The 288,358-nt window shown below is 37.9% G+C and overlaps 2 protein-coding genes across 2 annotated transcripts in view; one reads left to right on the forward strand and one right to left on the reverse strand.

Annotated features, from left to right (window-relative positions):
• Positions 1 to 54,440, reverse strand: part of FBXO16 (F-box protein 16) — a 158,476-nt gene extending 104,036 nt beyond the window's left edge. The window contains exons 1-2 of the mRNA XM_053708916.1: positions 54,345 to 54,440; positions 29,481 to 29,516 (exon numbers count right to left, since the gene is read on the reverse strand). Of these exons, the coding sequence (XP_053564891.1) occupies positions 29,481 to 29,516; positions 54,345 to 54,440 (132 nt within the window). The remainder of the gene's footprint in view (positions 1 to 29,480; positions 29,517 to 54,344) is intronic.
• Positions 54,441 to 100,702: 46,262 nt separating this feature from the next.
• FZD3 (frizzled class receptor 3) lies at positions 100,703 to 226,791 on the forward strand. Its single transcript, XM_053709530.1, has 7 exons — positions 100,703 to 100,759; positions 106,255 to 106,732; positions 169,124 to 169,320; positions 177,086 to 178,103; positions 217,675 to 217,823; positions 219,588 to 219,821; positions 225,257 to 226,791. The coding sequence occupies exons 2-7, from the start codon at positions 106,541 to 106,543 to the stop codon at positions 225,465 to 225,467; spliced, it is 2,001 nt and encodes a 666-aa protein (XP_053565505.1). The 5' UTR covers positions 100,703 to 100,759; positions 106,255 to 106,540; the 3' UTR covers positions 225,468 to 226,791.
• The last annotated feature ends 61,567 nt before the right edge of the window (positions 226,792 to 288,358 follow it).

The raw sequence follows: 288,358 nt of genomic DNA on the forward strand, positions 1-288,358 counted from the left end.
TATATACCTGATAAATAATAGTAAGTATCGTGTCCCTTTAACAAGAGAACACTGGGGTTATACTTGTTCCTGTATATACCTGATAAATAATAGTAAGTATAGTGTCCCTTTAACAAGAGAACACTGGGGTTATACTTGTTCCTGTATATACCTGATAAATAATAGTAAATATATTGTCCCTTTAACAAGAGAACACTGGGGTTATAGTTGTTCCTGTATATACCTGATAAATAATACTAAGTATAGTGTCCCTTTAACAAGAGAACACTGGGGTTATACGTGTTCCTGTATATACCTGATAAATAATAGTAAGCATAGTGTCCCTTTAACAAGAGAACACTGGGGTTATACTTGTTCCTGTATATACCTGATAAATCATAGTAAGTATAGTGTCCCTTTAACAAGAGAACACTGGGGTTATACATGTTCCTGTCTATACCTGATAAATAATAGTAAGTATAGTGTCCCTTTAACAAGAGAACACTGGGGTTATACGTGTTCCTGTATATACCTGAAAATAATAGTAAGTATAGTGTCCCTTTAACAAGAGAACACTGGGGTTATACTTGTTCCTGTATATACCTGATAAATAATAGTAAGTATAGTGTCCCTTTAACAAGAGAACACTGGGGTTATATGTGTTCCTGTATATACCTGATAAATAATAGTAAGAATCATGTCCCTTTAACAAGAGAACACTGGGGTTATACTTGCTCCTGTATATACCTGATAAATAATAGTAAGCATAGTGTCCCTTTAACAAGAGAACACTGGGTTTATACTTGTTCCTGTATATACCTGATAAATCATAGTAAGTATAGTGTCCCTTTAACAAGAGAACACTGGGGTTATACTTGTTCCTGTATATACCTGATAAATAACAGTAAGTATAGTGTCCCTTTAACAAGAGAACACTGGGGTTACACTTGTTCCTGTATATACCTGATAAATCATAGTAAGTATAGTGTCCCTTTAACAAGAGAACACTGGGGTTATACGTGTTCCTGTCTATACCTGATAAATAATAGTAAGTATAGTGTCCCTTTAACAAGAGAACACTGGGGTTATACATGTTCCTGTATATACCTGATAAATAATAGTAAGTATAGTGTCCCTTTAACAAGAGAACATTGGGGTTATACATGTTCCTGTATATACCTGATAAATAATAGTAAGTATAGTGTCCCTTTAACAAGAGAACACTGGGGTTATACTTGTTCCTGTATATACCTGATAAATAATAGTAAGTATCGTGTCCCTTTAACAAGAGAATACTGGGGTTATACTTGTTCCTGTATATACCTGATAAATAATAGTAAGTATAGTGTCCCTTTAACAAGAGAACACTGGGGTTATACTTGTTCCTGTATATACCTGATAAATAATAGTAAGTATCGTGTCCCTTTAACAAGAGAACACTGGGGTTATACTTGTTCCTGTATATACCTGATAAATAATAGTAAGTATAGTGTCCCTTTAACAAGAGAACACTGGGGTTATACTTGTTCCTGTCTATACCTGATAAATAATAGTAAGTATAGTGTCCCTTTAACAAGAGAACACTGGGGTTATACTTGTACTGTATATACCTGACAAATAATAGTAAGTATAGTGTCCCTTTAACAAGAGAACACTGGGGTTATACTTGTACTGTATATACCTGATAAATAATAGGAAGTATTGTGTCCCTTTAACAAGAGAACACTGGGGTAATACTTGTTCCTGTATATACCTGATAAATAATAGTAAGTATAGTGTCACTTTAACAAGAGAACACTGGGGTTATACTTGTTCCTGTATATACCTGATAAATAATAGTAAGTATTGTGTCCCTTTAACAAGAGAACACTGGGGTTATACTTGTTCCTGTATATACCTGATAAATAATAGTAAGTATAGTGTCCCTTTAACAAGAGAACACTGGGGTTATACTTGTTCCTGTATATACCTGATAAATAATAGTAAGTATAGTGTCCCTTTAGCAAGAGAACACTGGGGTTATACTTGTACTGTATATACCTGATAAATAATAGTACATATTGTGTCCCTTTAACAAGAGAACACTGGGGTTATACATGTTCCTGTCTATACCTGATAAATAATAGTAAGTATAGTGTCCCTTTAACAAGAGAACACTGGGGTTATACATGTTCCTGTATATACCTGATAAATAATAGTAAGTATAGTGTCCCTTTAACAAGAGAACACTGGGGTTATACGTGTTCCTGTCTATACCTGATAAATAATAGTAAGTATAGTGTCCCTTTAACAAGAGAACACTGGGGTTATACGTGTTCCTGTATATACCTGATAAATAATAGTAAGTATTGTGTCCCTTTAACAAGAGAACACTGGTGTTATACTTGTTCCTGTATATACCTGATAAATAATAGTAAGTATAGTGTCCCTTTAACAAGAGAACACTGGGGTTATACGTGTTCCTGTATATACCTGAAAATAATAGTAAGTATAGTGTCCCTTTAACAAGAGAACACTGGGGTTATACTTGTTCCTGTATATACCTGATAAATAATAGTAAGTATAGTGTCCCTTTAACAAGAGAACACTGGGGTTATACGTGTTCCTGTATATACCTGATAAATAATAGTAAGAATCATGTCCCTTTAACAAGAGAACACTGGGGTTATACTTGCTCCTGTATATACCTGATAAATAATAGTAAGCATAGTGTCCCTTTAACAAGAGAACACTGGGTTTATACTTGTTCCTGTATATACCTGATAAATCATAGTAAGTATAGTGTCCCTTTAACAAGAGAACACTGGGGTTATACTTGTTCCTGTATATACCTGATAAATCATAGTAAGTATAGTGTCCCTTTAACAAGAGAACACTGGGGTTATACATGTTCCTGTCTATACCTGATAAATAATAGTAAGTATAGTGTCCCTTTAACAAGAGAACACTGGGGTTATACGTGTTTCTGTCTATACCTGATAAATAATAGTAAGTATAGTGTCCCTTTAACAAGAGAACACTGGGGTTATACATGTTCCTGTATATACCTGATAAATAATAGTAAGTATAGTGTCCCTTTAACAAGAGAACATTGGGGTTATACATGTTCCTGTATATACCTGATAAATAATAGTAAGTATAGTGTCCCTTTAACAAGAGAACACTGGGGTTATACTTGTTCCTGTATATACCTGATAAATAATAGTAAGTATCGTGTCCCTTTAACAAGAGAACACTGGGGTTATACTTGTTCCTGTATATACCTGATAAATAATAGTAAGTATAGTGTCCCTTTAACAAGAGAACACTGGGGTTATACTTGTTCCTGTATATACCTGATAAATAATAGTAAGTATCGTGTCCCTTTAACAAGAGAACACTGGGGTTATACTTGTTCCTGTATATACCTGATAAATAATAGTAAGTATAGTGTCCCTTTAACAAGAGAACACTGGGGTTATACTTGTTCCTGTATATACCTGATAAATAATAGTAAGTATAGTGTCCCTTTAACAAGAGAACACTGGGGTTATACTTGTACTGTATATACCTGACAAATAATAGTAAGTATAGTGTCCCTTTAACAAGAGAACACTGGGGTTATACTTGTACTGTATATACCTGATAAATAATAGGAAGTATCGTGTCCCTTTAACAAGAGAACACTGGGGTAATACTTGTTCCTGTATATACCTGATAAATAATAGTAAGTATAGTGTCACTTTAACAAGAGAACACTGGGGTTATACTTGTTCCTGTATATACCTGATAAATAATAGTAAGTATTGTGTCCCTTTAACAAGAGAACACTGGGGTTATACTTGTTCCTGTATATACCTGATAAATAATAGTAAGTATAGTGTCCCTTTAACAAGAGAACACTGGGGTTATACTTGTTCCTGTATATACCTGATAAATAATAGTAAGTATAGTGTCCCTTTAACAAGAGAACACTGGGGTTATACTTGTACTGTATATACCTGATAAATAATAGTACATATTGTGTCCCTTTAACAAGAGAACACTGGGGTTATACATGTTCCTGTCTATACCTGATAAATAATAGTAAGTATAGTGTCCCTTTAACAAGAGAACACTGGGGTTATACATGTTCCTGTATATACCTGATAAATAATAGTAAGTATAGTGTCCCTTTAACAAGAGAACACTGGGGTTATACATGTTCCTGTCTATACCTGATAAATAATAATAAGTATAGTGTCCCTTTAACAAGAGAACACTGGGGTTATACTTGTTCCTGTATATACCTGATAAATAATAGTAAGTATAGTGTCCCTTTAACAAGAGAACACTGGGGTTATACATGTTCCTGTATATACCTGATAAATAATAGTAAGTATAGTGTCCCTTTAACAAGAGAACACTGGGGTTATACGTGTTCCTGTCTATACCTGATAAATAATAGTAAGTATAGTGTCCCTTTAACAAGAGAACACTGGGGTTATACGTGTTCCTGTATATACCTGATAAATAATAGTAAGTATTGTGTCCCTTTAACAAGAGAACACTGGTGTTATACTTGTTCCTGTATATACCTGATAAATAATAGTAAGTATAGTGTCCCTTTAACAAGAGAACACTGGGGTTATACGTGTTCCTGTATATACCTGAAAATAATAGTAAGTATAGTGTCCCTTTAACAAGAGAACACTGGGGTTATACTTGTTCCTGTATATACCTGATAAATAATAGTAAGTATAGTGTCCCTTTAACAAGAGAACACTGGGGTTATACGTGTTCCTGTATATACCTGATAAATAATAGTAAGAATCATGTCCCTTTAACAAGAGAACACTGGGGTTATACTTGCTCCTGTATATACCTGATAAATAATAGTAAGCATAGTGTCCCTTTAACAAGAGAACACTGGGTTTATACTTGTTCCTGTATATACCTGATAAATCATAGTAAGTATAGTGTCCCTTTAACAAGAGAACACTGGGGTTATACTTGTTCCTGTATATACCTGATAAATCATAGTAAGTATAGTGTCCCTTTAACAAGAGAACACTGGGGTTATACATGTTCCTGTCTATACCTGATAAATAATAGTAAGTATAGTGTCCCTTTAACAAGAGAACACTGGGGTTATACGTGTTTCTGTCTATACCTGATAAATAATAGTAAGTATAGTGTCCCTTTAACAAGAGAACACTGGGGTTATACATGTTCCTGTATATACCTGATAAATAATAGTAAGTATAGTGTCCCTTTAACAAGAGAACATTGGGGTTATACATGTTCCTGTATATACCTGATAAATAATAGTAAGTATAGTGTCCCTTTAACAAGAGAACACTGGGGTTATACTTGTTCCTGTATATACCTGATAAATAATAGTAAGTATAGTGTCCCTTTAACAAGAGAACACTGGGGTTATACTTGTTCCTGTATATACCTGATAAATAATAGTAAGTATAGTGTCCCTTTAACAAGAGAACACTGGGGTTATACTTGTTCCTGTATATACCTGATAAATAATAGTAAGTATCGTGTCCCTTTAACAAGAGAACACTGGGGTTATACTTGTTCCTGTATATACCTGATAAATAATAGTAAGTATAGTGTCCCTTTAACAAGAGAACACTGGGGTTATACTTGTTCCTGTATATACCTGATAAATAATAGTAAGTATAGTGTCCCTTTAACAAGAGAACACTGGGGTTATACTTGTACTGTATATACCTGACAAATAATAGTAAGTATAGTGTCCCTTTAACAAGAGAACACTGGGGTTATACTTGTACTGTATATACCTGATAAATAATAGGAAGTATCGTGTCCCTTTAACAAGAGAACACTGGGGTAATACTTGTTCCTGTATATACCTGATAAATAATAGTAAGTATAGTGTCACTTTAACAAGAGAACACTGGGGTTATACTTGTTCCTGTATATACCTGATAAATAATAGTAAGTATTGTGTCCCTTTAACAAGAGAACACTGGGGTTATACTTGTTCCTGTATATACCTGATAAATAATAGTAAGTATAGTGTCCCTTTAACAAGAGAACACTGGGGTTATACTTGTTCCTGTATATACCTGATAAATAATAGTAAGTATAGTGTCCCTTTAACAAGAGAACACTGGGGTTATACTTGTACTGTATATACCTGATAAATAATAGTACATATTGTGTCCCTTTAACAAGAGAACACTGGGGTTATACATGTTCCTGTCTATACCTGATAAATAATAGTAAGTATAGTGTCCCTTTAACAAGAGAACACTGGGGTTATACATGTTCCTGTATATACCTGATAAATAATAGTAAGTATAGTGTCCCTTTAACAAGAGAACACTGGGGTTATACATGTTCCTGTCTATACCTGATAAATAATAGTAAGTATAGTGTCCCTTTAACAAGAGAACACTGGGGTTATACATGTTCCTGTATATACCTGATAAATAATAGTAAGTATAGTGTCCCTTTAACAAGAGAACATTGGGGTTATACATGTTCCTGTATATACCTGATAAATAATAGTAAGTATAGTGTCCCTTTAACAAGAGAACACTGGGGTTATACTTGTTCCTGTATATACCTGATAAATAATAGTAAGTATCGTGTCCCTTTAACAAGAGAACACTGGGGTTATACTTGTTCCTGTATATACCTGATAAATAATAGTAAGTATAGTGTCCCTTTAACAAGAGAACACTGGGGTTATACTTGTTCCTGTATATACCTGATAAATAATAGTAAGTATAGTGTCCCTTTAACAAGAGAACACTGGGGTTATACTTGTACTGTATATACCTGACAAATAATAGTAAGTATAGTGTCCCTTTAACAAGAGAACACTGGGGTTATACTTGTACTGTATATACCTGATAAATAATAGGAAGTATCGTGTCCCTTTAACAAGAGAACACTGGGGTAATACTTGTTCCTGTATATACCTGATAAATAATAGTAAGTATAGTGTCACTTTAACAAGAGAACACTGGGGTTATACTTGTTCCTGTATATACCTGATAAATAATAGTAAGTATTGTGTCCCTTTAACAAGAGAACACTGGGGTTATACTTGTTCCTGTATATACCTGATAAATAATAGTAAGTATAGTGTCACTTTAACAAGAGAACACTGGGGTTATACTTGTTCCTGTATATACCTGATAAATAATTGTAAGTATAGTGTCCCTTTAACAAGAGAACACTGGGGTTATACTTGTTCCTGTATATACCTGATAAATAATAGTAAATATATTGTCCCTTTAACAAGAGAACACTGGGGTTATAGTTGTTCCTGTATATACCTGATAAATAATACTAAGTATAGTGTCCCTTTAACAAGAGAACACTGGGGTTATACGTGTTCCTGTATATACCTGATAAATAATAGTAAGCATAGTGTCCCTTTAACAAGAGAACACTGGGGTTATACTTGTTCCTGTATATACCTGATAAATCATAGTAAGTATAGTGTCCCTTTAACAAGAGAACACTGGGGTTATACATGTTCCTGTCTATACCTGATAAATAATAGTAAGTATAGTGTCCCTTTAACAAGAGAACACTGGGGTTATACGTGTTCCTGTAAATACCTGAAAATAATAGTAAGTATAGTGTCCCTTTAACAAGAGAACACTGGGGTTATACTTGTTCCTGTATATACCTGATAAATAATAGTAAGTATAGTGTCCCTTGAACAAGAGAACACTGGGGTTATATGTGTTCCTGTATATACCTGATAAATAATAGTAAGAATCATGTCCCTTTAACAAGAGAACACTGGGGTTATACTTGCTCCTGTATATACCTGATAAATAATAGTAAGCATAGTGTCCCTTTAACAAGAGAACACTGGGTTTATACTTGTTCCTGTATATACCTGATAAATCATAGTAAGTATAGTGTCCCTTTAACAAGAGAACACTGGGGTTATACTTGTTCCTGTATATACCTGATAAATCATAGTAAGTATAGTGTCTCTTTAACAAGAGAACACTGGGGTTATACATGTTCCTGTCTATACCTGATAAATAATAGTAAGTATAGTGTCCCTTTAACAAGAGAACACTGGGGTTATACGTGTTCCTGTCTATACCTGATAAATAATAGTAAGTATAGTGTCCCTTTAACAAGAGAACACTGGGGTTATACATGTTCCTGTATATACCTGATAAATAATAGTAAGTATAGTGTCCCTTTAACAAGAGAACATTGGGGTTATACATGTTCCTGTATATACCTGATAAATAATAGTAAGTATAGTGTCCCTTTAACAAGAGAACACTGGGGTTATACTTGTTCCTGTATATACCTGATAAATAATAGTAAGTATCGTGTCCCTTTAACAAGAGAACACTGGGGTTATACTTGTTCCTGTATATACCTGATAAATAATAGTAAGTATAGTGTCCCTTTAACAAGAGAACACTGGGGTTATACTTGTTCCTGTATATACCTGATAAATAATAGTAAGTATCGTGTCCCTTTAACAAGAGAACACTGGGGTTATACTTGTTCCTGTATATACCTGATAAATAATAGTAAGTATAGTGTCCCTTTAACAAGAGAACACTGGGGTTATACTTGTTCCTGTATATACCTGATAAATAATAGTAAGTATAGTGTCCCTTTAACAAGAGAACACTGGGGTTATACTTGTACTGTATATACCTGACAAATAATAGTAAGTATAGTGTCCCTTTAACAAGAGAACACTGGGGTTATACTTGTACTGTATATACCTGATAAATAATAGGAAGTATCGTGTCCCTTTAACAAGAGAACACTGGGGTAATACTTGTTCCTGTATATACCTGATAAATAATAGTAAGTATAGTGTCACTTTAACAAGAGAACACTGGGGTTATACTTGTTCCTGTATATACCTGATAAATAATAGTAAGTATTGTGTCCCTTTAACAAGAGAACACTGGGGTTATACTTGTTCCTGTATATACCTGATAAATAATAGTAAGTATAGTGTCACTTTAACAAGAGAACACTGGGGTTATACTTGTTCCTGTATATACCTGATAAATAATTGTAAGTATAGTGTCCCTTTAACAAGAGAACACTGGGGTTATACGTGTTCCTGTATATACCTGATAAATAATAGTAAGTATAGTGTCCCTTTAACAAGAGAACACTGGGGTTATAGTTGTTCCTGTATATACCTGATAAATAATAGTAAGTATAGTGTCCCTTTAACAAGAGAACACTGGGGTTATACTTGTTCCTGTATATACCTGATAAATCATAGTAAGTATAGTGTCCCTTTAACAAGAGAACACTGGGGTTATACTTGTTCCTGTATATACCTGATAAATAATAGTAAGAATCATGTCCCTTTAACAAGAGAACACTGGGGTTATACTTGTTCCTGTATATACCTGATAAATAATAGTAAGTATCGTGTCCCTTTAACAAGAGAACACTGGGGTTATACTTGTTCAGGTATATACCTGATAAATAATAGTAAGTATAGTGTCCCTTTAACAAGAGAACACTGGGGTTATACTTGTTCCTGTATATACCTGATAAATAATAGTAAATATATTGTCCCTTTAACAAGAGAACACTGGGGTTATAGTTGTTCCTGTATATACCTGATAAATAATACTAAGTATAGTGTCCCTTTAACAAGAGAACACTGGGGTTATACGTGTTCCTGTATATACCTGATAAATAATAGTAAGCATAGTGTCCCTTTAACAAGAGAACACTGGGGTTATACTTGTTCCTGTATATACCTGATAAATCATAGTAAGTATAGTGTCCCTTTAACAAGAGAACACTGGGGTTATACATGTTCCTGTCTATACCTGATAAATAATAGTAAGTATAGTGTCCCTTTAACAAGAGAACACTGGGGTTATACGTGTTCCTGTATATACCTGAAAATAATAGTAAGTATAGTGTCCCTTTAACAAGAGAACACTGGGGTTATACTTGTTCCTGTATATACCTGATAAATAATAGTAAGTATAGTGTCCCTTTAACAAGAGAACACTGGGGTTATATGTGTTCCTGTATATACCTGATAAATAATAGTAAGAATCATGTCCCTTTAACAAGAGAACACTGGGGTTATACTTGCTCCTGTATATACCTGATAAATAATAGTAAGCATAGTGTCCCTTTAACAAGAGAACACTGGGTTTATACTTGTTCCTGTATATACCTGATAAATCATAGTAAGTATAGTGTCCCTTTAACAAGAGAACACTGGGGTTATACTTGTTCCTGTATATATCTGATAAATAACAGTAAGTATAGTGTCCCTTTAACAAGAGAACACTGGGGTTACACTTGTTCCTGTATATACCTGATAAATCATATTAAGTATAGTGTCCCTTTAACAAGAGAACACTGGGGTTATACGTGTTCCTGTCTATACCTGATAAATAATAGTAAGTATAGTGTCCCTTTAACAAGAGAACACTGGGGTTATACATGTTCCTGTATATACCTGATAAATAATAGTAAGTATAGTGTCCCTTTAACAAGAGAACATTGGGGTTATACATGTTCCTGTATATACCTGATAAATAATAGTAAGTATAGTGTCCCTTTAACAAGAGAACACTGGGGTTATACTTGTTCCTGTATATACCTGATAAATAATAGTAAGTATCGTGTCCCTTTAACAAGAGAATACTGGGGTTATACTTGTTCCTGTATATACCTGATAAATAATAGTAAGTATAGTGTCCCTTTAACAAGAGAACACTGGGGTTATACTTGTTCCTGTATATACCTGATAAATAATAGTAAGTATCGTGTCCCTTTAACAAGAGAACACTGGGGTTATACTTGTTCCTGTATATACCTGATAAATAATAGTAAGTATAGTGTCCCTTTAACAAGAGAACACTGGGGTTATACTTGTTCCTGTATATACCTGATAAATAATAGTAAGTATAGTGTCCCTTTAACAAGAGAACACTGGGGTTATACTTGTACTGTATATACCTGACAAATAATAGTAAGTATAGTGTCCCTTTAACAAGAGAACACTGGGGTTATACTTGTACTGTATATACCTGATAAATAATAGGAAGTATCGTGTCCCTTTAACAAGAGAACACTGGGGTAATACTTGTTCCTGTATATACCTGATAAATAATAGTAAGTATAGTGTCACTTTAACAAGAGAACACTGGGGTTATACTTGTTCCTGTATATACCTGATAAATAATAGTAAGTATTGTGTCCCTTTAACAAGAGAACACTGGGGTTATACTTGTTCCTGTATATACCTGATAAATAATAGTAAGTATAGTGTCCCTTTAACAAGAGAACACTGGGGTTATACTTGTTCCTGTATATACCTGATAAATAATAGTAAGTATAGTGTCCCTTTAACAAGAGAACACTGGGGTTATACTTGTACTGTATATACCTGATAAATAATAGTACATATTGTGTCCCTTTAACAAGAGAACACTGGGGTTATACATGTTCCTGTCTATACCTGATAAATAATAGTAAGTATAGTGTCCCTTTAACAAGAGAACACTGGGGTTATACTTGTTCCTGTATATACCTGATAAATAATAGTAAGTATAGTGTCCCTTTAACAAGAGAACACTGGGGTTATATGTGTTCCTGTATATACCTGATAAATAATAGTAAGAATCATGTCCCTTTAACAAGAGAACACTGGGGTTATACTTGCTCCTGTATATACCTGATAAATAATAGTAAGCATAGTGTCCCTTTAACAAGAGAACACTGGGTTTATACTTGTTCCTGTATATACCTGATAAATCATAGTAAGTATAGTGTCCCTTTAACAAGAGAACACTGGGGTTATACTTGTTCCTGTATATACCTGATAAATCATAGTAAGTATAGTGTCTCTTTAACAAGAGAACACTGGGGTTATACATGTTCCTGTCTATACCTGATAAATAATAGTAAGTATAGTGTCCCTTTAACAAGAGAACACTGGGGTTATACTTGTTCCTGTCTATACCTGATAAATAATAGTAAGTATAGTGTCCCTTTAACAAGAGAACACTGGGGTTATACATGTTCCTGTCTATACCTGATAAATAATAGTAAGTATAGTGTCCCTTTAACAAGAGAACACTGGGGTTATACGTGTTCCTGTCTATACCTGATAAATAATAGTAAGTATAGTGTCCCTTTAACAAGAGAACACTGGGGTTATACATGTTCCTGTCTATACCTGATAAATAATAGTAAGTATACACTGTGTGCAGAATTATTAGGCAAATGAGTATTTTGACCACATCATCCTCTTTATGCATGTTGTCTTACTCCAAGCTGTATAGGCTCAAAAGCCTACTACCAATTAAGCATATTAGGTGATGTGCATCTCTGTAATGAGAAGGGGTGTGGTCTAATGATATCAACACCCTATATCAGGTGTGCATAATTATTAGGCAACTTCCTTTCCTTTGGCAAAATGGGTCAAAAGAAGGACTTGACAGGCTCAGAAAAGTCAAAAATAGTGAGATATCTTGCAGAGGGATGCAGCACTCTTAAAATTGCAAAGCTTCTGAAGCGTGATCATCGAACAATCAAGCGTTTCATTCAAAATAGTCAACAGGGTCGCAAGAAGCGTGTGGAAAAACCAAGGCGCAAAATAACTGCCCATGAACTGAGAAAAGTCAAGCGTGCAGCTGCCAAGATGCCACTTGCCACCAGTTTGGCCATATTTCAGAGCTGCAACATCACTGGAGTGCCCAAAAGCACAAGGTGTGCAATACTCAGAGACATGGCCAAGGTAAGAAAGGCTGAAAGACGACCACCACTGAACAAGACACACAAGCTGAAACGTCAAGACTGGGCCAAGAAATATCTCAAGACTGATTTTTCTAAGGTTTTATGGACTGATGAAATGAGAGTGAGTCTTGATGGGCCAGATGGATGGGCCCGTGGCTGGATTGGTAAAGGGCAGAGAGCTCCAGTCCGACTCAGACGCCAGCAAGGTGGAGGTGGAGTACTGGTTTGGGCTGGTATCATCAAAGATGAGCTTGTGGGGCCTTTTCGGGTTGAGGATGGAGTCAAGCTCAACTCCCAGTCCTACTGCCAGTTTCTGGAAGACACCTTCTTCAAGCAGTGGTACAGGAAGAAGTCTGCATCCTTCAAGAAAAACATGATTTTCATGCAGGATAATGCTCCATCACACGCGTCCAAGTACTCCACAGCGTGGCTGGCAAGAAAGGGTATAAAAGAAGAAAATCTAATGACATGGCCTCCTTGTTCACCTGATCTGAACCCCATTGAGAACCTGTGGTCCATCATCAAATGTGAGATTTACAAGGAGGGAAAACAGTACACCTCTCTGAACAGTGTCTGGGAGGCTATGGTTGCTGCTGCACGCAATGTTGATGGTGAACAGATCAAAACACTGACAGAATCCATGGATGGCAGGCTTTTGAGTGTCCTTGCAAAGAAAGGTGGCTATATTGGTCACTGATTTGTTTTTGTTTTGTTTTTGAATGTCAGAAATGTATATTTGTGAATGTTGAGATGTTCTATTGGTTTCACTGGTAAAAATAAATAATTGAAATGGGTATATATTTGTTTTTTGTTAAGTTGCCTAATAATTATGCACAGTAATAGTCACCTGCACACACAGATATCCCCCTAAAATAGCTATAACTAAAAACAAACTAAAAACTACTTCCAAAACTATTCAGCTTTGATATTAATGAGTTTTTTGGGTCCATTGAGAACATGGTTGTTGTTCAATAATAAAATTAATCCTCAAAAATACAACTTGCCTAATAATTCTGCACTCCCTGTAGTGTCCCTTTAACAAGAGAACACTGGGGTTATACATGTTCCTGTATATACCTGATAAATAATAGTAAGTATAGTGTCCTTTTAACAAGAGAACACTGAGGTTATACTTGTTCCTGTATATACCTGATAAATAATAGTAAGTATAGTGTCCCTTTAACAAGAGAACACTGGGGTTATACATGTTCCTGTATATACCTGATAAATAATAGTAAGTATAGTGTCCCTTTAACAAGAAAACACTGGGGTTATACATATTCCTGTATATACCTGATAAATAATAGTAAGTATAGTGTCCCTTTAACAAGAGAACACTGGGGTTATACATGTTCCTGTATATACCTGATAAATAATAGTAAGTATAGTGTCCCTTTAACAAGAAAACACTGGGGTTATACATGTTCCTGTATATACCTGATAAATAATAGTAAGTATAGTGTCCCTTTAACAAGAAAACACTGGGGTTATACATGTTCCTGTATATACCTGATAAATAATAGTAAATATAGTGTCCCTTTAACAAGGGAACACCGGGGTTATACTTGTTCCTGTATATACCTGATAAAAAATAGTAAGTATAGTGTCCCTTTAACAAGAGAACACTGGGGTTATACATGTTCCTGTATATACCTGATAAATAATAGTAAGTATAGTGTCCCTTTAACAAGGGAACACCGGGGTTATACTTGTTCCTGTATATACCTGATAAATAATAGTAAGTATAGTGTCCCTTTAACAAGGGAACACCGGGGTTATACTTGTTCCTGTATATACTTGATAAATAATAGTAAGTATAGTGTCCTTTAAACAAGAAAACACTGGGGTTATACTTGTTCCTGTCTATACCTGATAAATAATAGTAAGTATAGTGTCCCTTTAACAAGAGAACACTGGGGTTATACTTGTTCCTGTATATACCTGATAAATAATAGTAAGTATCGTGTCCCTTTAACAAGAGAACACCGGGGTTATACTTGTACTGTATATACCTGATAAAAAATAGTAAGTATAGTGTCCCTTTAACAAGAGAACACTGGGGTTATACATGTTCCTGTATATACCTGATAAATAATAGTAAGTATAGTGTCCCTTTAACAAGGGAACACCGGGGTTATACTTGTTCCTGTATATACCTGATAAATAATAGTAAGTATAGTGTCCCTTTAACAAGGGAACACCGGGGTTATACTTGTTCCTGTATATACTTGATAAATAATAGTAAGTATAGTGTCCTTTAAACAAGAAAACACTGGGGTTATACTTGTTCCTGTCTATACCTGATAAATAATAGTAAGTATAGTGTCCCTTTAACAAGAGAACACTGGGGTTATACTTGTTCCTGTATATACCTGATAAATAATAGTAAGTATCGTGTCCCTTTAACAAGAGAACACCGGGGTTATACTTGTACTGTATATACCTGATAAATAATAGTAAGTATAGTGTCCCTTTAACAAGAGAACACTGGGGTTATACTTGTTCCTGTATATACCTGATAAATAATAGTAAGAATCATGTCCCTTTAACAAGAGAACACTGGGGTTATACTTGTTCCTGCATATACCTGATAAATAATAGTAAGTATAATGTCCCTTTAACAAGAGAACACTGGGGTTATACATGTTCCTGTCTATACCTGATAAATAATAGTAAGTATAGTGTCCCTTTAACAAGAGAACACTGGGGTTATACTTGTTCCTGTATATACCTGATAAATAATAGTAAGTATAGTGTCCCTTTAACAAGAGAACACTGGGGTTATACTTGTTCCTGTATATACCTGATAAATAATAGTAAGTACCGTGTCCCTTTAACAAGAGAACACTGGGGTTATACATGTTCCTGTATATACCTGATAAATAATAGTAAGTATCGTGTCCCTTTAACAAGAGAACACTGGGGTTATACGTGTTCCTGTATATACCTGATAAATAATAGTAAGTATAGTGTCCCTTTAACAAGAGAACACTGGGGTTATACTTGTACCTGTATATACCTGATAAATAATAGTAAATATAGTGTCCCTTTAACAAGAGAACACTGAGGTTATACATGTTCCTGTATATACCTGATAAATAATAGTAAGTATAGTGTCCCTTTAACAAGAGAACACTGGGGTTATACATGTTCCTGTATATACCTGATAAATAATAGTAAGTACCGTGTCCCTTTAACAAGAGAACACTGGGGTTATACATGTTCCTGTATATACCTGATAAATAATAGTAAGTATCGTGTCCCTTTAACAAGAGAACACTGGGGTTATACATGTTCCTGTATATATCTGATAAATAATAGTAAGTATCGTGTCCCTTTAACAAGAGAACACTGGGGTTATACGTGTTCCTGTATATACCTGATAAATAATAGTAAGTATTGTGTCCCTTTAACAAGAGAACACTGGGGTTATACTTGTTCCTGTATATACCTGATAAATAATAGTAAGTATAGTGTCCCTTTAACAAGAAAACACTGGGGTTATACTTGTTCCTGTATGTACCTGATAAATAATAGTAAGTATAGTGTCCCTTTAACAAGAAAACACTGGGGTTATACTTGTTCCTGTATATACCTGATAAATAATAGTAAGTATAGTGTCCCTTTAACAAGGGAACACTGGGGTTATACTTGTTCCTGTATATACCTGATAAATAATAGTAAGTATAGTGTCCCTTTAACATTGGAAAGCAGCCTTAAAGTAAGTTAATTTTTATCATTTAGTACATTTGGTTTTGTTTTATACTTCCTTCTTATATTGTTTTTATCCCCTTTTTCTGCTCACTGTTTCCAGTACTCATTGTACATCTGGACTTTAATGTAAAACCTTTGAGAGTGAAATGTGGTGTTTGTGATTAGTGGCTGAAGCACAGAAGGATTAAGCAGATTGCATAAATCCTCTTTGGTCACTGGGGGTTACAGTTCTCTGGCTGTATGACAATACCCAATACAGCCTGCTGGGCAGCTAGCTTAATACCCCAATTATCATTTGTATGAGACTCCATATACACTGTTATATGTAACTACAGGTGAAACTCGAAAAATTAGAATATTGTGCAAAAGTTCATTTATTTCACTAATGCAACTTAAAAGGTGAAACTAATAAACGAGATAGACTCATTACATGCAAAGCAAGATAGTTCAAGACGTGATTTGTCATAATTGTGATTAGTGTGACTTACAGCTCATGAAAACCCCACATCCACAATCTCAGAACATTAGAATATTACATGCAATCAATAAAACAAGGATTGTACATACCTGTAGAACAATATCGGACCTCTGCAAAGTATAAGCATGCATACTGTATGTACTCAGTACTTGGTTTGGGCCCCTTTTGCAGCAATTACTGCCTCAGTGCGGCGTGGCATGGAAGCTATCAGCCTGTGGCACTGCTGAGGTGTTATGGAAGACCAGGATGCTTCAATAGCGGCCTTCAGCTCTTCTGCATTGTTCGGTCTCATGTCTCTCATCTCTCTCTTGGCAATGCCCCATAGATTCTCTATGGGGTTCAGGTCAGGTGAGTTTGCTGGCCAATCAAGCACAGTAATCCCACGGCCATTGAACCAGGTTTTGGTGCTTTTGGCAGTGTGGGTAGGTGCCAAGTCCTGCTGGAAAATGAAGTCAGCATCCCCATAGAGCTCATCTGCGGAAGGAAGCATGAAGTGCTCCAAAATCTCTTGGTAGACGGCTGCGTTGACCCTGGACTTAATGAAGCAAAGTGGACCAACACCAGCAGATGACATGGCTCCCCAAATCAACACAGACTGTGGAAACTTCACACTGGACTTCAAGCATCTTGCAGTGTGTGCCTCTCCAATCTTCCTTTATACTCTGGGTCCTTGGTTTCCAAATGAGATGCAACATTTGCTCTCATCAGAAAAGAGGACTTTGGACCACTGAGCAACAGACCAGGTCTGTTTTTTTTAGCCCAGGTAAGACGCTTCTGACGTTGTTTGTTGTTCAGGAGTGGCTTGACAAGAGGAATACGACATTTGAAGCCCATGTCCAGGATCCGTCTGTGTGTGGTGGCTCTTGATGCACTGACTCCAGCCTCAGTCCACTCCTTGTGAAAGTCCCCAACACTTTTGAATGGCCTTTTCCTGACAATCCTCTCCAGGCTGCGGTCATCCCTGCTGCTTGTGCACCTTTTTCTTCCACACTTTTCCCTTCCACATAACTTTCTATTAATGTGCTTTGATACAGCACTTAGGGAACATCCAACTTCTTTTGCAATTACCTTTTGAATCTTTCCCTCCTTATGGAGGGTGTCAATGATGGTTTTCTGCACAACTGTCAGGTCAGCAGTCTTTCCCATGATTGTGATTCCTACTGAACCAGACTGAGAGACAGTTTAAAGGCTCAGGAACCCTTTGCAGGTGGTATGGCTTAATTAGCTTATTAGAGTGGGACAATTTGAGCCTAGAATATTGCACCTTTTCACAATATTCTAATTTTCTGAGATTGTGGATTTGGGGTTTTCATGAGCTGTAAGCCATAATCATCACAATTATGACAAGTCACGGCTTGAACTATCTTGCTTTGCATGTAATGAGTCTATCTCACATATTAGTTTCACCCTTTTAAGTTGCATTAGTGAAATAAATGAACTTTTGCACGATATTCTAATTTTTCGAGTTTCACCTGTAATAATGGTATCCTACCCCAGGTTCATGGTGTGAGATTACCAACCACAACCATTGAACCAGGACGCCAATGGTGGCGATCTAAAGTATATCAAGATGCCATCAGCCATAACATTATAGTGTGAGAATATCAGAACCTACAGTCTCCATGTAAGGCAAGCTATATAGGGTTAGGCTATGGTAAAACTGAAATATATTGCAGCCCTCTTTGGCATAAAAAAGGCCATCAAAGTATGTCTGCTTATAAACTTGCCAACCCATGCAGCAATGTCTCCTGCTATTGTTGGCCACATTGTGTCCATAGTAAGGTTGACATATGTCGGCATTAAAGAAGGACAATTAAAAAAATGCATATATTAGGGGCTATTTAAAAAATGGTTTTAATAATGTTCCTTTATAAGAACCCTGACATATGTATTTTAAATTTTCTCCTTTAAAGAAGCAATTTGACAACCCAAGTCAATGGAGACTTTATAGCTGCTTATTGTGGCAGACCCAATGTTGACACTGGGGCAACATTCCTGACAACTACTAATTATAACTGCAATTCTTGTGTTTTATTGATTGAAACTAAAATCCTGGTAATCAGGAACCACAGCATTTAGACTTTTTTAGAAGTGGTTTACAGTTTTTAACTAGTCTAACTATATGTATATACGCTTGTTTGTAATGTTTGGAATGTAAGATGTAAAATTACTTACAGGTGACAATTTTGTATAAATATTAAATGGACAGTGAACTCAAATTTGGATTTGACAGAATTACATTTTAAACAACTTTTGCTTAGTTCGCTTTGTATCCTTTGTTAAAGAGTAATACTAGGTGAGTTCAGGAGCGTGCACGTGTCTTTAGGCATGTGGCAGCAGTGTTAGCTAAAATGTTTATAGCAATGTTACACATAGTTACAAATACTGCTGCCATAGAATGGTAAAGACACGTGCACGCTCCTAGGCTCCTATCAGTCTAGATTTACTTTTCAACAAAAGATACAAAAAGAACAAAGCAAATGTAATAATAAAGCACAATGGGAAGCGTTTTAACATTCCAATCTGTATCTGAATAATCATAAACATTTAATTTTGACTTTAATGTCCCTTTAATAGATACAGTGATACCCTCAGCATGCAAAAACTATTTTCAAGAGTTACCTTTGTCCTTATATATCATACAGGACCTAATAATCCAACATTGTATTCCCTATGTGGATATTTGCAATGTAATCTTGCTTCCCCATATGAAATGGCACCATCTATTCATTGCTACAACATACAAATAAAAAGTCTGCACAAAAAGTCTCTTTTCTGGGTCCTTGAATAGATATTACTGTTCAGGCTCTTCAGAGAGCAGTCCGCCTTCCCTAGTTCCTCTGCCCTTTTGTACCCGCTGTACAGCCTTACAGAATCTGTTCTGTACATTATGAAAAATATAATAATAATATTAATGCCATATTGCAAGGAATCTGCTCAATGTGTTAATACCTTTAAGAGGTATTAAAGGGCCATGAAACCCAAACATGTTTCTTTCATGATTTAGATAGAGAATTCAATTTTAAACAACATTCAAATTTACATCTATTATTTTATTTGCTTCATTCTTCAGAATCCTTTGTTGAAGATATAGCAATGCACATGAGTGAGCTAATCACACGAGGCATCTATGTGCAGCTACTGAGCATATTTAGATACAACAAATGATATCAAAAGAATGAGGCAAATTGGATAGTAGAAGCATGCTCTTTCTAAATCACGAAAGAAAAAATTTGGGTTTCATGTCCCTTTAAAAAATGAAAAATAGATTTTGATGGAAGTCAAGAGCCAAAAGGTGCATTGACTCTGCCCATATTGCCTTGTGAAGTGTAAGCTTGAATAAGGGCCTTAGCAGAATCTGCTTGTTATTCCCAGCTATCATGTATTTGCATTAAAGGGACATAAAACCCACATTTTTATTTATGATTCACATAGAACATACATTTTTAAACAAATTTTCAATCTAATTCCATTATCAGTTTTGCTACATCCTCTTTCTATCCTTTATTGAATGAGAAGCAATGCACTACTGGGAGATAGCTGAACACTTTGGTAAGCCAATGACAAGAGACATATATGTGCAGCCACCAATCAGCAGCTAGCTCCCAGCTTCTAAGACTACCTAGATATGTTTTTCAACAACGGATACCAAGAGAAAAAAAGAAATTAGATGATAGAAGTAAATTGAAAAGTTGTTTAAAATTGTATTCTTTATCTGAATTATGAAAGAAAAAAAATTGGGTTCAGTGTCCCTTTAAGAAGCAGCGGTTATAGGGTTGAAATCGTCCTGCTCCGATACGATCGGGATGATTGACAGCCCCTGCTAGCGGCTGATTGGTCGCCAGTGAGCAGAGGGCGGCATTGCACAAGCATTTCACTAGAAATGCTTGTGCAATGATAAAGGCGGACAGCGTATGCTGTCGGCATTTAGTGATGTCGAGTGGACATGATTCACTATAGCAAATCATGTCCGCTTGACATGTAGTAAATTTACCCCTAGGACTTATATAGAAAAGAAAAAGAGAAATGTCAAATTTGCTATCTTTGGAGAAAAGCGACTTTTTATTTAATAATACTTATAAACGTACCAAGTTTACAAACGTCCCTATAAAACAAATCTGCTGGTACCACTACTATACTTTTCTAGTACAGCAAAATAGTCTCATAAGATTAGTTCTCCTCCAGTTTAGTCGTTTCATACCTTTATTATATATATTTATTTTATAATCCATATAATTACTCTTGCTTCAAAACCCATGGTATACATTCAAACGCTAGCAGAAACATCACACAGGGAAGTATTAGAAACAAATACCTGTTGCCTCCAAAATGTAGTATTTAAACTACCACTATTAAATGAGCTTTGGCGATAAATTGTAAGCAGCAGTCATTTTAGCAATACTTGCATAGTTCCTAAAATATTATGTGTAACTGGGTCTGGTTTTCGTAGCTGGATTCTATGTTTGATATAAATTTGCCAATCCATGCATCTCCCATGCAGTCATGGGAACATTTACACACTAAAGCATTTCATTAGTATATTTGTTCTATTTAAATAGTCTAGGCCAATGGTGGTAAACGGTTTGGAGCCTCAGTGCCCAAATCCCAACAGGAAACCAATGTAGTTATCTGAAAGTGCCAACACTTTAAATAAGCACGGAAGAGGAGTTTTCTTTTGTTTTTTAAAGAAACTGAACACACCTGTCTGAACCCAATGACACAGATTAAGTGTAGAAAAACATAAAACACATAAGTAATTTGAAACACAGCGATCTTCAAACACAATATTTGTTTCTAGGTCATAAAGCTACAAGCAAAATGTACACAGCAATGAGAGTAAAAAAACGTACACTCATGCGATCACACATACATACACACACACACACACACACACACTTATGTACACCCTAATGCATACACCCATATGTAAATCCTAATACATACATACACACATACATATGTACACCCTAATACATACACACATACATATGTACACCCTAATACATACACACATACATATGTACACCCTAATACATACACACATACATATGTACAACCTAATACATACATATGTACAACCTAATACATACACACACACATACATATGTACACCCAAATACATACACACACACATACATATGTACACCCAAATACATACACACACACATACATATGCACACCCTAATACATACACACACACATACATATGTACACCCAAATACATACACACACACACACATACATATACACACCCTAATACATACACACACACATATGCATATGTACACCCAAATACATACACATACATATGCACACCCTAATACATACACACACACATACATATGTACACCCAAATACATATACATATGCACACCCTAATACATACACACACACATACATATGTACACCCAAATACATACACACACACACACATACATATGTACACCCTAATACATACACACACACATACATATGTACACCCAAATACATACACACACACACATATGCACACCCTAATACATACACACACACATACATATGTACACCCTAATACATACACACACACATACATATGTACACCCTAATACATACACACATACATATGTACACCCCAATACATACATACACACACACATACATGCACCCATATGTACACCCCAATACATACTTACACATACATACATGCACCCATATGTACACCCCAATACATACTTACAAACACACATACATACATGCACCCATATGAACACCCCAATACATACTCACACACACACACATACATGCACCCATATGTACACCCCAATACATACACACACATACATACATAGACACACATACATACACACATATATACACCCTAATACATACATACACATATGTACACCCTAATACATACATAGAAACATAGAAAACAGAATTTATGTTTACCTGATAAATTACTTTCTCCAACGGTGTGTCCGGTCCACGGCGTCATCCTTACTTGTGGGATATTCTCTTCCCCAACAGGAAATGGCAAAGAGCCCAGCAAAGCTGGTCACATGATCCCTCCTAGGCTCCGCCTTCCCCAGTCATTCGACCGACGTAAAGGAGGAATATTTGCATAGGAGAAATCATATGATACCGTGGTGACTGTAGTTAGAGAAAATAAATCATCAGACCTGATTAAAAAACCAGGGCGGGCCGTGGACCGGACACACCGTTGGAGAAAGTAATTTATCAGGTAAACATAAATTCTGTTTTCTCCAACATAGGTGTGTCCGGTCCACGGCGTCATCCTTACTTGTGGGAACCAATACCAAAGCTTTAGGACACGGATGATGGGAGGGAGCAAATCAGGTCACCTAGATGGAAGGCACCACGGTTTGCAAAACCTTTCTCCCAAAAATAGCCTCAGAAGAAGCAAAAGTATCAAATTTGTAAAATTTGGTAAAAGTGTGCAGTGAAGACCAAGTCGCTGCCTTACATATCTGATCAACAGAAGCCTCGTTCTTGAAGGCCCATGTGGAAGCCACAGCCCTAGTGGAATGAGCTGTGATTCTTTCAGGAGGCTGCCGTCCGGCAGTCTCATAAGCCAATCTGATGATGCTTTTAAGCCAAAAAGAGAGAGAGGTAGAAGTTGCTTTTTGACCTCTCCTTTTACCAGAATAAACAACAAACAAGGAAGATGTTTGTCTGAAATCCTTTGTAGCCTCTAAATAGAATTTTAGAGCACGAACTACATCCAAATTGTGCAACAAACGTTCCTTCTTTGAAACTGGATTCGGACACAAAGAAGGCACAACTATCTCCTGGTTAATATTTTTGTTAGAAACAACTTTCGGAAGAAAACCAGGTTTAGTACGCAAAACCACCTTATCTGCATGGAACACCAGATAAGGAGGAGAACACTGCAGAGCAGATAACTCTGAAACTCTTCTAGCAGAAGAAATTGCAACCAAAAACAAAACTTTCCAAGATAATAACTTAATATCTACGGAATGTAAGGGTTCAAACGGAACCCCTTGAAGAACTGAAAGAACTAAATTGAGACTCCAAGGAGGAGTCAAAGGTTTGTAAACAGGCTTGATTCTAACCAGAGCCTGAACAAAAGCCTGAACATCTGGCACAGCCGCCAGCTTCTTGTGAAGTAAAACAGATAAAGCAGAAATCTGTCCCTTCAAAGAACTTGCAGATAATCCTTTCTCCAAACCCTCTTGTAGAAAGGATAGAATTTTAGGAATTTTTACCCTGTTCCATGGGAATCCTTTCGATTCGCACCAACAGATATATTTCTTCCATACTTTATGGTAAATTTTTCTAGTTACAGGCTTTCTAGCCTGAATAAGAGTATCAATGACAGAATCTGAGAACCCACGCTTTGATAAAATCAAGCGTTCAATCTCCAAGCAGTCAGTTGGAGTGATGCCAGATTCGGATGTTCGAACGGACCTTGAACAAGAAGGTCCCGTCTCAAAGGTAGCTTCCATGGTGGAGCCGATGACATATTCACCAGGTCTGCATACCAAGTTCTGCGTGGCCACGCAGGAGCTATCAAGATCACCGAAGCCCTCTCCTGATTGATCCTGGCTACCAGCCTGGGAATGAGAGGAAACGGTGGGAACACATAAGCTAGGTTGAAGGTCCAGGGCGCTACTAGTGCATCTACTAGAGTCGCCTTGGGATCCCTGGATCTGGACCCGTAGCAAGGAACCTTGAAGTTCTGACGAGACGCCATCAGATCCATGTCTGGAATGCCCCATAATTGAGTTATTTGGGCAAAGATTTCCGGATGGAGTTCCCACTCCCCCGGATGAAATGTCTGACGACTCAGAAAATCTGCTTCCCAATTTTCCACTCCTGGGATGTGGATTGCAGACAAGTGGCAGGAGTGAATCTCCGCCCATTGAATTACTTTGGTCACTTCTTCCATCGCCAGGGAACTCCTTGTTCCCCCCTGATGGTTGATATATGCAACAGTCGTCATGTTGTCTGATTGAAACCATATGAATTTGGCCTTTGCTAGTTGAGGCCAAGCCTTGAGAGCATTGAATATCGCTCTCAGTTCCAGAATGTTTATCGGGAGAAGAGATTCTTCCCGAGACCATAGACCCTGAGCTTTCAGGTGTTTCCAGACCGCGCCCCAGCCCACCAGGCTGGCGTCGGTCGTTACAATGACCCACTCTGGTCTTCTGAAGCTCATCCCTTGGGACAGGTTGTCCAGGGTCAGCCACCAACGGAGTGAATCTCTGGTCCTCTGATCTACTTGGATCGTCGGGGACAAATCTGTATAATCCCCATTCCACTGTCTGAGCATGCACAGTTGTAATGGTCTTAGATGAATTCGCGCAAAAGGAACTATGTCCATTGCCGCAACCATCAAACCTATTACTTCCATGCACTGCGCTATGGAAGGAAGAAGAACAGAATGAAGTACTTGACAAGAGCTTAGAAGTTTTGATTTTCTGGCTTCTGTCAGAAAAATCTTCATTTCTAAGGAGTCTATTATTGTTCCCAAGAAGGGAACTCTTGTTGACGGGAATAGAGAACTTTTTTCTACGTTCACTTTCCACCTGTGAGATCTGAGAAAGGCTAGGACAATGTCCGTATGAGCCTTTGCTTGTGGCAGAGACGACGCTTGAATCAGTATGTCGTCCAAGTAGGGTACTACTGCAATGCCCCTTGGCCTTAGCACCGCTAGAAGGGACCCTAGTACCTTTGTGAAAATTCTTGGAGCAGTGGCTAGTCCGAATGGAAGTGCCACAAACTGGTAATGCTTGTCCAGAAAGGCGAATCTTAGGAACCGATGATGTTCCTTGTGGATAGGAATATGTAGATACGCATCCTTTAAATCCACCGTGGTCATGAATTGACCTTCCTGGATGGTAGGAAGAATTGTCCGAATGGTTTCCATCTTGAACGATGGAACCTTGAGAAATTTGTTTAGGATCTTGAGATCCAAAATTGGCCTGAATGTTCCCTCTTTTTTGGGAACTATGAACAGATTGGAGTAAAACCCCATCCCTTGTTCTCCTAATGGAACAGGATGAATCACTCCCATTTTTAACAGGTCTTCTACACAATGTAAGAATGCCTGTCTTTTTATTTGGTCTGAAGACAATTGAGACCTGTGGAACCTTCCCCTTGGGGGTAGTTCCTTGAATTCCAGGAGATAACCTTGAGAAACTATTTCTAGCGCCCAAGGATCCTGAACATCTCTTGCCCAAGCCTGAGCGAAGAGAGAGAGTCTGCCCCCCACCAGATCCGGTCCCGGATCGGGGGCCAGCATCTCATGCTGTCTTGGTAGCGGTAGCGGGCTTCTTGGCCTGCTTACCTTTGTTCCAGCCTTGCATCGGTCTCCAGGCTGGCTTGGCTTGAGAAGAATTACCCTCTTGCTTAGAGGATGTAGAATTTGAGGCTGGTCCGTTTCTGCGAAAGGGACGAAAATTTGTTTTATTTTTAGCCTTAAAAGACCTATCCTGAGGAAGGGCGTGGCCCTTTCCCCCAGTGATGTCTGAAATAATCTCTTTCAAGTCAGGGCCAAACAGCGTTTTCCCCTTGAAAGGGATGTTAAGCAATCTGTTCTTGGAGGACACATCCGCTGACCAAGACTTCAGCCAAAGCGCTCTGCGCGCCACAATAGCAAAACCTGAATTTTTCGCCGCTAATCTAGCTAATTGCAAAGTGGCGTCTAAGGTAAAAGAGTTAGCCAACTTAAGTGCTTGAACTCTGTCCATAACCTCCTCATAAGAAGATGCTTTATTGAGCGACTTTTCTAGTTCCTCGAACCAGAAACACGCTGCTGTAGTGACAGGAACAATGCATGAAATTGGTTGTAGAAGGTAACCTTGCTGAACAAACATCTTTTTAAGCAAACCCTCTAATTTTTTATCCATAGGATCTTTGAAAGCACAACTATCTTCTATAGGGATAGTGGTGCGTTTGTTTAGAGTAGAAACCGCCCCCTCGACCTTGGGGACTGTCTGCCATAAGTCCTTCCTGGGGTCGACCATAGGAAATAATTTCTTAAATATAGGGGGAGGGACAAAAGGTATGCCGGGCCTTTCCCATTCTTTATTTACAATGTCCGCCACCCGCTTGGGTATAGGAAAAGCTTCGGGGGGCACCGGGACCTCTAGGAACCTGTCCATCTTACATAATTTCTCTGGAATGACCAAATTGTCACAATCATCCAGAGTAGATAACACCTCCTTAAGCAGGGCGCGGAGATGTTCCAATTTAAATTTGAATGTAATAACGTCAGGTTCAGCTTGTTGAGAAATTTTTCCTGAATCTGAAATTTCTCCCTCAGACAAAACCTCCCTAGCCCCTTCAGACTGGTGTAAGGGCATGTCAGAACCATTATCATCAGCGTCCTCATGCTCTTCAGTATCTAAAACAGAGCAGTCGCGCTTTCGCTGATAAGTGGGCATTTTGGCTAAAATGTTTTTAATAGAATTATCCATTACAGCCGTTAATTGTTGCATAGTAAGGAGGATTGGCGCACTAGATGCACTAGGGACCAACTGAGTGGGCAAGACTGGTGTAGACATAGAAGGAGATGATGCAGTACCATGCTTACTCCCCTCACTTAAGGAATCATTTTGGGCAACATTATTATCAGTGGCATCATTGTCCCTACTTTGTTTGTCACATTCATCACATATATTTAAATGGAGAGGAACCTTGGCTTCCGAACATACAGAACATCGTCTATCTGATAGTTCAAACATGTTAATAGGCATAAACTTGATAACAAAGCACAAAAAACGTTTTAAAATAAAACCGTTACTGTCTCTTTAAATTTTAAACTGAACACACTTTTTTACTGAATATACGCAAAAGTATGAAGGAATTGTTCAAAATTCACCAAAATTTCACCACAGTGTCATAAAGCCTAAAAAGTATTGCACACCAAATTTGAAAGCTTTAACTCTTAAAATAACGGAACCGGAGCCGTTTTTACATTTAACCCCTATACAGTCCCTGGTATCTGCTTTGCTGAGACCCAACCAAGCCCAGAGGGGAATACGATACCAAATGACGCCTTCAATAAGCTTTTTCAGTGGATCTGAGCTCCTCACACATGCATCTGCATGCCTTGCTTCTCAAAAACAACTGCGCATTAGTGGCGCGAAAATGAGGCTCTGCCTATGACTAGAGAAGGCCCCCAGTGAAAAAGGTGTCCAATACAGTGCCTGCCGTTTTTTTAACAGAATTCCCAAGATTAAAATAACTCTCCAAAGTTGTAAACCATTAAATATGCTTATAAAGTAATCGTTTTGGCCCAGAAATATGTCTACCAGTCTTTAAAGCCCTTGTGAAGCCCTTATTCTTATATTGAAAATTAAGAAAATGGCTTACCGGATCCCATAGGGAAAATGACAGCTTCCAGCATTACCAAGTCTTGTTAGAAATGTGTCATACCTCAAGCAGCCAAAGTCTGCTCACTGTTTCCCCCAACTGAAGTTAATTCCTCTCAACAGTCCTGTGTGGAAACAGCCATCGATTTTAGTAACGGTTGCTAAAATCATTTTCCTCTTACAAACAGAAATCTTCATCTCTTTTCTGTTTCAGAGTAAATAGTACATACCAGCACTATTTTAAAATAACAAACTCTTGATTGAAGAATAAAAACTACATTTAAACACCAAAAAACTCTGAGCCATCTCCGTGGAGATGTTGCCTGTGCAACGGCAAAGAGAATGACTGGGGAAGGCGGAGCCTAGGAGGGATCATGTGACCAGTTTTGCTGGGCTCTTTGCCATTTCCTGTTGGGGAAGAGAATATCCCACAAGTAAGGATGACGCCGTGGACCGGACACACCTATGTTGGAGAAACATAGATATTGACGGCAGATAAGAGCCATAGGCCCAGCAAGTCTGCCCGACCTTACCTAACAGTATAAACTTATCTAGTTTGTAGGATAGCCCTATGCTTGTCCCATGCATTTTTAAAGTCCCCCACAGTGTTTGTCGCTACTACCTCTTGAGGAAGTTTATTCCATAAATCAATCACTCTTTCTGTAAAGAAGCTTCCTCAAATTACTGCTGAATCTACTACCCTTTAGCTTGAGCTCATGACCCCTTGTTCTTGAATTTTCCATTTTATGTAAAATACCCACAGCCTCAGTTTTACTAAACCCTTTAATGTACTTGAAAGTTGCTATCATATCACCTCTTTCCCTTCTCTCCTCTAAGCTATACATATTTAGGTCATTGAGCCTATCCTGGTAAGTTTTATTTTTTAGACCATGTACCATTTTGGTAGCCCTCCTTACATACATACACAGTCACATACATACACACTAATAAATACATACATACTGTATATACATACACACACCTACCCACACATTCAAACACAATTGCAAACAAATATATTCACACACACACAAATGCACCTAGGCTTGTATGCTACTACAGAGGCTTCTGTGTGCCGGCTGTTGCACTCGTGCCATAGGTCGCCAATGCTGATCTACGCCAATAAACAAGATATTTATGAATTTGGCTAAAAAAAGTTCTATAGATAAACAAATTAACAGATCAAATTTCACTATGAAAAACACATTTTTAACAAAGGAATAATCAGAACTTACCCATTTCCCAAGTAACACTCCTCTTTCTTCAAACACCTACATGAAAGCAAATATGCACATTAAGTAAATACAGTGTGTATGCAATTTCACAAAATTATGTTTTAGAAAAAATAATGGAATATTTTAAATGGGTTTCAAATTATTACTGACACTACGTTAAAGCTTGATTGAGCATTATAAAATCACTGTTATATAAGTATATAACGTTTATCACATATATTTGGGCATGATTAAAAGTGTAGCACTAAAATATTACCGCTATTGTGCGTTAGCATTGCTCAAGCGCAATCAATACCATTTATATTTTTGCTCACATTATAATTCCAAAGTTATATATTAGCACTCGTGCGATAGTCTAGTTTGCGGTAATAGGTACTGTACATGTAGGATAGCATAGGAGCGCTAAATCCCACACATAATAGAAAAGTTCTTCATGTAGTTCTGTGCTATAATATTTTTAATGAATCTTTAAGGGCCATAATAGGAAAAAAATGCAATTCTCTAATTAGTTAGAGCATTTTATTTAAAGACTAGATTACCCATAAAGGGGTTAAACACAAAGAAGAAGTACCGCTTGGGAGTCTGAGCACTTATTGCCAGCAGCGCTTTGCGGGACCAGAGAGGTACTACTACTTTGTGTTTAACCCCTTTGCTGCTGCAGGTAGAGGCCAGTGCTGCCAGCCAATACCTGCCTATATAATTGCTGACCATTAACCCCCTCTGTGTCCTGCTGCCCTATACTTCCCCTTAATCTGTTGGCCATTATCCAATGCTGCACTTTGCCAGCCTATACCTGCCCCTGTACCTAATGACCATTAGCCATTTATTACCTGCTTGGCTATACTTGCCCATTTACTTGATAGCCATTACCCAATGTTGTGTCCTGGTGGCCTATACCTGTATTATACCTACTTGCTAGTTCCCTAATACCTGCTATTTGTTGTATATTGAAAGGATACAAAACTGACAAGTGCTGGGGGTGGTCATAAGACAGTTGGCCCCTAGTAGTTAAAAGACCATTAAACATAGTAGAATTATATAATTAACTAGTGCATAATAAAAATACAACGTAATAGCACTTACTCAGAATTTTAAATAAGCAGTAAAAAAAAAAATGTCAAAATGTACTTATTTTTTTCTGCCCCTGCCTGTATCATGTGACAACCATGAACCAATCACAGATTCATATATGTACTGTATACACTGTGAACTCTTGCACGTGCTCTGTAGGAGCTGGTGTCTCAGAAAGTGTGCATATAAAAAGATTGAACACTATTTGATAATTTAAGTTAATTGGGAAGTCTCTTAAAATTGCATGCTCTATCTGAATCATAAACGTTTTGTGTTTAGTGTCCCATTAAGAGTAGTGGATTCTCAGAGGTATGAAGTGCTTATTCAATATACTTGTGCCAGGAGTAATGTATCTTGTCCATGTGCAATATTCTCAGCAGCCATACTGGATAGGGAAATGTACCAGAATGCAAATGTTGTCCTATGATTACAGCTATTTTCATTATGCAGATTTCTCTCTAAAGTGTATGGTTGCTTTAAAGGGATATAATATGCATATGCTAAATCTTTTTAAAGTGATGCAGCATAACTGTAAAAAAACTGACAAGAAAATATCACCTGAGCACCTCTATGTAAAAAAGGAAGGTATTTTACCTCAACATTTCTTCAGCTCACCAGTGTAAGTGCTCTGGTAACAGATATACTTCAGCTTATGTCCAGCTGCAAGTTGGGGGGGGGGGGGGGAAATAGCCAATCAGCATCACCAGTGCTTTGCTATGATCTCATGAGATTTCACTGTAATCTTGTGAGGTTTCATAGTAAACTTCCTTAAACTGAATAGGGAAATAACATGACTGTGCTGCACATGTCAGATGCATGCCGCACAAGAGAAGTCCTGTAGTCTAGCATGAGAGGAGGTGATGGTAGAGGATGCAAGGAGCAGGTCATTGTTGGATCTTAGGGGGCGGGCTGGAGTATATTTGCCGATGAGCGAGGACAGGTAGGGTGGGGCAGCATTGGTGAGGGCTTTGTAGGTCAGGGTGAGAATTTTGAATTTAATTCTGCTGTGAATGGGGAGCCAGTGAAGGGACTCACAGAGAGGTGCAGCAGAAACGGAGCGTCGAGAGAGGTGGATTAGCCTGGCAGATGCATTTAGGATGGATTGAAGGGGAGAGAGGCGAGAGAGAGGGAGGCCAGTTATCAAGTTATTGTAGTTGTCAAGTTGAGGAAATTACCAGGGAGTGGATAAGCAGTTTAGTAGTTTCGTCACTCAGAAACGGACGAATTTTGGAGATATTGCGTAGGTGGTTGCAGCAGGATGAAAAACAAAATTTATGCTTACCTGATAAATTTATTTCTCTTGTGGTGTATCCAGTCCACAGATCATCCATTACTTGTGGGATATTCTCCTTCCCAACAAGAAGCTGCAAGAGGATCACCCACAGCAGAGAGTCTATATAGCTGTCTCCCCTAACTGCCACCTACCAGTCATTCGACCGAAGACAAGCAAGAGAAAGGAGAAACTATAGGGTGCAGTGGTGACTGTAGTTTAAAAATAAAAAACACCTGCCTTAAAATGACAGGGCGGGCCGTGGACTGGATACACCACAAGAGAAATAAATTTATCAGGTAAGCATAAATTTTGTTTTCTCTTGTAAGGTGTATCCAGTCCACGGATCCATTACTTGTGGGATACCAATACCAAAGCTATAGGACACGGATGAAGGGAGGGACAAGGCAGTCGCTTAAACGGAAGGCACCACTGTCTGTAAGACCTTTCTCCCAAAAATAGCCTCCGAAGAAGCAAAAGTATCAAATTTATAGAATTTAGAAAAAGTATGAAGCGAAGACCAAGTCGCCGCCTTACAAATCTGTTCAACAGAAGCCTCATTCTTAAAAGCCCATGTGGAAGCTACCGCTCTAGTAGAATGAGCTGTAATTCTTTCAGGAGGCTGCTGGCCAGCAGTCTCATAAGCTAAGCGGATTATACTTCTTAGCCAAAAAGATAGAGAAGTTGTCGAAGCCTTTTGGCCTCTCCTCTGTCCAGAGTAGACAACAAACAATGCAGATGTTTGACGAAAATCTTTAGTAGCTTGTAAATAAATCTTTAAAGCGCGAACCACGTCAAGATTGTGTAATAGACGTTCCTTCTTTGAAGAAGGATTAGGACACAGTGACGGAACAACAATCTCCTGATTGATATTTTTATTAGATACCACCTTAGGCGAAAAACCAGGTTTGGTACGTAACACTACCTTATCTGCATGGAAAATGAGATAAGGGGAATCACATTGTAAAGCAGATAACTCCAAAACTTTTCGAGCCGAGGAGATAGCTACTAAAAACAGAACTTTCCAAGATAAGAGCTTAATATCTATGGAATGCAAAGGTTCAAACGGAACCCCTTGAAGAACTTTAAGAACTAAATTTAAACTCCATGGTGGAGCAACAGGTTTAAAAACAGGCTTGATTCTAACCAGAGCCTGACAAAATGCCTGAACATCTGGAACCTCAGCCAGACGTTTGTGCAAAAGAATAAACAGAGCAGAAATCTGTCCCTTTAAGGAACTAGCTGATAAACCCTTCTCCAATCCTTCTTGGAGAAAAGATAATATCCTAGGAATCCTGACTTTACTCTATGAGCAACCCTTGGATTCACACCAATGAAGATATTTACACTATATCTTATGATAGATTTTCCTGGTGATAGGCTTTCGCACCTGTATTAAGGTATCAATGACCGACTCGGAGAAACCACGCTTTGATAAAATCAAGCGTTCAATCTCCAAGCAGTCAGACGCAGAAAAATTAGATTTGGATGGTTGAAAGGACCCTGAAGTAGAAGGTCCTGTCTCAGAGGCAGAGTCCATGGTGGAGAGGATGACATGTCCACCAGATCTGCATACCAAGTCCTGCGAGGCCACGCAGGTGCTATCAAAATCACCGAAGCTCTCTCCTGTTTGATCTTGGCAATCAGACGAGGGAGCAGAGGAAACAGTGGAAACACATAAGCCAGGTTGAAGGACCAAGGCACTGCTAGAGCATCTATCAGTGCTGCCTTGGGATCCCTGAACCTGGAACCGTAACAAGGAAGCTTGGCGTTCTGACGAGACGCCATGAGATCCAGTTCTGGTTTGCCCCAAAGTTGAATCAACTGTGCAAATACCTCCGGATGGAGCTCCCACTCCCCCGGATGAAAAGTCTGTCGACTTAGAAAATCCGCCTCCCAGTTCTCTACTCCTGGGATATGGATAGCTGATAGATGGCAAGAGTGAATCTCTGCCCATCGATTATCTTTGAAACCTCCAACATTGCTAGGGAACTCCTTGTTCCCCCTTGATGGTTGATGTAAGCTACAGTCGTGATGTTGTCCGACTGAAATCTGATGAACCTGACCGCAGCTAGCTGAGGCCAAGCCTGAAGAGCATTGAATATCGCTCTTAGTTCCAGAATGTTTATCGGAAGGAGTGCTTCCTCCTGAGTCCACGATCCCTGAGCCTTCAGGGAGTTCCAGACTGCACCCCTCTGTTGTTACTATTGTCCAATCTGGCCTGCGGAAGGTCATACCTTTGGACAGATGGACCCGAGATAGCCACCAGAGAAGAGAATCCCTGGTCTCTTGATCCAGATTTAGTAGAGGGGACAAATCCGTGTAATCCCCATTCCACTGACTGAGCATGCAGAGTTGCAGCGGTCTGAGATGTAGGCGGGCAAACGGCACTATGTCCATTGCCGCTACCATTAAGCCGATTACTTCCATACACTGAGCCACTGAAGGGCGAGAAGTAGAATAAAGAACACGGCAGGAATTTAGAAGTTTTGACAACCTGGCCTCTGTCAGGTAAATCTTCATTTCTACAGAATCTATCAGAGTTCCCAGGAAGGAAAGGGGGGGGGGGCGGGGCGTGAGGGCGCTAGTGAAAGCTTAAGAAATCCAATGTGTGAATATTTAACACAATGTGTGTATGTATAATTAAATTTTCCTTAGTTGATTATTCTGAATTATAATACCAAATTTTTTTATCAGTGTTAATTTATATGATTATTGTGTTGCAATTTGTGTTATATAACATTTAAGATACAGTATGACCATATATCGTGATTTAAAATGTGAATAAAGTGCACTTTGTGATAGATCTTGTACACCCAAAGTTCCTTGATTATTAGTATTCAATACTATATAGAATCAATGTTTTTCCTGAAAATTTCAATGCGTTTTAGGTTTTGTATTAGATATGTGTTAACTTACAATTTCTAAATATAACAATGTTTCAAAGTATCTAAATGCAAATACTATATAGGTATATCTATTTCATACAAATATGTTCTAAAAAACCACTAAAGAGGAGAATAAATCTTAATAAAAATTATTTATTATAGCAATGTAAAATCAGATTTGATAATATAGAATAAAGGGACGTCTCCCCAATAAAAATGTGTAGAAAATAAAAACTAAAACTTAATAACAATGGAATCTGAATCCCTAATAATTTCCCGCAACTCTGTATAACAAGGGAGTCTCTGCAATCAAATTTCTAAGAATTTCCAATTGCCGTATTTTCTTGACAGAAATATTTCCTGTTATGGCAATTAAGGTTTTTACAAAGTCAGTAAAGTTGTATAATATGCAGTCCCAAGCTTGGCGGTTCAAAGTGAGAACAGATGAGTGTTATGATACTTAGCGTATGAGTTACCTTCTCCCTTATAGCCGGTTCAGTCACTGCTTCTTTCCTCGATGCGACTGCAAACTCAGACCCGCCGCGTGTAGTCGGCGTCTGACGTCACTGCCTGGTCTTTGATCTTCTGAATCCGTTACAAAGTAACAATTCGGCTCTTTAACTTTTCAGAGCCTCTGTGTTCCAACAAGATCCTGCACTTAGTGTTGTACACGCAGGAAAGGAATACTTGAAAGATGTGATGGTAGTGGAAATAACCTGGGTTATACTGTCATAACAGTTTTCCAATTGCTTGAAATAAAAACTTTTGAAAAGTCACTTAGTACCACTGAGGGTCACAGGAATCACTGGAAGCCACCAAGGGTCACAAGAGTCAACGCGTTTCGCTCTTATACAGAGCTTTATCAAGATACTTGTGAGTCCTAAGTGTAGATGTTTATAGCTGATGCCAGACTTTGATTGGTTAGTTTTTCAATGGATTAAAGGTGGAATTTTCAACTCACCTTCTGGTAAGGTAGAATTTTTGGAAAACTCATACTTGTATCATAATAAATAATCAATCTCCCTTGTTATTTGTGCTTTATGTGTCCTATTGTCGTACTATTCTTGCTGGTAATGCATGAATTATAAAATAAATATAAAATAAACATATATTATAAGATAAAAATGAAAATTAAATCTCTAATAAAAGATAAAAAAAGCAGTAATGAATATAAAGAAAAACAAAAAGTAATAATTGAAAAATTATCCAATCTCAATAAAGATCTTCTCAGAACTAAATGGAATAAGATGGAAAGGGATATTAATGATAATAACCCAATAACCAATGAAAATACTAATAAAACTGAACCAGAACACATACACAATAAAGAACAAAGAAATGATTATAAATATGACTATAAACAAGTTAAACCTATCAGAACATTTCATTCATATAACAATAGAAGAAGTGATCAAGAAAATAGAAACTATTATTCGTATAACAATAACTATGAACAAAATAGATCGTATCAGAGAAATTGGCAAGCTGACAGACCAAGATTCCCAAGATACCAAAATAGAGAACACTTCTATTCTGAATTTCAACATAACACCTTTAGGCAACATCCACATAGGGAATATCAAAATAGACATAATAATTGGGAATATCCCAGAAACACAAATAGAAGGAATAGTTCTAAACAAGAACAATACTGGGAAACACCAACATATAATCGCTATGAATCCCTTGGGAATCATAAATCAATGAAAGATAATCAAATTAATGACGAACCAGTTTTTTTAGAGAGGAGCCCTCTAAAGGAGGGCACCTCAAGGGAGTTATCAGACGAGAGAAAGAACAAAATGCAAGAAAGAAAAGAAGCCTAGAGGAAAGAGAGGAAGAGGAAGGTCAAAACGAGGCAAAAAGGCTGAAATAAATAAACATCAGGGTATTTTTAACTTAAGTAGTAAAATTTTGAATAAAGAGGAAGAAAGGGTCCTAAGTTTGGGCTTATCTTTCGCCCCAACAACACGGATAAATAAATTTAATTCCCATATCCATGCAAAAAAATTCGTTAGAAATCTAACCATTAAAAGATTCTTCCTAAAAAACCCCATAGAAAGGCAATTAGATTTGAAACAAGACGGTATTCAACACACTAATCTTAAAATAAAATCAAAATTTAACCCCATTCATGAAAAAGGTAATTATTTGGAAACCTTTGAAAGACTAGTTTGTAAAGACATCCAAAAATGTAATTTACCAAAAATAAAAAAATATAATATAAGTATAAAAGAGAAAAAAGTAATGGAGAATCTACAAAACAATACAGAGATTGCAATAAAATCCGCGGATAAGGGCGGTGGGATTGTCCTGATGGATACAATACAATATTTAAAAGAAGGACATAGGCTCCTCAATGAGAACAAAACCTATAAAAAATTAGAACTAGACCCAACAGAAACATTTAACAAAAATCTTAATAAATTGTTATCAGAAGGTAAAAAATCAGGTATACTTAACAACAAAGAACTAGAATTTTTAACACCAAAATTCCCTAAGATCCCAATATTTTACTTTCTGCCGAAAATTCACAAATGTTTAGTTAACCCCCCCGGCAGACCAATTATCTCCGGTATCGACTCCCCATCAGCAAATTTATCAAAATATGTAGATACCTTTTTGCAAAAACACGTAAAAGAGCTAAAGTCTTATCTCAAAGACTCAACTCAGGTCCTTAATTTATTAAAAACTATTAAATGGAAAAATAATATGATTCTAGCCACTTTCGATGTTACTTCGTTGTATACGGTTATTAATCACTCCAAAGGCATACAAGTAGTTGATTCCTTCTTGAAATCAGATTACAATATGACAGACCAACAAAGAACCTTTATTCTAAAAAGCATTAGATATATTTTAGAAAATAATTATTTTTCCTTTAACCAAATTTTTTTTTTACAAACAGAAGGTACGGCTATGGGCACAAGGTTTGCGCCTAGCTATGCCAACCTCTTCATGGGTTCTTGGGAAAATTACTTCTTCAGAGATGGTGGCTATGGCGCAAACCTTGTGCTCTACAAGAGATATATAGACGACCTACTTATAATTTGGGAAGGAACAGAACAGGATTTAACTAAAATGTTTAACAATATGAATACCAATAATTTAGGTCTAAAATTCACGTCTAATTGGAGCAAAAGTTCGATAACATTTTTAGATTTGGAAATTATGGTTATAGATGAACTAATAGAAACTAGAACACATTTTAAAAAAACCGATTCAAATAACTACATACACTCCAAAAGTTGTCATCTAGAAACTTGGAAAAAAAGTATTCCAACAGGCCAATACTTAAGAATAAAGAAAAATTGTTCTAGAACCGTAGATTTTGAGAATCAATCTAAATTATTAACAGATAGATTTCTATCTAGAGGATATAATAGAGAAACTACTAACATAGCCGAGGAGAGAGCTAGTAATACAGAAAGGGATAATTTATTAATGTACAAAGAAAAACAAAATGATCCTAAAGATAAAATTAAAACACCATTATTACTGATTATCATGATGATCATAATATAATAAAAATAATAGTAAAAAAACACTGGCACCTTATTAAGGAAGATGACATCTTGGGAGATAAGATCTCTGAAACACCAAATTTCATATTTCGAAAAGCAACCAATCTGAAGAATATACTAGCTCCCAGTGAGTTTAAACCACCTAAAAAAACATATTCTAGACAAAAGGATCTGAATGGAAAAGCAATTGCAGGCTTTTTTCCATGTTATTCGTGTAAAGCTTGCAAACACAGCAAAAAGCTAAACAGTATTAAAATTAATAAAATAGAGAAACCGTTCCTAATTAAAGATATAATAAGGCGCACAACGAAAAATGTAATATACATCCTAAAATGTTCTTGCAACCTCTTTTATCTAGGTGAAACAAAAAGAATGGTAAAAGATAGAATCAGAGAGCACTTAAATAACATAAAAAATGGGATCGATGATACACATCTTTACAGACATTTTAAAACAGTCCATAAAGGGAATAATAAAGACCTGTCATACTGGGGTATAAAAAAAGTACACAAACATTGGAGAGGAGGAAATCTTGAAAAGAAATTATTGATTAAGGAAGCAGAATTAATATATAAATATGACACACTATATCCTAGAGGCTTGAATTCCGAACTAGATCTTTCCCCCTTTCTATTTGAATAATACCATAAATCATCCCCCAACAATGTTTTAATCAAATTACATTGATAAATAGACACCATATAAAATATCTAATATATCCACTATCCTATTCTTACTATGAATTATGGATTTTACATCACTAATTTAATTTATCACTTAATCGTTAGGCTCAGCAATGTTTTTAAAATATGAAATGTGCAATAGTTCACCTAGGTTTTAGAATTATATTAACTGGATAAGTTGGTTGATCTTTTAATTTTTTAATTGAGGAAATATCGATGTATTAGAGATTTAATTTTCATTTTTATCTTATAATATATGTTTATTTTATATTTATTTTATAATTCATGCATTACCAGCAAGAATAGTACGACAATAGGACACATAAAGCACAAATAACAAGGGAGATTGATTATTTATTATGATACAAGTATGAGTTTTCCAAAAATTCAACCTCCCAGAAGGTGAGTTGAAAATTCCACCTTTAATCCATTGAAAAACTAACCAATCAAAGTCTGGCATCAGCTATAAACATCTACACTTAGGACTCACAAGTATCTTGATAAAGCTCTGTATAAGAGCGAAACGCGTCGACTCTTGTGACCCTTGGTGGCTTCCAGTGATTCCTGTGACCCTCAGTGGTACTAAGTGACTTTTCAAAAGTTTTTATTTCAAGCAATTGGAAAACTGTTATGACAGTATAACCCGGGTTATTTCCACTACCATCACATCTTTCAAGTATTCCTTTCCTGCGTGTACAACACTAAGTGCAGGATCTTGTTGGAACACAGAGGCTCTGAAAAGTTAAAGAGCCGAATTGTTACTTTGTAACGGATTCAGAAGATCAAAGACCAGGCAGTGACGTCAGACGCCGACTACACGCGGCGGGTCTGAGTTTGCAGTCGCATCGAGGAAGGAAGCAGTGACTGAACCGGCTATAAGGGAGAAGGTAACTCATACGCTAAGTATCATAACACTCATCTGTTCTCACTTTGAACCGCCAAGCTTGGGACTGCATATTATACAACTTTACTGACTTTGTAAAAACCTTAATTGCCATAACAGGAAATATTTCTGTCAAGAAAATACGGCAATTGGAAATTCTTAGAAATTTGATTGCAGAGACTCCCTTGTTATACAGAGTTGCGGGAAATTATTAGGGATTCAGATTCCATTGTTATTAAGTTTTAGTTTTTATTTTCTACACATTTTTATTGGGGAGACGTCCCTTTATTCTATATTATCAAATCTGATTTTACATTGCTAAAATAAATAATTTTTATTAAGATTTATTCTCCTCTTTAGTGGTTTTTTAGAACATATTTGTATGAAATAGATATACCTATATAGTATTTGCATTTAGATACTTTGAAACATCGTTATATTTAGAAATTGTAAGTTAACACATATCTAATACAAAACCTAAAACGCATTGAAATTTTCAGGAAAAACATTGATTCTATATAGTATTGAATACTAATAATCAAGGAACTTTGGGTGTACAAGATCTATCACAAAGTGCACTTTATTCACATTTTAAATCACGATATATGATCATACTGTATCTTAAATGTTATATAACACAAATTGCAACACAATACTCATATAAATTAACACTGATAAAAAAATTTGGTATTATAATTCAGAATAATCAACTAAGGAAAATTTAATTATACATACACACATTGTGTTAAATATTCACACATTGGATTTCTTAAGCTTTCACTAGCGCCCTCACGCCCCGCCCCCCCCTTTTTTAGTATAACACAAAATTAGTCTGAAGGACTTTTTTACTGTGAGGTGTTTGGAATCACTGTTTCCAGTGCTCTACTTACTCCACTCATACCTAGAATTCCCAGGAAGGAAACTCTTGTGAGAGGGGATAGAGAACTCTTCTTTTCGTTCACTTTCCACCCATGAGACCTCAGGAATGCCAGAACAATGTCCGTATGGGACTTGGCAATTTGGAAATTCGACGCCTGTATCAGAATGTCGTCCAAGTAAGGGGCTACTGCTATGCCCCGCGGCCTTAGGACCGCCAGAAGTGACCCCAGAACCTTCGTAAAGATTATTGGTGCCGTAGCTAACCCAAAGGGAAGAGCCACAAACTGGTAATGCCTGTCTAGGAAGGCGAACCTGAGAAACCGATGATGATCTTTGTGTATCGGAATGTGAAGATAAGCATCCTTTAAGTCCACGGTAGTCATGTATTGACCCTCCTGGATCATAGGTAGGATGGTTCGAATAGTCTCCATCTTGAAAGATGGGACCCTGAGAAATTTGTTTAGGATCTTGAGATCTAAGATTGGTCTGAAGGTTCCCTCTTTCTTGGGAACCACAAAGAGATTTGAATAGAAGCCTTGCCCCTGTTCCTCCTTTGGAACTGGGTGGATCACTCCCATAACTAGAAGGTCTTGAACACAATGTAAGAATGCCTCTCTCTTTATCTGGTCTGCAAATAATTGTGAGAGGTGAAATCTTCCTTTTGGGGAAGAAGCTTTGAAGTCCAGAAGATATCCCTGGGACACAATTTCCAACGCCCAGGGATCCTGGACATCTCTTGCCCAAGCCTGGGCGAAGAGAGAAAGTCTGCCCCCTACTAGATCCGTTACCGTATCGGGGGCTGATCTTTCATGCTGTCTTAGAGGCAGCAGCAGGCTTCTTGGCCTGCTTACCTTTGTTCCAGGCCTGGTTAGGTCTCCAGACTGGCTTGGACTGGGCAAAATTTCCCTCTTGTTTTGCATTAGAGGGAGTTGATGCCGCGCTCGTCTTAAAGTTTCGAAAGGCACGAAAATTAGTTTGTTTGGTCCTTAATTTATTAGACCTATCCTGAGGAAGGGCATGACCTTTTCCTCCAGTAATATCAGAAATGATCTCCTTCAGTCCAGGCCCGAATAGGGTCTGCCCCTTGAAGGGAATGTTGAGAAGCTTAGACTTTGAAGTAACGTCAGCTGACCAGGATTTAAGCCATAGCGCCCTACGCGCCTGTATAGCAAAACCTGAGTTCTTAGCCGTTAGTTTGGTTAAATGAACAACGGCGTCAGAAACAAATGAATTGGCTAGCTTAAGCGCTTTAAGCTTGTCAAGTATATCATCCAATGGAGTTTCTACCTGTAAGGCCTCTTCCAGAGACTCAAACCAGAAGGCCGCAGCAGCAGTGACCGGGGCAATGCATGCAAGAGGCTGGAGAATAAAACCTTGTTGAATAAACTTTCTTAAGGTAACCCTCTAACTTTTTATCCATTGGATCTAGGAAAGCACAACTGTCCTCGACGGGAATAGTTGTACGCTTAGCTAGGGTAGAAACTGCTCCCTCCACCTTAGGGACCGTTTGCCATAAGTCCTGTGTAGCGGCATCTATTGGAAACATTTTCTTAAAAATAGGAGGGGGAGAGAACGGTACACCTGGTCTATCCCATTCCTTAGTAATAATTTCTGAAAACTTTTTAGGTATTGGAAAAACATCAGTGTAAACAGGCACTGCATAGTATTTATCCAATCTACACAATTTCTCTGGCACTATAATGGTGTCACAGTCATCCAGAGTAGCTAAAACCTCCCTGAGCAACAGGCGGAGGTGTTCAAGCTTAAATTTAAATGTAGACATATCAGAATCAGGTTGAAGCATCTTCCCTGAGTCAGAAAAATCACCCACAGAAAGAAGCTCTCCTGCCTCAGCTTCTGCATATTGTGAGGGGATATCAGACATAGCTACTAAAGCGTCAGAGAGCTCTGTATTTTTTCTAGTCCCAGAGCTGTCTCGCTTTCCTTGTAACCCTGGTAGTTTGGACAATACCGCTGTAAGGGTATGATCCATAACTGCCGCCATGTCTTGTAAAGTAAACGCCATGGGCGCGCTAGATGTACTTGGCGCCACTTGAGCGGGAGTCCCTTGAGCGGGAGTCAAAGGTTCTGACACGTGGGGCGAGTTAGTCGGCATAACTTCCCCCTTGTCAATTTCCTCTGGTGATAAATCTTTTAAAGACAGAATATGATCTTTATAACTTAAAGTAAAATCAGTACATTTGGTACACATTCTAAGAGGGGGTTCCACAATGGCTTCTAAACATAATGAACAAGGCGTTTCCTCTATGTCAGACATGTTTAAACAGACTAGCAATGAGACCAGCAAGCTTGGAAAACACTTTGATAAATGTAAACAAGCAAAAAATAAAAACGGTACTGTGCCTTTAAGAGAAACAAATTTTGTCAGAAATTGAAAAACAGTGATAAAAAGCAGTAAATCTTACGAAATGTTTACAGTGTGTATAATAGACTAACAGAGCATTGCACCCACTTGCAAATGGATGATTAACCCCTTAGTTTCAAAACCGGATCAAAAAAACAATATAAACGTTTTTTAACAGTCACAACAAACTGCCACAACTCTGCTGTGACCCTACCTGCCCATACAACGACTTTTGAAGGCACAAAAACCCTTTGTAGAGGTCCTAAGTGTTCAGGGGACTCCTAGGGAAGCTGGAAGTCTCAAGCTGCAAAAACTACTGCACGATTTAGGCCTGAAATTAGGCCCCTCCCAACCTGTACTCACAGTGAGAGGGCCATAAAAAACTATCCCTAGGCAAAATCTAGCCAGCCATGTGGAAAAAACTGGGCCCCAATAAAGTTTTATCACCAATATGTAGAAAAAAACATTTAAACACTTCCAGCAAACGTTATCTTATTTTACCTTTTACAGCAAGCATGATACTAGTCGTTATTAAATCACTGTAATCAGGCTTACCTTAAATAAATCCGGTATTAACAGCATTTTCTAGCATATTCATTTCTCTAGAAAAAATTTAAACTGCACATACCTCATAGCAGGAGACCCTGCACGCCAATCCCCCAGCTGAAGTTACCTCATCTCTTCAGTTATGTGTGAGAACAGCAATGGATCTTAGTTACAACCTGCTAAGATCATCAAAAATACAGGCAGACTCTTCTTCAACTTTCTGCCTGAGGCTAAAACAGTACAACTCTGGTACCATTTGAAAATAATAAACTTTTGATTGAAGATAAACTACATAAATTCACCACATCTCTCTAGCTACTTCCTATCTTGTCGAGAGCTGCAAGAGAATGACTGGTAGGTGGCAGTTAGGGGAGGAGCTATATAGACAGCTCTGCTGTGGGTGATCCTCTTGCAGCTTCCTGTTGGGAAGGAGAATATCCCACAAGTAATGGATGATCCGTGGACTGGATACACCTTACAAGAGAAAGAGCAGTTAAATGTGGGGAATTAAGGACAGATTTGAGTCAAGTGTTACTCCGAGGCAGCGGACTTGGGGTGATGGGGGAATAGTGGTGCCGCCAACAGTGATGGAAAAATTAGAAACTGTAGTAGAGTTAGAGGGGGGATTAGAAGTAGTTCGGTCTTGGCCATGATTATTTTTAGGTGGTGAGAGGCCATCCAGGAGGAAATGCCAGATAAGCAGTCGCTGATGTGAGAATTGACAGAAGGAGAGAGTGCAAGGGTGGAAAGGTAGATCTGGGTGTCATCAGCATAGAGGTAGTAGTTGAAGCCATAGCTGTTGATAAGTTTACGCAGTGAAGAAGTGTAAATAGAGAAGAGTAGAGGACCCAGGACAGAGCCTTGGGGTACTCCAACAGACAAAGGCAATGGAGAGGAGGAGCCACCAGCAAGAGAGACGGAGAAGGATCTGTTAGAGAGATAAGAGTTAATCCAGGAGAGGGCAGTGTCACAAAGCCCAAGAGAGCTGAGAGTCCATAGGAGAAGGGGATGGTCAACAGTGTCAAATGCAGCAGTGAGGTAAGATGAGTATAGAGAAGTAGCCTTTGTTTTTAGCAGAAAGGAGATCGTTAGTAACCTTGGTGAGGGCAGTCTCAGTTGAGTGTTGGGGACGGAAGCCAGATTGTAGGGGGTCGAGCAGTGAGTTGGAGGACAGGAAGTGGGTTAGGCGATCAAAAACTAGTTTTTCAAGGATTTTTGAAGCTAGTGGGAGCAGTGATATGGGGTGGTAATTTGCAGGAGAGTTAGGGTCAAGGGAGGGGTTTTTGAGGATGAGGGTGACCTTTGCATGTTTGAAGGAGGCATGGAATGAGCCGGTAGAAAGGGATAGGTTGAATATGTGGGTAAAAGCCGGAGTGAGGGTGGGAGACAGAGAAGGTATTAGATGCGAAGGAATAGGGTCAAGTGGGCAGGTAGTAAGGTGTGAGGAAGACAATAGGAAAGCCACTTCACTCTCAGTGGTTGGGAGGAGGATGCAGAGAGGATGCAGAGAGATGTTTCTTCGGATGGTAAGTGTTTTATTGAAAAAGTCAGCCAGGTCTTGAGCAATGGGGTGTGATTGCTTAGGACATTTTGAGGTTAATATTATTTTTCTTTTATTTACATTGATATGTTCAGGTGATATTTTCTAGTCAGCTTTTTACAGCTATGTTGCATCACTTTCCAGTGCTTCAACATTTGGGTATCCTGTCCCTTTAATATATGTTATAGATGACAATCCAAAGATTCTACAACAGTCATTTTAGTTTCTACATTTTAAAGGGACAGCCACAACCAGAATTTTTGTTGTTTAAAAAGATAAATAATTTTAATTTTAATTTTTATTACCCATTCCCCAGTTTTGCATAACCAATACTGTTATAATAATACACATTTTACCTCTGTAATTACCTTGTATCTAAGCCTCTGCAAACTGCCCCCTTATTTCAGTTCTTTTGACAGACTTGCATTTTAGCCAATCAGTGCTCACTCCTAGGTAACTTCACGTGTGTGAGTTCAATGTTATCTATACACATGAACTAATGCCCTCTAGTGGTGAAAAACTGTCAAAATGCATTTAGATTAGAGGCGGCCTTCAAGGGCTAAGAAATAAGCATATGAACCTCCTAGGTTTAGCTTTCAACTAAGAATACCAAGAGAACAAAGCAAAATTGGTGATAAAAGTAAATAGGAAAGTTGTTTAAAATTACATGCCCTATTTGAATCATGAAAGTTTATTTTGGACTTGAATGTTCCTTTAAGCCTAAAAAGTCACTGGACAATTGAGCTATAAATGGAAAATATGGAAAAACCAGACTACCTTTGGACAAGACAAAGAAAAAATTATAATAGGAGTTAAAATTGCAGCTCTATCTGAATCATGAAAGAAAAAAATGTGTGTTTTATACTCCTTTAATCACCAATGATTTCCAATTAGATGCATTTCCCTTTTAAGAAGCAACATTCCATAAATTAACATAATAACGTTACATTCAAATGTCATTTTTTTTTATATATAATATAAATACTGTATTTTTATTGCTGCATTCCTCCTGTTTGTGACTTCTTTTTTTTAAATTGCCCACAGGATTAAATATTGGTTGTTATATTTAATCATAAAAGTTGACAGAATCTCATTTGTTATCTATAGGCTATCTGTTAACTCTATTAACCAACACGGATTCTGATCGTTTTCTTATAGTTATCTATTTATCTATTTACACTGAAATAAGACATCATGTTTATTACGCTCCAGTTCTATAGAATAAATATCAACACTTTACAGTTATCCTCTGCATTACTGAGAACACAAAAAATCTAACAGAATTTTTCCCCGTATTTGTGTTTACTACATATTTATTGGTCAGTGGATCCTAACTGATTAGGATCAACTGGTGACCTTTCTAAATGGATGACTTTTGAGATATATATATATATTTGCTCTCATGCCACATATCACACTTCATATGAAATGTTTCCATTTGGTTTCCACAGGTTTGAAAATATAATCCGCAGAGCAAGGGAGAGTAACTTTTTCTACCTTTAGGCCAGTTTATAAAAATGAACAGTGACACGTTATAAGTGTCATTTTCCTTAATTCTCTTTTGCTCTACAATAATTCTAGTCTTCTTCAATCTTCCTCATCTAACTTCAAGCTGGGTAGATAAAGTCTTGTTGACCGGATGTTGCGCAACCCTACTGTAAGTCACCATTACCTAAACTGAACTGCGCCACATCCCATTTCTTACCTAGACAAGCTATTTGTTCAGCTGTTGGACTTTATGTTAACATATATTTTTGTATTGTTTCAATATTTCTGATTACTTTTCCTGTTCAGTTTACCATGACATTGTTATTCTGTCGCCAACAAATGCTGCACCTCTGTAAAGTACACTGTTAACATTTGTTCCATACACAAGAGATCACTAGTAACTTTTTTTGAGGCTCACATTTTTTTTTTCAGTTTTAGACTTTCAGACTTAAAGGGACAGTCTAGGCCAAAATAAACTTTCATGATTCAGATAGAGCATGTAATTTTAAACAATTTTCCAATTTACTTTTATCACCAATTTTGCTTTGTTCTCTTGGTGTTCTTAGTTGAAAGCTTAACCTAGGAGGTTCATATGCTAATTTCTTAGACCTTGAAGCCCACCTCTTTCAGATTGCATTTTAACAGTTTTTCACCACTAGAGGGTGTTAGTTCACATATTTCATATAGATAACACTGCTCGTGCACGTGAAGTAATCTGGGAGCTGGCACTGATTGGCTAGACTGCAAGTCTGTCAAAAGAACTGAAAAAAGGGGCAGTTTGCAGAGGTTTAGATACAAGATAATCACAGAGGTTAAAAGTATATTATTATAACTGTGTTGGTTATGCAAAACTGGGAAATGGGTAATAAAGGGATTATCTATCTTTTAAAACAATAAAAATTCTGGTGTAGACTGTCCCTTTAAAGGGACATCAAAGTGATTTTTATATATGTATATCCATGGTACATATCAGCAGTTTAATACTGCATTGCAAAAAGCCAATGTTCAAAAACACATTTATTAATGACTTGCAACTACTTTGAAGACCTGTTGATTATGTTTAGCTTATCTCGCTTAAAGGGACAGTAAGGTCAAAATTAAACTTTCATAAATTGGATAGAATGCACAGTTTTAACTTTCTAATTTACTTCAACTATCAAATTTGCTTTGTTCCCTTTGTGGAAGAGTATACCTAGGTAGCCTCAGGGGCAGCAATGCACTACTGGATGCTAATTGCTAATTGATGGCTGCAGCTGCACATATATGTCTCTTGTCATTGGCTCATCAGATGTGTTCAGTTGGCTCCCAGTAGTGCATTTCTGCTCTAGAGCCTCCTCTTCAACAAATGATACAAAGAAGTTGTTTAAAATGACATGTTTTATGAAAATCATAAAAGTTTAATTTTAACTTTACTGGCCCTTTAATTATGGGCTAATCAGGGCTATGTGTAAATAAATCTACCTATTGCTCTAAGCAATCACTGTATTTTGTAGCCAGTATAGGCAATTTGCTTTTCAACTTCTCGAGCGAGAGTGGAATAACCACAAATTTTACACAAAAGCAAGATGTGTTCTATGTTTCTTGAAATATTTTCATTGGTAGGAAACACATTGGCCTAGATTTAGAGTTCGGCGGTAAAAGGGCTGTTAACGCTCCGCGGGCTTTTTTCTGGCCGCACCATAAATTTAACTCTGGTATCGAGAGTTAAAACAAATGCTGCGTTAGGCTCCAAAAAAGGAGCGTAGGGCATTTTTAGCGCAAATGCAACTCTCGATACCAGAGTTGCTTACGGACGCGGCCAGCCTCAAAAACGTGCTCGTGCACGATTCTCCCATAGGAAACAATGGGACTGTTTGAGCTGAAAAAAAACCTAACACCTGCAAAAAAGCAGCGTTCAGCTCCTAACGCAGCCCCATTGTTTCCTATGGGGAAACACTTCCTACGTCTGCACCTAACACCCTAACATGAACCCCAAGTCTAAACACCCCTAACCTTACACTTATTAACCCCTAATCTTCCGCCCCCGCTATCGCTGACCCCTGCATTACAGTTTTAACCCCTAATCTTCCGCTCCGTAAACCGCCGCAACCTACGTTATCCCTATGTACCCCTAATCTGCTGCCCTAACATCGCCGACCCCTATATTATATTTATTAACCCCTAATCTGCCCCCCTCAACGTCGCCGACACCTACCTTCAATTATTAACCCCTAATCTTCCGATCGGAGCTCACCGCTATTCTAATAAATGTATTAACCCCTAAAGCTAAGTCTAACCCTAACACTAACACCCCCCTAACTTAAATATAATTTACATATAACGAAATAAATTAACTCTTATTAAATAAATGATTCCTATTTAAAGCTAAATACTTACCTATAAAATAAACCCTAATATAGCTACAATATAAATTATAATTATATTTTAGCTATTTTAGGATTAATATTTATTTTACAGGCAACTTGGTATTTATTTTAACCAGGTACAATAGCTATTAAATAGTTAAGAACTATTTAATAGCTACCTAGTTAAAATAATAACAAAATTACCTGTAAAATAAATCCTAACCTAAGATATAATTAAACCTAACACTACCCTATCAATAAAATAATTAAATAAACTACCTACAATTACCTACAATTAACCTAACACTACACTATCAATAAATAAATTAAACACAATTGCTACAAATAAATACAATTAAATAAACTAGCTAAAGTACAAAAAATAAAAAAGAACTAAGTTACAGAAAATAAAAAAATATTTACAAACATAAGAAAAATATTACAACAATTTTAAACTAATTACACCTACTCTAAGCCCCCTAATAAAATAACAAAGCCCCCCAAAATAATAAATTCCCTACCCTATTCTAAATTTAAAAAGTTACAAGCTCTTTTACCTTACCAGCCCTGAACAGGGCCCTTTGCGGGGCATGCCCCAAGAAGTTCAGCTCTTTTGCCTGTAAAAGAAAACATTCAATACCCCCCCCCCCCAACATTACAACCCACCACCCACATACCCCTAATCTAACCCAAACCCCCCTTAAAAAAACCAAAAACTAAGCCCCTGAAGATCTTCCTACCTTGTCTTCACCATCCAGGTATCACCGATCCGTCCTGGCTCCAAGATCTTCATCCAACCCAAGCGGGGGCTAGACATCCACTGAAGAAGTCCAGAAGAGGGTCCAAAGTCTTCCTCCTATCCGGCAAGAAGAGGACATCCGGACCGGCAAACATCTTCTCCAAGCGGCATCTTCGATCTTCTTCCATCCGGTGCGGAGCGGGTCCATCTTGAAGCAGGCGACGCGGATCCATCCTCTTCTTCCGATGTCTCCCGACTAATGACGGTTCCTTTAAGGGACGTCATCCAAGATGGCGTCCCTCGAATTCCGATTGGCTGATAGGATTCTATCAGCCAATCGGAATTAAGGTAGGAATTTTCTGATTGGCTGATGGAATCAGCCAATCAGAATCAAGTTCAATCCGATTGGCTGATCCAATCAGCCAATCAGATTGAGCTCGCATTCTATTGGCTGTTCCGATCAGCCAATAGAATGCGAGCTCAATCTGATTGGCTGATTGGATCGGCCAATCGGATTGAACTAGATTCTGATTGGCTGATTCCATCAGCCAATCAGAAAATTCCTACCTTAATTCCGATTGGCTGATAGAATCCTATCAGCCAATCGGAATTCGAGGGACGCCATCTTGGATGACGTCCCTTAAAGGAACCGTCATTCGTCGGGAGACATCGGAAGAAGAGGATGGATCCGCGTCGCCTGCTTCAAGATGGACCCGCTCCGCACCGGATGGAAGAAGATCGAAGATGCCGCTTGGAGAAGATGTTTGCCGGTCCGGATGTCCTCTTCTTGCCGGATAGGAGGAAGACTTTGGACCCTCTTCTGGACTTCTTCAGTGGATGTCTAGCCCCCGCTTGGGTTGGATGAAGATCTTGGAGCCAGGACGGATCGGTGATACCTGGATGGTGAAGACAAGGTAGGAAGATCTTCAGGGGCTTAGTGTTAGGTTTATTTAAGGGGGGTTTGGGTTAGATTAGGGGTATGTGGGTGGTGGGTTGTAATGTTGGGGGGGGGGTATTGTATGTTTTCTTTTACAGGCAAAAGAGCTGAACTTCTTGGGGCATGCCCCGCAAAGGGCCCTGTTCAGGGCTGGTAAGGTAAAAGAGCTTGTAACTTTTTAAATTTAGAATAGGGTAGGGAATTTATTATTTTGGGGGGCTTTGTTATTTTATTAGGGGGCTTAGAGTAGGTGTAATTAGTTTAAAATTGTTGTAATATTTTTCTTATGTTTGTAAATATTTTTTTATTTTCTGTAACTTAGTTCTTTTTTATTTTTTGTACTTTAGCTAGTTTATTTAATTGTATTTATTTGTAGCAATTGTGTTTAATTTATTTATTGATAGTGTAGTGTTAGGTTAATTGTAGGTAATTGTAGGTAGTTTATTTAATTATTTTATTGATAGGGTAGTGTTAGGTTTAATTATATCTTAGGTTAGGATTTATTTTACAGGTAATTTTGTTATTATTTTAACTAGGTAGCTATTAAATAGTTCTTAACTATTTAATAGCTATTGTACCTGGTTAAAATAAATACCAAGTTGCCTGTAAAATAAATATTAATCCTAAAATAGCTAAAATATAATTATAATTTATATTGTAGCTATATTAGGGTTTATTTTATAGGTAAGTATTTAGCTTTAAATAGGAATCATTTATTTAATAAGAGTTAATTTATTTCGTTATATGTAAATTATATTTAAGTTAGGGGGGTGTTAGTGTTAGGGTTAGACTTAGCTTTAGGGGTTAATACATTTATTAGAATAGCGGTGAGCTCCGATCGGAAGATTAGGGGTTAATAATTGAAGTTAGGTGTCGGCGATGTTAGGGAGGGCAGATTAGGGGTTAATACTATTTATGATAGGGTTAGTGAGGCGGGTTAGGGGTTAATAACTTTATTATAGTAGCGGTGCGGTCCGCTCGGCAGATTAGGGGTTAATAAGTGTAGGCAGGTGTCGGCGACGTTGAGGGGGGCAGATTAGGGGATAATAAATATAATATAGGGGTCGGCGGTGTTAGGGGTAGCAGATTAGGGGTACATAGGGATAACGTAGGTGGCGGCGCTTTGCGGTCGGAAGATTAGGGGTTAATTATTTTAAGTAGCTGGCGGCGATGTTGTGGGGGGCAGATTAGGGGTTAATAAATGTAATATAGGGGTCGGCGGGGTTAGGGGCAGCAGATTAGGGGTACATAAGTATAACGTAGGTGGCGGTCGGAAGATTAGGGGTTAAAATTTTTAATCGAGTTGCGGCGATGTGGGGGGACCTCGGTTTAGGGGTACATAGGTAGTTTATGGGTGTTAGTGTACTTTAGGGTACAGTAGTTAAGAGCTTTATGAACCGGCGTTAGCCAGAAAGCTCTTAACTCCTGCTATTTTCAGGCGGCTGGAATCTTGTCGTTAGAGCTCTAACGCTCACTGCAGAAACGACTCTAAATACCAGCGTTAGAAAGATCCCATTGAAAAGATAGGCTACGCAAATGGCGTAGGGGGATCTGCGGTATAGAAAAGTCGCGGCTGTAAAGTGAGCGTTAGACCTTTTAATCACTGACTCCAAATACCAGCGGGCGGCCAAAACCAGCGTTAGGAGCCTCTAACGCTGGTTTTGACGGCTACCGCCGAACTCTAAATCTAGGCCATTGTTTAGATAAATTAAGTTCTTTCTACAGAATGGCAAGGAAACTGCTGCACATGTTATATATGTGATCTGGCCCATAGAATTTTAGAAACATCTTAATTATGGAAACTATCTATGTAACAGGAACAGGGAAAAAGTGATGCATACTCAAACTGCCGCCAGAAAAAAAAAATCATAATAGGAAAAAGTTGGAGCAGGGGCTCGTGGACTCTCACCACCATAAAAGAAAAAAATGATCAGGTAAGCATAAATTATATTTTCTTTCATAAAGGTGGTGAGAGTTCACAATCCATTACTCCTGGGAACAAATACCCAAGCTGTGGAGTCCATGAGTAATCTGGTAAAACCAGATTTATACAATTCCAAATACATTGGGTGATTATTTTATTTCCATAAAATAGCAACTGACCTGGTAGAATGACCCATTTAGAAGGAAAACTGACACATCACTAAATAAGTTTAAAGGGACATGAAACCCAAAAAATTTATTTTATGATTCAGATAGAGAATACAATTTTAAACAACTTTCTAATTTACTTCTATTATGTAATTTGCTTCCTTCTGTTGTTATCCTTTGCTGAAAGGTTTATCTAGGCAAGCTCAGTAGCAGCAGGGAACCTAGGTTCTAGCTGCTGATTGGTGGCTGCATATATATACTGATTGCCATTGGCTCACCCATGTGTTTAGTTAGAAACCATTAGTGCATTGCTGCTCCTTCAAAAATTATACCAAGAGAATGAAAAAAATTAGATAATAGAAGTAAATTAGAAAGTTGTTTAAAATTACATTCTCTATCTATATCACAAAAGAAAAAAAATTGGGTTTCATGTCCCTTTAATGAAAAAAAAGCTGTAACCAAGAGGCTAACGAAAGGCAGTAGCCATCTGACCCTTTCTGGAACCAGAAAAATGAGTAAACAAGCTAGAAGATTGACCAAAATCTTAGTAGCCTACAAAATAGAACTTCAAAGCTCTGTCCATATCCAAATAATGGAGAAGCTCCTCCTTAGAAATCCTTGGATTAGGATAAAAAAAGACAGAACAATTTCAAGATTGATGTCAACAGAAGAAACCACCTTAGGCCAAAAAAAAGGTCAAACTTAGTTCTCAAAACGGCCCTATCCTGAAGAAATAAACAAGATAAGGATGTTCACAACAAAAAGCAGACAAATCACAAATGCTTCTAGCAGAAGACAAAGCCAAAGGAAACAAAACCTGATAGGACAAATATTAAATATGCATAGGTTCAAAAAGGATAAACCTGCAGAACTCTGAAAACCAAATAAGATTCCCTGGAGGAGAAATTGGCCTGGATAAAATTTGGAATATTCAGCTAAGTTAATAACTAATTTTAGCTTAAAGGGACACTCAAGTCAAAATTAAACTTTCATGATTCAGATAGAGCAGCAATTTTAAACAACTTTCCTATTTACTTACATTAACAAAATGTGCACAGTCTTTTTATATTTACACTTTTTTAGTCACCAGCTCCTACTGAGCATGTGCAAGAATTCACAGAATATGCGTATATGCATTTGTGATTGGCTGATGGCTGTCACATGATATATTAATAGTGGAAATAGACATAACTTTGAAATTTGTCAGAAAAAAATCTATTGTCTTTTCCCCCCCAAATTTACTTCCATTATCAAAGTTCGTACAGTCTTTTTATATTCACACTTTCAAGATCCTACTAAGCATGTGCACAAGCTCACAGAGTATACTTATACTAGTCTGTGATTGGTTGATGTCTGTCACATGATACAGGGGGCCGGAAAATGGGAGGAAAAAAATAAATTTGTCAGAAAAAAAATCTACTGCTTATTTGAAATTCAGAGTAGGTGCTATTGCCTTTTTATTATGTAATTCTTCTGAACTGAGTGGTCCTTTAATATTGACTTAAATTTTAGCCGGGTGGTAAGTATAATCAGTCAGGTAGTGAACCCATTTAAATAGGTCTTGGGGTGAATAATGTTTTACCTACAAATTAATTCATTGACCCATTACTCTTACCTTGTCGTTCATCAGCTGGTGGTTGAGTGGGGTCCAAGTGCTCATTTTGGTCTGTAATTTGGAGCCATCTGAGTTCTTCGGTGGTGCAAACGCCATCACTCTCAAGCAATAAAATAATGCTCTCCTATGAAATATTGAGATTGATGGACAATTATTTAATCTGTGAAGATGCGTGTTAACATATTTAAATAGTGTGCTTGCACAAACAGGCTTAGTATTTACTCAATCTGAAGTTATAAAGGCAAAGATGGAATTTTGCTGGGTCATTGTCAGCTGTGTGACTTCTGAAGCCGTTAGAGTAACTTATCACACATGTTTGCACAAATTATGACATGTTGGATTTGTTGAGGATTTTGTTAAAGGTATATTTACTAAAATTGAGTCATTTGTAAATAGTACTACCAAAATATTAACTCAAAGAAAACTACTGTGATAGAATACTAACAAAAGGAGTAAATCCTGACATTTGTGTAGACTGCGTCAATATGGAGGATAAATGTAATATTTTTAGCAAAAAAACATCAATAAAAGAATATTTTACAAATAGTAACAATAAACTCACAGACGAAATACTATAAATAAACATGTTATTGTACAAAACATGTACAGTATCCCACAAAAGTGAGTTCACCCCTCACATTTTTGTAAATATTTTATTATATCTTTTCATGTGACAACACTGAAGAAATGACACTTTGCTACAATGTAAAGTAGTGAGCGTACAGCCTGTATAACAGTGTAAATTTGTTGTCCCCTCCAAATAACTCAACACACAGCCATTAATGTCTAAACCGTTGGCAACAAAAGTGAGTACACCGCTAAGTGGAAATGTCCAAATTGGGCCCAATAAGCCATTTTCCCTCCCCAGTGTCATGTGACTCGTTAGTGTTACATGGTCTCAGGTGTGAATGGGGAGCAGGTGTGTTAAATTTGGTGTTATCGTTCTCACACTCTCTCATACTGGTCACTGGAAGTTCAACATGCACCTCATGGCAAAGAACTCTCTGAGGATCTGAAAAAAAAAGAATTGTTGCTCTACATAAAGATCACCTCGGCTATAAGAAGATTGCCAAGACCCTGGAACTGAGCTGCAGCACGATGGTCAAGACCATACAGTGGTTTCACAGGACAGGTTCCACTCAGAACAGGTCTCGCCATGGTCGACCAAAGAAGTTGAGTGCACGTGCTCAGAGTCTTATCCAGAGGTTGTCTTTGGGAAATAGACGTATGAGTGCTGCCAGCATTGCTGCAGAGTTTAAAGGGGTGGGGGGGGTCAGCCTGTCAGTGTTCAGACCATACGCTGCATACTGCATCAAATTGGTCTGCATGGCTGTCGTCCCAGAAGGAAGGCTCTTCTAAAGATGATGCACAAGAAAGCCCGCAAACAGTTTGCTGAAGACAAGCAGACTAAGGACATGGATTACTGGAACAATGTCCTGTGGTCCGATGAGACCAAGATAAACATATTTGGTTAAGATGGTGTCAAGCTTGTGTGGCGGCAACCAGTTGAGGAGTACAAAGACAAGTGGGTCTTGCCTACAGTCAAGCATGGTGGTGGGAGTGTCATGGTCTGGGCCTGCATGAGTGCTGCCGGCAATGGGGAGCTACAGTTCATTAAGGGAACCATGAATGCCAACATGTACTGTGACATACTGAAGCAGTGCATGATCCCCTCCCTTCGGAGACTTGGCCGCAGGGCAGTATTCCAACATGATAACGACCCCAAACACACCTCCAAGACGACCACTGCCTTGCTAAAGAAGCTGAGGGTAAAGGTGATGGACTGGCCAAGCATGTCTCCAGACCTAAACCCTATTCAGCATCTGTGAGGCATCCTCAAACAGAAGGTGGCGGAGCGCAAGGTCTCTAACATCCACCAGCTCTGTGATGTTATCATGGAGGAGTGGAAGAGGACTCCAGTGGCAACATGTGAAGCTCTGGTGAACTCCATGCCCAAGAGGGTTAAGGCAGTGCTGGAAAATAATGGTGGCCACACAAAATATTGACACTTTGGGCCCAATTTGGACATTTCCACTTAGGGGTGTACTCACTTTTGTTGCCAACGGTTTAGACATTAATGGCTGTGTCTTGAGTCAGTTTGAGGGGACAGCAAATTTACACTGTTATACAGGCTGTACACTGACTACTTTACATTGTAGCAAAGTGTCATTTCTTCAGTGTTGTCACATGAAAAGATATAAAATATTTACAAAAATGTAAGGGGTGTACTCACTTTTGTGGGATACTGTATATATTTCAGTCTGCTTAGATGTCATAATTTACTTTTTTATATAATCACTCTATGGGTATAGTTCATTTTGATTTATTATTTTGTGCAGCACTATTTACAAATGATTATATTTTAGTAAATATGCCAAAAAATACTCAAAAGATTCAACGTGTCATAATTTGCACAATCATGTCTTGCATGAAAAGTTAATCCGATATAACTCTGATACAATGAATGTGACGTTTTTCAAATCTATGAATCATGGCAAAGTCAGCGTATGGCTTTCAAAAGGGTACACTTTACAGTTAGCTACATATATGTTTTTTTATAGAAATATCATTATTTATATTTTATTTATTTAGATTTTTCCGGAGATAGCAGCGAGAGGTGATTACTATATTCTAGGGGCTGCCTTGTTTAAATATTTCAGTTCATAAAGGACAGCAAACATTGGATCTTGATACAAAACAACTTTGCCATATATATATATAAAAAATAGAGTATACAGTATATACATGCCCCGCACCAACCTTGCTGAATTCAAATATTAATAAATCAAAACCTTACCGGTGAGAAAAGCTTAAACTAGCATACATTTATTAAGTAATATACATATTGCCACAAGCAGAAAAGATGACATGATTATGTCCATTAGACAAAGTTGATAATGGGTACCCAAATTATTCAATGGGGAGCTCCCTGTTTGTAATTCCAGAGATGAATATTTCATTCAACTTTTTCCTCTGTTTCCCACAACCTCTGTGTGTAGTTAGTCCCGCTTTAAATGGCCTGTCAATAAGTGTTTTAAACAACTTTGCAATTTACTTCTATTATCTAATTTGCATTGTTCTATTGGTAGCCTTTGTTGAAAAGCATACCTAGGTAAGCTCAGGGGCAGCAATGGGCACAGGCTAGCACACAGTAGTGCATTGCTGCTACTTCAACAAAAAGAATGAAGCAAATTTGATAATGGACATAAATTATAAATTGCTCTATTTGAATTATAAAGAATATATATTGTGTTCCATGTCCCTTGGCTGTAGTTTTCAATCTAATGGGTTAAATAGCATGGCTCAACATTATGAATGACTCCTGAAGTAAGGCAGGTAGAAATAGTGTATCTTGCTGCTTTCGGCTATTACAGGGCTGAAAACCACCTAAAGGGACATGAAACCCAATGATTCAGATAGAGAATACAATTTTAAACAACTTTCTAATTTACTTCTATTAACTGATTTGTTTCATTCTCTTGGTATCATTTGTTGAAGGAGCAGCAATGCAGTAATGGTTTCTAACTGAACACATGGGTGAGCCAATCACAATCAATATACAGTGGGCCCCAAGGCAGAACATAGAGTGATCTGAGATGTCATCGCAGAAAATGCAGCATGTCTGCAGAAAGAACAGGAACTGTTAGCACTTTAACTTTTCAGTGCGGCTCCACATTAGGCTGTTCATTTTAAACAGAGCTGTTCTCTGTATAAGTTTTCCTTAACACAGTGCACCCAGAGCAAAGTGCTGTTTGAAGACAACAGTTAAATATGCAGTAGTGCATTGATTGTTGTCTGGCTCTGAGATTTTTGCAAGCTCGTTCCCTAGCTTTTCACAGTCTGCAAAGCTGTTTTTTTTGTAAGATGTTTGTATGAGCAATGCACCTTTTTATTACTACATTTCTATGTTAGACTAAGAGAAAAGGAAACAAATTAATTCAAGAGACATTTTACAATTACTTTTTTTGTCTGCAGCTAATTTGCAATGCGATTTTCAACTACTGCACTAGATTACACAACTTTAAATATTGCTTTATTCTCCAGTGAACCCAACACATTGCAATTGATCTGGTGCTTTAGTGTAACTGACAAATTAACAATTGTATTTAAAAATGACCTGCAGAAATTTTTTTACTAAAAAAAATCTCATCGCAGAAAGTGAAGAGTAGTTCTGTCTCTGGGACAGTGGGGCAAAAAAGTATTTAGTCAGCCACCAATTGTGCACGTTCTCCCACTTAAGAAGATGAGAGAGGCCTGTAATTTTCATCATAGGTATACCTCAACTATGAGAGACAAAATGTGGAAACAAATCCAGCCAATCACATTGTCCGATTTGGAAAGAATTTATTTCCAAATTATGGTGGAAAATAAGTATTTGGTCAATATCAAAAGTTAATCTCAATACTTTGTTATATATCCTTTGTTGGCAATGACAGAGGTCAAACGCTTTCTGTAAGTCTTCACAAGGTTGTCTCACACTGTTGCTGGTATGTTGGCCCATTCCTGCATGCAGATCTCCTCTATAGCAGTGATGTTTTGGGGCTGTCACTGGGCAACACGGACTTTCAACTCCCTCTAAAGGTTTTCTATGGGGGAGACTGGCTAGGCCACTCCAGGACCTTGAAATGTTTTTTACGAAGCCACTCCTTCGTTGCCCGGGCGTTGTGTTTGGGATCATTGTCATGCTGAAAGACCCAGCCACGTTTCATCTTCAATGCCCTTGCTGATGGAAGCAGGTTTGCACTCAAAATCTCACGATAGATGGCCCCATTCATTCTTTCATGTACACGGATCAGTCGTCCTGTTCCCTTTGCAGAGAAACAGCCCCAAAGCATGATGTTGCCACCCCCATGCTTCACAGTAGGTATGGTGTTCTTTGGTTGCAACTCAGCATTCTCTCTCCTCCAAACACGACAAGTTGTGTTTCTACCAAACAGTTCTACTTTGGTTTCATCTGACCATATGACATTCTCCCAATCTGCTTCTGGATCATCCAAATGCACTCTAGCATAATTCCGACGGGCCCAGACATGTACTGGCTTAAGCAGGGGCACACGTCTGGCACTGCAGGACCTGAGTCCCTGGCAGCGTAGTGTGTTACTGATGGTAGCCTTTGTTACGTTGGTCCCAACTCTCTGCAGGTCATTCACTAGGTCCCCCCATGTGGTTCTGTGATCTTTGCTCACCGTTCTTGTGATCATTTTGACCCCACAGGGTGAGATCTTGCGTGGTGCCCCAGATCGAGGGAGATTATCAGTAGTCTTGTATGTCTTCCATTTTCTAATTATTAAAAAAAAAAGTAGTAAATGAGTACAGCACCTGTTAGTACCTTAAAGTAGGTTTTAGTTCTGTTTGATGCCCGTGGAGAAAGGGTTACTGCCACCCTCACAGCAACATCACCCTCACAGCAACATGCATACCATGATTAAGGCCATGAAGGCCGAAACGGTGCATGTAATGTGAAAAACATAATTTATGTAAGAACTTACCTGATAAATTCATTTCTTTCATATTAGCAAGAGTCCATGAGCTAGTGACGTATGGGATATACATTCCTACCAGGAGGGGCAAAGTTTCCCAAACCTCAAAATGCCTATAAATACACCCCTCACCACACCCACAAATCAGTTTAACGCATAGCCAAGAAGTGGGGTGATAAGAAAAAAGTGCGAAAGCATAAAAAAATAAGGAATTGGAATAATTGTGCTTTATACAAAAAAATCATAACCACCACAAAAACAGAATTTATGTTTACCTGATAAATTACTTTCTCCAACGGTGTGTCCGGTCCACGGCGTCATCCTTACTTGTGGGATATTCTCTTCCCCAACAGGAAATGGCAAAGAGCCCAGCAAAGCTGGTCACATGATCCCTCCTAGGCTCCGCCTACCCCAGTCATTCGACCGACGTTAAGGAGGAATATTTGCATAGGAGAAACCATATGAAACCGTGGTGACTGTAGTTAAAGAAAATAAATTATCAGACCTGATTAAAAAACCAGGGCGGGCCGTGGACCGGACACACCGTTGGAGAAAGTAATTTATCAGGTAAACATAAATTCTGTTTTCTCCAACATAGGTGTGTCCGGTCCACGGCGTCATCCTTACTTGTGGGAACCAATACCAAAGCTTTAGGACACGGATGATGGGAGGGAGCAAATCAGGTCACCTAGATGGAAGGCACCACGGCTTGCAAAACCTTTCTCCCAAAAATAGCCTCAGAAGAAGCAAAAGTATCAAACTTGTAAAATTTGGTAAAAGTGTGCAGTGAAGACCAAGTCGCTGCCCTACATATCTGATCAACAGAAGCCTCGTTCTTGAAGGCCCATGTGGAAGCCACAGCCCTAGTGGAATGAGCTGTGATTCTTTCGGGAGGCTGCCGTCCGGCAGTCTCGTAAGCCAATCTGATGATGCTTTTAATCCAAAAAGAGAGAGAGGTAGAAGTTGCTTTTTGACCTCTCCTTTTACCGGAATAAACAACAAACAAGGAAGATGTTTGTCTAAAATCCTTTGTAGCATCTAAATAGAATTTTAGAGCGCGAACAACATCCAAATTGTGCAACAAACGTTCCTTCTTCGAAACTGGTTTCGGACACAGAGAAGGTACGATAATCTCCTGGTTAATGTTTTTGTTAGAAACAACTTTTGGAAGAAAACCAGGTTTAGTACGTAAAACCACCTTATCTGCATGGAACACCAGATAAGGAGGAGAACACTGCAGAGCAGATAATTCTGAAACTCTTCTAGCAGAAGAAATTGCAACCAAAAACAAAACTTTCCAAGATAATAACTTAATATCAACGGAATGTAAGGGTTCAAACGGAACCCCCTGAAGAACTGAAAGAACTAAGTTGAGACTCCAAGGAGGAGTCAAAGGTTTGTAAACAGGCTTGATTCTAACCAGAGCCTGAACAAAGGCTTGAACATCTGGCACAGCTGCCAGCTTTTTGTGAAGTAACACAGACAAGGCAGAAATCTGTCCCTTCAGGGAACTTGCAGATAATCCTTTTTCCAATCCTTCTTGAAGGAAGGATAGAATCTTAGGAATCTTAACCTTGTCCCAAGGGAATCCTTTAGATTCACACCAACAGATATATTTTTTCCAAATTTTGTGGTAAATCTTTCTAGTTACAGGCTTTCTGGCCTGAACAAGAGTATCGATAACAGAATCTGAGAACCCTCGCTTCGATAAGATCAAGCGTTCAATCTCCAAGCAGTCAGCTGGAGTGAGACCAGATTCGGATGTTCGAACGGACCTTGAACAAGAAGGTCTCGTCTCAAAGGTAGCTTCCATGGTGGAGCCGATGACATATTCACCAGATCTGCATACCAAGTCCTGCGTGGCCACGCAGGAGCTATCAAGATCACCGACGCCCTTTCCTGATTGATCCTGGCTACCAGCCTGGGGATGAGAGGAAACGGCGGGAATACATAAGCTAGTTTGAAGGTCCAAGGTGCTACTAGTGCATCCACTAGAGCCGCCTTGGGATCCCTGGATCTGGACCCGTAGCAAGGAACTTTGAAGTTCTGACGAGAGGCCATCAGATCCATGTCTGGAATGCCCCACAGTTGAGTGACTTGGGCAAAGATTTCCGGATGGAGTTCCCACTCCCCCGGATGCAATGTCTGACGACTCAGAAAATCCGCTTCCCAATTTTCCACTCCTGGGATGTGGATAGCAGACAGGTGGCAGGAGTGAGACTCCGCCCATAGAATGATTTTGGTCACTTCTTCCATCGCCAGGGAACTCCTTGTTCCCCCCTGATGGTTGATGTACGCAACAGTTGTCATGTTGTCTGATTGAAACCGTATGAACTTGGCCCTCGCTAGCTGAGGCCAAGCCTTGAGAGCATTGAATATCGCTCTCAGTTCCAGAATATTTATCGGTAGAAGAGATTCTTCCCGAGACCAAAGACCCTGAGCTTTCAGGGATCCCCAGACCGCGCCCCAGCCCATCAGACTGGCGTCGGTCGTGACAATGACCCACTCTGGTCTGCGGAAGGTCATCCCTTGTGACAGGTTGTCCAGGGACAGCCACCAACGGAGTGAGTCTCTGGTCCTCTGATTTACTTGTATCCTCGGAGACAAGTTTGTATAGTCCCCATTCCACTGACTGAGCATGCACAGTTGTAATGGTCTTAGATGAATGCGCGCAAAAGGAACTATGTCCATTGCCGCTACCATTAAACCTATCACTTCCATGCACTGCGCTATGGAAGGAAGAGGAACGGAATGAAGTATCCGACAAGAGTCTAGAAGTTTTGTTTTTCTGGCCTCTGTCAGAAAAATCCTCATTTCTAAGGAGTCTATTATTGTCCCCAAGAAGGGAACCCTTGTTGACGGAGATAGAGAACTCTTTTCCACGTTCACTTTCCATCCGTGAGATCTGAGAAAGGCCAGGACAATGTCCGTGTGAGCCTTTGCTTGAGGAAGGGACGACGCTTGAATCAGAATGTCGTCCAAGTAAGGTACTACAGCAATGCCCCTTGGTCTTAGCACAGCTAGAAGGGACCCTAGTACCTTTGTGAAAATCCTTGGAGCAGTGGCTAATCCGAAAGGAAGCGCCACGAACTGGTAATGCTTGTCCAGGAATGCGAACCTTAGGAACCGATGATGTTCCTTGTGGATAGGAATATGTAGATACGCATCCTTTAAATCCACCGTGGTCATGAATTGACCTTCCTGGATGGAAGGAAGAATTGTTCGAATGGTTTCCATTTTGAACGATGGAACCTTGAGAAACTTGTTTAAGATCTTGAGATCTAAGATTGGTCTGAACGTTCCCTCTTTTTTGGGAACTATGAACAGATTGGAGTAGAACCCCATCCCTTGTTCTCCTAATGGAACAGGATGAATCACTCCCATTTTTAACAGGTCTTCTACACAACGTAAGAATGCCTGTCTTTTTATGTGGTCTGAAGACAACTGAGACCTGTGGAACCTCCCCCTTGGGGGAAGCCCCTTGAATTCCAGAAGATAACCTTGGGAGACTATTTCTAGCGCCCAAGGATCCAGAACATCTTTTGCCCAAGCCCGAGCGAAGAGAGAGAGTCTGCCCCCCACCAGATCCGGTCCCGGATCGGGGGCCAACATTTCATGCTGTCTTGGTAGCAGCGGCAGGTTTCTTGGCCTGCTTTCCCTTGTTCCAGCCTTGCATTGGTCTCCAAGCTGGCTTGGCTTGAGAAGTATTACCCTCTTGCTTAGAGGACGTAGCACTTTGGGCTGGTCCGTTTCTACGAAAGGGACGAAAATTAGGTTTATTTTTGGCCTTGAAAGGCCGATCCTGAGGAAGGGCATGGCCCTTACCCCCAGTGATATCAGAGATAATCTCTTTCAAGTCAGGGCCAAACAGCGTTTTCCCCTTGAAAGGAATGTTAAGTAGCTTGTTCTTGGAAGACGCATCAGCTGACCAAGATTTCAACCAAAGCGCTCTGCGCGCCACAATAGCAAACCCAGAATTCTTAGCCGCTAACCTAGCCAATTGCAAAGTGGCGTCTAGGGCGAAAGAATTAGCCAATTTGAGAGCATTGATTCTGTCCATAATCTCCTCATAAGGAGGAGAATCACTATCGACCGCCTTTACCAGCTCATCGAACCAGAAACACGCGGCTGTAGTGACAGGGACAATGCATGAAATTGGTTGTAGAAGGTAACCCTGCTGAACAAACATCTTTTTAAGTAAACCTTCTAATTTTTTATCCATAGGATCTTTGAAAGCACAACTATCTTCTATGGGTATAGTGGTGCGTTTGTTTAAAGTGGAAACCGCTCCCTCGACCTTGGGGACTGTCTGCCATAAGTCCTTTCTGGGGTCGACCATAGGAAACAATTTTTTAAATATGGGGGGAGGGACGAAAGGAATACCGGGCCTTTCCCATTCTTTATTTACAATGTCCGCCACCCGCTTGGGTATAGGAAAAGCTTCTGGGAGCCCCGGGACCTCTAGGAACTTGTCCATTTTACATAGTTTCTCTGGGATGACCAACTTGTCACAATCATCCAGAGTGGATAATACCTCCTTAAGCAGAATGCGGAGATGTTCCAACTTAAATTTAAACGTAATCACATCATGTTCAGCTTGTTGAGAAATGTTCCCTGAATCAGTAATTTCTCCCTCAGACAAAACCTCCCTGGCCCCATCAGACTGGTTTAGGGGCCCTTCAGAACCATTAATATCAGCGTCGTCATGCTCTTCAGTATCTAAAACAGAGCAGTCGCGCTTACGCTGATAAGTGTGCATTTTGGCTAAAATGTTTTTGACAGAATTATCCATTACAGCCGTTAATTGTTGCATAGTAAGGAGTATTGGCGCGCTAGATGTACTAGGGGCCTCCTGAGTGGGCAAGACTCGTGTAGACGAAGGAGGGAATGATGCAGTACCATGCTTACTCCCCTCACTTGAGGAATCATCTTGGGCATCATTGTCATTGTCACATAAATCACATTTATTTAAATGAGAAGGAACTCTGGCTTCCCCACATTCAGAACACAGTCTATCTGGTAGTTCAGACATGTTAAACAGGCATAAACTTGATAACAAAGTACAAAAAACGTTTTAAAATAAAACCGTTACTGTCACTTTAAATTTTAAACTGAACACACTTTATTACTGCAATTGCGAAAAAATATGAAGGAATTGCTCAAAATTCACCAAAATTTCACCACAGTGTCTTAAAGCCTTAAAAGTATTGCACCCCAAATTTGGAAGCTTTAACCCTTAAAATAACGGAACCGGAGCCGTTTTTAACTTTAACCCCTTTACAGTCCCTGGTGTCTGCTTTGCTGAGACCCAACCAAGCCCAAAGGGGAATACGATACCAAATGACGCCTTCAGAAAGTCTTTTCTATGTATCAGAGCTCCTCACACATGCGACTGCATGTCATGCCTCTCAAAAACAAGTGCGCAACACCGGCGCGAAAATGAGGCTCTGCCTATGATTTGTGAAAGCCCCTAAAGAGAAAGGTGTCTAAAAAAGTGCCTGCCGATATAAACTTATCAAAATACCCAGATTAAATGATTCCTCAAGGCTAAATATGTGTTAATAATGAATCGATTTAGCCCAGAAAAAGTCTACAGTCTTAATAAGCCCTTGTGAAGCCCTTATTTACAATCTTAATAAACATGGCTTACCGGATCCCATAGGGAAAATGACAGCTTCCAGCATTACATCGTCTTGTTAGAATGTGTCATACCTCAAGCAGCAAGAGACTGCTCACTGTTCCCCCAACTGAAGTTAATTCCTCTCAACAGTCCTGTGTGGAACAGCCATGGATTTTAGTAACGGTTGCTAAAATCATTTTCCTCATACAAACAGAAATCTTCATCTCTTTTCTGTTTCTGAGTAAATAGTACATACCAGCACTATTTTAAAATAACAAACTCTTGATTGAATAATAAAAACTACAGTTAAACACTAAAAAACTCTAAGCCATCTCCGTGGAGATGTTGCCTGTACAACGGCAAAGAGAATGACTGGGGTAGGCGGAGCCTAGGAGGGATCATGTGACCAGCTTTGCTGGGCTCTTTGCCATTTCCTGTTGGGGAAGAGAATATCCCACAAGTAAGGATGACGCCGTGGACCGGACACACCTATGTTGGAGAAAAAAGGGTGGGCCTCATGGACTCTTGCTAATATGAAAGAAATGAATTTATCAGGTAAGTTCTTACATAAATTATGTTTTCTTTCATGTAATTAGCAAGAGTCCATGAGCTAGTGACGTATGGGATAATGACTACCCAAGATGTGGATCTTCCACGCAAGAGTCACTAGAGAGGGAGGGATAAAATAAAGACAGCCAATTCCGCTGAAAATAATCCACACCCAAAACAAAGTTTAAATCTTATAATGAAAAAAACTGAAATTATAAGCAGAAGATTCAAACTGAAACAGCTGCCTGAAGTACTTTTCTACCAAAAACTGCTTCAGAAGAAGAAAACACATCAAAATGGTAGAATTTAGTAAAAGTATGCAAAGAAGACCAAGTTGCTGCTTTGCAAATCTGATCAACCGAAGCTTCATTCCTAAACGCCCAGGAAGTAGAAACTGACCTAGTAGAATGAGCTGTAATCCTTTGAGGCGGAGCTTTACCCGACTCGACATAAGCATGATGAATCAAAGACTTTAACCAAGACGCCAAAGAAATGGCAGAAGCCTTCTGACCTTTCCTAGAACCGGAAAAGATAACAAATAGACTAGAAGTCTTTCGGAAATTTTTAGTAGCTTCAACATAATATTTCAAAGCTCTAACTACATCCAAAGAATGCAACGATTTTTCCTTAGAATTCTTAGGATTAGGACACAATGAAGGAACCACAATTTCTCTACTAATGTTGTTAGAATTCACAACCTTAGGTAAAAATTTAAAGGAAGTCCGCAACACCGCCTTATCCTGATGAAAAATCAGAAAAGGAGACTCACAAGAAAGAGCAGATAATTCAGAAACTCTTCTAGCAGAAGAGATGGCCAAAAGAAACAAAACTTTCCAAGAAAGTAATTTAATGTCCAGCGAATGCATAGGTTCAAACGGAGGAGCTTGAAGAGCCCCCAGAACCAAATTCAAACTCCAAGGAGGAGAAATTGACTTAATAACAGGTTTTATACGAACCAGAGCCTGTACAAAACAATGAATATCAGGAAGACTAGCAATCTTTCTGTGGAAAAGAATAGAAAGAGCAGAGATTTGTCCTTTCAAGGAACTTGCAGACAAACCTTTATCCAAACCATCCTGAAGAAACTGTAAAATTCTAGGAATTCTAAAAGAATGCCAAGAAAAATGATGAGAAGAACACCAAGAAATGTAAATCTTCCAGACTTGATAATATATCTTCCTAGATACAGATTTATGAGCCTGTAACATAGTATCAATTACTGAGTCAGAGAAACCTCTATGACTGAGAATCAAGCGTTCAATCTCCATACCTTCAAATTTAAGGATTTGAGATCCTGATGGAAAAAAGGACCTTGCGATAGAAGGTCTGGTCTTAATGGAAGAGATCACGGTTGGCAAGTGGCCATCCGGACAAGATCCGCATACCAAAACCTGTGAGGCCATGCTGGAGCCACCAGCAGAACAAACGAGCACTCCTTTAGAATCTTGGAAATCACTCTTGGAAGGAGAACTAGAGGCGGAAAGCTATAGGCAGGATGATACTTCCAAGGAAGTGACAATGCATCCACTGCCTCCGCCTGAGGATCCCTGGATCTGGACAGATACCTGGGAAGTTTCTTGTTTAGATGGGAAGCCATCAGATCTATTTCTGGAAGTCCCCACATTTGAACAATCTAAAGAAATACCTCTGGGTGAAGAGACCATTCGCCCGGATGTAACGTTTGGTGACTGAGATAATCCACTTCCCAATTGTCTATACCTGGGATATGAACCGCAGAAATTAGACAGGAGTTGGATTCCGCCCAAACCAGTATTCGAGATACTTCTTTCATAGCCAGAGGACTGTGAGTCCCTCCTTGATGATTGACATATGCCACGGTTGTGACATTGTCCGCCTGAAAACAAATGAACGACTCTCTCTTTAGAAGAGGCCATGACTGAAGAGCTCTGAAAATTGCACGGAGTTCCAAAATGTTGATTGGTAATCTCACCTCCTGAGATTCCCAAACCCCTTGTGCTGTCAGAGACCCCCAAACAGCTCCCCAACCTGTCAGACTTGCATCTGTTGAAATCACAGTCCAGGATGGAAGAACAAAAGAAGCCCCCTGAACTAAACGATGGTGGTCTGTCCACCACGTGAGAGAGTGTCGTACGATCGGTTTTAAAGATATTAATTGAGATATCTTTGTATAATCCCTGCACCACTGGTTCAGCATACAAAGCTGAAGAGGTTGCATGTGAAAACGAGCAAAGGGGATCGCGTCCGATGCAGCAGTCATAAGACCTAGAATTTCCATGCATAAGGCTACCGAAGGGAATGATTGAGACTGAAGGTTTCGACAAGCTGAAACCAATTTTAGACGTCTCTTGTCTGTCAGAGATAGAGTCATGGACACTGAATCTATCTGGAAACCTAAAAAGGTCACCCTTGTCTGAGGAATCAATGAACTTTTTGGTAAATTGATCCTCCAACCATGTTTTTGAATTACCCAAATTATTCCATTCCCTGGAAATTACTTCAGAAATAGCATCAGGGACAGGAAAAACTTCTGGAATAACTACAGGAGATTTAAAAACCTTATTTAAACGTTTAGATTTAGTATCAAGAGGACCAGAATCCTCTATTTCTAATGCAATTAAGACTTCTTTAAGTAAAGAACGAATAAATTCCATTTTGAATAAATATGAAGATTTATCAGCATCAATCTCTGAGACAGAATCCTCTGAACCAGAGGAATCATTATCAGAATCAGAATGATGATGTTCATTTAAAAATTCATCTGAAAAATGAGAAGTTTTAAAAGACTTTTTACGTTTACTAGAAGGAGGAATAACAGACATAGCCTTCTTAATGGATTTAGAAACAAAATCTCTTATGTTAACAGGAACAGGAGTATTAGATGTTGATGGAACAGCAACAGGTAATGTAACATTACTAAAGGAAATATTATCTGCATTAACAAGTTTGTCATGACATACATTACAAACAACAGCTGGAGGAACAGATACCATAAGTTTACAGCAAATACAATTAGCTTTGGTAGATCCAGCATCAAGCAGCGATTTTCCAGAAGTATCTTCTGATTCAGGCTCAATCTGAGACATCTTGCAATATGTAAAAGAAAAAACAACATATAAAGCAAAATTGATCAAATTCCTTAAATGACAGTTTCAGGAATGGGAAAAAATGCCAGTGAACAAGCTTCTAGCAACCAGAAGCAATAAACAATGAAACTTAAATAATGTGGAGACAATAATGACGCCCATATTTTTTGGCGCCAAAAAAAGACGCCCTCATTATTTGGCGCCTAAATGCTTTTAGCGCCAAAAATGACGCCACATCCGGTAACGCCAACATTTTTGCCGCAAAAACGTCAAAAAAATGACGCAACTTCCGGCAACAAGTATGACGCCGGAAATAATAAAGAAAAAAATTTTGCGCCAAAAAAGTCCGCGCCAAGAATGACGCAATAAAATGAAGCATTTTCAGCCCCCGCGAGCCTAACAGCCCACAGGGAAAAAAGTCAAATTTTAAGGTAAGAAAAATTGATTATTCAAATGCATTATCCCAAATAATGAAACTGACTGTCTGAAATAAGGAATATTGAACATCCTGAATCAAGGCAAATAAATGTTTAAACACAAATATTTAGAACTTTATATAAAAGTGCCCAACCATAGCTTAGAGTGTCACAAAAATAAGACTTACTTACCCCAGGACACTTATCTACATGTAGTAGAAAGCCAAACCAGTACTGAAACGAGAATCAGTAGAGGTAATGGTATATATAAGAGTATATCGTCGATCTGAAAAGGGAGGTAAGAGATGAATCTCTACGACCGATAACAGAGAACCTATGAAATAGACCCCGTAGAAGGAGATCATTGAATTCAAATAGGCAATACTCTCTTCACATCCCTCTGACATTCACTGCACGCTGAGAGGAAAACCGGGCTCCAACCTGCTGCGGAGCGCATATCAACGTAGAATCTAGCACAAACTTACTTCACCACCTCCACAGGAGGCAAAGTTTGTAAAAACTGATTTGTGGGTGTGGTGGGGGGTGTATTTATAGGCATTTTGAGGTTTAGGGAAACTTTACCCCTCCTGGTAGGAATGTATATCCCATACGTCACTAGCTCATGGACTCTTGCTAATTACATGAAAGAAATAAAGGTTTTTTCTTTTACCTAAATTGGTGCTGTGGATACCATTTGTCTATTTTCTAATTATTGCTCCCACAGTTGATTTCTTCACACCAAGCTGCTTGCCTATTGCAGATTCAGTCTTCCCAGCCTGGTGCAGGTCTACAATTTTGTTTCTGGTGTCGTTCGACAGCTCTTTGGTCTTCACCATAGTGGAGTTTGGAGTGTGACTGTTTGAGGTTGTGGACAGGTGTCTTTTATACTGATAACAAGTTCAAACAGGTGCCATTAATACAATGTGATTGTCTGGATTTGTTTCCACATTTTGTCTCTCATAGTTGAGGTATACCTATGATGAAAATTACAGGCCTCTCTCATCTTCTTAAAGGGACATAATACTCATATGCTAAATCACTTGAAACTGATGCAGTATAATTATAAAAAGCTGACAGGAAAATATCACCTGAGCATCTCTATGTAAAAAAGGAAGATATCAGCAGAGTAAGTTCTGTGTAAAAAGTTATACTCAGCTGCTCCCAGCTTCAGGTAAAAATATAAAAAAAAATGAAGAAATGAACAGCAGCCAATCAGCATCAGCAGTGCTGAGGTCATGAACTCTTACTGTGATCTCATGAGATTTGACTTAACTCTCATGAGATTTCATAGTAAGCTTCCTTTACCTGATTGGTGAAATAATATGAGAGTTCACGAGGCTCATCCTTTCAGCTGTCCCAGGACAGACACACTAAAATGCTGCTTAGAAATCCTTTACAATGGGAGGTGGCTACTGAGGAACTTTTGAGGTAAAATATCTTTCTTTTTTACATAGAGATGTTCAGGTGATATTTTCTAGTCAGCTTTTTACAGCTATGCTGCAGCACTTTATGGTGTTTAAACATTTGGGTATTATGGCCCTTTAAGTGGGAGAACTTGCACACTTGGTGGCTGACTAAATACTTTTTTGCCCCACTGTATATATATATATATATAGAGCCACCAATCAACAGCTAGAACCTAGGTTCTCTGCTGCCCCTGAGCTTACCTAGATAAACCTTTCAGCAAAAGGATAACAAGAGAAGGAAGCAAATTAAATAATAGAAGTAAATTGGAAAGTTGTTTAAAATTGTATTCTCTATCTGAATCATGAAAAAAAAAATGTTGGGTTTCATGTCACTTTAAGGACTTGCAATGTACAGGGTATGTCTGTGTCGCATGTGAAAAGTATTTTCATGTGAAATTTAAGATGTGAAAATTATTTACATGTTAATTTTACATGTGAAAATTAACCCTTTGAGTCCTAAGCACTTTCCCACCTGGGTGCTAAGCTGATTTGAGGGTTTTTTTTAGATCCCCAAGACTTATAAAGTTTCCAAAGGTGGGTCTTGGGGGTCTGTAGCAGCTTAGATGCCTGAGATACAGGCTTCTAAGCAGCATGCCCCCTTTCCCTATACTTGTCATTGGGATTTTTAAATAAAGTTGTGCGGTGACGTCATCACGTCATTGCACGTGACGTCACCGCGCAAAACATGAAGCCCCGGCGATGCCTGTCGCTATACAGGCCCGATCGCCGGGATAAGAGCGGGTGGGGACCCCCAGATCTCCCTTAAGGTGGGAGAGTGCTAGCGATGGCTCTGAGCTGTCGTTAGCACCTGACTGAGACAATTTCCGACGGCTCAGAGCCACATTTTTTTCTCTCATGATTCAGGTAGAGCGTTTGATTTTAAACAACTTTCCAAATTACTTCTGTTATCTAATTTGTACTTTACTGTTGGTATCCTTTGTTGAAAAGGACACCTATGTAGGCTCAAAAGCTGCTGATTGGTGGCTGCACATATATGCCTTATGTCATTGACTCACCCAATGCTTTGAGCTAGCTTCCAATAGTGCATTGCTGCATTGCTTTCCAAATTACTTCTGTTATCTAATTTGTACTTTACTGTTGGTATCCTTTGTTGAAAAGGACACCTATGTAGGCTCAAAAGCTGCTGATTGGTGGCTGCACATATATGCCTTATGTCATTGACTCACCCAATGCTTTGAGCTAGCTTCCAATAGTGCATTGCTGCGACTTCAACAAAGGATAGCAAGGAAATGAAGCAAATTCGATAGAAGCAAATGGGAAAGTTTTTTTAACCCCCTTCATTACCGGGACTTTCAGAGAAAATAATTTTTAACATTTTTGTTATCACTCTATTTAAACAGAAATAGAGCTGGCAAAAACATATATATTTTTAAGTAGACAACCCAACCCACGCTATTAATCTAGGCCCATTTTGGTATATTTCGTGCCACCATTTCACTGCCAAATGTGATCAAGTAAAAAAAATCATAAATTTTTTCACAAACTTTGGGTTTCTCACAAAAATGATTTACATACTGCTTGTGCAATCATGGCACAAAGGGTTGTAAAAGTTTCTCTGGGATCCCCTTTTTTTCTGAAATAGCAGACATTTATGGCCGCTAAATGCAGCTGCGCACCACACTTGTATTATTCCTGGCAGTGCAGGGGTTAATTAGGTAGCTTGTAAGGTTAATTTTAACTCTAGTGTAGAGATTACCCTCCTACCTGATCCCTCCCAAACAGCTCAGTAACGATCTGTCACCGTCTGTAGCGATCAGGCATCTGTCCTCATATGGAACCGGAGCACTGATCGCGCTCCGGTTCCATATGCGGCAGATGCCTGGAGCTTTAGGAACTCCAGCTCTCAGCTCTAACTTAACAGCCGAGAGTGCTGGAGCTTCCTGAAGCTCAGACGTGTATATATACGATGAGCAAAGTATCGCAAGACGTGTATATATACGTCAGATTGGGTGAGGGGGTTAAAATTGTATTCTCTGTCTAAATCATGAAAGAAAAAATTTGGGTTTCACGCCCCTTTACCAGTTTTCCAACACTGACAAATGGAAGATCACATGGCAGATTGCACTAGCCTAACCCTGTCACATATCTGTCACTAAGTAGCTTCAACAGAGATGATAAAATAAGGATTTTAAAAAACAATGAATATGTTTCTGGCATAATGGCCATGACTAGCCTTGTCTTCTCCTGATTGTTTTTTTTTTCCAAATAAGGCAATTGATGAGTGGAGTTTAGCTATAGAAAAACAATTATAGCAAAAAAGGTGTTAATGCATTCCATACATTTTCAAACTCATTCACTATGTTCAGAAACAAATCTTGTAATTACAAGGTGTTTACTGTCCTGTTAAACTTACAAAAAGAATAAATGCATTACTGTGTTACTTGGGAGCTATAAAGTGTAACTTTAAGTGCTGTTGTAATCAATTAAAGGGACATTCCAGCCAAAATTGGAATACACATGGATGCATTTCCGTTTTGAATAGAAGCATTTTTTTTTAATATACATGTATTAGCAAAAATGCTTCTAATAAAAGATATAGCGGTTTCAAAAGTGTATTTAAGTATGCACCGTGCACCAGCATTTTAAATGCTGCAGCTACTCAGAGAGCCTAAGGTACTTGTATCATCTGGTAATTACTCAGTTTGTTAATTGCTGACTTGATACAAGCCCCACTGGTGCTCTGAGTAGCTGCAGTATTTAAAATGCTGGTGCACTGAGAATATCTAGCTATGCACGTGCAGAGAAAAATGTTAACACTAAAACAGTTTAAGTTTTAACACTTTAAGTTATAAACATAGGTAGTCGTGCTAGTAATGATTTTGGGCTAGATTACAGGTGGAGCGCTAATTTAATGTGCACCCGTAAACGGGCAAATTCACCTGATTACGGACGCACGTTAAATAACCAGCCATAACGAGTGGCTGCTTAATGCTACCACAAGCTTGCAGTATCAATTTGCACTCAGAAAATTAACCAGAGGTCAGAGCTCTAGTTAATTAAAAAAAATGGCCCCTAATTACCCCAAAAATAGTTTTGTTCCTTTTATTGCGGATGTGGGTTGTTAGAAAAAAACAGCACTGATCTATTGCGACTGTGTTATTACAATAAATATATATGTACACTATATGCTTATATTCATATAAATTTATGTGTTAATATATGTATATACACATATAAACATCCTAGCGTTTTACAAACGCTAGGATTGACTATTGAAACATGGGATCCGGATTTACCGCATGGCTATTGGCTAAGACGTGAAATCTTTACCTCTTAGCAAAAAATTTTTTTAGCCATGTATATGTATATACACATATAAACATCCTAGCGTTTGTACAATGTACAATGCTAGGATTTACTTTCACTTTAATATATGTATATACACATAAATATGTATGTATATATTCATATACACTTAAACTTTGCTGCCCATCGCTGCATGTGACTCATGACCGCAGAGCTTCCATGCAATGTGAACGAGAGGTCATGTTCACATTGTGCTCAACTAGAAATACCGGCGCAAATATTGTGCTTGCGAAAACGCAATTTTACACTACACTCGTAATCTGGCCCTTTATATGTTAATACTTTCAGATGCTGACATTAGCTCATAAGAAATACAACCCTACATGGACAAAAGCCACTTCCGCGTAAATTAAAGGGACATAGTATTCTACCGTGTATAATCTAAAGCAGATGTTAAACAAGTTAAAAACATGTTTTGTATGAAAAAGGTTAAAAATATTTAAATTAAAATTAAAACTAACAGGAAGTACACAATTCTAGAGTCCTGGCACTCTACTGTGCAGTTTACACTTAAAAAAGTAAGTTTATTCAACCCATTTTTTCTTAAAAAAATAAAGCACTCAATAGCATTCGCTTATTTTTGTATTCAATGAAAAATCTATGCCAGTTCGGTCCTCTGGCATGCCCAACGAAGACTACTGCAGCACCCTAATTTACCTTAATAATTTATTATTTTGTATGCCCTCTGGAACATACACAATGTTATAAATGAGTCATTAGGATGGGGCAGAAGTCCCTTTCAGATCATTTTAAAATATCATCACTAAAGTACTAAATGTCCCTATTTAACAACACTGCTGCCACAAATACACTTCTCGTTCAACAAGCAATTGCATTGTTTTTTTTTTAGTAAATTATGCCTCATTTATCTCTTAACACCACTACTACAATATATTTATTATGCGTTTGCTTGTGAAGTATTGTGTTAGATCGGTTTTCTGAAAACAAACAGTTTGAGAAACTAATAAATTTAGATAAATAATGATATATTGTAACAAAACATATATATTTTAAAGGGATATGAAAGTCAAACAAACTTTCATGATTCATACAGAACAGGCAGCTTTAATCCTTTCCCGCATGGACTTACTTGTCTACATCGGAACAAAGTTTTGATGTAAACTTATAACTAAAAATTTAAATCATGATGGGATCGGGTCAGGGAGAGTGCCTATAGCGCTAGGAACGCCCTCCAGGCCACAATCCCAGTTAGGAAGCTGCTAAAGCCCAGCGCAGTTAGGACGGCATGGAACGTCCTAATGGCGGGAACTATCCAATTTACTTATGTTATCAAATTTGCTTTGTTCTCTTGACATTCTTTGTTACAGAGAATATCTTGGTAGGCTCAAGAGTGTGCACATAACCTGGACACTATATGACAGCAGTGCTTGAAATAATGTTTTTAACAATGCAGTGTATGCAACAATGTGTAACATTATTACAAATATTATTGCAAACTGCTGTCATAATACATAGCTCAAGGCGTGCATGCTCCTGGGACTACCTAGGTATGGTTTTCAACAAAGGATACAAAAAGAACAATGTCAATTTGATTATTATTTTTTAAAGTAGATTGAAGAGTTGTTTAAAACTGTATGCTCTATGCTTATCGTGAAGTTTAATTTTGACTCTAATGCCCTTATAACTATTAAATTAAAATGTTTATGTAAGTCTTAAAGAAAATCCTTTTTATTTCGCCTCTACTCAGCCAATGATTGTTGTAATGTGCTCAAATCCTCTCCCCAGCCTGAGCTCTCTCTAAGCCCTAAAGACTCATTATCTGAGGATGCATCATGGGGGGCAGGTGGGGGTTTCACATAATGAGCCGCTATTTTGTCTCTACATCCTCTTTTGCACTTACTCTCTATTTTAAAGCAAGCAGATACCAGGCTGATTAAACTGGCTGCAGAGTAGTACACAGCTGGAGTTTTTCCTTTTAGAATGACCAGGGCCTTTCTTAAAGGGACATTTTAAAAAAAAATGCTCCAACTTGTTAGCACATGTAATGTTGTCATTACTGACCATAGCTTACTATGTGCTTGTCCCCTTGTGCTTAAACATAAGGTAAAGTCCTCCTTGTTAGCTGCAAAGTAGGAAACTAGGGATGTGCATTCAAATGCAGAAGAAGGAGGCTTCTCGTGGCCAACATACTAAGATCTGTGCAAATTAGGGTTGCCACATCAGCCATGTTTTCCTGCACAGTTATGAGTTACACATGGTGCAGGGAGGAACATGCATTGTGCCTCTGGACAGCACATAGTGCTGCTCGATAACACTTTTCCTGTTCCACCCTGCACCATGTGTAACTGATAACTGTCCAGGAATACATGGCCGAGGTGGCAACCTTAGTGCAAATGCAGATCTTTGTGTGTTGCACTTTCACAAGAAGGAATCTGGCTCAGAAAAGAGCTAAATGCCACAAGCAGCCATATTTTTCCGCATTCGAATCTTTACAAATGATTTGAATGAACATCCCAATAGGAAACTGCTGGTGATTGGTAGCTGCATGTGACTGCTATTCTAGATTTTTGTGCCTCTTGAGCAGTATTAACCCGCTGCAAGAGTTAAACACATAGGGGTTAATTCTTTCCAATCTAGTTTATCTGCATTTTTTCAGCTTCCGATATGTTTTTTTCTAAGTTTGAGTTCTGAGTGATCACAACTCAAGCGATAACATTTCCGTAATGGGAAAAGTTCAGATGAGATCTGAGCAAATAGCAGAAAAATCACTCATATGATGCATGGACAACAATGGCTTCGGCAATCACAATAATCCTCATTATGAGTTTGTTTAACCCCTTAAGGACAAGACCATTTTTCAATGTCTTACCCTTAAGGACCAGGGCTATTTTTACATTTCTGCGGTGTTTGTGTTTAGCTGTAATTTTCCTCTTACTCATTTACTGTACCCACACATATTATATACCGTTTTTCTCGCTATTAAATGGACTTTCTAAAGATACCATTATTTTCATCATATCTTATAATTTACTATAAAAAATATATAAAATATGATGAAAAAATGGAAAAAAACACTTTTTCTAACTTTGACCACCAAAATCTGTTACACATCTACAACCACCAAAAAACACCCATGCTAAATAGTTTATAAATTTTGTCCTGAGTTTAGAAATACCCAATGTTTAGATGTTCTTTGCAAGTTATAGGGCAATAAGTACAAGTAGCACTTTGCTATTTCCAAACCATTTTTCCCCCCCCAAAATTAGCGCTAGTTACATTGGAACACTGATATCTGTCAGGAATCCCTGAATATCCCTTGACATGTATATATTTTTTTTTAGTAGACAACCTAAAGTATTGATCTAGACCCATTTTGGTATATTTCATGCCACCATTTCACCGCCAAATGCGATCAAATAAAAAAAATCATTCACTTTTTCACAAACTTTAGGTTTCTCACTGAAATGATTTACAAACAGCTTGTGCAATTATGGCACAAATGGTTATAAATGCTTCTCTGAGATCCCCTTTGTTCAGAAATAGCAGACATTTATGGTTTTGGCATTACTTTTTGGTAATCAGAAGGCCGCTAAATGCCGCTGCGCACCACACTTGTATTATGCCCAGTAGTGAAGGGGTTAATTAGGTAGCTTGTAGGGAGCTTGTATGGTTAATTTTAGCTTTAGTGTAGTGTAGTAGACAACCCAAAGTTTTGATCTAGGCCCATTTTGGTATATTTCATGCCACCATTTCATGGTTTTGGCATTACTTTTTGGTAATTAGAAGGCCGCCAAATGCCGCTGCGCACCACACTTGTATAATGCCCAGCAGTGATGGGGTTAATTAGGTAGCTTGTAGGGTTAATTTTAGCTTTAGTGTAGAGATTAGCCTCCTACCTGACACATCCCACCCCCTGATCCCTCCCAAACAGCTCTCTTCCCTCCCCCACCCCACAAATGTCCCTGCCATCTTAAAGGGACACTGAACCCAAATTTTTTCTTTTCTGATTCAGATAGAGCGTGCAATTTTAAGCAACTTTCTACTTTACTCCTATTATCAAATTTTCTTCATTCTCTTGGTATGTTTATTTGAAAAGCAAGAATGTAAATTTAGATGCCGGCCCATTTTTGGTGAACAACCTGGGTTGTCCTTGCTGATTGGACAGCACCAATAAACAAGTGCTGTCCATGGTCTGAACCAAAAATGTGCTGGCTACTTAGGTAAGGTAAGTAAGGTAAGTATAGTTTTGGGAGATTAAATCTTTATAATGCTTAATTTTTTTACAGGTGCCACAAGGTTAATGTTACCCAACGCTGACTGTCACTCTAAAGGGACAACATTTTTCTTTCATGATTCAGATACAGCATACAATTTTAAATAACTTTGCAATTTACTTAAAGTATCAAATGTACTTCATTCTCTTGGTATCCTTTGTTGAAATAGCAGCAATGCACTACTGGGAACTAGCTAAACACATCAGTTGAGCTAATGACAAAAGGCATATATGTGCAGCCACCAATCAGCATCTATGTACAAGAAGTGCATTGCTGCTCCTGAGCATATCAAGGTATGCTTTCCAGCAAAGACTACCAAGAGAGCTAAGCAAATTAGATATTAGACAAAAATTGGAAAGTTTTTTAAAATCGCAAGCCCTATCTGAATTGTGAAAGAAAATGTTTGGGTTTCATATCCTTTTAAGTATTAAGAATTTGGATTGTGATCGGAACAAACATGACTGGCACATGTTAAAGGGATATTAAACCCAACTTTTTTTCTTTCATGATTTAGATAGAGCATATAATTTTAAGCAACTTTCTAATTTATTCCAATTATCAATTTTTCTTCGTTCTCTTGCTATCTTTATTTAAAAAGCAGGAATTTAAAGCTTATTAGCCGGCCCATTTTAGGTTCAGCACCCTGGATAGCGCTTGCTTATTGGAGGCTACATTTAGCAAACTAATAAGCAAGCATAGCCCAGGTTCTGAGCCAAAAAATGGGCTGGCTCCTAAGCTTTTAATTCCTGCTTTTTAAATAAAGATAGCATGAGAATAAAGAAAAATGTATAACACAAGTAAATTAGAAAGTTGCTTAAAATTGCATGCTCTATCTGACTCACGAAAAGTAGTGTTTACCAAACCGATAATAAAATAAGTGCTGTTAATAAAAAAATTAAAATGACTGATTGTGATCATGGCATCATGAAGGGCTTATCTAGAGCTAGTATTAACAATAATTATTAAACACATAGATTGTGATCAACCCCAAAGTTATAAAGTGACATTAAAGCATTATATTATTTCTTTACAATCATTCTTTATATGAATTTAGTAGAAAAAAAAATGTCATTAACTTTTCTAAAGGATTCAAATAATCCCTTTGTGTGAGTGTATACATTAATAGTACACAGAGCAGATATAATTTATATAAAGATAATTGGGATCTTGCTAAAAAAATAAAGTGATCAGATTTCCAAGACCCAAATTCAGGACACCTTATAAATGATGAGGAGGTGGTAAAGAAAAAAAATCTATTTATTTATTACTAGCTGTGAGCAGAAATGAAGACTGCGAGATGGCCGAAAAGGTGCGCTACTTATTTAGCACAAAATGGCCCACAGGCAAGGGCTACTTGTATAGTGCAATAAGATGCTGTTCCATATAAGGTATAAGCGTGCACAATGCACATCGTAGAGGGAATAGTAATTTCTCACGCTAAATAAGTAACACTTATACGTATATAACTAGCGCAACACTCCGCAAGGCAAATACAGACAATCCGGAACACCTCAAAATTTGCAGCCAGACTTCCAAAATTCAGGAGTGTCCTGGTAAAATCGGGACATCTGGAACTATAATAGATTCAATCATTGTTTATACCTTGATGTCACTACTTTGACCATGAACTACTGAAAATGATAGGGAATGTAAACAAGTCTCTGAATTCAAAGATAACAACGGTTTTAAATTAACTTTTAAGACAAACATGTTCACTGCAGATGAGATAAAGGCCTTTTGGCTTGATCTATAAATGTGAAACAAAAAGGTAGTAGCTGAAAGGAGCGCTGAGATGACCTGAAAAAGGGATCTCTGCTAAGTAGAGTCAGGGAAGATTCTATTTAATTCTAAAACCCAAACCTTTATGATTAAAAGTTATACGTATTTATTATACAAATGAAATAAAGAAAAAAAAAAAAAGAAGTGAAATAAGAAAAAAAAAGGATTTCAATAATAAATAACAATGATATTAAGCATTGACAATCCTAAATCACAATGGTATTAAGCATTGCAAATCCTATTAAACCCTAATTGAATACAGTGAAAATAGGGTATACAGTGATTTGTAAAAATAAGTTATACAAATAAAAGATTATGTGCAATTGCTCATAAAAATAGTGGAAAAATTCAAATATCAAATAGAAAAAATATATATAAAAAATAAAAAAATAGGTGTACACCTACAAAAATTTATAGTGTCAATTTCCTTGTGAGTTGTGAAAAAATGTAAAAATAATATTGTGAAAAGTGAAAGTTAATAGCGAATAATCCCTTGATGAAAAAAATGAAAAAAATCCAAAAATCTTCTATGATGTAAAAAGTTATTGTGTAAAAAGTGAAAGTTAATAGCGAATAATCCCTTGTTGGAAAATCCAAAGATTTTTCTATGTGATAGTGTATCCAATTTTGTAGTGGTATTTGATTCCTAATGTTCCTAATAATCCATTATTCGAAATGCTGTTTTCAAAACTTCTTCATTGTCCTAAATAGAAAATAAAAAATAAAAATACATAGTGCAATATTGTCTTGTAAAAAGTGGCTAAAATAGTTAAAGTACTCACCAGATGGGGACCTGAGCCGTTTAAACCAGTATATGTCTACGCGTTTCAATCCTACTGGATCTTTCTCAAGACCTTGAGAAAGATCCAGTAGGATTGAAACGCGTAGACATATACTGGTTTAAACGGCTCAGGTCCCCATCTGGTGAGTTCTTTACCTATTTTAGCCACATTTTACAAGACAATATTGCACTATGTATTTTTATTTTCTATTTAGGACAATGAAGAAGTTTTGAAAACAGCATTTCGAATAATGGATTATTAGGAACATTAGGAATCAAATACCACTACAAAATTGGATAAACTATCACATAGAAAAATATTTGGATTTTCCAACAAGGGATTATTCGCTATTAACTTTCACTTTTTACACAATAACTTTTTACATCATAGAAGATTTTTGGATTTTTTCATTTTTTTTCATCAAGGGATTATTCGCTATTAACTTTCACTTTTCACAATATTATTTTTATATTTTTTCACAACTCACAAGGAAATTGACACTATAAATTTTTGTAGGTGTACACCTATTTTTTATTTTTTATATATATTTTTTCTATTTGATATTTGAATTTTTCCACTATTTTTATGAGCAATTGCACATAATCTTTTATTTGTATAACTTATTTTTACAAATCACTGTATACCCTATTTTCACTGTATTCAATTAGGGTTTAATGGGATTTGCGATGCATAATACCATTGTGATTTAGGATTGTCAATGCTTAATATCATTGTTATTTATTATTGAAATCCTTTTTTTTCTTATTTCACTTCTTTTTTTTTTTTTTTCCTTATTTCATTTGTATAATAAATACGTATAACTTTTAATCGTAAAGGTTTGGGTTTTAGAATTAAATAGAATCTTCCCTGAGTCTACTTAGCAGAGATCCCTTTTTCAGGTCATCTCAGCGCTCCTTTCAGCTACTACCTTTTTGTTTCAAAAAGATCTGGTCAAGAGATCTTGCATATAGGAGCTACAGTAGTTATGCTCTATGGCGCTGGAGACTTACTCACTACTTTGATCTATAAATGTGACCTAGAGTTTCAGACTCTGCTCATAATATAGTATATGATGAGAATTACCAACATACACAGGAACTTCTGTACATGCTGACGCAATAACCAGTATGCAGATCTAACATACACAGGAACGTCTGTACATGCTGACGCAATAACCAGTATGCAGATCTAACATACACAGGAACTCCTGTACATGCTGACGCAATAACCAGTATGCAGATCTAACATACACAGGAACTTCTGTACATGCTGACGCAAAAACCAGTATGCAGATCTAACATACACAGGAACTTCTGTACATGCTGACGCAATAACCAGTATGCAGATCTAACATACACAGGAACTTCTGTACATGCTGACGCAATAACCAGTATGCAGATCTAACATACACAGGAACTTCTGTACATGCTGACGCAATAACCAGTATGCAGATCTAACATACACAGGAACTTCTGTACATGCTGACGCAATAACCAGTATGCAGATCTAACATACACAGGAACTTCTGTACATGCTGACGCAATAACCAGTATGCAGATCTAATATACACAGGAACTTCTGTACATGCTGACGCAATAACCAGTATGCAGATCTAACATACATAGGAACTTCTGTACATGCTGACGCAATAACCAGTATTCAGCTCTAACATACACAGGAACTTCTGTACATGCTGACGCCATAACCAGTATGCAGATCTAACATACAGTGGGGCAAGTCAGCCACCAATTGTGCAAGTTCTCCCACTTAAGAAGATGAGAGAGGCCTGTAATTTTCATCATAGGTATACCTCAACTATGAGAGACAAAATGTGGAAACAAATCCAGACAATCACATTGTCTGATTTGGAAAGAATTTATTTGCAAATTATGGTGGAAAATAAGTATTTGGTCAATATCAAAAGTTCATCTCAATATTTTGTATATCCTTTGTTGGCAATGACAGAGGTCAAACGTTTTCTGTAAGTCTTCACAAGGTTGTCACACACTGTTGCTGGTATGTTAGCTCATTCCTGCATGCAGATCTCCTCTAGAGCAGTGATGTTTTGGGGTGTCGCTGGGCAGCACGGACTTTCAACTCCCTCCAAAGGTTTTCTATGGGGTCGAGATCTGGAGACTGGCTAGGCCACTCAAGGACCTTGAAATGCTTCTTACGAAGCCACTCCTTTGTTGCCCGGCGGTGTGTTTGGGATTATTGTCATGCTGAAAGACCCAGCCACGTTTCATCTTCAATGCCCTTGCTGATGGAAGGAGGTTTGTACTCAAAATCTCACAATACATGGCCCCATTCATTATTTCATGTACACGGATCAGTCGTCCTGTTCCCTTTGCAGAGAAACAGCCCCAAAGCATGATGTTGCCACCCCCATGCTTCACAGTAGGTATGGTGTTCTTTGGTTGCAACTCAGCATTCTCTCTCCTCCAAACACGACGAGTTGTGTTTCTACCAAACAGTTCTACTTTGGTTTCATCTGATCATATGACATTCTCCCAATCTGCTTCTGGATCATCCAAATGCTCTCTAGCATACTTCAGACGGGCCCGGACATGTATTGGCTTAAGCAGGGGGACACGTCTGGCACTGCAGGATCTGAGTCCCTGGCGGCGTAGTGTGTTACTGATGGTAGCCTTTGTTACGTTGGTCCCAGCTCTCTGCAGGTCATTCACTAGGTCCCCCCGTGTGGTTCTGTGATCTTTGCTCACCGTTCAATGTGATCATTTTGACCCCACAGGGTGAGATCTTGCGTGGAGCCCCAGATCGAGGAAGATTATCAGTGGTCTTGTATGTCTTCCATTTTCTAATTATTGCTCCCACAGTTGATTTCTTCACACCAAGCTGCTTGCCTATTGCAGATTCAGTCTTCCCAGCCTGGTACAGGTCTACAATTTTGTTTCTGGTGTTCTTCAACAGCTCTTTGGTCTTCACCATAGTGGAGTTTGGAGGTTGTGGACAGGTGTTTTTTATATTGATAACAAGTTCAAACAGGTGCTATTAATACAGGTAATGAGTGGAGGACAAAGGAACCTCTTAAAGAAGAAGATACAGGTCTGTGAGAGCCAGAAATCTTGCTTGTTTGTAGGTGACCAAATACTTATTTTCCACCATAATATGCAAATAAATTCTTTCCACATCAGACAATGTGATTGTCTGGATTTGTTTCCACATTTTGTCTCTCATAGTTGAGGTATACCTATGATGAAAATTACAGGCCTCTCTCATCTTCTTAAGTGGGAGAACTTGCACAATTGGTGGCTGACTAAATACTTTTTTGCCCCACTGTACACAGGAACTTCTGTACATGCTGACGCAATAACCAGTATGCAGATCTAACATACACAGGAACTTCTGTACATGCTGACGCAATAACCAGTATGCAGATCTAACATACACAGGAACTTCTGTACATGCTGACGCAATAACCAGTATGCAGATCTAACATACACAGGAGCTTCTGTACATGCTGACGCAATAACCAGTATGCAGATCTAACATACACAGGAACTTCTGTACATGCTGACGCAATAACCAGTATGCAGATCTCATGAATTTCACAATCTATAGAAGCAATGCAAACTATTCTCAGATTCTTGCCATATGGCTCACATAAACATTGGATGAGCGGTGAATATATAATTGCTTGGAGAAAAAAAACGTTGTTTAAAGTGGGCCGGCAGTCGATAATAAACTATGGAGCATTTTTAACCCTTTCAGGTACAATGTGTCAATAAAGTAAAGGTAACGCTATACATTTTTTTTTCAACCAGGACTTCATATTTCTCTTTGAATGAAGCTTTGTTTACCATCACTTTAACGAAAGCAAATAGTTAGGGAAATATAGAAATATCAATATAATTTACTGTGTTTAAAAAAAAGAAAAGAAATTAAAAATATTGGTCAGACAGTTGTACATTTTTATGAGCCAGGTGAGCATTTTTTATAAAGATATGCAAAATAATCAAAAATGTTAAGCCGTAGATGTAAGTAAGGAATCCTGTGTTTTTTTTTTTTTATTATTATTTATTATTATTATTATTAATAATAACTGTGTTCTGTACACCCCCTGGCTGATTGTACTGACCACACGGTTAAAATTATAGCCAATATTAAAGTGAATGTAAATTTTGATGCTAAAGTGCCCGATTTTAAAAATTTGGTTAAAACAGGGGCACTTTAATTCACCAAAATTTACATTTCCCTCCTGTTGTGAAAAAAATTACCTTTTAAACTTGACAGCAGCTCTCCAGCTTCTCCCGGTCATCGCAAGCCATTTCTGACATCAGACATGATGGATCGGTCATCCTCCAATCACGGCTCCCCCCCCCCCGGGGGAATCAGTGTCTGATTCAACGCCGTGATTGGAGGAAGCCAGATTCATCATTTTAGACCCAGGAAGAGGCTTGCGACGGGCGGAGAAAGCTGGAGCGGCTGTCAAAATTCAAAGGTAAGTATTTTTAACAACAGGAGGGAAATGTAAATTTTGATGAATTAAAGTGCCCCTGTTTTTAATCGAATTTTTAAAAACCGGGCACTTTAGCATCAAAATTTACATTCACTTTAAGCTAAAATTAGCTAACATTCAAATCTTTTAATGTTTATTATACACATTTTCATTAAATATATTGATGTTAAATTATGCAATGAATGTGTGCTTTTAATAGCAGAAAATGTTATAATCTTAGAACGTTCTACACTGCCCCCACCAACTACTTTATAATGCCCCCCATCAGGCAAATTTTTCTGTGGAGAACACTGAATAATAAAAATAATCATCATTATGTATTTATACAGTACCAACATCTTCTGCAGCACTATGACAATATGTGCATTATTATTGAATAACATAAACATTACAAAAGGCTACCACCTGACATATATATTACACTTAAAAGGGACAGTCAAGTCCAAAATAAACTTTCATTATTCAGATAGGACATGTCATTTTAAACAACTTTCCAATTTACTTTTATCACCAATTTTGCTTTGTTCTCTTATTATACTTAGTTGAAAGCTAAACCTAGGATGTTCAAATGCTAATTTTTTAGACCTTGAAGGCCACCTCTAATCTGACAGTTTTTCACCACTAGAGGGCATTAGTTAATGTGTTTCATGTGTTATAGATAACATTGGGCTCACCCACGTGAAGCTACCAAGGAGTGAGCACTGATTGGCTAAAATGCAAGTCTGTCAAAAGAACTGAAATAAAGGGGCAGTTTGCAGAGGCATAGATTCAAGGTGATTACAGAGGTAAAACGTGTGTTATTATAACTGTGTTGGTTATGCAAAACTGGGGAATGCGTAATGAAAGGATTATATATCTTTTTAAACAACATTAATTCTGGTGTTTACTGTCCCTTTAAAGCAGGGGTGTCCAAACTTTGCTCTCCAGAGGTTTTGGAACTACATTTCCGATGATGCTCAGCCAGCATTTTATCTAGCTGAGCATCATGGGAAATGTAGTTCCAAAACCTCTGGAGAGCAAAGTTTGGACACCCCTGCTTTAAAGGGACATAAAGAAGGCGGAGCCTGGACGAACATGGTGGCGGTCATGTAAACGGTGAGCTCCGGGTGAAAGTGGGTACACAACCTCCAAAAGCTAACAGGTCTGTTACAAATCATAATAAGACCTCCATAATAGCAAACCTTAGCTAACGATGGGATCACAAAACCGCTACTAAAGGAGATCAAACAGGAGACAGATCGCACACGCATCCCAGAGGGAGACAAAAACTCTGCTCCGGATCAGGGACGGAAAAACCATCTTAATACTAAAACTACAGCGATGGGTAACCAGTTAGTGCACTATCAGCATCACCACCTATAAAAACATGTCAGCCAGGAGACAAAATAAATTAATTACGCCAGGTAAACCTGCAGCAGCGAATCTCTTCTTTAAATCATCTAAAAGGAAATGGAAACTAATATGCGAGAAAAAGAGATAGATACTGAGTTGGAACCACAGTCACCTAACGGGAATGACATCCCTGTTACAAAGGGTGACTTAAGAAATCGAGTATCCAAACATGATATAACTATAAACTTTAACAAGATGTGGGAAAAATTGAACTCATTCCAAAATACAATAACAAGCAGTCTTGCTGAAATTAAACAAGATATATTGGAGCTTGGAGCGAGAGTGGAAACACTTGAAGAAAAGGATGAATCTATGGAAGAAGATATCACTAATATCACACATCAATTGACAGATCAACAACAAGATATAACTGATATTCTTGAAAAGATGGAAGACTTGGAAAATAGAAGCAGGAGGTGTAATATTCGCCTAAAAGGTGTTCCAGAATCAATAGCCGCAACAGAGCTAAACGAGTACTTGAGACAACTATTCCAAGCCATCACAGGGTCATCTGAAGAAGGAAAGTTCCAAATGGAAAGGGCTCATAGAGCTCTGAGAGCAAAGCCAAAGGACGGGGAACCTCCAAGAGATATAATAACCAGATTATTCTGCTTCCAGGAAAAGGAAGAGATAATGGTAGCAGCTAGAAAAAACCCAACTTTTAAATTCAAGGGCTCTATAATACAATTTTATAAGGACTTATGTCTTAGGACTCTACAGAAACGCTCTGCCTTGCGCCCACTAACACAATTACTAAGGAAGAACCAAATAATGTATAGATGGGGATTCCCCTTTGCGCCTCATATATTCCATGAAGGTAAAACTACTACGGTGAGAGATAAAGAAGACATTCCAGAGACCTGCCAACAACTCAAATTAGAATGCCCAGAAATGCGGGACAGTCAGCAAGACTACAGAAGAAGGCCACACAGACATCAGCAAGGCACCTCTCAAACAGAGCGTTGGACAAAGGTCCCAAAGAAAAAACAGAGACCTGGAAGAATGGAGATGACAGAAACCAAAGTTCAAGATCTCCTTTTGTTTTCTTGCGCCCTTCCAGCGGAGCGAGATTCACTTATCCCCAGAATATACCGTCTTCAAAACACTTAACACTCCGGTAGAGGAAACATAACACAGATGAGTATTTGTGTATCAATCTACAAGGTTGACTTTACACGAGGTACCTAACTGGACATATAGGTGTAAAAGTTGTGCTACATATATTCATGTTATACAAAAGATAATGGGTAGTTGGATTAAGTCCAATACCCAAATCAGATTTAGTTAACTCCTTTACCATCTACCCCTATAACCCGTTTTTAGACCATATACCTTATACCCACTTTCAATAATTTAAAGTTGTTAGCAACATTATGTCTTAGGAAACTACAATCACGATATACTGGTTAAAGTTATGCAAATATGTTATTGGGAAAAACACTGTTATGATATACAGTTGATTACTGTTGTTTATTTTTTGGTTGTTTTGTTTTGTTCTATGTACCGTCGAGCAGCAGAGAGGAAAGTTTCTCCATCAGAAAACCATGCACAGGAGAGCCGAAGATTTTACAACATCGCAAAAAGAGATATCAATCAGATTCAGGTAGGAGGGGGGAGAGGAAACCACTAATGACATCCAAGATCAGAGTAATTCCACACAACGTAAGAGGGTTAAATACAGATAATAAAAGGAAAACAGCAATAACACAATATAACATTTTAAAAGCTAACATTATTTTCCTGCAAGAAACCCACTTTACAAATAAACAAATACCCAAATATTGGAGTAGACATTTCACGCAACATTACCACTCCACAACAGACAAAAAAAAAAGAGGAGTATCAATACTCATACATGACTCAATTAACTTCATAAAAGAGGAGGTGATGGCAGACAAAGATGGCAGATATCTTATAGTGAGAGGACATATACAGGACACCTTGATTACACTCTGCAATGTTTATGCACCCAATGAACAGCAACATGACTTCTTTCACCACCTGTCACATGTACTGACACAATGGTCACAATCGAGAATCATACTGGCAGGAGACTTTAATATTAATCTGAAAACACACAAAGCAGATGCACCCTTCAAACTCACTAATAAACAAATAAGACATAACTCTAGAAAATCATAATGTGATAGATAATTGGACAGCACTTTATGGACAGACAAATGACCACACTTACTACTCCCCAGCACATAAAACCTACACCAAGTTAGATTATATATTTATTAGTCAAATTCTACTTCCCAGTTTGAATAGTTCCACAATCCATACCTGTGTCTGGTCAGACCATTCCATTATCCAGATACAAATAGGGGGTCTAGTTAATATATGCAGACAAAGATCATGGACTTATGACCCGAATCCAATGAAACAACCAGATCTACATGACAAAATTATGCGTAATTTAACAGAATATTGGAAGATAAATACAACCCAGGAGACAACTCCAACGATCACTTGGGCTGCCCACAAACCATATATAAGGGGGTTATTAATTAAGGAAAAAGCATTATTTATGAAAAAAAAATAAAGCTAATGTAGAGACACTCCAACAGGAAATAGAAACACTGGAAGTCCAACACAAAAACACACTATCCTCTGAGGTTTTAGATAAGCTGACACGTAAGCGGCAAACATTAGCTAAGATTTTAAATGAGAACTCCCTTAGAGCTATGCACAAGCTGAAGACTCAGTACTTCATATACGCCAATAAACCTGACAGATTTCTAGCCCATAAACTAAGAGAAAGGGCGAAAAATCTAGCTATACAACAACTCCAGAAAACAGACGGTACACTAACATCTCATCCTCAGGACATTACAGACTGTTTTGCACAATATTATGAATCCCTTTATGATGGGGAAAAGGTCCAACATACCACTCAGACGAAGGCGCTTATGCACCATTTTCTGCAAAAAACTGATCTCCCGAAACTAGATAATGCAGACATTGAAGCCCTAAACACAGAAATTACAATAAACGAAATCGCCCTAGCAATAAAAGACCTTAAAATAGGCAAAGCGGCGGGTCCAGACGGATTCTCGGGAGAATATTATAAATTGTTTAAAAAAAATTTGATTCCACATTTACACAAATTCTGCAATGACATTATGCAAAGTACTCGGATTCCACCGGATATGTTACAAGCCAAATTAGTGGTTATACCCAAGCCAGGGAAAAATCCCCAAAAATGTCAAAACTATAGGCCGATCTCACTGATCAACCAAGACTTAAAAAATGTTACCAAAATTCTGGCAAATAGACTCAAATTATACCTGCCCTCCCTGATACACCCCAACCAGGTAGGATTCATAAAAGAAAGGGAGGCCCCAGATAATGTAAGACGTACAGTATCGCTGGTAGAGTACTTGGTGGGGACAAAAACGCCTTCTCTGCTCCTATCTCTGGATGCGGAGAAGGCGTTTGATAGGGTTGACTGGGAGTATATGCTTGAGACACTAACATGGGATTTAAAGGACACTTCATGACGGCTATCAAAAATTTATATTCAGTCCCGACAGCAACAATTAGAGCAGCAGGACATCAATCTAGACCAATTACAATACTAAACGGGACACGTCAGGGGTGTCCGCTGTTGCCTCTCTTATTTTCACTTAGTATAGAACCTTTAGCGGCCTGCATCAGGAGGGCGGCGGACATTACTGGGGTTAGAATTAATACAGAGGAATATAAACTCATGCTATTTGCAGACGACATTTTGCTCACTTTGACAAAACCTCTAAGTTCCCTGCCTCATTTGTATCAAGTGATAGAAGAATTCTCAAAAATCTCGAGATTCAAAATTAATCCAGATAAATGTGAGGCTATCCCATTGACATTACCACCACACACATGTAAGTTAATTGAAACGAATTTTGACTTTAAGTGGGCTAAAAATTCTATCAAATATCTGGGAGTTAACATAACAAACACACAGGAGGGACTATATAAGGCAAATTACACAGCAATTTTTAAGACCATAAGGAAGGATATAGGTAAGTAGAAGAGAGGATGTTTCTCTTGGTATGGTAGATTATCAATTATAAAGATGAATGTTCTCCCGAGAATACTGTATCTCTTCCGGGCACTACCAATTAAAGTCCCACAAAAGTATCTAGGAGATCTACAATCCGATCTAATCAGGTTCCTACGAGGATCCAAAACAGCTAGAATAGCCTCCCAACTTCTAAAACAGGACAAACTAATGATGGGAGTGGGGTTACCCAACCTGCTAGATTATTACCAAGCAGCTAGGTTAGCACAACTTACACTGATGAGCAAAAATTATCAAGGAATAACCTGGACTAAGATTGAGGCGGAAATAGCAGGGGCAAATGGCCCGTCAGAGGTCATTTGGAACACTACAAATATAGCAAACAAACCATTATATAAATTGAAGGTTACTAATCGTGACAGGAGATTTAAACTTCCCACTTGACCCCACAATTGACTCCTCAAATCCCAACACTAGAGCCAAGACCCCAAACCTTAATAATATTTGGCAAAAGTTCAAACTTCTTGGGCTACATGATACCTGGAGATACTTTAATCCCCAAAAACTAGACTTTAACTTTTTCTCACATCCCAACTGCAACTATTCTAGGCTAGATTACATCCTAGTGGATCATCTAGACTTCTCCCACACCAAACATTCATATATAAATCACACAACCTGGTCAGATTATTCCTTAGTCGCATGCACTATAAGATGGCCATCAGCCCCTCTCCGAGCTTTCCAGTGGAGATTAGAAGACTCACTATTGTTAGACCCAGCACAGAGAGAATTATTTTCAGAACATATAAATTCATATTTTTCCTTAAATGACACCCCAGAAGTTAATGCGGCCACCCGCTGGAAGCCCACAAAAGCACCATAAGAGGCGAGTTCATTAAAGCTGCCGCACAAATCAAAAGGAAAAATCGGGAGGAGATGAATCTCCTAGCCACAGATATCGCTAACCTAGATTTCGAACACAAATCCAACCCCTCTGACAATACTATTCTAGAGCAACTCAAAATTAAAAGAGAAAAAATGAACTCCATATTACATATTAAATCACAAAGGCAACTTCTTTACCTCCAGCAGAATTTCTATAGGGAGGGAAATAAGTCAGGGAAACTTTTAGCCAGAGCATTAAAAAAGCAACAACAGAAAACCTATATCCATTCCATCAAATCTTCAGGCGGCAAACACTTAGAAGACACTAAATCTATAGCCAGAGAGTTCAAGAGGTTTTACCACAAACTTTATATACCTATTTCCACATAGAAACCCCCAAACCCATGCACTCTACTGAAACCAATACCTAGATAACCTACCAATCCCAAAGCTAAATTCAGACCAATGTAATCTCCTAGACCGCCCCATTCAACCTTCCAAAATACTAGAGGCGATAAAACATCTAAAACAAAATAAAGCCCCAGGACCTGATGGCTTTACGGGTCTATATTATAAAACCTTTGCTTCACTTTTATTACTACATTACCAGAAAAACTCCCATTCCCTGACACTATGATGCAAGCCAACATTTCGGTCATAGCTAAGCCTGGCAAGCCCCCGAACACACCGGCGAACTTTAGGCCAATTTCATTATTGAATGTTGACCTCAAACTTTATGCAAAAATGTTAGCCTCTCGTCTCAATCAAATTCTGCCATCCATAGTTCACCAAGACCAAGTGGGCTTTGTCCCGCATAGAGAAGCAAAAGATAACACGGTCAAAGTCCTCAATTTGCTGGAATATGTCACACAAAACAAGACCCCGACTATTTTTTTATCCACCGACGCCGAAAAGGCTTTTGACCGACTAGACTGGACATACTTACTCTCGACATTACAACATTTTCATATCCCCGACTCCTTTATCCAAAAAATTTTTGCTCTCTATTCAAACCCCACAGCACAGATAAAGATTAATGGCACTCTCTCAGAGCCGTTTGAAATCCGGAACGGATCTAGACAGGGATGCCACCTTTCCCCACTTCTTTTTATCCTGTCCCTGAAACCATTGGCCATTAAAATAAGACTAAACAATCAAATCCAAGGGATAACTAGTGCAAACCAAACACATAAACTAGCCATATTTGCAGACGACATTCTCCTGACACTCACAAACCCTTCCTTATCTCTACAACAGATCATCACTGAATTAACACAATTTGGAACTATATCAAATTTTTTAGTAAACATGACCAAATTGGAATATCTGCCCATAAATTTGTCAGCCCAAGCCCTTAAAATCTTAAAATCAACATGCCCCCTCAAGCAACAAACAAAATACTTAAAATATCTTGGTATTCACATTACCCCAGATAAAGCAGATTTACGCAAGTATTATTATGGTAGTCTAATCACCGAACTGCAGACTCTAACATCTCATTGGCTTCCAAAAAATATATCTTGGCTGGGTAGAATACAAGCAGCAAATATGACCCTACTCCCAAAAGTTCTATACATTCTCCAGACAGTCCCTATCCCAGGTACCCAAAAAGACCTAGACATCTTGCAAAAGATCATAAACGACTATATTTGGAGACGCAGACCTCCACAAATTAATAAAAATACACTCTTTAAACTTCCTAAAGAGGGAGGCCTAGGAGTCCCCCATCTTTACTCTTATAAACTTGCCATATCTCTACAGAGAATATACGAGTGGTATAATTCTGGAAGACCCAATCACAAAAGTTGGGTGCAAATCGAAAACGATCTGGCCGTTTCACACAACTATATATTGTCAGCTGGAACCCTGCCTTCTTCGGCAGACACCCCATATCCTCTTCTTCAATTTCCAACAAAACTTGGTCAGATTGGAGACAAATCTGTAAAACGCCAAACAACATTTCCTCCAGATACTCGCCCCTTACCACATTATTAAACAACCCGGAATTTAAGCCTGGTAACCTCCCAGAGTATGACTCCTACACAGACCCTCTACAATCCCTCCCAGTGTATCTACTGTTGGATGATGCTAAAAACATTAAAACTAAAGCCCAGCTTGACTCATTAGAACACCCTTTCCTCTCATCTTGGTTTCGTATCCACCAAATGATACACTACATAATATCACACAAATTTAGAAGGGACCTAACCCGTCCTCTCACGATCTTTGAACAGCTATGCGTGTCTAAAGAGGATATAAAAGGAGTGATTTCCAAGTTATATAAACTCACCTTAACAAACACCTTCCCCGGTCTCCCCTCCTACGCGAAAAGATGGGATAATGAGCTAAATACGAATACACCTGCAAAGACTTGGTCCCACAGATTCTCTAATCTGTCACATTCAGGACATTCGGCCCAAGCGAAAGAAACCAACATTAAATTAATGATGAGGTGGTACTTAACACCAGCTAGAATAAAATACATATACAAAAAATCCTCAGGTTCGTGTTGGAGGGGTTGTCTCTGGGAAGGGCAACTCTCCAACATTTGGTGGGAATGTGAGCACATCAAATCATACTGGTCTACCATCTTCAAGAACATTAATAAAATTCTAAACACACAAATATCACCTAGCCCATAAATAGTTATGTTAAATCAACCTACTACCATCACTTGTAAAATTAGAAAACACCTATTTCACATCCTGCTCAATGCAGCTAACCAAATAATACCGAGAAAATGGAAGTCGACTCTCGCACCTACTGTGTCAGATTGGGTAGACTTAGTCAATAAAAACTTATTGCTGGAGAGACTATATTACTTAAAACTAGGTCAGCTATCTTTTTACCTTGACATGTTGTTTTTATGGGAATCTTTCAAATACAGTGATTAATGCGTACATTCTACTTAAGAAATAACACAGTAATCAAATAGATATGGAACTTTATTGTATAAAACCATCCTTTCCTTTCTATTTCTTCTCTTTACTATTTTTCCTTAACTTAGATTAATCCAGATTAAGATTATTTCCTTTATTTTGCAAGGTAACGGACAAACTATCATCTGTGTACATGTTCATGTTAAGCTTCCAGCACAAACTTAATGAGAAATAGATTCTAGATGTCCTCTTTATGTTGATAGATGGGAAAGCTCATATACTATGTATCCTAACTTAGAGACTCTGAGCCTCCCAAGGACACAGCTCTTTTGTGGAAAGACTGTCAGCCTGAGACACTCTGGAAAAGACTTTTGAGCATTCTTTTGTCTTATTGTTATTGTATTAACACAAAATTCAATAAAAATAATATTTAAAAATAAATAAAATGGAAGGTTACAGAAGAATCCAAACACATGTGGAAATCCCTTACATCCTCTCTAAAGCTAATACCTAAGGGCAATCAGAGCATACCAATAGGGGCCATACTTCCCTTGGAATTTCAGAAACCAATAAGTAAATGGGAGAATAAGGGTTTCTATAGAGTTGCGGACTTCCTAGACAAAGGAAAATTGATTACATATACCCAATTGAGAGATAAACTCCAACCAGAAACTTTACACTGGTTCTTGTACCTTCAGATATCCAATGCAATACTCAAATATAGATAACATAATCCAACACACCCATACACCAAGATAGAACGAACTATTGCAACACCAGGTGGAAATAAGAATCTGATTTCACAGTTGTACTTGACAATACAGGATGCTAAAAAAGACACTAAAATGACGCTCCATGAGAATTGGGAAAGGGACTTAGGCGAATTATACGATAAAGATAGATGGACACAGATTCTCTCTAGGATTAGTAAAGGACTGATATGTGCAGATCTTATTGAAAATTCTATCAAAACATCTTACAGGTGGTATCTCACACCTATAAAAACTGCACATTATACATCACAGAAATGTAGACTCTGTTATAGGGGATGTACAAAAGTTGGAAACTATATACACATGTGGTGGGAGTGTGCGAACATAAAATCAATCTGGAACAAATGATCTAAATTTATAAGTATTTTACTAGATAAATCTATAATGCTATCGGCGGCGCAAGCCCGCTTGCATGAGTCAGATGAATCCTTGAATCCAGCTACCAATGTATTTATCAGTATACTTTGTACAGCAACAAGGATCTGTATAGCTAGACATTGGAGATCAGGTTCACCAACCTGGTCGGAAGTGATTAACAAACTAGATAGCATATATGCTATGTCAGAATCCGCCTCATGGATGCAAGATAATGCAGCACATTTCCAAAAGATTTGGGTACACTGGATAATGAATAGAGCTAGTTATGAGGTACAGGGGGAATGAGTTTTCGTGTAGCTACAACCAGGATAATGAGACTCTCTTGAGATTATCAAAACTAGGTTATTTATGGAGAATGTATACATTTATTAGAGATAATTTAATGGTTCTCTCTCTGCTCGACGGGAAATGTTTAATGGTTAATGATTAACATAAGTTTATTTTCGTATAGTTATAAAAGTTTGAGTTTAATGTTTTAAATTTAAAAAAAAAAAAGAGAGAGAGAAAAAGAGAAACTTTGGACAACTATGTTCTTGGACAATGAATCTAAATGTGACCCCAACTGTTCTGTGAGCCTGTAGGCAGTCTGAGAAGGTAGGAGTTTCTCCTACTACACTATGGACTATCAGAGATTTAAATAGCAATGGAGGTACCCTGAAAAAGCCAGAAGGATATACAGATAGCCCTCAGTTTACGCCTGGGTTAAGTTCCAGTAGGAATGGTTGTAAATCGAAACCGTTGTAAATTGAAACCCAGTTTATAATGTAAGTCAATGGGAAGTGAGGGAGATAGGTTCCAGGCCCCTCTCAAAATTGTCATAAGTAACACCTAATACATTATTTTTAAAGCTTTGAAATGAAGACTTTAAATGCTAAACAGCATTATAAACCTAATAAAATAATCACACAACACAGAATATATTATAAAACTAAGTTAAATGAACAAAAACATTTGCTAAACAGCATTATAAACCTAATAAAATAATCACACAACACAGACTTCACTTGCATTTTCTGCAAACAGTTCTTTCTATGCATTCCAATCTGGACTGATTTATAGACAGGAAGATCTTGTTCCTTTGAAATCTGCTCTATAGCTCAGGTCTGGTTAAACTGATTAATTTCAGCTTGCTTGGCTTTGCTGCAACACAAGCGGACAGCTCCACCTACTGGCTATTTTAATCAATGCACTGCTTCTCAATGCTTTTCAATAGCAGTCACGTGACTGGAAAAAAAGGTTGTTATTCTGAAATGGTGTGAACTGAACGAGGGCCACCTGTATTGTTCTTTTTAGAAGATATGTACAACTCAGTTTATTTCTGCCCCCCCTGCATAATACACACAAATAAATCATTTTCACTTTGCATTAAACTTTATACCTTTTTTTTTGGTGTTCAGTGCTGGCTTCTCTCCTGGGCAAAAAGCTGATTTATGATGGTTTAAACCATATTTCTGCCTAGCACAGCAGATACAGCTCAATCCACGGTAACATTTTTGATGCACATAGTGATTTATTTGTATAAATTATGCAAGTGCCGGATAGTACCAGTACTGATTCTCAATGCTTTTCAATAGCAGTCACATGACTGGAAAAAAAGGTTGTTATTCTGAAACGGTGTAAATTGAACCGTTGTAAAACGAGGGCCACCTGTACATACTGACAAGGGATGTTGTCACATTGTCTAAAATCCTTTCACTTTGATTGGGTTAGACACTCAAGACTCTAAGGCTTTATCTATTATGATGAGAAGGTCCTAAGAATGTGGAAGCTAAATCGAGTATATGTATATTCAATGTAAGAACATGATGTATAATAAATTATTTCTTTTTTCTTTCTGACAATAAAGATTATTTCAACTAAAGGGACATAAACCCATTTTTTTTTCTTTCGTGATTTAGAAAGAGCATGCAATTTTAAACAACTTTCTAAATTACTTCTATAATCTAATTTGCTTCATTCTCTTGTTATCTTTTGTTGAAAGGCATATCTAGATAGGCTCAGTAGCTGCTGATTGTGTTTGGCTCATCTATGTGCATTGCTATTTCTTCAACAAAGGACATCTAAAGAATGAAACAAATGAAATAATAGAAGTAAATTGGAATGTTATTTAAAATTGTATTCTGTATCAGAATAATGAAAGACAAATTTTGGGCTTAATGTCCCTTTAAAGGTCAGGGGCGCTCAGGATCTTACATATTAAAATATTGTTATTTTCTGTATAGGTCAAAATAATTTGAGCTGTTCTCTTTTTTAAAAAAAAAGAAAAAAAAGAAAACACACACACAGGATTTTTTTTTTGTATATTAGCCATTGCATACATAATTATCCATATGACTATATAAATACACCAAGTGATTTTTATAACCTGGGTCAGGAATAAAAATAAAGACACCGTACTGATATGAATGGGTCACTAAAGTTAAGCATTTGCATATAATATTCGTCAGATGACAGTCATGTGCCTATATTGAAGTAACTCTAAATGAACACACACACATATAATATATATAGTGTATATATTTGTTAACGCATGAGAGGCTGGTTATACCTTGACATCCATGCCCAAGCTGGCAAGCAAAAACATTCTTGTTGGCAAACTGTATGTAGTACTTCCCCTGGGATACTAACACTGCACCCGATACTAGTGCCATACTGCTGTGAGAAATGGGTTTAAAGATTATTACCAATTGGACATATGCTCTCACTCAGAAAAAAAAATAATCCACATTTTAAGAGGCTTCCTAATTATTCCTGTTACCAAAGGTACTTTGTTCTCCTGATATCCTTTGTTGTAAAGTATATCTAGGTATGCTCAAAAGCAACAATGCACTACTAAGAACTGGTGATTGGTGGGTACACACATATGCATCTTTTCATTGGCTCACAAGATGTGTTCAGATAGGTCCCAGTAATGCATTGCTGCGCTGCAGCTGATTTTATCCCCTTTACAAGAGTTAAACACAAAGGGCTCCATGTACTGAGCAGTGCATGCTGCATTGGAGCCCTTGCGGTGCAAGCTTGCACAAGCCTGCTTACTGCAAGTTGCAAAGATTTGCAGCCTCTCAGTCACCTCTGAGGTTGTGGGGATAAATCACCCTAAACTTTTTCTGGGTGATTGACAGCTTGTGCAATAGAAAATACATTGTACATCCGCTGGGCGGACATGTTCCCAATGCGACACCCTTGTCTGCCCACCAATAGTACATGGGGCTTATAGTTATATGCCAGTAACAGTGCAATAACGTGCTGTAACACATCAGAGGAATGTATCCACCTTTATCATGCTTTAAAGAAACAGTAAAAACCTTCTAATAAGAAAACTTTTTTTGTCTCGCTATAGACTAACAACATACTGACCAAGTCTAAACTTTTTTAAAACAAATTAACACTTTGTATACTGTAATTGTTTTTCAATAGACAAACTCCACCCATCATTCACCTCATTTGCAGGAGCCAATCTGAGAATGAGTCTGCAGACAACAAGGCTAGCCACAGTTATATTGTTAGTACAAAGTGCAATAATTTCCAGCTGTTATCAGTTAAAGCAAATTAGGGGAAAGATATGTAGCATGATAAAGCTGCAATGTGCTTTTTTCAGTTCTGAGAAAAGCCACATTTTTCTCAGCTAAAGGGGGCAAAATAAATAATTAAAGAATATTGCAGTTGTTCCACTACACAAAACTATTTATATTGAAATAGTAATAGGTGTTTACTATCCCTTTAAAGGGACATTCCAGTCAAAATGTAAATGCACATAGATGAATTACATCTTTGAATAGAAAAATATTTGCAATATACATGTATTGGCAAAAATGCATCTAGTAAAAGTTATCACTGTTTTAGTATTAACAATTTCCTCTGCACATGCATGTGAAGCATATCTAGATATTCACAGTGCACCCGCATTTTAAATACTACAGCTGCCCAGAGAGACAGTTGGGCTCAGTCATTACATGTCAGTCAGAGCAACTGCTGTGTTTAAAATGCTGGTGCACAGTACATATTTAAATACACTTTTGAAACAGCTATAGCTTTTATTAGAAGCATTTTTGCTAATACATGTATATTACAAAACTGATTCTATTCAGAACTGAAATGCATCCATGACTGTGGATTCCAATTTTGGCTGAAAAGCTAATGATACTAATAGTTCTTATTAGCATTGAGACCCACAGAGCATGACTTCTTGAATCCCACTAATTAAATGGCACCGGTCTGCACTCTGCAGTTTCCTGGACCTTCTCTATAGCATAACAGTTATTACCCACTGCACGTGACGCTTTCATCTCAGTGAATACAGCGCACTGTCTCCCAATAATAATAGTAACAGATCCATAATTTACCTTCCGCAGTTCCCTTGCAGAGCACTGAAACATGCAGTTGCGTCGTTACTATGGAAACTGCCATAAACCACACCCACTATCTATCGAGACAATAAAATCCGCCCTTCCTAGCATTCGCTGTTTCCAGGCAACCCTTACATCTTCCTGTGATTGGTCAATATGTTGCACTGGTCGCTGTCACTCTTTCACTATCTCTAGTCTAAAGCGTATGTGATTAGCTTGCTAAGGCGCAGTGAAAGGGAGGGGCTTAAAAGTGAGTGACAGACAGTGGGTGTGTCTTAACTCTGAATGAATGGAGATGGTGGGCGGAGTCGTGCTGATTTTAATGAAACAAACCAGTACTGTGTTAGCTCCGCCCACTGTGGGTGGGGCTAATAACAACGATAGAAGCAACCAGTACACCACCCACCATGGGCGGGGCCATCGTATCGGGACTTTTGATCTGCTGCACCAGCTAACCACGCCTACCATGGGCTGGATCAGTTGTCCCCAGCAGTCATCGCTATAGCACGTCCTGAGCTTACTCAGCGAGCTGTGTCACCGCCGGGGAGAGCACGGTGAGTTACAGGGAGATCATGCTGGATCTCAGCCGCTCGAGGCAAATTACCCTTTCATTTATATGCACGAACCGAATGTCAGGTTACTATGGAATCCTTATGGAATTGTACTATAACCCCCCATGCAATAGACTGCAGGTTATGTGAGGTCAGGGCTGTCACGGTACAATATGGGGGCTATGTCATGCAGCACGATGGCTTATTTATTAAACAATGCAGAATTCTGATCTCTCTCTGAGATTGTTATAAGTTACACTGCTAATTGTTTATTATATAGATAAAATCACCTTATTATATCAGAATATGTAATATTTATAGACAAATGGCATATTTGTTTTATAGATGCATATTAATTATATTGATACATTTGCTTCTATCTGATGATATTCGCTATATTACATTGAACTACATCTTTAGATTTCAATTCATACGCCCGTATTCGTGGTTTATAATATTTAGTTGAATTTATTGCACATAAACCATAATATTATAATATAATATAATAGTATTTGTTATAAGCAGTTAAGCTTATGTTAATATATGTAGCTGTCTTTGTATATAACATAATTTAAGGATAAGTGTAATACATATAGCAGAATTTAAATCTGGGATTTTAAGCAATCCGTTTAATTATATGGGATAAAGAGCAAAGTAGGGTGGAATTTATGTTGTCTTTAACTAGATTTTAGATGATCAGTTTGCTATATGCACAAGTTACTCTGGTTAATTAAAATATATATATATATATATATATATATATATGTGTTTTAATTTAAAGACAGGCAATTAAACAGTTAATATTATTTACAAACCATGCAACAATTATTTGCAGTATTTTTTTGTCATCATTTGTTTTCATTGTGCATCTCGCCTGGTAATATGGACAGCTTTCAGGCTTATTAGCATGGATGTTATTGCATCAAGGATGCATATCAAATCAAGGATTTTAAGAAATGTGGATCTGGTTTTTGGATTGAGATTACATTAGAGAACCAGGAATGAGGAGGCCTCACTGGTACAAAGCACAGTATCATGTGAAGGATTTTGCTACATTATGCTCACAATATTAACCATTTGGATGCCAAAGAGAGATGCAGCACATTGCATAGGGCAGTTCTTTGGTAGCCAAGGGGTTAAATCACTAAAATGTTATCATTAAAAGTTTTTTTGTTTTTTTTTAGAATTTATATTTAATCCTCAATTAAAATTTTATTTTATTTTTTCATAGTAATCCTGAATAATATATTCACATGGCAGAGTCCTCTGATCTGCAAGACTAACTTAAATTTACTCTGTGAATACAATTTACAGAATATACAGAGGATACAATATAGGAAAAGCAGAATATATTATTTTTATGTTTAAACCCTGTGAGTTTATAGGAGAAAGCACCTGCTCATTTCAGTGTACAAGTTTATTTCAAATTCTTTGTGTGACATTGACACAGTATACACTATGTTGCCTGGAGACTCCATATTTAGCTAAAAGGAGACTTGTAATCCTAAACCTGTGGAATTGCAGCCCTTGGCCTATTGTCAAGGGCTCATAGTGAGTTGTATGTATTTTTTCTTAAATGCCCAAGCACTATTAATTATTTAAAGTGAAGTAGAAAATTAGCCCCCCCCCCCCATTATTAAAGGGTCATTAAATTCAAAATTGAACTTCTCATAAAATGTGTAAATATACATAGTAAAAAAAGTTATTTACTTTTATCGGTTATCTTTTTTTTTTTTTTTCTGCATTTCTTGTAATTTAGCTTTAAAACTTGTGTTGATTTCACTCCCTTAAAGAGCCAGGAGTGGATCATCCAGAATTTAAAAACTTTGACCCTGCAACATTCTACAAAGTGATTGCTTGGTCAGATCGATAGCTCATTTATATCTGTCCCTTATTGGCCCAGCGGAAGAGATAAGACAAATATACGCTAATGGCTTTTTAAGGGTTTGGTGTATGTTTGTGAATTGTAAAATAGTATTATTTTGTAGTGCTGTGAATGGACTTCTCAGGCTCTGCTCCCTATTTAGCAGCACATACTGTCAAATATATTGGAATGAGTTGCTGGTTTTAAAAAACAAACGAACAAAAAAAAACAATGAATCACCCTCTTAATTTAAGAACAAGGCAGTGAACAAAAATGCTGATCTGTTCTCATGCCTTTTCATTTCTCTGCATGTGCCTTTCATCACATTCATTGAGAATCGGTGGCAAAGGTTACTTGTGATAAATGGATCTATAACTAGCTCACAATTCTCTTTAGCTGTTGGTGCTTTCATTTAATGTCTGTATAAATAATCCTAAAATATGCACACATAGAAAATGTATTACAAAAGTAAAACATATTAAAGGGACACTAAACACAATTTTTTTTTCTTTCATGATTCAGATAGAGCATGCAATTTTAAACAACTTTCTAATTTACTCCTATCATTTTTTGTTCTCTTCCTATCTTTATTTGAAAAAGCAGGATTCGAAGCTAAGGAGCCTGCCCATTTTTGGTTCAGAACCCTGGATAGCATTTGCTGATTGGTCTGCTACATTTAGCCAGCAAGCTCTACCCAGGTGCTGAACGAAAAATGGTCCGGCTCGTAAACTTGCATTCTTGCTTTTTCAAATAAAGATACCAACACTATTAAGAAAAATTGATAATAGGAGTAAATTATAAAGTTGCTTAAATTTGTTTGCTCTATCTGAATCATAAAATAAAAAATGGGTTTAGTATCCCATTAAATATGTATATTTATATTTTATACCCTAAAATAAGTTTCTAAGAAACCATAATGTTTTTCTTTTTATTTGTAATAACCTTGCTTTAAGTGTAGATCACAATATATTTTGAGTGATGATTTTGTATAGATAACTTATCCTATGTCAATTGATTTAGACAATGAAAACACAGGTGAAATTCTGTGTGTGCAATACCGTCACCTAAACTGTATTGCATAACCTTCATTTAATTCTGCAGCATTTTCACATATTCCTTATATTTTGACACTTGCTGGCTATCATGCAAATATACTAATTTCTATTTAAAGGGCCATTTTAGTGTAAAAAAAAGTTCATGCTCTAATTTATAAGACTATTTCATTTTAACATTAGCACAATGCAATGCTATGTTTTTAATCCCTGTAAAGGGGTTTAACACACAGTTAAAGTACAGCTTGGGAACCACAGAGCACTGCTAGTCACCCAGTTAGCAGCAGTAGTTGAACAGCTGGGGCAGAACTTACTGGTCACCCAGTCAGCATCAGTAGTTGCATGACTTAGCTGCTAACATTAAAGGGATAGTATATACTCATTTTCATATAACTGCATGTAATAGACACTACTATAACGAATAAGATGCACAGATACTGATATAAAAATCCAGTATAAAACTGTTTTAAAAACTTACTTAGAAGCTCTCAGTTTAGCTCTGTTGAAAAGGTAGCTGGAAAGCCCACTGCAAGTGGGAAATAAGACACTCCCCCTCCCCCTTTTTTTACATATGAAAAGACCCTTTACACAAACAGGAGCAAGCTGGAGTAGGTAGCTGACGGTATTCTCATAAAACTTTGGGGCTTGGTTAGGAGTCTGAAAATCAGGGCAATGTTCTTTAAAAATAATCAAAACTATACGTTTTAAAAAAACTTTATGGGCTATATAAATAGATGATCTACAAAACATTTATGCAAAGAAAAAATGAGTGTATAATATCCCTTTAAAACTCTGCCCTAATACAGATTCCCCTTAAAACTGCACTTCTTTGCTTTATGTTAGTGTGGTTCCTAATGTCATTTTACAGCAAGCATTAAGGGGACATTGTAACAAAAATCTTTCATATGAAACAGCAGCTTTTACACATGTCAACAATATTTGCCTGCAGAATGTTAAAAGAAAAGTAAACTCAATGTAATTATTATATGTTACTGTTGTGTTGCAGTAGAAAAACATATCAGGCAAGTCCAAATATTTTTAAACAAATTGATATTCTTTTTCCTGCAATAGAAAAAACCTACACATCATTTCCCTTATTTAAAGGAGCCAATCTGGGTTTAAGAAAGAGCTGCAGAATCTGTTGGCGCTCTACAAATAACAACCATAATTTTAGTATAAAGAACAGTACGCTGTTTTGCAGTTGTTATCGGCTGAAGCCAATTAGGGAAGATATGTAGCAGGGTTAGCATTGTGACATAAACAAGGTGCATTTTAAGTTCTGAGAATGGGACAATCTTAAATTTTCAGAGCTAAATTACATAAAACAGGGGCAAAATAATTAAAAGTATAATGTAAAGTTGTTTAATTTATTTGTAACTAAACCTAAAAATCTCAAGGTGTCTATTGTCCCTTTTAAGTGAAAGCTATTTAAGTTGAAACTAATACTGCTGTATTGACTTTGTACTTCCCGCTAATCCTCATTGGCTGATAAGGACAACCTTGACACGTGTAACAAGAAAACATTGGTGTATTCAGGGCAGGAATGTCAGTTTAAAAAACAGAAATACACTTTGAAATGCCCATGGCTTGTAACTGAAAAACAGACATTTGGAATAACAAGTTATTTAACTTTTTAAATTAAGTTCTACATACTTCTGGGGCTGTGGTTGCCCCCATGATCTCATTTAACCCCTTCATGTGGGGGTGCACGTGCTTTGATCATAACTAAGTCCTAATGTAAACACTTACTGGAAAAATTATATCACACGATTGTCAATGCGATCATGTGATTTCAAGACCAGGATCGGTTTATGGGGGACTCCTTACGCTGCTAAGCACGCCCCCATCTGATTTTTGATTGCACAAAAAGGGGAGGCTGCAGGACACCATATAAGGTAGGACGTTCTATGCTGTCCTAACAGCATTAAAGCCTAGCGCTGTTAGGATGTTATGGAACGTCCTAACGGTGTATAAAGGTTTAAAATTAATTTGACACCCCTGATTTATTTATTTTATGCCTGTGGCACAACATACACTTTATTAATGTAATACAAATAAACTATACACTAAGATGAATCGAGTCAGTACTGTGGGTGTGACAATATTTTTGGCGTCTTATTAAAGATAATAAATGTTGGCTGCATTTGTTTTATTGAACATTTTGACCTTTTTTGCAAAAAAAAACCCCACCAAAAAACAAAACCTCAAAGCAAACTTTTAAAAATTTAAAAGTTACTTTTGATTAAAGGAATTTTAGCAAAGTAAGTCTACAAATCTCTGTTTAAATAAATAAATAAATATTGAATGCAACAATTGAATATTACTACTGTTTCTAAACATCTAAATAGTAGAGCCAATATCAAGGAGAATATCTTTGTTCTATCATTTGAATGTCAAAATTACATAATTTGCCCATCACTGGTAATCATTACTCAATGTGTCGCTAATACCTTTTTATTATTAAAAGTTTGAGCAATTCAATATATCGTGAAAACGTTGTCATTTTTTTGTTTGTTTGTTTTTGGTTTAGTAAAAATAATAACCACGTTGGTTTTTTTTTGTTGGTTTTTTTTCCTTTCCAGATTATCAAGCGTTTTCAAACCTCCTTCCACCAAAATAACAATGGAGACTATCATTTGGGAGTGTGGCTAAAAAAATATCTGCAATGTAACCCTGAAGCTAAAACAAGATGACTCAGATTTTATATGGCTTTGAGTCAGACATAACAGTGTCCTCATGTTCTCAAAAACATTATAGATGCTCATTGATCAATGCAGAGCTGGAATCAAATCACATTGAGAATTGTCTTTGTGTTCATGTCTATCGGCGAATACCCAATATCTAAATCACTTTGTGAGAGTGTTTATCATGGCTGCCTTCTTGATATTGGGCTACGTTTGGATATTATTTACTGTTCTTGTAGAACAAACTATAGGGCACAGCCTCTTTGCTTGTGAACCTATCACACTTAGAATGTGCCAAGATCTCACGTACAATTCTACCTTCATGCCCAATCTCTTGAACCATTATGACCAGCAAACGGCAGCTCTTGCTATGGAGGTAAGACCTAATTGTTTTTTAATGCTGATTATTATTAGTATTATGTGTTCATGACATTTCACATGAAGGGTTACACTTACTTTTTTTTAATTACAGGCGTTTACTTTATAAATTCTAGTAATTTAAATTAAAAATCAATTTCAATTTGTGTTGTTTTTTTTTAAAGGGACACTGAACCCATTTTTTTACTTTAGTAAGAGTAGTGTCAAAACCCTTACGTACATGTACAAAACCAGAAAGGAACGCTTTGGTTGCAATCAGATATTAATTTTTTTTTATTTTTTTTTTTACAGAGAAGATAAGCACTACATGTGTTGTATATAGGGATAAACAAATGAGTAGGTGGAACGCTATGGAACATGTTAGGCCTGTCAGTTACTGATGTACAGCAAGAGATGTCTTATACAAAGGATTTATAAACAATAAGCTGTGGCCATAAGAAGACATACAGAAGTCTCTGCTTACATTATAGGGATGTATAGACAAAAATATTTTATAGACTTTGTGAGTCCATTTTTTTTTTTAATAGAAGGAAGAGAGATTGGAAGGGGTGTACTTAACCCCTTGATTTACCTGTTTGTGGTAATCAATTGGTAATTCACTGTTCTGTGTGTCTGTTTCTATTCATCTAGGGGTTAAACCACTGCTGCAAATCTGTTGATTTACCCTATTTCTGATAATTAAGGGATTAAATCACTGAGCCTCTGTCCCACTAAAAGACACATACAATAAGTGTGTATGTATTCATAAATATACATATTATTAAGAATTTCTTAAAATTAATTTTTTTTCTTTACTCGTCCTCGGCAATTTTTTTTATAAAGTACACCTCTTTTTCTATCCCAGACAAAGGGAATTGGTATACTATAAAGTAACAAAATAATGGAAATGTTGCACGCATCCCAGATATGTAGTCATATTATTTTCCTTTTTCTTTTTTTTTTCCCATTTAAATCTTGCGTCCATTCTTGGCTTTCTGTGTTGAATATATTTACATCAAATAAACCCAATCTGTGATAGCATTGAGAGAAACCGGTCTAGTGGCTTGCTTTGCTTTGAAGAACCTGGTATTGATTACTAAACAGTTATATTATAGCAGTGTCTGTGGTTGTGTTTCCTTTGATGATGGGTCAGTCATTTAGATATTTTGGCAATTATGTGACCTGAGAAATTGCATTACTCCTAATTGTTTTATTTCACTTAAGATTAGATAAAACACCTATGTTATATTATATGACACTTGCCAGCTGAGATAGCTTAGATAGTTACACAACTAATGGCTTTTGAACCTGTGACTCTGAGGTTTGAGTACTGCAAACAGTGCCATCTTTTGATGCAAGACAAAACAAAAAATATGGTAGTGTTCTTGATTTTTTTTTTAACTGAACCATTTATGGATGATAAGTTTTTGTTTATACCTTGAGAATGCCCTAATGTTTAATTATATGTAGTATAAAAACTGCAATCTTTCATCTTATTTTTCTTCCCTTTTGTTGTAATTTAATTCTAAAAATTGGTTGTTTTTTCAAAATTCCTGTTAGAAATGAGAGTGCAGACGCCAGACTAACACTGTTATATTCAACACAGTTATTGGTTGCGCAATCTTGGGACCTATTTATTGCTTTCCTTGATTTGCTATAGAAGAAAGAAAACCTAGGTTATAACCTGTCAATTGTTTTAAGGAGTGAAATACTGAAAAAAATAAGTGTAAAGTTTTAAACTACCAATATAATTATAAATATATTTGTATATTTTTTTTTTAAGGTAATCTTTGCTTTTTAATATATTATTCTATATAGCAGTCATTTATTCTTAAATGTCCCTTTTTAATATCTGCATTAATTGGGTAAATGAAAGTGGCTATTTATAAATGACTTGTATGCAGGGCCAGATTTATAATTAGGCAAAGTAGGCATGTGCCACAGGTGCCCTCCAAAGAGGGACTTCTGTGTCTGCCTTTTATAAATACCAGTCAGCTTAAAATTATCTTCCTAAAACCACCGCAGAGCTGGAAGAAATTGTAACAGCTAGTTCCCGTTCAGCTAGGGAACCTCTGATGCCAGAGTTAGCCGCTTCCTATCATTTGTTAGCAGTAATCATGTGCTTACTTTGACATCACAGCCTGACTTGGGTAGATGGGAACTAGCTGCTACCAACAATATGGTAGCTTCATGTAGGTTTCTATAAGCACTTTATTATTTATGATAAATAATATAAAATAATTTATGTTGCAATAGGGTGTGCACCATATCCATATTATTGATTCTATTATATGGTAAAGAATATGATATGATTTTTTTTGAAGCCCCCACAATAGACGTCTGTAACTAAGTGCATCTGTGTTTCTAGTTGGTAATGTGTCTGTATAATTGAATATATCTGTATTCTTCATAATCGAAATACAGGATTTACATTGTTCCTTCTCATACCCTTATTCATGATTAAAGTATGGGGCCGGGGAGGTGCTGTTATTTCTCTGCCATCGGCCATCTTAGTTAAAGGAACAGTATACACTAATTTTCATATAACTGCATGTAATAGACATTACTATAAAGAATACTATGCACAGATACGGATATAAAAATCCAGTATAAAACTGTTTAAAAACTTACTTAGAAGCTTCCAGTTTAGCTCCATTTAAAAGGTTACTGGAACACCCACTTCAAGGGGGAAATATCAGACACTCCCCCTCCCCCTTTACACAAACAGAAGCAGGCTGGAGTAGGTATACGTCAGTATTCTCCTAAAACTTTGGGGCTTGGTTAGGAGACTGAATATCAGAGCAATGTTATTTTAAAAATAAGCAGAACTATCCATTTAAAAAAATACAAAAAAAACTTTATGGGCTATACAAATAGATCATCAACAAAACATTTATGCAAAGAAAATATCTAGTGTATGTCCGTTTTAAAGGCCCAGACACAGCAGTGTATGGGGCGCAAGCCCAGGAAGGGGGGGGGGGGGGCGCTTCAGATTTTGCTGCCATCTGGTCTGTAAATCTGGCCCTGCTTGTATGTCCAATACTTCTACATTAGAACTTTTTGAATCCTCTTGAGGATTAAAGTTCTAGATGCATAGTTAAAATGGTATCAATACCTAGATTATTTACTTAGGGTTGTGCTATGTAATGGAATATAAAATATTGCTCCTTTGCTTCCCTACTGAAGGGTTTACTGAGTTAGTGATTGAGCCGTTTGGATGGGTTTAGCTCCTTGGCTAATGCAGTGCACTCTGTAGCCGCCCTCTGACAGCCAGGGGTATAAAAAACTGTATTCGCATGACGTCTATTGGTTGGTTAGTCGTATCGGTTTTCTCTGGGGAGGAAAACTGAAAAAGTAAACAGATGGATGCAACTGGAGCATCCGTGCACCTGCCAAATATGAATCTAGAGCAGGGTGTGGTGGAGCAGAAAGACATTCAATGGGAACTGAGCCTTTTATACACAACAACAGATCCCCAAGGACCTTTGTGCATTCGATGGAGAAACCAATAGTGTTCTTGTTAACTAGGTCTAATATTTACTGTGAGCTAAGCATCATTCAGAAATTCTCAAGATATATTGTGTGTGTGTGTGTGTGTGTATCTATCTATATCTTTGCTTTGAGCGCATCACTATATCTAGCACCTTTTTTTTTTTTGTGTGTGTTTGATATCCTTTAATTGTTTGTAACTTTAAATCAGGGCAATCTTCCTCGATGAAAAAGCGCCACAGAAGGGGCAAAACAAAAATATATAAGAAATTACATTATTACAATCACGTGATTAATTTATTCTGTTATAATAGGATAAAAACAATAAAACCATTTACCGGTGGCTATTGTTAAGATTGATAAATAAAGTGAAAACAATATTTTCGCAAGAAAACTAGATTAGCCGTTCGTTTGACATTGGCAAAAAATATTGCCCCAAACGTATATTTGATAAATATTGGCGAAATTTTTACTTCATACATTGTGATTTATTGCGGAAATAATCGCAACTTTTTAGGCACATTTTTTTCGGGGCTTAATACATTTTGCCCAGTGTGTGTGTGTGTGTATATATAGCATTTTAATGTACAGGAAGCCCTCAGTTTACGCCAGGGTTAGGTTCCAGAAGGAATGGTTGTAAATCGAAACCGTTGTAAATTGAAACCCAATTTATAATGTAAGTCAATGGGAAGTGAGGGAGATAGGTTCCAGGCCCCTCTCAAAATTGTCATAAGTAACACCTAATACATTATTTTTAAAGATTTGAAATGAAGACTTTAAATGCTAAACAGCATTATAAACCTAATAAAATAATCACACAACACAGAATATATAATTAAACTAAGTTAAATGAACAAAACATTTGCTAAACAGCATTATAAACCTAATAAAATAATCACACAACACAGACTAAACTTGCATTTTTCTGCAAACAGTTCTTTCTATATATATATATATATATATATATATATATATATATATATATATATATATATATATATATATATATATATATGTGTGTGTGTATCTATCTATATCTTTGCTTTGAGCGCATCACTATATCTAGCACTTTTTTTTTTTTTGTGTGTGTGTTTGATATCCTTTAATTGTTTGTAACTTTAAATCAGGGCCAGTTTGATTCTGACATTGTTTGTAGAATGGAGAATAGGTTCAATAGCAGCACCACAAATTAATAGCAACAATGAATCTCTAATGCTGTGCCCTAGTGTGCATATGTGGTGTTTTTGTTTTTTTGATCTGTGATCCTCCTGCCCTGGCAGCTGACCCATCACAGACTCGGGTTTGTGGCTTCCTGGAATTTTGAGGGAGTCAGATAATCCAATCTGGGAAGACATGAAATAATAATATGTAAGGTGAATTTGTGGGAGAGTCTTGTTCTCATGCTGAGTTCATCCCACACGCAGAGACATCGGATCTTTCTGTGTGTGAGAAACAAGTCACCTTCAGTGTATTGTCACAGAAACCTCATCTGCAGCCTTTTTATACCATTTTATATATTTTTTTTTAGCTTTCAGTATTCATTTTATGTTAAGGGCTAAATTAAGTAATGGTTTGAGTGGGAAAAAATCAGTGGCGTACAAATTATATTTTCTAAATATTGTTATGTTGATTTTTTTTTTTGCATAACAGATCAGGGTTATTTTTCTTATAATAATCTAGGTTTTCCATATAATATGGTGCTTAGCAAATTGCATGTTTGCAGCTCCTTGAAATGTAAGTGTTGAGCTCCTCTGTAGTTTAGTGTCCAATCTACCCTGGAGCTGATGCTTTGCTGAGATTGATTTATGTGCTGGGTGTGATGCCTATACTGATCATACTTCATCCTGGGGGTGTTTCATCAATAAAACCCACAGTGAAACTAACACTGACCAGTCTACTACACAATAGGTCAAATTTTGAGGTTTTCTAGAAACTTTGGAATGGACTTTTTTAGAATGTAAATTACAAATACATTGACTATAATAGATTATATACTGTAACCATTCAGTAAGTGTTTAAAAGATCAATAGAACATTATTGTGTTATTTGGTGACATGCTCAAAGTCAAAATTTTAAATTTGCATGATTCAGATTGAGCATATCATTTTAAGACAATTTTTAAAATTTGCTTCTATTTTAAAATGTGCTTCGTTCTCTTGGTATTGCTTGTTAAAAAAGAATACGCACATATCCTACACTAGCGGGAGCTAGCTGCTGATTGGTGCCTGCACACACTTGTCTCTTGTGATTGGCTAACTAAATGTGTTAAGCTAGCTGCCAGTAGTGAAATGCTGCTCTTTCAGAAAAGGATAACAAGATAATGAAGCAAATTTGATTATAGAAGTAAATTGGAAAGTTGTTTAAAATGGTATGTTCTATCCAAATCATGAAAAACAATTTTGGGGTTTCCTGTCCTTAATCTTTTTCTTGAAAAAAAAAAATGTACTTATCCTACACTGGTAAATGGTGGCTATACTTATTTGTTTCTTGTCAGTGGCTCACCATGTGTGTTCAGCTTGGGCACAGTAGTGCATTGCTGTTGTGGCGCCGACTTTTTATATACAAGCAATATTGCAATAAGAAAATACTTTATCTTATTAATAAGAGCAATTTTTTGCACTTGTATCCCTTTAGGGGGCAGCTTATTTAGGTAAAGATCATGTGCCCGTTCTTTAATTTGATTGGCAGTGGGCTATGTGAATATCACTTGTTTATGTATTTGATATCCAATATTCCTCTTGATCAGTTTGATGGCTATGATGTTCGATCTCCAGACTCAGCAGGTTTGGTTGCTTCAGTCTCGGCACCTAAAACATATGTATATTTGTGTGTGCACAGCCTTATCTCTAGAGAACATCTTTTGTTATGTCTGGGACGGTGTAATCTGCCAGTTAGTAAATGTCTTCTTGAAATCACTGCCTACTCATGATCTTATCTTCAATAAAACCCCTACTTGCCCTGGGCACTCACACTGTACAGCTATTAGCAGGTGTTTTCAGGACAGGTACTTAATGCAAATTTGGGTCCACAAACTGTCAAAGGTATAATAAATAAATTGATAATTGTGCAATAAAGGTCAATAGGAATTGGAAAGTAAAAATTGCATGCTCAGGTTCCTTAGAGGATCTTTGATCCGTAAAGGGTTAAACACATAGCTATATTATGCTGCAGCATCCAAGCAGGACTTTAGCTGAGTGGCAACTGACACACCTGATTGGTTAACTTGCCGTGTCCTGTTTAGGAGCTGCAGTAACTTTGTGTGTTTAACCCCTTAGTGTTCTATAAAAAGTATATGCCATTAAAGGGGCATTTAAATGCAATTGACAGTACTATACAAATACAGTATAATAATAAAATAGTCACATTTTTATTTTTAGTTACAGCATGCAGTCGTAGAAAAAAAATGTTTCAATTTGCTTCTGTTGCCAAATGTATTTTGTCATTCTGGTACCCTTTGCTGAAACTCATGGCTCCCTTTGTATGAGAGCTACTCTTAAACCATAATATTAAGACAATATGGTACTTTTGCTAATAGTTTTTATTTTTTTAGTTTTCTATAATATGCTCTCTTAGTAATGAAGATTTGTAGTTTTGACTCATGTCCCTTTAATGAATACTTTACTATAAAACAAAGCTATGCCACTTGATCTTTGGGGGAGGGGCTGTGAGCCTCAGTGGATACAGCTGCTGTCACCATGCACTACATGCAGTAAAGGACTGGGCTGGATATGTTGGGTCACCATTATGTTGACTTGATTTGTTAGTGAGTAATGTGTAGTAAGAAAGACTAATACAATTATAGTATATACCTTTTTAATTGTAAATGTGTTAAAAGGACATTCTAGTGCTGTAATTAAAGGGACAGTTCACTGTAAAATTGTCTCCTGAATGTGTTTCCCATGACTTGTTATAGCAGCTGCAGTGTATAAAATGTGTAAGAAATTGCTTATTTATGGTTCTTTTTGCAAAATAAATAGCCGGATTTGCTCTTTGAAACAGCCCATCAAAATTGACCTCGTTATCTTATCACTCAAATGCTTACCCTTCTTATCTCCGTCTCTGTACAATGCTTATAAAGAACAGACTAAAACGGCTATTTCAAATGCCAATATAAAGGCTAAGGAGCTATTTAATTAAACAATTTAAAGGGACAGTCAAGTCCAAAAAAACTTTAATGATTCAAATAGGACATGTAATTTTAAACAACTTTCCAATTTACTTTTATCACCAATTTTGCTTTATTCTTTTGGTATTCTTAGTTGAAAGCTAAACCTAGGAGGTTCATATGCTAATTTATTAGACCTTGAAGGCCGCCTCTAATCTAAATGCATTTTGATAGTTTTTCACCACTAGAGGGCATTAGTTCACGTGTTTCATATAGATAACATTGAGCTTATGCATGTGAATTTACCATGGAGTCAGCTCTGATTGGCTAAAATGCAAGTCTGTCAAAAGAACTGAAATAAGGGGGCAGTCTGCTGAGGCTTAGATACAAGGTAATTACAGAGGTAAAACGTGTATAATTATAACTGTATTGGTTATGCAAAACTGGTTAATTGGTAATAAATATAATTTTGATACTCTATGGAAAATAAATAATGGCTTTAAAACCATTGTAGGAAAAAATGTGGACAGAGATAACTGCAAGGGAAACTTTTTTTTTTCCAAATGGGAGTGAGTGTTAAAGCCATATAAACTACACTGGGTGGTCCTAACTGACAGTTGTCGTATGTAAGCTTAGCAGTGCTGTGTGTATATTCCTAGACAGGGGCTGCACGAGGAAGGGATAAGCTGTATACACCAAGTACAGCTTTTCAGTTATAGCAATTACTTGTTTGTTTGGTGGGGATATTTCAAGCAACTTTTAAATGCAAAGTATCTTTTTTAACATGTTTAACTGCTGTTATTTCATGTACATAACATACATTTTGAGTTCCATGTCCCTTTAACGCTTTGGCTGCCAAAGAGCTGCAATGCATAGTTTGAGTTGCTTTAAACTTTATAGGCAGCAAGAATATTGAGGTGTGTATGTGTGTATGCAGTGTGTGTATGTATATGTATATATATGTATATATATATATATATATATATATATATATATATATATATATATATATATATATATATATATATATATATATATATATATATGTATATATATATATATGTATATATATATGTATATAAAATTATATATACAGGCAGTGCAGAATTATTAGGCAAATGAGTATTTTGACCACATCATCCTCTTTATGCATGTTGTCTTACTCCAAGCTGTATAGGCTCGAAAGCCTACTACCAATTAAGCATATTAGGTGATGTGCATCTCTGTAATGAGAAGGGGTGTGGTCTAATTACATCAACACCCTATATCAGGTGTGCATAATTATTAGGCAACTTCCTTTCCTTTGGCAAAATGGGTCAAAAGAAGGACTTGACAGGCTCAGAAAAGTCAAAAATAGTGAGATATCTTGCAGAGGGATGCAGCACTCTTAAAATTGCAAAGCTTCTGAAGCGTGATCATCGAACAATCAATCGTTTCATTCAAAATAGTCAACAGGGTCGCAAGAAGCGTGTGGAATAACCAAGGCGCAAAATAACTGCCCATGAACTGAGAAAAGTCAAGCGTGCAGCTGCCAAGATGCCACTTGCCACCAGTTTGGCCATATTTCAGAGCTGCAACATCACTGGAGTGCCCAAAAGCACAAGGTGTGCAATACTCAGAGACATGGCCAAGGTAAGAAAGGCTGAAAGACGACCACCACTGAACAAGACACACAAGCTGAAACGTCAAGACTGGGCCAAGAAATATCTCAAGACTGATTTTTCTAAGGTTTTATGGACTGATGAAATGAGAGTGAGTCTTGATGGGCCAGATGGATGGGCCCGTGGCTGGATTGGTAAAGGGCAGAGAGCTCCAGTCCGACTCAGACGCCAGCAAGGTGGAGGTGGAGTACTGGTTTGGGCTGGTATCATCAAAGATAAGCTTGTGGGGCCTTTTCGGGTTGAGGATGGAGTCAAGCTCAACTCCCAGTCCTACTGCCAGTTTCTGGAAGACACCTTCTTCAAGCAGTGGTACAGGAAGAAGTCTGCATCCTTCAAGAAAAACATGATTTTCATGCAGGACAATGCTCCATCACACGCGTCCAAGTACTCCACAGCGTGGCTGGCAAGAAAGGGTATAAAAGAAGAAAATCTAATGACATGGCCTCCTTGTTCACCTGATCTGAACCCCATTGAGAACCTGTGGTCCATCATCAAATGTGAGATTTACAAGGAGGGAAAACAGTACACCTCTCTGAACAGTGTCTGGGAGGCTGTGGTTGCTGCTGCACGCAATGTTGATGGTGAACAGATCAAAACACTGACAGAATCCATGGATGGCAGGCTTTTGAGTGTCCTTGCAAAAAAAGGTGGCTATATTGGTCACTGATTTGTTTTTGTTTTGTTTTTGAATGTCAGAAATGTATGTTTGTGAATGTTGAGATGTTATATTGGTTTCACTGGTAAAAATAAATAATTGAAATGGGTATATATTTGTTTTTTGTTAAGTTGCCTAATAATTATGCACAGTAATAGTCACCTGCACACACAGATATCCCCCTAAAATAGCTAAAACTAAAAACAAACTAAAAACTACTTCCAAAAATATTCAGCTTTGATATTAATGAGTTTTTTAGGTTCATTGAGAACATGGTTGTTGTTCAATAATAAAATTAATCCTCAAAAATACAACTTGCCTAATAATTATGCACTCCCTGTGTGTGTGTGTGTATATATATATATATATATATATATATATATATATATATATATATATATATATATATATATATATATATAATTAAAATTATGGGGAGGCGAAAAGTGAGTTTAAAATCCTCCACTAAATACAAAATATAGAGAAAATAACTCATTGTGTAAACCATTTACAAATCTAAACAAGTCAGAAGACTTGATTTAAACCCAGAAACTCTCTGACTACACTGTTTCCAATGCAGCAAAGGAATCTGGGTAAGATATGCAAATGAGGTTCACAATGACTCACCTTTTTACTTTTAGCCTGCTTTTTAAGACAGACTTCCCTTTATGCCATAGCACTGCTGCATTACACAGCTTTAATGCTTAGCTAGGGTTAGTACAGTGATTTAGACCAATCCCAGGACAGCTGTTTCGTGGTTATTGCCACTCATCAGCTGGGAGTAGGTTAAATCACTGCTTGGAAAAGTTCATTTCTGGGGGAAATTCAACAACAATTAAAATTATGGGGAGGCGAAAAGTGAGTTTAAAATCCTCCACTAAATACAAAATATTTCGCCTCCCCATAATTTTAATTGTTGTTGAATTTCCCCCAGAAATGAACTTTTCCAAGCAGTGATTTAACCTACTCCCAGCTGATGAGTGGCAATAACCACGAAACAGCTGTCCTGGGATTGGTCTAAATCACTGTACTAACCCTAGCTAAGCATTAAAGCTGTGTAATGCAGCAGTGCTATGGCATAAAGGGAAGTCTGTCTTAAAAAGCAGGCTAAAAGTAAAAAGGTGAGTCATTGTGAACCACATTTGCATATCTTACCCAGATTCCTTTGCTGCATTGGAAACCGTGTAGTCAGAGAGTTTCTGGGTTTAAATCAAGTCTTCTGACTTGTTTAGATTTGTAAATGGTTTACACAATGAGTTATTTTCTCTATATATATATAATTATATTATATATATATTTACAACCTCTGTCATAATTCTTTTCTAAAACTGTAATATATCTATATGAATGCTGTCCTCGGCTGGCTCCTGTATTTTTAAGTATTGTCCACGCCTGGATTAAATATAGTGTACATCTCTGTATATCTTGGAGGGATAAAGGAAATGACAGTTCGATAAACCTATTCCCCACCTTATTATGTAGCATAACCAGTTACTAAAGCTGTTTTTATTGCTTTACAAAGGTCTTAACTTGAATTTGTGTGAATGACAGTTAATAGGCAGTTAAATGAGTACTAATCTAGCTTTCATAACACTTTTAAAATGTCTGTATAAAACTGTAACACCAGATGTTGTTTGGCTCTGAATAAGTCACTGCCTGTACTATGGGAACAACCTTACAGAATTGACAAAAGCAAAGTATTGATTAGGCATTGCATAAGAGCAGTAGCTTATTGAACTAAAGCTATCACAATGACACAATGCACAGTTCTCCCATTTTTATAAATGAAAAGGAGCAGTGCACCCCACCCCATTTCACTATGAAGCAGACCACTAACAGGGCACAGCAGGGCAACAGGAACAATCCATCCTGAGTGTGTGTGTGTGTGGGGGGGGGGGTGACTACTAAAGGCTTCTTAGTAACCCACTCTACAAAACCACATTTAGTGAAAGCATTTTTGTAGATTAAATTCTTTTTTTTTCTTTTACATGCTGGCTTAAGTTTAGTACCAGGGAAAGGGCAGAAAACAAATTGTGTTTAGAGTTCTTCCACTAAAAGCAATGTGAGATGGATTCAGATACAATTTTTAAGATAATTTAGGTCTTTCCTGAAATCATTTTATAAAATAAGCTCTAAAATCTTCATTTAAATGGCTGTGGAACTCAACATTTAACATGTGTTGTAAATTTACTATATAATGTACTTTCACCACAATTACACAATTAATTAATTTGTGTGTTTCCAAGGCCCATGCAGTCTGCAGCCCTCCTACAAGAGACAAAATGCTGACCCTAAACCATTCTGCACAGTGCAGGAACTCCTTTATATCGGTCCCTAACTGGTTACAGCAAAGGGAAGAATCTAAATATATTTGAGCTTTTTCAAGGGCTATGTCCCTGGAATAAAAATTCAATCCAATTTGTATGCAGATCTTTTTTTGTAATTCCTTAATGATATATAGTGGTCAAAATTTATCAAAGTGAGAATAAGAAAATACTCACTTTTGTAATCAAAAACTTTACAAATGATTTCACAATATTTATAAAAGGTTATGCGCCAATAAAGTCGCAACTTTTCATATGTGCGAACAAACTGACTCCTGATCATTCTCAAGTCTTTAATATATGCAAATAAGTTGTATGGAAATGCCTAATTCTTGTATTAAATCTCTATTGGCCTATATATATTCGCAGTTCTCATATTTATGAAAAGTGGCGCATGCAATATTCACTGTTTTTAATCTCGCAAATTTGTATGTTGCGAGGTTTTCAAAATAAAGAGCAATGTTTTTTTTTGTCTGGAGGGAAAATGGAAAAAGGTATTTTTCTTGCCGTAATGGATGTATCTAGGGTTAGAAAATGCCCACAACAAGGCGCAGAACCTGAAGAATAATAATTAAATAACAAAAAGGTATCTACAGATTTATAAAAAGTTAAATAATTTAAAGCTTAATTGAAATAAGTGTACTAAAAAAGCTTAAAAAAAAAAAAAAACAGGCAATCTTCCTCGATGAAAAAGCGCCAAAGAAGGGGCAAAATAAAAATATATAAGAAATTACATTATTACAATCACGTGATTAATTTATTCTGTTATAATAGGGTAAAAACAATAAAACCATTTACCGGTGGCTATTGTTAAGATTGATAAATAAAGTGAAAACAATATTTTCGCAAGAAAACTAGATTAGCCGTTCGTTTAACATTGGCAAAAAATATTGCCCCAAACGTCTCTAGAATTTTGATAAATATTGGCGACATTTTTTACTTCGTACATTGCGATTTATTGCCTAACTTTTTAGGCACATTTTTTTTCGGGGCTTAATACATTTTGCCCAATGTGTGTGTGTGTGTGTGTGTGTGTGTGTGTGTACCCAGAGGCAGAACTTTTCTTCACTTTCTGCAATGAGATTTTTTTAGTGAAAATTGTTCTGCAGGTCATTTTTAAATAAAATAAAATTTTAAATTAGACAGTTACACTAAGGCACCAGTTCAACTGCAATTTTTAATACTTTATAATATAATTGCATTGCAAATAAGCTTCATACAAAAAAAAAAGAAATTTGAAAATGTCTCTTGAATAAATCTGTTTCCTTTTTCTCTTGGTCTAACATAGAAATGTAGTAATAAAAAAGATGCAATGCTAATACTAACGTCTTACATTCAGAATAAACCGCTTTGCAGACTGGGAAAGGCTAAGGGGGTGGGTTTGAAAAAATCTCTGAGAGCCAGTCAACAAACAATGTGCTGCTGCTTTGCAGCGCTACTGCATATTTGACTGATCACTTCAAACAGCACTTTGCTCTGGATGCACTGTGTTAAAGAAAATTTACACACTGCTACCAGAGCACAGCTCTGTAAGAAGAGAACTGTCTAATGTGGAGCAGCACTGCAAAGTTCAAGTTCTAACAGTTCCTGCATGTGTCCTGTTCTTTCTGCAGACATGCTGCATTTTCTGTGATTACATCTCAGATCACTGTATGTTCTGCCTTGGGGTGTGTGTATATATAGCATTTTAATGTACAGGAAGCCCTCAGTTTACGCTGGGGTTAGGTTCCAGAAGGAATGGTTGTAAATTGAAACCCAGTTTATAATGTAAGTCAATGGGAAGTGAGGGAGATAGGTTCCAGGCCCCTCTCAAAATTGTCATAAGTAACACCTAATACATTATTTTTAAAGCTTTGAAATGAAGACTTTAAATGCTAAACAGCATTTTAAACCTAATAAACTAATCACACAACACAGACTAAACTTGCATTTTTCTGCAAACAGTTCTTTCTATGCATTACAATCTGGACTGATTTATAGACGGGAAGATCTTGTTCCTTTGAAATCTGCTTGATAGCTCAGGTCTGGTTAAACTGATTAATTTCAGCTTGCTTGGCTTTGCTGCAACACAAGCGGACAGCTCCACCTACTGGCTATTTTAATAAATGCACTGCTTCTCAATGCTTTTCAATAGCAGTCACATGACTGGAAAAAAGGTTGTTATTCTGAAACGGTGTGAATTAAACGACGGCCATCTGTATTGTTCTTTTTAGAAGATATCTACAACTCGGTTTATTTCTGCCCCCCCCCCCCTGCATAATACACACAATTAAATCACTTTCGCTTTGCATTAAACTTTATACCTTTTTCTCCAACATAGGTGTGTCCGGTCCACGGCGTCATCCTTACTTGTGGGATATTCTCTTCCCCAACAGGAAATGGCAAAGAGCCCAGCAAAGCTGGTCACATGATCCCTCCTAGGCTCCGCCTTCCCCAGTCATTCTCTTTGCCGTTGTACAGGCAACATCTCCACGGAGATGGCTTAGAGTTTTTTAGTGTTTAACTGTAGTTTTTATTATTCAATCAAGAGTTTGTTATTTTAAAATAGTGCTGGTATGTACTATTTACTCTGAAACAGAAAAGATATGAAGATTTCTGTTTGTAAGAGGAAAATGATTTTAGCAACCGTTACTAAAATCGATGGCTGTTCCACACAGGACTGTTGAGAGGAATTAACTTCAGTTGGGGGAACAGTGAGCAGACTTTTGCTGCTTGAGGTATGACACATTCTAACAAGACGATGTAATGCTGGAAGCTGTCATTTTCCCTATGGGATCCGGTAAGCCATTTTATTACAGACAGTAAATAAGGGCTTCACAAGGGCTTTTTAAGACTGTAGACATTTTCTGGGCTAAATCGATTTATATATAAACATATTTTATACTCCATAGCCTTGAGGAATTATTTTAATCTTGGGAATTTTGTAAAATAACCGGCAGGCACTGTATTGGACACCTTATTCTCTAGGGGCTTTCCCTAATCATAGGCAGAGTCTCATTTTCGCACCTGTATTGCGCACTTGTTTTTGAGAAGCATGACATGCAGATGCATGTGTGAGGAGCTCTGATACATAGAAAAGACTTTCTGAAGGCGTCATTTGGTATCGTATTCCCCTTTGGGCTTGGTTGGGTCTCAGCAAAGCAGATACCAGGGACTGTAAAGGGGTTAAATATAAAAACGGCTCCGGTTCCGTTATTTTAAGGGTTAAAGCTTCCAAATTTGGTGTGCAATACTTTTAAGGCTTTAAGACACTGTGGTGAAATTTTGGTGAATTTTGAACAATTCCTTCATACTTTTTCGCAATTGCAGTAATAAAGTGTGTTCAGTTTAAAATTTAAAGTGACAGTAACGGTTTTATTTTAAAACGTTTTTTGTACTTTGTTATCAAGTTTATGCCTGTTTAACATGTCTGAACTGCCAGATAGACTGTGTTCTGAATGTGGGGAAGCCAAGGTCCCTTCTCATTTAAATAGATGTGATTTATGTGACACAAAATTTAGAGAAAATGATGCCCAAGATGATTCCTCAAGTGAGGGGAGTAAGCATGGTACTGCATCATCCCCTCCTTCGTCTACACCAGTCTTGCCCACACAAGAGGCCCCTAGTACATCTAGCGCGCCAATACTCCTTACTATGCAACAATTAACGGCTGTAATGGATAATTCTATCAAAAACATTTTAGCCAAAATGCCCACTTATCAGCGAAAGCGCGACTGCTCTGTTTTAGAAAATACTGAAGAGCATGAGGACGTTGATGATATTGTTTCTGAAGGGCCCCTACACCAGTCTGAGGGGGCCAGGGAGGTTTTGTCTGAGGGAGAAATTTCAGATTCAGGGAAAATTTCTCAACAAGCTGAACCTGATGTGATTACATTTAAATTTAAGTTGGAACATCTCCGCGCTCTGCTTAAGGAGGTGTTATCCACTCTGGATGATTGTGAGAATTTGGTCATCCCAGAGAAACTATGTAAAATGGACAAGTTCCTAGAGGTCCCGGGGCCCCCCGAAGCTTTTCCTATACCCAAGCGGGTGGCGGACATTGTAAATAAAGAATGGGAAAGGCCCGGTATACCTTTCGTCCCTCCCACCATATTTAAAAAATTGTTTCCTATGGTCGACCCCAGAAAGGACTTATGGCAGACAGTCCCCAAGGTCGAGGGGGCGGTTTCTACTCTAAACAAACGCACCACTATACCCATAGAAGATAGTTGTGCTTTCAAAGATCCTATGGATAAAAAATTAGAAGGTTTGCTTAAAAAGATGTTTGTTCAGCAAGGTTACCTTCTACAACCAATTTCATGCATTGTCCCTGTCACTACAGCCGCGTGTTTCTGGTTCGATGAGCTAGAAAAGGCGATCACTAGTAATTCTCCTTCTTATGAGGAGATTATGGACAGAATCCGTGCTCTTAAATTGGCTAATTCTTTCACCCTAGACGCCACTTTGCAATTGGCTAGGTTAGCGGCGAAAAATTCTGGGTTTGCTATTGTGGCGCGCAGAGCGCTTTGGTTAAAATCTTGGTCAGCGGATGCGTCTTCCAAGAACAAATTGCTTAACATTCCTTTCAAGGGGAAAACGCTGTTTGGCCCTGACTTGAAAGAGATTATCTCTGATATCACTGGGGGCAAGGGCCACGCCCTTCCTCAGGATAGGTCTTTCAAGGCCAAAAATAAACCTAATTTTCGTCCCTTTCGTAGAAACGGACCAGCCCCAAGTGCTACGTCCTCTAAGCAAGAGGGTAATACTTCTCAAGCCAGCCTGGAGACCAATGCAAGGCTGGAACAAGGGAAAGCAGGCCAAGAAACCTGCCACTGCTACCAAGACAGCATGAGATGTTGGCCCCCGATCCGGGACCGGATCTGGTGGGGGGCAGACTCTCTCTCTTCGCTCAGGCTTGGGCAAGAGATGTTCTGGATCCTTGGGCGCTAGAAATAGTCTCCCAAGGTTATCTTCTGGAATTCAAAGGGCTTCCCCCAAGGGGGAGGTTCCACAGGTCTCAATTGTCTTCAGACCACATAAAAAAACAGGCATTCTTACATTGTGTAGAAGACCTGTTAAAAATGGGAGTGATTCATCCTGTTCCATTAGGAGAACAAGGGATGGGGTTCTACTCCAATCTGTTCGTAGTTCCCAAAAAAGAGGGAACGTTCAGACCAATCTTAGATCTCAAGATCCTAAACAAGTTTCTCAAGGTTCCATCGTTCAAGATGGAAACCATTCGAACAATTCTTCCTTCCATCCAGGAAGGTCAATTCATGACCACGGTGGATTTAAAGGATGCGTATCTACATATTCCTATCCACAAGGAACATCATCGGTTCCTAAGGTTCGCATTCCTGGACAAGCATTACCAGTTCGTGGCACTTCCGTTCGGATTAGCCACTGCTCCAAGGATTTTCACAAAGGTACTAGGGTCCCTTCTAGCGGTGCTAAGACCAAGGGGCATTGCAGTAGTACCTTACTTGGACGACATTCTGATTCAAGCGTCGTCCCTTCCTCTAGCAAAGGCTCACACGGACATTGTCCTGGCCTTTCTCAGATCTCACGGATGGAAAGTGAACGTAGAAAAGAGTTATCTATCTCCGTCAACGAGGGTTCCCTTCTTGGGAACAATAATAGACTCCTTAGAAATGAGGATTTTTCTGACAGAGGCCAGAAAAACAAAACTTCTAAACTCTTGTCAAATACTTCATTCCGTTCCTCTTCCTTCCATAGCGCAGTGCATGGAAGTAATAGGTTTGATGGTAGCGGCAATGGACATAGTTCCTTTTGCGCGCATTCATCTAAGACCATTACAACTGTGCATGCTCAGTCAGTGGAATGGGGACTATACAGACTTGTCTCCGACGATACAAGTAAATCAGAGGACCAGAGATTCACTCCGTTGGTGGCTGTCCCTGGACAACCTGTCACAGGGGATGAGCTTCCGCAGACCAGAGTGGGTCATTGTCACGACCGACGCCAGTCTGATGGGCTGGGGCGCGGTCTGGGGACTCCTGAAAGCTCAGGGTCTTTGGTCTCGGGAAGAATCTCTTCTACCAATAAATATTCTGGAACTGAGAGCGATACTCAATGCTCTCAAGGCTTGGCCTCAGCTAGCAAAGGCCAAGTTCATACGGTTTCAATCAGACAACATGACGACTGTTGCGTACATCAACCATCAGGGGGGAACAAGGAGTTCCCTGGCGATGGAAGAAGTGACCAAAATCATTCAATGGGCGGAGACTCACTCCTGCCACTTGTCTGCAATCCACATCCCAGGAGTGGAAAATTGGGAAGCAGATTTTCTGAGTCGTCAGACATTACATCCGGGGGAGTGGGAACTCCATCCGGAAATCTTTGCCCACATTACTCAACTGTGGGGCATTCCAGACATGGATCTGATGGCCTCTCGTCAGAACTTCAAGGTTCCTTGCTACGGGTCCAGATCCAGGGATCCCAAGGCGACTCTAGTAGATGCACTAGTAGCACCTTGGACCTTCAAACTAGCTTATGTATTCCCGCCGTTTCCTCTCATCCCCAGGCTGGTAGCCAGGATCAATCAGGAGAGGGCATCAGTGATCTTGATAGCTCCTGCGTGGCCACGCAGGACTTGGTATGCAGACCTGGTGAATATGTCATCGGCTCCACCATGGAAGCTACCTTTGAGACGAGACCTTCTTGTTCAAGGTCCGTTCGAACATCCGAATCTGGTCTCACTCCAACTGACTGCTTGGAGATTGAACGCTTGATCTTATCAAAGCGAGGGTTCTCAGATTCTGTTATTGATACTCTTGTTCAGGCCAGAAAGCCTGTAACTAGAAAAATTTACCACAAAATATGGAAAAAATATATCTGTTGGTGTGAATCTAAAGGATTCCCTTGGGACAAGGTAAAAATTCCTAAGGTTCTATCCTTTCTTCAAGAAGGATTGGAGAAAGGATTATCTGCAAGTTCCTTGAAGGGTCAGATTTCTGCCTTGTCTGTGTTACTTCACAAAAAGCTGGCAGCTGTGCCAGTTGTTCAAGCCTTTGTTCAGGCTCTGGTTAGAATCAAGCCTGTTTACAAACCTTTGACTCCTCCCTGGAGTCTCAATTTAGTTCTTTCAGTTCTTCAGGGGGTTCCGTTTGAACCCTTACATTCCGTTGATATTAAGTTATTATCTTGGAAAGTTTTGTTTTTGGTTGCAATTTCTTCTGCTAGAAGAGTTTCAGAATTATCTGCTCTGCAGTGTTCTCCTCCTTATCTGGTGTTCCATGCAGATAAGGTGGTTTTACGTACTAAACCTGGTTTTCTTCCGAAAGTTGTTTCTAACAAAAACATTAACCAGGAGATAGTCGTGCCTTCTTTGTGTCCGAATCCAGTTTCAAAGAAGGAACGTTTGTTGCACAATTTGGATGTTGTTCGCGCTCTAAAATTCTATTTAGATGCTACAAAGGATTTTAGACAAACATCTTCCTTGTTTGTTGTTTATTCTGGTAAAAGGAGAGGTCAAAAAGCAACTTCTACCTCTCTCTCTTTTTGGATTAAAAGCATCATCAGATTGGCTTATGAGACTGCCGGACGGCAGCCTCCTGAAAGAATCACAGCTCATTCCACTAGGGCTGTGGCTTCCACATGGGCCTTCAAGAACGAGGCTTCTGTTGATCAGATATGTAAGGCAGCGACTTGGTCTTCACTGCACACTTTTACCAAATTTTACAAGTTTGATACTTTTGCTTCTTCTGAGGCTATTTTTGGGAGAAAGGTTTTGCAAGCCGTGGTGCCTTCCATTTAGGTGACCTGATTTGCTCCCTCCCTTCATCCGTGTCCTAAAGCTTTGGTATTGGTTCCCACAAGTAAGGATGACGCCGTGGACCGGACACACCTATGTTGGAGAAAACAGAATTTATGTTTACCTGATAAATTACTTTCTCCAACGGTGTGTCCGGTCCACGGCCCGCCCTGGTTTTTTAATCAGGTCTGATAATTTATTTTCTTTAACTACAGTCACCACGGTATCATATGATTTCTCCTATGCAAATATTCCTCCTTTACGTCGGTCGAATGACTGGGGAAGGCGGAGCCTAGGAGGGATCATGTGACCAGCTTTGCTGGGCTCTTTGCCATTTCCTGTTGGGGAAGAGAATATCCCACAAGTAAGGATGACGCCGTGGACCGGACACACCGTTGGAGAAAGTAATTTATCAGGTAAACATAAATTCTGTTTTTTTTTGGTGTTCAGTGCTGGCTTCTCTCCTGGGCAAAAAGCTGATTTATGATGGTTTAAACCATATTTCTGCCTAGCACAGCAGATACAGCTCAATCCACGGTAACATTTTTGATGCACATAGTGATTTATTTGTATAAATTATGCAAGTGCCAGATAGTACCAGAAATAAATACACAAGTATAATGCATGTGTTAAAGGAATATAATTTTTTTTTAATCTATGTTAGTACACTTTAACTATGTGTACAAGCTATAGTGCGCTAATAAAGGGACATTAAACCCAAGCTTTTTCTTCATGGTTTAGATAGGATATGCAATTTTAAAACAACTTTATAATTTGCTTATCAAATTTTCTTCATTCTCTTGGTATCTTTTGTTAAGAAGGGAGGTAAATTTAGGAGCGTGCATGTGTTTGGCGAACTATATGGCAGCAGTTTTGCAAGAATGATATCCATTTGAAATAACACTATATGGCAGCAACAAAGAATACCATGGAACAAAGCAAATTTTGTTGAGAAGTAAATTGTAAACTTTATATATATTTTATATATAATATATTATATTTATATAAATAAACAGTCTCTTGTGAACTCTGCACTCACTTTATATATCAGCCGCCCAGGGTGCATCTATAGAACATTCAAAAATGTTTGCAAAAAGAGAACACTCACCGGGACTATAAGTTATAAAGCATTTCAAGCTTTTATTAATACAGGTGACGTTTCGGGGATTCCAACAAAGGTTTGAGGACGGGGTTGGAATCCCTGAAACGTCACCTGTATTAATAAATGCTTGATATGCTTTATAATTTATAGTCCCGGTGAGTGCTCTCTCTTTGCAAAAAATTATATTTACATATATATTTTATATCTATGACAGTAGAGTAGGTTCACTTCAAATAGAGAACAAAATATTGCCCTGAAATGTATTATACATAAATTACAATATAATAATACATGGATAAAGAGAGAGAGATATAGATAGATAGATATATATAAAATTAAGAAATCTTGAAAGTTTTCAGCAATATCCATTATTTCCGAAGATAGATATATATATATATATATATATATATATATATATATATATATATATATATATATATATATATATATATAATATATATATATATATATATATATTTACAACCTCTGTCATAATTCTTTTCTAAAACTGTAATATATCTATATGAATGCTGTCCTCGGCTGGCTCCTGTATTTTTAAGTATTGTCCACGCCTGGATTAAATATAGTGTACATCTCTGTATATCTTGGAGGGATAAAGGAAATGACAGTTCGATAAACCTATTCCCCACCTTATTATGTAGCATAACCAGTTACTAAAGCTGTATTTATTACTTTACAAAGGTCTTAACTTGAATTTGTGTGAATGACAGTTAATAGGCAGTTAAATGAGTACTAATCTAGCTTTCATAACACTTTTAAAATGACTGTATAAAACTAACACCAGATGTTGTTTGGCTCTGAATAAGTCACTCACTGCCTGTACTATGGGAACAACCTTACAGAATTGACAAAAGCAAAGTATTGATTAGGCATTGCATAAGAGCAGTAGCTTATTGAACTAAAGCTATCACAATGACACAATGCACAGTTCTCCCATTTTTATAAATGAAAAGGAGCAGTGCACCCCACCCCATTTCACTATGAAGCACTATGGAGCATATATTATATGTAAATTTTGTTCACTATGGCGCCATACTTAAACAAATATGTCTGATTTTCTGCTAAATTTCATTTATAGATGTAGGTAAATGTAGATTGCCTTCTTGTAACCTAATACAGTGTTTCGTCTGTCTCTTTAAGGTTTTGGTCATAAATCGTAAATCAACACATGGCCTCATAAATGTACTTTTATGTTTTATCTTAACAAAAATGTACTGACAGTGATTATAGGGTGTTCCCAACAATACAATTTTAGTTCAGCTGACCAAAACCATTTACCACACAATTAACAGACTGAATTGCTAGTTGTTACCCAAAAATGTAAAGGCTAGTGCAGTGGTGTATTTAAGTTTTGTGCTGCCCTAGGCACTCAAAATTCTGCTGCCCATCCTCCCTAGGTTTTAGGCATTTTTTTGGTTAGGGTGCAACGCGACTTTTTTTTTTTTCCCCCATGGCATTATCATAGTTAATGTTCAAGTACCCATGTGTGTATATGTGTTTGTATGTGTAGTGAATGTGTGTATATGGTGTGTGTGTAGTGAGATTTAAAAAGTGCTGCCCCCCCTAAATCTGCCTACCTAAGCAAGTGCCTTGTTTGCCTTGCCAAAATACGCCCATGGGATAGTGTGATTGTAAAAAGTACATTAGTCCTCTGATCATTATAGACCGGATAAGAAATTAAAGGGACATTACAGTGAATTTTTAAATGCACATAGATGAATTGCGTCTTTTTATAGAAACATATTTGCAATACACATGTATGGGCAAAAATGCTTCTAGTAAAAGTTATCACTTTTTTAGTATTACCATTTGTCTCCCTGCATGTGAATAATAATTAGATATTCTCAGTAAATACTATTATAAATATAATATAAATAAATATATTATAGATATACTCAGAGCAGCGAATGGGGCTTGTATCATGTCAGCAATTAACAAATTGAGTCACTACCAGATGGTACAAGCACCTTTATGCTGTGTTTAAAATGCTGGTGCACGGTGCATGCTTAAAATAAATTTTTTAAACCGCAATGTCTATTATTAGAAGCATTTTTGCTAATACATGTATATTAAAAAAAAATATATTCTATTCAAAACAAATGCATCCATGTGGATTCTAATGGAATGTCCCTTTAAGAATGTACTGGTATTAACAATGCATCCTGCTGTGGAATGGCAAAGAATTCAGAAATGAGGATACCTCTTGCAAGGCAAGTTAGGCAACACATTCTTTTAGTATGTAGACATGGCAAATTAAGTGTTATGGGTCTGAAAGCAGAACTCCCTTTTTATTCCCTCCAAACAAAATTAAAATAATTTTATATAATTTTAATACATAACTAACTTTCCTTTTTACATCAGTTGTTGGTTGGGGTCTTTTTATCAGGCATCAGCTGTTAATCATTGCTAACATCTCTCTGTGTAGTAACCCAGAAAAATCAATCATTTATCAGTTGCAAGATAAAATATTTACTAAGCAGATTGACAAAAATGGGATTTCTTTTTATGTATTTTGAATTAAATCGTTAATTACAAGCAAACATTGCAAGCACCTTACAATAAAAGCAATCCCATTCCTTTCAAGAACAGAAAATGCTTCTAGTTGGGCAAATTTTGAAAGGAAATTGAACAATACTGGCAAAAAAATAAAATGTCAATCTGTGGAACAAACATTTAGCAAGATGAAGACTTTTCACACTGCAACTGCAACATTAATTATATGTTGGATTTCTATTCACTAAAACCTATGAAATTCCTTCACATGGAAGAGAATACAAAAGCGCAATTAATTATATGTAGAGTGGTCACGCTACACATTGTCATGGTTCGGCGAAGCATTAAACCTTCAGGTTTTGAACCATAATATAGAAAGAAAGTTTAAAAAAATAGGCGTGTTTGGATGTGGGAAAATATCGCAGAACGTGTTGGCTCTTTCTCTTTGATCACAGAAAACCATTTGTGCTTTTGAGAGAGAATTTTAAAAATGTCTGTTCTGGAAATGAGTTCAGCCTTTGCTGTAGAATTGACAAATTTTGGTAACCTTTGATCCTAGATTGTTACCTCAGCTGATATATTTAGATTTATTCTACATCTACCTATAAAAAAAAAAAATCCTGGCTCAGAAATCGATAGTTTGGAAACTGGTGGTAACATCTGTTCAGCTAGTTCCCAGTAGTGCATTGCTGTTCCTTCAAAGGATACCAAGAGAATAAAGCAAATATAAGTAAACTCGAAAAATATTTAACATTGTACATTTAGCCACTAATAAGCAAGCGCTAGCCAGGTGCTGAACCAAAAATGGCCCTGCTTTTCAAATAAAGATAAGAGAACAAAGAAAAATGCATAGGCGTAAATTGGAAAGTTGTTTAAAATTGCATGCTCTATCTGAATCATTAAAGAAAAATATTGGGTTTTATATCCCTTTTTAAAGGCCATAATAGTTGAAAAATCACATGCTTAAATTTGTTAGAGAATGCCTTTTTTAGACTATCAATCCTACACTCCTGGATTAACGTATAGCCGCTTTAGACTATTATGACCCTTTTTTAAAAAAAAAATTTTATTGGCAAAAAGCTTACTTCTGGAAAATAAACTGCTGTCTTTTAGATGCAAAAACCCCCCAAAAAGATTCTTCAAAGTTCATTTAATATATAAAAAAGTCATTTTTAGTGTTTAGGATTTAAGATTATAAATGATAGCCCTATAATTTATTATTATTATTATTATTATTATTAATAATAAAAATAATATAATAATAATATTATTTAATTTGTAGAGTGCCAACAGATTCCGCAGAGCTAAGAACATGGGTCTAATATGCAAGGTGACAATTATGGGAGACAAAGTGATAGTGGGCCCTGCCAAGAGTTTCACTGATGTAAATCAGCTTTCATGAAGGGGATCTACAAAGCAGCTAGACTCGTAGGCTACATGCTAAGGGGGTGCAAGGGGATAGCTAAAGAAGGAGAGGGACAAGATAGGAAAATGTTAGTGTATATTATATGCATCCCTGAAAAGTAGTCATGGCCCTGTCGAACACAATTCTATTATTTATATGTATATGTGTGTGTGTGTATATATATATATATATATATATATATATATATATATATATATATATATATATATATATATATATATATATATATATATATATATATATACTATATATATATACACATACATACACTATTGACACATGCTCATTAAAGGGGCAATTGACATGCTCAAAAATTACTGTGTGCCATGAAACTCTGTGTTTAACATCAGTAAAGGAATAAAACATATATGTTAATTCCCACGCTAAGGGACCAGCAGTGTTTCTTTGGCTCCCAATTTTTTTCTTTCATGATTCAGATAGAGCATGCAATTTTATTCAACTTTCTAATTTACTCCTATTATCAATTTTTGTTTGTTCTCTTGCTATCTTTATTTAAAAAGCAGGAATGTGATGCATAGGAGTCGGCCCATTTTTGGTTGAGAACCTGGGTTATGCTTGCTTATTGGTGGGTAAATGTAAGCCTCCAATAAGCAAGCGCTATCCATGGTGCTGAACCTAAAATGGGCTGGCTGCTAAGATTTACATTCCTGCTTTTAAAATAAAGATAGCAAGAGAACGGAGAAAAATTGATAATAGGAGTAAATTAGAAAGTTGCTTAAAATTTAAAATTGCATGCTCTATCTGAATCAGGAAAGAAAAAAAAATGGGTTCAGTGTCCCTTTAACCCTTTTAAAACTCACAGACTTCCACATTGACCAGTACAAAAGTTCTTAAATGTCATTTTTTTCACCCAAATGTCCTTTTAATAATGTGCTTTAATGTGACATATTCTGGTAGAAAAATTAAATCCACTCTACTGTTACAAAGTTATTTTGTAAAACATCTTTAATGAAAAGTATTTACATTTTAGACAGGATAGAAAAGCAAAAGTAAATATGTGATAAAATAGAAATGTGTAGTATTTATATAATAAAGAGAAAAAAAAAACTACTCGGCATGAAAAAAAGCCAGTTGCTGTGTGTATTGAAGGGAACACCGAATTGTACTGCCCATCTGTGCTGGGGGAGGAGAGGAGACTCCTTCCTGGAGTACCCTTTGGTCATAGCAGTGTAGAAAAATGATTTTGGATTGTTTTTTGTAAATATGTGTAGCAGAATCCTTTAAGGCCACAGTGTGACTTGCTGTTGTTCAATGTTGCCTTGTTGTAGTTAAAAATACTATTTTATTTTTTTTTTTATATATTTTTTTTAAATAATAACAAACGTGTTTTGTCTTCTTTTTAATTTTTGCTTTATTGCACCACAAACTCAAAGTTGGTTTTATGTTTTTTTAAGGCAGTTTTTTGTTTTGTTTGACACCAGAATGCTTTAACACTGTTTTTCAGGAAGATGAAAATGAAATATCCTCATGTGCTTTATGCTATATAATAAACTATAATAATAATAATTATGATGATCATAATAATGATACCTAAAAAAACAGTGCTTACATTTTAAATGACACTGATAAAATAAATACTAATACTACTGTTAAAGGAGCATTTTTAAATGGACATTAAACACAATTTTTTTTTATTTCATGATTTAGATAGAGCATGCCATTTTAAACATTTCTAATTTACTTCTATTGTCTAATTTGCTTCATTCTCTTGATATACTTTGCTGAAAAGCATATCTAGATAGGTTCAGTAGCTGCTGATTGGTTGCTGCACATAAATGCCTCGTCTGATTGGCTCACCCATGTGCAATGCTATTCAACAAATGATATCTAAAGAATGAAGCAGATCAGATTAAAAAAAAAGTAAATTGGAATGTTGTTTAAAATTGTATTCTCTATCTGAATCATGAAAAACATTTTTGGGTTTAGTGTCCCTTTAAAGGGCCACTGTAAGTAAATATTTTCTATGCCTGTTACTAACTAACTACCCCAAATACGCTTTTTATCAATAGCATTTCATTAACATATCTCTACTGTATATCAGAAATCTTGTCTGCAAATTTAATTGTTTTCCAAACCCACTCCTTGGGTATCCTTTGCTCTGTACCAATCCGTTTACAATACCTAGGTTTCAAAATGGCGCTTTAAGCACAATTTCATTGGTTTAAGTATTTTGAACACGCAGTGCTGAAAATAGTGGGCAGGATAACGTGACATCATCGGCGAATAAAAGATATAACTTTTAGAACGTTATGAAACTTCGTTTTGGAGAAAATATAGGTCAGTAGGTTTTAATTAATGTTTACTAACTTTAATATGTTGGTTGTTTGGCTTAAAAATTATAACAGAAAGTAATCCTTTAATGTTACGGTTGAAATTTGTTAGGGCATTTTTATTATTGCATAAGTGGTCATTGGTAAAGGTTAAAGGGACACTGAACCCAAATTTTACTTTCGTGATTCAGATAGAGCATGCAACTTTCTAATTTACTCCTATTATCAATTTTTCTTCGTTCTTTTTCTATCTTTATTTGAAAAAGAAGGAATCTAAGCTAAGGAGCCAGACAATTTTTGGTTTAGTACACTGGACAGCACTTGTTTATTGGTGGGTGAATTCACCAATCAGCAAGAACAACCCAGGTTGTTAACCAAAAATGGTCCGGCATCTAAACTTACATTCTTGCTTTTGAAATAAAGATACCAAGAGAATGAAGAAAATTTGATAATAGGAGTAAATTAGAAAGTTGCTTAAAATTGCATGCTCTGTCTTAATCACAAAAGAAAACAAATTGGGTTCAGTGTCCCTTAAATCTTGCACTTCAGATGTGCTGGTCTTGGGTAGAACGTGACCAGTAATTGGAGGATACATGGTTTAGCAGCTCCTTATTGGCCATTCCTAGCTTTAGAGTGGTGATGCATTGCAGCTCCTGAGTGTGTTTAACCCTTTTGTGGGCGTTGTTATTCATAGTAATTTTTTGTAATTCACTTTTGGTGAAGCCAGGGAATGCAACTAAACTACTGTGGTCCACGTTTACTGAGACGTGAGAACAGAGGGTAGAGAGACTAAATGTACCCTCTCATTGCTTACTAATCTCATCCAATGTGACAGAATAGGGAGAGTTGGAAATAACGGGCTGCTTTTACCTTTTTATATTTATTGGTATCCTGCTAGATTTTCTCTGATGCAAGATCACAATCAAATGGCCAGTGTAATACAGATGGAGTTCTTTAATATACTGATGTTTCACTGCCCATGCTGTGAGAGTTTGTCACAGCTGATGGTTGTGCTGAATGGTGCACTTTTGGTGTTTTTGTCAGTTATGGATAGGGTTGGATTTGCTAGGGTTAAAGTGAAGGTCCATTTTGATGAATTAGTGCCCGGTTTTTAATAAACCTATTAAAAACAAGAGCACTTTAATTCATCAAAATTGACATTTCACTGTTTTCTTCAAAATGCCCTTGTTTTTAAAAGGTTTATTAAAAACCGGGCACTAATTCATCAAAATGGACCTTCACTTTAAAGTTTACCTACTGAATGTCAGAAACATGTTTCAGAAATCCTCCTCCCTATTAACTCTCCTTCCCCCAATGCTGCACGGATGACATTGCTATGGCCATATTGTACCTATAACATTTCCCGTAATGATGAGATCCTTAAAGTGACTGTAAATTTGATGATAAAGTGCCCGGTTTTTCAAAATTTACATTTCACTCGTGTTGTGAAAATACTTACCTTTTTATTTTGAGAGCCGCTTCAGCTTCCCCCGGTCATCGCAAGCCTCTTCCTATGTCAGAAATGACAGATCGGTTATCCTTCAATCATGGCTTCCCCCCCGGGGAATCAGTGTCTGATTCAACGCCGTAATTGGAGGAAGCCGGATTCCTCATTTTAGACCCAGGAAGAGGCTTTGCGATGGGCGGATGAAGCGATGCAGTGGCTGTGAAGATTAAAAGGTATTTTCACAACACGAATGAAATGTAAATTTTGATGAATTAAAGTGCCCCTGTTTTTAATCGAATTTTTAAAAACCGGGCACTTTATCAAAATTTATATTCACTTTAAATAGTTACATAGAGGCTAAACCAGTCACCATACAGAATTTGAAGATCTCTTTAAAAACTCGCCAAAACCTCTACAGTGCCACCTAAGTGTACTAATTTTAGGAGAAAGTTCACATTAGTTTACTTAGTATTTACTGACATCACTATTTAGTTTAGCTTCTAAAGGGTCATGAAACCCCCCCCAAAAAATAATTATTTAATGATTCAGAAAGAGCTGCAATTTTCAACAACTTTCTGATTTACTTTTACTATCAAATTTTCTTTGTTCTTTTTGTATCTTTTTTGAAAATCAGAGACATAAGCACATCGAGGTGCAAGTATTTGGAACACTATATGGCAACAGTTTTGCAAGAATGTTATCAATTTGCAAGAGCACTAGATGGTAGCACTATTTCCTGCCACATAGTTGCTCCAGACACCTACCTGGGTATCTCTTCAACAAAGAATATCATGGGGACGAAGCACATTTGATAATAGAATTAAATTGGAAACTTTTTTTTTTTAAACTGTTTGCTCTGTCTGAGTCACAGAAGTATTTCTTTCATGTAATTAGCAAGAGTCCATGAGCTAGTGACGTATGGGATATACATTCCTACCAGGAGGGGCAAAGTTTCCCAAACCTCAAAATGCCTATAAATACACCCCTCACCACACCCACAAATCAGTTCCTTGAAAGGACAAATCTCTGCTCTTTCTGTTCTTTTTCACAGAAAGATTGCTAATCTTCCTGATATTCATTGTTTTGTACAAGCTTTGGTTCGTATAAAACCTGTCATTAAGTCAATTTCTCCTCCTTGGAGTTTGAATTTGGTTCTGGGGGCTCTTCAAGCTCCTCCGTTTGAACCTATGCATTCGCTGGACATTTAAATTACTTTCTTGGAAAGTTTTGTTTCTTTTGGCCATCTCTTCTGCCAGAAGAGTCTCTGAATTGTCTGCTCTTTCTTGTGAGTCTCCTTTTCTGATTTTTCATCAGGATAAGGCAGTGTTGCGAACTTCTTTTAAATTTTTACCTAAGGTTGTGAATTCTAACATTAGTAGAGAAATTGTGGTTCCTTCATTGTGTCCTAATCCTAAGAATTCTAAGGAAAAGTCATTGCATTCTTTGGATGTAGTTAGAGCTTTGAAATATTATGTTGAAGCTACTAAGGATTTACGAAAGACTTCTAGTCTATTTGTTATCTTTTCCGGTTCTAGGAAAGGTCAGAAGGCCTCTGCCATTTCTTTGGCATCTTGGTTAAAATCTTTGTTTCATCATGCCTATGTCGAGTCCGGTAAAACTCTGCCTCAAAGGATTACAGCTCATTCTACTAGGTCAGTTTCTACTTCCTGGGCGTTTAGGAATGAAGCTTCAGTTGATCAGATTTGCAAAGCAGCCACTTGGTCTTCTTTGCATACTTTTACTAAATTCTACCATTTTGATGTGTTTTCTTCTTCTGAAGCAGTTTTTGGTAGAAAAGTACTTCAGGCAGCTGTTTCAGTTTGATTCTTCTGCTTATAATTTCAGTTTTTTTCATTATAAGATTTAAACTTTATTTTGGGTGTGTATTTTTTTCAGCGGAATTGGCTGTCTTTATTTTATCCCTCCCTCTCTAGTGACTCTTGTGTGGAAGATCCACATCTTGGGTAGTCATTATCCCATACGTCACTAGCTCATGGGCTCTTGCTAATTACATGAAAGAAAACATAATTTATGTAAGAACTTACCTGATAAATTCATTTCTTTCATATTAGCAAGAGTCCATGAGGCCCACCCTTTTTTGTGGTGGTTATGATTTTTTTTGTATAAAGCACAATTATTCCAATTCCTTATTTTTGATGCTTTCGCTCCTTTCTTATCACCCCACTTCTTCGCTATACGTTAAACTGATTTGTGGGTGTGGTGAGGGGTGTATTTATAGGCATTTTGAGGTTTGGGAAACATTGCCCCTCCTGGTAGGAATGTATATCCCATACGTAACTAGTTCTTACATAAATTATGTTTTTTTGGGGTTATACCTGTACTCTAACAAATAAGGGCAAGGCATCTTTTCATTACTGTTCCTTTTAAGCGATGTTTGGGGAAGGGCCTACGCCCTCTACTAAACTGTAGAACACTATGACAGTGCTTTCTCTTAGAATTTTTTGAGGCAGAAGGCTATGCAAATATTATACTTCTGTCCTTTCAAGGACTCGAGCATTGCAGTGCTCCTAAGTTTCACTCAGGTTACAGAAGATCTTTTTTTATTCTTGGCGTTACCTTGACAAGAAGCCATATATTTAGCAGCAACAGACAAAAACCTACGTCCTATTCTTTCTTAGAGTCAGGTTTGCAAACCATGAAATACAATGTTGCTATTTAATAAATGCAAAGATTGACCTGTTTTTTTTATATAGAGCTCTGGCTTCTGAAATGTATCAAACCCTGCAATAGTTTTTTTTTTTTTTTTCTTTGTTTTGCATACATGGTGATTTGATAAATATTTGTATTCTATTGCAGAGAAATAAGCACTTAGCTTGCCTACGTTTATAAATTAAGGTTCAAGACAAATGCTCTCACAGTTTGCAAAGAATATTCATAGTCTAGGAAGCTGGGCAAATCTTGAGGAATTAGCGACAATAAACTATTGCTTTGTATTGTATTTTATTTTCATTTGTTGCATCCAGTAGTTGGTTTATACTTGCAGTCACATTATATTAAAATACCAGTATACACATTGTCTCAATTTTCTTTGAAATTACATAGTGTTCTGTGTGATACCTTTTAAATGTATGTTCTACTATAACAGCTAGTATAGTGTGTTAATACATTTTAAAAGGACATTGTAGTTTACAATTAAAATGATCTATTGTATAAATAAATGTCATCTGTAATGGCACAGTAGTGCAACTTTGACTATGGGGCAGAACCTGTTGGTTACAGGTTCGCTCATTTGAACCTACAACTGATATTTATGAAGCTGCAATTTCAACCACTGCTTCCTAAACCCTCTCTACCAATATAGAATTGGTGGATAAAAATCACACCAGACTGATCAGATTGGGGTTATTGAGAAGCCGTGCTCTTGCACAATTTGTTGCACAAGTGCGGGGTGGCATTCGTGCAATGATAAATATGGGGATCAAATGCATCTCACAATTTGCAATCTTGGGCGAACAGGTTCACTACATGGGAACATTGTCTGTCTGCACAATGATAAATCTGCCTCTAAGTATTTATTTAATCCCTTTGGCACATGGCAAACGTACATTATATCCTGATCGGCTCTAATATATATGTATTAGTCTCCATAAGACTCTCCCCTAGTTTTAACAGCTTCAACCTTAGAATGTAAGCCTATGGGCCCAGCTGTTTACAGATCACTTCATAAGAGCCGACTACAACAGTGCAACTCTCGGCAGGGCCCTCTACCCACTTGAGCCCTACAAAAGCTATCCTGTACACCGACTATGTTTACAGCGCTGCAGAATCTGTTGGCGCTATACAAATACCTGATGATGATAATAATTATTAGTCATCCCTTGTTACGTTTATTGCTAATTAGCAAATTACATCAAAGTATTACCTGTATTTCCACCTCCTTAGCGCATCTATATTGCTTTGTTTTAAGAGACATTACCACTTCTATTTTTCAAGAAATTTAAAACGCAAAATCATTATCAGCCTCGTTCATGTCCCGATTTTATTATACAGAAATAAAATGTGCACAATTTAGGACAAACAGAATAATGATTTTGTGGGTTTAATGAGTACATCAGTGCTCCGGATCTATAGTGATGTGTGTGTGTCTCTCTCTAAGGGATTTGAACGGGACATTATCGGTATAGTGTGTTTGTTTGGTTATCAATTTGTCAACTTTTTTTTTGTGTGTGTAAAAGTGCTTTTATTAAATTTTGTACCTTTGACTGAGCTGGCAGCATTTCTGTCTGTAGACATTACCAATGTTTCGTTAAAAACCTTTTTGAGGTACTCTTTAATCATTTATAAAGTGTTGTCTGGAGGTTTATAAAAGTTTATAAAAATAGAAATGTTAATCTATGGTAAAGTATCAAATTTGCATTGTGATCAGTAAAACAGGACTGCCCCCTGTTAAATATGGGGGGGGGGGGTTTCACCAAAACAATAATGAATAAATTCTCGATTAAGCAATGAAAATGGCTGATTGTGAACCTTGAAAAGTTCTCATTTTCCGCCGCTAACACACCGATAATTATAAAAAGATTGTGATCAAACCCTACATTTTAAATATCCTATCGCCTAATATTTTTGTGCTCTTAACTAATTTAAAGGTTAAAAGCTTTTTTATCTTTAAATATTTTAGTCAGTTTTCTTCCAGTTCCCCCCCCCCCCTTCTTATAACCGTAAAATATCAATCTCTTGTTACCTATTTTGGTAGAAATGTTGTCTATCTCCTTGTTATGTAACTAGGTTTACCTGAATGTTGTGTATCTATAATATAGTTTTAGGAACAAGTGAATAAGATTTAACTAATTCACGCTACAGTCAAAGGCACAAACTTGCTGACAAAGTAACCAGCACTCAGTTCAACTTTTAGAGGAGAATCCTTTTGTCTAGGAGTCTTCTGCTCTGCTATAGTTACTATGGTTACTCGACCTTTTGTTCATGGACAAAAGTTGGCATTTGGATTCTCAGGCGCAGAACTGGCCTTTGACTTGGTACCCTTTTCACGCCACTTGCTAAGCTCGGCTGTAAGGCTTGAAGGGCCGTCAGCAGGGGGTTCCCATGGTTACAGAGATGTAAATGAAGGAGGGAATGAGTAACGAACACAAAGACTCCCTTAATCTAAATTTGAACACTTGGGGCTGAATCAATGTCCTTCATCATTTTTTGTTCCAATCAAAAATTTAGACTGGAAATTTTTGTCTTCAATTTGTAAACTTGTTTAGCGTTACCTGCTCTTAGCAATTCAGAACAAAAGTTGACAAGTTTGAGGCGTTCAAAGACAAAGTTTTTTTTTTTTATATATCCAAAATTTTCTTCTCATTTTTTATTGGCAAATCCTAGTGAGCAGCCCACCCTTTTTTGTTTTAGGACTACTGTTTTTTTTTTCTTAATCTTAAAGATAATTATGCTACACTGCTGACTTTTTAGTATTTATTCTAAAATTAAAAGTTATGCTTTTGTACCAGATTATTTGAATTTGAATTGAATATACAGTTAAAGGGACATTACAACCATTTTATTTATGCATTAGAAATTATTTACTGAATCACAACATCTGCATATAGAATTTAAAGCATTTAAAATCTGCCATTTTGTTAGAAAATGTGCATTGTTTTCCAGTGCTAGAATGTGCCCCTTTAATCTTGTTACTTTATTTTGCTGTGCCCAGTTAGATTTAAATGAGCTCCTGCACATATCAGCCAATCACTGTACAGCATATAAGTGTCAGGATACTGCATTCTACAAAGTGCAATCCAGCTTATTTTGGGGAGTGGAAAGACTACAATATTCAGAGTAAAAGAAAAGGGGACAAAATAAATAATGAAAGTCCATTGCAAAGATGTTTAATTATACAATTATATTTTTAGTTTAGGGTCACTTTCAATTGAACTGGTTTTAGTAAATAATTCCCTTTGATACTTTAAGGTAAAAAAAAGTTTTTAAAATCTAATTTTATTTTGAGCTGTGATGTTTGACAAAAGTGTAATATTAAAGGGACATTAAACCCATTTTTTTTTTCTTTCATGATTCAGATAGAGAATACAATTTTAAGTAACATTGCAATTTAATTCTATTATATACTTTGCTTCATTATATTGGTATTGTGTGTTGAAGAAGCAGCAAAGCACTACTGGGAACTATCAGAACAAATTGGTCAGCCAATTACAAGAGGCATATATGTGTGGCAGCCAATCAGCAGCTCCTGAGTCTAGCTAGGTATTCTTTTCAACAAAGAGTATCAAAAGAACAAAACAAATTGAGGATTTAGTTTTCTTTACTGAAAGTGAGATGTATATTTATATTTTACCAAATTCAGTTATGATATCGAATAATTTTAAAGGGACATAAGTGCAAAAATAAAATACATCTGGTGAACCAATGACAAGAGGCATATGTGTATGTAGCTGCCAATTACCAACTTGCTCCCAGTAGTAGCTGCACATGGTTAATATCCAAGCAACAATACAATTCTCTAACACATTAGAACAAATTTTTTTTCTTTTCCCAGGTTTTTCTTTTTGTCCATTTTAAAGTGAATGTAAATTTTGATGCTAAAGTGGCCAGTTTTTTAAAATTTGATTAAAAACAGGGGCAATTTAATTAATCAAAATTTACATTTCACTCCTGTTGTGAAAAAAAACTTACCTTTTTAAACTTGACAGCAGCTCCAGCTTCCATCGGTCGTCACAAGCCATTTCTGATGTCAGAAATGATGGATAGGTCATCCTCTAATCATGGCTTGCCCCCTGGGGGAATCGGTGTGTGATTCAACGCTGTGATTGGAGGAAGCCGGATTCCTCATTTTTGACCCAGGAAGAGGCTTTGCAACAGGTGGAGGAAGCTGGAGCTGCTGTCAAGATTAAAAGGTAAAAACCATTCACTTTAATGGTTGTATTAAAGGGACAGTCTACAACGTAGTCATATTAAAGTCTTACTTTAGATTAAGCTAAAAAAAATATCCTCCTGCATTCCTTTCTATATCATTCAGCAGTAACAGTAAAAAAGTTATTTTAAAATGACTTGTTTCTGGTCACTTTGGCTGCCAAGCTCCGCCCACTGATGACATCACAATTTGGGCTGCATGAAAGGCTTTACTAATTACAAAAGACTAACTAATTGGATTTAACAGACTGACAATGCTATTCAGCAGAGTGCCTAGATGCAGCCCAGATAGTGATGTCATCATTGGGCGGAGCTTGGCAGCCATTTCAAATTGACAAAAAAATAGTCATTTTAAAATAACTTTTTTTTACTGATACTGCTGCATGATATAGAAAGGGTGCAGGGGGATATTTGCAGCTTAATCTAAAGTAAGACTTTAAGATGACTAAGGTGTAGACTGTCCCTTTTAACAATCTATGAATATAATTTCTTTTAACTAGAGTATGTTCGTATTTGCTTTCTAGCTATAAATTTAGAAATCAGATAACCTAAAATACTGTGTACACTTTGGGAGCTGAACAGAATACTAATAAGGTTTTAGTGTGATGTTCTTATATATTTGGTTATTTCCTTGATTTCATTCTGATTAATTTCTTGGCAAGACAATGGATGCCACGGTACTTAATCTGCATATGAATGTGATGTATTTGCATATGAATAGCCGTTATGTTTGTAGAGTGGAACGGAATACGGATGCTCCCCTGAGACTCTGTACAACGAGCTGAAAGCCTAGACAACTAGATGAGATTTTGTATTTATGCAATGCAGTTACATGAACCAGGTATAGAAGTCATTATTCATACTCTGCTCTTGCACAAATCCAGGTGGCCTTCATATTATTTGGAATTCTGCAATTTAGTTTATGCGCTTTCCACTTTGCTTCCTCTCGCTAATGTAATTGCATATGACATAACTACTGGGATCAGCTACCCAGCTAGAAATGTGTGCAATGTTTTACACTAAGCTCCATTTGTGTCCCAACATTTAGATTTCTATGTGCGCTCATTGTGTATTTACTATTTAAAGGGACATTATAGTGCGCAAATAACATACTCAGATTAGTTATATCATGCTATTTTTGCACTACTCGCCAATTGCCATTGAACCTTGCAAAGGAGTTAATGACCTAGATGTAGCCCCCATTCGGGAGCTGCAAAAAACTGCTGGTCCCATGCCATAAAGTGCCCGTTAGCCAAAAGGCAGCAGCAGTCGCATGACCCCACCAGTCACAGGCTGTGTTCCATTCAGGATCTGCAGTGCTTACAGCTCAAGAGCTGGATATTACCCTATGTGTTTAACCCATATGTTCCATGGTGAGTAGTGCAAAATGACATGCCATTTTTGCACTACAATACCTATTTAAGCCAGGGCTTGACAAATTCCAGGCATCTGATCTGGCTTTAAAAACCATATGTGACTGGATTCATTCATTCTGGCTGATTCCTAAATTTTGAAATATATTTGTCAGCCGTTCTTGACAAATCTTACTTATCCCCCTGTGACGTTGTCAGGTAGATTGACACATCAGTTAGTTAAGGCATCCTGTCTGCTTTGTGCAACAACATCTGAATGGAATCCGCCTGAGGGTAAATGTTTTCATCTTTCTGATCTCGCCCCTCCCCCTGTGCTTCTGTACTAACTGATTTTCTGCCATATCACGTTTTGCAGTCAATGAATGCTATAAATAATATAACTGGACTGTTGCCCCCCCCCCCTACATATATAAATATACACACACAGTATCTCACAAAAGTGAGTACAACCCTCACATTTTTGTAAATATTTTATTATATCTTTTCATGTGACAACACTGAAGAAATGACACTTTGCTACAATGTAAAGTAGTGAGTGTACAGCCTGTATAACAGTGTAAATTTGCTGTCCCCTCCAAATAACTCAACACACAGCCATTAATGTCTAAAAAAAGTATACCCCTAAGGGGAAATGTCCAAATTGGGCCCAAAGTATCTATTTTGTGAGGCCACCAATATTTTCCAGCACTGCCTTAACCCTTTTGGGCATGGAGTTCACCAAAGCTTCACAGGTTGCCACTGGAGTCCTCTTCCACTCCTCCATGACAACATCACGGAGCTGGTGGATTTTGGAGAACTTGCGCTACCCCACCTTCTGTTTGAGGATGCCCCACAGATGCTCAATAGGGTTTAGGTCTGGAGACATGCTTTACCCTCAGCTTCTTTAGTGGGGCAGTGGTAGTCTTGGAGGTGTGTTTGGGGTCGTTATCATGTTGGAATACTGCCCTGTGACCCAGTCTCTGAAGGGAGGGGATTTTACTCTGCTTCAGTATGTCACAGTACATGTTGGTATTCATGTTGCCTCAATGAACTCATGCAGGCCCAGACCATGACACTCCCACCACCATGCTTGACTGTAGGCAAAACACACTTGTCTTTTGTACTCCTCACCTGGTTGCCGCCACATTCGCCTTACACCATCTGAACCAAATAAGTTTATCTTGGTCTCATCGGACCACAGGACATGGTTCCAGTAATCCATGTCCTTAGTCTGCTTGTCTTCAGCAAACTGTTTGCGGGCTTTCTTGTGCATCATCTTTAGAAGCGGCTTCTTTTTGGGACGACAGCTATGCAGACTAATTTGATGCAGTGTGCAGCGTATTGTCTGAGCACTGACAGACTGATCCCCCACCCCTTCAACCTCTGCAGCAATGCTGGCAGCACTCATATGTCTATTTCCCAAAGACAACCTCTGGATATGACGCTGAGCACGTGCACTCAACTTCTTTGGTCAACCATGGCGAGGCCTGTGCTGAGTGGAAATTGTCCTGTGAAACCGCTGCATGGTCTTCACCACCGTGCTGCAGCTCAGTTTCAGGGTCTTGGCAATCTTCTTATAGTCTAGGCCATCTTAATGTAGAGCAACAATTCTTTTTTCAGATCCTCTGAGTTCTTTGCCATGAGGTGCCATGTTGAACTTCCAGTGACCAGAATGAGAGCGATAACACCAAATTTAACATACCTGCTCCCCATTCACACCTGAGACCTTGTAACACTAACGAGGCACATGACACTGGGGAGGAAAAATGGCTAATTGGGCCCAATTTGGACATTTCCACTTAGGGGTGTACTCACTTTTGTTGCCAACGTTTAGACATTAATGGCTGTGTGAGTTATTTGGAGGGGACAGCAAATTTACACTGTTATACAGGCTGTACGCTCACTACTTTACATTGTAGCAAAGTGTCATTTCTTCAGTGTTGTCACATGAAAATATATAATAAAATATTTACAAAAATGTGAGGGGTGTACTTACTTTTGTGAGCTAGTGTGTGTGTGTGTGTATATGTGTATGTATGTATGTATGTGTATGTGTGTGTGTGTGTGTATATATATATATATATAGTTAAAGGGTTAAACAAAAGTGCAATAATATGTATTTTACATTCCTCTTTAGCCAGGCTTTGTGCAACTGCCTGCATGCAGGGCATTTAATGGTAAGGTTAAGTAACAGAGGCAAGTGTGTTGTACAGCAGTGGTTGAACCACTTGATGGTCTGGAACACGCCCAGACAATCACAAGGTTATTTCACTGCTGTGTTTGTAACTGGCAATGACTTATAACCAGTGTTTTGTGCTTGTGTGTGTATTAATATATATTTATGTACAATTACATGCACATACGTCATGAACACAATTGATTTTTCAAACCCTGTATCAGTATTATCTTGGATATATCCAAGAGCTTTCATTGTCCAATTTAATTTATCTGTCCTTTAAGGTAAGCTGTTATAAGTGCTGGTGTTGACATACTTTTCTGTCTGACCTTAGGGTTAAGCATCTTGTTTGACAGTAATTAAATGCTGAAATTGTAGGTGTTTGAAACACAAACAGCCATTACAATCTTTGCTACTTTGACCATTAAAATGTTTTGAAGTACTTAGCACGCTGTTAAGCGTCTATGCCTTCTGGCCCTCCTGTAGACTGGGTATCCCTTACTGCATAGTATTTGTCTGAATTCTAATTCTATCCTCTAAATCCTATGGATAACTTTAAAGGGATAGTAAACACCAAAAATGTTATTGTTTGAAGAAATAGATAATCCCTTTATTTCCCATTCTGCAGTTTTGCATAACCAACACTGTTATAGAAATATACTTTTTACCTCTGTAATTACCTTGTATCTGAGCTTCTGCTGACTGCCTCCTTATCTCAGATCTTTTGCCAGACTTGCATTTCAGGTAATTAGTGCTGACTCTTAAATAACTTCATGTGCGCGAGCACAATGTTATCTATATGAAACACATGAACTAACGCCCTCTAGCTGGGAAAAAAGCATTCAAATTAGAGGCGGCCTTCAAGGCCTTAGAAATTAGCATATAAGCCTACCTAGGTTTCTTTCAACTTGAATACCAAGAGAACAAAGCAAATTGGATGATAAAAGTAAATTATAAAGTTGTTTAAAATTGCATCCCCTATCTGAATCATGAAAGTTTTAATTGGGATTCTACTATCCCTTTTTATTGTAGGGATTCTTAACCCGGAATGAGAAAAAAAAATGTTTCTTTATTGCCAATGAATATAGGCAGCAAACCCTAGTAGTATTATCAGTGCCTGTTGGAAATCTTGATACTTTCATATCACATTGCAGTTTGATGCAGCTATCTTGACCCATCACTACTTGGAAATAAATTTTATAGTAGTTTTGAGTCCAGACTGTAGGTAGTACTTGATCCAAGTCGTCCTACCTTTTTGTGTACAAAAATTGTGGCGTCCAGTAGAAAGATGCAGAACTTTACAAACTGGCTTCTGTAATTGGTTAAAATAACATAGTGATTTTAAAGGGACAGTCAACACTAAAATTGTTATTGTTTGAAAAGATAGATAACGCCTTTACTACCCATTTTCCAGCTTTGCACAACTAACATTGTTATATTAATATACTTTATAACATTTAAACCTCTAAATGTCTGCCTGTTTCTAAGCCACTACAGACAGCCTCTTATCACATGCTTTTTATTAGCTTTTCACAACAGGAGACTGATAGTTCATGTGGGCGATATAGAAAATATTGTGCTCACGCCTGTGGGTTGTAGATGAGACTGCACTAATTGGCTAAAATGCAAGTCAATAGAAAATAAATGCATAGTCATGTGATCAGTGGGCTGTCAAAAGATGCTTAGCTACAAGGTAATCATAGAGGTTAAAGGTATATTAATATAATCATTCTGGCTGTGCAAAACTAGGGAATGGGCAATAAAGGGATTATCTATCTTTTTAAACAATTAAAACATTTGGAGTTGACTGTCCCTTTAAAGAGAGCTGTAGGTTCAGGAGCAAATACAATAACTTGGCAAGTAGTAATAACCAGCTGTTTAATGTCCCTTTTAAATACTATCACATTGCAAAAATGCGCCTATCCAAAATGAAGATGCACTCTTGTCTTGCCTTTGTGCACACAGCGTATAGATATTTGTTCTGTAAGGAGGTGCAGCTGTCAAATGGATAGCAGCATTATAGACCAAGCTTTGGGTCATTAGACATCACCACACGTCCATGGCACAAAAAAAATAAAACCCAAAATTTTGTATTTCATGGCACAGATAGAGCATACAATTTTAAACAACTTCCCAAATTATTCTCTTATCAAATTTTGTGATTAGCTGATGGCTGTCACATGATACAGGGGATAAATTGAAGTAACTTTGAAATTTGTCTGAAATCAACTACTCATTTGAAAGTGTTATTGCATTATCTGTTACATAATGGTATTTTTCACTATGTTGGAGAGAGGTGTACAAGCACAATGCTCAGTGGCATTTTATAGCAAAATCAGCCGGTAAATACAGTAGATACGCATAATAAGTAGGCTGACCATATTGCCGCTTTAAGAAGGAACACATATGAAAAATACATATGTGAGGGTTCTTATACAAAACCATTTCTTTAAACAGCCCTGAAAACAGCCCTGACACATGTATTTTTCACATGTGTCCCTTTTTAAAGCGGCAATATTGTCAGCTTAATGATAAGAAGACAAAGCAATAGCACTAAGTGTGAACATCAAATGAGTGTGTGTGTATGTATGTGTATATATATATATATATATAATTTATTTTTTTTTGGACACATTTCAATGTTATGTCTCTTTCCACTCCTATTCTGCCTGTATATATGAAGCACTGTCTGTCACATGAAATCTCAGGTTTATCAGAGACAAGGTTCCGACACTCATGATAACAAGCAGTGCTGTGACAGGCACCTCACCAGTGTTGCACTTGGTCGGCACATAAACTAGAACTGAAGGGAAATGTCATGCTTCTCTGACTAGAAAAACACTGCTTTTAACCCCCCACCCCTTAATATTAAATATATATATATATTTATTAGGGATGCACCGATACCGATACTAGTATCTATATCGGTACCGATACCAAGTATTTGCATGAGTACTTGTACTCGTGTAAATGCACCGATACTTATACCGATACCTCCACTTCCTACCCATATGCTATCTTGTGGTGTTTTTTCAAACTGCATGTTCCCATTTCATTTTAAACTGGAGTGGAGACTAAACTAAAATTGTTTACTACTGTTCTGCCAATACAAATTGCTGTTATTTGTATTATTGTAGGAGAGATCACTGTACCTCGTTCAGACAAACCCCTGAAGTACTGGGCAGTTAATAAACAGATTTCCAGCTCTGGCTAAAATGGCCCAAAAATATCTTTCTGCCCCATGCAGTATGGTGGAAAGTGAAAGACTGTTCAACTTAGAGTCGAACCTCCATACAAATGTCAGATTGATGTTATATAACAGCCCTACAACCCAATTGCATCACCCCTTTAAATTTAATATTTTATTGTAATATTTTTTATTTATAAACTTGTTCAGTGAACTTTTTTATTATTTCATAATGTCTTTTGAATTACAGTCCTTTATAATTATAAAGAAGGAATCTTAAATAATTAGTCTGTATTGTGCTTGGTAAACTGTCACATGACATAAAAAAAAAGTATCGGAAATTGGTATCGGCGAGTATTGAAAACAAGTATCGGTACTTGTACTCAGTCATACGGAAAATGGTATCGGTGCAACCCTAATATATATATATATATATATATATATATATATATATATATATATATATATATATATATATATATATATATATATATATTATATATATATTATATATATATATATATATATATAATTATGTGTGTGTGTATGTATATAATTATGTTTTTATTACCTAGTGCATGGATATAATTGGTTGGTAAGATATTGCTTTGAGTGAACTGGAGCCAATAAATCGCACACTTGTGTTAAAGCTTCAATGTTAGGGTCTATGGGAGAAACGTATCTAAAGTGTCACTGAGTTTGGATTCCTAGAATTTTTGTAATGAACTGAACTCTCTGCTCTGGGTGGCCCTGGGAGAAGATAGTTTTTGCAGCTTCCTCTCAGCTGGAATAAACACACTGACCACAAGGCCTCAATACCAACCAGATAGAATTGTTTTCACTTAAATATAAAATTTTAATATTTTTATTAACAGGGTATTACACCACTTGTGCTCAATGATGAAAATTTTTATTTTTTGCTAAATATGGTTTGTTTTAAAGGGACATGCCACCCACATTTTTTCTTTTATGATTTAGAAAGAGAATGCAATTTTAAACATCTTTCTAATTTACTTATATTATCTAATTTGTTTTATTCTCTTGATATTCTTTGATGAAAAGCATATCTAGATATGCTCACTAGCTGCTGATTGGTTGCTGCACATAGAAGCCTTGTGTGATTGGCTCCCCATGTGCATTGCTTTTTATTCAACTAAGGATATCTAAAAAATGAAGCAAAATAAATAATGGAAGTAAATTGTAATGTTGTTTAAATTTCTATTCTCTATCTAAATCATGAAAGAAAGATTTTGGGTTTAGTGGCCCTTTAATGTGACATTGAAGTACTTTTTTAATATAAACATAGCATTTTAAAAGATCCGCATACATAATATAGTTTAAAGTTTGCATTCTGTGCATTCAAGGTACATAAAAATACCCCTTGGTGGCCATTTTTTTTGCAGTACAGCGGTCCCACCCTTTGTACTCTCTCTCCCTCTTCTTTTGTACTCTCTCTCCCTCTTCTTTTGTACTCTCTCTCCCTCTTCTTTTGTACTCTCTCTCCCTCTTCTTTTGTACTCTCTCTCCCTCTTCTTTTGTACTCTCTCTCCCTCTTCTTTTGCACTCTCTCTCCCTCTTCTTTTGTACTCTCTCTCCCTCTTCTTTTGTACTCTCTCTCCCTCTTCTTTTGTACTCTCTCTCCCTCTTCTTTTGTACTCTCTCCCCCTCTTCTTTTGTACTCTCTCTCCCCCTCTTCTTTTGTACTCTCTCTCCCCCTCTTCTTTTGTAACTCTCCTACCCCTCTTCTTTTGTACTCTCTCTACCCCTCTTCTTTTGTACTCTCTCTACCCCTCTTCTTTGTACTCTCTCTACCCCTCTTCTTTGTACTCTCTCTACCCCTCTTCTTTTGTACTCTCTCTACCCCCTCTCTTTTTTGCTCCCCTCTCTCGTGCTGACCATGCCTGGCCACACCCACGCTCCAGCCCGGCCACGCCCACTTTTGCAGCAAACAGCATGTCAGTCAGGTAAGGCCAGGTGAGTTTGTCCTTGTGCTGTCTCTACTGCGCATGACAGCTTCGGACAAACACACTTCGCCTTTTATATTATAGGATTATAAATTATAACGCATTTTTTACTGTTGGTAATTAAAATTTGATCTGATTGACCCTTTAGTTGCATGTATACAGTACATTCTCACTAAATAGTTTCTCCATTTTTAACTGTTTAAATTTTGCTTTCTGCACCTACTTTTTATCTTTTCTAGGCGGTAGATATTCTTTTCACATCTGCAGTAATGCAAGCTGCTATTGTCATTTTGTGCATGTCATTTGTACTTTTGAAAGATTATTCAGTAAATCATATGCGTTTGTCAGTATTGCAGCGAGTTCTGTTGTCAGATAGAGGAGTCATCGGAAGTAGAAATGGTGTTTGAACAGAACTGTATCAAATTTAGAAATATAGCCACAGGAAATGTTACAGAAAAATGACTGACAACCATTTATTTTTGATAGAGAGAAAAAAAAAAAAACCCTAACTTTATACTATTTGGTTTAGGAACCATAAATGTCCAGGACCACATGCTGTTTAACCTTATGACCTCTCTTGAACCCCCTGCTAAGGTCTTGCAGTCTGTTTTCACAGTGTGTTGTCTATGTCATTTTCATGTGAAATCTCCAGCTCTTTTTTTTTACCAGCTACAAACCGTATCGTTCAAATCTTTAAAGGGAATCTGGAAATTGCTTTAGTAAATTGTTGCAACCCACTCTGGCATCCAAAGGATTATAGAACAAAGAAGTCAAAATTAAAGGGATACTTAACCCACATTTTTTTCTTTCATGATTCAGATAGAGCATGCGATTTTAAGCAACTTTCTAATTTACTCCTATTATCAATTTTTCTTCGTTGCTATCTTTATTTGAAAAGCTGGAATAAAAGCTTAGGAGCCAGCCCATTTTTGGTTCAGCGCCTGGGTAGCGCTCGTTGATTGGTGGCTTCATTTATACAACAAGAGGCATCAGAATAAATCAGCTTCCCAACTGGGGTTGTGATAGACACCAGTCCTTTATAAGAAGGGTGTTCCAATACAATACATACAGTACAGAATACAATACATTCTGCTGCTTGCCTGAGTACACTGTCCCTTTAAACTTATCAGTTATCACCCAACTCTGTAGGGTGAGTGAAGAATGGGGACTGTCACTGCTTGTGTTCTATCAGACTAGCAAACATGTCAGATCAGCAAACGGAAGTGACGTTCCGTCAGCTGTTTGACTGAAAATAATCACAACTCATGCTCCTGTGTCATTGCATTCCAATCCCAGCACATCACAAATTACTATCTAACCATCAGATTCTTGGACACTTTTAAAGCGCATGCACGCACAGAGGTGTAATTTTGTATATGTAAGGCATGATGGGTAATGTAGTTTAATGTCAAAGAACTACAGTACCATTAATATACAGTTATAACAAGTCACATTCAAATCATTTTTTGATAAATTAATAAACTGAATCTTAAAGAATTAGATGCTGATATTTTTAAACCAGCTTTATTGAGAGAGACTGTGAACTGATTTTGTATTAGACTCCATTATATATTTCAAAGTACTGTGTTTTGTATTTTTCTTTTCTCAATAAAGCTGGTTTAAAAAATATCAGCATCTAATTCTTTAAGGTTTAGTTTATTGATTTATCAAAAATAATTTTAATGTGACTTGTTATAACTAATATTAAAGGTACCATAGTTCTTTGAAATTAATAATACCATAGTTCTTTGTTTATGTAAAGCATGATGGGTAATGTAGTTTATCGGTTATTTGTAGAACACCAACAGATTCCGCAGAACTATAAACATAGGCGGAGTACAACAAAACATTTATAGGGATCAAACAGGTAGAGGGCCCTGAAAAGTGTCGCACTGTTGTAGTCAGCTCTTAAGAAGGTGGTCTACAAACAGCTGGACTCTTTGGCTTTTGTTCTAAGGGGGTTCAAGGGGATAGCAATGGAGGAGAGGAACTGGTATAAAGAAAGGTTAGTGTAGGTTGTATGCATACATGAAGTCCTGTAAACGGGAGTGTGAGGAGGTAACGAGAGTAGGAGGTCATGAGCAGAGCAAAGGATTGGATGGATAGTATCTGTAGACAAGGTCTGAGATATAGGGGGGAGCAGTGCAGTTGAGGGCTTTGTATGTCAGATTGAGAATTTTGTGTTTAATCCTAGAGGCAAGAGGAAGCCAGTGAAGGGATTGACAGAGGTGCAGCAGATGAAGTGACGTGTAAGAAAGATGAGCCTGGCAGAGGCATTCATTATGAATTGTAAAAGAAACTAGGTGGCAGATGGGGAGACCAGAAAGGATGGAGTTAAAGTAATCAAGGCGGGAAAAGATGAGAGTGGATTAAAATCTTAGTTGTGTCTTGTGTAAGGAAATGTCTAATTTTAGAGATGTGTTTTTTTTTTTTTTTAAGGTGGAAGCGGCAGGATTTAGCCACGGACTGAATGTGAGGAGTGAAAGAAAGATCTGAGTCAAATGTGACCCCAAGACATCAGGCATGCAGGGGGATAGGGGTAATGGAGTTCTCGACAGTTATAGAGAGATTGGGGGGGATTTTGGAAGAAGGGGGAACATAAGGAGCTCAGTTTTAAAGAGATTTAGTTTGAGGTAGTGAGAAGACAACCAGGAAGAGATGTGAGAAAGACAGTTAGTGATACGGGTTAGCAAGGAAGGATATAGGTCTGGTGCAGAGAAGTAGACTTGAGTGTCGTCGGCATAAAAATAATATTGGAAACTGTGGGACTTTATTAGGGAACCTAGTGATGACGTGTAGATTGAGACGAGAAGGGGACAGAGCCTTGCGGTAAACCCGACAAAGTGGTGACGGGGCAGAGGAGGCCCCAGAGAAGGCTACACTTAAGGTACGGTTTGACAGGTAGGAAGAGAACCACGAGAGGGCTGTGTCACAAATGCCGAAGGATTATAGGGTTTGAAGTAAAAGAGGGTGGTCAGCATTATCAAAGGCTGCGGAGAGATCAAGGAGGATAAGCAGAGAAGTGTCCTTTGGATTTTGCTGTAAGTAGGTCGTTGGTAACCTTAAAGATTGCTGTCTCTGTGGAGTGATGGGGATGAAATCCAGATTGCAGTGGGTCAAGGATGGACTTTAATGTAAGGAAATGGCATATGCGTGCATATACTAGCTTTTCGAGAAGCTTTGAGCAAGAGGGAGTAAGGAAATAGGGCGGTAGTTGGATGGGGAGGTTGGATCAAGAGAAGGTTTTTTTTTTTTGAGGATAGGTGTGACCAGTGCATGTTTCAGAGATGAGGGAAATATACCGGTGCTGAGGGAGAGGTTGAAAATGTGTGTGAGTATAGGGGGCAAGGGTAGAAAAGAGGGAGGGGAGGTAGTTGTGAGGGGATAGGATCAAGGGGACAGGTAGTGAGGTGAGAGCACAGTATAAGTGCAGAAACTTCTTCCTCAGTAACAGGGGAGAAAGAGCTAAGTTTATGGCTATGTGGGTTGTGGTTGATTGCGAGCGTTTGATTGGGTGAGAGAATGGAAGTATGTTGAGCGCTGATTTCTTTTCTGATGGAGTCGATTTTGTTATTGGAGTATTGTAAGTGGAAAAAATAAGTTTTGGGTTTGAAGTAAGAGTAGAGAAGTAAAGTTGCTTATAGAGATTAAGGGCAGAATAGTAGGAGTTTAAGATGAATTTGTAATGAAGAAAATCAGCTGAACTCTGAGATTTTCTCCAGTGCCGCTCAGCAGTACGGGAACATCTGTGTAGGTACTGTGTCAGAGGTGTATGCCAGGGCTGAGGATGAGTGTATGATTTCCGAGCTATGGTAAGAGGGGCCAGATTGTCAAGGACGGATGTAAGGGTGGAATTATAGTGGCAGATTGGTCAGGGCAGTAAAAGAAGGAGATGGATGAGAGGAGATGTTCGAGGGAATTAGCAAGCTGTTGCTGATCTAATGACATAATGCTTCTGTGAAGTGTGTGAGGAGTAGGAGGGAGAGTTGTAGGGAGGGATGATATGTTGCAAGTGAAGAGATGGTGGTCAGAAAGAGGAAAAGGAGTTTGTGAAGTTTGAAATAGTGCATCGATAGCTAAAGATTCGGTCAAGGGAGTGACGGTCTTTACGAGTGGGAGAGTCAGTCTATTGTTACAAACCGAAAGAGGAAGTGAGTTGCAGAGGAGGCAGTGGGATTGTCAAGAGGGATGTTGAAGTCACCAAGAATGAGGGCGGGGGTATCTGAGGAAAGGAAATAAGGTAGCCAGGCGATCTAAAAATTGATTTGACGAGCCAGGGGGTCGGTATATGACTGCTACACATATAGAGAGGGGAGAGAATAAACAAATTGTGTGTTTCGAATGAGGAAAATGTGAGGGAAGAGATGGGATGTATTTGTTGAAAGGTGCAATACCTACACCACCTTCTCAATTTATTACCAGACCTAGGAGTGTGGCTGAAGTGGAGACCCCCATGTTCCAGAGCAGCAGTGGATGCTGTGTCTAGGAGAGAGCAAGGTTTCTGTTAGGGCCAGAAGGTTGAGGGAGCGGGAGATAAAGAGGTCATGTATAGAGGTAAGCTTGTTGGAAACAGAGCAAGAGTTCCAGAGTGCACAAGTGAAAGGGGTAGTGGCTTTAGATGCAAGAGGAATGTGAGTAAGGTTTCCAGAGTTTTGAGTCTATGGAATGGTACACATGGATGTGCACGACTGGGAAGTTGTTGGGGACCAGGATTAGGGGAGAGGTCACCAGCAGTTAGTATAAGCAAGAGGGAGAGTGACATGAGATACAGATTTGCAGTAATGAGACTGTTTGAGATGAGGTGCAGGGGGGAGAGAGAGTGTTTAGGAATAGGTAAAGTTCATGAGTACAAAAGTAAGGTGAGTTTAAGAGAGATGAACTAATGAACAGTGCAGGTGGAGAGGGAGAAGGAGTAATTAAATAATGTAGTTTGTTAAAGAAACAAGAGGTAGCAAAAAGGAATATGAAGATATTGAGCATTTTTACAAAAGTGGGAACCAATTAAACACATAAGACACAGTTTTACAGCAGCATTTGCATAAGGAAACGAGAAACATAAAACACAATATTACAAGAGTATTTGCCTTATGTCTTGCCCATTGTTCTATCCTTGTCCAATTCTTGTGTAATTCTTATCGTAATGCCTCACTTTTGAAATGTTCACATAATTCTTATATAATTCTTATCGTAATGCCTAACTTATAAAATGTTCACTTTAGAAATGTGAACATATGTTGTTGTAACAATGCACCCCCCTAGTGCAATGCACAGCCCTAGCTAATGTTAAATATCTAGGAAGGGCAGTCAGCTGAGTCCACTAAATTACTTGATTGCTAAATCAAAGACAAATTAAAGGCCAATTGGAAAGTAAGATTCTGGTCTGGTCAGGGTGAGATGAGTTAAGTAAACAGACAGTAAAATTTGGAAGAGGTGGAAACTATGGCATAAGACAGCTATAAATTTAAGAATAATAGCAAGTATTGATAAGGATTGAACATCACATGGCAATTAACAAAACATTAGAAGTAAGACATTGGGATAACATTACAACAAATGCAGGACTAAATTAACTACCTAAAATAATTTTCTATATACCGTATATAGCTGTGAGGTGATAGCTGTAATGGGGCGATGAGGTATCATGCATGTAATAGTGAGACACAATATCACTCCAAGATGACATTTTACAATTATTGATGAAGGTGGGTGTTTTGCTAAAAGTAAACCACCACATCTATTCTATATAAAGAGGATCATACTTGTAGTAACAAACATTTATTCTAAATGTTGGCGCTCTACAAATAACCGTTAATAATAATCATAAACTGTACTGACGGTATAGGGAGAATACTGGACTCAAACCTCTTGTAATACTTAACTTCAGAGTTCCGAGCAAGAATGAGTGACATGTATTCTAACCCATAGTTACTGAGTGCACTATGCAAGGTAATGGTACACCTCTGAAAGAGTTGTGTGTCTAGTAGAAGTCATCTAGCATTTTATTTCTAAATAAAAGATGGACTGGAGGAGGTAAGTCAGTCACTACACATTACATGTTACGGGACCATAAGAGGCAATGATAACATATTAATAAGCTTATACAGGTAGCCCTCAGTTTACGCCGGGGTTAGGTTCCAGAAGGAATGGTTGTAAATCGAAACTGTTGTAAATTCAAACCCAGTTTATAATGTAAGTCAATGGGAAGTGAGGGAGATAGGTTCCAGGCCCCTCTCAAAATTGTCATAAGTAACACCTAATACATTATTTTTAAAGCTTTGAAATGAAGACTTTACATGCTAAACAGAATTATAAACCTAATAAAATAATCACACAATACAGAATATATAATTAAACTAAGTTAAATGAACAAAAACATTTGCTAAACAGCATTATAAACCTAATACAATAATCACACAACACAGACTTTGCTTGCATTTTTCTGCAAACAATTCTTTGTATGCATTCCAATCTGGACTGATTTATAGACAGAAAGATCTTGTTCCTTTGAAATCTGCTCGATAGCTCAGGTCTAGTTAAACTGATTAATTTCAGCTTGCTTGGCTTTGCTGCAACACAAGCAGACAGCTCCATCTACTGGCTATTTTAATAAATGCACTGCTTCTCAATGCTTTTCAATAGCAGTCACATGACTGGAAAAAAAGGTTGTTATTCTGAAACGGTGTAAATTGAACCGTTGTAAAACGAGGGCCACCTGTACTCTATGCATACATTTAGACATATAAGACAGGAAGTGGTAGTCTATCTACAAAACTGTAAGAATTGACCTGGGTTTCTTTCTGCCACTATAACATGAGTAAACAAGTTAAATAAATCATGTACCACATATTCTAGGTAAGATGAACATAAAGTTATAACAACAAATAACAATAAGGATTTAAAAAAACAAAACAAAAAAACCATAATGAACTCGATGTAATCTGGACTCGGTCACAGAGGATAGTTAGTAGCTATAGATATGTTAAATTATGGCTACAACTAGCCTCTAGGAATAGAAGTGTAATAAATACCTAGTCTTGTCTAGAAGGGATACCGTTCATTTAGAGTCCTGTATTTAGAACCCTGCAGTTTACACCATGATCTGTCAATGCTAAGATAGAGTAATCAAACAGGTGTTTAGCTGTGATCATGTGTTAGTATTATGTGCGGAAGACCAAGGAGGGTAGGGAATCTAGTAGCTATAGCAGTATTATATGAACCCATGTGTGATCTCTATTGTATCTCAGCTCAAAATTAAAGAAAAAGCAGACACAAAACTGTGTGTTTGCTTAGCATGCAAAGTCTCGCAATCTGGCTGTCTTGTAAATAGCTTGAGGAGAGCTGAGCACTCACATGTAATAATAGTACATAGCACTATAAATGTTCGCTATTGTTCACCAACATGTGTATCGACTTAGTCCAAGGCTGGCAGAGGAATAACATCATTCTTACTGCAGACTATGTGACTCTAATGTCTGTGTCGCCACATAATAAAGGTGATCTTTGAATCAGCCTATTCCAGAGCGGTACCAACACCTGATCCCTAATCTGAAGTGGCCAGCAGTAAAAATGGCTGCATGTGCCCATAGAAAGTGGCACCATGAGGGTATAATCTGTGAAGCTTTCACTCTCTTGTAAGCCATCACAGACCTATCTATCGGGTGGTTTGATAGAGGCTCAGCCTGAGTAGTGAAGATGAAGTACAAGTCTGGCAGTGGGTCACTCCTCAGTAACTGTAAAGGATGTGTTAATGTCACTCCCGCAGCAGTAGATGGGGCTTTCAGTAACTCCGGGGCCCAGTCGGGAATGTCGGCTGTCCTCCTAACCGGAACCGGAGGCAGCAACTCCTCTTTTGTTAACCCCTTAATGACCACAGCACTTTTCCATTTTCTGTCCGTTTGGGACCAAGGCTATTTTTACATTTTTGCGGTGTTTGTGTTTAGCTATAATTTTCCTCTTACTCATTTACTGTACCCACACATATTATATACCGATTTTCTCACCATTAAATGGACTTTCTAAAGATACCATTATTTTTATCATATCTTATAATCCTATATTATAAAAGGCAAGTGTTTGTCTGAAGCCGTCATGCGCAGTACAGACAAACACTTGGCCTTAGAAAGCGCACAGCTGATCGCACGCGCACCCACCCGACCTCGCACGCGCACCCCTGCAGGTGAAAACAGCAGCGCGAGGACCGGACAAGTGAAGGCGCACAGCTGATCGCACGCGCACCCCTGCAGGTGAAAACAGCAGCGCGAGGACCGGCAAGTGAAGGCGCACAGCTGATCAGACGCGCATGAGAGACAGACAGACAGACAGACACACGGCCCGTGTGAACGGGCTTTAGGACTAGTTTACTATAAAAAAATTATAAAATATGAGGAAAAATTGAAAAAAAAAAAACACTTTTTCTAACTTCCCCCAAAATCTGTTACATATCTCCAACCACCAAAAAACACATATGTTAAATAGTTTCTAAATTTTGTCCTGAGTTTAGAAATACCCAATGTTTACATGTTCTTTGCTTTTTTTGCAAGTTATAGGGCCATAAATACAAGTAGCACTTTGCTATTTCCAAACCATTTTTTTTTTTTTTCAAAATTAGCGCTAGTTACATTAGAACACTAATATCTTTCAGGAATATATATATATTTTTTAGAAGACATCCCAAAGTATTTATCTAGGCCAATTTTGGTATATTTCATGCCACCATTTCACTGCCAAATGCGATCAAATAAAAAAAATCGTTCACTTTTTCACAAATTTTTTCACAAACTTTAGGTTTCTCACAAACTTTAGGTTTCTCACTGAAATTATTTACAAATAGCTTGTGCAATTATGGCACAAATGGTTGTAAATTCTTCTCTGGGATCCCCTTTGTTCAGAAATAGCAGACTTTTATATGGCTTTGGTGTTGCTTTTTGGTAATTAGAATGCTACTAAATGCCACTGCACACCACACGTGTATTATGCCCAGCAGTGAAGGGGTTAATTAGGGAGCTTTTTGGGGTAATTTTAGCTGTAGTGTAGTGTAGTAGACAACCCCAAGTATTGATCTAGGCCCATTTTGGTATATTTCATGCCACCATTTCACCGCCAAATGCGATCAAATAATAAAAAAAAAAAACGTTAAATTATTCACAATTTTAGGTTTCTCACTGAAATCATTTACAAACAGCTTGTGCAATTATGGCACAAATGGTTGTAAATGCTTCTCTGGGATCCCCTTTGTTCAGAAATAGCAGACATATATGGCTTTGGCGTTGCTTTTTGTATTTAGAAGGCCGCTAAATGCCGCTGCGCATCACACGAGTATTATGGCTAACAGTGAAGGGGTTAATTAGGTAGCTTGTAGGGAGCTTGCAGGGTTAATATTAGATTTAGTGTAGAGCTCAGCCTCCCACCTGAAACATCAGACCCCCTGATCCCTCCCAAACAGCTCTCTTCCCTCCCCCACCCCACAATTGTCCCTGACATCTTAAGTACTGGCAGAAAGTCTGCCAGTACTAAAATAAAAGCTATATTTGTATTTTTTTTTGTTTTGTTTTTAAAGCATATTTACATATGCTGCTGTGTACGATCCCCCCTTAACCCCCAACCTCACTGATCCCCCCCCCCCCAAACAGCTCTATAACCCTCCCACTCTAACTTAATGGGCGCCATCTTGGGTACTGGCAGCTGTCTGCCAGTACCCAGTTTAGAAGAAAAAATGTTGTTGTTTTTTTAAACTTTTCTGTAGTGTAGATTCCCCCCACACAAAACCAACCCCCCACCCCTCCACGATCTCTTTTCTCTTGTTAAGTGTGTTCAGTCCACGGGTCATCCATTACTTATGGGATATATTCTCCTTCCCAACAGGAAGTTGCAAGAGGATCACCCAAGCAGAGCTGCTATATAGCTCCTCCCCTCACATGTCATATCCAGTCATTCTCTTGCAACCCTCAACAAAGAAGGATGTCGCGAGAGGAGCTGGAGTTTTTACTTAACTATTAACTATTAACTATTCTTCAATCAAAAGTTTGTTATTTTAAATGGCACCGGAGTGTGCTGTTTTTTCTATCTCAGGCAGTATTTGGAAGAAGAAACTGCATGCGTTTTTTATCTATGATCTTAGCAGGCGTAACTAAGATCCACTGGCTGTTCTCGACATTCTGAGGAGTGGGGTAACTTCAGACTGGGAATAGCATGCGGGGTCCTCCGCAAATGAGGTATGTGCGGTACTTTATTTTCTGGGAATGGAATTGACTAAGAAAATACTGCTGTTACCATATGATGTAAGTACAGCCTTAAATGCAGTAGTAGCAACTGGTATCAGGCTGATAAATGTATGCGCAGTCGAGTTATATTCTAGGGACTAGAATTTGACTGAGAAAATACTGTTAATACTGAAATAATATTTAACCCTTCTCTGCAGTGGTAGCGACTGGTAGCAGGCTTAGTGATAGCTTTGCATGACATTGAAAAATGTTGTTTTTTAATAAAACGTTTACTGTCATGTTATTCGTTTTTTGTGAGGTACTTTGGTGATAAATCGCTTTGGGCATGATTTTTTCCACATGGCTAACATATTTTTCTGCATGGAAACCGTTATATCAGGGCTCCCACTGTTGTGATTGGAGTGGGAGGGCCCTTGTTTTAGCGCCTTGTTGCGCAGTTAAAATTATTGCACAGTCTTTCTGCTTCTTCCTCCTTGATCCAGGACGTCTCTAGAGAGCTCAGGGGTCTGCAAATTTAATTTGTGAGGGAGGTAATCAGTCACAGCAGATCTGTGACAGTGTGCTGACTGTGATTAAGAGCGTTAAATCTTAATTGATATCTGTTTTATCCGTTTTGGGTATCGAGGGGTTAATCATCCTTTTGCTAATAGTACACTTCTTGTTAAGAATTGTTTAATTATATCTGTATTTTTGAAGCGCTGCAGCGTTTTTTATATTGCTTGTAAAACTTATTGAAAGTGATTTCGAAGCTTGTTAGTTTCATTGCTAAGTCTGTTTTAAACATGTCTGATTCAGAGGAAACTGTTTGTTCATCATGTTCAAAAGCCAATGTGGAGCCCAATAGAACGATGTGTACCAATTGTATTGATATTGCTTTGAATAAAAGTCAATCTGTACCGATAGAGAAGCTATCACCAGACAACGAGGGGGAAGTTATGCCGCCTAACTCTCCTCACGTGTCAGTACCTGCGTCTCCCGCTCGGGAGATGCGTAGGATTGAGACACCTAGTACATCTAGGCCCTTACAAATCACTTTACATGATATGGCTAATGTTATGAAAGAAGTATTATATAATATGCCCGAATTAAGGGGCAAACGCGATAGCTCTGGGTTAAGGACAGAGCGCGCTGATGACACGAGAGCCATGTCTGATACTGCGTCACAACTTGCAGAACATGAGGACGGTGAGCTTCATTCTGTCGGTGACGGTTCTGATTCGGGGAGACCGGATTCAGAAATTTCAAATTTTAAATTTAAGCTTGAGAACCTCCGTGTGTTACTAGGGGAGGTATTAGCGGCTCTGAATGATTGCGACACGGTGGCAATTCCAGAGAAATTGTGTAGGTTGGATAGATACTATGCGGTACCGGTGTGTACTGACGTTTTTCCTATACCAAAAAGACTTACAGAAATTATCAGTAAGGAGTGGGATAGACCTGGTGTGCCTTTTTCCCCTCCCCCGATATTTAGAAAAATGTTCCCTATAGACGCCACCACACAAGACTTATGGCAGACGGTCCCTAAGGTGGAGGGAGCAGTTTCTACGTTAGCCAAGCGTACCACTATCCCGGTGGAGGATAGCTGTGCTTTCTCAGATCCAATGGATAAAAAATTAGAGGGTTATCTTAAGAAAATGTTTGTTCAACAGGGTTTTATATTGCAGCCTCTTGCATGCATTGCGCCTGTCACGGCTGCAGCGGCATTCTGGTTTGAGTCTCTGGAAGAGGCGATTCGCACAGAGCCGTTGGATGAGGCCTTGAGCAAAGTTAGAACCCTTAAGCAAGCTAATGCATTTGTTTCAGATGCCGTAGTACATCTAACCAAACTTACGGCTAAAAATTCCGGATTCGCCATACAGGCGCGCAGAGCGCTCTGGCTTAAATCCTGGTCAGCGGATGTAACTTCTAAGTCTAAACTACTTAACATTCCTTTCAAAGGGCAGACCTTATTCGGGCCCGGCTTGAAGGAAATTATTGCTGACATTACGGGAGGTAAGGGCCACGCCCTTTCTCAGGACAGGGCCAAACCAAAGGCTAAACAGTCTAATTTTCGTGCCTTTCGTAACTTCAAGGCAGGAGCAGCATCGTCTTCCTCCGCTCCAAAACAGGAAGGAACTACTGCTCGTTACAGACATGGTTGGAAAGGCAACCAGTCATGGAACAAGGGCAAGCAGGCCAGAAAGCCTACTCCCACCCCTAAGACAGCATGAAGTCAGGGCCCCCTATCCAGAGACGGATTTAGTGGGGGGCAGACTTTCTCTCTTTGCCCAGGCGTGGGCAAGAGATGTGCAGGATCCCTGGACGTTAAAGATTATATCTCAGGGATACCTTCTGGATTTCAAATCCTCTCCTCCACAAGGGAGGTTCCATCTTTCGAGGTTATCGACAAACCTAGTAAAGAGAGAGGCATTTCTACAATGTGTACAAGACCTCTTAATCATGGGGGTGATCCACTCAGTTCCGCGATCGGAACAGGGACAAGGATTTTACTCAAATCTATTTGTGGTTCCCAAAAAAGAGGGAACCTTCAGACCAATCTTTTGTCTTAAAGATCTTAAACAAATTCCTAAGGGTACCATCGTTCAAGATGGAAACCATTCGAACCATCCTACCCATGATCCAAGAGGGTCAATATATGACCACGGTGGACTTAAAGGATGCTTACCTTCATATACCGATTCACAAAGATCATTATCGGTACCTGAGGTTTGCCTTTCTAGACAGGCATTACCAGTTTGTGGCTCTTCCCTTCGGGTTAGCCACGGCCCCGAGAATTTTTACGAAGGTTCTGGGCTCACTTCTGGCGGTACTAAGACCACGAGGCATAGTGGTGGCTCCGTACCTAGACGACATTCTGATACAAGCGTCAAGTTTTCAAAATGCAAAGTCTCATACAGAGATAGTTCTAGCATTTCTGAGGTCGCATGGGTGGAAAGTGAACGTGGAAAAGAGTTCTCTGTTACCACTCACACGGGTTCCTTTTCTAGGGACTCTTATAGATTCTGTAGAGATGAAGATTTACCTGACGGAGTCCAGGTTATCAAAGATTCTCAATGCTTGCCGTGTCCTTCATTCCATTCCAAGCCCATCGGTAGCTCAGTGCATGGAGGTAATCGGCTTAATGGTAGCGGCAATGGACATAGTGCCATTTGCGCGCCTGCATCTCAGACCGCTGCAACTATGCATGCTCAATCAATGGAACGGGGATTACTCAGATCTGTCCCCTTTGCTAAATCTGGACCAGGAGACCAGAGATTCGCTTCTCTGGTGGTTGTCACCGGTTCATCTGTCCAAAGGAATGACCTTTCGCAGGCCAGATTGGACGATTGTAACAACGGATGCCAGCCTTCTAGGCTGGGGAGCAGTCTGGAATTCCCTGAAGGCTCAGGGATCGTGGACTCAGGAGAAGAAACTCCTCCCAATAAACATTCTAGAATTAAGAGCAATATTCAATGCTCTTCTGGCTTGGCCTCAGTTAGCAAAGCTGAGGTTCATCAGATTTCAGTCGGACAATATCACGACTGTGGCTTACATCAATCATCAAGGGGGAACCAGGAGTTCCCTAGCGATGTTGGAAGTCTCGAAGATAATTCGCTGGGCAGAGTCTCACTCCTGCCACCTGTCAGCGATTCACATCCCAGGCGTAGAGAACTGGGAGGCGGATTTCCTAAGTCGCCAGACTTTTCATCCGGGAGAGTGGGAACTTCACCCGGAGGTATTTGCTCAACTGATTCGTCGTTGGGGCAAACCGGATCTGGATCTCATGGCATCTCGCCAGAACGCAAAGCTTCCTTGTTACGGATCCAGGTCCAGGGACCCGGGAGCGGTGCTGGTAGATGTATTAGCAGCCCCTTGGGTTTTCAACATAGCTTATGTGTTTCCACCATTTCCGTTGCTACCTCGGCTGATTGCCAGGATCAAACAGGAGAGGGCATCGGTAATTCTGATAGCGCCTGCGTGGCCACGCAGGACCTGGTATGCAGACCTAGTGGACATGTCGTCCTGTCCACCATGGTCTCTTCCTCTGAGGCAGGACCTTCTAATTCAGGGTCCTTTCAACCATCCAAACCTAATTTCTCTGAGGCTGACTGCCTGGAAATTGAACGCTTGATTCTATCAAAGCGTGGGTTTTCGGATTCGGTTATTGATACATTAATACAGGCTCGGAAACCTGTGACAAGAAAAATTTACCATAAGATATGGCGTAAATATTTATATTGGTGCGAATCCAAGAGTTACTCATGGAGTAAGGTTAGGATTCCTAGGATATTAGCTTTTCTACAAGAGGGTTTAGAAAGGGTTTATCCGCTAGTTTGCTAAAGGGACAAGATTTCTGCTCTGTCTATTCTTTTACACAAACGTCTGGCGGAGCATCCAGACGTCCAGGCCTTTTGTCAGGCTTTGGCTAGAATTAAGCCTGTGTTTAAAGCTGTTGCTCCTCCGTGGAGCTTAAACTTGGTTCTTAAAGTTCTTCAGGGTGTTCCGTTTGAACCCCTTCATTCCATTGATATTAAGCTTTTATCTTGGAAAGTTTTGTTTTTGATGGCTATTTCCTCGGCTCGAAGAGTATCTGAGTTATCTGCCTTACATTGTGATTCTCCTTATCTGATCTTTCATTCAGATAAGGTAGTCCTGCGTACTAAACCTGTGTTTTTACCTAAGGTTGTTTCTAACAGGAATATCAATCAAGAGATTGTTGTTCCATCATTATGTCCTAATCCTTCTTCAAAGAAGGAACGTCTTTTGCATAATCTAGACGTGGTCCGTGCTCTGAAGTTCTACTTACAGGCAACTAAAGATTTTAGACAAACTTCTTCTCTGTTTGTCGTTTACTCTGGACAGAGGAGAGGTCAAAAGGCTTCGGCTACCTCTCTCTCTTTTTGGCTTCGTAGCATAATACGTTTAGCCTATGAGACTGCTGGACAGCAGCCTCCTGAAAGAATTACAGCTCATTCCACTAGAGCTGTGGCTTCCACCTGGGCCTTTAAGAATGAGGCCTCTGTTGAACAGATTTGCAAGGCTGCAACTTGGTCTTCACTTCATACTTTTTCCAAATTTTACAAATTTGACACTTTCGCTTCTTCGGAGGCTGGTTTTGGGAGAAAGGTTCTACAGGCAGTGGTTCCTTCTGTTTAATGTTCCTGCCTTGTCCCTCCCATCATCCGTGTACTTAGCTTTGGTATTGGTATCCCATAAGTAATGGATGACCCGTGGACTGAACACACTTAACAAGAGAAAACATAATTTATGCTTACCTGATAAATTTATTTCTCTTGTAGTGTGTTCAGTCCACGGCCCGCCCTGTCTTTTTTTAAGGCAGGTTCTAAATTTTAAAATTATAACTCCAGTCACCACTGCACCTTATAGTTTCTCCTTTCTCGTCTTGTTTCGGTCGAATGACTGGATATGACATGTGAGGGGAGGAGCTATATAGCAGCTCTGCTTGGGTGATCCTCTTGCAACTTCCTGTTGGGAAGGAGAATATATCCCATAAGTAATGGATGACCCGTGGACTGAACACACTACAAGAGAAATAAATTTATCAGGTAAGCATAAATTATGTTTTTGCAGCTGTAGCTTCCCCCCACTCCCCCGATCTCGCCCCCCCTTGACGTCACACGGAACAACGATGGCCGCCCACCCGCCTCCCAAGTCGGCTCCCACCCACAAACGATACCGGCCATCGATGTCCGGTGCAGAGAGGGTCACAGAGTGGCTCTCTCTGCATCGGATGGCCATGTAAGGTTATTGCAGGATGCCTCCATATCGAGGCATCACTGCAATAACCGGAAAGCAGCTGGAAGCGAGCAGGATCGCTTCCAGCTGCTTTCCACACCGAGGCCGTGCAGGGTACGTCCTCAGGCGTTAACTGCCTTTTTTTTTTTTTTTTTTTGAGGACGTACCCTGCACGTCCTCGGTCATTAAGGGGTTAATGAACTGGAAGCTGGATCAGGAGTGCAAAGCTGCCCGGACTGAAAGTTCCGTGCCAATAGAGGGGTGAGTCACTAGGGTTTATCAGGGCCGCCTCTGCTACGGCACGCTCCCATTTGGCTGCATCGACAAAGGAGAGATGAGACCTTTGGATAAGCTCATCACTTTCATACACATGCAGGCTCTCTGTCAAGGGCCCTTGGAGCTAATACGGTAGGGAGGTCTCCAAATCTGAGTGAGCAGGCAATAAAATAGCCTCCTCGTGTCCTGCCATCCTTATCGTCCTGGTAAGGGCCTCGAAATTATTGTCTAGCGTGCAATCCAGGTCCTGCAATAGGGCTTGGCAGTTGCATATAGAATTCCTCTGTAGAAAGTTGCCTGGTTGGTAGATAGCGATATTGGCAGCAGATCAAGAGCCGCTCACGCTGGGGTACGGGGGGGGGAGGTGTTGAAAACTTGCGTGTAGTCAACACAGCAAATGACACTAGAATTGTTTATAGAAGGTAGAAGATGGGTTAGTAGAATTCAGCTAGGATATTTCATTTATTGAGAAAGCAAGGTCTGGGAGCTTCAAGAAGTGCGACCCGCCATGTCCGCCGCTTAGCTTTTTTTTAAGTGTACGTTTTGAGGCACCAGCTCCTATTGAGCATGTTCAAAAGTTGAGTGTTTAAGAAAATGATTCTGTGATGGATGTCACATGATACATGGGGGTGGGGTAATGGTGTGACACTGAAATTTGTTAGAAAAATTCTACTGCTCATTTGAAATTTAGAGTAGGTTGTACCGCATTGTCTTTTTACTATGCACTTATTGCGCAATTGGTCCTTTCAATTACTGTTAATGAATTTAATTTACCTATATACTACTCAAATGTGCAAACATTAGTACAAATACACATGCTTAAAGGGACAATGCACACCAGTTTTCATATTACTGCATATAATAGACACTACTATAAAGAATATGGACAGATACTGAATCCTCTAGTGTACAATGTGACTTTATCTAATGAGAAGTGTAGAAATGCTATTTTTCACTTATTATTTATGTTGGTTTTCTGCTCAGTAATGCTGGGGCCCGGGGCCACAAAAAACCTTGGAGGGCCAGATGGGGAATACCCTGCTGCATCTGTATTTAAAACCTTGCACTATTTCATTTGCTGTTGCACCAGAGAACTTAAAGGAATAGTCTAGTCAAAATTAACCTTTCATGATTCAGATGGAGCATACAATTTTAAGCAATTTTCTAATTTACTCCTATTAATTTTTCTTCGTTCTTTTGTATCTTTATTTGAAAAAGCAAGAATTTAAGCTTAGGAGCTGGCCCATTTTTGGTTCAGTACTTGGGTGGCGCTTGCTGTAGCCACCAATCGGCAAGCGCTGCCCAGGATCTGAACCAAAAATGGACCGGCTTCTAAGCTTACATTCTTGCTTTTTCAAATGGGTACCAAGAGAACAAAGAAAATTTGTTTAAAGCAGTAAATTAGAAAGTTGCTTAAAATGTCATGCTCTATCTGAATCATGAAAGTTTAATTTTGACTAGAATGTCCCTTTAAAGGGACATAAATATAGTAAATGAAAATGCTTTATGTTACGTTTGCTTGGGTAATCAAGCTAAATTAAATATTGTATTTGATCACAAGTATACAGTATATATGAGACATCTGAATGCCTCTACTTTACAATCATGATTATGTAAACACATCTTGCTCTAACTTATAAAATATTAATTTATGTGCTTAAGTGCTGCTATTTGTGTCCAAAGGCATCTTGTTTCATCAGTTGTTAATACAGTCTCGTGCTTCGTTGCCAGCTCGCAGATGACTCATTCTAATGGTTTTTCTGCAATGTTATTATGTTGTAAAATAGTATTTAGCTGCTTGTAAAGTAAATCAATTAAACTTACATTGTTCCCCTTTTGTATCACAGCCTTTCCATCCCATGGTGAATTTGGAATGTTCCAAAGATTTCCGTCCCTTTCTGTGTGCCCTGTATGCTCCGGTCTGCATGGAGTACGGTAGGGTTACCCTACCCTGCCGCCGGTTATGTCAGCGAGCGCACAACGAGTGTGCAAAACTCATGGAGATGTTTGGAGTGTCTTGGCCTGAAGAGATGGAGTGCAGCCGGTGAGAGAATCAGTCATTTTATTTGTGGGGATATTCAAGTTTAAGGGACATAAAACGCATTGTTTTGCAATAAATTAATTTATCCGCCAAGTGTAACAATTTTCTAAATGCATTTAAACCTTGTTTGCTGCAATTGTTTTTCAATGGCCAAAAGCCTTATTTTGATGACACTGGAGTACACTAGCCAATACCAGAGCTGTGGAGTTGGAACGCAAAACTTTGATTGCTCAGATGTTTAAATCTGTCTCTTATAATAAATAGCTCAATAGCGGTAAACTAACTAATATAGTAAATAGAACCATAAGACATTTCATCACCACCATCTAACTCTCGAACCTTTATTTAAAGGATTACAAAAATGACCACCTAATAAATACGTCATTCAAAAGTGTAAATTATACTATGTAAAATAACACACTGCATCTTGGAAACGAAGCTGCTGCTGTAATAATAAAAACTTATATTTTTATTTTCCACATTGATGTCGTCATGTACTCCAGCCCAAAAATTGCTTGTGGCTTCATTATTTCAGTTTGGCCGATTGCGGAGCTGGAAATATTTGCATATTTAATGAGTTTTGCTTGTTCCCGATCACATGCGCATTTCAATTTAAAGTAAAATGCATGCGCATTATCTTGCTATGTGTTTTTTCTGTGATTATATAGTTAATACTTCATGCCTGCGTAAAAAGGGCGTCTTGAGTAATTGCCTTTTATCTTGCAAGGGTAGGTAGTTGGGTCTGCAAACCATTGTGTATGCGCTGTATAGTACTGTTTAATTGTGCATGCGCTATATAATACTGTTTAATTGTGCATGCGCTGTATAGTACTGCCCACTGTGTTTGGTCTATGCAAATTAGGTCCACTGTTGGTTTGGAAAAAGGCTAGTTTTAGGCGGCAAATGGTGGCAAAACTACATATGACCAAAAACAGAACTTATTTAGGCACATTAACTGGGGAATGATAAAATGGAAGTTTTAAAGTTTTTTTTTTTTGTTTTTTTTTTATATCCCTTTTTTAAGTAGCTTTACCTTTTATATCTCCTTTTATTTATTTATTTTATTTCCAATATTTAGTATTACAATAATGAAAATGAAATGTTTGTTCATTGAAGCAATAAAATAAATATTAATCACACACACACTTATATAGTGTATGTGTATATGTATGTATGTGATATATACTGTGTGTGTATATATATGTGTGTGTGTGTGTATATATATATATATATATATATATATATATATATATATATATATATATATATATATATATATATATATATATATATATATATATATATTTTCACTTTCATCATTTATTTTGTCTGTTTTTCCTTTAAATTAAAACAGAAATTCTGTAGTTCTCCCACCTCTACCGGAGAGGCTGTAGTGATGCAATTATTTCAAGGGGCATATCCCTTCACTGCATAACAGTGCAACATTTTGCAGACAAAATTGCTTTTAAAACTTTTATTTTGTAAGCAGATACTTTTCAGTGCAGTGCTGAATATATAATTCATATGTATAAAAAAAAAATAACATATATGGAAGTAACTGAATTGCATGAGCATGTGTTTGCTTACATGGGTCACTCAAGGTCACAGAAAGCAGAAGGTCTTGTTTATTTAATACAATTGTACAACAGTAGCCATTGTAATGTTATTAATGTATGATGTGCATTTTATTTCTCCTGTTAAGTGTAGTCAGTCCACGGGTCATCCATTACTTATGGGATTTTAACTCCTCCCTAACAGGAAGTGCAAGAGGATCACCCAAGCAGAGCTGCTATATAGCTCCTCCCCTCTACGTCACACCCAGTCATTCTTTTGCACCTAACTAATAGATAGGATGTGTGAGAGGAGTGTGGTTATTAAATTTAGTTTTTTATTACTTCAATCAAAAGTTTGTTATTTTAAACAGCACCGGAGTGTGTTGTTTCTTCTCAGGCAGTATTAGAAGAAGAATCTACCTGAGTTTGTGTATGATCTTAGCGGACGTAACTAAGATCCATTTGCTGTTCTCGGCCATTCTGAGGAGCGAGGTAACTTCAGAACAGGGGACAGCGGGCAGGATTCACCTGCAAAGAGGTATGTTGCAGTATATTATTTTATAAGGAATGGAATTGACTGAGAAAATACTGCTAATACCGATGTAATGTAAGTACAGCCTTAAATGCAGTAGTAGTAACTGGTATCAGGCTGTTATGTATGTATGTTGGCACCAAAGTATTTCTGGGGAATGGCACTTCACTAAGAAAATACTGTTTACATATAACTCTAGCCTCTCTGCAGTGATAGCGACTAGCAACAGGCTTTTATTCTTATTCATATATTTAAAACGTTTACTGTCAGGTTAATCGTTTTTTTTCTCTGAGGTACTTGGTGAAAATTTATGGGCATTATTTTCCACTTGGCTGTCGTTTATTTTGCATAAAATCAGTTACTGAGCTTCCCCACTGCTGTATTAAGAGTGGGAGGGGCCTATTTTTGGCGCTTTTACTATGCATTAAAAATTCAGTCACAGTTCTTCCTTATTCTCCCTGCATGATCCAGGACGTCTCTACAGAGCTCAGGGGTCTCCAAAACTAGTTTGAGGGAGGTAATCACTCACAGCAGACCTTTGAGACTGTGCTTTGACTGTGATAAAAAACGTATTTATTTGTCAATCGTTTTTGGTATTAAGGGTTTAATAATCCATTTGCTGATGGGTGCTATCCTTTGCTAAATTAATGCATTTCATATGAAAAATTGATTGCTATAACTAAACCGGTTCTTTGTTATATCAAAGTCACAGTTTTTTTGTGTACTTCTTAAAGGCACAGTAACGTTTTGCATATTGCTTGTAAATTCAGTTGAAAAGTATTTCCAAGCTTGCTAGTCTAATTGCTAGTTTGTTTAAACATGTCTGACACAGAGGAATCTCTTTGTGCAATATGTTCAAAAGCCAAGGTGGAGCCCAATAGAAATTTATGTACTAATTGCATTGATGCTACTTTAAATAAAAGCCAATCTGTACATGTTAAGCAACATTCACCAGACAACGAGGGGGAAGTTATGCCGACTAACTTGCCTCACGTGTCAGTACCTGCATCTCCCGCTCAGGAGGTGCGTGATATTGTAACGCCAAGTACATCAGGGCGGCCATTACAAATCACTTTACAAGACATGGCTAATGTTATGACTGAAGTTTTGTCTAAATTGCCAGAATTTAGGGGTAAACGAGATCACTCTGGGGTGAGAACAGAGTGCGCTGATAATGCTAGGGCCATGTCTGATACTGCGTCACAATTTGCAGAACACGAGGACGGAGAGCTTCATTCTGCGGGTGACTGATCTGATCCAAATAAACTGGATTCAGACATTTCAAATTTTAAGTTTAAGCTGGAAAACCTCCGTGTATTACTAGGGGAGGTGTTAGCGGCTCTGAATGATTGTAACACAGTTGCAATCCCAGAGAAAATGTGTAGGTTGGATAAATATTTTGCGGTACCGACGAGTACTGACGTTTTTCCTATACCTAAGAGACTTACTGAAATTGTTACTAAGGAGTTGGATAGACCCGGTGTGCCTTTCTCACCCCCTCCTATATTCAGAAAAATGTTTCCAATAGACGCCACCACACGGGACTTATGGCAAACGGTCCCTAAGGTGGAGGGAGCAGTTTCTACTTTAGTTAAGCGTACCACTATCCCGGTGGAGGATAGCTGTGCCTTTTCAGATCCAATGGATAAAAAGTTAGAGGGTTACCTTAAGAAAAATGTTTGTTCAACAAGGTTTTATATTGCAACCCCTTGCATGCATTGCGCCCGTCACGGCTGCGGCAGCATTTTGGTTTGAGTCTCTGGAAGAGACCCTTGACTCAGCTCCATTAGATGAGATTACACACAAGCTTAAAACCCTTAAGCTAGCTAATTCATTTATTTCTGATGCCGTAGTACATTTAACTAAACTTACGGCTAAGAATTCCGGATTCGCCATTCAGGCGCGCAGAGCGCTGTGGCTAAAATCCTGGTCAGCTGATGTAACTTCTAAATCTAAATTGCTTAACATACCTTTCAAGGGGCAGACATTATTCGGGCCCGGTTTGAAAGAAATTATCGCTGATATTACGGGAGGTAAAGGCCATGCCCTGCCTCAAGACAGAGCCAAACCAAGGGCTAGACAGTCTAATTTTCGTGCCTTTCGTAACTTCAAGGCAGGAGCAGCATCAACTTCCTCTGCTCCAAAACAGGAAGGAGCTGTTGCTCGCTGCAGACAAGGCTGGAAACCTAACCAGACCTGGAACAAGGGCAAGCAGGCCAGAAAACCTGCTGCTGCCCCTAAGACAGCATGAAGTGAGGGCCCCCGATCCGGAAACGGATCTAGTGGGGGGCAGACTCTCTCTCTTTGCCCAGGCTTGGGCAAGAGATGTCCAGGATCCCTGGGCGTTGGAGATCATATCTCAGGGATATCTTCTGGACTTCAAAGCTTCTCCTCCACAAGGGAGATTTCATCTTTCAAGGTTGTCAACAAACCAGATAAAGAAAGAGGCGTTTCTACGCTGTGTACAAGACCTTTTACTAATGGGAGTGATCCACCCAGTTCCGCGGTCGGAACACGGACAAGGGTTTTACTCAAATCTGTTTGTGGTTCCCAAAAAAGAGGGAACCTTCAGACCAATATTGGATTTAAAGATCCTAAACAAATTCCTAAGAGTTCCATCGTTCAAAATGGAAACTATTCGGACAATCTTGCCCATGATCCAAAGAGGTCAGTTCATGACCACAGTGGATTTAAAGGATGCCTACCTTCACATACCGATTCACAAGGAACATTACCGGTATCTAAGGTTTGCCTTCCTAGACAGGCATTACCAGTTTGTAGCTCTTCCCTCCGGGTTGGCTACGGCTCCAAGAATCTTTACAAAGGTTCTGGGCTCTCTTCTGGCGATACTAAGACCGCGAGGAATATCGGTAGCTCCGTACCTAGACGACATTCTGATACAAGCGTCAAGCTTCCAAACTGCCAAGTCTCATACAGAGTTAGTACTGGCATTTCTAAGGTCGCATGGGTGGAAAGTGAACGAAGAGAAGAGTTCTCTCTTACCACTCACAAGAGTTCCCTTCTTGGGGACTCTTATAGATTCTGTAGAAATGAAAATTTACCTGACAGAGGACAGGTTAACAAAACTTCTAAATGCTTGCCGTGTCCTTCATTCCATTCAACACCCGTCAGTGGCTCAATGCATGGAGGTAATCGGCTTAATGGTAGCGGCAATGGACATAGTACCTTTTGCACGCCTACATCTCAGACCGCTGCAATTGTGCATGCTAAGTCAGTGGAATGGGGATTACTCAGATTTGTCCCCTATGCTGAATCTGGATCAAGAGACCAGAGATTCTCTTCTATGGTGGCTTTCTCGGCCACATCTGTCCAGGGGGATGCCCTTCAGCAGGCCAGATTGGACAATTGTAACAACAGACGCCAGCCTACTAGGTTGGGGCGCTGTCTGGAATTCCCTGAAGGCTCAGGGATCATGGACTCAGGAGGAGTGTCTCCTTCCAATAAACATTCTGGAATTGAGAGCAGTTCTCAATGCCCTTCTGGCTTGGCCTCAGTTAGCAACTCTGAGGTTCATCAGGTTTCAGTCGGACAACATCACGACTGTGGCTTACATCAACCATCAGGGAGGGACAAGGAGTTCCCTAGCGATGATGGAAGTATCAAAGATAATTCGCTGGGCAGAGTCTCACTCTTGCCACCTGTCAGCGATCCACATCCCAGGCGTGTGGAGAACTGGGAGGCGGAATTCCTAAGTCGCCAGACTTTTCATCCGGGGGAGTGGGAACTTCATCCGGAGGTCTTTGCCCAAATACTTCGACTTTGGGGCAAACCAGATATGGATCTCATGGCGTCTCGCCAGAACGCCAAGCTTCCTTGTTACGGGTCCAGGTCCAGGGACCCGGGAGCGGTCCTGATAGATGCTTTGACAGCACCTTGGACCTTCAGGATGGCTTATGTGTTTCCACCCTTCCCGATGCTTCCTCGTTTGATTGCCAGGATCAAACAGGAGAAAGCATCGGTGATTCTAATAGCGCCTGCGTGGCCACGCAGGACCTGGTATGCAGATCTAGTGGACATGTCATCCTGTCCACCTTGGTCTCTGCCTCTGAGACAGGACCTTCTAATTCAGGGTCCTTTCAAACATCAAAATCTAATTTCTCTGAAGCTGACTGCATGGAAATTGAACGCTTGATTTTATCAAAGCGTGGATTTTCGGAGTCAGTAATTGATACCTTAATACAGGCTAGGAAACCTGTTACCAGGAAAATTTACCATAAGATATGGCGTAAATACTTACACTGGTGCGAATCCAAGAGTTACTCATGGAGTAAGGTTAGGATTCCTAGGATATTGTCTTTTCTACAAGAAGGTTTAGAAAAGGGTTTATCTGCAAGTTCTTTAAAGGGACAGATCTCAGCTCTGTCCATCCTTTTACACAAACGTCTGTCAGAAGTTCCAGACGTTCAGGCTTTTTGTCAAGCTTTGGCTAGGATTAAGCCTGTGTTTAAGACTGTAGCTCCACCGTGGAGCTTAAACTTAGTTCTTAACGTTTTACAGGGTGTTCCGTTTGAACCCCTTCATTCCATTGATATCAAGCTGTTATCTTGGAAAGTTCTGTTTTTAATGGCTATTTCCTCGGCTCGTAGAGTCTCTGAGTTATCAGCCTTACATTGTGATTCTCCTTATCTGATTTTTCATTCAGATAAGGTAGTTCTGCGTACTAAACCTGGGTTCTTACCTAAGGTAGTCACTAACAAGAATATCAATCAAGAGATTGTTGTTCCATCATTGTGCCCTAACCCTTCTTCAAAGAAGGAACGACTTCTGCACAATCTAGACGTAGTCCGTGCCCTGAAATTTTATTTACAGGCAACTAAAGATTTTCGCCAAACTTCTTCCCTGTTTGTCGTTTATTCTGGACAGAGGAGAGGTCAAAAAGCATCTGCTACCTCTCTCTCTTTTTGGCTTCGTAGCATAATACGTTTAGCCTATGAGACTGCTGGACAGCAACCTCCTGAAAGAATTACAGCTCATTCTACGAGAGCTGTGGCTTCCACGTGGGCCTTTAAGAATGAGGCCTCTGTTGAACAGATTTGCAAGACTGCAACTTGGTCTTCTCTTCATACTTTTTCCAAATTTTACAAATTTGACACTTTTGCTTCTTCGGAGGCTGTTTTTGGGAGAAAGGTTCTTCAGGCAGTGGTTCCTTCCGTATAAAGATCCTGCCTGTCCCTCCCGTCATCCGTGTACTTTAGCTTTGGTATTGGTATCCCATAAGTAATGGATGACCCGTGGACTGACTACACTTAACAGGAGAAAACATAATTTATGCTTACCTGATAAATTCCTTTCTCCTGTAGTGTAGTCAGTCCACGGCCCGCCCTGTTTTTTATGGCAGGTCTAAATTTTAAATTATACTCCAGTCACCACTGCACCCTATAGTTTCTCCTTTCTCGTTTGGTTTTCGGTCGAATGACTGGGTGTGACGTAGAGGGGAGGAGCTATATAGCAGCTCTGCTTGGGTGATCCTCTTGCACTTCCTGTTAGGGAGGAGTTAATATCCCATAAGTAATGGATGACCCGTGGACTGACTACACTACAGGAGAAAGGAATTTATCAGGTAAGCATAAATTATGTTTTTTCTTTCAGGATTTCTTTGCACCAACCACGAAATTATATTTTGGTTGATTTTTACTAATTTAATTTTTTTTTTTTTTTTAAGGTTTCCAGATTGTGATGAGCCATATCCGCGAATGGTAGATATCAGTATATCTAACGAACCCATCGAAGATGTGCCTCAAGCTGTGCCAAGGGATTATGGTTTCTGGTGTCCCAGGGAATTAAAAATCGACCCTGAGCTAGGTTACTCCTTTCTGGGAGTAAGAGACTGCTCACCACCTTGCCCACATATGTACTTTCGAAGGGAAGAACTGTCCTTTGCCCGCTACTTCATTGGAGTAATTTCTATAGTGTGCCTGTCAGCCACCTTGTTTACTTTCTTGACATTTCTAATTGACGTTACGAGATTCCGTTATCCCGAGAGACCTATAATATTTTACGCTGTCTGCTACATGATGGTTTCATTGATTTTCTTCATTGGGTTTTTACTAGAGGATCGAGTAGCATGCAATGGGTCCAGCCCAGGCCAATACAAAGCATCGACTGTGACACAGGGATCTCATAACAAAGCATGCACTATGTTATTTATGGTCCTGTATTTCTTCACCATGGCTGGAAGCGTTTGGTGGGTCATTCTTACCATCACTTGGTTTCTAGCGGCTGTTCCTAAATGGGGAAGTGAAGCAATTGAAAAGAAAGCACTATTATTTCATGCTAGTGCATGGGGCATCCCTGGAACCTTAACAATTATCCTCCTTGCCATGAACAAAATTGAAGGGGACAACATTAGTGGCGTCTGCTTTGTTGGTCTTTATGATGTAGACGCCTTAAGATATTTTGTGCTTGCCCCTCTCTGCCTCGATGTTGTAGTTGGGGTGTCTTTACTGCTGGCCGGTATTATTTCCTTGAACCGGGTACGGATTGAAATTCCTTTAGAGAAGGAGAACCAGGACAAACTTGTGAAATTCATGATCCGGATTGGAGTATTTAGTGTTCTGTACCTTGTTCCTCTGTTAGTGGTGATTGGTTGTTATTTTTATGAGCAAGCATACCGAGGTGTTTGGGAGACCACGTGGATACAAGAGCGTTGTCGAGAGTATCATATTCCTTGTCCTTATCAGGTAAGTACTTTCTTCTAAAAGTAATCTTTTAATATTCCTACCATGTAGTTTTGGCAGTACCGTTAAAGGGATCTGAAAACTAAAACTTATTCCAATTTACTTCTATTATCAAATTTGTTTTGTTCCAATGGTATTCTTTGTTAGAGATAACAAAATGTATGCTTACCTGATAAATGTATTTCTTTCCGGGCATGTAGAGGCCACCACTTCATTCCAATTACTAGTGGGATATTCAACTCCTGGCCAGCAGGAGGAGGCAAAGAGCACCCCAGCAGAGCTATTAAGTGTAACTTTACTTATCCATAATCCCTAGTCATTCAGCCGAAGGAAAATGGAAAAAAGAAGAAACGCAAGGGTAAAGAGGTACCTGAGGTTTACTAAAAAAAAACCTGCAGAATTAAAATTGGAAAAAAGGGCAGGGTCGTGGATTCTCCATGCCCGGAAAGAAAGAAATTTATCAGGTAAGCATAATTTTTGTTTTCTTTCCTATGGCATGGAGAGTCCACGATTTCATTCCAATTACTAATGGGAACCAATACCCAAGCTAGAGGACACAGAATGAAAAGGGTGGGAGAACAAGTTAGGCGGACCTAAACAGAAGGCACCACCGCTTGAAGAACCTTTCTCACAAAAGAAGCCTCAGCCAAGGCAAAAGTATAAAAAAGTTTAAAAACAGATGCTTCATTTTTGAAAGCCCAGGAAGAAGACACAGCCCTAGTGGAATGAGCCATAATTCTCTCAGGAGGCTGCTGTCCAGCTGTCTCATAAGCTAAACGTATAACACTTCTTAACCAGAGGGAAAAGGTAGTAGAAGTGGCCTTATGACCTTTACGCTTTCTAGAGAAAACAACAAAAAAGGGCAGAAGATTGCTGAAAATCATTGGTTGCTTGAAGGTAAAATTTTAGAGCTTGAACAACATCCATGTTATGCAAAAGACGTTCCTTATGGGAAGAAGGATTAGGCCAAAAAGAAGGATCAACAATTTCCTGATTAATGTTTTGATCCGACACAACCTTAGGGAGAAACTCCAACTTAGTACGAAGGACTTCCTTATCTGCATGAAAAATAAGGTACGGGGAATCACACTGCAGAGCCGAAACCTCAAACTCTGCGAGCGGAAGAAATAGCAAGAAGAAACAAAACTTTCCAAGATAACAATTTTATATCAACATCGGCTCAAACAGAGCCTGCTGCAAAACTTTAAGAACGAAGTTAAGGCTCCAAGGCGGAGCAACAGGAAAAAATCTTTGTATCATTTTTAAAAACAGGGTAAGGGGAAAAAGAAATTCCTGGCTTATCCCTTTCCTTAACTATAATTTCAGACATCTTGTCTGGCACAGGAAAAACATCCACAGATGAAGGAGAATCATAAACTCTAGAACCTCCTTCAGAAGCAACCGGAGATGTTAAAGATTGAAATTTGAAATTAACTTCTTCCGATTCTGAAGAATTTTCCCCCATCATGTCACAGTCTAAGATTTCACCTTCAGAAGCTACTGAAGTATCCTCCTTATCAGACATTTGGGAAAGGCTGACCAGAGCAGATTTAGAGGGGTCAGAAGAAATCTTACTAGCTTTTAACCCCTTAAAGTTTCACATTCCAGTGCCTGTCTTTAAAAAACTGCTCCAAAAGTTAACCCTTCTATAAAGGTTAAAACGTTTCCCATATGTTGATCCACAAGAGGAATTAACCTTTCAAGTGCTGTCCTTCAACACCTAGAAGGCCAAGGCACTTACCTGTGGATCCAGCTGCAGGGCAGGAACAGATTTTTATGTGTGATAGATACTCCACTCTCTATCAGGGACCTAAAGAAAGAACAGAATAACCAACCCTGGCTTTTTATAAGGGGTAGCAATAATGTTACAAATAAAGCAAAGACAACCTCGCTGCTTTCTAACTGCTAATAGCCACCATTACTCTTACTAAAGAGATTGACATGGACACAGCATAACCCCAATCCTTGCTTGCAGGGAAAAGTACCCATAAAAGGATTAAATATCTAAAGACACCATCTTCGCACATCCTCTATTGACAGAGGCAAAGAGAATGACTGGGGATTATGAGTAAGGGAAGTTACACTTAACAGCTCTGCTGGGGTGCTCTTTGCCTCCTCCTGCTGGCCAGGATTTGAATATCCCACTAGTAATTGGAATGAAATCGTGGACTCTCTATGCCATAGGGAAGAAATCTAGGTAGGTGTCTGGAGCACTACATGACAGGAAATATTGCTGCCATCTAGTGCTCTTTCAAATGGATAACATTCTTGCAAAAATGCTGCCACATACATGCACGCTCCTGAGCTTGCGCCCTTGCTTTTAAATCACTGATTTCCTAACCTGTCCTCAGGCCTCCCCAACAGGCCAGGTTTTCAGGATTAAGTTGTATGGTAAAATAACCATGTTTACTAATCAGCTGTTCCAGTTCATATATCCTCAAAATGTGGCCTGTTAGGGAGGCCTGAGGGCAGGTTTGAAAACCAGTGATTTAAACTAAAGTTACCAAGCGAATGAAGACAAAGTTCTTTAAATGTCATGCTCTATCTCAATCATTAAAGAAAGATGTTGGGTTTCATGTCCCTTTAAAAACAAAATAACAAAGGTTTATTATCAACAAAAAAAAAGTTAGTATTTAGAAACATAGATTTTGGCTAGAAATGAGAACCAAAAGGCCTATCCAGTGTGACCACATTTTCTTCTGAAAAATAAACTTAATTAAAGGGACATGAGATTCAGAATATTTATGTCATTATTAAAAAAAATCATTACTTTCAAAATTATTTCTGTTATCAAATTTACTTCATACTCATTTCATCTTTTTATATATCTATCTATCTAGGTAGGGCTCAGGAGCATGCAAGTGTTTGGAGCGCTGTATAGACACATTGATCAGCCACTGCTGTCCTCTAGTGCCCCAGACACCTGCACACACTTCTGCCTACCCAGGTATTCTATTTAACTAGAGATGGCAAGAGAGCGAGAGCTACCCTCTAGTGCTCTTGTAAATGGATAATGTTCTTGCAAAACTGCTGCCATATAGTGCTCTGCAAATGGGCCGGGTCCTAAGCATACGTCCCTGCTTTTCAACAAAAGATAACGAGAGAACAAATACAATTTGCTAATAGAAGTAAATGAGAAAGTTGTTGGTTAAAATCTCATGCTCTATCTGAATAATGAAAAACAATTTGGGTTTCATATCACTTTGTGATGGTCTTTTTAACTACAACGCATCACAAATGTTATAAATATGTCACTGAGGCAAAAGATCCTCGTTAGGTTTTCAGTTACTTGTCCCGTTAACTCTACATTTCAGCACCATTATTATGCCCCAGATTTTGTCATTAATGTTTTAATCACAGATGTCGGCTATTTCCCATTTCTTACCTTAAAGGGATTTCATGATTCAGAGCTTGCAATTTTAGGAGGTGTTTCATTTTACTTCTATTTTCAAATTTACTCCTTTTTTTTATTTGGTGTTCTTTGTTGAAAATGCTCAGGAGCAGCAATGCACTAGTGGGAGCTAGCTGCTGATTGGTTGGTTTAAAAATGTGCTGCTCGTCATTGGTTGACAAGATGTGATTCAGCTAGCTCCCAGTAGTGCATTGCTGCTCTGGAGCGGACTTTAGCAAGAGTTATACACAATTATTTGAAAACCTGGGTGCAATAATAAAATGCTTTAAAGGGACACTGAACCCAAATTTTTTCTTTCGTGATTCAGATAGAGCATGCAATTTTAAGCAACTTTCTAATTTACTCCTATTAATTTTTCTTCTTTCTCTTGGTATCTTTATTTGAAATGGAAGAATGTAAGTTAAGATGCCGGCCCATTTTTGGTGAACATACTGTGTTGTTCTTGCTGATTGGTGGATAAATTCACCCACATATAAACAAGTGCTTTCCATGGTTCTGAAACAAAAAAATAGCTTAGATGCCTTTTTCAAATAAAGAAAGCTAGAGAACGATGAAAAATTGATAATAGGAGTAAATTAGAAAGTTGGTTAAAATTGCATGTCCTATCTGAATCATGAAAGAAAAAAATTGGGTTCAGTGTCCCTTTAACATTAGAGCATTTTTTCTTTTTGCAGTTGTATTTTCCTTTAATAATACAGTATGGGACATTCAATCGTGTAATAAAATACTGAACAAGCATTCTATGAATTTGGCTTGTTCCTCGCACTGAGGGGACAGAGTTGAAAGAAAGAATTGTTTTATTTTGTGTGCCCAATCACTTAATACTTTCTATTTTGAAGGCACTTAGAGTTTGGCAAGGATCTCCATAAAGCAGGAAATAAAATGCAAGCAGAGCCTGAAAGGAATGTTTTTTTGTTTCTGGTGCCAATGATAAGCCAGTAAATGACCTTGTAAATGAGGGGTTTTCCCCAAAACCTTATTCTACCTAGGTTTAGTATTTTAATGCTATTCTAGTTTAAAGCTGACCAATATCTCTAAGTGCCAATAATTCACTGTGTTTATTGATTATATTATTGAAACATATTATATTATTTTCTCGGTTGCTTTCATACACAACAATGGATACATTTCCCTTGACTGATGGAAAATATAATAAATATAATTGAATGTTTACGTGTGCTGTGTGCGTGTAAATACGTATCTATTAGTTTAATGTGATGCTTGGATGTCAAGGGGTTAAATGCCGTATCTAGCTTTTTCTTTTCAGCAGAGATTCCCTAAGGAGGTGTAATACCGTGCAGAGTAATTGTGGGCTATTATACCGCTAACAAGAAGCGTGTAGCACAGGGATACCTATCCATCCTTTTTAAATGAATACACTTTTTTATATACAACATTTTCAGGCTAGCTTTCATAGGAAAAATAGCATTAATTAGGTTTAAACAGGTGCCACAAGCCATGCAAAATGTACAGATCATTCCTCAGAATAGTTGGGTTAATATGTAAACATTATGGCATGTTATTTTTAGCTTTATAACGTCCCTTTAAGGCATCACAATTGCAGCTAGTGAAACCATGTAGTTTGGTTCCAAGAGGAGTGTCCGTAACATTCACATAGTAACATAGTAGATGAGGTTGAAAAAAGACAGAAGTCAATCGAGTTCAACCTATACAAATCTTAATATACTTCCAAAAAAGCTCCAGTTTAGCTTAAATTAATCCCATTAAAAAAGGTTACCAATTTAACACAAACAATCATATACATAAATGTATCTAAAGTGCTGGCATTTACTACCTTCTCAGGTAATGAGTTCCACAATTTGACTGCAGTGAAAAAAAGTTTACATTGCATGAGATTAAATCTTTCATGTGGCACTGTATCAAACACCTTTGCAAATTCTAGGTATATCACACCAACTGATTCACCTTTATCTATATATTTACTTACTTCCTCGTAGAATTTAATTTGATTAGTTTGACATGATCTATTTATCATAAAACCACACTTTTGGCGCTTGTGACATATGTTTTCTACCTTTGCATTACAATTTGTGCACCATATATGCAGATTTAGGTAATGCAGTCCATATGAGAGTGCTGTAGAACATTTTAAACTTCAAGGAAGCAGAGAACAGGAATAAATAATATTCACCATAATAATAATCATAATAATAATAAAAAAAGTAATTTTACATCCTTGAACTTTATGTTAACCAATCCAGGGGAAGCTGTTATGTATGTTGTTGTGTTTTATGGACTCATCAATAGATAAAGCTTAATGTGATTTTCATACTTAATATTGTTATCCATAATTACATCCTGTTTTTTCTCAAGAGATTCCTATATAATTAGATAAAAACAATCACAGCATCTTATGTTGTGGTATTTAATGTGCATAACAATACATACACACACACACACACACACACACACACGTATGTATGTGTGTGTGTGTATATATATATATATATATATATATATATATATATATATATATATATATATATCTCTCTAACAGGAATAATAAGCGCACTCCAAGGAAAACTTTCAATTATAATAGTGACATTGGAATTGAAAGTTTTCCTTGGAGTACGCTTATTATTCCTGTTAACCTATCGGTTTGCTGCACCCAGGACATTGATCATGTCGGAAGTTAGGAGTGCATTTCCTTTCAGTGTATATGTATATATGTGTGTGTGTATGTATATGTATATATGTGTGTGTGTGTATGTGTATATGTATGTGTATATATATGTATATATGTATGTATATATGTATATATATATATATATATATATATATATATACACAGGGAGTGCAGAATTATTAGGCAAGTTGTATTTTTGAGGATTAATTTTATTATTGAACAACAACCATGTTCTCAATGAACCCAAAAAACTCATTAATATCAAAGCTGAATATTTTTGGAAGTAGTTTTTAGTTTGTTTTTAGTTTTAGCTATTTTAGGGGGATATCTGTGTGTGCAGGTGACTATTACTGTGCATAATTATTAGGCAACTTAACAAAAAACAAATATATACCCATTTCAATTATTTATTTTTACCAGTGAAACCAATATAACATCTCAACATTCACAAATATACATTTCTGACATTCAAAAACAAAACAAAAACAAATCGGTGACCAATATAGCCACCTTTCTTTGCAAGGACACTCAAAAGCCTGCCATCCATGGATTCTGTCAGTGTTTTGATCTGTTCACCATCAACATTGCGTGCAGCAGCAACCACAGCCTCCCAGACACTGCTCAGAGAGGTGTACTGTTTTCCCTCCTTGTAAATCTCACATTTGATGATGGACCACAGGTTCTCAATGGGGTTCAGATCAGGTGAACAAGGAGGCCATGTCATTAGATTTTCTTCTTTTATACCCTTTCTTGCCAGCCACGCTGTGGAGTACTTGGACGCGTGTGATGGAGCATTGTCCTGCATGAAAATCATGTTTTTCTTGAAGGATGCAGACTTCTTCCTGTACCACTGCTTGAAGAAGGTGTCTTCCAGAAACTGGCAGTAGGACTGGGAGTTGAGCTTGACTCCATCCTCAACCCGAAAAGGCCCCACAAGCTCATCTTTGATGATACCAGCCCAAACCAGTACTCCACCTCCACCTTGCTGGCGTCTGAGTCGGACTGGAGCTCTCTGCCCTTTACCAATCCAACCACGGGCCCATCCATCTGGCCCATCAAGACTCACTCTCATTTCATCAGTCCATAAAACCTTAGAAAAATCAGTCTTGAGATATTTCTTGGCCCAGTCTTGACGTTTCAGCTTGTGTGTCTTGTTCAGTGGTGGTCGTCTTTCAGCCTTTCTTACCTTGGCCATGTCTCTGAGTATTGCACACCTTGTGCTTTTGGGCACTCCAGTGATGTTGCAGCTCTGAAATATGGCCAAACTGGTGGCAAGTGGCATCTTGGCAGCTGCACGCTTGACTTTTCTCAGTTCATGGGCAGTTATTTTGCGCCTTGGTTTTTCCACACGCTTCTTGCGACCCTGTTGACTATTTTGAATGAAACGCTTGATTGTTCGATGATCACGCTTCAGAAGCTTTGCAATTTTAAGAGTGCTGCATCCCTCTGCAAGCTATCTCACTATTTTTGACTTTTCTGAGCCTGTCAAGTCCTTCTTTTGACCCATTTTGCCAAAGGAAAGGAAGTTGCCTAATAATATGCACACCTGATATAGGGTGTTGATGTCATTAGACCACACCCCTTCTCATTACAGAGATGCACATCACCTAATATGCTTAATTGGTAGTAGGCTTTCGAGCCTATACAGCTTGGAGTAAGACAACATGCATAAAGAGGATGATGTGGTCAAAATACTCATTTGCCTAATAATTCTGCACTCCATGTATATATATTCTCTATCCCGCTCATACAGCGGGTTAGGGACCGGAGCCCCGCTGTAAAGTGAAAACCGCCTTAAAGTGAAACAAGGCAGTTTTAGCTTTCTTTTCACTTGCCAGTGTGTTTAAAAACATGTTTAAACTAACATATATTAGAGGTGCAATAGCGCTAAGTTTAGTTTAACACTAGCACAGCACAGTATTCAATAAATACTGAACCTGTAAAATAGTGACAATCACTGTAGTACAATTTAGTATAGCACTGAGACACAGATTGCACTGTAATGCTGTAAACAGAGTGAACTAAGCATAATAAAATGGTGCCAGTCACTTTTCTTGCAATCTCACGAAGATTACAGCACTGTTTTAAAATCCTTGGAGGTTGAACTTCAGCTCCACAAAGCGCTGTATTAGCGAAGCGCTGTAAAGTGAGGTATACCTGTGTGTGTGTGTGTGTGTGTGTGTGTATATATATATATATATATATATATATATATATATATATATATATATATATATATATATATATATATATATATATATATATATATATATATATATATATATATATATATATATATATAGTTAGTATATTCTAAATTGCCTGGCCTTCAAAAATGAATAATTAGTTCTTCAATTTTCTGACTGTCTTTTAAGATTGACATGAATTTGTCAAGCTGATATAGTTCCTATTTAGCAGACAGATGGGAACCCACCAACATTAATCTTACATATAGATGGAGACGCACCATCTCACACATTAGGTACAGGACTGTGGTGTTACAATTAATGAAAGGCCATCAGCAGTAAGTGTCAGGGGCAGATTACAGTGCTGCAAAGAATGACTGAGAGGCCAAGTCCTGGCATGGACCACAGTGCTGCCCGGGTCAACCCCTCCCAACATTTTGGTTATTTGGTCTGGCTTATTACCCTCCCCTGAGTTAGCTGTCGCCAGCTCTCTCCCGGCCATCACCCACCTCAACGAGCGAGTAGTTTATATCCACATCAAATTTGACAACTGTGCATGCATAACAGCTCTGCTCGCTAAAACCAGACATACACAGGTACCCAGTAAGCTGATACACAGTATAGATTGTGAAAGGCAAGGCTTGCAGTACCCACACAGCCCCCACCGCAGGGCCACATCTGTTGGGCAGAGGTGTAGAGGGAGCTTCCTGGGAGGTCACGGTAGCAAGCCTTGTGCACACGCATAGCGCATCTATTCAAGGTCGCTCCACTAATGCTGCAGGTGTAATGGTCTGAGGAGTTAGATTAGCGGCCCTTTAGAACAGACAGACGACTTGGCAAGCAAATGAGGCACAGTAAGGGGGGCTGGGCTGGGGCCGAGGGACGCTGGTCCTGTCTTAACATTTCTAGGGCTGGATTGATTTCCCAGTCTGGCCCTGGGTACTGTGGCTTGCAGTGAGGATATACCTCTATTGATGGATTCCAATGTGTTCTGGGAAGCAAAGATTTAGTCACTGCTGTGAAGGTGTTTTAGACAATTAAGAGGTTAAAGGACCACTAAACACAGTAAAATAACATAATCAATAAATGCATAATAGACAATGCAAAAGCACTGGTAGATTTTATTTTTTTCTGTCAAATTTCAAAGTTAGTTGTACTTTCCTTTACACTGCATCATGTGACAACAATCAGCCAATCACACAATGCATATACGTATATTCTCAGTAGGAGGTGGAGCTTCAGAAAGTGTGTATATAAAAAGATTATGGATGTGAATTGGAAATTTGCGTAAAATGATGTGCTCTATCTGAATTATGAACATTCGTGCACAGAGACTCTTCTAGGCCTGTGTTTGTTCCATAGTATATGTTAGGTGAGAGCCAACAGTATGTGTGTGTCTATATTTCTGTCAGGCACAAGTCAGTACTACGGTATCCTAACCCAGTGCAAGTAGTAAGTGTATATGACATCTGCATCTGAAATAGTTTACATAGTCTGCTAGTGTCTTATTGAACAGGAAAAGCAATGCAGTACATGGTCATATTTCTTCCACTGAGATTTTGAATGTATGTGCAACATTGACTGAGTGATAGGGGAAAAAAGGCATTTTTGCAGCTTCATTATGTATATCTGTAAATGCACTTGTCTCCCTAGCTCTTAAATTATAGCTATAGTTCCCAATACAGTGTTCTCCCCCAGACCTATTAATGGGCATTCCGCAAGGCTGATTTTACTGACCACCTCGCTAACATCTAAGCCAATTTTAAAGGGACAGTCTACACCAGAATTTTTATTGTTTTAAAAGATAGATAATCCCTTTATTACCCATTCCCCAGTTTTGCATAACCAACACAGTTGTAATAATATACTTTTAACCTCTGTGATTATCTTGTATCTAAGCCTCTGCAAACTGCCCCTTTACTTCAGTTCTTTTGAAAGACTTGCAGTTTAGCCAATCAGTGCCTGCTCCCAGATAACTTCACGTGCACTAGCACATTGTTATCTATATGAAATACATGAACCAACACCCTCTAGTGGTGAAAAACAGTTAAAATGCATTCTGAAAAGAGGTGGCCTTCAAGGTCTAAGAAATTAGCCTATGAACCTCCTAGGTTAAGCTTTCAACTAAGAATACCAAGAGAATAAAGCAAAATTGGTTATAAAAGTAAATTGGAAAATTGTTTAAAATTACATGCTCTATCTGAATCATGAAAGGTTTTTTTGGCCTAGACTGTCCCTTTAAAGGGACATGAAACCCAAAATGTTTCTTTCATGATTCAGACAGAGAATAATACAATTTGAAAAAAGTTAGCAATTTACTTCTATTATCACATTTTGATTCGTTCTTATGTTATTCTTTGTTGAAGAAATATCTAGATGAGTATTGTGCACATGTCTTGGGTACTGCATGACAGGAAATATTGCTGTCATCTAGTTCTCTTGCTAATATATAACATTGTTGAAAAACTGCGGCTGTATAGTTATGCAGACATGTGGACACTTTTGAACTTACCTTCCTGCTTTTCAACAAAGAATAACAAGAAAACAAAGAGCAATTTGATAGACGTACATTGGAAAATTGTTTTAAAATAGTATGTTCTATCTGAATCATGAAAGGAAAAAAATTGGGTTTTATGTCCATTTAAACAACTTTCCAATTTACTTATTTTCTCATTTGATTTGTTCTCTTGGTATCCTTTGTTAAAAAGCATACCTAGGTCGGATTAGTAACATCCGTGCACTACTGGGAGCTATCTGCTGATTGGTGACTGCACATATACACCCTTTTTCGTTGGTTCACCTAGTGTGTTCAGCTAGCTACCTTAGTACATTGCAGCTCCTTCAACAAAGAATACCAAAGGAATGAAGCAAATTTGCTACTAGAATTCAATTGGAAAGTTTGTTCAAAACTGTATGTTCTGTCTGAAACATAAAAGAAACATTTGGGATTTCATATCCCTGTAAGCTTGAACTAGTGAATATTAATTTGTATCAGTGTTTATTGTACAAACTATGCAATTATTTTGTGCTTTTTTTAGATAACAGAAACTCTTATAATATTGTAAAGTATTACACTGCCACCACCTATCAGGCAAAATGTTCTGTGGAGAACCCTGATTTACATACTTTTTCTGTACTGAACCACATGATGCAGTATAGTCATGGGAAATCTATTTCCCCAATTTTTTTATATTTAATTTTATATTTAAGTATATCATTTTTTTTAATCTATTTTTCTCTAAACAACAATGCTATTCTCAGCTTTTCCAGTTTGAAAAAGGTTAAAATGTAGTAATTATGTTTTGTTTTTATTTTAATCAAACCACTTGTCTTTAATTTGATATTTTAGGTTATGCACCATGTTGTTTGAGATGAAACTGATCTGTAATGTATATTTGATTGTAAAATTGAATAGTGAATTATGTCATATTCAAATGTGGGGGAAAATATAGTCATCAAGGATTGATTTCTATCACCACTTTTACTGGAAATGTGTATTGCTATTTTACTGGAACTGACTTTACACTGATAAACTCAGATGCCTGTGGGGGTGTAATCAAGGTGTCTTGCTAGTGACTTCTGACATTCTTGTAAAAAATAGTTGATGATGTTGATAACTTGTCTGCTCATATTCAGACCTCAGCAACAATAAATCTGCAAATGCCAAGCCAGGAATTCTATCATGTTTGACAATTCTATGACCCCTAGCTGAAAATCCTTTTAACTCATTTAGAAAAATATAATACAGTGACAGTCCAATATATATCACAAGTCATTTTATTAGCATCATTTTAAATTAATTTTGCAAAGTCTAGCAACATATCCATTGAAATGCCCTTTGAGTATGCTTGTTATATACTCTTTTTGTAGCCAGTCAGGCACAGCTGTAAAAGAGCTCCTTTACTGATGAAGGGATCACTGTGTAAAATGTAGATTTAAGGTTTTAAATCCTGATAGATCCACCCCATCCTGTCTGTAGTTAGTAAGGAGAACATTATATATATATATATATATATATATATATATATATATATATATATATATATATATATATATATATATATATATATATATATATATATATATATATATATATTTACAGAAGTAGAATCCTAGGAAGCTCAGGGTCTACTAGCGCTCTAGATAAGGGTAGTACAGTATAAACCCTAAATAATTATAACAGAATATTTAATTCTATATATGCAAATGGCTACTGCTGCACCTAACTCGAAGGGAGATTCTCTATTTCACCCCTCTAAATCAGAAAAAAAAAAATACAAGGTTAGCGCTGCCTAGCATAAATAAAAACTTTGTAAAAAGATAAGAACATTTAGTACATGAATAAATATAATATGTTTGTTAATAAATCAAACACAAAATAACCATATAAAAATAATAAAGAATTGGTGCACAATAAATTAAATTAGAATTGAGTCCATAAACACATAAAGGCACCAAATCTGTAGTGCAAATAAATCCTTCAATCCCCCTATGGGTGTGCACTTACTTGAGCAAACCTCTATCGATATGAGGTAAGTAAAAGACGTAATCACCATCAAACCACGCTGTCTGCAAAGCCACTTGTTTGTGAAGAAGAACCTTCTTTACTCTTGGGATATCCAAAGGCAGAAAATTTTAGAACTCACTTTCCTTGGAGTGTGATAAAACTTCGTATGGGCTCCAGTGGGGATCAACCAGCAGGCTCAGGCTGCACTGTGAGCGCCCCCCAATCCTAACGGCCTACACCCTACACACCCAATCCTAACAGTCTACACACCCCTGTTAAAATGTCAGGTTTCTGTGATGTAAAAAAATGAGGCAAAGATAAATCATTTCAGAACTTTTTCCACCTTTAATGTGACCTATAAACTGTACAACTCAATTGAAAAACAAACTGAAATGTTTTAGGTAGAGGGAAGAAAAAGTATAAAAATAAAATATGTTTACATATTACTTTGTTGAAGCACCTTTTGATTTTATTACAGCACTCAGTCTTTTTGGGTATGAGTCTATCAGCGTGGCACATTTTGACTTGGCAAGATTTGCCCACTCTTCTTTGCAAAAACACTCCAAATCTGTCAGATTGCTAGGGCATCTCCTGTGCACAGCCCTCTTCAGATCACCCCACAGATTTTCAATCGGATTCAGGTCTGGGCTCTGGCTGGGCCATTCCAAAACTTTAATCTTCTTCTGGTTAAGCCATTCCTTTGTTGATTTGGATGTATGCTTTGGGTCGTTGTCATGCTGAAAGATGAAGTTCCTCTTCATGTTCAGCTTTCTAGCAGAAGCCTGAAGGTTTTGTGCCAATATTGACTGGTATTTGGAACTGTTCATAATTCCCTCTAGCTTAACTAAGGCCCCAGTTCCAGCTGAAGTAAAACAGCCCCAAAGCATGACACTGCCACCACCATGCTTCACTGTGGGTATGGTGTTCTTTTGGTGATGTGCAGTGTTGTTTTTGCGCCAAACATATCTTTTGGAATTATGGCCAAAAAGTTCAACCTTGGTTTCATCAGACCATAACACCTTTTCCCATATGCTTTTGGGAGACTTCAGATGTGTTTTTGCAAAATGTAGCCTGGCTTGGATGTTTTTCTTCGTAAGAAAAGGCATTCGTTTTGCACTCTACCCCATAGCCCAGACATATGAAGAATACGTGAGATTGTTGTCACATTTACCACACAGCCAGTACTTGCCAGATATTGCTGAAGCTCCTTTAATGTTGCTGTAGGCCTCTTGGTAGTCTCCCAGACCAGTTGTCTTCTCGTCTTTTCATAAATTTTGGAGGGACGTCCAGTTCTTGGTAATGTCACTGTTGTGCCATTTGTTCTCCACTTGATGATGACTGTCTTCACTGTGTTCCATGGTATATCTAATGCCTTGGAAATTCTTTTGTACCCTTCTCCTGACTGATACCTTTTAACAATGAGATCCCTCTGATGCTTTGGAAGCTCTCTGTGGACCATGGCTTTTGCTGTGGGATGCGACTAAGAAAATTTCAGGAAAGACCAACTAGAGCAGCTGAACTTTATTTCGGGTTAATCAGAGGCACTTTAAATGATGCCACCTAAAAGATTTCAGTTTGTTTTTCAAATGATTTGTACAGTTTATATATCACATTAAAGGTGGAAAAAGTTCTGAAATGTTTTATTTGTCTAATTTTTTTTACATCACAGAAACCAGACATTTTAACAGTGCTGTGTAGACTTTTTATATCCACTGTGTGTGTGTGTGTGTGTGTGTGTATGTATATAATGTATATATATATATATATATATATATATATATATATATAATTATTATTATTATTATTATTATTATTATTATTATTATTATTATTATTATTATTATTATTATTATTATTATTATTATTATTATTATTCCGTTAACACCAAGTTATCTGTTTTTTAAGCAGAGGAAACTGGTGTTTGCATGTTTGTGCATGTTACTAGGAACCTTACTGATGCTCAGCATTAAAGGGGCATACAACGGGCAATAATAAAATACCAAAGAAAAGGAGATTGACAAAGACTGGCATTAAAAAGTTTGATTTATTGCAAATATTAAAACGGAGGCACTCTCCAAAACGTCAAAGGTTAGGACAGCAGTCCCAGAATGGCAGCTTACGCGTTTTGGCTAGTAAGCCTTAGTCATAGCTAGGGGCCATAGCCAACCTATAGCCTGTAAAAAGGGAGCCTTAGTATCTGATAGGTTTAAAAACAAATAGTGGGAGTGTCCCATACTTAACAATGTATTAAACCTTAGTCATGCAATGGGGTATTTACCACATGAGCCCATTGTGGATATATATACATCCCTATGTACAGAATGTTTCATCTTGATAACAGAATACGGATATATTACAAGGAATATTGTAGGATTTCATAGGTGCATAAATTGATCACAAAACATGCCATGATAAATGTATATAAGTACAGAGGACCAAAAATACACTATAAATCTGGGATAGATATGTGTGTGTGTGTATATGTGTGTATGTATATATGTATATATATATATATATATATATATATATATATATATATGTATATATATATATATATATATATATATATATATATATATATATATATGTATGTATATATGTGTATATGTATATATGTATATATGTATGTATATATATATATATATATATATATATATATATATATATATATATATATATATATATATATATATACAGGGAGTGCAGAATTATTAGGCAAATGAGTATTTTGACCACATCATCCTCTTTATGCATGTTGTCTTACTCCAAGCTGTATAGGCTCGAAAGCCTACTACCAATTAAGCATATTAGGGGATGTGCATCTCTGTAATGAAAAGGGGTGTGGTCTAATGACATCAACACCCTATATCAGGTGTGCATAATTATTAGGCAACTTCCTTTCCTTTGGCAAAATGGGTCAAAAGAAGGACTTGACAGGCTCAGAAAAGTCAAAAATAATGAGATATCTTGCAGAGGGATGCAGCACTCTTAAAATTGCAAAGCTTCTGAAGCGTGATCATCGAACAATCAAGCGTTTCATTCAAAATAGTCAACAGGGTCGCAAGAAGCGTGTGGAAAAACCAAGGCGCAAAATAACTGCCCATGAACTGAGAAAAGTCAAGCGTGCAGCTGCCAAGATGCCACTTGCCACCAGTTTGGCCATATTTCAGAGCTGCAACATCACTGGAGTGCCCAAAAGCACAAGGTGTGCAATACTCAGAGACATGGCCAAGGTGAGAGGCTGAAAGACGACCACCACTGAACAAGACACACAAGCTGAAACGTCAAGACTGGGCCAAGAAATATCTCAAGACTGATTTTTCTAAGGTTTTATGGACTGATGAAATGAGAGTGAGTCTTGATGGGCCAGATGGATGGGCCCGTGGCTGGATTGGTAAAGGGCAGAGAGCTCCAGTCCGACTCAGACGCCAGCAAGGTGGAGGTGGAGTACTGGTTTGGGCTGGTATCATCAAAGATGAGCTTGTGGGGCCTTTTCGGGTTGAGGATGGAGTCAAGCTCAACTCCCAGTCCTACTGCTAGTTTCTGGAAGACACCTTCTTCAAGCAGTGGTACAGGAAGAAGTCTGTATCCTTCAAGAAAAACATGATTTTCATGCAGGACAATGCTCCATCACACGCGTCCAAGTACTCCACAGCGTGGCTGGCAAGAAAGGGTATAAAAGAAGAAAATCTAATGACATGGCCTCCTTGTTCACCTGATCTGAACCCCATTGAGAACCTGTGGTCCATCATCAAATGTGAGATTTACAAGGAGGGAAAACAGTACACCTCTCTGAACAGTGTCTGGGAGGCTGTGGTTGCTGCTGCACGCAATGTTGATGGTGAACAGATCAAAACACTGACAGAATCCATGGATGGCAGGCTTTTGAGTGTCCTTGCAAAGAAAAGTGGCTATATTGGTCACTGATTTGTTTTTGTTTCGTTTTCGAATGTCAGAAATGTATATTTGTGAATGTTGAGATGTTATATTGGTTTCACTGGTAAAAATAAATAATTGAAATGTGTATATTTGTTTTTTGTTAAGTTGCCTAATAATTATGCACACACAGATATCCCCCTAAAATAGCTATAACTAAAAACTACTCCCAAAACTATTCAGCTTTGATATTAATGAGTTTTTTTGGGTTCATTGAGAACATGGTTGTTGTTCAATAATAAAATTAATCCTCAAAAATACAACTTGCCTAATAATTCTGCACTCCCTGTGCATATATATATATATATATATATATATATATATATATATATATATATATGTATTGTGTGTGTGTCTATGTGTTGTCCTCTTTGTGATGATATCCCTAAGACAGTCAAAGGGGATATAGATATATATATATATATATATATATATATATATATATATATCACTTAAAGAGAGAGCGATACACTACAATATCTCTATATATCATACTCTGAGTTGAATCCAAGAGGAGCTCTAGTCTAGAGAGTAAATGTCCAATACATCTTTCTTTTCTGAAGTAATTTGATTCTGTCACCCCCTTGCGTAAGAGCATTTTATTATTGCTCGGTTGCTTTCAAAAATGTGTTGTGTTATTTGGATACTACAAGAGCATTTTAACAGATCTGATGTATGTGTAACACAGGGGCAAACACAAAGGGATAGCAGTGTGCTATTTGGGCTCATATTACATGTCTGGTTAAAGGGACACTTAAAGTGAAGGTAAACTTTGATGAATAAAAGCCCATTTTTTTTAAATACTATTAAAAACAGGGGTACTTTAATTCATCAAATTTTAGAAGGCAGCCGTTTTGATTAAAAACTTACCTTTGTTTTTTTTCACAGCCAGAGCAGCTTCCCCCACTAGGTGATCCTCTCTTTACACGTCATCATTGACTAATCCTGCTTCGTCCAATCACGGCTTTCCCCCCAGGGTAGTCATTGCCTGAGGCCATGCTGTGATTGGAGGAAGCAGGATTAGTCAGAGACGTGGCTGTGAAAAAAACAAAGGTAAGTTGTTTTTTTTGTTTTGTTTTTTAATCAAAATGTCTGCCTTCTAAACTTTGATGAATGAAAGTGCCCCTGTTTTTAATTGTATTTTAAAAAAAACAGGCTTTCATTCATCAAAGTTTACCTTCACTTTAAGTCAAAATGAAAGTTTTATGATTTTGATAGAACATGCAGTTTAAAGAGACTTTCCAATTTGCTTCCATTATGAAATTTTGTCTTTTTATATGCACAATTTTAGCGGTACCAGCTCCTACTGATCATGTGCACAAGTTCAGTGTATACGTATACTAGTCTGTGATTGGCCGATGGCTGTCACATGATACATAGGCTGGCAAATGGGGAGACAAATAATTTGTAAGAGAGAATGTACTGATTATTTGAAATTCATATTAAGTGCTATTGCATTGTCTCTTTGTTATGCAGTTATATTGTATTTATTCTATTGTGCATTTAAAAACATAGGTGTATAGCAAAGAACTTAACCACTCCACTATTTGAGGGGATTTTTTTCCCGGCACTTGTTATCTAATTTGCTTTGTTCTCTTGATATCCTTTGTTGAAAAGCATACCTAGGTAGGCTCAGGTGCAGCAATGCACTATTAGGAGCTAGCTGCTGATTGACAGCTGCACATACAAGTCTCTTGTCAATGGTTCACCCAAAGTGTTCAGCTAGCTCCCAGTAGTTCATTGCTGATCCTTCAACAAAGAATACAGAGAATGAATCCAATGTGATCATAGAAATAAATTGGAAGGTTGTTTAAAATTGTATGCTGTTTCTGTAACATAAGAGAAGAATTTTGGGTTTCATGTTCCTTTAAATCCCCATGTAAAATCGTTCCTTAGCTCTTAAAAATATGAAAATGTTTTTGGCTTCTAAATCTTAAATTTTTACTCTATTGACGTGCCCTTCTCTTCAAGAACTGCCTGTACTTATCAGGGGAGAACAGTCTAAACATTAGCTTCTTGTTTTACCCAATTTTAAACACTGTCACAAAGTGTATAAATCTTTAGCTGCAAAGCTAAACAGGGTTTTTAAAACCTAAAGCAATTGCCCCCCACACACTGGCTATTCGGCTGTGCTAGACCCCACGCCCTTCTAAGTCTACAATCTGGTTGCTGTATGTTACTTAGGTAATGTGAGCTATATTCTAATTTAGCAGACACTTAGTAGCTATAAAGTAACTGATTTATGGCCCTCTGATACATACTTTATTGTAGAATTTTGCAAGTACAAAGACAAGATAGCTACATCCCCAAGATTCTCATATTTACATTATATTCCATTAATTTTGAATTCCATGTCCACTCAAGTAGTTAACAGAACTTGTTTCTGCTTTAGATTGAAGTAGAAAGCAGTTTTCCTTTTTTTTTTTTCGAATTTGCATTTCTAATTGATTAAGTTTGCCTATTTAATACACAGTATATAAAATGTATTCATAAAAACAGTGGTACTTTTATTCATTTAAATATTTAAAGGTGCTTCCTTCGTAAAATAATTACCATTTATTGATGGTAAACATCACGCTGTACGCCCCCCTCAGCATCTCATACGTTATTTAGCTGATCGATGACGAATCCGACTTCATCCAATCGTTGCGTGTCCCCTTTGGCGTCCAGCTCGTGGGGCACGCAACGAATGGATGAAGCCGGATTCGTCATCGATCAGCTAAATGAAGTATGAGATGCGGGCGGAGGAACGGCGTGATTTTTACCATCACTAAATGGTAATTATTTTAGCGTCTTTAAATTTTTTAATGAATGAAAGTGCCCCTGTTTTTATGAATGATTTTATATACTGTGTATTAAATAGTCAAACTTTACAATAACTTTATTTTAATATCAAATTTATTTTATATATTCTTATTCTATATATATTATATTTCTCTTGTTAGATGTATCCAGTCCACGGATCATCCATTACTTGTGGCATATTCTCCTTCCCAACAGGAAGTTGCAAGAGGATCACCCACAGCAGAGCTGCTATATAGCTCCTCCCCTCACTGCCATATCCAGTCATTCTCTTGCAACTCTCAACAAAGACGGACGTAGTAAGAGGAGAGTGGTGTATTATAGTTAGTTTTTTAACTTCAATCAAAAGTTTGTTATTTTTAAATGGTACCGGAGTGTACTGTTTCATCTCAGGCAGCATTAGAAGAAGAATCTGCCTGTGATTTCTATAATCTTAGCAGAAGTAACTACGATCCATTGCTGTTCTCACATATTCTGAGGAGTGAGGTAACTTCAGAGAGGGAATGGCGTGCACGTTTAAGTGCAATAAGGTATGTGCAGTTTATATTTTTCTAGGGATGGAATTTGCTAGAAAATGCTGCTGATACCGGATTAATGTAAGTAAAGCCTTAAATGCAGTGATAGCGACTGGTATCAGGCTTATTAATAGAGATACATACTCTTATAAAAGTGTAATATAAAACATTTGCTGGCATGTTAATCGTTTTTATATATGTTTGGTGACAAAACTTATTGGGGCCTAGTTTTTTTCCACATGGCTGGTTTGATTTTTGCCTAGAAACAGTTCCTGAGGCTTTCCACTGTTGCAATATGAGTGGGAAGGGCCTATTTTAGTGCTTTTCTGTGCAGCTAAAAATACTGACAGAGACATTCAGCTTCTTCCTGCATGATCCAGGACATCTCTGAAGGGCTCAAAAGGCTTCAAAGTCGTGTTTGAGGAGGGTAACAATCACAGTACACTGTGGCAGTTGTTGTGACTGTGTTTAAAAAACGTTTTTGTCATTTATTATTCTGTTTTTGTTATTAAGGGGTTAATCATCCATTTGCAAGTGGTTGCAATGCTCTGCTGACTTGTTACATACACTGTAAAAATGTTGTTAGTGTAACTGCCTTTTTTCACTGTTATTTCAAATTTTGTCAAAATGTGTTTCTCTTAAAGGCACAGTAACGTTTTTTATATTGCTTGTTAACTTGCTTTAAAGTGTTTTCCAAGCTTGCTAGTCTCATTGCTAGTCTGTACAAACATGTCTGAAACAGAGGATACTTGTTCATTATGTTTAAAAGCCATGGGGGAGCCCCATAGGAGAATGTGTACTAAATGTATTGATTTCACCTTAAACAGTAAAGATCAGTCTTTATCTATAAAAGAATTGTCACCAGAGGGGTCTGTCGAGGGGGAAGTTATGCCGACGAACTCTCCCCACGTGTCGGACCCTTCGCCTCCCGCTCAAGGGTTGCACGCTAATATGGCGCCAAGTACATCAGGGACGCCCATAGCGATTACTTTGCAGGACATGGCTGCAATCATGAATAATACCCTGTCAGAGGTATTATCCAGATTGCCTGAATTGAGAGGCAAGCGCGATAGCTCTGGGGTTAGACGAGATACAGAGCGCGTAGATGCTGTAAGAGCCATGTCTGATACTGCGTCACAATATGCAGAACCTGAGGACGGAGAGCTTCAGTCTGTGGGTGACGTCTCTGAATCAGGGAGACCTGATTCAGAGATTTCTAATTTTAAATTTAAGCTTGAGAACCTCCGTGTATTGCTTGGGGAGGTATTAGCTGCTCTGAATGACTGTGACACAATTGCAGTGCCAGAGAAATTGTGTAGGCTGGATAAATACTATGCAGTGCCGGTGAGTACTGATGTTTTTCCAATACCTAAAAGGCTTACAGAAATTATTAGTAAGGAGTGGGATAGGCCCGGTGTGCCCTTTTCCCCACCTCCTATATTTAGAAAAATGTTTCCAATAGATGCCACTACACGGGACTTATGGCAGACTGTCCCTAAGGTGGAGGGAGCAGTTTCTACTTTAGCAAAGCGTACCACTATCCCGGTTGAGGACAGTTGTGCTTTTTCAGATCCAATGGATAAAAAAATTAGAGGGTTACCTTAAGAAAATGTTTATTCAACAAAGTTTTATTTTACAGCCCCTTGCATGCATTGCGCCTGTCACTGCTGCGGCGGCATTCTGGTTTGAGGCCCTGGAAGAGGCCATCCATACAGCTCCATTGACTGAAATTGTTGACAAGCTTAGAACTCTTAAGCTAGCTAACTCATTTGTTTCTGATGCCATTGTTCATTTGACTAAACTAACGGCTAAGAATTCCAGATTCGCCATCCAGGCGCTTAGGGCGCTATGGCTCAAATCCTGGTCAGCTGATGTGACTTCAAAGTCTAAATTACTCAACATTCCTTTCAAGGGGCAGACCTTATTCGGGCCTGGTTTGAAAGAAATTATTGCTGACATTACTGGAGGTAAAGGTCATACCCTTCCTCAGGACAGGGCCAAATCAAAGGCCAAACAGTCTAATTTTCGTGCCTTTCAAAATTTCAAGGCAGGTGCAGCATCAACTTCCTCTGCTTCAAAACGAGGGAACTTTTGCTCAATCCAAGCAGGCCTGGAAACCTAACCAGTCCTGGAACAAGGGCAAGCAGGCCAGAAAGCCTGCTGCTGCCTCTAAGACAGCATGAAGGAGCGACCCCCTATCCGACAACGGATCTAGTAGGGGGCAGACTCTCTCTCTTCGCCCAGGCGTGGGCAAGAGATGTTCAGGATCCCTGGGCGTTGGAGATCATATCTCAGGGATATCTTCTGGACTTCAAAGCTTCTCCTCCACAAGGGAGATTTCACCTTTCAAGATTATATGCAAACCAGATAAAGAAAGAAGCATTCTTAAGCTGCATACAAGATCTCCTTGTAATGGGAGTGATCCATCCAGTTCCGCGGACGGAACAAGGACAGGGGTTTTATTCAAATCTGTTTGTGGTTCCCAAAAAAAGAGGGAACCTTCAGACCAATTTTGGATTTAAAGATCCTAAACAAATTCCTCAGAGTTCCGTCATTCATGATGGAAACTATTCGAACCATTTTATCCATGATCCAAGAGGGTCAGTACATGACCACAGTGGACTTAAAGGATGCCTACCTTCACATTCCGATTCACAAGAATCATCATCAGTTCCTGAGGTTTGCCTTTCTAGACAGGCATTACCAATTTGTAGCTCTTCCATTCGGGTTGGCTACAGCCCCAAGAATTTTTACAAAGGTTCTGGGCTCACTTCTGGCGGTCCTAAGACTGCGAGGCATAGCGGTGGCTCCTTACCTGGACGATATCCTGATACAGGCGTCAAGCTTTCAAATCGCCAAATCTCATACAGAGATAGTTCTGGCATTCCTGAGGTCGCATGGGTGGGAAGTGAACGAAGAAAAGAGTTCTCTATCTCCTCTCACGAGGGTTTCCTTCCTAGGGACTCTAATAGATTCTGTAGAAATGTAAATTTACCTGACGGAGTCCAGGTTATCAAAACCTCTAAATGCTTGCCGTGTTCTTCACTCCATTCCGCGCCCCACGGTGGCTCAGTGCATGGAAGTAATCGGCTTAATGGTAGTGGCGATGGACATAGTGCCATTCGCGCACCTGCATCTCAGACCGCTGCAATTATGCATGCTCAGTTAGTGGAATGGGGATTACACAGATTTGTCCCCTCTACTAAATCTGGATCAGGAAACCAGAGATTCTCTTCTCTGGTGGTTATCTTGGGCCCATCTGTCCAAGGGTATGACCTTTCGCAGACCAGATTGGACAATTGTAACAGATGCCAGCCTTCTAGGTTGGGGTGCAGTCTGGAACTCCCTGAAGGCTCAGGGTTCATGGACTCAGGAGGAGAAACTCCTCCCAATAAATATTCTGGAGTTAAGAGCAATATTCAATGCTCTTCTGGCTTGGCCTCAGCTAGCAACACTGAGGTTCATCAGATTTCAGTCAGACAACATCACGACTGTGGCTTACATCAACAATCAAGGGGGAACCAGGAGTTCCCTAGCAATGTCAGAAGTCTCCAAGATAATTCGCTGGGCAGAGACTCACTCTTGCCACCTGTCAGCGATCCATATCCCAGGTGTAGAGAACTGGGAGGCGGATTTTCTAAGTCGTCAGACTTTTCATCCGGGGGAATGGGAACTCCATCCGGAGGTGTTTGCTCAATTGGTTTTCCGTTGTGGCAAACCAGAATTGGATCTCATGGCGTCTCGCCAGAACACCAAGCTTCCTTGTTACGGATCCAGGTCCAGGGACCCAGAAGCGGCACTGATAGATGCTCTAGCAGCGCCTTGGTTCTTCAACCTGGCTTATGTGTTTCCACCGTTTCCTCTGCTCCCTCGTCTGATTGCCAAAATCAAACAGGAAAGAGCATCTGTGATATTGATAGCGCCTGTGTGGCCACGCAGGACCTGGTATGCAGACCTAGTGGACATGTCATCCTTTCCACCATGGACTCTGCCTCTGAGACAAGACCTTCTAATACAAGGTCCTTTCAATCATCCGAATCTACTTTCTCTGAGACTGACTGCATGGAGATTGAACGCTTGATCCTATCAAAGCGTGGCTTCTCCGAGTCAGTAATTGATACCTTAATACAGGCACGAAAGCCTGTCACCAGGAAAATTTACCACAAGATATGGCGTAAATATCTTCATTGGTGTGAATCCAAGAATTACTCATGGAGTAGGGTTAGGATTCCTAGGATATTGTCCTTCCTCCAAGAGGGTTTGGACAAAGGATTATCAGCTAGTTCTTTAAAGGGACAGATTTCTGCTCTGTCTATTCTTTTACACAAGCGTCTGGCAGAAGTTCCAGACGTTCAGGCATTTTGTCAGGCTTTAGTTAGAATTAAGCCTGTGTTTAAACCTGTTGCTCCTCCATGGAGCTTAAACTTGGTTCTTAAAGTTCTTCAAGGGGTTCCGTTTGAACCCCTTCATTCTATTGATATCAAACTTCTTTCATGGAAAGTTATTTTTCTGATGGCTATTTCCTCGGCTCGAAGAGTCTCGGAGTTATCTGCCTTACATTGTGATTCTCCAGTAATCTATCTGAATCATAAAAGAAAAACACTGGGTTTCATATCCCTTTAAAAATGTGAATGACTTAAATGTGCAGGCAAAGCTGGGGGGATTTGTAAAAATAAACTGATCTAATGCATAGTAACATAAAACATAGTGTATATATAATTATAATTGGCTTTGTTCTCTTGGTATTAGTTGAAAGCTAAACCTAGGTAGGCTCATATGCTAATTTCTAAGCCCTTGAAGGCCGCCTCTTATCTGAATGCAGTTTAACAGCTAGAAGGCATTAGTTCATGTGTTTCATGTAAATAACATTGCACTCACGCACGTGAAGTTATTTAAGAGTCAGCACTAATTGCCGAAATGCAAGTCTGTCAAAAGATCTGAAATAAGGAGGCAGTCAGCAGAAGCTTAGATACAAGGTAATTACAGAGGTAAAAAGTATATTTCTATCACAGTGCTGGTTATGCAAACCTGGAGAATGGTAACTAAAGGTATTATCTCTTTTTAAACAATTACATTTTTGGTGTTTGCTATCCCTTTAAATGGAATTATCAAATGTATTCATAAGAAATGTTTCAGAGATCCTGGGTACTATTTTTATTTACTATTATTTAGGTTATGCACAATGACTTTGCTAGATAGTTTGCGGAATATGTTGGCGCTTCATAAATAAAGTATAATAATTTCTTCTCCGTCATTTTTTTTTTAATTATTATTTATTTTTGTTGTTGTCGGGAAGCATTACAACAATTATTGATTTCTTCTAGGATCTGACAAACTACTCCCTTCTATGAGTTAGTGCCTTTTAGTGCTGATTAATGCAGAGCCTTGTGTGCCGCTGGGGTAGACAAATTAGTCTTTGGAGAATGTGATATGCTATCTAGGTTTAGGAATCACACGTGTGATTGTGTATGTTATAGTATGTAATTGTATCTCTGTGTATTATATAATGAGAAATGAATTGTTGTTTCCGGTGAACAAATTGTATTAAGACCTTTTGTGATGAATACGCTTATCACGTAGGTTACATTTATAGTCGTATGCTCCCTCTCAAAGAGTGTGTTATATTGCTTGGTTGTAACAATATTATAAATTTTTGCAAGCACCTGCCATATAGTGCTCAAGATTTGAATAAAGAACAATAAAGAGGATATCCAAATATGCCAAAATGTGTTTAATGTAATGTATCAGAACATCACAGAGTACAACAAACACAACGTTTCAGGGCTTATCCCTTAATCATGTGTACTCTGTGATGTTCTGATACATTACATTAAACACATTTTGGCATATTTGGATATCCTCTTTATTCTTTATTCAAGTTTTGTTGGGAGTTTTGGTAGTGACTCCAGGAGGACTTACCCATTGGACTGTTGTGCTGGGTTCAATCTGTTATTTATTCATATAGTGCTCAAGACACATGGTCCTGAGTCTACCTAGCTATGCTCTTCAACAAAGGATACGAGAACAAAATCAATTTGTTAAAAGTAAAATTGTAAAAGGTTGTTGGGTTTTTTTAACGCTCCATCTGAATTACAAAAGTTTAAATTTGACTTTCATGTCCCTTTTTAATAATTTCTATGATCATTTATCTGAGAATTTTTAGTCACTATAAGCAGCATAATCTATGTATTATGTTTTCAAAGCAGGCCAGAATATGAAAGCCAGATAAACAATTTTAGCTACTATGGAATAGAAAACGTACGTTTGTACTCACACATGTATATCAATTTAGAAAAGAACTTTATAAGAATGTATTTCTTTCACTGTGAAATAAGTCAGAATTGACACAAACACTGAAATACTATTTGTGATGTACAGGGTTAACTAACCCTACACCACTCACCAGTTTGGCACAGAAAGGGTTTACTGACCCTTTCCACCTTAACCAGTTTATCACAGTCTAGCCACTCCAGGCAACCTTGTAAGTTTGTTCAGTGGGTTCAAGGGTTAACAAACACTCTAGTCTATACTAGACACAGAAAAATGCCCAAACCCCCCTTTAATTCTACCCACACTAGACTATGGGCTCGATTTATCAAAGCCCTACAGCTGCAAGTTCTCACAAGAACTTGCTCGCCGTAATGTAACATGCAGCAGTCACCAGACCGCCGCTTCCCTAACCTCTTCGCCACCTGTAAGGTGGGGAAAGTCAATCTCCGCGGTCTAGTCTGACTGACGAGATTGACAGCTCCTGCCCACGCGTGATTGGCTGTGTGCGGGTAGGGGGCAGGATTGCATGCAAGCGCAAAATTGTGCTTGTGTGCAATGGTGATTTACCTGCGGGTAATTTTGCCCCGCCACAGGCGAGCTGAGGCGTGCAGGGGCGCGTATATGCGCCCCTGTCTGCCTCAGCTTTGATAAATCTAGCCCTATGTCGGCTGCCACAACTTTAAAAGGACATAAAACCCACAAATTTTCATTCATGATTCAGATAGAACATGTGATTTTAAACAACTTTCCAATTTACTTCTATTATCAAAATCTTTGTTTTCTTGTTATCCTCTGTTGAAAACTAGAGATGTAAGCTCAGAAATGTGCACGTGTCTGCAGCACTAAATGACAGCAGTTTTGCATCAATGTTACCAATGCTACCTACCTAGGTATCTCTTCAGCAAAGAATAACATGAGAACGAAGCAAATTTGATAATAGACGTAAATTGGAAACTTTTAAATTGTATTCTCTTTCTGAATAATGAAAGAAAAATTTTGGGTTTCGTGTCCCTTTAAAGGGACAGTATACTGTAAAATAGTTTTTCCCTTAATGTGTTTACAATTGCTTTTTTTACCAACTGCAGAGTAAAAAATGTATGAAAATTAGCTTTTTAAGGTTTATTTCTGTATATTAAAGCTCTGATTTTGTGTTTTGAAGCCACAGCCTAATAAAATAGGTTGAGCTTGTAGGTATAATCCGATCTCATTACTGTATCACATTGTGTACATATACCTGCTTCTTTATCTTATATCTGTCCATAAAACAATCACCAGTACTTTGAGAGAACAATGGAAAATCAACATTTTATTACCTTATCTCTGCTTTATCACACTGGGAGTGTAATTTCTTCTGCTGGCTGTGTTTACAAAGCTTATCTATAGCTGGTACGCACGGCCACAAACTTTCAGAATAGGTGGGGATACCACATGCTAAATCAACAATTTCAAATGCCAATATAAGGGTAAAGGAGCTACTTGTAAACAATTTAATACTCTCCGGCAGGTAAAGTGGATCATTTGGAACAAATTAAAGGGGAGAAAATGTTTGAGTAAACTGTCCCTTTAAGATTATTATAAGGGAAATCCTACATAAAAACTCAGACTAGCAGATTTAAAAAATCCCAAAACACAATTTGGCAAAAATCAACCTAAAAAACACAGTGCAGTTACTACCAGTCTCTTTGGTAACATGGGTCAAATATTAGACACATGCAAAAACTTAATAAAGGAACATTTATCATGAACAAAAAAGTCACTGTGCGTATATAAAAAGGAATTAAAAAAATACACACAAAAGCAAATTTTTTTTTAAAAAAAATACATAAACAGGACCTTTCTAGAGTTGGCAAGGAAGGAAGCCACCCCCCTTTTATGGTAGGTCATAAAAAGCTCCGCAGCCCTGGCTGAAGTTATTAAATAATGTATCATTTTTAGTTTTGTAAATACAGTAGTCATATCCTTATAGGTAATCCCTTTGGGACATCATAAGGATTATTTTGATACCAAACATGACATGTCTGTCATCTTTAGTCACCGTCCAGGCAATCAAGGGTTAATTCCTAACCTAAAATTCTGAGGCTGATGTTTTCATGGCATTATTAAATATAGTAGAGTTACATGGTCAACAAATGATAATAAAAATGTAATGCAATAACACTTTCAAATTAGTAGTCATTTGTTCTGATGAATTTCAGGGTTTCCAGTAATTTCCCTGTCACCGGTATCACATGGCAGCCATCAGCCAAATGGTATTCTTTGTTGAAAGCTAAACCTAGGTATTCTCAAGACTAGATCAATCTCAGTCTGCACCAATGTTTATTCATCTGTGATCTTCAGTATATACTCAGCCATTGTGTAATATTAATCTCTCCATCTTTTGCAATGTTTTTTTGGGGTAAATTTAAGGTCAGATAAAACCTGTGTTTCCTGTTTTGTAGGATTATGTGCTTTTTCCCCTCATTCATAGGAACACAGCATGAGTCCCTTGAAGACATTGTTTTCTGAAATATGATATTGGCAATTCTTTTTTCTGCTGGATATTTTTTGTATCTATGTTACTCCATTTTGTTCCCCAAAGTGAGCAAAGTAATTTTTTAAAGTATAAAGAAAAATAGTGTCTGAGTATTTACTGACTGATAAGATTTCCACTCTTAGAAAGTGGCTGAAAAAAGCATCTCCTTTTGATGAAACAAAAAAATAATCAATTTTTCTGCCAGAGATGAAACGGCTTTTCAACAATGCCTTTTTTGTGGTTTTTCCCTCTTCTAATATTTAGTTCACTCCCAGGTCACATTGATTCATTTCAAGTATGAAAAAGTATTTTCTGTCAAGCGGACATAAAAAGTCAAGAGATATATTATATTATATTATATTATATTATATTATATATATATATACACACACACACACACACAGGTAGCCCTCAGTTTACGCCGGGGTTAGGTTCCAGAAGGAATGGTTGTAAATCGAAACAGCTGTAAATTGAAACCCAGTTTATAATGTAAGTCAATGGGAAGTGAGGGAGATACATTATTTTTAAAGCTTTGAAATGAAGACTTTAAATGCTAAACAGCATTATAAACCTAATAAAATAATCACACAACACAGAATATATAATTAAACTAAGTTAAATGAACAAAAACATTTGCTAAACAGCATTATAAACCTAATAAAATAATCACACAACACAGACTTCACTTGCATTTTTCTGCAAACAGTTCTTTCTATGCATTCCAATCTGGACTGATTTATAGACAGGAAGATCTTGTTCCTTTAAAATCTGCTCGATAGCTCAGGTCTGGTTAAACTGATTAATTTCAGCTTGCTTGACTTTGCTGCAACACAAGCGGACAGCTCCACCTACTGGCTATTTTAATAAGTGCACTGCTTCTCAATGCTTTTCAATATCAGTCACATGACTGGAAAAAAAGGTTGTTATTCTGAAACGGTGTAAATTGAACCGTTGTAAAGCGAGGGTCACCTGTGTGTGTGTATGTGTATGTGTGTATATATATATATATATATATATATGTATGTATGTATATATATATACACTAACTGATACAGACTCAGAGCAATTCTGAACAGAAGCAAGGTTATTGCTGCTACATATGTGACATGTCCTTTGCACCCTCATTCAAACACTGGGCAGAGAGTGATAGGTGACATATTTGTCAGCAATAATACAAATTGATATACTGACATATATGCTGTTTGATCAGCTGTGGTATATTAATGCACGTGCTTGTCATTTAAAACAGTGATGGCTTTTTCTAGGCTTGTTTTTGATTATACAAATCTATGGGAACAATGATTTATTAAATGAAATGCTATAGCAGTAGGAGTGGACATAGCCTTTTATTTTAATAATGTTCGGCTAAGGTAAAAGGATACCTCAGCCATGTTTTCCTGGACACTTAAGAGTTACATATGCTGCATAGTGTGCAGGGAGGAATATGAATAGTGCTGTCTAGAAACACAATACATGTTCCTTCCTGAACACCCTGCAGCATGTGTAACTCATTTTAAGAAACGTTTTCAGTAATGAATATGTAATATTTAATATGTATGAATTGGTGTGTATAGTTCAACCACAGTTATTGTAGACTTCATCCCCTGCTATTTGGTAAAAAGATTTAGGGCTGACAGCTTGCACCTCCACTTCCAGAGCGCCATTTTTTAATTTTAATTTTAGGATCAATGCAAATGAAGCGGGCAGAAACAGCGTATTACACACCGGTTGATCCAGACCCTTCAAGAAAAGGGTCAAATCATTGCTGTGTGTCTCTGAGTAGCCTATTGGTTAAATCACTGCTGCAACTATAGTGTGCAATGGTAGTATAACCCATTGTTTGTGTCATTCAGGCAATCAAGGGTTAATTCACGGACGTGTGAGTCACATCACCGACATGTGCCTGGTAAATGTGTGTAAGCATTTTCAGTGTGTCACCTGTTGGTTGTCACAGTGAAAACTAACACTTTTTTTGCAAACCGATACATTTTCCAGAAATGTTTACAATATCTATACCGCTAATCTGTAGATGCCTTTGAAGGGTGTTACTGCAGAGCAGGCAGGTTTATATCAGTAATGGTACAAACAGGCCTGCTAGTTACTTGTGATGTCGTCCAGCGTAATCTGCTTTGAGCTGTAGCATAATATTGTGCTGTGATGCAGAAGTCACAGGGCTGTTATAAATATTGATCTTGTCTATCAGCACATCTGGCACAGTGACCATCATTGTCATCTGATCAATAATCATCCAACTGTGCATGAAGCTTTGTTTTTCGACAGCTCCAGTGCGAGACATAAAGAAGTTCAGACAGCCTGTTTTGATTTTGCCACTGGAGGCAGAATAAGCTTAAAGGGACATAATACTCATATGCTAAATCACTTGAAACTGATGCAGTATAACTGTAAAAAGCTGACAGGACCTGAGCATCTCTATGTAAAAAAGGAAGATATTTTACTTCACAATATCCTCAGCTCAGCAGAGTAAGTTCTGTGTAAAAAGTTATACTCGGCTGCAGCTCAGCTACAGGTAAAAAAAAAAAAAAAAAATGAAGAAATGAACAGCAGCCAATCAGCATCAGCAGTGCTGAGGTCATGAACTCTTTTACTGTGATCTCATGAGATTTGACTTGACTCTCATGAGATTTCATTTTAAACTTCCTTACACTGAATTGGGAAATACGATGAGTGCACAAGGCTCATCCCTTTGGCTGTCCCAGGACAGACATACTAATATGCTGCTTAGAAGTCCTTTACAATGGGATGTGGTTACTGAGGAACTTTTGAGGTAAAATATCTCTTTTTTACATAGAGATGTGCAGGTGATATTTTCTAGTCAGCTTTTTACAGCTATACTGCATCACTTTCAAGTGTTTCAACATTTGGGTATTATGGCCCTTTAACATAAAACCCAAAATGTCTTTCATGATTCATATACAGCATACGATTTTAAACGGCTTTCTAATTTACTTCTGTTATCAATTTTTCTTCATTTTCTTGGTATCTTTTTTTTGAAAAGCAGGGAAATAAATAAGCCCAGGACCTAGCCCATTTCTGGACCACTATATGGCAGCAGTTTTGCAAGAATATTATCCATTTGCAAGAACACTAGATGGCAGCACTATTTCCTACCATGTAGTGCTCCAGATGGCTACCTAGGTTTCTCTTCAACTAGGAATATTATGGGATCGAAGCAAATTTTGATAATAGAAGTAAATTTAAAACCTTTTTTAAAATATTGAGTCTGTCTGAATGGGAAGAACATATTTAGGTCTTACATCCCTTTTTAATACACTTTAATTATGTTATTTATTATGTATTCTTCAACTGTGAAATGCTATTCCTTTAGCTCTGTGGTTTTAGTAGCATTATTTTTTATTTTTGTGTGTGTGGAAAAAACTGTGAAGTAACTGTTTACATTTAAATTGAATTGGCCCTTAGGCACTTCCTGTTAAAGCGCATTGGCAGATAAGCACTTCCTGCTAAAGCGCATTGGCAGATAAGCACTTCCTGCTAAAGCGCATTGGCAGATAACCACTTCCTGATAAAGCGCATTGGCAGATAAGCACTTCCTGATAAAATTCATTAAAGGAACATGAAACCCATATTTTTTTCTTTCACGATTTAGAAAGAGCATGCAATTTTAAACAACTTTCTAATTTACATCTATTATTTACTTCATTCTCTTGATATTCTTTGCTGAAAAGCATATCTAGATAGGTTCAGTAGTTGCTGATTGATGGCTAAACATAGATGCCTCATGTGATTGGCTCACTCATGTGCATTGCTATTTCTTCAACAAAGGAGATCTAAAAAATGAAGCAAATTAGATAATAGAAGTAAATTGGAATGTTGTTTAAAATTGTATTCTCCACCTGAATCATCAAAGATTGTTTTGGGTTTAGTGTCCCTTTAAAGGGACAGTCAAGTCCAAAAAAAACTTTCATGTTTCAAATAGGGCATGTAATTTTAAACAACTTTCCAATTTACTTTTATCACCAAATTTGCTTTGTTCTTTTGGTATTATTAGTTGAAAGCTAAGCCTAGGAAGGCTCATATGATCATTTCTAAGCCCTTGAAGGCAGCCTCTAATCACATGCTTTTGTATTTGCTTTTCACAGCAGGGGAGAGCTAGTTCAGGTAAACCCTATAGATAACATTGTGAGCACACCCGTGAATTGTGGCAGACACTGCACTAATTGGCTAAAATGAAAGTCAATAGATAATAAATAAAATGTCATGTGATCAGGGGGCTGTCAGAAGATGATTAGATACAAGTTAATCACAGAGGTAAAAAGTGTATTATAACTGTGTTGGTTATGCAAAACTGGGGAATGGGTAATAAAGGGATTATCTAGCTTTTAAAACAACAATAATTCTGGTGTTGACTGTCCCTTTAAGCATTTGCAAGAAAAAGTCAATAAGTAAACATGGATTATTAAGACTAATTCTGGTATAATATTTACATCCGCTTTATGCAGACAAAAAATACAATATGCCAACATGTTTAATGTGAATTGTTATAGAGTATTTTTGAGTACGTGTTATAAATTACAAAAATCGTACATAACGTTTGAATTTTAATCTGAGATAGTGACCCTGCAAAATGCACAATATTGTTTTTGACCATTTTTCCTACTACAGTTTCTCTACGGTCAGATAATGTTTGTCAGACAATTTCTGCTGTACAGTTAGGAATATTCAATTACACCTCATACCGACCGCAGCACTTTATATTACATGTTCCTGCTTGCTGTAACCTTATTAGTTAGTCTTGTTTGCCAAGAGATTTGCACAATGCGTTGCTTCAGCTGTTTGCGTTTTGATGCACTATGGGACTTGTGTGTCTGCTTTTGTTTGCTTTAATATTATGTGAACGTTATCTCTCTCTGTTTTGGTGCCCTGATAAACTTTCTATTTGTTGTTCTAGTAAACATCAGTCTAAATATAAATAATCATGGAGTCTAAGTTCTGGTAAACATTTATTAGTTGTGTTGTATGAAAAGATTTAAAGGTTTACTTAAAAATATATATATCATGCATATGACTGAGTAGGACAGTAAACATCTTGTAATTACAATACATTTCTGTTGTGTTGCTATAGAATAACATACCAGCCAAGTCTAAACGTTTTAAAAACAAATTGTCATCCTTTTTACTGCAATTATATACAATAGCCAAACTCCACTCCCCATATTCCTTATTTGGAGGGCCCAATCTGGGCTTTAGTCCAGACAACACCATTTTCACTCTTATTAAGTTAGTATAAATTGTATTGTTTTGCAATCGGTCCTGGTAACAAGTTGGGTTTTTTGTAGACACGTTCTCTGTCTGATACACTTGTGAGTATTTTTGATTAGGAAAGTGCTGCAGTACAGATCAATCATTTATGTCCTCATCTAAGATTCAAACTTGCTTTTGCTCAGGAGAACTGTGCATTCTATGCAGGAATGTTGCACTGTTTCAAACATTTCTGCTAAACATTGTTGTCCTAGGTGGTAAAGACACATGCCCACTCGTTACCCTGCCTCCTTTTCACTCTTCAGCAAATGATACCAAGAGAACAAAGCAAGTTTGATCATTTGCACACACCTGAGTTCCTATAAACTTTATAAAGTCTATCAAAAGAACACAGTACATTTAATAGAAGTATACTGTATGAATATTTGGATTTCATTTGTTTTATTTTTGCTCTAGCTAAATCATGAAACTTTAATTTTAACGTTACGGTCTCATCAATACTGTTTATTTTGTTAGCAAAAAAAGGCATTGCTAATCAAGAGCAGATGAAATATACAACCTTTGAAAAGCCTAGTGGAATCCACGCTCCCAACCTCCTTTTCTGTAACCAGTTAGCAAAGTTTGATTAACAGGTTAATTTCACAGATGACATTTTAAAATAGTCTTTAGAAAAATAGATGTTTGCTTTATGGATAAACTTTTTCAGACTTGTATAGGCTTACTCCTGTCCACCAATAGAAATGTGTGTATTGCTCCTGATACCCAGTGAGCATTAATACAGCAGTATCAGTTATAAACACCCATTTCCTCCTAGTTTAACTATTAATAAAGTCCCTTATATCATGCAGACATATTGTGTGCTGCTTTACAATATGCATGATAAATACGTTTTTTGTGTACCATATCACTTTAACTGAGTCATAGAACTTTCCTTTTGCTTAAACAGCGTGAATATAAAATCTGGGCGTGATTCTGGGGTTTTGAATAAGGCAGGGAGAGACCTGTTTATTAGCTGGTTTCAAATTCTATGATACATTGTTACATGGATCTTTAAAATAGTTTTGTAAGCTGTTTGGTCTTGGCATTGGCAACAGCTGCAAATGTGTTTTCCTCCTTGTTTTTTCAAAGGATTTAGGATGCAAATGTTATAGTAATTCAGCGTGCTTTCCACTGCCAGTAAGCAGACCAATAGCTTTGTTATGAAATCCCAGTCAATGCAGAAGAATAGAGATTGTTATGCTGATATGTCACTATTTTAAAATCTATTTTCACAAACCAGAGTTACAAGGCAGGAATTGACAGTTAAAGGGACATGAAACCCAATCATAATTCGGAAAGAGCATACAATTATAAACAACTTTACATTTTTAATTCTATTATGTAATTTGCATTGTTCCCGTATTATCCTTTGTTAAAAAAAAGGATACCTAGGTAGGCTTAGGAGATGGGAGCTAGCTGTGGATTGGTGGCTATAAATATATGTATTGTGGCATTGGTTTACCAATGTGATCAGCTAGATCCTAGTAGTGCATTTCTGCTCCTTCAATAAAGGATACCAAGAGAATGAAGTAATGTATAATGGAATAAATTGGAAAGTTGTTTAACATTCTTATGAAAAAAAACATTTTGGTTTCCATGTCCCAATAAACGAATATGAAGGTCTCATGGTTCAGATAGGGCATGCACATTTAAAGACTTTTTTTCAATTTACTTCTATTATTAAATTTGCTTTTGTTCTCTTGGTACTTGGGAATGCTCAGGAGCAGAATTTATTTTTTTTCATGCAAATATAAGTTTTCAAATTTTAAATATATGGTGAAAAGCATAGCTAGGGAGGATCAGGAGCAACAGTGCACTACTGGGAGCTAGCTACTTATTGGTGGCTACATACATATGCCTCTTGTCATTCGCTCACACACACTAGAGCAGTGTTTCTCAACTGCGGCCCTCAAGTACCCCCAACAGGCCATATTTTCATTATAGCTGAACCAGTGCACAGGTGAAATAATTGGCTGATCAGTAACCATGGTTACTAACCTGCTCTCACCGATACATCAGCTGATTATTTCACCTGTGCTCTAGTCCAGCTATAATAAAAACCTGGCCTGTTGGGGGGTTTTGAGGACCGCGGTTCACAAACACTGCACTAGAGCATTTCTTTTTGCATTTTTATATTGCTTTAAGGAGTCTTTCATAAAACTTTTTTATTAGCATATTCAGCTTATGAGCATTCAAAGAAAAAAATATCTTTCCCTTTTTATAAAATTAAACAACTATAGTTAACCGAAGGCCATAACTGTACTAATTTCTTTCATAAGATGGTAAGAGTCCACAAGCCATTACTACTGGGATTCAACTACTGGCCACTAAGAGGAGGCAAAGATACCCAAAGCTCTAAGATTCCTTGAACCCTTCCACACCTCTGCTATTCTAGCCTTTTTCTTTGCCTTGCGAATGGAAGGTGAAGAAAGGTGCTCCAGATTCTTCATTTAGAGGGTTCTTCAGACCAATTTGTGGCCCATTTTCCCATCTTCCCTATATTCATGGTTATACTGTAAAATACATTTCTATTTAATTTACATTTATATGTGTTCCCTATATATATGATTTTATTGTAGAATAATGTTGTCTGTTTTAGTTATATTAAAGGGACAGTCTAGGCCAAAATAAACTTTCATGATTCAGATAGAGCATGTAATTTTAAACAATTTTCCAATTTACTTTAATCACCAATTTTGCTTTGTTCTTTTGGTATTCTTAGTTGAAAGCTTAACCTAGGAGGTTCATATGCTAATTTATTAGACCTTGAAGCCCACCTCTTTTCAGATTGCATTTTAACAGTTTTTCACCACTAGCAGTTTGCAGAGGCTTAGATACAAGATAATCACAGAGGTTAAAAGTATATTATTATAACTGTGTTGGTTATGCAAAACTGGGGAATGGGTAATAAAGAGATTATCTTTTAAAACAATAAAAACTCTGGTGTAGACTGTCCCTTTAACACAAGTTTACCTTAGATTTACCCTATACATGGTTATACTGTAGAATACATTTCTTTGTAATGGTTACATTTACATGATGTTACCTAGTTTTACCCTATAGACATGTTGTTATAGAGTAAATTTAAAAAATAATGGTTATATTTACAGAATATTTTTTTTTCTTCAGTTTTGGAAGGGATCACGATCACTTTATTCAGTGGCATAGGATATTTAACACTTGGCTTTATTTGTGTATATTAAAGGGACAGTCTAGACCCAATACATAATTTTGATTACTTATTGTTACACACCAGAGAAGCAACTGGTCCCAGATCTATAAGCTTGAAAAAAAGTACATGAAACATTTAAATATTCACTGTTTGTTTTGTTAGCTGAGAATGGCTTCCAAGCTCTGCCCACCTATAGTGTATATTTTGTATTTTAAGTCTCTCCAATCATGATCGACTCGTGAATAAGTTTTCCCACTTGCACGCACTGATTTTGTGTATGTACAAATTGAAATAGCTAACAAACATATTAAACGCGCACCGCTAAACTGTCCTACATGAAAACGGGACAAGAAGAAAGTTGTGGGCGGAGCTTGGCAGCCATTTTCCGTTGCTAACAAACGATTATTTAAAAGTTTCATGTACTTCTTATAAGTTTATAGATGTTGGACCCATTGCAAGATACTTGACTGTTATAAAACAATAAGTAATAAAGAATAAGTATTGGGTCTAGACTCTCCCTTTTAAAGAGAAACACACTGGCACATAACGCAAACATCTGAATGTTAGGGTGGGCCATATTTTACATAAAGAGGGATAAAAATGTTTTGTCAGCCAGATAAACTAGGTCATTAAGTTTGTAGTATGTTTTTTTTATCCTTTAAAAAGCCTCTTGAGAATTTTCCAGCCTTGTCTTAACAACATTTGCTGCATCCTAATCTCAGCTTCACCAGCTGTACAAGCACAAACAGTTGCTGCATTTGAGCCCATCTTTCATAGACTAACACAATCGGGTTATATCACTTCATAGCTTTGTGCGCCCTTGCAAGTCATTCGTACCAATACGTATCTGAGCGTATATATAGCTCATGCTATGAATTCTAGCTGGTGCTATTAATGTGTGCATGAAAACATTTTTGCTTTACTGTAGTAGGAATTGGTTTTCTTCCAAACGGAACAGCATCAAATATCTCGAAGAGACAAACTGTCTACTTTTTTTGCCAACGTTTTTAAAAACCTTGTTACTTTCTTTTCTATTCAAATACTATACAACAATAACATCTATTTTTTTATTTTATTTTTTAAATCCTAATCGGCTATCGTCAAAATCTCTGTGTACGTTTTGAGAAAATCACTTTGGAGTACTTTTGTATCTTATTTGGATAGATCGTATTAAACTAAATTAGATTTTTTTTACCTGTCAGATTATCCTTATTATGGAATAGGATCTGTCATTATCTACATGTGAGACACATTAAATAGACTACAGTATATTCATATTTTCTCTAATCTTATCAAAGTGCTGCATGTTTCCTTTTTGTTTTACTAAATAATGTCAAATAGAAGCTGCTTCATAAGTGTAAAATTAAATTTAATTTACCAGTATAATGTGTATCTCCTACTAATACTTTTTTGTTAGGTAATTAAAGGACAAGCAAATATTGTAGATTTGCATAATGATCAAATACATAATAAAAAGACAATGCTATTGACATTTCAAAGTTATGTCTATTTCCATTCCTCCTGTATCATGTGACAGCCATCAGCCAATCATAAATGTATGTTCTGTGAATTCTTGCACATGCTCAGTAGGAGCTGGCCTCAAACGACTGCACATTTTGTTAATGGAAATAAATTGGAAAGTTCTTTAATGATTAAAGTTTCATTTTGACTTGTGTCCCTTTAATGCAAATGGCCACTGGCTGACTAGTACAAATGCTCATTGTACCTGTCGGTCAATAAGCAATAGTAGGAAATACACAACTGATATTGTTATAATGGTTTCCAATTTTTAGGCAAATGCATTTTAAACATATTTACTTTATATTTGGAAATTTCTTAGAAGGGCCACTAAATACAGTATAATTGCATAATCATAGTAAAAAGACAATGCAAAGGCCCTTAGTCTGAATTTCAAATGCATAGTAGTTTATTTTTGTTTTGTTTTTCTGACACATTTCATTTAGTTAAATTGTACTTCCTCCTGCATCATGTGACAGCCATCAGCCAATAACAAAATGCATATACTTTTTTATATAATTCTTGCACATGCTCAGTAGTTGCTGGTACCTTTTTAAATGTACATATAATAAGATTGTGCACATTTAGATAATAGAAATAAACTAGAAGGTTGTTTACAGTTGTGTGCTCTGACTTAACCATGATAGTTTAATTTTGACTTCCTTATTCTTCCTTTTAATGTTTTTAAATGCTGCTCTTTCATATGATGAAAAAAAAAGTGTTTCAGTAGAATGTCCATTTAAAATAAATAAATAAAATAAGTAAATAAATAAAATGTAGTGTCAGAACCTTTGCTTAGAATGTTTGTTTAATTTTGCAGGTGACCCAAACAAGTAGACCTGACCTTATTCTATTCCTGATGAAATATCTCATGGCTCTTGTTGTTGGAATACCATCTGTGTTCTGGGTTGGAAGTAAGAAGACCTGCTTCGAATGGGCCAGCTTCTTCCACGGACGTAAGAAAAAAGAGTGAGTAAAAACCAATGAGAAGGTCATCTTAAAATTATTTACATATATATATATATGTACTTTTTAGATTAGGGCTCTGACCATTACAGTGGGCCCAGAGAAAGAGATGGGTCTGTACTTAGTAGAGATGTGCAGCACAAAAACAATTTTGTTCGGCCAAATCTTTCGGAATATATATTTGGTGAACTTAGTTTCCCTGAATATACAGCTGCTGCACTATTCGGTATTTTGATTTAAATGAAACAAATACTTTATATTAGTGGAACATTTACATTTTGTTTCTTTGCTACATGTAAAAAAGTTCACCTGTAGCGTTATGTACTTACCTCTAGTGCGCTGAACCCTTCTTCTTATGGCCCCAGGATGCGCATTCTCCTTTAATGCAGGTGTTCTAAAGGAATGTGTATACCCGTAGGAATGTGTATACCTCGTCACTTCCGGTGACGTTTGTCAGCTGGTGGAGGTTTGTGGCGCTTACTGCGCATGCGCTAGAGGCCCAAACTCCTTACAACAGCTGATGAGAAATACAAGGAATTATGTGGCACGCGCACGTTACTGGTTACAAAATCACAATGAACAAGCGGTCTGTCATTGGATGTTGTAACCAGAAAGGTTACTAAATACGGTCAACGAACTTTCACATACTTTGACAAAAGATAAACAGGATTTACTCTTGTATTTAATACCTTTTCTGAAAAAAGCTAAATCTGTATTACAAATTATTTGCTTATTAAATCCTACAAAGATCAAACGGATTCCAGTATTGCAATTACGCTTTAAAATGAACTGTATACCCAAGCCTCACCTTTAACCCATTAAATGGCAGAAGGATTCAATATATTTTCCTACCGCATCTCAAAGGTATTAAATACAAGAGTAAATCCTGTTTGACAAAAGATAAAGTATGTGAAAGTTCGTTGACCGTATTTTGTACCCTTTCTGGTTACAAAATCCAATGACAGACCGCTTGTTCATTGTGATTTTGTAACCAGTAACGTGTGCATGCCACATAATTGCTTGTATTTCTCATTAGCTGTTGTAAGGAGTTTGGGCCTCTAGCGCATGCGCAGTGAGCGCCACAAACCTCCACCAGCTGATTATACGTCACCGGAAGTGACGTAGTATACAAATTCCTATGGTAGACGGTTTATTTTAAGACGCAGGCCCTAGGACCTATTCAGTATTTTTTCATATTCTTTAAATTTAGTTGGTGCATTTGTTCGTGTTCGGGGATATATATATATATATATATATATATATATGCATGCATATATATATATATATATATATACATACATACATACATACATACATACATACATACATACATACATACATACATACATACATACACATTCTGTCACTTAAATGGCTGAGCACTCTTCAACATTTGAATATTAAATTTAACCTTATTAGCTTTAAATATTGATTCCCATAGACTTACATTCAAGTAAGAGAAGTAGGATTCAAATGTTAATGTTCAAATTTTACATTTGACATTCAAATGCTTGTTTATAAAGGTAAATATATTTGCAAAAATTACTGTTGAATGGATGGCAAAGAGACATTTGTTTATGATCAATGAATGCATCTACCATATTGGTCTATTCCTGGTGAAGGGTATAGTAATTTCAGGTACAGAAAAAGTTGTAAATGTCACTTTGGCATTAAATATTTTTTTGTCGTTATGATACAAGTAAATTAATATCTTGTAGAAAACTCTAGCAGTTTGTATACTTTTGCTATCCTCTGCTTTCCTTCTAGAGGTGTGAATGAAAGTCGCCAGGTTCTCCAGGAGCCAGATTTTGCCCAGTCACTTCTTCGAGATCCAAATACACCCATCGTCAGGAAATCACGAGGGACCTCCACTCAGGGAACTTCCACTCATGCTTCTTCAACCCAACTGGCTATGGTGGATGACCAGAGGAGCAAAGCAGGCAGCGTACACAGCAAAGTGAGCAGCTATCATGGCAGTTTGCACCGCTCACGAGACGGAAGGTACGGCACATCGTCACAACAAATAAAATAACTAAAACAGAAATTGCCGTTTTCTTTGTGATGTTCCTCTTAAAGGGATAATAAATAAATGCTATATAGAATGATGCATTCAAATAAAAGATTAGTCTGAGAATAACATGCAGATGTGTTTTTTATAGTTTCATTAGTTGTTTTAATATTAAAAAAAAATAAGTGTAATAAGTTTTAATGTCCGTAAAACTATGGGAGCTGCGATGTTGTAACTTTGGCCACAGCAGAGAAAGTAACCTATCAGGGACAGTTATAAATAGCTCACTAAAGTGTGCAGCCAATGGCTGTCTGGAATATAACAGTGTTCTGCACTTCCATTTCTAACATGAACTGAAAAGCTCACAATTTCAGATTGAAATTATAGGAAAAAGAGACAAAATAAATAATGAAAGTATATTGTTTTTTTTTATATATGATGTATTTTATATTGCCATCTCAGTGTTTAATGTTCTTTTAAAGGGACACTGAACCAAATTTTTTTCTGTCGTGATTTAGATAGAGCATGAAATTTTAAGCAACTTTCTAATTTACTTCTTTTATCAAATTTTCTTTATTCTCTTGATATCTTTATTTGAAATGCAAGAATGTAAGTTTAGATGCCGGCCCATTTTTGTTGAACAACCTGGGTTGTCCCTGCTGATTGGTGGATAAATTAATCCACCAATAAAAATTGCTGTCCAGAGTTCTGAACCAAGAAAAATAGCTTAGATGCCTTCTTTTTCAAATAAAGATAGCAAGAGAACGAAGAAAAATTGATAATAGGAGTAAATTAGAAAGTTGCTTAAAATTGCATGCTCTATCTGAATCATGAAAGAAAAAATTTGGGTTCAGTGTCCCTTTAACCCCTTAATGACCACAGCACTTTTCCATTTTTTGTCCGTTTGGGACCAAGGCTATTTTTACATTTCTGCGGTGTTTATGTTTAGCTGTAATTTTCCTCTTACTCATTTACTGTACCCACACATATTATATACCGTTTTTCTCGCCATTAAATGGACTTTCTAAAAATACCATTATTTTCATCATATCTTATAATTTACTATAAAAAAAATTATAAAATATGAGGAAAAAATGGAAAAAAACACACTTTGACCCCCAAAATCTGTTACACATCTACAACCACCAAAAAACACCCATGCTAAATAGTTTCTAAATTTTGTCCTGAGTTTAGAAATACCCAATGTTTACATCTTCTTTGCTTTTTCTGTAAGTTATAGGGCCATAAATACAAGTAGCACTTTGCTATTTCCAAACCATTATTTTTCAAAATTAGCGCTAGTTACATTAGAACACTAATATCTTTCAGGAATCTCTGAATAGCCATTGACATGTATATATTTTTTTTTAGTAGACATCCCAAAGTATTGATCTAGGCCCATTTTGGTGTATTTCATGCCACCATTTCACCGCCAAATGCGATTAAATACAAAAAATTGTTCACTTTTTCACTAATTTTTTCACAAACTTTTGGTTTCTCACTGAAATTATTTACAAACAGCTTGTGCAATTATGGCTTAAATTATTGTAAATTCTTCTCTGGGATCCTCTTTGTTCAGAAATAGCAGATATATATGGCTTTGGCGTTGCTTTTTGGTAATTAGAAGGCTGCTAAATGCCACTGCGCACTACACGTGTATTATGCCCAGCAGTGAAGGGGTTAATTAGGCAGCATGTAGGGAGCTTTTAGGGGTAATGTAGTGTAGTAGACAACCACAAGTATTGATCTAGGCCAATTTTGGTATATTTCATACCACCATTTCACCGCCAAATGCGATCAAATTAAAAAAAAGTTAAATTTTTCATAATTTTAGGTTTCTCACTGAAATCATTTACAAACAGCTTGTGCAATTATGGCACAAATGGTTGTAAATGCTTCTCTGGGATCCCCTTTGTTCAGAAATAGCAGACATATATGGCTTTGGCGTTGCTTTGTGGTAATTAGAAGACCGCCAAATGCCGCTGCGCATCACACGTGTATTATGGCTAGCAGTGATGGAGTTAATTATGTAGCTTGTAGGGAGCTTGCAGGGTTAATTTTAGCTTTAGTGTAGAGCTCAGCCTCTCACCTAAAACATCAGACCCCCTGATCCCTCTCAAACAGCTCTCTTCCCTCCCCCACCGCACAATTGTCCCCGCCATCTTAAGTACTGGCAGAAACTCTGCCAGTACTAAAATAAGCTATATTTGGGCTTTTTTTGGGGGGGCATATTTACATATGCTGCTGTGTAGGATCCCCCCTTAGCCCCCAACCTCACTGATCCCCCACCAAACAGCTTTCTAACCCTCCCCCTCTGCCTTAATGGGCGCCATCTTGGGTACTGGCAGCTGTCTGCCAGTACCCAGTTTAGTAACAAAAAGTATGTTTTTTGTTTTTTTTTATTGCCCTTTTCTGTAGTGTAGCTTCCCCCCCCCCCCAAGACCAACCCCCCACCCCTTCCAGAACCCTTAGATGATCATTTATTTTGTTAAATATATATTTATTTATTTTTTAACGTTTCTTAACTTTTTTTCTGCAGTGTAGCGGTTCCCTCCCGCTCCCGCCCCGTGCATGCCCCCGCTCCACTCCACTCCACTTGGCACATCGATGGCCGCCCACCCGTCTCCCAGACTTGCTCCCACCCACCAACGATACCGGCCACCGATGTCCGGTGCAGAGAGGGCCACAGAGTGGCTCTCTCTGCATCGGATGGCCAAGGGGGGGTTATTGCAGGATGCCTGCAATAACCGGAAAGCTGGAAGCAAGCAGGATCGCCTCCAGCTGCTTTCCAGACCAAGGACGTACACACGTCCTCGTCATTAACTGTATTTTTTTTTGAGGACGTGTGGCGTACGTCCTTGGTCGTTAAGGGGTTAAGTAAATAATTATACTAATATTTCCAAGTACTTAAATGTTTGGGTGATCTCCATAGATAAAAAAAAATATTAATAATAATAATAATGTGTCCTTACTAATACTACTACTCGGAGAACAAGAATGGTTTATGAAAGATTGAACGTATTTAATTAAATTGAATTTACAGTCATTTTTTATAATTTTTTATAAAATGTCCAGCCACATCCACAGTGCGATTCCGCTTCGTCCAATTCTGGAGCCTGCTAGTTAATAGTGAAAGGTGCCATGTGTGTGGCCAAACAACTTAGTGGCAGCAGCTGGTGCAATGTTAACTACTGGCAGCAATGTTAACTACTGGCAGCATATTGCTACCCGCTCGCCGCCAGGCTGGTTCTTGAAAACCCAGCTAATAATAAATGGAGCTCATAGCATCAAGATCACAAGTTACTCACGGTAACTCTGGCATCTTTCTTTTTAGCATAGTCTTAGTCTTGTGTCACAGATATAATGCTTTAAAATGTATATTATTGCTTTTGATTTGTTGAATTCTGTATTAGTTAGAGAGACATTAAAGTCAGAATTCAGTTCCACATAAAATGTTTAATCATGTGCATTTGCAACTTTATACGTTGTGATTGATTAATCAGTGCCGGGCTTATATATGTCCCTAATTAGGCATATCAAAGGAGATAAACATAATAATACATTATTTTTTAAGGAGTATATTCCTGAGCTGCAAAATAATCCATCTTTTGCAGTGTTACTTTCTATGCAAATAGAAAATCATTACTGAAATATACTTTTAAATAGATGTCTCTTATTAAAGTGAAGGTAAAGTTTTCCTTTTTTGATGCCTGTATTCTATTATTCATCTAGTATACACTCTGATCGCTAATTTTTTTTTTCATCATTGTATATATATTAGTGTATTTTAAAACTTTATATTTACAGTCTCTGCCGTTCTTCGCTCCTCCCTCCTTTCATTTCCTGAATTTTCAATACATTACGTACAGAGCGGTCCCACCCGCTCTGTACGTTCTTCCAAAGCGCGTTCATGATTTACGTCTCACTTGCGCTAATATGTGTAATAGCTAATATGTGTAATAAATATTCGAAATATAAACTTCCAATAAAAATGAAACTGCTTTCTGCGCTCTTTCAATTTGTATCAAACACGACTGCAGCCCAAGTTAGTAAATAGCCAAGACGAAATCAAAAAAGCGCATGCGCTTAACTGGAACGAGCTGGGAGAAGAAAGGAAAGGAAGTGAAGGCCACGCATGCGCATATAGGACAATAAGGTGGTGACGTCATATGACGGCCGCCTAACGGCCAGTGTTTCAATTGAAGAGTCAGAAAACGTGACCGGTATTATGAAAAAATAATAAATAAACGGGTTGTTTTAAAAGCGTAAGGAATCGGATCAAGAAACGGTAATGAATACATAAATATTGCGATTAGAACATTTTTATGACTTAAAGTCCTATTTATTTTCTTAGTATTTACAGGGTCAAAAGTGTAATATGTGAAAGTTTACCTTCACTTTAAATGGACATTAATCACCAAATAAAAGCTGGGCAGAATTATGTATTTAAAGCAAAGATTAACCTGAGAATATTGTATATTTTAAAAATTTTATTAGCTGTTCATTGAAAACTTAAGAGGAAAGTTTTCGTGTCCATAAAGCAATGAACACAGCCATGTTGTAACCTAGGTTTCCTCAGGGACAGATGCAAATGGGTCACTGGAGTGTGCAACATATGATTGTGTTAAGTCTGGATTCTGTACTTTCACTTTTAACCAGAATTGACCTTCAGAATTACAGGAAAAAGGGGCCAAAATAAAATCATGATTTCCCCCCCCCACATACACACACACACACACACACACACATATATACAAACAAATATATATATATATATATATATATATATATATATACATATACACACACATATACATATACACACACATATACATATACACACACACATATACATATACACACACACATATACACACACATACACATATACACACACGCACATATACCGGTAATTAAACCGGCTCAAGATATTGTGCTGCCTGGGTCCGAGAATGAATTGACGCCCCCCCCCCCATAAGTAACAATACTGATTTAGATTAGTATATTAACCTAATAGCCTTCACCTCTGACCTTACTAAGCCTGCCTACCTGCATGCAACCATTGCTTTTGCACAATTGTGCAATAAGTGGGAAGAAAGTAAGAGAAAGGATGCCCTTTTCTCATCCTGAATTTCACCTCTGACCAGTTCTGTGTCTTTGTGCATAATGGGGTTATGCTGCTGGGAACCTCTGATGTCCCCCACAGAGACAGAGGGCAGGAGTCCAGTGACTGACTCACTGAACTGCTGCTCCTTGTCAAGTGATGCCTGGGTCCTTTGGACCCACATGATCCCATAGTTGAGCTGGCCCTGCTTTTGTTCATTGTCTCTTTTTAAATGTTTTCTTTTGTTTGTGTGTTTAATTTACCAATATTAACAATATCATGTTCATAACTTTGTAATATATCACACCTATTTTGTTCCTACAGATATACTCCATGCAGCTACCGAGGCATTGAAGAGCGTCTCCCTCACGGCAGTATGTCGCGTCTCACAGACCACTCCAGACATAGCAGCACTCACAGACTCAATGAACAATCTCGCCAGGGAAGCATCAGAGACTTGAGCAATCCTCTCGCTCATATTACACACGGTACAAGCATGAATCGGGTTATAGAAGAGGACGGCGCCAGTGCCTGAGGAAGAGCAGAATTGTGAATAACCAAGGACCTCATTTGCAAAGCACTAAACTAATGCTGGATCTGCTGAACCAATCTCTGTTTTCTGATTGGTCACTTCTGCGTTCCCTGCGCACAGAAGTGGAATCAGTGTTTCAATAATACTTTTTTTGCATTATCTGCTGCTTTTTTGTTATGCGTTGTTTTGTGGTAGACAACTTGACTTTTATTTTTATTTTTGTATTATTTATCTTGGCTCCAAGCTAATGAGCAACAGTGACTGCACAAGAGTCAAGATTTGCGAAGAAAATGACTCTTGATTTTATCCAAAGCTGTAAAAAGGGATATTCTGTTGGTTGCACTTGCAACTTTTATTTCAGTAACTTCACTGGGTTTAGTACTTTCATTTCAACCCAGTCATCTAAAAAATAGAGTATTGATGAAGGATCAATGAAATGCCATAATGATTGTTACAACTTCACGTTGAGGTTTTCCTTTTATTTGTTTGTTTTTTCTAAACAAAAATGAACTATTCGCTAATCTACTTAATAGTTCACTAGAGCCTATGCTTTGTTTAATTTTTTGTTGTAGTATACATCTTCCAAGCTGTATCAGTCGTTACTCGTAGCAACATGTCCCCCAGTGTTATCCGTACTTTATACTTACTGGAAATACACAGTTTTGCCTTGTGTGATCTACAAGTTGACTAACTGGCTGGATCTCTTATGACAGATGTTGGTTAGTTGGTCAGAGCCAGTTCTTTAGTTCATAATATCTGTATTTTCTACAGTATTAAAGGGACAGTCAAGTCCAAAAAACTTTCATGGTTCAAACAGGGCATGTAATTTTAAACAACTTTCCAATTTACTTTTATCACTAATTTTGCTTGTTCTCTTGGTATTCTTAGTTGAAAGCTAAACCTAGGAGGTTCATATGCTAATTTCTTAGACCTTGAAGACTGCCTCTGCATTTGACAGTTTTTCATCAATAGAGGGCGTTAGTTCATGTGTTTCATATAGATAACATTGAGCTCATGCACGTGAATTTACAGAGGAGTGAGTACTGATTGGCTAAATTGCAAGTCTGTCAAAAAACTGAAATAAGGGGGCAGTCTGCAGAGGCTTAGATACAAGGTAATCAAAGATGTAAAACGTGTATTATAACTGTGTTTGTTATGCAAAACTGGGGATTGGGTAATTAAGGGATTATCTATCTTTTTAAAACAACAAGAATTCTGGTGTTGACTGTCCCTTTAAAGCAAAGATTTATTAATCATGAGGGGAAAAAAACAGCTTAATTTGACCTAGTTTAAAGTGATGGTAAACTCACTTAAGTTAATTTACATAGTATGAAAGCACTTTTAAATATATGCATATTGATGCTAGTATTTCAGTTACACACACAATATATCTATTGTTATTTTTATGCCGCTCTGTTCCCTGCTTTTATGCTTCAGTTTGACAGGCAGCTGTTGCATCCAATAGGAGCTGCACCATACGCCCTATGTTACCTACTGCCAGCACGCTCCTGTGCTGGTAACTTTAAGCCGCATCTGCTTAAAGTAGAACAGCGCAAGTGCAGTTCGCTACGCTCTTTGCACTGCTTACTCGCTGAAAAAATACCTATGCCGATGTTGTCCCTGCAGCAAACAGTAAATCTCTACGGTGAAGCAGATTCACTGTTTAAGCAGCGCAAAGAGCGTAGTGAACTGCAAGTGCGCAGTTCTACTTCAAGCAGATGCGACTTCAAGTTACCAGCACGGGAGCGTGCTGGCAGTAGGTAACATAGGGCGTATGGTACAACTCCTATTGGATGCAACAGCTGCCTGTCAGACGGAAGCATAAGAATTTCAGATACGAAGGCGGCATAGAAGCAGGGGACAGAGCAGTATAAAAATGGGTATAACAATAGATATATTGCGTGTGTAACAGAAATACTAGCATCAATATGCATATATTTAAGTGTTTTCATACTATGTAAATTAACTTAAGTGAGTTTACCATCACTTTACTAATTAAATATGCTCTAATTAACCCCTGCACCAAGCATCTATTTATAATAAAATGATCTATTTAATTAGTGCATTTTATTATTAAACTAGAACATCACATTAAAATATAGAGTTGTTTTCAGTGGACCAAAAAAAATATTTTATAGATTATGTACAGGGCTTTTAAAACTGAAGAAGCGCGTTTTGGAGCATCTACAGTTCACCTCAATGTAAAATAATTTATTGGTTTTCTTAAAAGGGATCACGTTACAACCAACGCATTTTGTCACTGTTTTGTTTATCATAGCGCAAATTTCTAGAGGGTAAAGGGGGTCACATCCTACAACCAACTCGTTTTGCCACTTTTTTGTTTACCTGTCATATCGCAAACTTCTAGAGAGTGAAGGTTTATCAAGCTAAAGACTCATGGTATACAAAATCTAGCAGGTTTTCATTAGTACTGCGTGTGTTCAAAAATATTCATATTTACCCTACATTTTAAGCATTTGGTTAGTACCAACAATGGATGCACTTGAACCAAAGGGCAACTCAAAATATCTTTATTTTCACAGCTAGTTTGGTGTTGCACTTCTGTTCTAATATATTTACTGTCAGAACTTACCAAATGCTATAAACGGAGGGCAGTTTTGTTATTCACTTATATAACATTTTACACATTTCTAGTAGTAGGTATGAATTACACATACATACATTGGTAAGAAAAATGTCTTTCTAAAGACAAAAAGCATCTCATACCTCCATATTTTGCTATGCTCACTTAAAGGGACATGAATACACATGGATTCATTTTTGCAATATACATTTATTAGCTAAAATGCTAGCTGTTTCAAAAGTGTATTTTAAGTATGCTTTGTGCGCCACCATTTTAAAAAGTGCTTGCTCAGAGAGCCTTAAAGGGCCATGAAACCCACATTTTTTCTTTCATGATTTAGAAAGAGAATGTAATTTTAAACATCTTTCTAATTAACTTATATTATCTAATTTGTTTTATTCTCTTGATATTCTTTGCTGAAAAGCATATCTAGATATGCTCAGTAGCTGCTGATTGGTTGCTGCACATAGAAGCCTCGTGTAAATGGCTGACCATGTGCATTGCTTTTTTTTCAACTAAGGATATCTAAAAAATGAAGCAAAATAAATAATAGAAGTAAATTGTAATGTTGTTTAAATTTCTATTCTCTATCTTAATCATGAAAGAAAGATTTTGGGTTTAGTGGCCCTTTAAGGTGCTTGTATAATCTAGTAATGACTCAATTTGTTAATGGCTGACATGATACAATCCCCACTTGTATTCTGAGCAGCTGCAGTATTTAAAATGCTGGTGCACTGAGAATATCCAGCAATGCTTCACATGCCCGTGCAGAGAAAAATGTTAACACTAAAACAGTGATCACTTTTACTAAAAGCATGTTTGCCAATACATGTATATTGCAAATATGTTTCTATTCAAAGATGTAATTCATCTATGTGCATTTAAATTTTTACCGGAATGTCCCTTTAATTTATTTAATTTCACAAATATACTATCTTATATATTACTTTTTTTTATTATTAAAAAAAATTGTACATTTTTGTGAATAGCCTATCATTAATAAGAGGGTTTACATTTCTTGTACTGAAAAAAATATTAGTTAATTAAATAACTATTTGTAATATTTTTTAATATGGCCACAAAAATAGGACAATATACTTTGCATCTATATCAAAATACATTTTACATAAAAAAAGTGTTTAGGTTTCATACAGAATTTTTTATAAAGGTCAAAGCCTGTTTGAGAGAGATTCTTCAATCAGTCTTATTCTGATTAACCTCCAAAATCTTGAGATTTGCCTGTGATATTTGTATGGTAGCACTTGCAGATTCTGATGAGAGAGGAATTTAGTGGCACATGGAAAGAATCTGATTACCTGAAATTTTAAATTTTTATGGTTATACAAGGTATAGTTTATCACTAAGGAACACCTCTCGTGGCTCTTAAAGGGACACTGTACCCAAATTTTTTCTTTCGTGATTCAGATTGAGCATGAAATTTTAAGCAACTTTCTAATTTACTCCTATTATCAAATGGTCTTCATTCTCTTGCTATCTTTGTTTGAAATGCAAGAATGTAAGTTTAGATGCCGGCCCATTTTTGGTGTACAACCTGGGTTGTCCTTGCTGATTGGTGGATAAATTCATCCACCAATAAAAAAGTGCTGTCCAGAGTACTGAAACCAAAGAAAAGCTTAGATGCTTTCTTTTTCAAATAATGATAGCAAGAGAACGAAGAAAAATTGATAATAGGAGTTAATTAGAAAGTTGCTTAAAATTGCATGCTCTATCTGAATCACAAAAGAAAAAATTTGGGTTCAGTGTCCCTTTAATTATTTTGGTTGGCTCAAAAAATATAAACTGTCCCTTATCTTTTTTTTTTTGTATATATGTGTTTTTGAGTTTAAATAATATGTACATATAGATGGATAATAATGTATACATTTTGTAAACCTGCTAGAATGTCTTACTGTCACATGGGGAATGTGATATTCTACTGCAAAAAAAAAACTGGAGCAGAAATACGTTTTCGCAGCTTGGACTCCTGGGATGTTTTACATGTCCAAAATGATCAATTGAAAAGGCTGCTTTAAAAGGGAATTGTTACATTTTTATAAAAAAATATTTTACTACTGTCCTTTGATTGTTTTGTAGCAGTATTTAAATGCCAGACTGATACTCATGGTACTGAAAATGGGAACAAAAAGAATTAAAGGGACAATAAATGTATAACCCTCTTTAAATGTATATTGGGTATTGCCGTATTCTAGATATATAGGTGGGGTGGAGAAAAATAAACTGTTAAAGTGCTACAATTATCTCTTCAGCCTTTTTTGTTTTTGATTGGTTTTTAAACCTTCACAGCCAATAAGATGCCAACCCGAAGAATTTAAGCAGAGCTCACACAAATCTATTTTAGCTGATTAGCACAACCCCTCAGACATAAGGCAGAAAAGCTGAAGCCAAATGCGAGAGCACGCACTCTGCTTATTTTATATGAAGCAGGCGTTAAAGGGATACTAAACTATTTTTTTTCTTTCATGATTCAGATAGAGCATGCGATTTTAAGCAACTTTCTAATTTACTCCTATTATCAATTTTTCTTTGTTCTCATGCTATCTTGATTTGAAAAAGCAGTACTGTAAGCTTTAGAGCCAGCCCATTTTATGTTCAGCATCTGGGTAGCACTTGCTGATTTGTGGCTAAATGTAGCAAACCAATTAGCAAGCACTACCCAGGTGCTGAACTAAAAATTGGCCGGCTCCTAATCTTTTATTACTGCTTTTTCAAATCAAGATAACATGAGAACAAAGAAAAATGGATAATAGGAGTAAATTAGAAAGTTGCTTAAAATTGCATGCTCTATCTGAATCATGAAAGAAAAATTTTGGGGTTAGTATCCCTTTAAGGCCTGTGATTGGCTGTACCTCCTGCTAACAGCAAAATTTAAATAAAAAGCTATGAGGAGAGGTTTGGCCACCCATGAGGGAGGTAGTCCCCCCCCCCCCCCCAGCTTATTCAATCTCTATACCTGCTAAATAATCTGTATACTACAAAGTTCATTATACACTGCTGGATGATTATACATGTACCGCCCCTTTAATACAAAAAGGCTTCTCTGAGGAATTTAATGGTAGACTTTTGTAACACAAAGTGTGGGAAGGCCTTCCAAGTTTACATTGCTAGGGATATGTACTGATTTTGTATAAAAAGGTCAATAATTAGTTCTCTAATGTCTGTGTAATTGGTGCTCGTTTTAAGTTTAACGTAGATGAATAGGTTGTTTTTTTTCATTTGCACTCTGACCCGTTAGAATATACTGTACCTATCAGTAGATCAATCTTCATTTTGTAAAATAATTATATTTTGTTAGCACTTTAAAAATTGTCTGTAAAAAATGATTTCCAATGTCAGTAGATGTACATTTCATAATAGAAATTTTATAATAAAATGAATGTAAGATATTACATTGTATTACTTTTTTTTCACTCCACTGTATCTTTAACTCTTTTTTTCAGCTTTGTAAAATACTTTTCCTTAATCACTTTTGTGATTCAACTTCTGCTGCTTTACTTTTTGTTAAAATTTTATTTTATTTTCAGATTTACTTTCTTTTAATATGCTTTGAAAACTAGCCACTTTCTTTCATGTAAGTGGCAAGAGTCCATGAGCTAGTGACGTATGGGATATACATTCCTACCAGGAGGGAGCAAAGTTTCCCAAACCTCAAAATTCCTATAAATACACCCCCCACCACACTCATACCTCAGTTTTACAAACTTTACCTCCTATGGAGGTGGTGAAGTAATTTGTGCTTGATTTCTTCTTTGATGGTGTCATTATGGTGTCATTCTTGGCGCAAAATTTTTTTGTCGCAAAGTTGCATCTCTATAGTGACACAAGTCTCGTCATTTCCTGCGTCTTTGTTGACGTTAGTTCTTGTGGCGCGAAGTTGCGCTTGTTATGACACAAGTTGCCTCATTTCCTGGTTTTAGCTTTGGCAACCAACATTTTTTTTTCACTTCCTTTGATGTATATATCTCTTCTTCTTTTAATACTTCTGGTTCTCTTTATATCTTTTAAGACCTATGATGCTTTATCTTATATCTGTCCATAAACCAATCACCAATACTTGGGGAGAACAATGAAAAATTAAAATTTTATTACATTATCTCTTCTATAACCCACTGGGAGTGTAATTTCTTCTACTGGCTGTGTTAACACAGCTTGGCCTTGAAGCCAAAAACTTTCAGGATGGGTGGGGATACCACAGGCAAAATAAACGATTTTAAATGCTAATATAAGGCTAATGGAAACTATTTAATACACCCCAGCAGGTAAAGTGGATCATTGGGAACAAATTAAAGTGGAGAACATTTTTGAGTAAACTGTCCCTTTAAATACACTTATCCTCTACGCTTTAAGAAACATGATTGGGATCACAAGCTAAGCTCATATGTTTTGTATTTACCATACTTTACTAAAGCACTTTAATGGGGGCCTTGTTTACTAAACACAGTTTTTCTTGGTGAAATTAGCTGGTGCCAAGAGGCATATTCCGGCCATTTAATTAAATAAGAAAATAAATTTAATATAGATACTAAAAACACAATTTTAATATTATTTCTTTATTTTTTTATTGAACAATCGTAACAATCTCCAAATTAGAAAAAACAAAACTCTAATCTTGTGCTGAAACGCGTGGTCATTATCCCCACAATATTTTAAGTGTGGATGACAACCACGTGAACCACTATGTGCACATCAGTTAACTATACTAAAGACCATTATTTATTTTAGGATAACCCCTTCCTCTTTTTACACACATGCTATTGTATACAACCTTGTTAATTCAAATTTTAATAAAAAGATATACTCTTTGTTTAAAAACATTTTGTTGTAGGGTTCTCACGTGTCATGATATATTCTTAAATTAATGGTGTGGTGTAAATCTGCTGGACAAAAATTATATAATGTTTAGGATTTTTACTGAAAAATTATGAACAGTGGGGCTTACAGTAACTTAAAATCCAAAATGTTTCTTTCACGATTCAGATAGAACTTACAATTTTAAGCAATTTCCAATATACTTTTATTATCAAATTTGCTTTATTCTCTTGGTATCCTATGATAAAGGAGCAGCAATGCGGCAGCTAGCTGAACACTTTGGCTGATCCAATAACAAGAGGCATGTTTGTGCAGCCACCAATCAGCAGCTCCTGAGCCTAGGTATGCTTGTCAACAAAGGATACCAAGAGAATGAAGCAAATTAGATAATAAAATGAAATGGGAAATTGTTTTAAAATTGCATGTGCTATCTGAATCATGAAAGGTTAATTTTGACTTAAAGGGACAGTAAACCTTAAAAATAATGTTATATAATTCTGCACATAGTGCAGAATTATATAACATTATTTAAGTGCTATAGTTATAAATGCCTTTTTTCCCTTTTAATATTTTAAAAATATGGCGCTTTTACAGACCCGCTCTCTGCTGAGCGGGTCTGTTTTTTTTACTCAGCGCATCGGGCCAGCTGTATAGTCACAGCCCGGCCTGACCGCGCCATAAGACTAAGTGCAGCTCGCTCCTGCTCAGTCTGACAGCAGGAGTGAGCTTCACTTAATGTTATGGCGCGGTTGGGCCGGGCTGTGACTATACAGCTGGCCCGATGCGCTGAGTAAAAAAAACAGACCCGCCAGCTGTATAGTCACAGCCCGGCCCGACCGCGCCATAACATTAAGTGAAGCTCACTCCTGCTGTCAGACAGAGCAGGAGCGAGCTGCACTTAGTCTTATGGCACGGTCAGGCCGGGCTGTGACTATACAGCTGGCCCGATGCGCTGAGTAAAAAAAACAGACCCGCTCAGCAGAGAGCGGGTCTTTAAAAGCGCCATATTTTTAAAATATTAAAAGGGAAAAAAGGCATTTATAACTATAGCACTTAAATAATGTTATATAATTCTGCACTATGTGCAGAATTATATAACATTAATTTTAAGGTTTACTGACCCTTTAACTGTCCATTTATGTTACTAGCATCTAAAAACTCAAAATGTTAAGATAATTTTTTGCTTTCTTTTGCAAGATGTACCGAGTCCACAGATTCATCCTAACTTGTGGGATATTGTCCTTCCTGACAGGAAGTAGCAAAGAGACCACCACAGCAGAGCTGTCTATATAGCTCCCCTCTTAACTCCACCCCCAGTCATTCTCTTTGCTGGCTCTAAGCAGGAAGGGTAAAAAGAAGAGGTGTTAAATAAATTTTGTTTTGTTTTTTATTTTGGCCCTTGCAGGAAGGCATTTCTGTACAACTGGTCCTAAAGAACTGATTGACCACTGACTGATGATAAAAACAGGAACATACATTTTACCAAAAAACGTTCTGTTCCTTTAAACCTTGGCTAGTATATACCACAGAATTACCCATATTAACCATTGGCAAACGTGTGGGATGATATCATGATTATGTGCTGAGCAAAATGCCAAAATTCTACACACACTCATCCTTAAACAAATCCAATTGTTTTAGTTTATACATTAGGGTAACACCCCTGTCTACAAGAGGACATAATCCTCTTGCAAACAGTCTGTGATAAATAATAGAGGGTGTTGTTGCCAGTAAAACATATTTGGCCCAGAAAAGAAAGCCATCAACACAGTCTATTCATTATGCATATTTGTGGTCATACACATAATGCAATTTATTCATCATTATTTTTTTATTATTATTAATTCATCTTTTCTGTAAATTAGCTATGCTTTGTTTTTGTTCTTTATATTTGAGAGACCCTTAGGCAACTTTATGGTAACCCAGGCTGAATATAAATCCCACCTGGAAACTGTCAGATGTAATAGGTTCTGAGTTATGTATACAAAATTCTTTAAAACCTTTAAATCCTCCAACAGAAAGAACAAAAAGAAATCTAGTAAAGTTTGCTGAGCTAAATCACACAGCACAGCTGCTAGTAAAATATGCCCAACAGGCAGGCAAATTAAGTGTGTGCTTACAAAACATTGTTGTTCTCACATATTTAGGCCAAAGGATATGTCTTTACAAGCAATTATTACCAATATGATAATACCATGCATGATTAAACAACCAAACCTAAGGGGCATTTAAATGAATTGTTTGTGTGTATATGTATGTGTATATATGTATGTGTGTATATATATATATATATATATATATATATATATATATATATATATATATATATATATATATATATATATATATATATATATACACAAGTAATCACTGCATAAAAAATTGCATTCCACAGAAACATCCCTTGAAAAGCCTTGTTTATCTTGTATCTTTTCCTATGGCCAGTTAGGAGCAGATAAAAATGAGACACTATACCAATCAAACAATCACTCTGTAGCAAGTAGTAGTGTCAGAGTACTGGATCCTGTAGGTAGTCCTGAATCTTCTAATAGGCATTGGAAAAAACAAAATTTTCTAATAAAAAGCGAAGTTGATAAAATAAATCTAATGATTTGAATTTTATTTTAAATTTGTTTTTTTAATTTAGAAAACCATTTTGTGAACACATTTTTATACGTAAAAGGTTAAACATGTAGAGAAAACTACAGACTAGATAGACTTCTGGCTCATATTGTTGCTCTAGATCATATTTGGGATGGACAAAAGATTGTATTTAAAAAGACATGGAAGTCAATTGTTGCCGGAAAGTTAAACTCAATCACAGTTTATTTGATGAATAATTTAGCAGCGATTACATGAAAAAATGAATACAATTAACATATGCATGACCCCACCACTAAGTTTATTAGATGCCATTCTGCAGTTCATTGTTTTAATTTTCTTTTCAGGAAAGATATTACATAAAAAAAATCTGATTAATATAAAGCAGTTTGCATTTAACATTGTCTCTTTAAAATTAAATGATGTTTACACAGTGAAGCTATAGTCAGTTGCTAATACAATAAAAATAACTGAGTTGCATCATTATCGAGCAGATTGCAAGCTCTTGGGAGAATGCCCCCTCTTGCATTAAAGGCACAGTGCACTGTACAACTGGTTTCCACTTTATGCATTTCTTGTTATACCAGCTGCAGAGATTAAACTATATGGGAAAATGTTAATTTAGGTTTATTTTTCTATATGAAGTATCTGTTTCTGCTAATTGAAACCTAATCCAATCTAATGGGCTAATATCTCTATATATGTGCACAAAGTCTCCTTATCTTATCTCTTGCTGTATACTTAAAGGAATAGTCTAGTCAAAATTAAACTTTCATGATTCAGATAGAGCATGTAATTTTAAGCAACTTTCAATTTTTTTCCTATTATCAATTTTTCTTCGTTCTCTTGGTATCTTTATTTGAATGTAATCTTAGGAACCGGACTATTTTTGGTTCAGAACCTGGGTAGCGCTTGCTGAATGGTAGCTACATTTAGACACCAATCAGAAAGTGCTACCCAGGGGCTGAGCCAAAAATGGGCCAACTCCTAAGCTTACATGGTTGCTTTTTCAAATAAAGATACCAAGAGAACGAAGAAAAAATAATAGGAGTACATTAAAAGTTACCTAAAATTGCATGCTCTATCTGAATCATGAAAGTTTAATTTTGACTAGACTCTCTGCTCTGGTGAGATTATTTAAGAGGTCTCTCAGTGCTGTGAGATCTTTAAAACAGTTTTAACTTGAGAACAATTTATCTAGATATACATTACTATATAAAAAAAGTCCCCTAAAATGTTGTGAGATTTCCATCCAGGCCCACAAGCTTTTGATCATTGGACCCTTAAGCCTGATAGTCAAACTTCGCCGGCATGGGGAGAAATCAAACAAAACCATTGGAACTTTAATTGTACCTTGTATTATAATGTAGGAGTCTCTGATTCACATAAAGAACACTACACAGCTACATAAACCTTTCTTAAGTTAAATTTATGTTTCTATTTTTTTTTTTATTAAATGCCCCGCCGTACAGAAGAGGCTGCTTAGAATATCTCACCTTAGCGGCAAGGTTTTGAATATCAGTCTCTTAGAGATAACAATGGAAAGTGTATAAACCATCCACTGGGAGATTGATTTATTCTAAAAATCCTTGTTTACATAGCTTTTCAGAACCAGTACTTGAGCGACAAGGTTTTGAATATCAGGCCCTTAGAAAAGAACAATGGAAAATTAATTAACCACCCTCTGATAGACTGATTTATTATAAACATCCTTGTTTACATAGCTTTTCTCAACTCAACTGGTACTGAAATTTCCAGTATAGATGAGGATATCACAGGTAAAATGAACTATTTCAAATGGCAAAATAAAGGTAAATTAGCTATTTGTAAATAATTTAATACTCTATCAATTAAAATGGATAATTGGGAATATATTAAAGGAGAGAAAAAAATCACTGTTCATTAAATTTGTTTTCTGTATCTGTATTTTCTATGTCCCATGAATCAGTAATGCTGTGTACCGCTAATTGTTCTCTTAGCTCCATGATATTTTAATTGTGCAGTTACATTCAACTAAGGTTGAGCTATTGAACACTTTGGGCTCCATTTATCAAGCTATGCAAGTAGCTTCGGAGCCCCTGACATTTCAGACTTGCGTTTCTTAAAGGAACATGAAACCCAAAATTTTAATTTAATAATTTAAAAAAAGCATACAGTTGTAAACATTTTTCTAATTTACTTCTATTATCAATTTTGCTTTATTCTCTTGGTATCCTTTCTTGAAGGATCAGCAATGCACTACTGGGAGCTAGCTGAAGACACCGGTAAGCCAATCACAAGAGGCATGTATGTGCAGACACCAATCAGTAGCAATCTCCCAGCTCCTGAGCCTCTCTAGATATCCTTTTCAACAAAGGATACCAAGAGAATGAAGCAAATTAGATAAAAGAAATACATTGGAAAGTTGTTTTATAAATGCATGCTCCATCTAAATCATGAAAGAAAAATATTGGGTTTTATGTCCCTTTAACCTCCTCTGGATCAGATCGGGATAATTAACAGAGCTCTCTTATGTGCGATTGGCTGTGCAAAATCATGGGGCAGCATTGCACAAGCCCCTAGTTACAAATATAGTCTATATCTTGGAGGATAGAGACTAGAAGAATGCACTTGAGTAGCACTTCAGTTCCTGGAGATAGTATTGATACTTGTATGAAACTTAAACAACCGCTAGGAGTCAATGGGTTGAAAGAAAAATTTAAAACATAACTTTTATTAACTAAACATCAGATAAAAATATATTGTGTGAATGTGTGCACTTTAAAAACACATAGCAACTCTCAAATATAAAAGTGGTTCTGAATATCAGGTAAATCGGAGGTATCGGGCTAGAAATATTAGTTGAATTGTATAAATACTGATTAATGTAAATTTGTCTGGTTGTCGGTTTACTTATCCCCTATAGTGTTATACACCACTATAAGGTTCAAGATTCCCTCGTGCAGTCGTTACTGTATCTAATTGGGTAATCGTATGTGGAGAATGGATACACGATTTGTATCAATAAGAGATACTAGTAACTTAATTACAGAAATATATTTACAATTTCCATTATCGGGGTAATGAGTCTCTAAATTGAACTCAATATTTCTTAATTATCACTTCTACTGCACCAGATTGTATTATTGGTGTGTGTATAAAGTAACAGTATATATTTGTTCAATATTCCATTATTTCATTTAGTAATATATCAGACTAGCTCAAGTATTCTGAATGTATATATCAATATATACTGTGTAAGTGAGCTGTTATTATAAAAAGAGTTTCTTTCATGTAATTAGCAAGAGTCCATGAGCTAGTGACGTATGGGATATACATTCCTACCAGGAGGGGCAAAGTTTCCCAAACCTCAAAATGCCTATAAATACACCCCTCACCACACCCACAAATCAGTTTTACAAACTTTGCCTCCTGTGGAGGTGGTGAAGTAAGTTTGTGCTAGATTCTACGTTGATATGCGCTCCGCAGCAGGTTGGAGCCCGGTTTTCCTCTCAGCGTGCAGTGAATGTCAGAGGGATGTGAAGAGAGTATTGCCTATTTGAATTCAATGATCTCCTTCTACGGGGTCTATTTCATAGGTTCTCTGTTATCGGTCGTAGAGATTCATCTCTTACCTCCCTTTTCAGATCGACGATATACTCTTATATATACCATTACCTCTACTGATTCTCGTTTCAGTACTGGTTTGGCTTTCTACTACATGTAGATGAGTGTCCTGGGGTAAGTAAGTCTTATTTTCTGTGACACTCTAAGCTATGGTTGGGCACTTTTATATAAAGTTCTAAATATATGTGTTTAAACATTTATTTGCCTTGATTCAGGATGTTCAACGTTCCTTATTTTCAGACAGTCAGTTTCATATTTGGGATAATGCATATGAATAATTCAATTTTTTCTTACCTTAAAATTTGACTTTTTTTCCTGTGGGCTGTTAGGCTCGCAGGGGCTGAAAATGCTTCATTTTATTGCGTCATTCTTGGCGCAAAAATTTTCTTGTCATTTCCGGCGTCATACGTGTCGCCGGAAGTTGCGTCATTTTTTGACGTTTTTGCGCCAAAAAATGTCGGCGTTACCAGATGTGGCGCCATTTTTTGCGCCAAAAGCATTTAGGCGCCAAATAATGTGGGCGGCTTTTTTGGCGCTAAAAAATTTGAGCGTCGTTGTTGTCTCCATAATATTTAAGTCTCATTATTTATTGCTTCTGGTTGCTAGAAGCTTGTTCATTGGCATTTTTTTCCCATTCCTGAAACTGTCATTTAAGGAATTTGATCAATTTTGCTTTATATGTTGTTTTTTCTATTACATATTGCAAGATGTCTCAAATGGACTCTGAATCAGAAGCTACTTTTGGAAAAACGCTTAACTGAGTTTCAGTTCTACCAAAGCTAAGTTCATTTATTTTTTTATTTTTTTTATTAATCAAAGTTTTTTATTGAGGTATTGTACGATACAACAATTGTTACAGGACACCATGTACATAAATTGCCACTGACTAATACATGTTTTTGAGATTACAGGAATAAAGTGCACCTCATAGGCCACCGCAAGCCGATATTGAGGTATAATAATTCACATATTTCACTGATGTTCACCTGCTTAAAAACTCTGAGAACTATACATAAAATATTCAGTTAATAATATAGGCTATATAAACACTATTATCTAAACGTACTATGGTATACATGGTAAAATATGATACCTCTTTTTCTGGTAACTTTGAATTAACCTATACTCCCTTATAAAAAAGATCATCTTATAGAATGATATTTTACTGTAAATTATGAAAATTGATATATATTGCAAATTTGTAATAGAGGGGAGTTATACCAAGTGAATTAGGAGAATATAATAGTAAAGTAGCGGGTTAACACCGCTATACCGTTCACCGATATGGGTGAACACACAGTGGGATGCTGCCAGGTTTTATACAATGTAAGCATAGGAGTTAAATGGATCTCAATATCATGGGAACTCTGTAAGTATATATCCACAAAGGGGGAGATTATAAAACAGGGAAAGCTATCTAGATGCTACTTAAAGAGGAGAGGCACTATGGATTTATTTTATCTTTCAATTGTGGGTTAGCTGCATGGTCGCATGTCTCCACAGTGATATACAACTATATGGATACCTCCTAACAAAAGACTTGCAAACGGTCTGTTAACCTTAATAGGAATGGGGACACAAATGATCCCCTTTTTAGCCTTAAATATATGCCAGTGATATGAATAGCTGTATTTGATAAGAGGGGACATATGAGGTTAACTAGAGACAATCCTAAGAGTGTGAGGTTAACTCTAGAGAAATGAATACTCTCCCCAGCATGGCTTGTAACCCATTACATTATAATGCCTGTGGATCTACAATTAAATAGAGAAGCAAATAATTGTGCATTTATCAAGCTAGGTCACACAATCCAGGAATCCAAAGTTAGTTTTAGACAAGGTACAGGCTCTCATATAAAATCTATACATTAGATTGAGAATTATTACTGCAGTTAATATAGTCTGTGGGCTAAGCCTTAAATTTAGCTTGATGGAACAATATATACCCATATGAGGACATGAAAAAACGCAAAACCCACACCCAACCACATAAACAGAAACAGATAACTGAAAATCAGGTCCTGGAACTCTTTAACAAAAACATACCCTGAAGGCTAGGTAACTAATTGCTAAACATACAGATGCAAGAATACTTGAACTTGAAAACCATATACATTTTTTACAGGATAGGATGGGAGATTACTAGCACTCCTTATTAATAAAAGTATTTTATTAGTTCAGCCTACTCCAACACGACATCTATAATGCAAGACCTGATGTATATTCAGTTCACCGTATTTGACACAGCAACAGTCCTGCTTCAGCATATTCAGCAGCGGTCTCAACACACAGCAAAGTGAGCATCTTCCCATCCGGTAGGCCTGCTCACAGAATATATGTCTCTCTGCAGGAAAGCAAACAAGCCCAAAGTCCCGTCCAGGGGAGCCGACCGCATCTCCCCGGCCACAGACCAAAGACAAGCAAACCACCCCCGCAAAGGGAGCACTAAAGGGTAAGTGCTGCAAGCGTGTGCTCAATAGTGCCTTCCTGCTCCGCATCAGATCGATGGTCATCTGTATGTGCTTCCGTGAAGCTCCGAGGCAGACTGGCAAAATGCCAACATAATATTGCAGAGCCCCACTTTTACCTCTACCTCTTACATCTTGCTCTGAAGCCCAGCCAGACCTCTCCTTCAGAGGTAGTAAAAGCTGCTGCGCAGTAGGTATTTTCTCTGTCGGCACCATAATTTCTAGTCTGTTGTTCACTGTATGTCCGGCGCCATCTTGTTTATCTGTACCTTTAGTAATAGCAATGAGATCACCAAATCTCCTGTCAATCTTGTTTTCCAGTTCCTTTAGGAGAGCAGAGATGTCTGCATGAACTAACTCCATCACGAGTTGGCAGCTAGTAGCTTTCTTTTACCCCAGGCTCCATGGGGGGGGGGGGGTTCGTAAAGTTAATAGTATGAATCCGGCGCCCTTTTTTGGAAAAGTCCTAGCTGATTTTCCAAACAGCTCTGGAAAGTAGCAATATTTACATGCCTGTAATCCGCTAGACTTTAAATAGCTGATGCAGGAGTCTATAATAATGAGATCGATAAATTTCACAAGCTATTTAGGGATAATCTTATCGTTGCCCCAGAGCTGTTATTAAATGCGACTTAGCATGGCTGCCGGCTAGACACGCCCCCCAAGTTCATTTATTTTAAATGTTATAAATGTTTATCTTTAGCTATGGTTTGTAATAAGATATTATGTTATACTTTTACATGCGGAATCCATTAGTATTTATGCTTTATATATTTTCTTTTCTTACAAGAAATATTTAGAAGACTTATAAGAAATATTTTTCTGATTCTATGTTAAAGGCTTTGTCTGACTTCGTGCCTTCTAATAAAATGTTTAGGTCTTTTTCACTTCTTTTTTAATTATTGAAGTTTCAAATGACCAACAACATACTGATTTATCCTTCTCTGATGATGTTTTTTTCAGAACTTTTCTTCATCAGATATTGACACTAACAAATCTACTTTTTTATTATTTTTCAATTATTAATGTACATTTGTTCTTTGTTGAAAAGGTGTTGATTATTTTGGATATTAAGGTAACTAGTTCTTTAAGACTAGCTGACATTATTTCTGCCTATTTATTTCTTTAGAGGTTTTCTTTCCAATTCCCTATACTAGGGAATGGAATAGGCTGAGAATTTTCTTTTATGCCTTCTTCAAGGTTTCAAACTATATTCTTTGCCAGCAGTTAAACTCATTTTGGAGGGTTCTCCAATTTATTGGGGCTATCTCTAATTCTACTAATTATGCTATTGTTTCTATAGCAAAATAGTATTTATTTTTCCTTTAGATAGTTGTATCTTATTTATGGAAAACTATTTAGTTTCAGGTACATTTCTTGGTCCTGTGATTTATTTAGATATTGCAATTGCTTCATTTTCTCTGTTTACTTTAAGATCAAGTATCAGATTATGATTTATTTTAGCATTGTTAAAGGGACAACATTTACTAGACTAGGTGCTGTTGCATTTGTCTTGTTATTTTTCATTTATTGATTATGCAAGTCCACTGTATTGGCTGGTCCTTTAAACTGGACTATCATGCTAATAATTTCATTTGTGTCTTCATTTTATTGAATATTTTCGCAAATGAGGGTTAATCTATGTCTTTAGCTTTTTTAGCTAGAAGAATTTTGTGATTTTTAAAAAAAAATAAAAAAATAATAATCCATATTTCCTTTGTTCTAAGATAATCAATTATTTGTTTTATAATTGGATTCAATTCTTAACTGTTACTCTGGGCTTCAAGGTTGAGTTCTAAGACTAAAACTTTAAGCTTATACTAGTTTGGTTGTTCTTATTAAGGAACAAATTCCTGAGTTCTTTCCCAAGTAACATGTCTATAATTGGAGTTCGAAATCAGCTCCCTAATTTTGCGATGTTTGTGCCGTATTCCAGCTTGGCTGGTAAGGGGCAGGTTAAGGCTTCTTTGAAATTTATTTTGTCCTATATATTTTGGGTACTGTTGAAGCATGGCTGGGCACCCATGGGGTTCAAGCGCTGCTCAGACCTGGAATCTTCTGGGGTATTTATTCCAGTTTCTTTTGAGGAACCGGGTTTTGGAGTTTTATTCAAACTATTTTGCCTTTTTATGGTCTTTGATAGCATTATTTGTTTTCATTAGATACAATAAATGCATATTTTCATTTTTCTGTTTTCATTCAGATTATTTTCTGAGGATGCGGAATCTCATATGATTAACTTACTCTTCAGGACATAGTTAGAGGATCTTCTTTTCTAAAGCTCTTGATTCCTCACTCAAGGGTCACCTTTTTTAGGTTTCCAGATAGTTTGTGTCACTGTCCTTGTCTCAATCAGACAAGTGATAATGTTATTGGGTTCCGTCTATAGGTACCTTTAGTCTCTATTATTTCCTTCAGTTGCTTTATATGCATAGAAGTTTTAGGTCTTATGGCCACAGCATTGGATTCAATTCCCTTTGCTCATTTTCTCTAGAAAGAACCTTTCCAGTCTTTTATAAGTGTTGTTTCTTCAAGAACATGGTTGGAGGATCAATTTACCAAAAAGTTTGTTTGATTCCTCAGACAAGGGTAACCTTTTTAGGTTTCCTGATAGATTCAGTGTTCTTGATTCTGTCTCTGACGGACAAGAGGCGTCTGAAATTGGTTTCAGCTTATCGAAACCTTCAGTCTCAATCATTCCCTTCGGTAGCTTTATGCATGGAAATTCTAGGTCTTATGACTGCTGCATTGGACGCGATTCCCTTTGCTCGTTTTCACATGCGACCTCTTCAGCGCTGTATGCTGAACCAGTGGTGCAGGGATTATACAAAGATATCTCAATTAATATCTTTAAAACCGATTGTTCGACACTCTCTGACGTGGTGGACAGATCACCATCGTTTAGTTCAGGGGGCTTCTTTTTGTTCCTCCAACCTAGACTGTGATCTCAACAGATGCAAATCTGACAGGTTGGGGAGCTGTATGGGGGTTTCTGACAGCGCAAGGGGTTTGGGAATCTCAGGAGGTGAGATTACCAATCAACATTTTTGGACCTCCATGCAATTTTCAGAGCTCTTCAGTCGTGGCCTCTTCTAAAGAGAGAGTCGTTCATTTGTTTCTAGACGGACGATGTCACAACTGTGGCATATGTCAATCATCAAGGAGGAACTCACAGTCCTCTGGCTATGAAAGAAGTCTCTCGAATACTTGTATGGGCGGAATCCAGCTCCTGTCTAATTTCTGCGGTTCATATCCCAGGTATAGACAATTGGGAAGCGGATTATCTCAGTCGCCAAACACTACATCCGGGCGAATGGTTTCTTCACCCAGAGGTATTTCCTCAGATTGTTCAAATATGGGGACTTCCAGAAATAGATCTGATGGCTTCTCATCTAAACAAGAAGCTTCCCAGGTATCTGTCCAGATCCAGGGATCCTCAGGCGGAAACAGTGGATGCATTGTCACTTCCTTGGAAGTATCATCCTGCTTATATCTTTCCGCCTATAGTTCTTTTTCCAAGATTCTAAAGGAACGTTCGTTTATTCTGCTGGTGGCTCCAGCATGGCCTCACAGGTTTTGGTATGCGGATCTTGTCCGGATGGCCACTTGCCAACCGTAGACTCTTCCGTTAAGACCAGACCTTCTATCGCAAGGTCCTTTTTTTCCATCAGGTTCTCAAATCCTTAAATTTGAAGGTATGGAGATTGAACGCTTGATTCTCAATCATAGAGGTTTTCTCTGACTCTGTGATTAATACTATGTTACAGGCTCGTAAAACTGTATCTAGGAAGATATATTATCGAGTCTGGAAGATTTTCATTTCTTGTTGTTTTTCTCATCATTTTTCTTGGCATTCTTTTAGAATTCCTAGAATTTTACAGTTTCTTCAGGATGGTTTGGATAAGGTTTGTCTGCAAGTTCCTTGAAAGGTCAAATCTCTGCTCTTTCTGTTCTTTTTTACAGAAAGATTGCTAGTCTTCCTGATATTCATTGTTTTGTACAAGCTTTGGCTCGTATAAAACCTGTTATTAAGTCAATCTCTCCTCCTTGGAGTTTGAATTTGGTTCTGGGGGCTCTTCAAGCTCCTCCGTTTGAACCTATGCATTCGATGGACATTAAATTACTTTCTTGGAAAGTTTTGTTTCTTTGGGCCATCTCTTCTGCTAGAAGAGTTTCTGTATTATCTGCTCTTTCTTGTGAGTCTCCTTTTCTGATTTTTCATCAGGATAAGGCGGTGTTGCGAACTTCTTTTAAATTTTTACCTAAGGTTGTGAATTCTAACAACATTAGTAGAGAAATTGTGGTTCCTTCATTGTGTCCTAATCCTAAGAATTCTAAGGAAAACTCGTTGCATTCTTTGGATGTAGTTAGAGCTTTGAAATATTATGTTGAAGCTACTAAGGATTTCCGAAAGACTTCTAGTCTATTTGTTATCTTTTCCGGTTCTAGGAAAGGTCAGAAGGCTTCTGCCATTTCTTTGGCATCTTGGTTAAAATCTTTGTTTCATCATGTCTATGTCGAGTCGGGTAAAACTCCGCCTCAAAGCATTACAGCTCATTCTACTAGGTCAGTTTCTACTTCCTGGGCATATAGGAATGAAGCTTCAGTTGATCAGATTTGCGAAGCAGCCACTTGGTCTTCTTTGCATACTTTTACTAAATTCTACCATTTTGATGTATTTTCTTCTTCTGAAGCAGTTTTTGGTAGAAAAGTTCTTCAGGCAGCTGTTTCAGTTTGATTCTTCTGTTTATAATTTCAGTTTTTTTCATTATAAGATTTAAACTTTATTTTGGGTGTGGATTATTTTCAGCGGAATTGGCTGTCTTTATTTTATCCCTCCCTCTCTAGTGACTCTTGCGTGGAAGATCCACATCTTGGGTAGTCATTATCCCATACGTCACTAGCTCATGGACTCTTGCTAATTACATGAAAGAAAACATAATTTATGTAAGAACTTACCTGATAAATCCATTTCTTTCATATTAGCAAGAGTCCATGAGGCCCACCCTTTTGTGGTGGTTATGATTTTTTTATATAAAGCACAATTATTCCAATTTCTTATTTTTTATGCTTTCGCACTTTTTTCTTATCACCCCACTTCTTGGCTATACGTTAAACTGATTTGTGGGTGTGGTGAGGGGTGTATTTATAGGCATTTTGAGGTTTGGGAAACTTTGCCCCTCCTGGTAGGAATGTATATCCCATACGTCACTAGCTCATGGACTCTTGCTAATATGAAAGAAATGAATTTATCAGGTAAGTTCTTACATAAATTATGTTTTTTTATGTAAATAACTCAAGTTTATATCTGGTGTGTGAGTGCTTGGTGTACTTTAACACAATTGATCTTGAAAATTTTGAAGTTTGTATTCACATTAATAGTGCTGTTGATATTTCACCAGTTTTTAATACTTCAGTAATTTATTCTTTGTGGTAAACGTTATCTGGCTTTTTCTATTAATTGAAATATCTAGTCATGTGGCAGGCTTTCAGTGTCTTGCTTTGAAATCTGCAGCGTTCACTGAACAGAAACCAGCGTTTTAAATAATTGTATGGATATCTTGTGGGTGTTATATTCTAGGTATCCCACATTTTTGCGTATCTACAATCAGGTACTAGTTGCTAAAGTGCAGGCTTAAGTAGCCAGTATAAACGTCTAGTCGCTATGCTTAACAATATCAAAGAATTGTTTTATCTTTAGTTTCTTCTAAAGCATTTGTGGTAAGCAATTAATCGTTATAGCTTGAAGACGTATTAAAGTGCATATCATTATATTGTCAAGGAGAAGTTTAATGCTACTAGTATCAACGCCTAGCTTCTATGCCTTTATAATGTTAATAAAAAAAGGTTTTTTGTTGAATATATATTGAACCTGCCAAAATAACTGACTAGCGGTTATAACTTTTCAAATATTGTTCCGTAATTTGCCATCAACCCTTATTACTAACTCGCCGCTATAGCCTTATGATGTCAACGTATATATCTATAATAAGGTTGTTTAAATTTGTATAAGGAAGAAAGGGTTTGTTTCGGCGGTTGGCGGTTATGGCTTTTGTTGTATTAGCTTATAGAGTGCCTTTAAAGTTTGCCACTAATAATCTAGAAATGATGCCCAAAAACTAAATAGTAATCTAGTCCAGGTTTGCCACTTTTGTAATATAGTCATTTAAGTTGGCTATGCCATTAAAAAACAAACAACAGGGTATTTAACTAATACCCATACCTAACATGTTTCGCCGATAGCGTTTCGGCTTTTTTTTTTAAATAATTTTTATTGAGGGTCTTTCATAATGACAACAAAGGACTATGGCATATACATATTTCAACATATAGCAATGATTGTCGTAATAACAATATAACAGTCTAAATAAAAATAAATATACATATAATGGATGCCAAAATACATCTGAAAACCTCCTTTTATGTTTTTATATGATAATGTGGGTAGCTATTATTCCAGGCCATAATGTTAAAGAAGGTACTCTGAAAGAGCACTGTAGCTACCAGATAGACCCATTTTATTCTGGGCTAATTTGTCATATGCTTGAATGCTTCTTATTGTTAAAGTTCGGGTCATAGTATCAAGAGCTGTATAAAAGAACAAGGGGGGAATTAGGAAATTGTCAGCGGGTAAGCACCGCTTATACAAATAATTTTTCTATATAACAATATTATAGCATATTTAATTAATTTGATGGAAATAATAATAGCAATATAAATAGCTATGGTCAACTACAGTGGGGGGGCGGGAGACCATAGGAATGTTAATGGGCCGGGTCACTTAATTATCGTTATATAACGTGTGGCGTGTAACACTGGACTACAAGGGAGTTAAATGTAATTTGTAATGGGTATCAAGAAAGGGTAGGTATAGCTCCAGTCTGGTTAGGGTGAGATCTATGTTTCATCATTGGAGCATTTATGCAGTATCTCCCCTCAGGGATATTGTCACCACTGGACAGAGACGGTTAGGGGATATTGGATATGACCCGCTCTCAGATAAAGAGCGGGAAAGGGTGAGGGGAGATACAGTCTGTAAAGAAATATCATGGGAGCTAGCAGCTCTATAAAGAGGAGGCCCGGGAATATTTAGAATGGATAAAAAGTAAAAATATATTGGGAATAGGGCAATGCCCTATTTCCTGAGTTTTAGTCAATGTCTGAATATCTCTGTACTATTAACAAGGCGTCATACAAAACAGGGCCAGCAAACACAGTCCTGAGTGAACAGCCTGTCTGTAGACATATCTATGTCGTGTGATTTCAACCTATTTGTATAAAACTTTATGTAAAACTAACATTTAACTTAAAGAAATTTGGTATAAGTTAGTATCTAGTATTTTCATTGCAAGGAATTAATAAACTTAACTGAGCAGTTACTCCACAAATATATTGATGTTATATAATTTCAGCATATTTGCATGAGGTTTTATATGAAATTAACATCGAAAACTAGGGTTCCCATCATCTAGACATGCTCTGGTAGCTTAACTCAGAGAACAGGCCAAGTGGCGTGTGAACACCCTATTTGAAACATCTGAAGAGAGCGCTAGTAAAGATATATAGGTTATTGCAGGTGTAAGATGTTTTACAGTAAATACAAAACATTTGTAGCTTCAAAACCCCCTTCTGGAGCCTAAGACAGTCCTGTCCACCTATTTTGAAGCTGCCTATATTGGGTAATAACATAGCAAATACTTCCCTATCTTTCAATAAAGCTTAACATTTTAGGCAATGCATCGCCATAGGAACAGGGATATGTTTGTAATGCTAACTACGTACTAAGTGTATAGCATGAGTAAGCTATGACCATTATTTATAATCAGATAACTTAGAAGTTAACTATGACATGTTACAATTAAACGTTGCAGAAGAATATGAAAACTAGACCATAGTGAGCAATTTTATAAGGTTCTGAGGTATATGGCCTCTATTTGAGTGCAATATATCTTTTTCTCATAGGTATAACAATGATATTCATGCACTAAACTAATACAGAACTGAAATCTATATCTTATGGTTGAATAATTTACCCTCAGGTATCTAGGTCTTCATTTAGAGAGCCGTGCTATTCAAAATAGGGCGTTGTAACAGCATAACTATTCGAGGGCTGAAAAATATGTAGATGTTCCAAAGCTAACATGAAACTAAATAACGTGTCCCTTAGCTGCTCAGGTGCTCAGATTAACATATGGGTGTACATAAAATTTGTAAAGAAGTGTACAGTAAAATGTGGAAGGGCTCAACCTTCTGTGTCTCGGAACTGCAATATATATTCCATCTAACTTATGCATTTGAACATAACATTTAGAACATTTTAATGGCATAGAACATGAGAAGAAAATAAAATAGTGTCAATTTGGCTAAACATTAGAATAATAGAGCCCCATAGTAGGACCAATTACTCAGCGTAAGTTCAGCCTGTTAGAATTACCAGACCGGAATTATGTACAGTAATGACGTGATAGATACCATTTACAGTTATGTAAGCATTGTATGAATAGTTGATTTAGCTAGTAATCAACAGCATCTACATATTTGCCCATATATGGGTGGAAATTGGAGTCAGTAATACTGGCAGTTCAACTAACTACCTGAGGGAGATCAAACATAGTATCTGATCCCTTAGCCTACATCGCTGCTAGATAACTCAGTTTACCTATGTGTGCTACGTAGGCTTATTATTATATTAATTCTGACAGGAAATGAAAACAGTAAAGAACTTTTTAAGCTAAAAAAATAAAGTCAGCATAACATGCCCAACAAACTGCGTGTCTGTAGTTAAGTGAGTCCTTCATCCGACCCCAGTAACAGACAGGCCTAAAGAGGGTACAGGGAATTGGAGCTTCTGTAAGCACAGGGGACACATCTCTGACTCTCCATGCATGGTATCTTGTAGAAGAGGTCAGTCCCGCAAAGACCCGCTATACAAATGTGCTTTCTTTGAATCAAAAAAGAAAAACTTAGTCCATGAGTCAAGCCTGTGGATTAGTAGTGCGATATGAGACATGGGCTACTAGGCAGCTATCCAATTCCTCTTCTAGAAGCGGTGATCGCATTGCGGCTGAGGCCCTGTCTAGAGACTGAGCTAACCTCTATGTGGATCTGCTTATCTGTAAGTAGTTCCTTAGGATTTACCTCCCGAGCGGTCACCTCCGAACCTCCGGTTCCCTCTGAGGACAATGTCCTTGTCTTGTATGCGCTATCTCCTTTCAAGATATCCAGCACTGCCGGTGGCGCAGCTCTCTCCCACTTATGGCGAGGTCGTGAGCGGACTGCTGATCCAAGTGTAGTTAGAGTTCTCCGCTCAAGCTTCTTTGCCTTGTCAGTCATCTTTGCCACGTTGAGGATAGGGAGTTGGGTCCGGTATCTAACAGGTGTAGCTGAGGCATCCAGGCTGTCAGTGGCGGATCCCGGCCCTGCTCCGCCATCTTGTATGTCATGTGAGGTGGAGACATGTTGGAGTAATTGTGCCATCAGTAAGCTCAGCTCGGAATAGCTGTCTTCCAGAATCTCACAAACGTTCTCCTCAAACCTGTGTAGTGCCGCATCTATAGCCATGATGTAGCAAGGGGAATAGATGGTATCCACTTTTCTTATGTCCTAGAGCCTCCTGTGGGTCTCCACCTCTTCAATGGCGGTTTAGCTGCTGCTGCACTAACTCCTGCAGCTTCTCTCTCACCATCAGATAGGACGTAGATTTTATGAGATATCTACTCAGGACAACTTGAGGTGTTTGATTAAGTATAGTATGTTAGAGATGAGTCATTCCAGCCACTTTATTTGAGCCTAAATTAGCTAGCTGAGAGAGAGCTCTTTTACAAAGAGTCTCTCTTGTTTGGCAGTTGGCTCCCCCCCCCCCCCCCCCCCCGCGTGTTTCGGCTTTTTCAAAGGTTAACTGCGGGCAGAGCACTGATACCCGCTCACCACAAGGTTGGGCAGACAAGGTTTATGACAGCAATCGTCTGCTCACTATTTGATAAATCAATCCCTTTGTGTTGTTTTTTATGCCGCTGCTCTAATTTGCAAGTTTGTGTCCCTTCAAAATAGTTAAAATATGATGATTAGCCATAATTAAAGCTTTCAATATGCACCAATTGTTTACTTTAATTTCTTACATTGCATTGCTTTATTACCATGGAGTACAATGCATAAAATCTAACACCGAGATTACGAGTTTGGCGTTAACAGGGGTGCGTTGCTAATGAGGCTTTTTTCCCCACCGCTCCCTTAAGACAACGCTGGTATTACAGGTTTTTTTAAACCTGGCGTTAGCCGCAAAAAGGTGAGCGTAGAGCAGAATTTAGCTCCACATCTCACCTCAATACCAGCGTTGCTTACGGTAGTGTTAAGCTGGCTAAACGTGCACGTGCCCGATTTCCCCATAGGAAACAATGGGGCTGAGCTGGCTGGAAAAAAAAACCTAACACCTGCAAAAAAGCAGCAGCCAGCTTCTAACGCAGCCCCGTTGTTTCCTATGGGAAAATAAATTTATGTCTGCACCTAACACCCTAACATGAACCCCGAGTCTAAACACCCCTAATCTTACACTTATTAACCCCTAATCTGCTGCCCCAGCTATCGCTGACACCTACATTATATTATTAACCCCTAATCTGCTGCTCCGGACACTGCCGCCACCTACATTATCCCTATGAACCCCTAATCTGCCGCCACCTACATTATAGTTATTAACCCCTAATCTGCCCCACCCCAACATCGCCGCAACTATATTAAATTTATTAACCCCTAAACCTAAGTCTAACCCCCCTAACTTAAATATAATTTAAATTAAACGAAATAAATTTAACATAATTAAATAAATTAATCCTATTTAAAACTAAGTACTTACCTGTAAAATAAACCCTAAACTAGCTACAATATAACTAATAGCTACATTGTAGCTATCTTAGGATTTATATTTATTTTACAGGCAACTTTGTATTTATTTTAACTAGGTACAATAGTTATTAAATAGTTATTAACTATTTAATAACTACCTAGCTAAAATAAATACAAAATTTCCTGTAAAATAAACCCTAACCTAAATTATAATTACACCTAACACTACACTATCATTAAATAAATTACCTAAACTGCCTACAATTAAATACAATTAAATTAAATAAACTAAATTACAGAAAACCCCCCCACACTAAATTACAGAAAATAAAAAAAGAATTACAAGAATTTTAAACTAATTAATCTAATCCCCCTAATAAAATAAGCCCCCAAAATAATAAAATTCCCTACCCTATACTAAATTACAAATAGCCCTTAATTCTATCAGCCAATCGGAATTAAGGTAGGAAAAATCCTATTGGCTGATCCAATCAGCCAATAGGATTGAGCTTGCATTCTATTGGCTGATTGGAACAGCCAATAGAATGCGAGCTCAATCCTATTGGCTGATCCAATCAGCCAATAGGATTTTTCCTACCTTAATTCCGATTGGCTGATAGAATCCTATCAGCCAATCGGAATTCAAGGGACGCCATCTTGGATGACGTCATTTAAAGGAACCTTCATTCAGTGTTAGGACGTCGTTTGAAGAGGATGGCTCCGCGTCGGCTGGCTTGAAGATGGACGCGCTCCGCTCCGGATGGATGAAGATAGAAGATGCCGCTTGGAGGACCTCTTCTGCCCGGATCGGATGAAGACTTCTGCCCCTCTGGAGGTCCACTTGTGCCCGGCTGGGTGAAGACGGCTCAAGGTAGGGAGATCTTCAGGGGGGTAGTGTTAGGTTTTATTAAGGGGGGATTGGGTGGGTTTTAGAGTAGGGTTGGGTGTGTGGGTGGTGGGTTTTAATGTTGGGGGGGGATATTGTATTTTTTTTACAGGGGAAAGAGCTGATTACTTTGGGGCAATGCCCCGCAAAAGGCCCTTTTAAGGGCTATTTGTAATTTAGTATAGAGTAGGGAATTTTATTATTTTGGGGGGCTTTTTTATTTTATTTAGGGGATTAGATTAGGTGTAATTAATTTAAAATTCTTGTAATTCTTTTTTTATTTTCTGTAATTTAGTGTTTTTTTCTCGTAATTTAGTCTATTTTATTTAATTGTAGGTAGTTTAGGTAATTTATTTAAAGGGACACTGAACCCAAATTTTTTCTTTCGTGCTTCAGATAGAGCATGCAATTTTAAGCAACTTGCTAATTTACTCCTATTATCAATTTTTCTTTGTTCTTTTGCTATCTTTATTTGAAAAAGAAAGTTCAGGCCCTTGGACAGCACTTGTTTATTAGTGGATGAATGTATCTACCAATCAGCAAGAACAACCCAGGTTGTTCACCAAAATGGGCCGGCATCTAAACTTACATTCTTGCTTTTCAAATAAAGATACCAAGAGAATGAAGAACATTTGCTAATAGGAGTAAATTAGAAAGTTGCTTAAAATTGCACGCTCTATCTGAATCACAAAAGAAAAAATTTGGGTTCAGTGTCCCTTTAATGATAGTGTAGTGGTAGGTGTAATTGTAATTTAGGTTAGGATTTATTTTACAGGTAATTTTGAATTTATTTTAACTAGGAAGTTATTAAATAGTTAATAACTATTTAATAACTATTGTACCTAGTTAAAATAAATACAAAGGTGCCTGTAAAATAATATATAAATCTTAAGATAGCTACAATGTAAGTATTAGTTATATTGTAGGTAGCTTAAGGTTTATTTTATAGGTAAGTATTAAGTTTTAAATAGGATTAATTTATTTAATTGTAGTAATTTTATTTCGTTTAATTTTATTTATATTTAAGTTAGGGGGGGTTAGGGTTAGGTTTAGACTTAGGTTTAGGGGTTAATACATTTTATATAGTAGCGGCGACGTTGGGGGTGGCAGATTAGGCGTTAATAAATGTAAGTAGGTGTCGGCGATGTTAGGGACGGCAGATTAGGGGTTAATAAAATGTAACTAGTGTTTGCGAGGTGGGAGTGTGGCGGTTTAGGGGTTAATATATTTATTACAGTGGCGGCGATGTCCGGTCGGCAGATTAGAGGTTAATATATTTATTTAAGTGTTTCCGATGGGGGGGGGGCTCGGTTTAGGGGTTAATAGGTAGTTTATGGGTGTTAGTGTACTTTTTAGCACTTTAGTTAAGAGTTTTATGTTCCGGTGTTAGCCCATAAAACTCTTAGCTACTGACTTTTAAATGCGGTAGGAGTCTTGACAGGAGAGGGTCTACCGCTTACTTCTTCCAAGACTTGTAATACCAGCGTTAGGCAAATCCCATTAAAAAGATAGGATATGCAATTGACGTAAGGGGATTTGCGGTAGCCTCGAGTCGCGGAAGAAAAGTGTGCGGTAGACCCTTTCCTGCCTGACTCGTAATACCCAGCGTTAGGAAAAAAGCAGCGTTGGGACCTCTCAACGCTGCTTTTTAAGGCTAACGCCAAACTCGTAGTCTCGGTGTAAGTTTGCCAATGGGATGTGTGAACTGGATATATTTTAAAACTACACAAAATACAGGTACAAAACCCCAAATCCGGAATTCCAAAATCCAAACTTATTTTAAAATGGAAACTTTTTTATTTTTTAAAACCAGCTTTATTAAAGGTATGATAATCAGCATTACATACATATTAAAATCACAGTGATGTGTAACACAAATATCTGTCTTAGCATGCAATTCACATGAGAAAGCACTCATTATAAATTTATAAACCATCTTTGAGAATTAATCTTAGAGTCTGGTGTTTTCTTGCATTAAAGGGAAGGTAAACTTTGGTGAATAAAAGCCTGTTTTTTTTTAAATACTATTAAAAACAGGGGCATAGTTAATGTGTGTGGGGGGGGGGGGGGCGCTAAAAAAACCTCCAAATGGAGGGTCTAAAAGCTAACCTCACTTGGAGTAATCTCATTTGGACACATTAGGACATCTAACACACTGGATCACACGGGACCCACCTGGACTTTATAAGACTTCTATCTGGGACATTAATTGTTTTAGACAATTTTCTAAATCTGTTCACTTTCATTTTGAAGTTTATATCATTCTATGTTCGTTTAACTACAAGTTGTGTTAATTAAAATAGGTATTACTTTTAAGGTATCTTAGTTATTTCTTTTATTTTAATTCTATCAGCGCTGTATACACCTGTGGATATCATTTTATGCTTCACTTGTGTACTTTTTAAGTATATTAAGTATATATTGTTTAACATTTTATATTGGATATTCTTAGTGTTTTTTATAAGATCTATAAGAAGTTAATATTGAGTTTTAACTTTCCTTTTAAATCACACCATCTGCCCTCTTTTAATCTTTTGGATTCCACTTTTAGCTTTTAGACCCTCCATTTGGAGGTTTTTTAGCGCCCCCCCCCCTCCACACACATTAACTATAATTTTGAGATCCGGTTGGGAGATCTCGGTTTTTCCTGGGAGGGGCCTCAAGTGGTAGCTATTTTGGCGCTGGAGATACCCATTAGCTATACGATTATAAAAACAGGGGCACTTTCATTCATCAAAGTTTACAAAGCAGCCGTTTTGTTAAAAAAATTAACTTTTTTTATTTTCACAGCTAGAGCAGCTTCCCACACCTAGAGATTCTCTATTCACACGTCAGCAATGACTAATCCTGCTTCCTCCAATCACAGCTTTCCCCCCAGGGTAGTCATTGCCTGAGGTCATTTTATGATTGGAGGAAGCTGGATTAGTAATTGCTGACGTGTGAAGAGAAGATCTCTAGGTGGGGGAAGCTGCTCTAGCTGTGAAAAGAAATAAAAGTAATTTTTTTAACAAAACTGCTGCTTTGTAAACTTTGATGAATGAAAGTACCCCTGTTTTAAATAGTATTTTTAAAAAAACAGGCTTTCATTCGCCAAAGTTTACCTTCACTTTAAGCTGATCCGAAAAGTCCATCAACTTTGAGCTTGTAACAATGCTTTAATTTTAATTGTAAATTGTAACAATGGTGCATATCCTTGTAATATAGTACATTGAGAAAATAAAGAAAATAATAACGGAAAAAGAAAAAAGAAGATACATCAGGGGCTCAAATTGAATAGGCTAATGGATACTTTCAGTTTACGTACCACACACAACGGAGAGTGCCTAGGTCCTGAAAGTAGCTGTCTATGCTGGTAGGTACAGGGAAGTGGAAACATTAAGCAAAAGCAGAACCAGTCAAGGGAAGAAAATGGAAGTGAAGGGGGAGACAAAAAAGGGGGGGGGGGGGAATGAATAAGGGGAAAGAGAAAGGTGGTCAGGAGGGAGACGCGGAGGCCAGAGCACCCCAAGAAGATCTCTGAACTATCAATACTATATGGTATCCCCGAGTCTCATGGGACCATCAAATTTATTTGCCTTCCCAAGTCAGACGCATCACTCCTGCAAGGTTGGAGTGTGTTGTTTTTCCAGTAAAGGGGTATCAATCCCTTAGCTCCATTTAACATTAGTATAAAAAGCAGATATTTGTCCTCTCCAATTATCTTGGGCAATTCATGATACATGAGAGAGTTTGGCCTAGTGGGAATAATAATCTTAAGAATCTTACCCATGTCACGTAAAATCTCATCCCCTTCAGCACTCTCCACTCGTGTTAGGGTATATTTTTTTAAGTCTTTGGGGGTCTGCTGAGAAATAGTGCATTTCCTGCATTTTGGTAGAGACAGATGCCCTTTTTGCTCTTTTTAAGATTTTCAGCCAATCCTTAATTTCTATGTCCTGTTCTAAATCATCTTGCCAGGCTTGTGCAAATGTTCGCAGTATGGTTTCTCCCTTTGTCAGTAAAAGTTTATAAAGTAGGGATATTAGGTGGGATGGGGCCTGTGATGAAGTGCATATTACCTCAGAGAGTGTTCTGCATCTAATTAGTAAATGCTTTTCCTTATGAGTGTTAAAGTAGTGCGATATTTGTGCCATTCTGAACCAAGATGAAAAAATGTTATGGTCCCATTCAGCCAATTCCTCTTGAGTTTTGAGTTTGTCTTGCTGTAGTATACAGGGAGTGCAGAATTATTAGGCAAGTTGTATTTTTGAGGATTAATTTTATTATTGAACAACAACCATGTTCTCAATGAACCCAAAAAACTCATTAATATCAAAGCTGAATAGTTTTGGAAGTAGTTTTTAGTTTGTTTTTAGTTATAGCTATTTTAGGGGGATATCTGTGTGTGCAGGTGACTATTTCTGTGCATAATTATTAGGCAACTTAACAAAAAACAAATATATACCCATTTCAATTATTTATTTTTACCAGTGAAACCAATATAACATCTCAACATTCAAAAATATACATTTCTGACATTCAAAAACAAAACAAAAACAAATCAGTGACCAATATAGCCACCTTTCTTTGCAAGGACACTCAAAAACCTGCCATCCATGGATTCTGTCAGTGTTTTGATCTGTTCACCATCAACATTGCGTGCAGCAGCAACCACAGCCTCCCAGACACTGTTCAGAGAGGTGTACTGTTTTCCCTCCTTGTAAATCTCACATTTGATGATGGACCACAGGTTCTCAATGGGGTTCAGATCAGGTGAACAAGGAGGCCATGTCATTAGATTTTCTTCTTTTATACCCTTTCTTGCCAGCCACGCTGTGGAGTACTTGGACGCGTGTGATGGAGCATTGTCCTGCATGAAAATCATGTTTTTCTTGAAGGATGCAGACTTCTTCCTGTACCACTGCTTGAAGAAGGTGTCTTCCAGAAACTGGCAGTAGGACTGGGAGTTGAGCTTGACTCCATCCTCAACCCGAAAAGGCCCCACAAGCTCATCTTTGATGATACCAGCCCAAACCAGAATTCCACCTCCACCTTGCTGGCGTCTGAGTCGGACTGGAGCTCTCTGCCCTCTACCAATCCAGCCACGGGCCCATCCATCTGGCCCATCAAGACTCACTCTCATTTCATCAGTCCATAAAACCTTAGAAAAATCAGTCTTGAGATATTTCTTGGCCCAGTCTTGATGTTTCAGCTTGTGTGTCTTGTTCAGTGGTGGTCGTCTTTCAGCCTTTCTTACCTTGGCCATGTCTCTGAGTATTGCACACCTTGTGCTTTTGGGCACTCCAGTGATGTTGCAGCTCTGAAATATGGCCAAACTGGTGGCAAGTGGCATCTTGGCAGCTGCACGCTTGACTTTTCTCAGTTCATGGGCAGTTATTTTGCGCCTTGGTTTTTCCACACGCTTCTTGCGACCCTGTTGCCTATTTTGAATGAAACGCTTGATTGTTCGATGATCACGCTTCAGAAGCTTTGCAATTTTAAGAGTGCTGCATCCCTCTGCAAGATATCTCACTATTTTTGACTTTTCTGAGCCTGTCAAGTCCTTCTTTTGACCCATTTTTCCAAAGGAAAGGAAGTTGCCTAATAATTATGCACACCTGATATAGGGTGTTGATGTCATTAGACCACAACCCTTCTCATTACAGAGATGCACATCACCTAATATGCTTAATTGGTAGTAGGCTTTCGAGCCTATACAGCTTTTAGTAAGACAACATGCATAAAGAGGATGATGTGGTCAAAATACTCATTTGCCTAATAATTCTGCACTCCCTATATTGTATATAGAGGAATCCACTAAGGGGTACGAGTTACCTGGAACATATGGCCTATATTCTATCCCTAGATCTGGATTTTCTCTCACAGGTGTAACCGGTGAACCGAAAGTAGAGACAAAGGAGTCCTTTCGGATCAATCTTTCCCAGCTTGTGAATACCTCATTTAGCAATGGGTATTTTTTGATCTGTAACGGATGGTGTTTTGTGGTTATCCATGCCAGAGTACCTACATTACCTCTCTGGAGGATTTCATTATCTATTTGCACCCAGGCCTTGTGTGGTAAGTTTTGATACCATTCAACAAGTCTCTGCAAGGATATAGCTCTCTGGTATTCTTTCAGCTGGGGAACTCCCAACCCCCCTCTATTCCTAGACATATAGGTAGTTTTCCTTCCAATTCTAGTTTTTTGCCTATTCCATATATAGGATTCTATAGCAGATTGTATTTGATGGAGAAAGTGTAAAGACGACGCTATAGGAATTGTCTGCAGAATATACAATACTCTAGGGAGCACGTTCATCTTGACGACCCCGATCCGGCCCATCCAAGAGATGTTTTTTTTTCTTCCAATTAGCTAGGTCGCTAAGGACCTCATTTCGTATGCGTTTATAATTAAGATTCACCAATTATCGTGATACTCAGGTATTTTATTGAATGGTGTGGAATCTTGATAGGGCAATTTGTTTTAAGGGGTTCAAAAATGTTCGGAGGTTCTGTGATATTTAAAATTTCTGATTTTGAGGGATTAAAGGGCCAGTAAACCTAGAAAATAATGTTATATAATTCTGTACATAGTGCAGAATTATATAACAATATATTAGTGCTAGCTTTATATAACATAATATTGCCTGTGAATTTTTATTAAAAAAGAGGGTTTTTCAGACCCGCCCTCTGTGCTCTACTGAGAGGGTCTGGTTTTCCCTCTGAGCGCATCTGGGCAGCTGTCTAGTCACAGCCCGGCCCAACCGCGCCATTACACTCAATGAAGCTTGCTCCTGCTGTCAGACAGAGCAGGAGCGAGCTACATTGAGTGTAATGGCGCGGTCGGGCCGGGCTGTGACTAGACAACTGCCCAGGGCCTCCATTACATATGCAGCGTCACCCGCAAAATCCTCCGCTGCCAGATTTTACACGATTTTGGTATTACATATACGGCATAGCATACAAGTTACGCGCGTTTATTTCACCCTTCGGATGTATTTTTTTTACCCAAAGACTAACATAGAACAGCAGCGCAATTTGGTATCCAATAAACAGCGTAAGGACTTACGCGCGCAGAATTCAGAAAATCTACTCCATTCTCATCTTCCCACATATTGCAGGTGCAGCAACCCTTGCACTGACTAAAAAAGCAACGTAACTCCCTGGAAGCCATAACAAACACATACATTTAAGCAGCATCTCAAGGTTAAAGGGACAGTATACTATGATATTGTTTTTTTAAAGTTTATTTGTGTATTTGAAATAGTTTGAAGCCACAACATAATCAAATGGATTGAGCTTGTAGGTACTTTATCACATTGTGTACATATACTTGCTTATTTACTTAAAATTTCTTCTCAAAACAATCAACAATACTTGGAGGAGAGAACAATGGGAAATCATAATTGTATTACCTTCATCTCTTTATATATGGGTTTATATATGAATTTTGAATAGCATAATTATGTGTCGCATTTTTATATGAAATCGCGGTTCATTTTTATGAGTGTTAGCCTAATTTGCATAAAACTACTCTTTATTGACACTTTCCGTGGCTAAAATATTGGCGTAAGTTTAGTTACTTGCGACGACTAAAATTTATATTTGCGCACATTTCAGAAGATCGCCAGTTTGTCCTACTTACGTCAGTTTAGCATCTAATGGCGCAGTATATGTAATACCCCGATGTGCGAGGTGAAATTACCGGTGGCGCGGGTTCCCACGCTTGCGCCGAAACCTGCGCCGTATATGTGATCGCGCCCCTGATGCGCTCAGAAGGAAAACCAGACCCGCTCAGTAGAGCACAGAGGGCGGGTCTGAAAAACCCTCTTTTTTTAATAAAAATTCACAGGCAATATTATGTTATATAAAGCTAGCACTAATATAATGTTATATAATTCTGCACTTTGTGCAGAATTATATAACATTATTTTCTAGGTTTACTGGCCCTTTAAGGAAATCTGATACTCTACCATATTCTACGAACTCTGCTAAAGATGCCTGCAGCAAGTGAGCCAAATTAAAATGGAAACTTTTAATTTAATATTTTTAAAAAAAATAAAATAATCTAAAATGACTCCCCCACCTAAAGTTACAATCTTCTCTTCCTGTGTCTTTGGTTAGTTTTTTGTCTTATAAAATGCAAATAAAAGTACTGTATATATTTATTTAAAACAACAGTACTGTATCTTTCTGAGGGTATTGTGTATGCAAAAGTATTAAATATGATATAAAACTACCCTTAGTTACAAGCATAATCTGTATAATGACGTAAATATTACCTAAATGACATAAGATATTGATGTTTACACTTGGTTCCATCCCCTCTCTAAACTGTCCCATTTTAAAGATTCAAATATTCCAAAATCCAAACTATTCCGAAATCCAAACCTTTTCCATTTCCAAGCAGTTTGGATAAAGGGTTTTTTCTACCTGTACTGATAAGAGAGATGTTTAGCAGACAAAAAAACTTTAAGAGAATCTATATAATATTAAAGTGCTAGATAGCGATGTCACGAATTGTTTGCCGGCAAATAGTTCCCGGCGAACATAGCTTGTTCGCCGTGGCAGGCGAACATATGCGATGTTCGATCCGCCCCCTATTCGTCATCATTGAGTAATACTTTGACCCTGTACCTCACAGTCAGCAGGCACATTCCAGCCAATCAGCAGCAGACCCTCCCTCCCAGACCCTCCCACCTCCTGGACAGCATCCATTTTAGATTCATTCGGAAGCTGCATTGTTAGTGAGAGGAAGGACAGTGTAGCTGCTGCTGATTTAGTAGGGAAATCTATAGCTAGGCTAGTGTATTCAGTGTCCACTACAGTCCTGAAGGACTCATCTGATCTCTGCTGTAAGGACAGCACCCCAAAAAGCCCTTTTTAGGGCTGCTTTTTTTTCCCTGTTTAATCTAATTGCAGTTGCCTGACTGCCAGCGTGTGTTTCAGGCTCACAGCGTATACTGTGCCTACTTGCCCAGTGCCACCACTCATATCTGGTGTAACAGTAGTGTAGATTTAAAAAAAAAAACAACAACACTTTTTTGACTGTGTTAAATGATAGCCAGTGGCGTAGCGTGGGGGGGGCAACAGGGGCGGTTGCCCCGGGCGCATAATTCTGAGGGGCGCATCCAGCCTCAACTTAGCAAAGGGAAGAAGGGAGGCTAAAAATTCTGACAGGCCCCCAGCTCTGTTCTGCGACCCGTCAGGAATGTGGTGATGCCGCGACTAAGGTAAGGTGTCAGGACCAGACTTACTTATAGCCCTGTTTTTGCCTGATACTAGCAACACGCAAAATGCAGCTTAATTACGGTTCTATTATTACCCAACAATTAAGTTCTCTTCCAACAAAGGACCCAGAGCCAGAATGCCATGCATTGCCTGGGGCACTTTTTAAGGATCTCTAAGCAGAGGAATCCTTAAAAAGTGCAATAAATCTCTTTCAAACCCGTGGCACTGGTGGCAGCATGGCTGGGCTCTGCCCTTCTGTTAACCCCAGTTACCTAGTTAGTGAGATGGTGGGGTGATCAGAGACCATACTTTCATGTTTGACCGGATTCTGATTACAACTTACGCCATCTTGTCCTTGCACAAAAAAAGAATATTTGTAACTGTTGACAAAAATGAGGCCTTGTTTCCTGTATTTGATTTTTCCCCTTCATGATCTTCCTAGGGCAGAAGTAGATTTAGGCATTTGTGTGCTGTCTGGCACCAGGATTGTGCTGCTGACCAGGCATTTCACTGTGTTTGTCTCCTATCAAAGAAGTCATATGAATTCACCATCTTGAATCTATTTCTTGCTGGACTCCTGAGGTGTGGACTTTTACTGATTTTTATGGTTTGGGTGCTCATTGCCTATTTATTTACATTAAACCCACGCTTACTGCATTTAAAGTAAAAAAAATAACTATAATTTGTGTTAGTAAATAAATTTAACAGCACCCCCCTAAATACCATACACCCTCCTCCCATATATGTATGTAATGCTGGGTTGTCTGTCCCATGCCCCTTTTATATTGATTACTTACAATTGTTATATTTATTAAGGTAGAATATATACCCCACTTTTATATGTCATTGGCACCCAAAAGACAACCTTATGTAACAGCTGCCAACCTGTGTGTCCCCTTTTCCTCTTTTTAACGACTTACCAAAAACCTATTGCACCACATATACAATATGGGTTGCTGCAATGTTGGGGTGGGTGCACCCTGTGGTCTGCAGTATTTGTACCATGAAGTTTTACAGATCAGGACATGTCACCACCAGATGGGGGTTAAGGGGGGCTTTCCCCCATGTGTAAAACGAGAATAAATCTTAAAATTTAATATTGTATATATTTGCCCAGCTCTGGAGAGCTGCAGACAGGGTTTGATCACAGGGGGATAGCACATAATGCTTGCAGGCTTCACCCACTGCCTCTTATATTGCCAATATATTATTTTCATGGCTTTGTTTGTAAGGCGCTACTGATTAGCAGCTGCTTATGACAAGGGACATATTTTGGGGATATGGGTATCATCAGCAATAACTGTTAGTTATCCAGTAAAGATGGTTAATGGAGCATTTTGTGGGAGAGGAGACAGTGTCCCTTGCTTTATGTGATCTACCAGGCTTGGGTCTTTGCTTGGTTTGTCCCAAATGTAAGAAGAAGCAGCATATCTAAAATGGGGTTGGGGGGGGCGCAATACTTGCCTTGCCCTGGGCACTGACAACCCACGCTACGCCGCTGATGATAGCAGTCAGTTTCCTTCACACGTGTGCGTTTCAGTGCCTGCCTGCCAGGGCACAGTGTCACCCCAGTGCAACTCATATGTGGTGTAACAGTAGTGTACATACCTGATGTTTTAAAGCACGTTATTCCAAACAATTTAGGAATGTTAGGTGATTTAGGCCCTTTATGGATTAAAACCAGACTCTGCATCAACTATGTAATTTTCCATGGGAGTTTTGCCATGGATCCCCCTCCGGCATGCCACAGTCCAGGTGTTAGTCCCCTTGAAACAACTTTTCCATCACTATTGTGGCCAGAAAGAGTCCCTGTGGGTTTTAAAATTCGCCTGCCTATTGAATTCTATGGTGGTTCGCCGTTCGCGAACAGTTGTGGAAGTTTGCGTCCGCCGTTCGTGAACGCAAAATTTTAGGTTCGCAACATCACTAGTGCTAGAGTGTAACAAAAAATCTGTCATCAACTGGCTTCAAATTAAGGCAGAATTTACAAAAGCCAACAGTTATTTTATCATTATTTCATAAGATCGCTTTGCTTTTCAAATATGTGTTATTTGTAGGTAAGAAAATGTTGATGGAAAATATTTTTAACAAAAGGCATTGCAGACTTTTCATTCTGTGTCATAAACTGCATTAAATTTATATCAAACTGGGGCAAATAATAGGAAATTAAAGTCATTTTTATTTGTTGTGTTTGAAATATGATTTTCGTGTGCAGATTTTCAAATGTACAGGGGCTTCTAATATATGCCAATGCCAAATATATATATATATGGTTATAGGCCTAGGACCACGTCAAGGTCTCTTTCTCACTGGGTCCCTAATCTACAGCCACACAATCAACCAAAAACCAAACAAACTGAGATACAAACAAGGGTGACATATGTCTTTTGTCATTTCACTAGACACATACAAAACACAGAAATGGACTGCAATCTTAAACCGGACCGGGAACACATCCCATGTCACTGCAAAACTCACAGCCCTGGGTACTTACTAGCACTCACAGACAGCTGCATAGCTCGTCAGGCAGTGAACCCTAGACAAGCCTGGATACAAAATCAATAGGGAAAATGACAACACAAAAATAATAACACAACACACTATACTGTTGTTCAAAAGTTTAGGGTCACTTAGACATTTCCTTATTTACCATGAAAACATACATGAAATGAGTTTGAATAGGAAATAAAGTCATTGACAAGGTTACATATAATGGATTTCAAGTGAAATAATAATTGTGTCCTTCAAACTTTGCTTTCGTCAAAGAATCCTCCATGTGCAGCAATTACAGCCTTATATTTGAAGAGATTTTACCCCAAGCTTCTTGAAGCACCTCCCACAAGTTGGATTGGGTTGATGAGCACTTCTTACGTACCATACAGTCAAGCTGCTTCCACAACAGCTCAATAGAGTTGAGATCTGGTGACTGTGCTGGCCACTCCATTAAAGACAGGATACCAGCTGACTGCTTCTTCCTTAAATAGTTCTTGCATAGTTTTGAGCTGTGCTTTGGGTCATTGTCCTGTTGTAGGAGAAAATTGGCTCCAATCAAACGCCATCCACAGGGTATGGCATGGCATTGCAAAATGGAGTAATAGTCTTCCTTCTTCAAGGTTCCTTTTGCCCTATATAAATCTTCCACTTTACCATGACCAAAGCCAGAAGACGTCAAACACTCCACGCCAGTATCTTTTTCACTTGGTCTGTGTCTCACAAATGTTCTTCTTTGTGGTCTGAACATTTCAAACTTAGATTTGTCTGTCCGTTACACTTTCATCCAATCTTCCTCTGTCCAGTGTCTGTGTTCTTTTGTCCATCTTAATTTTTTTCTTTTTATTGGACAGTCTGAGATATAGCTCTTTCTTTGCAAATCTGCCTATGGGCTTTATTTAAAAGTTTTAAAGTCTATGGGCTTGATTTAACAAGTGTCAAGCGGACATGATTCGCTATTGCGAATCATATCCGCTGGACATCGCTAAATGAAGCAGCATCCACTGCTTTATAAATGGAGCCCTATGTCTGAAAATTGAATGCGTAATTTTAAGTTTTATGTCCATGGAATGTCCTTCTACAATGGGATATGGTATACAGCATTTAATACATATTAATCTCATTTAAATTCCATTACCAAACTTTTCATGTCATTATCCCACCCGTCCTTCCTTTACTGTATCTCTGATACTTAGAGGGACAATCAACTCCAAAAATGTTATTGTTTAAAAAGATAGATAATCCCTTTATTACCCATTCCCCAGATTTGCATAACCAAAATGTTTTTTTTTTACTACCTTGTACCTAAGCCTCTTCTGACAGCCCCCTGATCACATGGATATTTATTTATTATCTATTGACTTGCATTTTAGCCAATTGGTGCAGTGTCAGACAAAACTCCAAGGGGAAGAGCACAATGTTATCTATATGGCAGTCTCTTGTTGTTAAAAGCTAATAAAAAAACATGTGATAAGAGACTGTCTGTAGTGGCTTAGAAGCTGGTAGAAATTTAGAGGTTCAAATATTATAAAGTATATTAATGTAACAATGTAGGAGGATGGATTTGTTCCCAGATGGTGAATTGTGCATGAACCGGAACCACCCCCCCAGAATCTTCCCAATGGGGGAAAATGAAAGTTCAAGTCATGAGCTAAGTCAGCTTTTTTGGACTAAAGTCAAATTAAAACTCAGGATTTTTTTTTTTCATAATTCAGCATGGAATTTAATAAAAAAACTTTTTTTTTTACAATTTACTCCTATTATCGAATTTGCTTCATTCTCTTGATTTTTTTTGTCAAAAGAGCAGCTCTGTACTACTGAGAGCTAATTGAACATACATGTTCCGCCAATAACAAGAAGCATATAGGTGCAACCACCCATCAGGTTAGGAGAGAACAGGAATAGGCAGTTAACATGCTGTAATTCAGTAAGAGGTATTGCCTGGGGTTAGAAGGAAGAATATTGTCAGAAATATGGACTTCCACCATAAATTCATGCTCTCAAATCCCATAGAGGCCTACTTATCATGCCGTCAACTGTGCTGCATTCGACGGCACCAATACGCTCACCTAACATCGCTGCCGTGGACCTGAATACGTTCTCCATATTTAACAAAAAAGCTGTCAAAAAGCCGTGCACCAAGTACGGGGCCATGAGCAGCGGACTGTTGTTAACTAACAGTCATCGATCTCGCTGCTCTTCGGCTTTTTCCCAGCTTTATGTGTATACTGTCACTAAACACCCACACTATACTAAACTGTTTAACCCCTATACCGCCGCTCCCGGACCCCGCCTCAACTAAATAAAGTTATTAACCCCTAAATCCCGGAGCCCAGCGCCACTCTAATAAACTTATTAACCCCTATTCCTCCCCTCCCAGAGCCTACCGCCACCTACATTATACTTATTAACCCCTAATCTGCCGCCCCTACATAAAGTTATTAACCCCTATCCTGCCGCTCCCGGAGCCCACCGCAACAAAATAAATGTATTAACCCCTAAACCGCCAGCCCCCCACATCGTCATAAACTAAATTAACCTTTTAACCCCTAAACCTAACAACCCGCTAACTTTATATTAATATTAACTCATCCCTATCTTATAATAAATTTAAACTTACCTTTAGTTTAAAATTAAACTATATTAAACTACTAATTAACCTATTCTAACTATTATAATAAAATTACATTAAACTATATTAAATTAATAATTAACCTACCCTAACTATTATAATAAAATTACATTAAATTATATTAAATTAATGATTAATCCAACCTAACTTTCAAACTAAAATTACATTAAACTATATTAAAATAAAAATTAATCTAACCTAACTTTTATACTAAATTACATAAAACTACAAATTAAATTAAATATATTATATAGTTAAACACCTAACCCTACTCAAATAATTTAAATCTACACTAAAAAAATTACTAAGTTACCAAAAACTAACAACTAAGTTACAAAAAATAACAAACACTGTTACACAAAAAAATAAACACTAAGTTGCAAAAAATAAAAAATAAATTATCAAAACTTTAAACTAATTACAGCTAATCTAAGGGCCCTATGAAAAAAAAAAAAAAAAACCCCCAAAATAAAAAAAACCCTAGCCTACAATAAACTACAAATAGCCCTTAAAAGGGCCTTTTGCTGGGCATTGCCCCAAAGTAATCAGCTCTTTTACGTGTAAAAAAAAAAATACAAATACCCCCCAACAGTAAAACACTAAATTACAGAAAATAATAATAAACGAATTACAGATATTTAAACTAATTACACCTAATCTAATAGCCCTATTAAAATAAAAAAGCCCCCCCAAAATAAAAAAAAACCCTAGCCTAAACTAAACTACCAATAGCCCTTAAAAGGGCCTTTTGCAGGGCATTGCCCCAAAGTAATTAGCTCTTTTACCTTAAAAAATAATAATACAAACAACCTCCCTAACAGTAAAACCCACCACCCACACAAGCAACCCCCCAAATAAAATACTATCTAAAAAAAACTAAGCTCCCCATTGCCCTGAAAAGGGCATTTGGATGGGCATTGCCCTTAAAAGGGCAGTTAGCTCTTTTGCAGCCCAAAGTCCCTAACCTAAAAATAAAACCCACCCAATACACCCTTAAAAAAACCTAACACTAACCCCCTGAAGATTGACTTACTGGGAGAAGTCTTCATCCAAGCTGGGCCGAAGTCCTCAACAAAGCCGGGAGAAGTCTTCATCCAAGCCGGGCAAAGTGGTCCTCCAGACGGGCAGAAGTCTTCATCCATCCGGCATCTTCTATCTTTATCTATCCAGCGCGGAGCGGGTCCATCTACAAGACATCCGACGCGGAGCATCCTCTTCTGCCGACGGACTAATGACGAATGAAGGTAACCTTAAGTGATGTCATCCAAGATGGCATCCCTTAGATTCCGATTGGCTGATAGAATTCTATCAGCCAATCGGAATTAAGGTAGAAAAAGTCCTATTGGCTGATGCAATCAGCCAATAGGATTGAAGTTCAATCCTATTGGCTGATCCAATCAGCCAATAGGATTGAGCTCGCATTCTATTGGCTGCTTAACTACTGACTTTTAAATGCGTTAGGACTCTTGACAGGGTAGGGTGTACCGCTCACTTTTTGGCCTCCCAGGACAGACTTGTAATACCGGCGCTATGGAAGTCCCATAGAAAAAAGACTTTACGAAGTTTACGTAAGTCGTTTTGCTGTAATGCCAAAGAAGTGTGCGGTGACCCTAAACCTTCAAGACTCGTAATACCAGCGAGCGTAAAAACGCACAACTCGTAATCTAGCCATTAGTGTTTGTTATTTTTTGTAACTTAGTTTTTTGTAACTTTGTAATTTTTTAGTGTAGATTTAAATTATTTAAGTAGGATTAGGTGTTTAAATATATAATATAGTTAATTTAAATTATAGTTTATTGTAATTTTAGTTTAAAAGTTAGGGTAGGTTAATTATTAATTTAATATAGTTTAATGTAATTTTAGTATAACAGTTAGGGTAGATTAATTATTAGTTTAATATAGTTTATTGTAATTTTAGTATAGTAGTTAGTGTAGATTAAATTAATTAGTTTAATATAGCTTAATATAATTTTAGTATAACAGTTAGGGTAGATTAATTAATAGTTTAATATAGTTTAATTTTAATCTAAAGGTAAGTTTAAATTTATTATAAGATAGGGATGAGTTAATATTTAATGTAAGGTTAGCGGGTTGTTAGGTTTAGGGGTTAATAGTTTAATTTAGTTTATTGCGATGTGGGGGGCTTTATGTAGGTGGTGACGGTGTCGGGGCAGAAGATTAGGGGTTAATAAGTATAATGTAGGTGGTGGCAGATTAGGGGTTAATAAGTATAATGTAGGTGGCGGCGGTGTAGAGGGCGGCAGATTAGGGATTAATAACTTTATGTAGGTGACGGCGGTGTCGGGCGGAAGATTAGGGGTTAAAAAGTATAATGTAGGTGGCGGCGGTGTCGGGGCTGAAGATTAGGGGTTAAAAAGTATAATGTAGGTGGCGGCGGTGTAGGGGCAGCAGATTAGGGGTTAATAAGTATAATGTAGGTGGCGGCGGTGTAGGGGGCGGCAGATCAGGGGTTAATAACTTTACGTAGGTGTCGGGCCGAAGATTAGGGGTTAATAAGTATAATGTAGGTGGCGGCGGTGTAGGGGCGGTAGATTAGGGGTGTTTAGACTCGGGTACATGTTAGGGTGTTAGGTGTAAACGTTACTTTTATTATACCATAGAAATCAATGGGATATCGGGTAGCAGCGAACATAAGCTTTCGCTGCTTTCAGACTCCCATTGATTCCTATGGCATCCGCCGCCTCAAGGGTGGCGGATTGAAAACCAGGTATGCTGGGCCGGAATAGTGGCGAGCGTACCTGGTAGATTTTTGATAACTAGCAAAAGTAGTCAGATAGTGCCGAATTTGCATTCGAAGCATCTGTAGTGACGTAACTATCGATCTGTGTCGGACTGAGACCGGCGGATCGTATGTTACGTCACAAAATTCTACTTTTGCTGGTCTGTAGCCTTTGATAAATAAGGCGAATCAAGCTCTCCACAATAATGCTGCGGAATTCCAGCGTATTTGCAGTTGACGGCTTGATAAATAGGCCCCATTGACTGCAGTATTCTCCTACAGACAGATTTTCAGTTTCAGAATACTGCTGTGAAGGGAATATTATTGTCCCTTCTAACAGTTCCTAACTCACTGTTGTTGAATTCACTGCTGAATACCAATGAAATTGTGCACTAACATCTGAATCATGTAATTGTTTATTTGTTTATCTTCAAGTCTTTTATTCAAATTTAAACTTAAAAAAACATAATCTAGCATGCAACATACATAAACGAACAGCAGTGAATCCTGGTGCAATATTTTTTGTATGAAAAAGGTTAAAGGGACGTGAAACCTACATTTTTTTCTTTCATGGTTTATATAGAACATGTCATTTTAAACAAGTTCCCATTTTACTTCTGCAATCAAATTTGCTTCATCATTCCCTTAGTATGCTTTGTTGAAGGAGAAGCAATGCGCTACTGGGATCTCCAGCCTGAGGAACACATCTGGTGAGCTAACGGCAAGAGGCATATAAATGCAGCCACCAATCAGCAGCTAGCTCTCAGAAGTGCATTTTTTCCCCTAAGCCTACCTATGTATGCTCTTCAACTTAGGTTAGCAAGAGAAAGAAGAGAATTTGATAATAGACGTAAATGAGAAACTTGTTTAAAAAAAATGCATGCTCTATGTAAATCATAAACGTTTAATTTTGAGTTTATTGTTCCTTTAAGTAAAAGCTATTTAAATTTAAAGTGCAACTTGAAGAAAGCGCACAACTTATCATAATAAAGTTAGTTTATTCAGCACAGGAACATACATTTTCAAAAACCAAAGAACTGTAAAACTTATATTTATAAATTCTTTTTCAAAAGGAACAGATAAAATGTCTGTGTTTCCTGTGTCTTTATTTTAAGTACTAAAATTAGTGTCTATTTGCTACATACTGGAAATAATACTTAAATTACATTATTATATTATGTTAAAAACTGATATTCTTGAGATTATTAAATGGTTATGCTCCTTGTAGTGACTTCTGGTAAATTTTTAAGTTGCTGGGGCGGAATATTCTGCGCCTTTCAGAATACTCGGCCATTTCTATAACCTTAGGGATATGTTGCTTTTCAGTTGTTTTAATACAGAAAATATTTATTCAGAAATGATTGTATGCCCATTTGTTAAGAAAGAAAGAATATGCATACATACATATACTTATTCATCTGATCAAAATATGCTCCATAAGTTCCTACAGGGCATGTTCTGTTTTATTTGGGTTTTATGTTTTTATAGACAAGTGTGAACACTTTATGAAGTCATTTTTACATTTCTAATATGGAGGAGAAAAAAAATCCTGTTTTTTATGAAATATTACGATTTCGATTTTAATTGCGATTTAATTAAAATATTTTTTAAACAGACATTTTGCATTCAAAAATGCATTGAACTGTTCAAGACAGTGTCTTGTTCCCCTTGCAGTTTGCACTGCAGAGTGAATAGGCCAGAGAAAAGAGCCTCACCACCAGTCCGCGACCGTCTTTGTCTGTGCACACCTCAGGACTGGAGCAACAAACCGTGGGCGCGATCACATAGTTGGTGACTGGCGCAAAACCCAGCGTTGACAATTTTTAGTCTAATCGAGCAATCACATATACGGTGCAGCGGACAAGTTCCGTGCATATATTTTACATATCGGCCGCAGTTTTTACTCACATAAACTAACATAGAACTGGCGTTGCCAGTCGGTATCACATATGCAGTGCAAGGACTTACGTGTGCTGAATGGAGATATTTTACTCCATTTTCTGCTCGCCACACATAGGCAGGCACAGCAAGTCTTGCGCTCAGTAGAAAAGTACCATAACTCCCTGGAAGCCTTAACAAACACATAATGCATGCGCGATATCAACCCCTATACCGCCATCCCCCCACATCGCATACTACCTAATAAACGTATTAACCCCTAAACAGCCATCCCCCACATCGCAAATATAAATATGAACCCCTAATCCGCCATCCCCCCACATCGCAATCACTAATAAAATGTATTAACCACTAAACCGCCAACCACCTACAACACAAACTACCTAATTAACCTATTAACCCCTAATCCACCAACCCCCCACAACGCAAACACCTAATTAACCTATTAACACCTCAACTGCCAACCCCCCACAACACAAACTATCTAATTAACCTATTAACCCCAAAACCGCCATACCCCTACAACGCAAAGTATTAAACATAAAACTAAACCCCTAACCTAACACCCACAACTTAACTTCAACTTGTAATGTTAGGGGGTATTTGGTTTATTTTATTGGCAAAAGAGCTGTAAACTTTAGGGCAATGCCCTACAAAAGACCCTTTTAAGGGCTATTGGTAGATTAGGTGGGTATTTTATTTTTGGGTGTTTTTTTGTTATTTTCTATAATGGTAGTGTTTTATTATTTTCTGTAATTTTAGTTATTTTATTTTTTGTAAGGGTAGGTTTTTATTTTGTGTAATTTTTTTTAGTATTTTTTTAATTTTATTTTTTGTAATTTTTAATTATTTTTTAATTTAATTAGTATCTTTTTATTTTTATTTCAGTGTATTTTAATTGGGGTTAAGTTAGGGGGCATGGTTATTAGTTTAATACTTTGTGTTGTCGGTGGTTGGCAGATTAGGGGTTAATTAGGTGTTTGCGTTGTGTGGGGGGTTGGTGGATTAGGGGTTAATAGGTTAATTAGGAGTTTGCGTTGTGGGGGGTTGTCGATTTAGGTGTTGAAAGGTTAATTAGGTGTTTGAGTTGTGGGGGTTGGCGGATTAGGGGTAATAGGTTTATTAGGGGTTTGCATTGTGGGGCGTTAGTGGTTTAGATGTTAATAGTTTTCTTAGGTTCTTTGCGTTGTGGGGGGGATGGCGGTTTAGGGGTTAATAACTTTTATTAGTGATTGCGATGTGGGGGGATGGCGATTTAGGGGTTAATAAATTTTATTAGTGATTGTGATGTGGGGGGATGGTGGATTAGGGGTTTTTTAATTTTTATTAGTGATTGCGATGTGGGGGGATGGCTGATTTGGGTTTTGAATGGCGTTTAGACGTGCCGTTTAATTTTTATTTTCCAGTTTAGATTTTTACGGGGTAAATTCAACATTCGTTTAATTTTTTTGTTACGCGTGCAAAATGATATACTGGCGACGCCAGAAATGTGTAGTCGCGCACATTTCTGAACTTTGCCAGTTTTTCTGATTTACGGCAGTATATCATCTGGCAGTGCGGGTTTTGTGATTCACCTGATGTGTGAGGTGAACTTACGGGCAACGTGGGTTTTAGCAATTGCACTGAAACTTATGTCACATATGTAATCTCGCCCCATGAGGCAAGTAAAATTGCAGGGGTAGCTTTAAGGGCTGTGACACTGATGTGACGCTTCCTAGTCAAAACCTCTGGAGGAGTGATTATTGCTTTTCGCTGGGCTGGACTTGAGCATTTGTGTTACTGACGTGACATGTTTCGGACTGTTTTTGTTTTATAAAAAATTGCCGGCTCATGCGGATCAGATATTTCATAGCCTCATATCGTTATTAATTGCATCATGCGAATAATTGCACAGTCCTAACATGCACTGAGAGTGACACATTTATTGCAGCCACCTGATGATAACAAAAAGGGTATCAATACACTTGATAATATGTTTGGCTTATATCCCCAAAACTGTGTGCTTATATCCCTACACTGTGTGCTGATATCCCCTACACTCTGTACTGATATTCCCTACACTGGGTGCTGATATCCTTTACAATGGGTGCTAATATCCACTACACTGGGTGCTGATATCCCCTACACTGGGTGCTGATATCCTTTACAATGGGTGCTAATATCCCCTACACTGGGTGCTGATATCCCCTACACTCAGTATTGATATACCCTACACTAGGTGCTGATATCCCCTACACCAGGTGCTGATATTCACTACACCGGGTGCTGAAATCCTCTACACCAGGTGCTGATATCCTCAGGTGCTGATATCTCCTACACTGGTTGCTGATATCCCCTATACCAGGTGCCGATATCTTCTACACTGGGTGCTGATATTCCCTACGCTGTGTGCTAATATCCTCTACATGAGTGCTGTTATCCCTTACACTGTGGGCTGATATCCCCTACACCGGCTGCTGATGTCCCGTACATTGTGTGCTGATATCCCCTACACTGGAGGCTGAGAACCCCTACACTGTCTGCTGATATCCCCTACAACGGCTGCTGATATACCCTACACCAGCTGCTGATATCCCCTACACCGGCTGCTGATAATCCCCTGCCCTGGGTGCTGATATCCCCTACACCGGGTGCTGATATCCCCTACACCGGGTGCTGATATCCACTACACTGGCTGCTGATATCCCATACACTGTGTGCTGATATCAAATCCCCTACACCGGGTGCTGATATACCCTACACCATTTGCTGATATCTCCTACACCAGGTGCTGATATCCCCTACATTGGTTGCTGATATCCCATACACTGTGTGCTGATATCATATCCCCTACACCGGGTGCTGATATACCCTACACCGTTTGCTGATATCCGCTACACCGGGTGTTGATATCCCCTACACAGGGTGCTGATATCCCCTACACCGGGTGCTGATATCCCCTACACCGGGTGCTGATATCCCATACACTGTGTGCTGATATCCCCTACACTGTGTGCTGATATCATATCTCCTACACAGGGTACTGATATTCCCTACACCGTGTGCTGATATCCCCTACACCGGGTGCTGATATCCCCTACAGCAGGTGCTTATGCTGTGTGCTGATACCCCCTACACTGTTTGCTGATATCCCCTACACTGTTGGCTGATATCCCCTACACTGTGTGCTGATATCATATCCCCTACACAGGGTACTGATATTCCCTACACCGGGTGCTGATATCCCCTACACCGGGTGCTGATATCCCCTACACCGGGTGCTGATATCCCCTACACCAGGTGCTGATATCCCCTACACCAGGTGCTTATGCTGTGTGCTGATACCCCCTACACCATTTGCTGATATCCCCTACACCGGTTGCTGATATCCCCTACACCGGCTGCTGATATCCCCTACACCGGGTGCTGATATCCCCTACACCGGTTGCTGATATCCCATACACTGTATGCTGATATCCCCTACACCGGGTGCTGATATACCCTACACCATTTGCTGATATACCCTACACCATTTGCTGATATCCCCTACACCGTCTGCTGATATCCCCTACACCGTCTGCTGATATCCCCTACACCGGCTGCTGATATCCCCTACACCGGGTGCTGATATCCCCTACACCGGTTGCTGATATCCCATACACTGTATGCTGATATACCCTACACCATTTGCTGATATCTCCTACACTGGGTGCTGATATCCCCTACAACTTTTGCTGATATCTCCTACACCAGGTGCTGATATCCCCTACACCGGGTGCTGATATCCCCTACACCAGGTGCTGATATCCCCTACACCGGTTGCTGATATCCCATACACTGTGTGCTGATATCATATCCCCTACACCGGGTGCTGATATCCCCTACACCATTTTCTGATATCTCCTACACTGGGTGCTGATATCCCCTACACCGTTTGCTGATATCTGCTACATCAGGTGCTGATATCCCCTACACCGGGTGCTGATATCCTCTACACCGGGTGCTGATATCCTTTAAACTGTGGGCTGATATCCCCTACACCGGCTGCTGATATCCCCTACAATGTGTGCTGATATCCCCTACACTGGAGGCTGAGAACCCCTACACTGGCTGCTGATATACCCTACACCGGCTGCTGATATACCCTACACCAGCTGCTGATATCCCCTACACCGGCTGCTGATAATCCCCTACACCGGTTGCTGATAATCCCCTACACCGGTTGCTGATAATCCCCTACACCGGTTGCTGATAATCCCCTACACCGGTTGCTGATAATCCCCTACACCGGTTGCTGATAATCCCCTACACCGGTTGCTGATAATCCCCTACACCGGTTGCTGATAATCCCCTACACCGGTTGCTGATAATCCCCTACAACGGTTGCTGATATCCCCTACATCGGGTGCTGATATCCCCTACACCGGGTGCTGATATCCCCTACACCGGGTGCTGATATCCACTACACCGGGTGCTGATATCCACTACACCGGGTGCTGATATCCACTACACTGGCTGCTGATAATTCTTATGCTGTGTGCTGATACCCCGTACACCGTTTGCTGATATCCCCTACACCGGTTGCTGATATCCCATACACTGTGTGCTGATATCATATCCCCTACACCGGGTGCTGATATCTCCTACACTGGGTGCTGATATCCCCTACACCGTTTGTTGATAACTCCTACACCAGGTGCTGATATCCCCTACACCGGGTGCTGATATCCCCTACACCGGGTGCTGATATCCCATACACTGTGTGCTGATATCCCCTACACTGTGTGCTGATATCATATCCCCTACACTGGAGGCTGATATCCCCTACACTGGAGGCTGAGAACCCCTACACTGGCTGCTGATATCCCCTACACCGTTTGTTGATAACTCCTACACCAGGTGCTGATATCCCCTACACCGGGTGCTGATATCCCCTACACCGGGTGCTGATATCCCATACACTGTGTGCTGATATCCCCTACACTGTGTGCTGATATCATATCCCCTACACTGGAGGCTGATATCCCCTACACTGGAGGCTGAGAACCCCTACACTGGCTGCTGATAATTCTTATGCTGTGTGCTGATACCCCCTACATCGGGTGCTGATATCCCCTACACCGGCTGCTGATAATCCCATACACCGGCTGCTGATAATCCCCTACACCGGCTGCTGATAATCCCCTACACCGGCTGCTGATAATCCCCTACACCGGCTGCTGATATCCCCTACATCGGGTGCTGATATCCCCTACATCGGGTGCTGATATCCCCTACACCGGGTGCTGATATCCCCTACACCGGGTGCTGATATCCACTACACTGGCTGCTGATAATTCTTATGCTGTGTGCTGATACCCCCTACATCGGGTGCTGATATCCCCTACACCGGGTGCTGATATCCCCTACACCGGTTGCTGATATCCCATACACTGTGTGCTGATATCATATCCCCTACACCGGGTGCTGATATACCCTACACCATTTGCTGATATCTCCTACACTGGGTGCTGATATCCCCTACACTGTTTGCTGATATCTCCTACACCAGGTGCTGATATCCCATACACTGTGTGCTGATATCATATCCCCTACACCGGGTGCTGATATACCCTACACCGTTTGCTGATATCTCCTACACTGGGTGCTGATATCCCCTACACCGTTTGTTGATAACTCCTACACCAGGTGCTGATGTCCCCTACACCGGGTGCTGATATCCCCTACACCGGGTGCTGATATCCCATACACTGTGTGCTGATATCCCCTACACTGTGTGCTGATATCAAATCCCCTACACAGGGTACTGATATCCCCTACACCGGGTGCTGATATCCTCTACACCGGGTGCTGATATCCCCTACACCGGGTGCTGATATCCCCTACACCGGGTGCTGATATCCACTACACAGGGTGTGGATATCCTCTACGCTGTGTACTGATATCCACTAAACCGTGTGCTGATATCCCCTACACCAGGTGCTGATATCCACTACACCGGGTGCTGATATACCCTACACCGGGTGCTGATATCCCTTACACTGTGTGCTGATATTTACTCGGCTGTGTGCTAATACAGATACATTTAAATACTCTCTCACTGTGTGCAGATATCCCCTACACCGGGTGCTGATATCCCCTACACCGGGTGCTGATATCCCCTACACCGGGTACTGATATCCCATACACCGGCTGATGATATCCCATACACCGGCTGATGATATCCCATACACCGGCTGATGATATCCCATACACTGGCTGCTGATATCCCATACACCGGCTGCTGATATCCCCTACACTGGGTGCTTATATCTCTTATACTGGCTGCTGATATCCCCTACACCAGGTGCTAATATCCACTACAATGGGTGCTGATATCCCTACGCTGTGTGCTGATATCCCCTACACCAGGTGCTGATATCCCTTACACTGTGTGCTAATATTCACTAAGCTGTGTGCTAATACAGATACATTTAAATACTCTCTCACTGTGTGCTGATATCCCCTACGCCAGGGGTATCCAAGCTTTGCTCTCCAGAGGTTTTGGAACTACATTTCCCATGATGCTCAGATAGATAAAATGCTGGCTGAGCATCATCGGAAATGTAGTTCCAAAACCTCTGGAGAGCAAAGTTTGGACACCACTGCCCTACGCTGTGTGCTGATATCCCCTACACTGTGTGCCGATATCCCCTACACTGTGTGCTGATATCCCCTACACCGGCTGCTGATATCCCCTACACCGGCTGCTGATATCCCCTACACCAGCTGCTGATATCCCCTACACCGGCTGCTGATATCCCCTACACCATGTATTGATATCTCCTACACCGGGTGCTGATATCTCCTACACCAGGTGCTTATATCCCCTACACTTTATTCATCTGATCAAAATATGCTCCATAAGTTCCTACAGGGCATGTTCTGTTTTATTTGGGTCTTATGTTTTTATAGACATGTGTGAACATTTTATAAAGTCATTTTTACATTTATAATATGGAGGAGAAAAAAAAATCCTGTTTTTTTTATGAAATATTGCGATTTCGATTATAATTGCGATTTAATTAAAATATTTTTTAAACAGACATTTTGCATTCAAAAATGCATTTAACTGTTCAAGACAGTGTCTTATTCCCCTTGCAGTTTGCACTGCAGAGTGAATAGGCCAGAGAAAAGAGCTTCACCACCAGTCCGTGACCGTCTTTGTCTGTGCACACCTCAGGACGGGAGCAACAAACCGTGGGCGCGATCACATAGTTGGTGACTGGCGCAAAACCCAGTGTTGGCAATTTTTAGTCTAATTGAGCGATCACATATACGGTGCAGCAGACAAGTTCCATGCGTATATTTTACATATCGGCCGCAGTTTTTACTCCCATAAACTAACATAGAACTGGCGTCACCAGTCGGTATCACATATGCAGTGCAAGGACTTACACTTGCTGAATGGAGATATTTTACTCCATTTTCTGCTCGCCACACATAGGCAGGTACAGCAAGCCTTGCGCTCAGTAGAAAAGTACCGTAACTCCCTGGAAGCCTTAACAAACACATAATGCATGCGCGATATCAACCCCTATACCACCATCCCCCCACATCGCATACTACCTAATAAACGTATTAACCCCTAAACAGCCACCCCCACATCGCAAATATAAATATTAACCCCTAATCCGCCATCCCCCCACATCGCAATCACTAATAAAATTAACCACTAAACCGCCAACCACCTACAACACAAACTACCTAATTAACCTATTAACCCCTAATCCACCAACCCCCCACAACGCAAACACCTAATTAACCTATTAACACCTCAACTGCCAACCCCCCACAACACAAAGTATCTAATTAACCTATTAACCCCAAAACCACTATCCCCCCACAATGCAAAGTATTAAACTAAAAACTAAACCCCTAACCTAACACCCCCAACTTAACCCCAACTTGTAATGTTAGGGGGTATTTGGTTTATTTTATTTTTTGTATTTTTTTTTTGTATATCAATTTTTTTATTGAGGTAAAATCGAAATATAGTTTTACATGCAGGTAAAATTCCCGAAAGTCTCCAATGGTTACAAGGGACAAGCCAGAAAGTCATTGAGGTGCAAGTACAGAATATTATTAGTAACAGCGAGTACAAAACATTGAATAACAAGTGACCTTCTAAATATAGAACAGTAACATATTCGTACATAGCATGAATCTGAATTACCTCTTTTAGAAACTGAACTAAGCACTTATAGATTTAGAATAACTAAAATGGTCCTGTGTTATAAGTTTAAACATGGTTAGTGTGTTTGGAGAGTATGCCTTAACCAATTCCAAATGAAACATATAAAGTATCGCATGGGATATGAAGCATTATGTGAATTAAGGTCCCGGATGGAAGAAGGGAGGACAACGACAGGTCTCGTCATAACCGGTCGCATGACCATCAACTATGAGGCAAGAAGCCCAGGCAGGCAGAGAGAAAAGGAAGGTTGAAGAGGGGAAGGAAGAAAGAAGGGAGTGGGAGAAGGCTGGAAGAAAGGATGGAGAGGGTGCAAATTTCCCTCACTAGAGCTATTCTACTATGTAGCTATGGAGCAAGGAGACCTCGGATTATAGATCTATAGGATACTCTATCTTTCTTACATTATATATTAAGGGATATTTGTGATACTAATATTAATACCACAAGTCCCCTATAGGAGGCGCTAGTAACTAGAGGTGAAGAAATGATAAAACCAGTGTGCCACTGAAAAGTGATAAAATCAGTGTGCCACTAATCACACCATATATATAAAATGGAAGAATAAAATTATAAGTTAAAAAATGTAAAAGAGAAAAAAATTAATAATAATATATATATATACAGACGTAACAAGTGGTCAATCTGGTAATAGAAAAGTTCAAATGAAGTCCAACAAAATCCAGAAATAGGAAAGGCAGCTCTCGGTCTTCACCCAAACGATGGTGTAGCTTCAAAAAATGGTTAACTGTAAGGAAAACAGAAACAGAGGCGCCACATGTGTAGATCAATCAAAGCTGACAATATCCAAGCAAATGAGATACAGGATACTCACAAACGTGAAGGCACTCTCTTGTGCCTATAGGGGCAGGCTGGTATTTAACAGCAAACCAGCTGGCTGTACCAGGGAATCCCCGTCGAGATGTCCTATGGTTGTCGTGGATATCACAACAGCAACCCTTATCTGGGTCACTTTCAGCAGAATGAAATATAAGTCAAGAGGGGAGGAAGGCTAAACAGCCCTATGGTTACTGGCAAGGGAAATGCCACACAAACACCAGATTTGTAAAAAAAAATCCAAGTATTTTATTGTTCCAAAAATAAAAATACCATCAGTGCAACGAATTACAGCTGGGTGTGTTAAAAGGCAAGTCTCCTTGTATATGCAGAGATAATAGCGACGTGTTTCTCAGGGAAGACCCTGTTTCATCAGGCTTGTATGCTCTAAGACTGTTTGAATCCCCTTTGTATAGGGATCAGTAGCCATATGTTTGCAATCAACCCTCCCCTTCCTTCACATAAACCAATCATACCTTTCCTTTCCAAAAACTCCCACTTGTTGCTCTAATTAAAAGATTATTATAATTTGTGTTTAGTAGTCAGTTAACTTAAATAATACCCCATGGACTATAACCCTAATATTGTTGACTGTGAAATTAGATCTAAATAATTATGGCCTAGATTTGGAGTTCGGCGGTAGCCGTCAAAACCAGCGTTAGAGGCTCCTAACGCTGGTTTTGGCCGCCCGCTGGTATTTGGAGTCAGTGATTAAAGGGTCTAACGCTCACTTTTCAGCCACGACTTTTCCATACCGCTGATCCCCCTACGCCATTTGCGTATCCTATGTTTTCAATGGGATCTTTCTAACGCCGGTATTTAGAGTCGTTTCTGAAGTGAGCGTTAGAGCTCTAACGACAAAACTCCAACCGCAGGAAAATAGCAGGAGTTAAGAGCTTTCTGGCTAACGCCGGTTCATAAAGCTCTTAACTACTGTACCCTAAAGTACACTAACACCCATAAACTACCTATGTACCCCTAAACCGAGCTCCCCCCACATCGCCGCCACTCGATTAAAATTTTTAACCCCTAATCTGCCGACCGCCACCTACGTTATACTTATGTACCCCTAATCTGCTGCCCCTAACCCCGCCGACCCCTGTATTACATTTATTAACCCCTAACCTGCCCCCCACAACGTCGCCGCCAGCTACTTAAAATAATTAACCCCTAATCTTCCGACCGCAAAGCGCCGCCACCTACGTTATCCCTATGTACCCCTAATCTGCTACCCCTAACACCGCCGACCCCTATATTATATTTATTAACCCCTAATCTGCCCCCCTCAACGTCGCCGACACCTGCCTACACTTATTAACCCCTAATCTGCCGAGCGGACCTGAGCGCTACCATAATAAAGTTATTAACCCCTAACCCGCCTCACTAACCCTATAATAAATAGTATTAACCCCCTAATCTGCCCTCCCTAACATCGCCGACACCTACCTTCAATTATTAACCCCTAATCTGCCGAGCGGAGCTCACCGCTATTCTAATAAATGTATTAACCCCTAAAGCTAAGTCTAACCCTAACACTAACACCCCCCTAACTTAAATATAATTTACATCTAACGAAATAAATTAACTCTTATTAAATAAATGATTCCTATTTAAAGCTAAATACTTACCTGTAAAATAAATCCTAATATAGCTACAATATAAATTATAATTATATTATAGCTATTTTAGGATTAATATTTATTTTACAGGCAACTTTGTAATTATTTTAACCAGGTACAATAGCTATTAAATAGTTAAGAACTATTTAATAGTTACCTAGTTAAAATAATAACAAATTTACCTGTAAAATAAATCCTAACCTAAGATATAATTAAACCTAACACTACCCTATCAATAAAATAATTAAATAAACTACCTACAATTACCTACAATTAACCTAACACTACACTATCAATAAATTAATTAAACACAACACTAAGCCCCTGAAGATCGGAACAGCCAATAGAATGCGAGCTCAATCTGATTGGCTGATTGGATCAGCCAATCGGATTGAACTTGATTCTGATTGGCTGATTCCATCAGCCAATCAGAAAATTCCTACCTTAATTCCGATTGGCTGATAGAATCCTATCAGCCAATCGGAATTCGAGGGACGCCATCTTGGATGACGTCCCTTAAAGGAACCGTCATTAGTCGGGAGACAACGGAAGAAAAGGATGGATCCGCATCGCCTGCTTCAAGATGGACCCGCTCCGCACCGGATGGAAGAAGATCGAAGATGCCGCTTGGAGAAGATGTTTGCCGGTCCGGATGTCCTCTTCTTGCCGGATAGGAGGAAGACTTTGGAGCCTCTTCTGGACCTCTTCAGCACCGGATGATGGATCGCCAACCCCCGCTTGGGTTGGATGAAGATGTTGGAGCCAGGACGGATCGGTGATACCTGGATGGTGAAGACAAGGTAGGAAGATCTTCAGGGGCTTAGTGTTAGGTTTATTTAAGGAGGGTTTGGGTTAGATTAGGGGTATGTGGGTGGTGGGTTGTAATCTTTGGGGGGGGGGTATTGTATTTATTCTTTTACAGGCAAAAGAGCTGAAATTCTTGGGGCATGCCCCGCAAAGGGCCCTGTTCAGGGCTGGTAAGGTAAAAGAGCTTGTAACTTTTTTAATTTAGAATAGGTTAGGGAATTTTTTATTTTGGGGGTCTTTGTTATTTTATTAGGGGGCTTAGAGTAGGTGTAATTAGTTTAAAATTGTTGTAATATTTTTCTTATGTTTGTAAATATTTTTTTATTTTTTGTAACTTAGTTCTTTTTTATTTTTTGTACTTGTACTAGCTAGTTTATTTAATTGTATTTATTTGTAGGAATTGTGTTTAATTAATTTATTGATAGTGTAGTGTTAGGTTAATTGTAGGTAATTGTAGGTAGTTTATTTAATTATTTTATTGATAGGGTAGTGTTAGGTTTAATTATATCTTAGGTTAGGATTTATTTTACAGGTAAATTTGTTATTATTTTAACTAGGTAACTATTAAATAGTTCTTAACTATTTAATAGCTATTGTACCTGGTTAAAATAATTACAAAGTTGCCTGTAAAATAAATATTAATCCTAAAATAGCTATAATATAATTATAATTTATATTGTAGCTATATTAGGATTTATTTTACAGGTAAGTATTTAGCTTTAAATAGGAATCATTTATTTAATAAGAGTTAATTTATTTTGTTAGATGTAAATTATATTTAAGTTAGGGGGGTGTTAGTGTTAGGGTTAGACTTAGCTTTAGGGGTTAATACATTTATTAGAATAGCGGTGAGCTCCGCTCGGCAGATTAGGGGTTAATAATTGAAGGTAGGTGTCGGCGATGTTAGGGAGGGCAGATTAGGGGTTAATACTATTTATGATAGGGTTAGTGAGGCGGATTAGGGGTTAATAACTTTATTATAGTAGCGCTCAGGTCCGCTCGGCAGATTAGGGGTTAATAAGTGTAGGCAGGTGTCGGCGACGTTGAGGGGGGCAGATTAGGGGTTAATAAATATAATATAGGGGTCGGCGATGTTAGGGCAGCAGATTAGGGGTACATAGGGATAACGTAGGTTGCGGCGGTTTACGGAGCGGCAGATTAGGGGTTAAAAAAAATATGCAGGGGTCAGCGATAGCGGGGGCGGCAGATTAGGGGTTAATAAGTGTAAGGTTAGGGGTGTTTAGACTCGGGGTACATGTTAGAGTGTTAGGTGCAGACGTAGGAAGTGTTTCCCCATAGGAAACAATGGGGCTGCGTTAGGAGCTGAACGCTGCTTTTTTGCAGGTGTTAGGTTTTTTCAGCTCAAACAGTCCCATTGTTTCCTATGGGAGAATCGTGCACGAGCACGTTATTGAGGCTGGCCGCGTCCTTAAGCAACTCTGGTATCGAGAGTTGCATTTGCGGTAAAAATGCTCTACGCTCCTTTTTTGGAGCCTAACGCAGCATTTGTTTGAACTCTCGATACCAGAGTTAAATTTATGGTGCGGCCAGAAAAAAGCCCGCGGAGCGTTAACAACCCTTTTACCGCCAAACTCCAAATCTAGGCCCAAGTGTCGATTGTGAGATAGTTGCAAATGTATAGGTGTAAACAAACTCCGTGGATGATCGCTCCTTGACCAATTACAGATAATCTTAAGGAGGCTTGTATCACATAAGGTGTCTGATTGGTTCGTGTGCTACTAGTCTAATGACTACAAGAACCATCATACCTCTGTGTTCTGTACCGGAACTGCCCGGAAAATGTATTGGCGTGATTGTCAATTTCGTGTTGTTTTATATCTGAAAAGGGCTTGTCTAAATAACTACAAGTACCATCATGCCTCTGTGTTCTGTACCGGAACTACCCGGAAAATGTGTTAGCGTGATTGTCAATTTCATATCGTTTTGTTTCTGAAGGGGGCTTGTGCCTAACAGTATGTCTGATTGGTTAGTGTCATATTGCAATGAACTATGGATACCATCTTACTCAAATAAACTACAAGGACCATCATGCTTCTGTGTGTCATATCGAAAATATCCAGAAATAAAACCTCATAATAATCTACTAGTTATTTGTTTAAAGTTCCCCCACGGAAGCATACTTGGAGAACTTATGACGTTTTGCATGAGTTGCATGATGAGCAGATCACGCACCCCAATGTGATAGTGGAGGCACCTTAAGAAAATAATTATATATACATATACAGTGATTGACACTGGGAGACTAAATATTCTCTCACATGTTTGTATAGTGTCAATAAATAAATATATCAAATAATAAGTGCTATAAATAACTAGACTATACTCCCCATGTATATTATATTTGATAGATATAACTAAATACTTTCTCAAATTTTTATATAGTGTCAATAAATATATCAAGTGATGAGTATTATAAGTAACTTATCCATTCTCCCTATGTATATTAGATTTGAAATGTTAGATTTAATAGATAACACTATTATAGTAGTAGTGAAGGTGATAAGTGTGCTATGTAAAGTGTTATATAATGTACTACATATGTAATAAAGACAAAAAATAAATATGTGAAAGTGAATGATCATATTTTAGACGCTTGTGGCTGATCAAACATTAGTGTATATATTGACCGCTAAAGATAATGTGAGGGTGACTATAAACTCATAGTGATGTTTTAGACTGCCACATCGTCTAAGCCATTCCCTAATATTGTGATGAAGAATATTAATGTGAATCTTTCTAATGTGTGAATGCCATTAAGATATATAATAATAATAAAATGACTATATTACCATGTAATAAGTGTGAAAGGTACCAACTATGTGAGTGGAATCTTGTATACGAGGGGTAAACATATATGTATTATTGTTATAATTGGATATAACTAAGCAACAAGTGGGCTAGAAAAGTCCAGTGTACAAAAACTCCTTACTATTTACATCAATAGGAAATAGAATACAAGGAACATCTTAATAACTGATAATGGATAAAAATAATGAAATGTCAAATGATCCACAAATAAGACTGTGTTATACAATACTAATCTACAGATATGGTAAAAGTACCCTTGGTGGACCTAACACTATAACACTAAAGCACTATAAAAATAAGTTATAGAAATGCAGCAGAGTCTATAACCTCATTGAGGCCAGTGGGAAATAAACTATTGAATTTGAAGATCCAATAGGTTTCTCTTTGTCTAAGCTTACTGAACCTGTTATACAGATTACTTTTGGGAATACATTCTATTGGAGTAATTTTAAATGAACATTTACCAGATATATATTTCTCACAAATGTGGCAGGATACACTATGTTTAGATGACTTTACTTTGATGTTCCTTAAATGTTCACTCCACCGAGTTCTGACCTTCCTACAGGTCCTGCCTATATATTGTATCCCACATTCGCACGTGAGTGCATAAATAACAAAACTGGAGTCACATGTCATTTTGCTTTTAATGGGAAATACTTCCCCGGTATTGTATGAAGCAATCTCAGTGAAACCCTGAGTTATATGTTCACACATAAAACATGGTTTCTTTCCACATCTATATACTCCCATCTTATTAAAGATGTTATTACCATTCTTTCTTGCTAATCTAGATGTATTGACAGTATTCCTTTTAGACATAACAACTTTACTTGGGGACAATTTTTGTTTATATGTCGGTGTTCTTTTAAAGACCAATTTTGGTTGTGATGGAAGAGTTTTATTTAAAACTGGATCTTTAAGGAGGATAGGCCATTGTTTTTTTAGAACTTTATTAATAATTCTATGGTTGGAATTGTACTGTGTGACAAAAAGTGGTTGTTTATTAAAAGTCATCTCCTTTTGGCTTTTATGTTGATCTGAAACAAGAGCTGCTGATAGTAAACTAGTCTTAGAAGACTTTGAATCTATGCATAATAGAATTATAGGAAAGAAGCGAACCTGGCCTAATGAAGCCAGGGCCCTCAGAAGCCTGATGGGTGACCAAAATTTGGTCATCCGTCAGGCCGACAAGGGCGGTGGCATAGTTTTACAGAATTATCCTGATTACATTAAAGAGGCCCGACGTATCCTAGATGACACTAATTACTATATCAAATTGTCTTTCGACCCCACTATAGATTACACAAAGAAACTGAACCTCTTATTGGAACAGGGTTTTGTTGGGAATATTCTCACAAAAAAAGAGAAAAGATATCTTACACCTGATCACCCCAGTACACCGTATTATTATCATCTTCCAAAACTTCATAAAAATGAGAAAACCCCGCCTGGTAGACCCATCATAGCGGGTATGAACAGTAATAGTGATAAACTATTGGAGTATATAGATATCTATCTCCAGAGATATGTCATAAATCTTCCTTCTTACATTAAAGACACGAGAGACCTCCTGAACAAATTATCTGACATTAAAAAGAACAGTGGGAATTATTTGTGGTTATCATGCGACGTAGGGTCTCTCTATTCAAATATATCTCACAATTTAGGGATATTATCCACACAGATGTATTTGAATGGAGACCTCTATATGCCTTTGAAACAAAAGGAATATTTATTATTACTTATCAATTTTATTTTGAAACATAATTACTTTCAGTTTTTGGATACTTTTTATTTACAGAT

Source organism: Bombina bombina, chromosome 4 (assembly GCF_027579735.1).
Source record: "Bombina bombina isolate aBomBom1 chromosome 4, aBomBom1.pri, whole genome shotgun sequence".
NCBI classification, from domain to species: domain Eukaryota; kingdom Metazoa; phylum Chordata; class Amphibia; order Anura; family Bombinatoridae; genus Bombina; species Bombina bombina.

What these genes read in the sequence shown, in the direction of transcription:
- FZD3 (XM_053709530.1), top strand. Translation starts at nt 106,541, where the DNA reads ATGGCTGCCTTCTTGATATTGGGCTACGTTTGGATATTATTTACTGTT. An exon ending in CGGCAGCTCTTGCTATGGAG is followed by an intron (nt 106,733 to 169,123) that starts GTAAGACCTAAT and finishes TTTGTATCACAG; the next exon opens with CCTTTCCATCCCATGGTGAA. An exon ending in CACCGCTCACGAGACGGAAG is followed by an intron (nt 219,822 to 225,256) that starts GTACGGCACATC and finishes TTGTTCCTACAG; the next exon opens with ATATACTCCATGCAGCTACC.